Source organism: Macaca nemestrina, chromosome 13, assembly GCF_043159975.1.
Source record: "Macaca nemestrina isolate mMacNem1 chromosome 13, mMacNem.hap1, whole genome shotgun sequence".
Classification (NCBI taxonomy): Eukaryota; Metazoa; Chordata; class Mammalia; order Primates; family Cercopithecidae; genus Macaca; species Macaca nemestrina.
Genome location: NC_092137.1, coordinates 24,979,274 through 25,181,562, shown reverse-complemented (window position 1 = coordinate 25,181,562; position 202,289 = coordinate 24,979,274). Strand labels below are relative to the sequence as shown.

General features: G+C 47.5%; 2 protein-coding genes, 1 non-coding gene and 2 pseudogenes across 8 annotated transcripts; 4 read left to right on the top strand and 1 right to left on the bottom strand.

Moving 5' to 3' along the window:
• The first annotated feature begins 19,608 nt into the window (after positions 1-19,608).
• LOC105479803 (peptidyl-prolyl cis-trans isomerase A pseudogene) lies at positions 19,609-20,174 on the top strand (annotated as a pseudogene).
• A 242-nt stretch (positions 20,175-20,416) lies between these two features.
• LOC112426373 (small nucleolar RNA U13) lies at positions 20,417-20,519 on the top strand. The gene has a single exon (XR_003017660.2). It is a non-coding gene; the product is annotated as a small nucleolar RNA U13 (small nucleolar RNA).
• Positions 20,520-33,187: 12,668 nt separating this feature from the next.
• LOC105479804 (proopiomelanocortin) lies at positions 33,188-40,782 on the top strand. 4 transcript variants are annotated; one of them, XM_011738104.3, is made up of 4 exons: positions 33,188-33,314; positions 36,146-36,195; positions 37,046-37,197; positions 39,955-40,782. In XM_011738104.3, the coding sequence occupies exons 3-4, from the start codon at positions 37,066-37,068 to the stop codon at positions 40,618-40,620; spliced, it is 798 nt and encodes a 265-aa protein (XP_011736406.2). In that variant the 5' UTR covers positions 33,188-33,314; positions 36,146-36,195; positions 37,046-37,065; the 3' UTR covers positions 40,621-40,782. The 4 variants fall into 4 exon arrangements, with proteins under 4 accessions (XP_011736406.2, XP_011736405.2, XP_011736403.2 ...); XM_011738103.3 differs by having other exon boundaries at positions 33,189-33,314; positions 37,016-37,197; XM_011738101.3 differs by lacking the exon at positions 36,146-36,195 and having other exon boundaries at positions 33,189-33,314; positions 37,016-37,197.
• A 2,594-nt stretch (positions 40,783-43,376) lies between these two features.
• On the bottom strand, positions 43,377-158,525 carry LOC105479806 (EFR3 homolog B). Of its 3 annotated transcripts, none has more exons than XM_011738107.3 (23): positions 158,506-158,525; positions 109,310-109,386; positions 107,591-107,718; positions 96,922-97,072; positions 76,991-77,112; positions 73,388-73,537; positions 71,656-71,790; positions 71,145-71,223; positions 70,277-70,412; positions 69,877-70,038; positions 68,868-68,979; positions 68,444-68,495; positions 66,247-66,419; positions 65,312-65,387; positions 64,466-64,627; positions 62,781-62,912; positions 60,631-60,698; positions 58,801-58,928; positions 57,603-57,694; positions 52,781-52,829; positions 50,503-50,609; positions 48,766-48,815; positions 43,377-48,287 (listed from the first exon to the last, which is right to left on the bottom strand). In XM_011738107.3, exons 3-23 carry the CDS (start codon positions 107,695-107,697, stop codon positions 48,182-48,184), a joined length of 2,349 nt encoding a protein of 782 aa, XP_011736409.1. In that variant the 5' UTR covers positions 107,698-107,718; positions 109,310-109,386; positions 158,506-158,525; the 3' UTR covers positions 43,377-48,181. The 3 variants fall into 3 exon arrangements, with proteins under 3 accessions (XP_011736409.1, XP_011736410.1, XP_011736407.1); XM_011738108.3 differs by lacking the exon at positions 158,506-158,525 and adding an exon at positions 158,027-158,222; XM_011738105.2 differs by lacking the exons at positions 96,922-97,072; positions 109,310-109,386; positions 158,506-158,525 and having other exon boundaries at positions 107,591-107,720.
• LOC105479805 (succinate--CoA ligase [ADP-forming] subunit beta, mitochondrial-like) lies at positions 119,927-121,789 on the top strand (annotated as a pseudogene).
• Positions 158,526-202,289: the final 43,764 nt, after the last annotated feature.

The following is a 202,289-nucleotide window of genomic DNA, read 5'->3' as shown; positions in this document are numbered from 1 at the left end:
CAGTGAGCCAAGATTGTGCCACTGCACTCCAGGCTGGGTAACAGAGTGAAACTCTGTCTCAAAAAAAAAAAAAAAAAAAAAAAAGAAAAGAAAAAATTATGAGTGAAGTCGAGCATTTGACATATCTCTTATACATGTGAATCTTTTTCTGCTGTGTGTTCTCTTGCTTCTTCTTTCCATTGGGTTCTTTATCTGTGGTTTATTGATTTCTTTTCTTTTCTTTTCTTTTTTCTTTTCTTTTCTTAGATGGAGTCTTGCTCTGTCAGCCAGGCTGGAGTGCAGTAGCGTGATTATCTCGGTTCACTGCAACCTCCACCTCCTGAGTTCAAGTAATTCTCCTGCCTCAGCCTTCTGAGTAGCTGGAGTTACAGGTGCCCGCCACCATGCCTGGCTAATTTTTGTATTCTTAGAAGAGACGGAGTTTTGCCATATTGGCCAGGCTGGTCTCGAACTCCTGAGCTCAAGTGATCCTCCTGCCTTGGCCTCCCTAAATTCTGGGATTATAGGCGTGAGCCACCACGCCCGGCCAGTTTATTGATTTCTTTTTTTCTTTTCTTTTCTTTTCTTTTTTTTTTTTAAATGGAGTCTCCCTCTTGTTGCCCAGGCTGGAGTGCAATGGTGGGATCTTGGCTCACTGCAACCTCTGCCTCCTGGGTTCAAGCGATTTTCTTGCCTCAGCCTCCAAAGTAGCTGGGATTACAGACATGAGCCACCATGCCCGGCCTGGTTTTTTTGATTTCTAAGCATTCTTTGTAGTTGAGGAATTGGCACATGGACTCTCACATTGTGGCAAATGTTTCCCCCAACTAATCTGTTGTCTTTATGTATTTTTGTCATAAGGAGTTTTACATCTTTTAGACTCAAAGTAAGAATAGAGTCATGTTTTGTTCTCATACACTGATGATTCCACTTGTACATTGACGTTTTTGGTCTACCTGCAGTTTATTTTGATGTCAAGGAGAAAGGTGTGGATCCACATTTAATTGTTTTCTAGGTGGCCGGTCATTTCCCCAATACTATTTACTGAATAATCCATTTTCCTGACTGCTGTCATTCTTCCTTTATCATATTCTACATTTCCACATATAGTTGGGTCTATTTCAGTGTCTCTGTGGTGTTCTGTTAATCTTACTGCCTATTCTTGTACGTGTGCCAAATTGCTTTATGTCTTCCAGGTTTCTAATGTATTTTTACTATGCGGTAGGGTTACTTTTTAGAGATTTACTGGCTATCTGCACTTAATGTATTTTCCAGATGAATTTTCGTGTTATTTTATGGGTCTAGTGGGAAGGAAGCATGAAACACATCATTATAAAAGTCATTTAATCATATTGTCATAAGTGCTGCGGAGGGAATTGGGAAAGGAGATAACATGGGCCCTAAAATTTGGGTTTTATATATCTGGCAAATATATAGGTAAATTTAAGGAGTCTTAACATTTCCACAATACTGACTTTTGTTTAAAACAAAATGTGTTTTTCCATTTATGCAAGTCTTCTTTTATGTCCCTCAGTCAAGTTTACAACTTTTCTTTAGAGATGTTTTACATACTCCTTGATAAATCAATTTCCAAACAGTTTGTTCTTTGTGTCGCTCTTATGAATGGACTCTTTTCTTCCAGTCAGTGTATTTTCTAACTGGTAATGTCGTTAGAGGGGACTTTTCTAAAAGGCCAGTCGCGCTCGAAAGTGCTCTGCCTCTTCAGTGGGTTCCTGTTCCTGCAAGGATCTCCCACACTTCCTCACCGGCGGACAAAGTCCTGTGAGGTCTGGCCTGCTCCCCTTTTCCCCTTCCTCCTCTGTTCTGTGTGCTTAGGTGCTCACACGGTGCTCTCTGACTGCCGGGTCAGGTGGCTCCTCCGTACCCCTGAGTTCTTCGCTTAAAGAAGACTTCCTCAGGGAAGTGGATCTGGGATTGAGCCGGGGCTCCTGTGAATGCTCCCGTACGACAGTGTGATGAGAATCATTCCTGTGGTCGTGTGTTCCGTGCTGCCTCTCCACAGCCTGTACTCCAGGAGGGCACAGGGCTCTGCCTGTCTCCTTCCTTCTCTTCCTCTCCTTCTTCCTTCTCTTCTTCTTCTTTCTTCTGTCTTCCTTCTTCTTTCTTTTTTCTTCTTTGATAGGGTCTTGCTTTGTAGCTCAGACTGCAGTGCAGTGGCGCAATCATGGTTCCCTGCAGCCTTGACCTCCTGGGCTCAAGTGATCTCCTGCCCCAGCCTCCCAAGTAGCTGGTAGCATGCATGTGCCACCATGCCTGACTAATTTTTTTTTAATTTTTGTACAGATAGGAGTCTCACTATGTTGCCCAGGCTAGTCTCAAACCCCTGGGCTCAAGGTAATCCTCCTGCTTCAGCACTCCCAAAGGGCTGGGGATTACAGACACGCGCCTCTGCACCTGGCCTGCCTATCTTCCTCACTGTCTCCTCAGCTGTTGAGTAAATTCACAGTATTGGGAATGGAAGTTGCATGCCCTGTTTTCTGGCCTGGGGCTTCCTGGCATCCTGGACTTGGGGACAGTGAAAACTCATCTGGCTGGCAGGCGTCTCAGCCAGCTTCCCTCACTCTTGCCAAAAAAGAGACTGAAAGCTGAAAGCTTCATTGTTTTGTTTTGTTTTGTTTTCTGTTTTTTGTTTGTTTGTTTGTTTGTTTGTTTTTGAGATGGAGTCTTGCTCTGTTGCCCAGGCTGGAGTGCAGTGGCAAATTTTTGTATTTTTAGTAGAGATGGGGGTTTCACCAGATTGGTCAGGCTGGTCTCGAACTCCTGACCTCAGGTGAGCCACCCACCTTGGCCTCCCAAAGTGCTAGGATATAAGCGAACTGAAAGCTGCTGCTGCTGCTGCTTCTCCTTCTCCTTCTCCTTCTCCTTCTTCTTTCTTCTTCTTCTTTTTTTTTTGAGACAGAGTTTCACTCTTGTTGTCTAGGCTGGAGTGCAATGGCACGATCTTGGCTCACTGCAACCTCTGCCTCCCAGGTTCAAGTGATTCTCCCGCCTCAGCCTCCCAAGTAGCTGGAATTACAGGCGTGTGCCACCACACCCAGCTAATTTTTGTATTTTTAGAAGAGACAGGCCAGGCTGGTCTCAAACTCCAGACTTCAGGTGATCCACCTGCCTCAGCCTCCCAAAGTGCTGGAATTACAGGTGTGAGCCACCGTGCCCCGCAGACACAGTGGTTTTTAATTGTTTTGTTCACAGCCATTGCCTGAGACAGTACACGCTTGGTAAACACTTCACTGAATCAGTGAACTAGGTTTAAAATAGGCATGAGTGAAAGCTCCTGTGGCAGAAAGGGTATCAAGGTAATGGAATTACTTTGTATTCCTGTATTATATGTCTCCCAGGATGTCTTTAAGGGAATTAAGGAACTTGTAAAATAAAAAAAATAAATTCCCTTTTGTTTTGTTTCCCGTGATGGCACTGCACCAGGTGGCCACCAGAGGGCAGGGCTGCCCTACTGTCAGGAATTGTAACCTGCAGACTAAGTCTTCTAGTCTTAATGCAGGGCTTTAGGTATAGGTCACAGAGCCTCCCACCTGGGGATCTTCACGGTGACAAGAATCAATCCCCATTTCTCCCTCACTGAATCTCGGCTTCCTAGACTGAGGCAAAAGCATCTCTGTCTTGCTCTTGTGTGAAGAATACAGTATGTCTCCCTAGGCCCACACCTTCGTTCTTAAGTACTGAGCCCTTCTGAGTGCTCTCTCTGGGATGAGCAGTGAATAGGAAGCAGTTCCTACCCTCATGGAGCGTGTCCCGGGCTTACTAACCCTCAGATTCACACACGAAAGCTCAGCTTTGGAGAGATGCCAAACCCTGCAAACAAAGCCAAGAGGTTAACTTAGGAACCTAGATTTATTCATTGCTATATCCACTCAGAAGGCACCTGGTACTGACTCCTGTGGCTGGGGCTTGTGTGAGGGTTCATTCATTCTCCCCAAAGACGTCTGGAATACCTGTTCTGTAGGAGTCCTGCTCCAGGACTAGCGGAGGCAACAGTTTCTATTCTCAGGAAGCTCACAGTGTGGTAGTTAGTAGTGGGGTATAGGCAATAAACACGTAAATATGTAACGTAAAGCTGGTGATAAGTGCTATGAAGAAAACCAAGCAGGACAGGCACATTGAGAGTGATGAGCTAGGGGTGCTATTTTGTATAAGGAGGTCTGGGAAATCTCTGATGAGATTTCTTTTTTTTTTTTTTTTTTTTGGGAGGGGGGACGGAGTCTCGCTCTGTCACCCAGACTGGAGTGCAGAGGCGCAATCTCGGCTCACTGCAAGCTCCGCCTCCTGGGTTCACGCCATTCTCCTGCCACAGCCTCCCGAGTAGCTGGGACTACTGGCGCCTGCCAGCACACCTGGCTAATTTTTTGTATTTTTAGTAGAGACGGGGTTTCACCGTGTTAGCCAGGGTGGTCTGGATCTCCTGACCTCGTGATCCTCCCACCTCGGCCTCCCAAAGTGTTGGGATTACAGGCGTGAGCCACTGCGCCCGGCCGATGAGATTTCTTTTGAACAGAGACCTTAATGAGGCGAGGGAGCAAGGGGTCAGGATGTGCAAAGGCCTGGAGGCAGGAGGGTGGGAGTGTGTGTGTGTGTGTGTGTGTGTGTGTGTGTGTGTGTGCACAGTAGAATGCAGACCCTGTTGGGGTGTAAGATCCCGCAGATCCTTGTAGGCCATGGTAGACTTTGCCTTTTGCTTCGAGTGACTTGCTGTGTTTTTTTGTTTTTGTTTTTTTGAGACAGAGTCTCACTCTGTTGCCCAGGCTGGAGTGCAGTGGTGTGATCTCGGCTCACTGCAACCTCCGCCTCCCAGATTCAAGTGATTCTCATGCCTCACCCTCCTGAGTAGCTGGGACTACAGGTGCCCACTACCACACATGACTAATTTTTGTATTTTTCATAGAGATGGGGTTTCGCCATGTTGGCCAGGCTGGTCTCGAACTTCTGGCTTCAAGTGATCTGCCCACCTTGGCCTCCCAAAGTGCTGGGATTACAGGTGTGAGCCACCGTGCCTGGCTGTGACTTGCTGTGTTGAGAATAAACTGCAGTGGTGCAAGGTGGTGGTTGGGAAACTGGCAAGGAAGCTGTTCCGGTCAGCAAGAGGTAATGGTGATGGTGGTGGCTTTCACCTGGGACATTCTGTAAACGCTTGCTAAATTGAACTGAGCTGTTTTGGTCAATGCTTGCTTAAAATCATGACCTCTTGGCCCCTTGCAGAGAATGGGGAAACCACCATAGGAACAAACCTTTGAAAGAGAAACTGTCCTGATTTTGGTAGTTGGTGTTAAAAGGAAGTTTCACTCCTATTTTCAAGCAGGAACCACAGAGTTCTAAAGTGGAAAGGATCCTGGCCAGAAATGTTCATCCGGACCTTTAGTTTGACAGACAAGCTATCTGAAGGTTGGCCAGGTGACTCATCTGAGGTCACACAGCAGCATCGTGGCCACCTGGGATTCTGGAATGAAGACTCTTTCCCGGCAATTGTGTTTCTCTTGCTGCTTTGTTAATTCAGTAAACGTTTCCTAGGCCCTCAGAGGAGTCTGCTCTGTTCCCACAGTACGAATCCCCTCTCTTCTCAGGTTCTGCTGAAGTCTCCCAGTTACTCTGGCCACATGCTGTGCCCATCAGCTTATCAGCTCTGCCAGGTCATGCCTGGCAATCCACACCTTGCCTTATTTTCCCAGGACGCTGAACTGGCTCTTGTCCCCTCTCCACGTGGTAGGCATCTTGGCCCTCTCACAATCCAGAACAGTTGCAATGTGGATGAGTGAAAATTTGCAGGATCTATCCAAAGTGCCCATGGCCTTTGACCCAGGAGGAGTTCCACCTCTAGGATTGAGCCTATTAGCAATGCATAAGGGTTTATGCACGAGGATCACTGTTTAGTGCAACATGTTTTGGAACAGCCTTGCCTGTAGCAACTCCTGCAGCCTGTGGCTCACACTCTTTTTTTTTTTTTGAGATGGAATCTTGCTCTGTCACCTAGGCTGGAGTGCAGTGGCACAATCTCGTCTCACTGCAACCTCCACCTCCTGAGTTCAAGCCATTCTCCTGCCTCAGCCTCCCGAATAGCTGGGATTACAGGCGCGTGTCACCATGCCCAGCTACTGTTTGTATTTTTAGTAGAGACTGGGTTTCACAATGTTGGTCAGGCTGGTCTCGAACTCCTGACCTCAGGTGATCCACCACCTCAGCCTCCCAAAGTGCTGGGATTACAGGCATGAACCCCCACGCCCAGCCCTCCACACTCTCTTGATTTCTTGTCTCTTCCTGGCTCCTCCTCTGTCACCACACTCTAAATGTGAGTGTCTCCCTGGGCGCTAGGCTTTCCCAGTTCTCACCCTATGCCTGCTGTTTTGGTGCGACTCCCCACTCCCTTGATTTTAAGCCACCTCTGTGCTGACTCTCATGGGCAAGTCTCCAGTCCTGACCTGTCAGTGGTCCAGCTTCTCACAGCCAATTGCCTTCTTGTTTTGTTTTGTTTTGTTTTGTTTTGAGATACAAATCGCTTACCACAGAATTCATCATTTTAAAGTGCATAATTCAGGGCTGGGCATGGTGGCTCATGCCTGTAATTCCAGCACTTTGGGAGGCCAAGGTGGGTGGATCAACTGAGATCAGGAGTTTGAAACCAGCCCAGCCAACATGGTGAAACCCCTTCTCTACTAAAAATGCAAAAATTAGCCGGGCGCAGTGGCAGGCACCTGTAATCCCTGTTACTGGGGAGGCTGAGGCAGGAGAATCATTTGAACCTGGGAGGTGAAGGTTGTAGTGAGCCAAGATCATGCCACTGCACTCCAGCCTGGATGACAGAGACTCCATCTCAAAAATAAATAAATAAATAAAAACAAATAAATAAAGTGCATAGTTCGGTGGTTTTTAGTATGTTCCCAAGGCTGTGCAACCATTACCACTAGCTAATTCCAGAACATTCTCACCACCTGAAAAAGAAACCCATGAGCAGTTGCTCCTCATTCCCCCGTTCCCAGCTCCTGGCAATCAGGACTCTATTTTCTGTCTTTATAGATCTGCCTATTCTGGACATTTTCTATAAATGGAGTCATACAATATGTACTCCTTTGTGCGTGTTATTTCATTTAGCATAATGTTTTTGTGGTACATCCATGTTGTAGCATGTAGCAGTACCTCATTCCTTATGTTTAAAAACAATTTTGTTGGATACTATATTTTGTCCATTCATTCATTCATTCATTAGTGGATGAACATTGGGCTGTGTCCACTTTTGGGCTATTATGAATAATGTTGCTATGAACATTCATGCATCAGTTTATTTATTTATTCATTTATTATATATATATATATATATATACATTTTTTTTTTTTTTTCTTTGAGACAGAGTCTCATGCTGTCCCCCAGGCTGGGGTACAGTGGCGTGATCTTGGCTCACTGTAACCATCGGTCTCCCAGATTCAAGCGATTCTCCTGCCTCGGCCTCCTGAATAGCTGGGATTACAGGCCTGTGCCACCATGCTCAGCTAATTTCTTTTTTGTTTTTTTTGAGACGGAGTTTCACTCTTGTTGCCCAGGCTGGAGTGCACTGGCGTGATCTCGGCTCACCACAACCTCCGCCTTCTGAGTTCAAGCGATTCTCCTGCCTCAGCCTCCCGAGTAGCTGGGAGTACAGGCATGTGCCACCACGCCCGGCTAATTTTGTATTTTTAGTAGAGACAGAGTTTCTCTATGTTGGTCAGGCTGGTTGTGAACTCCCAACCTCAGGTGATCCGCCCACCTCGGCCTCCCATAATGCTGGGATTACAGGCGTGAGCCACCGCGCCCAGCCTAATTTTTGTATTTTTAGTAGAGACAGAGTTTCACCATGTTGGCCAGGCTGGTCTTGAACCTCTGACCTCAAATGATCTGCCTGCCTCGGCCTCCCAAAGTGCTGGGATTACAGGCGTGAGTCACTGCACACGGCCTGCATACACCAGTTTTCATGTGAACATGCTTTGGATTCTCCTGCATACACACCCAGGAGTGCAGTTGCCGGCTCATATAGTAACTCTGTGGTTCACTTTGGAGGAGCTGCCAGACCGTTTCACCGCAGCTGCACCATTTGCATTCCTATCAGCGATGTATGAGGTTCCAGCCAGGCCTCTTGAAGTTTTCCCTGGGGGTTCCGGGGAGTGGTCACACTTCATATGTCAATGTCTGAACACTTTCTGTCCTTTGTATTGGTAAATGGCACACGCTGTTCAAGCCAGACACTTGGGGGCCATTCTTCAAACCAACAACATTTCTGACCCCTCCAGCCATCAACAAGACCGCTCAATCCTACCTCCCAAATAAATCTCAAACCCGTTAATTTTTCCATCTCCACTGCCAACACCCTCTCCAAGCCACCAGCATTACTCACTTGAACTGCATCAGAGTCTCCTGCTGGGGGTCCCCACTTCCAGACTTGTTCCTGCCAATCTACTCCATAGTAGAGCTATTTCTTTAAAATACATTTTTAATGTCTGGTGCAGTGGCTCACACCTGGAATCTCAGCACTTTGGGAGGCCGAGGTGGGCAGATCACCTGAGGCCAGGAGTTCGAAAACAGCCCGGCCAACGTGGTGAAACCCCGTCTCTACTAAAAATACAAAAAAATTAGCCTGATGTGGTGGCGAGTGCCTGTAATCCCAGCTACTGGGGAGGCTGAGACAAGAGAATCGCTTCAACCTGGAAGGTGGAGGTTACAGTGAGCCGAGATCAGGCCACTGCACTCCAGCCTGGGCGACACAGTGAGACTCTGTCTCAAAATAAATAAATAAATAAAATAATATTTTAAGATTTAAATCAAAATCATCTATACATATGTGTGTGTGTACACACACACACACACACACACACATATTTATAGATATGTATGCATGTATAATGCAAATACAGGGAAAAGAGTCAGCGATTCCCAGAAGGTGCATGGGCCACAGGGCCTCCCCTGATCTGACTGCCGGTCAATTCCCTAACCTCGCCTCCTGCCTCTCTTTCTTGTCCCACTGCAGTGTAGCTAGGCCTCCTCACTGTTCCTTCAACCCAGCAGGACCGCTCCTACCTAGAGGCCTTTGCACTTGTTGCTCCCTGTGTTTGAATGCTCTTCTCCCAGACATCCACGTGACTCCCTTCTTTGCCTCTTCTGTGTCTTCACCCAAATGTCACTTATTCAGTGATGCCATCTCTGGCCCATCTATCTAAACCCCTCCCCTTCATCTCAACCTTCTCTGTTGCTTTATCCCAACCCCTATGTAGTACAGTATGGATTTTACTTGTTTTATTTTTCATTTCCCCTTCTAGAATATAAACTCCATTTTTTGACTTTTATTTACTTCTGTGTCCCTAGTGCCTAGAACAGGACCTGGCACCAAAGGAGATCAGTAAATACGTGATCAATGAATGAATGAGAAACATCAGTTTCACTATTTAGTTATTTCCCAACCTCCAGTCCTTGTCCTCAGAAGTAACCACTTTTCATTGTTTCTCTGGGTATTTAACTCAGTTTCTCTAAATAACATGTTACTGTTGCTGTTTTTGATTTATCCATTTTAAACATCTACTCTCTTTCTCTGATCTCACCACTTCCTTTCCATCATCCCAAAACTGTGATTTTGCATTTAGTTAAATCATTAGGACTATGTAAATATTGTTCACTGCAAAGACAAATTTGTACTCTGATTATATTTCCTTCCTCATACAGCATTTTTCTCTCCCTAGAGCTTCTAATTGCCTGTTTCATTCCCTGCAATGCTTATTATTATTATCATAATCCTGATAATTTTCCAATGTGGCACCATATTAGAGATTCTTAGGAGTTCTGTTTCCCTCCATGGTACTTAACACAATTTGTAATTATACAGTTATTTGATTGTTTACTTTCTTAAGTGTCTGTCTCTTTCATTGGAACATAAGGTTTTAGAACAAAGCCTGCTTTGTTTACTGGAGATTCCCGCACCTGGCCCCTCTCTCCTGCCTGGCACATAGTAGATCCTCAACACACATTTATTGAATCAGTGAAGAATAAAATCCAGAAACGTACATATATGAGCATAGGTGGATGGTTGGTTGGACAAATTGTAGCATAGCTCTGGAGTGGAAAAGTATCCAGCATTTAGAAACAATGAGCTACAAAGGCTGAATACTCTGTCAGATATCATTGTTTTGGTGACTGTTACTGATAATACCCCTAAATTTAGCAGCTTCAGAATAATCATTGTATTATGCTCAAGGATTCTGTGGGTCAGGAATTTATATCCACGTTATTGTTTTTACAAATTAAGATAGCTTTGTTTTTCTTTTTTCTTCTTTTACTTCTTGAAACAGGGACTCGCTTAGTCACCCAGACTGGAGTGTAGTGGTGTGATCACAACTCACTGCAGCCTTGACCTCCCAGGGCTCAGGAGATCTTCCCACCTCAACCTCCCAAGTAGCTGGGACTACAGGCGCCCGTCACCATGCCTAGCTAATTTTTGTATTTTTAGTAGAGATAGGGTTTCACCATATTGCCCAGGCTGGTCTTGAACTCCTGGGCTCAAGTGATCTGCCCGCCTTGGCCTTCCAAAGTGCTGGGATTACAGGTGTGAGCCACCGTGCCCAGTGTTGTTTTTCTTATAAGATCAAAATGTGCTTATCACAGAATAGTCAGAAAACGTAGACAAAAAGAATACATAGAAAAGACCCCACAATCTAACTCACCTGGCAATAAGCACTGTTAATACCTCCAAAGTATCCTTTCCAAACCCTTTGAGTTTGATTTTCCTGTGAATTCTTCCAGGCTTAAACAAATGCATGTATAAACCCATCATGCTCTGTTGGGACCTGTATTTTCTATTCAACAATATACTGTGGGTAACTCTCCACATTAGTACTAGAGCTCAGTGTCGTTCCTTTAAAATGTTACGGAACATTGCTTTCCTCTGTGTTCACTCGGTCCTGCCTTCCTTCTTTGAACAAATGCCCACTATGTGCTGGACACTGTCTTATGTGTTAGGTGTGTAGGGCTGGTGAAACGCTCGCTGCCTGCTTTCCTGGGGCTTATAGTCAGGCAAGTATTAGCATCACGATTTATTAAACCAATCCCCAGTGGTGGACATGTTGTTTCCATTTTTTTCTTTTTAATTAGTTCATTATTACTACTACTACTACTACTATTATTATTATTATTTTTTTTAGAGACAAGGTATTGCTCTGTCACCCAGGCTGGAGTGCAGTGGAATGATCATGGTGCACTGCGGCCTTGAATCTGGGGGAATCCTCCCACCTCAGCCTCCCAAGTACCCGGGACCACAGGTGTGTGCTACCACACCAGCCTAATTTTTTTATTTTTATTTTTTGTAGAGATGGGGTCTCCCTCTGCTGCCCAGGCTGGTCTCAAATTCCTGGCCTCAAGTGATCCTCTCACCTTAGCCTCCCAAAGTGTTGGGGTTACAGGCATAAGCCTCTGCACCTAGCCCATTTTTTCTTTTATAAATACAAAAACCCTTCTACATATATCTTTATTTTCTTAAGATCAGGTTCTAAAACTGGGATATCTGTGGTAATGGGCCATTGAAAATATGGATACATGGCTGGGTGTAGTGGCTGACGCCTGTAATCCCAGCACTTTGGGAGGTTGAGGCGGGCAGATCGCTTGAAGTCAGGAGTTTGAGACCAGCCTGGTCAACATGGTGAAACCCTCCCTCTACTAAAAACACAAAAATTAGCCAGGCATGGTGGTGCGCACCTGTAGTCCCAGCTATTCGGGAGGCTCAGGCAGGAAAATCGCTTGAACCCAGGAGGCAGAGGCTGTGGTGAGCTGATATCGTACCACTGCACTCCATCCTGGGCAACAGAGCAAGACTCCATCTGAAAAAAAAAAAAGAGAAGAAAGAAAGGGAAGGAGGGAGGGAGGGAGGGAGGGAGGGAGGGAAGGAAGGAAGGAAGGAAGGAAGGAAGGAAGGAAGGAAGGAAGGAAGGAAGGAAGGAAGGAAAGAGAATGAAAGAAAGGAAGAAAGAAAATATGGATACATAAATCCAGATTGCTCTCCAGTAAAATTGTTTCATTTTACATTCCCTGAGCCATGAATGGGAGCATCAGTTTCTTTGCATCTTGCTGAACCCTGGATATGAGCACAGTTAACGACCTATGTTGATCTGAGCGGTGAGAAATGGTTATCTAGTGGTGGGCTTGTTTTCCCATTGTGTCTTGTGTGGGATGCAACGGCCGGCCGGGGCTCCTGAGGCTGGGTGCGCCTGGCTCTGCTTTTTGTTCTGATACCCTTATTGTGCTCTGGTCTCCCTGGGCAGACTAACCACGTGATCTGTTAGGGAACAGACTGTCTTTCTGACTCTTTCTAGCTGGGGCTTAGCAGAGAGCCCGGTCTGTGGGAAATACGTGGTCTTGCGCTTTGCCTCGGTGCCCCTTTCAGACTTTCCCTCTGCCCCACCAGCCTCCTCACGAGGCCATCTGTTCGTGGAATCTCGCTCTTCTGCAGGGCTTAGTCTCACCTGCAACCTTAAAAGCTAACATCACTTGGCAGCCTCTCTTCAAGGTCACCGATAGACGCCTTTCAAGGACCAGTAATTGCACACGCCGCACTGTTCAGGATTCTTAAGGAGACATGCCCTTCTCCGCCAAGGCCTTTGATCTTTCTGTCATGCCCGTTGCCTGTAAATGACTTCACATGCTTCTCATGTAGTGGCACGTGTTCACAGAGGTACCTTTGGTGGAGAATGGCCTTCACGGCAAAGTCAAAAGCATGAACAGATGGGACATTCGGCTGCATGCGGATGGTCCCCTCAAAGCCTGCTCCTGTACTCTTTAAGACAAGGCCTTAACCTAAAGGGTTGTTTTGGGATATGGGAATTTCAGATACTGTGACAGAATATAAGGGAGGGATCTTTTTGTTTATGTATTATTCATTTAAAGTGTTTTTCTTTTCTTTTCTTTTTTTGAAACACTCTCGCTCTGTCGCCCAGGCTGGAGGGCAGTGGAGCGGTCTCGGTTCACTGCAACCTCCATCTCCCTGGTTCAAGTGATTCTCCTGCCTCAGCCTCCTGAGTAGCTGGAGTTATAGGCACATACCACCATACCTGGCTAATTTTTGTATTTTCAGTAGAGATGAGGTTTCCCCACATTGCCCAGGTTGGCCTCAAACTCCTGGTTTCAAGTGATCCTCCCGCCTTAGCCTCCCAAAGTGCTGGGATAATAGGTGTGAGCCACTGTGCCCAGCCCCAGTTCTCAGATATTTGAATTATTTCCAGTCATTCAAGAACTCTCAGCTGAGGCCCAAGATGTTGTGCAGGAAATACACACCATCCCTGCTGTGTTCTGTCTAAATTCCTGATCTCCAGAAAATTCACGAGCAGCATACATTGGTTATTGTTTGACGCCATTAAGTTTGGGATGAGCCAGCCTGACCAACATGGTGAAACCTCATTTCTACTAAAAATACAAAAATTAGCTGGGCATGGTGGCATGCGCCTGTAATCCCTGCTACTCAGGAGGCTGAGACAGGAGAATCACTTGAACCCAGGAGGTGGAGGTCGCAGTGAGCTGAGATTGTGCCATGGCACTCCAGCCTGGGTGACAGAGCAAGACTCATCTCAAAAAAAAAAAAAAGAAAAATTTGGGATGGTTTGTTAAACAGTTGTAGATAGTTGGAACATGGCTGGAATCCCAGCGCTTTGGGAGACAAAGAAGCGAGGATCTCTGCAGGCCAGGAGTTCCAGATAACTGGAACATATGATATTGATACTCTTTAAAAGTTCTATTTATACAAGTGTGTTTCTTCATGTATACTACGTTTTTGTTTTTGTTTTTAAAAGATGTTTCTAACCCTTAAGGAAGTTGAATTTAATATGATTGATTTATTGGTTTTTCAGAGTTGCTTAAGGGTTAAGAAGGCTTTTGCTTGCTAGATTTGCTGAGGCTTCATTTGTGGAGTGTTTAACAGAATCAGATATGTCACATTTGTAAATGTAGCTTAAAGTGTCTAAGAAAACAGAATCAAACACAAATTGAGTTCATATCTGAGAGACTTCGTTTACCATATTTATGTGCTAGTTGAGCCTTCATTCAAGATGAAGTGGGCCGGGCGCGGTGGCTCAAGCCTGTAATCCCAGCACTTTGGGAGGCCGAGACGGGCGGATCACGAGGTCAGCAGATCGAGACCATCCTGGCTAACCCGGTGAAACCCCGTCTCTACTAAAAAATACAAAAAACTAGCCGGGCGAGGTGGCGGGCGCCTGTAGTCCCAGCTACTCGGGAGGCTGAGGCAGGAGAATGGTGTAAACCCGGGAGGCCGAGCTTGCAGTGAACTGAGATCCGGCCACTGCACTCCAGCCTGGGCGACATAGCGAGACTCTGTCTCAAAAAAAAAAAAAAAAAAAGATGAAGTGAAAATGAATAATAATTTGAGTTACAGGTAAATTTAAGATTTTGAACTTTTGTCTATAAAGGCTTGAAGAAACCTAGATTGTACTTTACTGAATATTGATCAAAACTAAAATGAAATTCTTCCCTGCATGCAGAAGCCCCCGCAGACGTAACCACCCAATTGACGTGGCACTGAAGGAAGAATGTAGAGGAGCCACAGTGTGCTTTGATGGGAAGAAAAATAAAAAAGATTGTTCCAGAATAACACATGTGACCAGATCGTTTTGCTTGTATAGACAAGGATCTGACCTGGCTGAAAAAGACCTGTGCTGTTGGAATCAGTGATGTCTCCAAAATATACTGTAAGTGAGGTTTTTTTTTTTTTTTTTTTTTTTTTTTTCCAGATAGAGTCTTGCTCTGTCACCCAGTCACCCAGGCTGGAGTGTAGTGATTCGATCTTGGCTCACTGCAACCTCCGCCTCCAGGGTTCAAGCGATTCTCCTGCCTCAGCCTCCCAAGTAGCTGGGACTACAGGTGCGTGCCACCACACCCAGCTAATTTTTTGTATTTTTAGTAGAGATGGTGAAATCCCATCTCTACTAAAAATACAAAAGCCTCCCAAAGTGCTGGGATTACAGGCATGAGCCATCGTGCCCAGCTGTAAGTGAGTAGTTTTTACATGGAGTTCAGAAGTATAAAAGCTTCAGCTGGGCGCTACGGCTCACGCCTGTAATCCCAGCACTTTGGGAGGCTGAGACAGGCAGATCACAAGGTCAGGAGATTGAGACCATCCTGGCCAACATGGTGAAATCCTGTCTCTAATAAAAATATAACAAATTAGCCAGGCGTGGTGGCGCAGGCCTGTAGTCCCAGCTACTCGGGAGGCTGAGGTAGGAGAATCGCTTGAACCCAGGAGGCGGAGGTTGCAGTGAGCCGAGATCATGCCACTGCACCCCAGCCTGGGCAACAGAGTGAGACTTTGTCTCAGAAAAAAAAAAAAAAAAAGCCTCAAAAAGAGTTGTTTAGAAATGCCTCTAAATAAACAATAAACATATTTGAGAAAAGGAATATGCATCCTGGCCAGAAAGTTTCCATGTGAAACTTCTATGTCCATCAGTATGGCAGACAAGGTACCTTGAAGTCCCTTCCCAATGAACATGACTGAAAAAGCTTAAAATTATTTATTTATTTATTTTGAGATGGAGTTTTGCTTTGTCGTCCAGGCTGGAGTGCAGTGGCACAATCTCGGCTCACTGCAACCTCTACCTCCCGGGTTCAAGCGATTCTGCTGCCTCAGCCTCCCGAGTACCTAAGATTACAGACATTCACCACCACACCTGACTAATTTTGTATTTTTAGGAGAGACGGGGTTTCTCCATGTTGGTCAGGCTGTTCTCAAACTCCTGACTTCAGGTGGTCCACCCTCCTCAGCCTCCCAAAATGTTGGGATTACAGGTGTGAGCCTCCATGCCCAGCCTAAAACAATATATTTAAACCATTTAAAAAAAAAAATGCATTGCAGCCAGGTGCAGTGGCTAATGCCTATAATCCCAGCACTTTGGGAGGCCAAGGCACGTGGATCATGAGGTCAAGAGATTGAGACCACCTGGCCAACATGGTGAACCCTAGTCTCTAGTAAAAATACAAAAATGAGCTGAGTGTTGTGGCATGCACCTGTAGTCCCAGCAACTTGGGAGGCTGAGGCAGGAGAATCGCTTGAACCCGGGAGGCAGAGTTTGCAGTGAGCCGAGATCACGCCATTGCACTCCAGCCTGGCGACAGAGCAAGACTCCATCTCAAAAGAAAAAAAAAAAGCATTGCCAAATTGGCAAGAAAATAAGGAATCTGAGAAGAACAAGATGCAAGTGAGAGCAGGAATCTATGCATTAATAGGTGTGTGAGCCCTGAACCAGCTTGTCCCACTGGGAGGGCGTCGGCTGGATCCTGGAAACTCCAGGCTTCTCTTTTGACCGTTGCTGCAGAGCCAGAGACAGAACATCAAGCCCAACCCCTCGAGGCAAGGCATCTAGTGGGAGGTCAGATGTCACCTTTTCAGAATCTTTTTGGCTTAAAAAAAATGTATTATTCTGGATGAATCTTAGAATCAACTTGTCAATTAAAAAAAAATCCTTTGAGGCCAGGCGCAGTGGCTCGCGCCTATAATCCCAGCACTCTGGGGGGCCAAGGCGGGTAGATCACCTGAGGTCAGGAATTTGAGGCCAGCCTGGCCAATATGGAGAAACCCTGTCTCTACTAAAAATACAAAAATTAGCTGGGTGTGATGCACATGTCTGTAATCCCAGTTACTCGGGAGGCTGAGGCAGGAGAATAGCTTGAACCCAGGAGGCGGAGGTTGCAGTGAGCCAAGATAGCACCACTGCACTCCAGCCTGGGTGACAAGAGCGAAACTCTGTCTCAAAAAAAAAAAAAAAAAAAAAAAAAAAAAAATCCTTTGGGAATTTTTCTTAAGACCTCATTGAATTCCTGTCTTTTGGCTTCTGATATTATCTATACACTGATGACTGCCACACTTACATTTCCAGTTTGAGCCTCTTTCTTTCCTGCACCCCGGACTTAGAAATCTCACTACCTACTTGAGCTTCACTGGTTATCTAACTTAAATCAACACGTCCAAAACAAAGCTCCTAATCTTGCCCCCACACGTGCTTTTCTCTTAGTCTTTCTCACAGCAGTAAATGGAAACTTGTCTTTGTCTTTCCAGTTACTCAGGCCCAAAATGTGGATTCATTCTAGATTCTTTCTTTCACACTTGTCATCCAATCCCTTAACAAATTCTGCTGGCTGTACCTTCACAGTGTGTCTGACTCTAGCCACTCCTTCCTCCTCTGCATCCACCCTGGTCCGCGTCACCAACATCTGCTCCCTGGGTGTCTGCAGTGGTCTCCCAGCTGTGTTCCCTCCCTTAGTCTGTCCTCAACCCTGCAGCCACATGACCCTGAGAAGATGATCAGATGGGGCCACTCCTCTGTCCAGCATAGCACAAGCATTGTGCTGATTCCCTCTCTCCCCTTGCCAGAATGGAAGCCCCAGGAGGACAGGGCCTGTTCTTATCTTGCTCGGAGTAAAAGCCCAGGCCCTTCAGAGGCACCACGGAGCTCTGCACCCCTGCTGCTCCCTCTCCGGCACCCTTGGGTCCAGCAGCCACATGCTTGATGTTGCCCAAACACGCAAAAGTTGCAACCACCTCTGAGCTTTGTGCTTGCTGTCTCTCCTGACTGGAGTGCCTTTGCTCCAGAATCGGAAAGATTTTCTCCCTCACTTCCTTCAGGTCTCTGTTCTGGTGTCACCTTATGACAGAGGCCTTCCCTAACCACCCCACGCTCCACTCATCCCTATTGCTTTATGGTTCTCCAAAGTGTGGATCACCATCAGACTTAGCGGATGTTCACCTGTGCTTATTCCCTCCCTCCCCTTGCCAGAATGGAAGCCCCAGGAGGAGAGAGCTTGTGTCTTGTCGTCTGCTGAATGCTGCCTCCTAGTCAGTGCCTGGCACAGAGTCGGAGATTTGTGTTTTTTTGTTCTGTTTTGTTTTGTTTTTTGGAGACAGAGTCTCACTCTGTTGCCCAGGCTTGAGACGGCTCACTGCAACCTCCACCTTCCAGGTTCAAGTGATTCTCGTGGCTCGGCCTCCCAGGCTTCTGGGATTATAGCTGTGCACCACCATACCTGGCTAATGTTTTGTATTTTTAGTACAGACAAAGTTTCACCATGTTGGCCAGGCTTGTCGGGAATTCCTGACCTCAGGTGGTCCCCCCTGCCTTGGCCTTCCAAAGTGCTGGGATTACAGGTGTGAGCCACCGCACCTGTCCTGTATTTGTTGAATGGATACTTGAATGATTGGGAGAGAATCTTAACATAATGCATCTTCCACTTACTGAGACCAGTTACTGAGACCAGTTACTTACTGAGACTAGGTCAGAGATCTCCCCAGTCTCACCCAGGCCAGTCCTCTCATATGTGCATAGCCCACACTGAAAGTCCCCAAAATGGTGCGTATATGTTTGGATACAGAGCTACTGGCCCACAGAGTGTTGGCCCCTTAGGGATAATGAAACTGTGCAAAAATTATGACAGAAAAATCTGACATAGGAAAATTATGACAGTAAAAGAAATCTGACCTAACTGATTCGATCTTGCGTCTAACCTCCAACCTGTCCTTGTTCATTCCTGGATATAAGCCAAGCTAACTCTGGGAGGAATTTAGTTTGTAGTTTCACATTAAAGCAAGGATGATAATAGTCCTTCCCAAAACTATCCCCTCCTTGCTTGGGGAGTGAAACTGCCTTTGGAAAACTAACAAATTAGCCACAAGATTAAAAATTATGCATTTTTAGGGGTCATGCAGCCAGAGGCCGCAAGATTCCTAACCTCCCTAAATGCTCCTATAGATAACACCACTATTATAAAACCTAAGATTGGTGTTCAAGGTATTTTAAGATCCTGCATTCTGATGAAACAGTTGGTACCCCACAGACTGGTAAACTGGCTCAACTACTTTTGTGATCCTGCCCAGGAACTAAAGACAGCAAGAAGACAGCTTCAATCCCATATGAGTTTATCCCTGACCCAACCAATCTGCATTCCTCATTCCCTAGCTTCCTGCCCACCAAATTATCCTTAGAAACCCTAGTCTCCATGGCTGGGTGTGGTGGCTTATGCCTGTAATCCCAGCACTTTGGGGGGCTGAGGCGGGCGGATCACCTGAGGTCATGAGTTCGAGACCAGCCTGACCAACATGGTGAAACCCCATCTCTACTAAACACAAAAAATTAGCTGGGTGTGGTGGTGCATGCCTGTAGTCCCAGCTACTTGGGAGGCTGAGACAGGAGAATCACTTGAACCCAGGAGGCGGAGGTTGCAGTCAGCCGAGATTGCACCATTGCACTCCAGCCTGGGCAACAAGAGGAAAACTCTGTCTCAAAACAAAAACAAAAACAAAAACAAAAAAACCCTAGTCTCCAAATTTTGGGGGAGGCTGGTTTGAATAATAACAAACTCTTGTCCTTCTGCTTGGCTAGCCCTGTGATGATTAAACTATTTCTCTGTTGCAAAAACCTGCTGTTCTCCGTGCATTGGCTTTTCTAGGCAACAGACAAGATGAAGCCATTGGGCAATTATAGTATGACCCATTATTGCTCTGGGAAGCTTTTAGAATTTGAAGGCAGAGGGTCACTGGCCCATGCAGGAGTAGGTCTTAACCCCGCCAAGGCCCAAAGTTACACTGAGGAAAGGAGACAGTGGAAGCAGAGGTAAGTAAAGGATACTGGCTTCTCCAGACACCACTGCTGCCTGGAGCCCTCTGTTACCAGCCATAGTCAACCCCACCATGTTCTTCAACATTGCCATTGATAGTAAGCCTTTGGACTGTGCTTCCTTTGAGCTGTTTGCAGATGAAGTTTCAATGATAGCAGAAAAATTTCATGCTCTGAGCACTGGAGAGAAAGGCTTTGGTTATAAGGGTTCTTGTGTTCATAGAATTATTCCAGGGTTTGTGTGTCAGGGTGGTGACTTCACAAACCATAATGGCACTGGTGGCAAGTCTGTCTACAGGGAGAAATTTGATGATGAGAACTCCATCATGAAGCATAGAGGCCCTGGCATCTTGTCCAGGGCAAATGCTGGACCCAACACAAACAGTTCCCAGTTTGTCATCTGCACTGCCAAGACTGAGTGGTTGGATGGCAAGCATGTGGTCTTTGGCAAGGTGAAAGAAGGCATGAAGATTGTGGAGGCCATGGAGTGTTTTGGGTCCAGGAATGGCAAGACCAGCAAGAAGATCACCACTGCTGACTGTGGACAACTCCAGTAAATTTGACTTGTGTTTTATCTTCATCTCCTGACCATTCCTTCTATAGCTCAGGAGAGCACCCCTGCTCCCCATTTGCTCACAGTATCTTATGGTCTTTGTGCTCTCGCTGCAGTTCTTTGGGTTCCATATTTTCCTTATTCCCTTCCACATCTAGCTGGATTTCAGAATTAAGTTTATGATTATGAAATAACACCCATAAAACAAAAATATATCATCTGAGGTCAATTAAATAGTGCTCCCAGTTCCTCCTGTGGTTCATACTCATGGTGATTGAGTTTTCATGCTACGGTGTGAAATGTGCCTCCTCAAACCTTGCTACCACATCAGCACATTACCTGGCTGATGTGAAAAAAAAATGCTCCCTCAAAAATAAATGACATAAAAGAAAGAAGGGAAATTGTTACAGATCTAGAAAGACTTCAGAAACATATCAATCAAATGCAATATATGGACCTTGCCTGGATCCAGATTGGAACAAAAAAAAGTAACAGGGCACTTAAAACAAGCGGGAAGTCTGGGTGCGGCGGCTCACACCTGTAATCCCAGCACTTTGGGAGGCCCAGGTTGGCAGATCACCCGAGGTGACCTGGTCAACATGGTGAAACCTCATCTTTACTAAAAATACAAAAATTAGCTGGGCGTAGGGGTGGCTACCTCTAGTCCCAGCTACTAGGGAGGCTGAGGCAGGAGAATCGCTTGAACCCGAGGTTGCAATGAGCTGAGATCATGCCACTGCACTCTAGAACAGATGACAGAGCAAGACTCTGTCTGAAAAAAAAAAAGTGAGAAAGTTGAACACAGTCCAGATGTAAGTGAAGAAAGAAGATGTAAGATGAGATGAAGGTTTTGTTGACTTCTTTGAGTTTGCTCTTGAGTCTTTGGGTTATTTTTGAAAGTTCTGTCTCTCAGCAATCCATGCAAAGTATTTATAGAGATGATGACATGATGGTTGGGATTTGTCTTACAACTTTCAAAAAAAATCTTGGAGGGAATATTTAAAGCAAGAATAACAAAAGGTTGATGACTGGTGGGCACATGGGTTCACTGTATGTGGGTTCTCTCTATATTTTGTGTGTTTGAAAATTCCCTAAGAAGCAAAAAAAAAAAAAAAAAAAAAAAAGGAAAGGGCAACTACTCAAAAGGGGAATTTGATTTCTTAAGAGAGAAGCTGTTTTTTATATTTTTTGAATGAAGTGTCTAAAACAGAGATTCTCAGCTTTATTACATATTCCTCCGGTGTGTAATAACATACATTATAATGCACACTGTGCATTGTGTGAACAAAGTTCACAGTTCAGCGAAAGTCGATCCACCAGGCAAGATACAGAACATTTCCATCACCGCAGAAAGTTCCTGGGAACTTTTCTAGCCACTCCCCATTTGAATAGCTTCCTTTTGCCTGTTCTCACACTTCATGAAAATGGAATCACAAGGTAAGTTGTCTTTTGTCTGGATTCTTTTATGCAACATAATGGTTTGAGATTCATTCATGGTGTCACACGTATCAGTAGCTCCTTTCTATTGCTGAGCAGTATTCCAGCCTATGAATACACCACAATTTGTTTATCCATTTTCCTCCAAAATCATAACTTTTAAAATAGCAGTTTTGAGGCCAGGCATGGTGGCTCACACCTATAATCCCCGCACTTTGGGAGGCCGAGGTGGGCAGATCACCTGAGGTCAGGAGTTCGAGACCAGCCTGACCAACATGGTGAAACCCCATCTCTACTAAAAATACAAATATTAGCCAGGCGTGGTGGCGGGTGCCTGTAATCCCAGCAACTTGGGAGGCTGAGGCAGGAGAATTGCTTGAACCTGGGAGGTGGAGGTTGCAGTGAGCCAAGATTGAACCACTGCACCCCAGCCTGGGATGACAAGAGCAAAACTCCGTCTCAAATAATAATAATAATAACAGTTTTGAGATATAATTAATACCCATTCAATTGACCTTAAAGTATACAATAAAATGGCTTTTTAGTATATTTACCAAGCTGTGTAACTATCATCAATTTTAGAACATTTTCATCGGTACAATGAAGACACCTGTACCCGTGTGCACTTCTTAAGTGACTGCTACACTAAAAACTCAGATTTCACTGCTGAAGAACTCATCCATGTAACCAAAAACCACATGTACCTCACAAACTATTAAAATGGGTTGGGGCAGTCACTCACGACTATAATCCCAGCACTTTGGGAGGCTGAGGCAGGAGGATCACTTGTGGTCAGGATCAGCCAGGCCAACATGGTGAAACACCATCTCTACTAAAAACACAAAAATTAACCGGGTGTGGTGGCACATGCCTGTAATCCTAGCTACTCAGGAGGCTGAGGTTGGAGAATTGCTTGAACCTGGGAGGCATATGTTACAGTGAGCTGAGGTCGTGCCACTGCACCCCAGCCTGGGCGACAGAGTGAGACTCCATCTCAAAAAACAAACAAAGCAAAAACTATTGAAATTAAAAAAAAAAAAAAAAAGAAACCTGTATCCATTTGCAGTCACTCTCCATTTCCCATTGACACTCCCAACTCTGAGCAACCACTAATCTACTTCCTGGCTCTATGGATTTGCCTATTCTGGATATTTCATATAAGTGGAATCATACAACGTGTGACCTTTGGTGTCTGACTTCTTCCAATTAGCGTCATGTTGTTTTAAATATGCATACATGTTGTAGTATGTATCAGTATTTCATTTCTTTCTTTCTTTCTTTTTTTTTTTTTTTGAGACAGAGTTTTGCTCTTGTTGCCCAGGCTGGAGTGCAATGGCACGATCTTGGCTCACTGCAACCTTTGCCTCCCGGGTTCAAGCGAGTCTCCTGCCTCAGCCTACTGAATAGCTGGGATTACAGGTGTGTACCACCATGCCCGGCTAATTTTGTATTTTTAGTAGAGACGGGATTTCTCCATGTTGGTCAGGCTGGTCTCGAACTCCCGACCTCAGGTGATCTGCCCACCTCGGCCTCCCAAAGTGCTGGGATTACAGACGTGAGCCACCACACCCGGCCAGTATTTCATTTTTTTGTTCTCAAATAATATTTCATTATAAGGATTTGTCACTTTTTATTTATCCATTCATCAGTAGGTAGACATTTGGGTTGCTACCACTTTTTGGCTCTTATGAATAATGCATCTGTGAGCATACAAATTTTATCAAAATTTGTGAAAAAATGTTTGAGTATACACCTAGGAAGGGAATTGGTGGGTCATATGGTAACTCTATGCTTAACATTTTGAGGAACTGCCAAACTCTTTGCCAAAGTGGTAATATTTTACATTCCCATTGGCAGCAAAATAACCTTTTAAGAGTAAATAAGTAAGTAGTGAGATCTTATTTATTATCTTTAAATGAAATTCATTGATAATATAACCTTCTTGTGTTCATAATACACAGAAAAATAACTTCGACCTGAAGTTTGAACTATAATATAAAGGATAAATTAAAGGAACATAATTTATACATGTTTTTGTTTTGTTTTTTGAGACAGAGTCTCACTCACTCTGTGGCCCAGGATGGAGTGCAGAGGCACAATCTCAGCTCACTGCAACTTCTGCCTCCCGGGTTCAAGAGATTCTCCTGCCTCAGCCTCCCAAGCAGTTGGGATTACAGGCACGCACCATCATGTCCTGCTAATTTTTTGTATTTTTAGTAGAGATGGGGTTTTGCCATGTTGGACAGGCTGGTCTTGAACTCCTGACCTCAAGAGATCCACCCACCTTAACATCCGAAACTTTTGGGATTATAGGTGTGAGCCACCACACCCAGCCAATACATGTTTTTTGAAATGAGATGTTGAAGTCAGAGACTGGCCTTCCAGGCGGATTAGACCTGGCCTGGAAGGGTTTCCCCCAAGGAGTCTGCCAAAGGCTCCAGCCCCAGCCCCTCAATGGCACCAAGGACAGCTGCCTACGAGGATGTTGGGAAAGGAATCACTTTCAACTGCACATAAAGGTTTTGGACAGTGTGTTAAAAACAAACCAACTACCTTTCAAACCCATTTCAGGGGTCCTTGCGCCCTTGCCATCAGACATACACACGCACACACACATACACGTGCGTGCACACGCACAGACGCATGCAGAGTCGTGGGCTCTTTGAGCTGCTGCATAGCAGGTCACTGTGCACTGGCTCTGCCCAGCCTGGTGTCCCTCTCCTGGGGCAATGGGACTGAGGGCACGGTGAGGGCTCTTTGGGCCGCAGGTGGGCTGCTTACATTCGCCGTCCTGGCTGCTCCATTCCTTTGAGCAGCAGGCACGGAAATGGAAGACGGGCACCTAACAGGGGCGGGGGCTTGAGAGGGGGACTAAGCTGAGTGCCTGTAAAAAGGCCACTTCAAGCCCCCTCCACACAGCCATTGTTGGGTCTGGAGGAAGGAGGACCACTCAGAAGCTTCTGAATGCCACCCTGTGATGCGCTCACTAATGGATGTGCATTAGTGGCGTCCTTCCTGGCCACCACGTCAGTCTCCCTACCTCAACTGCTCGCTGGAGAACTCTGCATTCTTCTGGAAAAGCAGCAGTCGTGCTCAAGGCTCTAACAAAGGCCTGTCCCCCACAAAAGGACCTTTATGATCACCACTGAGTCAGAGTGGTGGCCGCTGGCACCTGAGCTCTGTCTGGAAAGAGCGGCAGCAGGGACGTCATCTAGCAGGGGCTGGTGTGTCTGTTAACAGTGTCCACAACATCTTCAGCAAAGACACCACTTCCAGGAAGTCTACTTGGATTGCAGAGGAGCAAGCCTTCAGTGTGAAAAAAGGGCTTGGGATAAGGGAGTGGTTCTAAAAGAATACATGTGGCTCCACATGGCAATACACCCAGGTGTAATAAACTCAGGATAAGAGAGCACCTGCCATTGCTGATGCAGGACTGTGCACACAAACTTACAGGCTCTCTACTGGGGTGTCCCACGGAACCGGCCCTGTGTGAGGAGCGGCTTCAGAGGGCTCTTTGACCAGGGCTGGCTTTCCACAGGTCACTTGGACCCCGTGGGTGGCTGCCTATAGCAGGAGTGCTGGTAATTAGTGGCCCCATTGGTTTCTTCTGGGATTCAGAGTGAACAGAGCAGTGAACTGGCCCACCCACATGTGGAGACTGGAGCAGATTCTCAGAGAGAAACAGGACACAAGAAAGGCCAGAGAGAGAGAAGGACAGAGCTTAGCTCCTCAGCCCAGAGGACTCTGCTGTGCCCAATAGGGGCCACTTTCTGGAAGACTATTCCTTGTTTGTTTTTTAATCACAGAGCTTGACTCTAGATCTGAGCCTAAAATCATAGAATGACAGACCTGAAAGGGACCACATCCTCCCCACCCCCATTGTTCAGATGAGGAGGCTGAGAGGCCTGGAGGTGGGGTGGGAGTGCAGGTGAGGGGGGTGACTGGCCCAGGTCCCTGAGTCTGCTGGCCACAGAGCTGGGGCAGAACCCAGGTCACCTCACCCCCTCCCACTGCTTCTTCCTCCACTCTTTTTTTTTTTTTTTTTTTTTTTTTTTTTGAGACAGGGTTTGGCTCTGTTGCCTAGATTGGAGTGCAATGGCATGATCACGGCTCACTGTGGCCTCCACCTCCTGGGTTCAAGGGATCCTCCCACCTCAGCCTCCCAAGGAGCTGGGACTACAGGCGTGCGTCACCACACCTGGCTAATTTTTTTATTTGTGTATATATATATATATGCTTGTAGAAATGGGGTTCCACCGTATTACCCAGGCCCTTCCTCCACTCTTGACTCTGCTTTGGGCCCTGAGGGTGCTGAAAACCTGCTCTAGGGAGGGGCATGGACTCTGGCCCTCTCCCTGTGCTCTGCGGCACCCAGACCAAGCAGACCTTGGCCCAGACTGCTGCACTAATGCGCGCATTAGTGGATAAAAGCAGTCTCAAGGGTCTCTTCACGAGGCCCCTTTGGCTGGAATAAAGCAAATTAAAACCCCATTCAAAGGTCAATTGAAATCTCTTTCATTCCAGTTCTCTGCACAAATTGATTCCTCTTTGCCCTTGAGGTCAAACCGAAGGCTGGTGAAGTGGCCCAGCTGCAGCGCTGAATGGGAGAAGCTCAATGAAAAGGCTGAGACTGGGGAGGGCATGTTGCAGGGATGAAGCGGGGCAGTGGGATCCGCCTGAATTGTCGGGCCATCTGGGGCACCAATAACCCTCTCCTCTGCTGTGCTTCAGGCTTCAGGTCCTTTTCTGGAGGCAGTTCCATGTCTGCCCTGCAAACCCCATCGGGCTTCCCTCAAAGAGATTCTTAATTAGGGTTTCTGTTGACAATTGTGGGTGCCCAGAGAACGTTTCCTCCCTTCACTCTGCCTCTGAAGTTTTGTTGAAAATCAACTGCTAATAGACAGATTAATAGGGGAACAAGATAAACAAATTAATTTCATGTGTATAGCACGGCAGAATGGCGGGAGAATGATTACCCAGTAACTCAGTGAGGTCTAGATGCCTGCATGTATTTCTTGATAGGGGAAGGGAAAATGAGGGGCATTTGAGTAAATGATTTTCTAGGAAAGTGAATGCGTCCAAGGAACAATGGCCTGGGACAAAGTTCCTCTCTATTCTTTGGGTAGTTGGTGTGAAGGTGAGAAACAGAAAAATCACTGTGAAAGCAGCCTGTCTTATTACACAGGTAACCCCCCAGGCTATCTCTGGGAGTTGCCCTCAGAAAAACGGATGAAAATTCTGTCTGGAGGTGGTGATACTCCCAGTCTCTTCTCAGGTGGTTAATCTTTCTTTCCTGGCTATTTGATGAGATTCCTATGAAGGGAGCCTTCAGACAATTGCATTTCTTTTGGGAAGAAGTTTCCTTAGTCAGATATGGAAATGCCAAAGACAGTACCTTCTGGTGTTTTGGAAAAAATCAGAAAGACAGGGAGTGAGGGGAAGGTCAGGGCAAGATTTTGAAGGTTCTTCGAAGAACTGAAGCTGCTTCTTTAGTTCCATATTTTGGGGTATCATTTTCTGAACCCCAGTGCAATTTTAGCAGTAGTCAGGATTTCTTGAATGTGCACATAAAGGGGAAGATACCGGACTATTTCTCATTCAGACACAATGAAGAGGAGACACTTCCCTGTTTCAGGTTCATGTGTCCTACAGAGGGAGTACGGAAATGTTACTGGAAAGGAACCCCAATCTGGACCCCAAGAGAGGGTCCTTGGATTTCACACAAAAAAGAATTCTGGGCAAGTCCATAGAGTAAAGTGAAAGCAAGTTTATTCATTAGGAAAGGAAAGGAATGAAAGAATGGCTACTCCATGGGCAGAGCAGCCTGGAGGGCTGCTGGTTAACTTTTTTTTTTTTTTTTTTTTTGAGACAGAGTCTCACTCTGTCGCCCAGGTTGGGGTACAGTGGCGCGATCTTGGCTCACTGCAGTCTCCACCTCCCAGGCTCAAGCAATTCTCTGCCTCAGCCTCCTGAATAGCTGGGATTACAGGCGTCTGCCACCATGCCCGGCTAATTTTTGTATTTTTAGTAGAGATGGGGTTTCACCATCTTGGCCAGGCTGGTCTTGAACTCCTGACCTCATGATCCACCCACCACGACCTCCCAAAGTGCTGGGATTACAGGCCTGAGCCACCACACCCGGCCTGGTTAACTATTTTTGTGGTTATTTCTTGATGGTATGCTAGACAAGGGGTGGATTATTTATCCCTCCCCTTTTTAGACCATATAGGGTAACTTCCTGACATTGCCATGGCATCTGTAAACTGTCATGGCACTGGTGGGAGTGTAGCAGTGAGGAGGACCAGAGGTCACTCTCAGTGGCCGTCTTTGTTTTGGTGGGTTTTAGCCAGCTTCTTTACTGCAACCTGTTTTATCAGCAAGTTCTTTATAACCTGTATCTTGTGCCGACCTCCTATCTCATCCTGTGACTTAGAATGCCTTAAACATTGGGAATACAGCCAAGTAGGTCTCGGCCTCATTTTACCCAGCCCCTTTTCAAGATGGAGTTGCTCTGGTTCAAATGCCTCTGACAAAGAGGGTTTTAGAGAATTATGAGTTTCTGCAAACTGAGGGTTAAGAGGGAGAGGGTCTCCCTTCCTCATTCATCCCCTTCTACCCTTGCTCTACAAATATTTTTCAAGCACCAACTCTCTACCAGGCACTGATAATGGTAGCTGTGTCCTTGCAGGCAACGGGCACCAGCTGAGCAGCCCCAAGGGCCCCTCTGGACCAAACAACAGCAGGAATGAAGAGGCCCTGGCTGAGCCTAAGGAGCACCGAGAAGGGACACTTGTTATTCCATGAGGCAGGGATGGCAGCTGCCCCCAGCTTGTCCATGGAGACTATGGAGAGAGAGTGAAGAAGGGCGTGCCAGGGAGGAGTTGGGGCTCCTCGCTCAGATCCTCAAAGCATGAATTGATGCTTGCTCCAGCAAGGTCCCCAAAACACAGACACGAGGCAGCTTCATCCCTAAGTCTTCTCTTCTCCCAGTGTAATGTCCCCCATTACCAGCCCCAGTACCTGGAGGCTGACAGCAAGGTCACCCTCCTTGTACCTCCTCACCCATTGCCCCATGTTGGGCTCTCTGCCACCCTGTCCTTGTTGCTGTCCTCTCAGTCATCAGCCTCCCCTGCACCTGCCCTTGTAACGCACTCACAGGCTGGTGACATCTCTTTTCCAATTAAAACCTCAAAGGTGAAAAGCTGGGATGATGAGAGCAGCCCCAGCCCTACGTCTACGGCCACCTGGCATGCCCGCAGCCAGGTGCAGGTGAATCGCCCTGGCCCCAGGAGTCCTCACAAGCAGGGTCTCCCAACGAGCCCATCAGCTACCCTGTCCAAAAGACCCTGTGTCTGCTCCTGTCTTACTTCCTTTCCTCCTTTCTTCCCTCCTTCCTTCTTTCATTTCTTCCTTCCTTCCTTTCTTCCCTCCCTCCCTCCCTCTCTCCTTCCTTATCTTCCTTGCTTCCTTCGTTCCTTCCCTCCTCCCTTCCTTTATTTCTTCCTTCCCTCCCTTCCTTGCTTCTTCCTCCCTTTCTTCCTCCTTCCCTCCTCCCTTCCTTTATTTCTTCCTTCCCTCCCTTCCTTCCTTTTTCCTTCCTTCCTTCCTTCCTTTTTTCTTCCTTCCTTCCTTCCTTCCTTCCTTCCTTCCTTCCTTCCTTCCTTCTTTCCTTCCTTCCTTCCTTCCTTCCTTCTTTCCTTCCTTCCTCTTCCCTCCTCCCTTCTCACCAGCACTCCCATAGTATTAAGGTTAAGGGCTAGCAGTTGTACAGGACTAACTAGGGGTCAGGCCCTGCTCTAAGAGCTTTATAGGAATTGTCCCCTTTAATCCATATGACAGGCAGTGGTCAAGCTGGACAAACAAAAAGAAGCTTTTGAACCCCTGAAATATCATAGGCAGGAAAAAAACAAGAAAATTACTCAGGTGCAAATCTTGGCTATTATGCAAAAGGAATGCTAACACAGAGAACAGACCAAGGGCCCAGAGGATGGAACCAAGAGCTTCGGAGAATCATTCTAGGCAGTGGAACTGCATCCTGAAGGAACTGGTCACGTGGTCACGTGTGCCAGGCTGGATTTCAGAATTTCTTTTTTTCTCTTTTTCTTCTTCTCCTTCTCCTTCTTCTTTTTTGAGATGGAGCCTTGCTCTGTTGCCCAGGCTGGAGTGCAGAGGCGCAATCTTGTCTCACTGCAACCTCCGCCTCCCAGGTTGAAGTGATTTTCCTGCCTCAGTCTCCCAAGTTGCTGGGATTACAGGCACGCACCACCATGCCTGGCTAATTTTTGTATTTTTAGTAGACATGGGGTTTCACCATGTTGATCAGGCTGGTCTCGAACTCCTGACCTCATGATCTGCTCACGTCAGCCTCCCAAAGTGCTGGGATTATAGGTATGAGCCACCACACCTGGCCCTTTCTGCCATCTTTATCCTTAATCCTACATTACCCTCCACCCACATTCACCATTTAATTCATAGAGTTTTGTTTTTGTTTGAAACGGAGTCTTGCTCTTGTCACCCGAGCTGGAGTGCGGTGGCACGATCTTGGCTCACTGCAACCTCCGCCTCCCGGGTTCAAGCAATTCTCCTGCCTCAGCTTCCGGAGTAGCTAAGACTATAGGCACGTGCCATCATGCCTGGCTAACTTTTGTATTTTTAGTAGAGACGGGTTTTCACCATGTTGACCAGACTGGTCTGAAACTCCTGACCTCAGGTCATCTGCCTACCTCGGCCTCCCAAAGTGCTGGGATTACAGGCGTGAGCCCCTGTGCCTGGCTGAGTTGTGTTGTTTTTATGCCAGGACCAAATAGAAAAATCCACAAAAATAGTGGAGAGATTTCAAAAGCATGCTTTTCTCAGTAACTAACATAATAAGATGACAAATAGTTGGCAAGGATATAGGTAGAGCAAGGATATAGAATATTTGCGAATATACAGAGTCACAGAATACAGCGCAGTGAGACACTTCTTTTGGAGTGCACACGAAGCCCTAATCAAAATGAACCCTCTGTTTATCTGTTAAGCAAGCCTCAAAAAATTTTCAAGATCTGAAATCAAACAGAGCATGTTCTCTGACTACTAGGGAATTAAGCAAAACATTAGTTTAAAAACATGACTGGAACATCCCCAAGGTTTAGAAGTTTTTCCTTTTTTTCTAAGTTGGTGGTATGAATTGGAAGCGTTAGAAGTTAAGCAGAATATATTTTAATAACCTATAGGTCAAAGAAGACATCTCAATGAAAATAAAAAGATATTTTAAACAAATGGTAATCGAAATGTGACATATCAAAAGTTGTGGGATGCATATAAAGCTGTACTTAGAAAATATGGCCATAAATACATATGTAAAAGAAAGAAGAAAGGAGCCGGGCACAGTGGCATGCATCTACAGTCCCAGCTACTAGGGAGGCTCAGGGGGATCACTTGAGCCCAAGAGTTGAAGACCAGCCCAGGAAATGTAAAAAAAAAAAAAAAAAAAAAAAAAAAAGAGGGGAAAAAATGGTTCAGTATCAATTATCTAAGTAAAAGTATTTATTTAATTTCCAACTCATGAGTACAGAAAAAGAATAGCTAATTAAACCCGTAGACATAGAAGGCAAGAAATAATAAGAGTAAAAATTTCACAAATATGAAAAAGTGTACATATAGTACAGAAAATTAACAGAACAAAATGAATTATTAAAAAGACTAATAAAGTGGATAACCCCCTAAGAAAACTAATCAAGAGTCCAGGCACGGTGGCTCATGCCTGTAATCCCAGCACTTTGGGAGGCTGAGGCAGGTGGATCACCTGAGGTCGGGAGTTTGAGACCAGCATGACCAACATGGAGAAACCTCATCTCTACTAAAAATACAAAAAATTAGTCGGGTGTGTTGGCACATGCCTGTAATCCCAGCTACTTGTGAGGCTGAAGCAGGAGAATTGCTTGAACCTGGGAGGCGGAAGTTGTGGTGAGCCGAGATGGCGCCATTGCACTCCCGCCTGGGCAACAAAAGTGAAACTCTGTCTCAAAAAAACAAAACAAAACAAAACAAGATAAATAGTCAAGAAATAAGAGGACACACAAATAACCAATATCAGAGATGAAAAGGGACAAACTATAGATCCCAGATGCTTAAAAGATATAATAAATAATTTTAAGCCAATAAATTAAATAATTTCGATGAAATAGACAAATTCCAAGAAATACATATCTGACTAAAACAGCCACATGCACTGACAAGATGGGGATGGACTTTTGTGGAAGTCAGAGGAGGTCATACCTCATGCCCCTGGTAGGAAAAGTGGCCAAAGAGAGCTTCAGAGAACAGGGACCGATGGATGGGCTACATCCTGATGTCAGTCAAGCTCCTGGATGGCTGGAGAGAGGAAGGATGTTCTAGTTAGGGAAACAGTTTGGACAATGGAGACCCAGGAAAGCCACGTTCTAGCAGTGTGAATGTTTGTGCATGCTGAAGTGCCAGGATGCAAGGTGGAGAACTGGGAAATGGCCCTGGAAAGGGGCCAAGGCTGGGTGATGAAGCGCCTTGTCTACCGTGGAGGAGCTTGGATCTCTCTTGTGGTCCAAAAGGAAAGGATTGCTGAATGTAAAGCCAATGTCACCAGAAAAGTTGAATCCACAAGAGAGTCCTGGAGTCTAAAAGAGCATCTCATGGGGAATCAGGAAAGTTCTGGCATTTGGCAGATTAAGCAAGTGTCTTCATTTGAAGTACAGTTTAGTCCCAATACTCCCTCTCACACCCACCACATCGCACATTTGGTTTTCTGTATTTACTCCAGGTTAAGGTAGAGTCTCTTACGCTTGGTTTGAGTGCTGTCCTCTTCTCTCTGGTCTGACGTTTGGAACAAAAGCCAAGCCAGAACTCCAGGGCCAAGGGGGATGTTGAAAATTGTCTGAGTCCCCAGACCGCCCTGTCAGCACTTCAGCTGCTCTTCACAGCATCACCCTCTCTCTATTTAATGGTTTAAGGTTAACAGGACTTTTTCCTTGAGGCTTGGAGCACAGAAGGAAGCCTCCCCGAAACCAGGCCCTTGGAGAGCAGGCCCCGGGGGAGCAGTGTAGTTCACTTTCACACCCCCAAGACGGCTCCTGACCTCTGCTCCCTCCTCCCCTCCCAAAGTGGAACAGAGAAAATATGATTCCCCACAACTTCCACATCACGGTTTCCAAACAATGGGGAAATCGGAGGCCTCCCCGAGTGCGGACGGACACATTCCGTCTGCGGTGATATTTACCGCCGAATGAGAACCAGGCAGATGCCAGCCCCAGCACGCACGCGGGTAACTTCACCCTCGCCTCGAAGACCTCAGAGGCTGCCCGGCCTGCCCCACACCGGGGTGCTAAGCCTCCCGCCCGTCCTAAGCGGAGACCCAGCGCCATCCATAATTAAGTTCTTCCTGAGGGCGGGCTTCAGGTGCGCCTTCGGCAGGACAGTGCTAATTCCAGCCACTTTCCGGGCGCGTCTCCCCTGCGCTCTTCCCCCGTCTGGAAGCCCCCCTCCCACGCCCCGCGGCCCCCCTTCCTCGGGCCCGGGTTGTTGCTCGTGCGCTGCCGGGAAGGTCAAGGTCCCGCGCCCGCCAGGAGAGCTCGGTAAGTATATAAGGACAGAGGAGCGCGGGACCAAGAGACGGCGAAGGAGGGATAGAAGAGCAGCGACCGAGAGAGGCCGCCGAGCGTCCCCGCCCTCAGAGAGCAGCCTCCCGGCACAGGTAAGGGCGCAGCCGGGGGGAACCGCGCTCTTTCCCCGGGATTCCCTGTCCGCGTCCTCGCGATGCAGTCTGCCGGCTCCGGCTCCGAAGGCGGACCTGAGCGCCTCCGGCTCTCCGCGGTCCCGAGTTCTCGGCAAACTTTCTGTGCCGACTGCGGCGTGAGAAGCCGCCGGCAGCTGAGCTGGAGGGCCCACGTCCGGCCCCTGGGCAAACGGCCGCGGAGCTGCAGGCGCTGCCTCCAGAGAGCCGGCGGCCTCCGATCCCCCAAGGGCTCGTCGCGGTCTGGGTTCACGGCGCTCATGTGGGGAAACCGGGATCGCAGGCTGCTAGGGCCCCGGAGGCTCCGAGCGCCTGCTAGGAGGTCTTAGGACAGCCCGGTCTTTTTTTTTTTTTTTTTGAGACGGAGTTTCGCTCTTGTCGCCCAGGCTGGAAAGCAAAGGGGCGATCTCCGCTCACCGCAACCTCCGCCTCCCGGGTTCAAGCGATTCTCCCGCCTCAGCCTCCCGAGTAGCTGGGATTACAGACATGCGCCACCACATCCGGCTAGTTTTTGTATTTTTAGTAGAGACGGAGTTTCTCCATGTTGGTCAGGCTGATCTCAAACTCCCGACCTCAGGTGATCCGCCCGCCTTGGCCTCCCAAAGTTCTGGGATTACAGGCGTGAGCCACAGCACCCGGCCAGCCCGGTCTTTTAGTATCTCTTGCTCCCAATTTCCAGGATAGATGTCACTTCTTGAAAGTCAAATTTCATACACGCTCTCACAATTTAATATTGGAAACGGGGCAGCAAAGAAAAGGATAAAAGTCATAGTGAACGCCCTACCTTCCAGATTTTTTTGGATTCAGACCCCTGAATCCTTGTTTCCCTGCCCACCTTAGCGCACCCGAGGTGGCCGCGCTATGATAAATTCCTGGGTCAATTACAATACAGAATAGTTGGGTCTCTTCTCTCCAAGACCTAGCTGGGGTTAAAAACAGGTGGCCGGGCGGGAGCTGTCCCAGGTCCTGAAATGCACTGTCCAGTTTCGGATGCCCTCAACAGAACCAGGGGCGGACCGTTTATGGCGCAGACCCTGGGTTCAGGGCGCAGGCAGCCATTTGGAATGATCAAGGCTCAGGTAAGGGGCGTTTCCAGTGAAGGAGAGACAGTCCATTTGGCATTTGGATTCCCCAAATTCTTCATGTTTAAATGGGGCAGGAAGGGTTCTTACAGAACGGCTGGAAGGAGCCAAGGAAAACAAAAGTGTGTGTGGATTTTTTTTTGTCAGTTTATAAGTTATGCACAGATTATGGCCACTTTAATGACTTAATATTCCTTTGAAACTTTTGTTTTAGGACTCGATGCATGCATGTCATGGTGTGAGGACAAAATTCCGCCCCTGTGCTCCTCTAATCTTTACAGAAGGGCAAGGCTAGCGTGCAGTTTTAGAGTAACAAACAAAATGATTTGTTGAGCTCACACCTATGAAGTTCGAATAAGTGTAGTTCTACTAAAAAGTTTATCTTTGGATAAGCAAATTGCAAGTTTCTATTTTTCCAGAGCTTTCCATTTTTGGATTATAATACTTGCCCTACTTTAAAAAGTACAACATTTGATATTTCCCCAATAATTTGTTGCTTTAAGAAAATGACACAAAAAGGTAATATTTGTTCATTGTAGAAAACTGAAAATACACATAAGCAAATACACATATACATAAGCAAAATATACAATGCAAACACAAAATCATCTTTCAGGAAGGAATCTGAAACTTTAGCAATAGCCGCCATCTAACGGTTGAGCATCAGAATATAAGCTCTGAGAGGGTGGGAGTGAATATGTTACCAAATTGTACAACACAGCCCACAGGGCATAAGGAGGGGAAATGCTCTCTGGGGCTTTCCAGGAAGGCCTGAAGTCATTGCTTCTAGCAAATGGAAATCACTCCAGAGTAGTTATCTTTGATGACAATTGAAATATATTTGAGGGAACCATTAGACCTGTATGATTTTATTTTTTTCCTCTACTAATATGTTACTTTACATTTGCATTTGGTGACATATGTAACTACCATTTTTCTGTGACTGTAACATCTGGGCATTTTTCAGAGCTAAATGTGCTACAGTCAACTTGGAGCTTTAATCTAATTGCCTGGTCCACCAAGTTCGGACTGTGTACTTTAACTGGATCACTGGCAGGCTACAATGGGAACAGCCTGTCTCTTGGAGCCAGGAGATGACCAAAGCTCATTCAGTTGCCCCTTTGGCAGAAGCGCCCCTGGGCCAGTCACTGGCTGCCAGCGCCATCTAATGGCTGCTCTGAAAATGCTCAGCCTTGCCAGGCAGCGCTTCAGAAGCGAGCCCTGCGCTGGCCCAGCGCCTGGGGAATAGGGCAAGGGTGGGGCAGAGAGAAGGAAGTGGCCTCCTGAAGTAGACAATGAGCACTTCGGAGGACTTTCACTTCCAAAGCCTCCCCTATATAAAAAAGATTTGGCCAACGCCTCCCCAAATGAGAGATTTCTTTTAGGCAAACTTATTTTAAAATGCCAGCGTTCATTAGGAGTGACAAGACACTTAGTCATCCACACTTTAATGTGAATCACTTTTCTCATCTAATTACATTTCTTTCTAGCAGCTGGCTGAGAAGATCTTCTGAAATCCAAAATGATTGTCGGGTTGGTGGTGAGCTGATCTCAGTCCTCGAGATGGCTTCAGGGGGTCCACCTGGTTAAGGGAAATCTGGCAGTGTGAGGGTAGTGCTGGAGAAAGGGGTGGGCGCAAGGGAGTAGAGGCATCATGGATGACCCCTCTTTACTGTCCCCTGGTATCTTGACCTCAGCTTCTGCCCACAGGCACTTTCTGGATTCTTCAAAAGTATCTGCAGTGGCTGTTCCACCAGGAGGTAATTCCCTTCTGGTCTGTCTCTTTCACCTCCACACCTGCATCCTCTACAAATCCTGCCATTTCAGACCACATTTCAGAGATCTAGAGAACAAGACATCTGACATGTGATGTATTCAGAAGATGAGCCAGATTTAAAAGAACTGAAATCTGCTTTATAAATGAAGCTCTCCAAAGTTACTAGAGTCTGGATAATAGTGATCACCAGAGTAATTTGTGTGCAGGACATTAAATCAGGTTGCTTGAAATGCTGCCTAAATTGGCCAGTGGTTTTATTTGCTTTGCTGTCAACCCAATATTCATAGGAAACAGAGTTTCAGAGGAATGATAGGATCCTGGTGGAATAAAAGGGGAAAAGACCATCTTGAGCAGGAATTTCAGGGTCCTCTGTTTTTCCCAAGTTACTTTCACCCCTTAGATCTGGCATGTCAGAGCTACAGCTTCATGTAGTGAAACAGGAGAGTTCTCTGTTAGGAGCTTAGCCTTACCTTGTCACGAACATTAGAGTAATTGTCTCTCTTTGGGCTTCAATTTTCCCATCTCTCATGGGAGGGGCAGAACCAAGCAATCCCCAAAATAGCTTCCAGCCTTAACCTTTTTAGGTGTCTCATTTTAATAGAAGACAACAGGGAAATGGCCACAGTTTCCCCAGGTCCATTTCTTCCTCCTTACCACAACTTATACCACCACCCTACTACACACCTCCTTTCTCAGCATTGCTCCTGTCCTTAAAATGCCTTTAACTCCACAAGAGAGCGTGTTGTTAATGTTGGCTCAAAGTCCTTCCTGATGAGTGGCCAACATTGTTTTGCTCCTTGCAGGGGTCCCACCAATCTTGTTTGCTTCTGCAGTGCCTCAGCCTGCCTGGAAGATGCCGAGATCGTGCTGCAGCCGCTCGGGGGCCCTGTTGCTGGCCTTGCTGCTTCAGGCCTCCATGGAAGTGCGTGGCTGGTGCCTGGAGAGCAGCCAGTGTCAGGACCTCACCACGGAAAGCAACCTGCTGGTACGTGGGCCATGACTGCCATCTTGGCTTAGACATAAGATGGGACCGGAGCTGGGAAAGCTCAAAAGAAAGGGGTGTGGGGAAAGGGAAATTCATTCCCAGTGATAGGCATGATTCAACCCAGGGCAGGAGCGAAACTTTGCAGTGAAGTAAGAAATGGGAGAAGGAATGAGGGAAGGAAGCAGCTTCAGGGAGAGGGGTTGAGTCCACAATTTCTGTTTAGTTATCCTTACTTCCTGCCCCATCTTCTATGGAGACCTTGAAACCCTTAAGCTAGAGATGGTGCTATAAGAACAATAATTGCCCCCTCAATCTATTCTGTACTTTAAATCTTTAGCTTCCCAAACTATTCCTTTTTAAGAAGCTCATATCACTTGCCATTTTCATTCCATATTTCTTACCCTTTTCTTTACTACCAGTTGCAAAACCAGCCAGGTAGTTCTTCAAATCATCTCTGGAAGAAGGAAAAACCAGGGGACTTTTTTTTTTTTTTTTCTCCTGTAATTGGTGCCAAATGTCTCATGCTACTTCTGGAGGACTGGCCTTCCCCCATGTCCCTCTGCAGTCTTTCCAGAGCATGTGAAGGCCCTTTGTGTCAGATAGGAGCTCCCTCCAGGTCACCACAGGGTGTATGTATCTGCATGTGTGGGGGGTGTGTGTGTGTGTGTGTGTGTGTGTGTGTGTTGGGGGGCATAAATGAGTAATGATGCCAAATCCAGAGATTAAAAGGCACACTGAGACCAGGCAAGATGGCTTATGGCTGTAATCCCAGCACTTTTGGATGCTAAGATGGGAGGATTGCTTGAGCCCAGGGATTCAAGACTAGCCTGGGCAACATAGTGAGACCCCCATTTCTACAAAAAATAAAAACGTTAGCCAGGTGTGGTGGCATGTGCTTGTAGTCCCGGCTACTTGGGAGGTTCACTTGAGGCCAAGAGTTTGAGGTCACAGTAAGCTATGATTATGCCATCGTACTTCAGTTTGGGTAACAGAATGGGACCTTGTCTCAAAACAAAACAAAACAAACAAGCAAACAAAAAACCCACACTGTTATTATCAGTGACTGGGATTTTAATCCTGTTACCATCACCTGGCAGGTGCTGAGGGTGGAATGTACATAATTACATTCTGTGTATTTTGTCAGTGCAGAAGCTGAGTTAAGGTGAAGATAGAATGAGGTCCTCAAAGACACAGACCAATTTTCATGTGTAATATAAAATAGAAACGAAGAGTCCAGGGAATTCTGTGAGTTCCAGTTCAGAAAGACCCAAGAGTCTCTTGACTTGAGACACCCACTGCACAGCTCACCAGGGAGGGCGCACTGGACACAGTCAGGACACATGGGTTCTAGTCCCAGTCGTGAGCTGTGGGACCTTGACCAGGTCCTATCACCTCTCTGAGTCTCCTGTTTCATTATCCATCCAGGGGAGGGGAGTGTAAGTTAGTTTTTTCCATTGTTAACATTCCACAGAGCTGTAATTCTAAACACCTGGAGTCGGCAATGTCCAGCTCAACAGAGTGGGTAGAATCCTTTTATTTTCTCCTTTGCTATTCTCAAGTAAGAGAGCAGCCAGTGAGCTTTTCATCTTTTTATCACTGAAAACTCAAGGCTGCAACCTACGCAGCCATTTTCCTAAGCAAATATGTACCACAACTGAGTCCTCCAGGGACAAGGAGCAGAGACACAGGTTCCACAGATGGTGCAATGGAAATAACCCTGGCTTTCCACCCCTCCCTCCAGCCAGAATGAGATTACAGGGAAATGAGCTTGCCCCAGAGCTCACTGGGGGATCTCTCAGAGATCAGCTTAGAAGTCGTGAAAGAACCAAGGTGCAGTTTTGGAGGCTTAGTGCAGAGATGAAGCTGGGGTAGGGCATAAAGTAGGTTTTCCATCACTGAGGTAAGGTTGGGGCATTATTTAAAATATGTTTAAAAATATGGGCCCTAGTAGCCAGACTTCCATCACATGGAGAGATTGTCCCCCAAATTTCAGCCCCACTCCCCTCCTGGACTTGAATTAAACCATATGTATTTATTATATATATATATTTATGAGATGGAGTCTTGCTCTGTTGCCCAGGCTGGTGTATGAAGTGCAGTGGTATGATCTTGCCTCACTGCAGCCTCTACCTCCCGGGTTCAAGTGGTTCTCCTGACTCAGGCTCCTGATACCTGGGATTACAGGTGCCCACCACCACACCCAGCTTATTTATTTATTTATGCTAGAGATGGTATTTCACCATAAATTGGCCATGCTGGTCTTGAACTCCTGACTTCAGGTGATCTGCCTGCCCTGGCCTCCCACAGTGTTGGGATTATAGGCATGAACCACTGCGCCCTGCCCTCAATATTCATTAAGTGCCAATAACTACCACCTGTCTGCCTTTCCTGGAGCCACTCCTTTATGTCAGGCATATAACAATAAGACTTTGGTCCTAGTCACAAAAGCTAGGAATGGCTAGATGGCTAGACAAACCATGGAATGGGATGGGGAGTTTGTTGCAGTTGCCAGGCAGAAGCATGCAGGGGATGGAACAAAAGAGTCGGTGGCAAGATCTTAGATGCCCACGAGTGCCAAGAAAGCAGGTGGGCAGACCTGCTCTGTAGGGAAGCCTCGACGCTTGACACGCCCGACATTGCGCCCTGTGTCCCCGGCACGTGGCGAGGACAGCCAGGGCCTAGGCGCAGTGACGCGCGCAGTGGCCGGGCCGGGGTGCAGGGCACGGGCTGCCCTCATGCCCTCGCGTCTTCCCCCAGGAGTGCATCCGGGCCTGCAAGCCCGACCTCTCGGCCGAGACTCCGGTGTTTCCGGGCAATGGCGACGAGCAGCCTCTGACCGAGAACCCCCGGAAGTACGTCATGGGCCACTTCCGCTGGGACCGATTCGGCCGCCGCAACAGTAGCAGCGGCAGCGGCGCAGCGCAGAAGCGCGAGGACGTCGCGGCTGGCGAAGACCGCGGCCTGCTACCTGAGGGAGGCCCCGAGCCCCGTGGCGATGGCGCCGAGCCGGGCCCGCGCGAGGGCAAGCGCTCCTACTCCATGGAGCACTTCCGCTGGGGCAAGCCGGTGGGCAAGAAGCGGCGCCCGGTGAAGGTGTACCCCAATGGCGCCGAGGACGAGTCGGCCGAGGCCTTCCCCCTGGAGTTCAAGAGGGAGCTGACCGGCCAGCGGCCCCGGGCGGGGGATGGCCCCGATGGCCCTGCCGACGACGGCTTGGGGCCCCGGGCCGACCTGGAGCACAGCCTGCTGGTGGCGGCCGAGAAGAAGGATGAGGGCCCCTACAGGATGGAGCACTTCCGCTGGGGCAGCCCGCCCAAGGACAAGCGCTACGGCGGCTTCATGACCTCCGAGAAGAGCCAGACTCCCCTGGTGACACTGTTCAAAAACGCCATCATCAAGAACGCCTACAAGAAGGGCCAGTGAGGGCACAGCAGGGCCCTGGGGCTACCCTCCCCAGGGAGGTCGACCCCAAAGCCCCTTGCTCTCCCCTGCCCTGCTGCCTCCCAGCCTGGGGGCGGTGGTCGCGGCAGATATTCAGCCTCTTAAAGCTGTCTGTAGTCAGGAAATAAAACCTTTCAAATTTCACTTCCGCCTCTGACTTTGAATGTAAACTGTGTGAATGAAATAAAAATACGAAGCCGTCAAATAACAGCAGCATGGATCGGAGGAGCACCGTGGTTTCCATGCGGTAAGCTATTTCCCGGGACGTAGTGAGCATGTAAGGAAAATGTGCTTCCTCCCCCTACCCCCAAATGGATCTTCAAGGGATCAGATAGTTTGGGTGAAGGCTCAGGGTGGCTCCAACACCTCTAGGATGGCCGTATTTTCCACACACTCCACTGAGTGGAAGACTGCTCAGCTAGCACACGTGCAAAGGCAGGATTCCTGCAAGAGTGACCCCGGGTGCTCAGGGGCTCCCCGGCTCCTGTCCACCTCCAAAAGCCAGTTGTACAGGTTGAGCCCTACCCACGCCTGGGAGGGCTCTGGACTGTCACGTGAGAAGTCTTGGTAATGTCTCCGGGGAACTGAGTCCTGACTGCTCCTGGCAATCCATAGGACCTTAGGCAAGTCTCTGAACTTCTCCAAAATTTAGTTCTGTCATCTATCCCTCCCTTCCCAGTATGAGGGTTATTGTGAAGATTAAAGGACAAAATGGACATAATCTTTTCATCACAGAAGCTAAGTGTGAGAGCTGAGAGTTGGTATCAGTTCCAATTTGCACTCCCAGGCTACTCACAGATACGCTCAAACATACGGTCTCTCTCACACTCATGGAGACACACGTCTGTTTTAATACAACATACTCTACACAGTTGCTTCTTCCAGCCCCTAGGGCTTAAGCCCTGATTGAGGCCCTCTGATCTCTCCTGCTATGCCCAAGCTCCTCCCTCCCCACATGTTTCAGCTCCAACCCTTCTCATCCTTAGTACTTCCCCCAGGCCTCTCTGATAACAGCTTCCTAACCAACCGGTCTCCTAGACTCCAGCCCTCTCCCCAGCCCATCATATATGAATTCTTCGTATTAGTGTATACAAAATCTTGCTTTCCCCCCCCAACAGTCCCAGGCTCAAGAGTCAAAACAGTGCCCCCACCCCAATTTCTGTCAATTCCAAACTACTAAGCATGGTGGGCAGGACCCTTGTAGATGGGCACTCTCTCTTTACCAAACCCTGCTTCCCAAGTTTCCCTGGATGAAGGCGCTGCCTCACAGTTGCTGGTCTCCTCACAGGCCTCACATCCTCCTATACCCTCTGCCTGGAATCCCCCACCCTCCCCTGCAATTTTGTTGTTGTTTTCAAGACAAAGTCTCGCTCTGTCACCCAGGCTGGAGTGCATGGCGCAATCTCAGCTCACTGTAACCTTTGTCTCCTGGGTTCAAGCGATTCTCCTGCCTCAACCTCCCAAATAGCTGGGATTACAGGCATGTGCCACCACGCCCAGCTAATTTTTGTATTTTTAGTAGAGACAGGGTTTCACCATATTGGCCAGACTGGTCTGGAACTCCTGACCTCAGGTGATCTGCCCACCTCGGTCTCCCAAAGTGCTGGGATTACAGGGGTGAGCCACCGCCCCTGGCTCCCCTACCATTTTGAATGCAACTCTCTTTTCAGTATGAACTCAGGCTCATGTCCACCTTTGTGGGGCAAGTGATGCCCTTTGCCAGGTGCCCTGTTCATTTTCAGTGTATCTGCCATCAGCCCCTTCCACACTAGAGGGCATGCTGTCCGGCTTGGATGGCAAGTTCCTTGCTGCATCCATGCCTATCTTCTCTCAGGAAAATTCCAAGCTTTGCAAGGGCAGAAGCCAGGTGTGTGTTTCTTTTGTATCTCCCCATAGTGCTGTCACAATGCTGGGACCACAGGTTTGCACATTTACATGCATTTACAATTCACATGAGACTTACCACATAGAGATGCACACATATATGTCAAATGCACTAGATAGACCAGTGCAGTATAGAGCAAAGCCAGCTGGGAAGCCTCTGTGTGTGGCACTGACATATGCACCCCATGTTATTTTGATGCTCTGGGAGTTCACAATGAAAAAATAATTGGGAATTCTCCCTGTGAAGTTTTGATATGCGGTGAGTCAGAAAGCCAGATTCTTTTTTTGGTTTTGAGACAGGGTCTCGCTCTGTCTCCCAGGCTGCAGTGCAGTGGTGCAATCTCGGCTCACTGCAACCTCTGCCTCCCGGGTTCAAGTGATTTCCTCACCTCAACCTCCCGAGTACCTGGGAGTACAGGCGTCCGCCACCACACCTGGCTAATTTTTGTATTTTTAGTAGAGACGGGGTTTTACCATGTTGGCCAGGCTGGTCTCGAACTCCTGGCCTCAAGTGATCCACCCATTTTGGCCTTCCAAAGTGCTGGGATTATAGGCATGAGCCACTGCACCTGGCCAGGAAGCCAGATTCTTAAGGTGTTCCCCAATATGGCTTACATGGAATGTGCTAGAATGAATAATGGCCTAGGCCTTCCTAACAGGATGCTCCCATGCTGGGCATGCTGGGCCTAAGGTTTCCATCTTGGTAGCCTCCTTTCCCCCGTACCGTCTCCCTCTAAGACAGGTAAAGTCATGGTTAGTGGAGGTGGCTAAATGTCAGTAGTACACTGTTGGTATTTTCAGATCGCATTTGCTTCTCAAAAAAAACCATTTGCTTTAAAGAAATCAAACAGCCATGTGGTGACAACATTAACATTTATTTGAAAAGGGCATAATGACGGCTCACTGGGAGATCGCGACTAATAGTCCTAGAGAATGATTTGGCTAAGAGTCCTTCTTCCTACACTTCCCCCCACTCCCCCTTTCCCCCTTCCCGAAAATAAAACTAATCAATTCAATGGGTTTAAAATACAGAAAACCGCCACGGGCACTAATTCTGTACTCACATATAAATACACAAGCTATTATATACACATATTGTCAACTACAAACTATACTACACACACATGCACACACACACTCAGCCAGGTTGTGAGGCTCTAAGTGGACACAGACACATTACGAGGTATGGGCTGCAGCATTTGTGGATTCATAACTCTGCCTCCACGTGCCAGAAATCAACAGTCATGGGGGTAGAGCTTGGAAGAGGAAGGTGACTGGCTTGGGTGGCCCCACGGTCCCCTGAAGGAGAGGAGATCTGGCCAACCAGGCTGGGGCTAAAGGGAGCACAGAAAACTGGCTTTGGCCTCAGGCCCTTCCCGACACCCTCCTGTCCCCGCCCTCCTGTACCCCTGCCCTCCTGTCCCCGCCATACCCAGCCAGCTAGGCTCTAGGATGGGCCCATCATGACTATCCTTCTGCAGTCTTCAGACCTAGGCCAGATTTGGGGTAAGGGGCCACTCTAACCAGAAGATTTCTAGGGTTAACGGGATGAAGAGGCAACACGTTGCCCTAAACCTTTCCCCAGGTGTGAGGGAGATGCCTGGTTTCAGCAAGACCTGCCTGCCAAGGTCTGGGGTCACAGGAAGTAGGCCTGGTCTGCCCTGATGATGCCATCTCCCTGTCTACCTTTAAACCTAGTATCTACCTAACAGCCCAGGTTAGCCCTTTCCCACAGGACCCCAACCGGCCAGCTGCCATTTCCTGGTCATGAAGAGGAACTGGGAAAAACAGACTCACATTTCCCAGACATTCTCTGTCACCAGGTCAGGAGGCCTGGGGACAATGGAATGGAAACTGCAAGGCCTCACATCCCAGGGTCCCCAGAGGAGCCCAGAGGTCTGGCCTGAGCTGTTCAGAAGAACCCCTGGCTAGTCTGATTCTTAGTCCAGCTGAAACGTGTTCTATGGGATCTAGAACACCCAGGGCAAAAGGCGGCATATCTACGACACTTGTGCTTCTTCAAGTACTTTAGTGGGTCCAGACCTCCTCTTTTCCTGCTCATTCATTTATATTTGTACATGAGAAAGTGGGTTGGACAGAGTGGGGTATCTGAGGACTTTTCTAGGTCTTCTGACCTGCTCAGGCTCCTTCTACAGTGAGAAGGCTGTTCAGGAGTTAAGAAACCACTGATTTCTACTTTTCAAAGAGGGAAATGGAAACAGGCACAAGGCGCTGGGGACTCCATGGCAAGGAAAACAGAGGGAGCCTCGGGACCACACTGGTGCTTTCTGCTGATCTGCTTCTTATCCATTCACCTGACTCCACCAAATTAACAGAACTTCCAAATCTCAAATACATTCCTGCCTTCTCAGTGCTGTCAGCAGAGTCCTGACCAACGCTAGCCCTTCCCCACAGAGCCGCAGTCTTTGGGCTTTGGGAGCAGCTGGTCTCAATGGGCTTACTGACTCCTCTTTGCTCAAAATCACAGCAGAGAAGGGTGGCAAAAAGGGGCACAATGCAGTGCCACCAGCCTCCGGGGGCTTGGAACGCAGGACTCACTGATGCCAGGCCAAGGGCCGGGGTGCCTCCCTCCCCTCCGGATCCCGTCAAACTGCTTTGCCTCTCTCTCAGGGCCTGTGCTAGGGTGAGGAGATTACCTATGATCACACTCACCTTCATCTTTCTGATTCTGGCCTATTTGGCCAGAATCCAGGTTCTACTCCATGTCAGCAGACAACCCAACACTCTACTGAGTGTAAGTTTAAATGAAACTGAGAAGAGGGCACTCAAAAAATGACCAGTTCTTCAAAAGAAGCACTTTTTTTGCCAAGCAGCAGTGATGGAAAGGAAAAGCTGCCTGGGACAGATGGAGAGGTAACAGCAGAGTCTAAGCAGCAGGAACCTGCGCCTTTTCTGTCTCTCTATTCACAGGATGGGGATGAGGGGCAGAAACATCTGAGTGGACCTGGGGGTCTCTGGTTCTAATGCTGGCTCTGGAAAGATGCTCCAGGGAGGCGACTGCCAAGTCACAGAACCAGCGTTCACAGGCAGTGCTCAGGATGAAGCTGCCACTGGGGAACCGTAATGTCAAGTAGGCCCAAGAAACAGTGGGTCTCTCACCCAAGCTGGGCACAGGATAAAACCTGGGACGAGCCAGTGAGGAAAGAACATGTTTGTGAATCAAGATTTCAATTTTCTTTAAAGTTTCTTTCAAAGGTTAGTTGCTGTCAAGTTTGAGTTAATTTAAAGGTGGTTTTTAAATACAGAAATATTAAAGAGAAGTCTAAGTTCATGCTTGTAAAATTGGGTTGAGCATAAGCCAGAGACCACAAAACACAGCCAAAAAGCCTTGGGGGTGCAGGAGCCTCCATGCCTGGGCCCTGCCCTCAGGCCATTCAGAAGCCGCGTGCCAAGCCGGGCGCAGTGGCTCACGCCTGTAATCCCAGCACTTTGAGAGGCTGAGGCGGGCGGATCGCTCAAGGTCAGGAGTTCGAGACCAGCCTGGCCAACACAGTGAAACCCCATTTCTACTAAAAACACAAAATTCGCCAGGCATGGTGGCATATGCCTGTGTAATCCCAGCTACTCAGGAGGCTGAGGCAGGAGAATCGCTTGAACCCAGGAGGCGGAGGTCACAGTAAGCCGAGGTCGCGCCATTGCACTCCAGCCTGGGTGACAGAGCGAGACTCCGTCTCAAAAAAACAAAAACAAAAACAAAATCAAAAACAAAAAACAAGAAAAAGATGCTGCGTGCCCACAGCAGAGATGGTGACCACAGGGAAGAGCTTCATCTGAAGTGCCGAAACTATGGGAATGAAGGTCAAATAGCCCCTTCCCCAAGACATTTATTGCACATATTAATGGGAAATGCTCATGTTCAGTCTCTCCCCGATTCTGGAAAATACATCCACCTAACAATCAGGCTCTCCCTGCGCATCCGTGTGCACCACGCATGGGGCTATGAGCTGAGGCCATCCTGAGAAGCCTGCCCTCCCCTTAGGCCTGCTTCTGACTCCATGCCACACTGCCTGAAATTGTACCCTAAAAAGGGATTCCCAGCTACTCAGGAGGCTGAGGCGGGAGAATCACTTAAACTCAGGAGTTCGAGGCCAGCCTGGGCAACATAGTGAGACCCCCATCTCTAGAAAAAAAAATAAAAATAGATTCCTTTGGATCAAGAAATCTACTCACCCTGCCTCCTTTAGAAAGCAGACTCCAGGGAGAGAACATCTGACACTCACATCTTACTGTAGGTTATGTCGGCTCAGAGGAGTTACAGGAAATGTGACTAACAGAGAAGGAAAGGACGATTTTGGACCACACGGCACTGCCATGGGCGGAGCCCCAGGTGAGGTTCTGTCAGTGGCACCCCGGGAGACACAAAGGCTCCTGGAGAAGGGGCCAGAAAGGGGAATTGGCAAAGAAGGTAGCAAACTGCCTCCTGGGCGGCTCCGCCCGGCTCCGTGTTAGCTCCTCTCCGCACACCCTCATTACACAGACATAGACGGCACACCAGGAAAACAGGAACCCGGAAACCAAAGGGGTCTCCATGGCCTCTCCCAAGCCACAGGCGTTGCCAGGTGGTGCCAATGTCCCAGACTTTGTCCAGAGAGTGAAGAAATCATCCTAATATTAGGTGTTAGATCCTTCTTTCTTCAAACGGAACATCTAAAGAGTTGGCTTCTGATATCCTTGAGCCCCAAAACGCCACTCATCCCACCCTCCCCACTCTCCTACAACCCAGGTCAGGCTGGGATCCTTTTCCATAGGAGGTGATATGGGCAAATCTTGAGGACCCTGCAGTTCCCCTCCGAGATTATCTTGTTCGGCCTTTCCTCAACCCAGAGGTGCCAGGAACACCTTGGGACCCTCAGAAGAAAGACATCACAGAGAGAGAAGCCAACTCTGGAAAACATCCAGCAGACAGGACCGTGGAAGCCCAACACAAGCTCCTCAAGAACAAAGGAGGTAAGAAGCTGCTACAGGGACCACACTTGCCCGCTGGGACTGCTGATGCCACAGGCCCGCCTCCTGCCAGCCTTGCATCCTGCTTCCTACCCTTTGCTGCCTTTGTCTCCACCCCAGCTCCATTACAAGGGCTCAGCATTCATTAATGGTAGAAACACAGACAAATGGGAGATGAGCAAGAGACTGAGAGACACAGCAGGGACACAGGCGGGGAGCAGGGGCAGTGCTGGGGAGGAGAGAGCCATCCCCCTCTCAGCCTTCCTTCCGCAGGGGAGTAGAGTCCTTAGCTTCCTCTCACCAACCAAGTCTCCATCCAGCTCACTCCTCTGGGGAGGACATGCACCCCCTGTGGAAGCCCTTCACTCAAAACACCAAGCAGGAGCTTCTAAGCCCCTTTCCCCCGGCTTCTCTCGAGAGACACCCCACGATTCTCTGCCCCTGCTGACATAAGAGAAGACGAAGAGGGCGCAGGTGAGACGCTGATTGGTGAGATCTCCCTCTGGGAAGACGAGGAGGAGGTAGGAGGGCCAAGAAGGACCAGAGAGTCTCCACCTTGGCTTAGCCTGGGAGGCGCTGCCATCCAAGGTGACATTTTCTCAGAGATCCCAGCCAGATCTCCATGTGGTCGGGTGGGCATGAAGTGAGCCCCTCCTCAGACCCCATCCCCTAGAGGGGCTCCGGCTCTTAGAATTCAGTATACACACAGATCGGGAAACTTCATTTCGTAGACAGGTATGGAGTGGTTCTGCGGCTGACCGTAGGCTGCAGTGATGGTTCCCGATGGGCTTGGTGGGGGCCTAGGCGGCAGGAACACATGGGGAGAAAGGCATGAAAAGAGAATTTCAGGATCCCACCTTTGTGCAACCAAACAGAGTAGGTGACTTGGGTTTCTTTTTGCACAGGGACCAGTGACCCCTTCATTCCACAGGTTCCCAGGATTCCAGATTTTACTAGAATCTACAGCTTGGAGTCAAGCTTCTCTGCAGGCTCCGCAGTGACACTGCTGCTTTAGAAAGTGCCAGCCTGGGACACTAGGACTCTTGGGTCTTTCCAGGTTTCACTGAGGCGGCCTCTTTCCCTCTCTGGTCTCTATTTCCTTGTATAGGGAGGGTTAGAGTTGGTGGCCGCCTCCAGCCCAGGGGATAGAGATTGCGGTGGGGTAGGAGGAGTGGGGGAGGGGAGGAGGGAAGACAGGGGTGAGAGAAGGACTCAGGATGAGGAACCCCAATACTGGGTCACAGAGGTCAAGGTCCCCTGCCCAGGGTTGCCACTTACCGGATGGTGATTTCAAAGATCTGATTGAGTTTGCTCTGGAGCAGCGATGCCTAGACACAAACAGGGGGAAGTGAGCTGGCAGGGGTGGGGGGCTCAGAACCTTTGCCAGCTGGCTCAGGGTGTCCAGAGTATACGCTGGAGGTACAGGGCAGCCACAGCCTTAGGAAGGCAGGCAGAGGAGAACACGCTCCAGCACTTATCCACTGGACCCTGACTGCAGATTCGGATCAGGGAAAGCCACCTACTGAAGGCTGGCTGGGGATAGGACAGAGGCTCAGAATCACCAGGGAGGATGTCAGCAGGCAGCTCTGGAAGGTCCTTCTCCTTAAGATGGGGCAGTAAGGGCTGCTGGGCATGGAGTCAGGAGACTGCCCTAGTGCCAGCTCTTTTCTTTCTTTTTTTTAATTTAATTTAATTTTTTTTTTAAATTGAGAAGGAGTCTTGCTCTGTCACCCAGGCTGGAGTGCAGTGGCATGACCTCAGCTCACTGCAACCTCTGCCTCCTGGGTTCAAGCAAGTCTCCCAACTCCTCCTGAGTGACTGGGATTACAGGCGCCTGCCACCATGCCCGGCTAATTTTTGTATTTTTAGTAGAAATGGGGTTTTGCTATGTTGGCCAGGCCGGTCTTGAACTCCTGATCTCAGGTGATCCGTCTGCTTCAGCCTCCCAAAGTGCTGGGAGTACAGGCATGGGCCACTGTGCCCAGCCTGTGCCAGCTCTTTTCTAACTTGCAAGGGGCAGCGCTGCAAAACTGGTGGCTTAGAGATGATCTCTGATTACTTCTGGCTGTAATGAGGTCAATGAATGCAGAGTGGGACTGCACGTGTTCCGTGACTGGGCCCTAATTCCTAGCTCATGAAATGGGCATCCCTCTCAAAGTGGGACGAGAGGTTAGGACAACACAGGCCCGTGAAAATCTACATGTTATATATGTACTTATATATGAATATTATATATGAAATATATAAAACAGAAAATTATACATATTATATTTTGTTGGGAGAATAGGTTATTTGTAGATTTTGAATGTTTACAGTTAAGTTTCATTGTTACTAAGCTTGACATTAGGGGCTAATAAATCCCGGCGTAGAATCAATTTCAGAACTGTCTGAGCTCCTCCCTCCAGTCTAGACATGGCTCCTCGTTTCTATGTGTCCAGCTGCCTCTCTCTCTGGTCTCTTTGCCAAGGCCTGGCTGTTCCATCCCCCTGCTAAGGTACCCTGGTTGGAAGAGGGTCCTGCTGCCAACATTGACCATCTTCCTTTGCCACACACCCCTCCCCCATCACTCCATAACGTGGGGATCATAATGGCACCAACTTCATGGAGTTATCATGAGAATGAAAGTGGCTCATGAATAGAAGAAGCTGTTGTCCGCAGTGAGTGCTGTTCGTGTGCCTGCTGTCAGGACCACAGTGAGCATGATCTGACTGCCAGACAGGTGCCTCAGCTCAGGACTTCTTCTTTAAGTGAAAAGTGTGAGATCTCAGAGAGACCCAAGACAAACACCCAAGTCTTTTCGTTCATAGGGGAGCAATGCAGCATCGGGGCGTTGGGGAAAGCCTGGTGGGGCAACAGCAGAGCTCCCTGCGTTGGAATACAAGCCCTAATGTCTGCCAGGGGATGGAGGTGGGGTGGTCAAAGAGCCAAGATCTCCTGGGAACTTAATCCTGTCCTGGACCCAAATTCAGTTTTGACTCGGCTCCCTAGGACTCGCCCATGTCACGCTTCACTTACCCGGGCCCCGCAGTGTGCGGCAATCTCCTCGAAGGGTGCCTTCTGGAACTTCTCCACCACCTGCCGCCGCCGCTCACGCTCCTGCTCCTCCACTGCTACGCTGTCCACTGCGACGCAGAGAGCTGGGTTAGTGCCAGGCCCTGCTCACTGAGGGGAAGGGGAGGGACTCCTCCGGGGAGCACTGTCCATGAGCATTGCTTGGGCTCTCCCCTCGTCTGAAGAGTAGGGGACAGTGGCGTAGAGGTGTGGTGCCCTCACTCAGCCCTGGAAGGCAGGACCACTTCCTGATTCTGTCTGAGGGCTCAGCCTTCTTCCTCATGTAAGAATTTGAGAACTATATGGGAGGACATTTCAGCGGGGCTCTTATAGCCCCAAGTAGCTGCTCTCCCACCAGGACTCTTAAATTGAAGGTCCTGAACAGTTGGTCCTTCGAGTACTCTGTGGGTATTTTGTAAAGGGACATCGAGGCTGGGTGTGGTGGCTCACTCTTGTAATCCCAGCATTTTGGGAGGCCGAGGTGGGAGGATACCTTGAGTTCAGGAGTTTGAGACCAGCCTGGCCATCATGGTGAAACCCCCTCTCTAATAAAAATATAAAAATTAGCCAGGCGTGGTGGCACATGCCTGTAGTCTCAGCTACTTGGGAGGCTGAGGCAGGAGGATTGCTTGAACCAGGGAGGTGGAAGTTGCAGTGAGCTAAGATTGCGCCATTGTACTCTAGCCTGGTGACAGAACGAGACTCCATCTCAAAAATAAATAAACAAAAAAAGAAAAGGGACATTGACAATGGTAAAGCCGCACAGACCACGAAAGCCAACACGGAACACCTGTGGCAGGGCAGCCCGAGGCCATTTAGTTTAAGGCTTCTACACATGCTGCTTGGTATCCAAGACGAGTTAGCACCAAGAAGAAAAAGGGGTGTGTGTCCCACATGTCCATCATACTGTTGGGTTTTTTAAAATAGAGATGAGGTCTCACTATGTTGCCCAGGCTGGTCTCAAACTTCTGGGCTCAAAGGATCCTCCTATCTTGGCCTCCCAAAGTGCTGGGATTACAGGTGTGAGCCACTATGCCTGGCCCAGACTCAGTTTAAGAAGGCAAGAAATGGCCAGGTGCAGTGGGTTATGCCTGTAATCCCAGCACTTTGGGAGGCTAAGGAGGGCTGACTACCTAAGGTCAGGAGTTCGAGACCAGCCTGGCCAACATGGTGAAACCCTGTTTCTACTAAAAATACAAAAATTAGCCAGGTGTGGTGGCAGGCACCTGTAATCCCAGTTACTTGGGAGGCTGAGGCAGGAGAATTGCTTGAACCCAGGAGGCAGAGGTTGTAGTGAGCCAAGATGGTGTCACTGCATTCCAACCTGGGTGACAGGGCAAGACTGTCTCAGAAAAAAAAAAAAAAAGGGCAAGAAATGTGTACATTCAGAGAGACTACCATTAATGATGACAAAAAGTTAAAAGTTTGGCATTTACGGCATAATTTGTCAACAGTTAGAAAAAATCTGTTGTTGTCCAATGATCCAGATAGAGGGGTAACAATGCATTTTAAAATCATCTGCCCTTATTAAATAGACATTCATATGATTCATTCTTAATATCTTCCATTGGCCAGCTTGTTCTTTTGTATCACAATTCACCAAAAAAAAAAAAAAAAAAAAAAAATTTACTCTGAATTGCTTTCTACCTACAGCTGTCAACTGATGACTTTTTTTTTTTTTAGATGGAGTCTTGCTTTGTCGCCTAGGCTGGAGTGCAGTGGTGCAATCTCAGCTCACTGCAACCTCTGCCTCCTAGGTTCAAGCAATTCTCCTGCCTCAGCCTCCCGAGTAGCTGTGATTACAGGTGCATGCCACCATGCCTGGCTAATTTTTGCATTTTTTCAGTAGAGACAGGGTTTTACCATGTTAGCCAGGCTGGTCTCCAACTCCTGACTTTGAGATCTGCCCACCTCGGCCTCCCAAAGTGCTGGGATTATATGCTGGCGTGAGCCACTGCGCCCAGCCAACTGATTACTTTTAAAGTCAGCTGTCCTTAGTGGCAAAAGCGTTGCCCACTGTGGGCCACACAGGGCCCCACTACTGACCCCCGTCAGGAGAGGAGGGACATTCAGTGGCAGCTTTGGTGGCTGTGATGAGTTGGTCAAAAGCCACCAGCCTCTCCCTTCATGCAGGTGCTAGATCCCACTGCGGAGGGTGGTATGTCCCGCTGCATCTGTAGGAACAGGCCCAAGGACCCCACCCCATTTTGCCTTCTAACCAGAGTCCCTTGGCCTGACTTACCAATGGCTTTCTTCAGTGTCTCATAGGTGATCTCCTCGGCAGGCACTCGCTGAAGGAGAAGGGACAGAGGTGCTCAGAAAGTCAGGGGGCAGAGAAAGGAGGCAGCTCTGGCACCCCCAGCTCTCTGGCAGCCCCTTGCTTCTTAGAAGAAAGTCCCAATGGGCAGGAAGTCCCTCAGGATACCCCCAGCCCCATCAGGGTCTCGGAAGCTCCCTAAGCTGGCACAGAGGACAGCGACATGCAGCGGGGAAGCTCATTCCTCATCAGATTCAGACTCAGAACAGAGTCCTGAGTCTCATGTAAAAGAACGCACTGTCCCCTGCCTCCTCCCCAAGCCTATCCATCAAGCACCATAAGAGGAAAATACTGCTATCTTATCTTATCTTATTTTATTTTATTTTATTTTATTTTATTTTATTTTATTTTAGACAGAGTCTTACTCTGTTGCCCAGGCTGGAGCGTAGTGGCGCAATCACCGCTCACTGCAACCTCTGCCTCCTGGGTTCAAGTGATTCTCCTGCCTCAGCCTCCCAAGTAGCTGGGATTACAGGCGTGCACCACCACGCCTGGCTAATTTTTATATTTTTAGTAGAGACGGGTTTTACCATGTTGGTAAGCGATTCTCAAGAGAATCGCTTGAAACTGGGAGGTGGAGATAGCGGTGAGCCGAGATCACACCACTGCACTCCAGCCTGGGCAACAGAAGGAGACTCTGTCTTAAAAAAAAAAAAAAAGAGGTGACCGGGCCCCCACAGACTGCTGAGGTTCCAAGGAGTTGCCCCACTCAGTCGTCTGCAAAGCCTGTAAAAGGAGATGGAAAATAATAACACTCAAAGAAGGGAGCTCCACAGATGCTGAAAATAGTGAAGGAATTTGGACTAAATTCCAGAAATTACTCAGTAGACAATGAACTATTAGACCTATGATTTACCCATGCTTTATCTTTTTTTTTTTTTTTGAGATGGAGTTTTGCTCTCATCACCCAGGCTGGAGTGTAATGGCACGATCTTTGCTCACTACAACCTCCACCTCCCAGTTGGTTTCAAGTGATTTTCCTGCCTCAGCCTCCCCAGTAGCTGGGTTACAGGTGGCCGCCACCAGGCCCGGCCAAGTTTTTGTATTTTTAGTAAAGACGGGGTTTCACCATGTTGATCAGGCTGGTCTCGAACTCCTGACCTCAGGTGATCCTCCTGCCTCAGCCTCCCAAAGTTCTGAGATTACAGGCGTGAGCCACCACGCCCTGCCTGATGCTCTATCATTTAAACTTAATCTTAAGCAAAAGCGCAGACACAGAATGATTTCAATGATATAAAGTTCCAGAAGTAACGCAACTCAGGCTAGGAGCTCCCTTGGGGAGGGGACACGGGGCAGGGCCCCTGGGCAATGACAGTGTTCCACTCTCTCATCCAGGAGTGATTGCATGGGCATATACACTTTACGAAAATTCACTGAGTTGTACACTTTTTGATTTGTTTGGCATTTTTGTTTGAGTAGGAGAGGACGGAAGAATAGGTATGCTATAAAGTCATTTAACAAACATTGAGTACCAACTACATACAGGACTGTAGGTGAGTCCATAGAAACTGCACAATTTGTTAGCATAGGAATTACATGCAAGAGAGAGCTGTGCTCGGCTTTAACTCGCTCTGAGGACTTATGCTCTGTACGTCCATCCATTCATCCACTGTCAGCACTGAGCAACATTGGATATTCACCTGCAGGGTGCTAGGGAACTGTGTGGTGGCAACAGTCAAAGAAAAGGCCGCTCTCTGGGCAAGAGAGAAGGGATACTCCCTGGGCAAGAGCAGGGGGAGAGAAGTTTATGGAGGAAACCGAACAGGGGCCGGGCACCAGAGAACAGACAGTTCACAGGTCCTCAGCTGCACCAGTGTGGAGGGGAAGGGTGGTTTAGATGTGGCATTCTACACTAACAAAGGCCTGCAGATGGCTGAGCACAGCACGGGAGAGACCGAGAGCAGCCCTGCCAGAGTGGGACAGTGGGTACAGGCCAGAGCAGGTGGGGGAAAATGAAATGGCAGAGCCCAGACTATGCAGGGCTGGGAATGCCAGGCACCAGGATTCAGATTTGACCAAACCAGCATTTATTCACCCCTGCAGCAAGCCTGGGCAGTACAGTCCTAGGAACCACCATGGGACTCTGGACTAGCACTGATGGCTGAGAGTGGAGAGAGCTGTGGCATGGCAGAAGGGCACAGGATGAAGGCCCCTGCACACCTGCTTTGCCACCAAGCCACCTCTGGGCTAAGCTGACTCTCGAAGGGAGGAAGGAACTGATACTGGTGGCCCAGGAGGCCACGAGTGGAGGTGGCTCTGTAGCTGCGTAAGCATTTTGCCTCCCAATTCTGTCAGTTCACTCCTCAATTCCCGAGAGTCTCTTACCTCTTGGGAAGGGAGAATCGCCACTATGGGGAGAGAGCAGCCAGCTCATCCCGATGCCTAATGCATTGGAGGTTCCCAGTCCTTGGAGCTGGAAGGGCCATGGAGGATGCCTCATTCAACCTCATTTTACTTGTCTAATTAGCCCAAGTCACAGCTTCCTTCTGTGGGAAGGTTCTAGACAAGCTTTGAGGGCCCTGATGTGGAGATCTGCCCTAATAAATGAAGTGGTCAAGGGCACCGTTAGGGGGAGGCTTGATCCTGACCCCTTGAGACTTCTACCTCTGATTGCATCTGGGGAAAGGCTTGATGTCAAAGCTGTCCTCCATGTCTATATTAGCCCTAATGGGCATAGAAGCTCGGGAATGACAGCCTGTCCATGCCCAAGGACCATGTAAGTCTTTCTGTCCCGGTCCCATCCAGATGTGTGTCCTCTATACTCCTTGTGAACTGGGACAGTCAGCATTAAAAAAAAAAAAAAGGCGGGGTGTGGTGGCTCACGGCTGTAATCCCAGCACTATGAGGTGGCTGAGGTGGGCAGATCACTTGAGCCCAGGAGTTTGAGACCAGCCTGAGCAACATGGCGAAACCCCATCTCTACAAAAAATACAAACATTAGCTGGGCATGGTGGTGCGTGTCTGTAGTCCCAGCTACTCGGGAGGTTCAGGTGGGAGGATCGCTTGAGGAGGTGGAGGTTGCAGTGAACTGAGGTCAAGCCAATGCACCCCAGCCAAGGTGACAGAGTGAGACCCTGTCTCAAAAAAAAAAAAAAAAAAAAAAAGGCATATTGCATCTGTGGCTTCAGTTCCCTCATGTCTCCTTCCTCCTCCTCTCTGCCCTCCACCTCCATTTCTTTCTCATTTGGGAGAGTAAGCTTTGTATTTCCACTATGATTCCTTATTCTTCCCTACTCATGGGTACATCTGCTTCATTCACTGAGGTGGAAGAAATGAGATAATGGCAGGGGAGATATCACATGTAAATTTGAACAAAAATTCAATGTTTACAGTCCTCAAGAGAGGAGAGAAGGAAGAGAGGTCTTTAAGGCACTGTGGCAGCTTTCTCTTAAAAAAAAGAATCTTGGGGTCAGGCATGGTGGCTCACGCCTGTAATCCCAGCACTTTGGGAGGCCGAGGCTGGCGGATCACAAGGTCAGGAGATAGAGGTCATCCTGGCTAACACGGTGAAACCCCATCTCTACTAAAAATACAAAAACTAGCCAGGCATGGTGGCATATGTCTGTAGTCCCAGCTACTTGGGAGACTCAGGCAGGAGAATTGCTTGAAACCGGGAGGTAGAGTTTGCAGTGAGCTGAGATCATGCCACTGCACTCCAGCCTGGGCAACAGAGCGAGACTCCATCTCAAAAAAAAAAAAAAAAAAAATCTTGGCTGTCAGTGGTTAGGGGAGAGATGAAGAGGTGGAACACAGAGGGGTTTTAGGGCAGGAAACGACTCTGCATGGTACTCTAGTGGGGGATGCATGCCATTATGCATTTGTCCAAACCCACAGAATGTACAACGCTGAGAGTGAACCCCAGTGTAAACGATGGACTTCAGATGATAACGTTGCATTAAGGCAGGCGGAACTGTAAGAAATGTACCACTCTGCTGGGGGATGTGGCTAGGAGGGGAGGCTGTGCATGTGTCAGGGGAGGGGAGGGGGCAAAGGGCGATCTCTGTACCTTCCTCTCAATTTTGCTATAACCTAAAATTGCTTTAAAAATAGTCTAAATTTAAAAAAAGAAAAAAAGATTCTTTATTGATACATACGGAAGCAACACTATGAAAGCTGTTCTCACCCTTATCTCTCCAGTTAAGTCTTCGAGTTTCCAACCCAGAGCATGTCGGTCCCCCTGTGAGTGGGGAATGATGACCAGCACACCTTTCTTTTTAATTTTTTGAGACAAGGTCTCACTCTGTCACCTAGGCTGAAGTGCCGTGGTGCCATGATGGCTTACTGCAGCCTCCACCTCCCAGGCTCAGGTGATTCTCCCACCTCAGCATCCTGAGTACCTGGGACCACAGGTGCATGTCACCATGCCTGGCTGATTTTTCAAATTATTTTTTGTAGAGATGGGATCTCCTTATGTTGCCCCAGATCATCTCGAACTCCTGGACTCAAGTAATCCTCCTGCCTCAGCCTCCAAAATGTTGGGATCACAGGTGTGAGCCACCATCCCCAGCCAGGCCTTTCAAGGGTGAGTTTTATGATATCCTCATGGGAGCAGGGAGGACCCTAAACATTTTTCCAAAGGGAAGTATCTATGACACATACATGGGGAGAGTCAGTGCGAGTGTGGAATTACTCGAGAAACTTGCTTTCCATGCAGCCTTAAGCACACTGTGTGGGCAGGGGAGCCTGGAGTCCGGCATCCAATCTACAGGAGGTGGGGCTGCCCCAGGACGGTGGCAGAGACACTCACCTCCTCCTTCTCTGGGCTGTTCCTTGATTCTACCTCCACCTGCAGGGAGATGGTCTCTCCAATGCTCCTCCTCTTGGATAAGCGATCCTCATCTGGGGAAGAAGCAGCCTGGAGGCTTTAGTTCCCAGCCCTCGGAGATCCAGGACTGAGCCGCTAGTCCCACCTCCCAACCCCTCTGCCTCTGCTTGGTCCACAGTCCTCTAAGGCTCAGTGCACACTCAGGCTACACCTGGAGTTTCCAGAAGCTTCCAATTGCTGTGGGCCTTCTCTGTCCATCTTAGGCTGGTCAGTTTTGCTCTTTGGGGCTAAAATTTTGAAATTGTCAATGAGAACACAAAGAAGGTGCTTATGACCAGAATACATATCTCACCTTATGTGTAAGCATCATCTGCTAAGAGCACCAGTAGCTCTTCATGAAGCATTTCATGAAGTATTTACTAAGCGCATTTGCATTAATACAGGTACCTTATCATGCCAGCCCTCTAAGGCAGCTATTTTTTTTTTTTTTTTTTTTGAGACGCAGTCTTGCTCTGTTGCCCAGGCTGGTGTGCAACGGTGCGATCTTGGCTCACTGCAATCTCCACCTCCCGGGTTCGAGCAATTCTCTTGTTTCAGCCTCCAGAGTAGCTAGGACTACAGGCACACACCACCACGCCCAGCTAACTTTTTTTTGTATTTTTAGTAGAGACGGGCTTTCACTGTGTTACCCAGGCTGGTCTTGAACCCTGGAACTCAGGCAGTCCATCCGCCTCGGCCTCCCAAAGTGCTAGGATTACAGGCGTGAGCCACTGCCCCCAGCGGGCCGCTATTGTTAACATTCTGTTTTACAGTCAAGGAAACTGAAATTCAGGGACGCAAAGCACTTGTCTAAGATCTTTCAGGCAGTGAGTTGCACAGGGGACTCGAACTGGGTCTCTGGTTCTGCAGCCATGTATGCTTTTTCTAGCACAATGGAGCCTCTCCCATCCTCAGGCCGGGCCATCTCATGGGCCGGGTACTTTCAAGGACCCTGCCCTGAGGAGGAGAGATGGGGCAATCAAGAGGACCTCACCATAAATTTCCACTGTGTCTTTCAGCTCTCACGATATCCAAGGTGCCTCACAGGCAATCAAAGGGCCATAAGTCCCTTACGCTCAGGCCCTTACCTGGCCAAGGAAAGACAGAGGCAGGCCCAGGCATCCCTGCACAGAGCTCATACCTGTCAGTTGAGGGATGTAGGGCAGGCAAAGCCGGTCTGAATTGTAGCCGCTGCCTCCCAGGACTTCACTAATCTTGCTCTGGCGGAAGAGGAGCTCAATCACCACCCCATCAAGATTCTGAGACAGCCTGGAAGATGAAGGAGGGAGGAAGCTCGTTAGAACCGCGGTATCTAGAATGACTTCTGAATAACTGTTTTTGTTTTTGTTTTTTAGACAGGGTTTTGCTCTTGTCGCCCAGGCTGGAGTGTGGTGGAGCGATCTCGGCTCATTGCAACCTCCGCCTTCCAGGTTCAAGCGATTCTCCTGCCTCAGCCTCCCGAGTAGCTGGGAGTAAAGGTGCCCACCACCACGCCCAGCTAATTTTTTGTATTTTTAGTAGAGATGGGGTTTCATCATGTTGGCCAGGCTGGTCTTGAACTTCTGACCTCAGGTGATCCACCCTCCTCAGCCTCCCAAAATGCTAGGATTACAGGCGTGAGTCACCATGCCCGGCCAACTTTTCTTATTACAAAAGTAACATCTTCACTATGCAAGATGACAGAGAAGCAAAAGGAAAAGGGTCACCCCCAGTCCCATTTCCAGAGATAACCACTATTCACGTTATAATATATTCTTATGTACAGCAATCACATCCCTCAGTCACTTTTTTTTTGTTTGTTTTAAGACAGGGTCCTCACTGTGTTGCCCAGGCTGGAGTGCAGTGGCTATTCACAGGTGCCATCACAGCGCACTACAGCCTTGACCCGCTGGGCTAAAGTGATCTTCCTGCTCAGCCTTCCAACAGGTATGCTCCACCACACCCAGCTAATTTTATTTATTTATTAATTATTATTATTTCTTAGACCAAGTCTCTCCCTGTCGCCCAGGCCAGAGTGCAGTAGCATGATCTCAGCTCACTGCAACCTTTGCCTCCCAGATTCAAGTAGATTCTCCTGCCTAAGCCTCCCGAATAGAGTAGCTGGGACTACAGGTGTGCACCACCACAACCGGCTAATTTTTGTATTTTTAGAAGATACAGGTTTTTATCATGTTGGCCAGGATGGTCTCGAACTTCTGACCTCAAGTGATCTGCTCACCTCAGCCTCCCAAAATGCTGGGATTACAGGCATGAGCCACTGTGCCCAGCCCAGGCAAATTGTTTAAAAATTTTTCGTAGATGGGTTCTTGCTTTGTGGCCCATGGTTGTCTCGAAACCATGGGCTCAAGAGATCCTCCTGCTCAGTCTTCTGAGTTGCTGGGCCTGTAGGCGTGAGCCACCGCACCCAGCTTAGTCCCGTATTTTTACATATACACATAGATATCCCCTTCCACACCCGCTGTTCTGTGATCTATTTTATTGACCTATTATGTAGTGGGTATTTTACATTAAATATTCTTCTAAATGAATGTCATGATTGTCTATTATATGGATGGGCCATACTTTATAAGTCATCCCCTACTGTTAGACATTTTGGGTTTGCAAAACATATTTCCCTTGAGTTCCTCTGATGTTGAAATGACACTCGAAAACATCACTTGGATTGATAGGAACGTCTTGTCAGGAATGACTCCTCCAGGATGCATTTAGCATGCGCTTGGCCAAAGCCCCTGGAGGCTGTGTCTCACCTGCAAACACGGCTCAGCATGGCATGCTCGAGGCATGGACTGCGGTAATGTGATGGGGTTTAACTTTACCCAGGACTCCTGGACCACAGACAGAGCCCACCTTCTGCCCTTGAGTCCACAGATGCCCGAGCCTCCTGGCATTGACCCCTCCTGACCTCAGACCACCCGCCTGCTTACTTAGCTGCCCTGGGGATCCCTGACCACATCCCCCGTCCTCTCCTCACCTGGGCCTCTCCACAAACACATCCTCGGGGAGCATGTATGGAGCCTCTTTCTTCCTGGTCTCTATCACCTGGTGGTTGGGAGGAATCAGATGATAAGAGCTGGTTCAGCAGGGAGAGGGAGCTCACAGGCAATGAAAGAGCTCCCGGCTTGGCACTTCCTCCCTCCCGCAGCCTCCTCAGCACAGTGTCCTCAGCTGAGCTTCTTCAGTGGAAACTCCCATCAACAGGGACCCTCAGGGCAGCTGGAGAAGCTCAAGCTGCCTGCTCAGGCCATGGCCATCAATGACACATGTGCACTAAGTGTCCTCCAGTGCAGGGAACTTAACTCTTAAGAGACTGCAGCTGCTGGCTCTGGTGCCTCATTCCTCATTCCTATGCCCTTTTTTTTTTTTTTTTTTTTCTTAGAGACAGAGTCTTGCTCTCTTTTCTAGGCTGGAGAGGAGTGGCACAATCTTAGATCATGGCAGCCTCCACCTGCCAGTTTCAAGCAATTCTCCTGCCTCAGCCTCCTGAGTAACTGAGATTGCAGGTGCATGCCAGCACGCCTGGCAAATTTTTGTATTTTTAGTAGAGACGGGGTTTCACCATGTTGCCCAGGCTGGTCTTGAACTCCTGACCCCAAGTGATCCACCTGCCTTGGCCTCCCAAAGTGTTGGGATTAAGGCTGAACCACTGCACCTGGCCTCATTCCTGTGTTTTTTATTTAAACAGGTACAAAGGAATGTAGCTAATACCATGTCCCAAACCTCGGTACTGCAGTACCCAAGTGCATTGCAAAAACACCCTGATGGACAGTGACATCTTGAGCTTTACTCAGTATTCTTTGCAAATTTTTGACAAGAAAAGTGAAAGTTACTAAGTGGTGAGAAGTGGAGGGATGGTCAGCATACAGGTGTGTGTGGTGGGTGAGGAGGTAAAGGTCCCACAATTGTCAGGTGGAGGATGTCTGGGCATTGCCTTTCTTGCACTCCCTTATCAGTCCAGAAGCTGGAAGAGTCCTGCTTCCCTTGGGGTGGTCTCTGTCACAGTGTCATGGCAGCCTCCCCTGTGATTCCCAGTCAACCCAGGCTAGTTGAGACCTAAAATTTCTTGTTTTGTTTTATTTTGTTTTGCTAGTATATTTTATTTTATTTTACTTTTGAGATGGAGTCTCGCTCTGTCACCCAAGCTGGAGTGTAGTGGCACAATCTTGGCTCACTGCAACCTCCATCTCCCAGGTTCAAGCAATTCTCCTGCCTCACCTTCCCGAGTAGCTGGGATTACAGGCGTGCGCCAATGCCCCGCTAATTTTTGTATTTTCATTAGAGATGGGGTTTCACCATGTTGCCCAGGCTGGCCTCAAACTTCTGACCTCAAGTGATCTACTCACCTCGGCCTCCCAAAGTGCTGGGATTATAGGCATGAGCCACCGCACCCGGCCTGCTACTATATTTTAAAGTTAATCCTATATGTTGGTATCATTCAACTTCCAAACACTTCCATGTGTTTTAAAACATCTTTATGCAACAATTGAGAACACATTTGACTACAGAATGGATGTCAGATAATACCAAGGAATTACTGATCACTTAATGAGCTGTGTTAAGGGTGTGGCAGTCATGTAGGGAGGTGCTCATGCTGTTTCAGGCATGTAGACGGATATATGTAAAGTGAAAGGACAGGATAGCTGGGATTTGTTTTAAAGTATTTAAAATTTTTTCAGCAAAGGAAAGGGAGATACATGAAGCAAATGGGGAGAAATTTTCGTAGCTCTTCATTTCCTCTGAGTGGGCGTGAACAGACATTCGTTCACCATTCTACTCAGGCCACTTTTGCCGTATTTCATAGCTGTCGTCTGCATGATCTGAGGCATGTGTGCAGATGTGCTCCCATGAGTAGGGGAAAGACAGAGGGGCAGGAAGTGGAGGGGCAGACAGTATTAGAAACAGGTACAGAAGACCCCCCAACCCCTGCGCCTAACCCCACCCTGCTCCGTCAAGTCATACAGGAGGGAAAGATGCCGTGAGTAACTTCTCACTATTAGCGGCTCTTACTTCAACCCTGTCTTCACTGCCTAAGAGGAGGTATAGGACTAATGCAATTAAGGAAAAGCCATTCCCAGGAAACCCCAAGTTGAGGGCCTCTGAGCTCTTGGTCGTGAGGACACCAACCTCATGGATGTGCTGGCAGAAGGCAGGCACTGTTGTGAGCTGACTGATGAGGTTCAGGTAAGCTGCGCCCAGAGCGTAGAGGGCACAGCGGTTGTAGACAGGCAAGTTCTCCTCATTGACTTGGGCCACGTCCTGCAGCAACAGAGAAAAGGCCTCCAGAGTCTTTCACTGACAGACTACACTGGGTGCCAACCCTCCATCCGACCTCTTCCCAGTCTTCTTCAGAAATGCTTGCTTTCCTAGACTAAGTCTTGCTCAGCATTTGACCCACAACTTCCTGGGGAAAAAAGTCACCTTCATTAAAGCTGAAGGGAGGGGTAGAACAGTCCATGAACTAGGAGGCTCTTGAGTATTCACAGACTAGAGAGGCAATGACCTCAACTCCCCACTCTGCAGTTCCAGCTGTGGCAACCTTCACTGCCCAAACCCTTATCATTAATCCCACTGCCAGGGCACTGTCTCCTTCACTCTAGCGGATCCTTAGAGGACTGGATTGGCTTGCTAAACTGGGTTCATATGTTAAGCTAAATGAGCTGTGGGAGTTACCAGGGGATTGGGATATAAAGGAACCCCAAGTTCTAGCTCTTGAGGGTAAATAGAATTTTAAAATTGTAGCATCTAGGCTGGTCCTGCAGGATTTAGCACCATTAGACAGGTGAGACTCTGTGACTGAACTCCCAGGTTTGCCCTGATTCAGGAATATGATGCCTGCCTGGCTTCAGGACCCTGGAGACCCAGCCTTTGAGGTCCAAAGGACCCACCCTGACTCCCAGTAGCCTTGGGTGTACACACGCACCCAGGAACACCATGAAAGTCTCAAGCCCTGTCCGGTGCCACACTGGCTGTCTATGCATCACAAAGGAGGCTTGGTAGACTGGTCCCCAGACTTTGAGACTCTGACTTACCTTTCCAGGAAATATATATTTTAAACAAGTACTCAAAGCAATTCTGAAGCACAGCTCTGTTTGGGAACCAGAGAATCTTTTTTTTTTTAATTTTTAATTTTTTAAAAATTTTTAGATGGAGTCTTGCTCTGTTGCCCAGACTGGCATGCCGTGGGAAGATCTTGGCTCACTGCAACCTCCACCTCCCGGGTTCAAGTGCTTCTCCTACCTCAGTCTCCCAAGTAGCTGAGACTACAGGTGTGCACCACCATGTCTGGCTAATTTTTGTATTTTTAGTGGAGACGGGGTTTCACCATGTTGGCTAGGCTGGTCTTGAACTCCTGACCTCAAGTGGTCCACCCACCTCAGCCTCCCAAAGTGCTGGGATTACAGGCGTGAGCCACCACGCCTGGCCAAGGGAACCAGAGATTCTCTGGACAAACGAGTTTGTCTGGGATTACTCAGGGCTTAAGAGCATCCTCTTAGGAATCCCTGGAGTCTCACTCAGACTCTGCGAGAGATTTGATATATAGTAGCTAAGGGATGTTTCTGAATGACCCCGTTCTCTGGGTCTTCTTTAGCTTGAGGATGGGGCAAGGCCATGAATGAAGCGTTCTTTGGGGTTCCCCAAACAGGACCATGGTTTGGGGTCTTCAGGGAGGAGTGGCCAACCACGCGTGCAATATTCCTGGGCTCCAAAACAGTGTTAAGCAGTTGCTACTCAATATTCTTATCAGGGCTTGCCCAAAACAGGTCTCTCCCCGATCCCAAGCCCCATGCCCTGCGCACACCAGGCCCCACCTGAACAGCCAGCACCAGACGGATGAGGTCCACCACCACCTCCTCGTTAGCCAGCTCGATGCTGATGAGAGCCAACAAGCCATAGAGCGCCTCGTAGTGTTTCTGCACGTTTGTTTCCTCCTTGCAGCTCAGGTAGATGTGTCTGTAGAGCTGCTGGGAGTGCTGGGGACAGGAGCGGGCAGGAGAAGGCCAGGGTCAGTAGGGTGGGGACAGGAGGGGCAAGGAAAACAGGCAGGAAGACCAATCTGAAGGGGGGCAGGATGGCTGTGTGTGCCCCCTCCTCTGTTGCGGAGGGGATGCCTTTAAAGCAGGCTCTGGCAGAAGCGGACACAGACAGGTAGGCTCGCATAGAGAGGGATGGGCTCCAGTGAAACCAGCACCAGAGGCTGCTGCCCAAATCCAGGTATAGGAGCAGAACACAGTCACTGGCCCTGGACTGGCTCATCACTCTGGGCTTGACTCCTCAGAGAAGTAAGCTTGACGCATAGCCGCAGAGGGAGGAGGCAGGCCTCTGACCAAGGCAGAGGTCAGCAGTGACTTTTGCTCTGTCACCCAGGCTGGAGTACATTGGTGCAATCTCAGTTTACTGCAACCTCCTCCTCCTGGGTTCAAGCGATTTTCTGGCCTCAGCCTCCCGAGTAGCTGAGATTACAGGTGCCCACCACCACGCCTGGCTAATTTTTGTAGTTTTAGTAAAGACGGGATTTTACCATGTTGGTCAGGCTGGTCTCGAGGTCCCCACCTCACGTGATCTATCCACCCCCCTCGGCCTCCCAAAGTGCTGGGATTGCAGGCATGAGCCATCGCACCCGCTCTTCACTGTGTCTGGAGGTCATGCTTGCTTACCTTCTTCATGAAGACAGTGTCCTGTCGGGAGCACTTGTCCACTTTCAGCTTCAGGACAGAGATGTCACTGAGCGTACTGGGAAAGGATGCAAAGGGCCTCCTTAGCCCTTATATGAGGCCAGCCTGAGCTCACACGGGTCACTGGGCTTTACCCCAACATTGTTAGTTGGTAGAAAGCCTCCAGTGCTCCCCTGGCCCTGGTTCTTAGCCCAATTACCTTCTTCTCCCAAGTTCTCAAGAATTTGTCCTTTTCTCTGTTTCCTTTTTGAGACAGGCTCTCATTCTGTCACCTAGGCTGGAGTGCAGTGGCTCAGTGATCACAGCTCTCTACAGCTTCAATATCCAGGGCTCAAGCAATCCTCCCAACTCAGCCTCCCAAGGAGCTGGGACCACAGGTGTGAGCCACCACGCTCGGCTAATTTTTAAATTTTCTTGTAGAGATGGGGGTCTCACTATGTTGCCCTGGCCAGTCTTGAACTCTTGGGCTCAAGTGATCCTCCCACCTTGGCCTCTCAAAGTGCTGAGATTATAGGCGTGAGCCACCACCCCTGACCCCTTTTGTCTTAAATCTTCATCCTGATTATTTTCTTCCTCCTCTTATTCCCCACAAATCCCTTCAGTCTGATAACCTGCATCCCCTTCAGTCTGATAACCTGCATCCCCTTCCTTCTCACACTTGCAACTCCCTTTAATGCCTACTCTCTATCTTCCAGATCTTCAGTTCACCCTCCTCCTCTCTCAGACACAAGTGCCCTTTGGTCTCGCCTCCTCTTGCAGGAACCCAGGGTCAATGTTGGTGATCAGCTCTCTGGCGAGTCTCACTGAGTATCTGAATTGTCCTCCCACCTGGGTGTGAGGACAGGACCAAAGGACAGGACCTAAAGGAGAGTCCTTTCCCCATCTTACATCACCTGGAGGAAACACCCCAAGTTCACCTGATCGTAGAGAACTTGTGGCGGTTGCCATGACGATCAATGAAACTGATGAGAATCTCTAGAACAAAGAGTCGAATTTCTGCATCCTCCATGAGGGCAGTGGAGAGAAGGCGGTCCAGGAAGTTGCTGGGCAGGGCTGACATCATGTTGTTGCACTGGAAACCTGTGGATACCTGCAAGGGAGGTATGGACAAGTATGCCTAGGAATGCTGTCCCTCTCAGGTGCAGGAGGCGGCGGAGGAGCAGCCAGCGGAAGTGACGTCTGATGTACACATGCTCTCCAGACATTACCCAATCCAGCCTCCCCTACCCTGCAGCCCAGGCAACTTTTTGAACACTCCAACATCCACCTAGATGACAGCGAGCTCAGTAGACATGTGAATGGATGCGGACAGCATGCAGGGACATTCGGGTGTTAAAAAGCAAGCAAGGGATGAGCCCTGGAGGGAGGCGGGAGCCAGGCAATCTCTGAGCCTAACATTCCAGCCAGTTAGGGCACAACTGATGAATAGCCACAAGGAACATAATGCCTTATTAAGAGAATGATCATCACAAAGAACGAGACAGTGGAAGAACTCACAGCTGGGCTGAAGGATCAGAACTCACATACATGGCAACCACCAAATAGCACACATAGGAAGCATTTGGTAACAGGTCTGTTAGCCTGGCAATAATGGCGCTTTGTGACTAAAGCCAGTTTGGCATAAATAGACATGCCATATATGCTGTTGTCAGAGCATTCAACTGCAGCAAAGCACCTTTACTGTTAAATCCATATTGCAAAACAATGCCTTTGATGATTCAGAAGGTCCCTGAGGATGTACCCCAAACTGTCATCTTAAGAAGATGCTGGGTACAAATTAATGAGGGTAAACTCAGCAAAGAAATGGCAGGAATATGGAGACCAAGGTGATAACTATACGAGGGCAGTGTTGGAGCACAAAGGGTTTATAAAAACCTAGTGCCATGAAGAGCATGGACTGGAGAGGAGGGGAGGGAAGGCGTGAGGTGGCGGCGGGGGTGGGGGGTTCTGTTTAGACTGGCATGACTGGAACGGAGACAGAGACTGAGAGACGAGATGGGAGGTCTAGGGAGGGAGAGGGGCCTGGGGACCTCCCAACAGTCTGAGAAGTTTGAAATCTGGTTGTATATCAATTATAAACTGAGGCCGGGCACAGTGGCTCACGCCTATAATCCCAGCGCTTTGGGAGGCCAAGGCAGGTGGATCACTTGAGGTCAGGAGTTCAAGACCAGCCTGACCAACCTGGTAAAACCCCATCTCTACTAAAACTACAAAAAAAAATTAGCTGATGGCACATGCCTGTAATCCCAGCTACTCGGGAGGCTGAGGCAGGAGAATCGCTTGAACCTGGGAGGCAAAGGTTGCAGTGAGCCAAGATTGCACCACTGCACTCCAGCCTGAGCAACAAGAGCAAAAAAAAAAAAAAAAATTATAATATGAGACCTACTCTGAAATAAGAGGCACCTGGTAGAGAACAGCATTTCTAGACAATTATTCTTATAGCTGAGTTCCTGACAGGTGGGGAGAGGTGGTTGTGAGATGTCAGGTTTAGGCCCAGGGTTGTACTTCAGAATACCTGGGGAATGTGTTACAAATACAGATTCCAGGACCTCACTCAGGCTAACAGCTCAAAACCTCTGGGAATCATATATTTATCACAAGATTGTCATCAGAATGGTATTTGAGAGCAATGGATCTAGACTCCAGTGATGGCTGCAAAGATGTAAAGAAGAGTTACATATAAGAGTTACAGAATGGGAAGGATGGGGGCTGGGAGACTGAGGTGGGTACATGTGCCAAGAACATGTGCTGGCAAAACAGGGGAAACAGAGGGGAAAGGGAAATAGGGGGTACCTGGAGGGAACCAGGGTGGGAACCAACAGATTTCATCTTGAGACAGATCATGTCTAAGTGACAAGGCTATCAGTAGCCAATAAGGAACCTTTGTGAAAATTAGAAACAGGTTCCCCATTTGCTGTGGCTGACCCAGCTCTGTGGGTGCCCAGCCTGGCTAGTGAGTGGAACACAGGCTAGATTTCAGCCCCGACTCAACTGACTGGGTGTATTTGTGCAGTATGCAATGTGCACGACTGTATGTGGAGGCCTTCACTTGGTCCCTTGGAAGGAGCTGTCAACTGCAGAGGAAGAGCAGGAATAGGGATAGATGGGGCTCACCTGCAGGAGGGATTTTAGCAGCATAATCTGGGTCAGACGGTTCCTATTCTCCCTGTAGACCAGAGACACAAATACTCACCAGGATGGTAATGGGGCGGAGATCACACACTTGCCAGCTTAGTTCTACCCCTGATTCGTTTCTCCATGAGGCTTATGGTGTTGAGTTACCCAGGACAGTGGCTTCCGGACCCAGGAAGCTGACCAAGGGGTGACTGGCTCCCCCCACGTTGGGAGGTGGTTATTGATGGGGCAGCCTGAGAAACTGTTGTGGGATCCAAGAGCCCCACTAAAGGCTGCTGCGGGATTTGGGAGTAAAAAGAGAGGAGAGGGCAGAGCCAAGAAAGTTAAGAGGGATAAAGGAGGGAGTCAGAAAATGCAGCTAGGGGAGAGGAGGACTCCAGGCTGGGGGAGATTGGTGGCTCACCCCGTCCTGCCCGTGTCCACCGCCTGGTGCAAGGATGGCCGCGGCACCTTGCTCATGATGAAGAGGATCACCTCGGAGCGCTGGTAGGTGGGCAGCGTGCTGGCAAAAGAGCCTGCAGGAGGTGGCGGAGAGGGTGCCCAGTGAGGCACAGGCTGCAGGGCCCCTCCTGGTTCAGCCTCTCAGCTGCACAAACCCCTGCAGAGAGCGAGGGTTGCCGCTCTCCAGAGTCAGTCCAGGACCAGAGAAAGGAACTCAGGATAGCCCGTGTGTGATTCTTCCTCTCCAGGAAGGGGAGGCATCAGGCGGTTCTGGAGGACTCTTCCAGGCTCCGTGTTTTCACTTGTTCCTGAGGCTGTGGTTAAGGTCTTGGCTCCTTGGCTAGGGGGTGGGGATGGTGAATGCTGGGCCCTGGGACCAGGGCGGAGGGAGCCCAAGTTCTCGTTGGGCTGCCCTAGGGTAAATCCTCCTCCCACGAACTAAGGGAAAAAGATGCTTCTGGATTCCTAACCTGCCTACTCCAGGCTGAGGCGAAGCTCGCATGGCTAGGGCAGGCAGGCTGTGAAAGCGGCTTTATCATCTCCACTCCCAGAAGCACACCCATTTTCTCCATGGCCTGCCCCCTTCCTCATTCTTTCCTCTTAGTCCCCACCTCTCCCTCCTGGAAGCCCTAACCTGGAAGCATCAGGCAGGTCTGATGGAGCCTGAGACTTCAGATCTGGGAAACCCATCCCACTGTTTGGCGCTGTCGCTCGGGCCCTGCCCAGCCAGCGCACCATGACCGACTTCATTTTCTCCGAGGTCCGCGAATAGCATGTGGGTGCTGGACGATCCTACAGAGCCCCGATGGATGCCCTTCGCCCCAGTGCGGTCCCTCCCTCTCCAATCACATCCCCAGGCCGCCCCCGGGGCCCCGCCCCTTTCCAGGGTCCCTCTTTCCTCCCCTCGGCCCCGCCCCGCCCCTGGCCCCGCCCCGCCCCAACCCTCCCCGAGCCTCGGCCCGGAGCCGCACCGACGGTCTTGATAACGGCCTCCTGGAACATGCGCTCCTCGTGCTCCTTGATGATCTTGGTGCCGAGGCTGACCGCCCCGTCGTAGCTCCCGGTCAGCGCGTAGTCGATGCTGAGCCGCAGCTGCCTCAGCAGCGTGTTGAACATCTCCAGCACCGTGGGCCCTGAGAGGGGCGGGGCGGGGTGCCCGAGATTAGGGCTGGCACCCTCCTCCTCCCTGCACCGCGAGCAGGCAGGGCAGGCCCACGCACCCTTCCGGCCTGGGCTTCCTCTGCGCCTCCAACTTCTCGGCGGACTTCTCCCGAGGAAAACGACCCCTCCCTGTTGCCCCTTGCATCTCTCTGGAAGAGGCGGCAGCCTCCGCGGGGTCCCCGGCCCTCAGGCCCTCGCCATGCCCCTTACCCACAGAGCCCGTGGCGGCGATGACGGCCGCTTCCGACAGGACCTCCACGATGCCTGCGCGCACCGTCGCAGCGCTGCGGCTGTTGGCGTCCAGGTGGCCCAGGAGCTGCTGGATGACCAGGTGGGAGTGCTGCGGCTGCGGGAGGAAGATGAGCTGGGCCTGGACAGTAACCCCACGGGGCCGCAGCCCTCTCCTGGCACCCAAAGGCGGGGGTAAACTAAAGGGACGTCCCAGGGCCCCGGGCACTGCAGATGGCACTGACACCTTGTGCCCTTTCCTGCATCCTTCCCTCCTCCCTCCAACAAAGAGCCAAATCCCAGTGGAGGCTTCGGCTGACAGTGTTCCAGGGCCCTTTTACTTCAAAATGGGTCAAAAGACCATTTTTAAATAGGGTCTTCCTTTCACTTCCGGTGCCTCAGGTCTTTCCGCAAGGGCCACGGGAGGTCACATGGCTTAGTCCAGTGCTGCCTAAAGTGGGGCCCCTGGGCCGGTGCCCATTCAAGATGGCTCTGATACTGGTTTACACTGAGATAAGGACGGGATGGAGAGTCAGTGTTTAGTAAACAATTTGTCAATGCTGTAGCAGCCAAGGGTGTGATCTGTAGGCTTGCATTTTGCATGAGTTTTTCATTTTATTTTTCTAGAAATTATTTGTTTTAATTGTATTTTATAAAAGTGTTGGTCTGTGATGTACTGGAAATAAAAGCAGCCGGCCCTTCTCCACAGCTAGCTTAAGCAGCACTGGTTTAGGCAACCGGGGGCTTCGGAGGAGTCACAGGGGACTTCTGGCTTTCCACTTTAGTGCCCGTCCGGCTCCCAGAGGGGCCTTTGTCCCGGGATCATGCTGGCCCAGGGGAGCCACCATACCTGAATTGAGTACATGATGATTTTAAAGCAACGGATGGCGAACACCTTGGGTTCCCAAAGAGAATGGTTATCCAGATGTCTGTGAGGGAGAAAACATGGGGGAACAACTGTGAAACTCCCGGTGGTGTCAGGGAGAAGAGATTAGCTTGGAGGGAGAGGGACACCTCCTCAGAGCCCCTCACACAGTTCCTGGGTGAAGAAGTGAAGCCTGAAGGGCCTTGGGGTAGTCCCAGTCCAGCGCTGGAGAGAGGCCAAGGACAGCGCTCTGCAGTGGTGTGAAGCTGGGCACCTTCCTTTAGCATTGGGTGTCTTCCTACTGCGCAGCACTTGGCCACCCTGTGGCAGCTTTTGCTGTCACAGTGCAGGGAACACAGGCAGAGGGAAGGGATCGACTTGGCTGCGGCACTACCACTGTAATATCCCCTTTCCCCCAGCCAGCCAGGAGATGCCAGGGACCCGAAACATGTCCAGGCTGAAGGCTGGGGCCAAGGCAGTGGGTGGGGGCACTCACATGAGAACAGGCTTGATGGCGTTTTTGATGTTGCCAAAGGCAGCCCGGCCCAGCAGCTCCCGAAGGCACCTCTCAGCCAGCTCCGCAGGGCTCTCTTTCTCCTTCTCAGGTGCTTGGAGGGGTGAGGGAGACCGGCTGGGGAGACAGAGGCACACGGGTAGAGGGTGGCATGCAGGCTGGGGTCAGGCTCTGTGCAGTCCTGCCTTTCTGTTCTTCATCCACGCAGGACACACAGGAATTTGGCATGGGTTGCACTAGGCAATAGGGGAGGTGTCACAGCTGTCAGAAATTAAGTGGGGGTAAAAAAGCCCCCACTGGGGGAAGTGAGGGAAGATTGGGGAAGAAAAGATAAAGTTCTTTTTCTGGAAATCCTTAAAGATTTCCAGATGTGCCACTGTGTGAAGGAGGCTCTGAGCACCATGGGCCAGGTGAGCTGTAGAACATGTGTGTCTTGATGCACCTAAGGCTTCAGAAGGAAGAGGAGATGGGAGATGAAGATAGGGAAGGGAGGCAAAAAACAAAACAGAAGTGGAAGAAAGGAGAGGAGAGAGAGGGAGGGAAAAGGAAAGCCACAGTGGTTGGCTCAGGCAAGAGTCAATGATCCTCAAGTCATAGGGAGTCGGCCCACATCTGGACAGAAGAGGAGCCCGAGGACTCCCAGCCCAGAGACCACCAGAGACCGTATTGTCAGTGAGACGCTATTCCAGAAATAGCCACCAGAGGGCATACGAATCCCACCCCACCCCACCCCCCGCCCCTGCCCCCGTCCACCCAAGTCTAGCTCTAGTAGCCTGGGCTCAACAGACTTAACCAGCCTAGTGAATAGATAGCCCAGGTGGGACAGCAACGTGGACCTTTCTCCCCATTCCATTTCACCGAGGGGAAAAATGAGGGGGCAGGGACAGGGATGAATCCCATGCTTAGGGGATCCAGGATTAAAACCCAGTGTCTGCAAGCTCTTGCTGAGTGGCTATGGGCTGGTCAAGCATGCACGTTTTCAGGGCCTGAAATAGCATCAGGAAGCAACAGAGGAAGGAAGGTCCAGATGGAAAGTCCACAGTGATTGAAGCCATGAAAGGCATCTTTCTTTTTTTTTTTTTTTAGACAGAGTCTGGCTCTGTCACCCAGGCTGTATAAGTGCAGTGGCACGATCTCAGCTCACTGCAAGCTCCGCCTCCCGGGCTCCCATTCTCCTGCCTCGGCCTCCCAAGTAGCTGGGACTACAGGCGCCTGCCACCATGCCCGGCTAATTTTTTTGTATTTTTTTGTTAGTAGAGACACGGTTTCCCCGTGTTAGCCAGGACGGTCTCAATCTCCTGACCTCATGATCCGCCTGCCTCAGCTTCCCAAAGTGCTGGGATTACAGGCATGAGCCACTGCACCTGGCCCACGAAAGGCACCTTAAAGCCTCCTTGGCCCTGTTTCCAGGGAGACAAAGGTAACTAGACTCTTGGTTCTGTGTGTTACTACCAACAGACTTACCCCCAGGGAGCCCAGCACCAACACTGTCCTCCTTCGGTAATGCAGATGTTAAGGGACGCTGTGGGCTGGCACAAAGCCAGACCCATGGCTCCTAGGGAGTCAGCTTTGGACTCACTGCAGAACAAGCCACAAAGCCATGTCCCTGGCCTTGTAGCTGAGTTTTACTGACCAACCCAAAGCATGTGGTTCCCAAGCAGCCCTTGAAGGGCTGATCATATCCAACTGTCCTGCCCCAGCCCGGCCTGCTTACCTCTCTGCCTCCTCTACATGCTGCAGATTGAAAAGCAGCGATGGGACGATCTTGTCCATGTGCTGTGGGTCCCAGATATTGGCCTGCAGTTCATCATTCACCGTCTTCCTCACCACCCCTTGTAGGCCTTTGATGCCTGACATTCGAATTCTGTAAGGAAAAGGGTGAAGTGGGACTTGGAAGTCCTCCAGTCCTGAGAAGTCCAGCTTCGGTGGTTAAGAGAGGAGCGCAGCTTGGGGGTCAGGGATACATTTGTCCATCAGAAGGCAGAATGGAGATCACCTGCTACTCTCATGGGACCTCCTGGTGCTGGCAGACGTGAGCCCAGGAAGCCATGTCTTTTGATTCATCTTGGAGACTCCCAGGCTGCCCTTGCCTTGGTACCGTCTGGGCTCCAGCCCTCGGGTGCTGGGTGCTCCAGCTCCCCGTCTTTAGTACTTAGCTGGGGTTGTTCCAGCTTGGGCCCAAGATGTGAAAGCTCAAAATGCTACCAAGAACTGATGAAGCAGAATCCAAGACTGTGAGCAATTTGCGGGGGCAGTGGGAGGCGGATCCAGAGGGCGAGGCACAGAGCTGCAGGCTCTCTGGGGCACAAAGGGGTTTCAGCTTGGGGCTAGGCTTAACCAGAGGGGAAACTGAGTAACAGCACAGCAGGAGCCCCTTTTGTACACCCCCAGTCTCTGCTACGCTAACCCAGGGTCAGCACAGCCCTGTGGGAGGGAGCCCTCTTTACTGGCCATTTATTTCAGCCTGAAGTTTCTTTCTTCCTTTCTTTTTTATAAAGCCTTTTTTCTGGTTATAAAATAATACATGCTAATCATAGAAAAGTAGAGAGAAGAGAAGATTTACCACTTCCACCACCACTACCACTGTTATCTTTGTTATCAGAGATAACTGTTACTGGCATTTTGATGTAATTCCTTTCTTCTGTGCATAATAGATAACAGAATTAAGAACCTATTGCATATTTGATCTGTAACGGCTTTTTTTACATACATTCTGTGCATTTTCCTGTGTCATTAACTCTTCATAAACATGTCGAATGGTTGCCTGATACACTATCATAAGGCCTTTCTCAACTAGTGACTAGTAGTCATTTAAGTTGTTTCCAAACGTTTTGCTTTTTTTTTTTTTTTTTTGAGATGGAGTCTGGCTCTGTCTCAGGCTGGAGTGCAGTGGCGTGATCTCTGCTCACTGCAACCTCTGCCTCTCAGGTTCAATCGATTCTTCTGCCTCGGCCTCCTGAGTAGCTGGGATTACAGGCATGTGCCACCACGCCTGGCTAATTTTTGTATTTCTAGTAGACACAGGGTTTCACCATGTTGATCAGGTTGGTCTCGAACTCCTTACCTCGTGATCCACCCGCCTCGGCCTCCCAAAATGCTAGGATTACAGGCATGAGTCACCGTGCCTGGCCAAACGTTTCACTTTTATAATAATGCTGTGATGGGCATCATTGTATAAAATATTTTACTACATTTCAAGTCATTGCCATGACTGGAATCACTGAGTCAAAAGGTAAGAAATAAGAGGCAGCCAGATACAGTGGCTCACACCTGTAACCCCAGCACTTTGGGAGGTCGAGGCCAGTGTATATAGCTTGAGCTCAGGAGTTCGAGACCAGCGTGGGCAACATGGCAAAACCTCATCTCTACAAAAAATTAAAACATTAGGCCGGGTGTGGTGGTTCACACCTGTAATCCCAGCACTTTGGGAGGCTGAGGCGGGTGGATCACCTGAGGTCGGGAGTTCGAGACCAGCCTGGTCAACATGGTGAAACCCCATCTATACTAAAAATACAAAATTGGCCGGGCATGGTGGCAGGCCCCTGTAATCCCATTTACTCGAGAGGTTGAGATGAGAGAATCACTTGAACCCAGGAGGCAGAGGTTGCAGGAGCTGAGATCGTGCCACTGCACTCCTGCCTAGGCGACAGAGTAAGATCCTGTCTCAAAAAAAAAAAAAAAGAGGGGAAAAAAAAAAAAAAGAAATTAGCCAGGTGTGGTGGTGTGCACCTGTAGTCACAGATACTTAGGAGGCTGGGGTGGAAGGACAGATTGAGCCTGGGAGGTGAAGGTTGCAGTGAGCTGAGATTATGTGAGATCATGCCACCGCACTCCAGCCTGGATGAAAGAGTGAGACTCTGTCTCAAAAAAAGAAACAAAAGGCTCCCGATTTGCCAAAAAAACTGCCCCACCCCCTGCCCATGCGCAAGCCGCAGGAGAATGCCACTCTCACGGTGCCTGCGGCGGTATTGAGGATCTTATTTTAAACATCTGTTCTAATTTTATGAGTCCAAAAAATCCTCACATTTTGTAGCTATTTCAATTCACATCCTTTTGTGATTATTGGAGATGAGCAGTTTTTCTCAAGGTTGAGTTGCCAGTTGCATTTTTAACTTCAGTTTTAACTGGGGTTGCCAGGGTGCTACCCTGGGCCTTACCAAGGAACTGTGACTGGAGGTGGCAGGAGCCTACGAACACCAGGATACCCTGGCCCAGAAGCCTTTAGGGCCACTGGCAATGGGCAAGGATTCCCCGGAAGTACCTGGCCACGCTGACCTGACCCTGACCACGTTCAAGACCCTGAGCTGGCAGCTGTCTGGACTTGGGAATGAACGACCAGGAATACTGTCCTGCTGACTTTTCTTGGTTTCAGTTTAAAAAGGCACTCCCCAAAGGACAACATATCCCCGGCGTGCTGGACTCGTTTGTCCCACCCAAGGGGGCCTGGCTGGCAGGAAACAAGGCCTGGTTGGCAGAAAAAATTCTACCCAGGGCTCCCTTATGTGTACATGTGAATTAATTTTTCTTCTTTTCCTACTTTGCACTCTTTCAGTCTCCTCAGAATCCCTTCCACAAATGCACATGATTCATTCTGTGACACCCAGAGCTGACCATGCCTTTCAAAAGAAGTTCAGAAAGATCAGGCCTGGGGGAGGAGGAACTTCTTACTCTTCCTATTTATTTATTTACTTATTTTTTGAGACAGAGTCTCACTCTGTTGCCCAGGCTGGAGTGCAGTGGCGCAATCTCAGCTCACTGCAACTTCCACCTCCCGGATTCAAGCAATTCTTGTGCCTCAGCCACCCGAGTAGCTGGGATGACAGTTGCGTGCCACCATGCCTGGCTAATTTTTTGTATTTTTAATAGAGATGGGGTTTCGCCATGTTGGCCAGGCTGGTCTTGAACTCCTGACCTCAAGTAATCCACCTGCCTCAGTCTCCCAAAGTGCTGGGAATACAAGCATGAGCCACCACACCTGGCCCTTACTACTCCTCTTAATGGGCACAGTGGAGATCTTCCCATGACCAAGAGCCCCATGAAGTCTCTGAATCACTTGAACCTGGGAGGCGGAGGTTGCAGTTAGCCAAGACTGTGCCACTGCACTCCAGCCTGGGCAACAGAGTGAAACTCGGTCTTAAAAAAAAAAAGGAGAAACCACATGTAGGGAGCTGGGTGCTGCCTGTCTGCCCAGCAACATCAGAGCAGACACAGACACTAACAAAAGCAGACACGCAATAGCAGGTTGGAAGTTATCTACAGGACCCACCTTTGCTTCTGCTGTGAGCTGAACCACCCACCCTTGCCTTCCCCTACTCACTTAGTCTTGATTTCTAAGTCATCGTGGCTTGAGTGGCACATTTCACTGAATCGGGACACAAAGAAGTCATAGCTCCGGTGATAGGATGGGGTGTCCTCCTCGATGTTGGCAAACTTCACAAACTATCAGGGAGGAAGCAGATAAATACACGAGAGAGGTGACCCACTGTGCTCCTCACTGCTGGGCATCCCCAGACCCCCTGCCATGGTCAAGCCATGGGAACCACGCATCCTGGAACCAGCTCGGCCAGCCTCGCAGAGCACGCTGGGGAAATGAGTTCCCAATCCTGCTCACCTCTCCCGTTGCACAACAAGATTGGAAACCATGGCCCTTCTCAGGCCTACCCTGCTGTGGGAGCAGAGGATGGAAGAGAAGGGAACATGAAGGGGTTCACGGAAGCACCTGCCCTCACCCCTCCATCCAGAACTGCGCAAACACAACGGGGTAGGGAGGCTGTTAGGAATAACATGGAACCTGAGTGAAAGCCAGCGATGAAGCAGCAGCACCATCCTCAATGAATTCGAGGGCACAAGAACAAATCTAAAATTTGACTTAAAAATGTAATTACACTTTATTGTTAGAAATTGGAATTTGGTCAGGTACAGTGGCTCATGTCTGTAATCCCAGCACTTTGGGAGGCTGAGGTGGGTGGATCATTTGAGGTCAGGAGTTCAAGACCACCTGGCCAACATGGTGAGACCCTGTCTCTACTAAAAATACAAAATTACCCAGGCACGGTGGCAGGTGCCTGTAGTCCCAGCTACTTTGGGAGGCTGAGGCAAGAGAATCACTTGAACCTGGGAGGTGGAGGTTGTAGTGAGCCGAGATCGCACCACTGCACCCCAGCCTGGGCGATAGAGCGAGACTCCATCTCAGACAAAAACAAACAAAAACACAATAACAACAAAAATGGAGTCCATTTTTTGAGTTTGCCATTTCAGTTCAGTAGGTCTTGATAGGCATCCTGGGCAGCTAGATTCCTTCTGCACCAGGATGCTGCACATTTGCAATTCTAAATAGGGACTTAATTTCAACTGAGTCCTGCAAAGAAACAACAATCATGAACTAAATGATGTTAAATTACTAAATATTTAATATGATTCTTATGGGGTTTTTGTTGTTGTTGTTGTTGCTGTTTTTGAGACGGAGTCGTGCTCTGTCGCCAGACTGGAATGCTGTGGCGCGATCTTGGCTCACTACAACCTCTACCTCCCGGGTTCAAGCGATTCTCTTGCCTCAGTCTCCCGGGTAGCTGGGTCTACAGGAGTGCCCCACCACGCCCAGCTAATTTTTGTATTTTTCGTAGAGATGGGGTTTCACCATGTTGGCCAGGATGGTCTTGATCTCTTAACCTCGTGATCTGCCCACCTCAGCCTCCCAAAGTGCTGGGATTACAGGTGTGAGCCACTGTGCCCGGCCAGGGCTTTTTTTTTTTTTTTTTTTGAGATGAAGTCTTACTCTGTTGCCCAGGCTGGCATGCAATGGCACAATCTTGGCTCACTGCAACTTCCTCCTCTCGGTTTCAAGCGATTCTCCTGCCTCAGCCTCCTAACTAGCTAGGATTACAGGCACCTGCCATCATGCCCAGCTAAGTTTTATTTTTTGTAGAGATGGGGTTTCACTATGTTGGTCAGGCTGGTCTTGAACTCCTGCCCTCAGGTGATCCACCCACTTTGGCCTCCCATAGTGCTAGGATTATAGGCATCAGCCATCGCGCCCAGCCTGTATATGTTGTTTTGTTTACTGTTATTAATCTAGTACCCCCAAACAACTAAAAAGGTTAGATTTACTATACAATATATTCTCCATTATTCTGCCCTGTATTATTATTTAATTTTTATAAACATGTGTTGCATCAAAAAGGATATGGTAGTCTTCCCAAAAGTATCTAGTTGGCCGGGCGCGGTGGCTCAAGCCTGTAATCCCAGCACTTTGGGAGGCCGAGACGGGCGGATCACGAGGTCAGGAGATCGAGACCATCCTGGCTAACATGGTGAAACCCCGTCTCTACTAAAAAACACAAAAAAAACTAGCCGGGCGAGGTGGCGGGCGCCTGTAATCCCAGCTACTCGGGAGGCTGAGGCAGGAGAATGGCGTAAACCCGGGAGGTGGAGCTTGCAGTGAGCTGAGATCCGGCCACTGCACTCCAGCCTGGGAGACAGAGCGAAACTCCGCCTCAAAAAAAAAAAAAAAAAAAAAAGTATCTAGTTAGTGGACTCTCATAATATTTAGTATTGTCAATTTGTATCTGTATTTAACGACTTAAAAGTTGTCAATAACTTTTTCTGAATGAAAATTAGCAGCTTCCACAAACATCATTAATTATTGTAGTGTTTTATTCTTACAATAATAAATACAACAGCTATTTTCTGTTGACTGAGAGAATCCCAACATATAAGCAAATAAGGAGATCTTTCCTTCCAAGCTACATCTAAAATGGATTCATATATTTGGGAGAGAATATTCTGATATCAGCAATAAATCTAAGTGACATTGCTGGCATGCCTGATGTGGTGATGCAGAAGAGACACAATGGTGGATCCAATGGTAATCCATGCGATCAGAAGATCATCGATTACGTGCAAATTCAGGAGAGTTCCAGAAAGAAGGCTGAAGTCGGCCTTCGGCTGCCTGGCCTTCATAAGCCCCCAAGGCTGGAACACAGACTTGAGGTGCTGAAGCCATGAACCAGGTTTGGCCGAAGTTAAGGTTGGGTGCATCACTGCCCTTAGCCACCGACACAGGCAAAGTCTGGTCCAGTCAGGATGTCTGTCCACTCAGAGGAGACACACAGCTCTAGCAGGTTCTAAATGCAGATCTAGCTCTTAACTGGAGGTGTGGATTTTGAATGAGACATTTAACTTCTTTTTATGTTTTGGTTTTCCCATGTGCAAAGTAAGCAGCCCGGTTGTCACTAAGGTTCTTTTAAAGTTTCAAAAATCTGTACTATGTCTACTTCGAATATGATAAGGCAGATTAAGACTCCCTGTGTGTGTAAGAGTGCCTGCATTTTAGAATAAAAGAAACAGTGAAAAAAAGAAGCCAATAACAAAGAGAAAGAAACAAACACAGACTTTGTCCCCAGGATGCAGTGACTGTGTAGACTCAGATGTACCTCAGGAGAATGAATGGCCAAACTTTATGTTCACTGGTTTGGGAGTTTGTGAGCTAATGGCTATGAACATTTTAGAAGCAATTATTTTTTTTTTTTTTTTTTTTTTGAGACAGGGTCTCGCTCTGTTACCCAGGCTGGAGTGCAGTGGTGTGATCTTGGCTCACTGCAACCTCTGCCTCCTGGGTTCAAGTGGTTCTCCCCACTCAGCCTCCCTAATAGCTGGGACTACAGCCACGATGCCTGACTAATTTTGTATTTTTAGTAGAGACGGGGTTTTGCCATGCTGGCCAGGCTGGTCTTGAACTCCTGACCTCAAGTGATCCTCTTGCCTTGGCCTCCCAAAGTGCTGGGATTACAGTCGTGAGCCACCCCGCCTGGCCTAGAAGCTTATATAATGTCTGGTACTACCCTAAGACTTGTACACACGTCATCTCTTTTATTTCTTAAAATGATTCTAAGTTAGAGTGGTTTCTATTCTCATTTTATAGACAAAGAGACTGACATCCACAACAGTTAGGCAACTTGCCCAAGGCCCTGCAGGAGGTGCCCGGTCCCCCACATCCTGCTGCCTGTCTCCAGCAGGACTTCCTCACTGAAAACGTTGGCTTTTTGGTTGTTTTGTTTTATTTTTATTTTTCAGCTTTATTTAGGTATAATGGACAAATAGAAATCATATCTATATATTTAAGGTGTACAACTTGATGTTTTAGTTATTTATTCACTCATTTATAGAGACAGAGTCTTACTCTGTCACCCAGGCTGGAGTGCAGTGGTGTAATCATGGCTCACCGCAGCCTGGAACTCCTGGGCTCAAGTGATCCTCCTGCTTCCTGAGTAGCTAGGACTACAGGTGTGCACCACCATGCCTGGCTAATTTTTTTTTTTTTAATTGTTTTATTTTTTAGACGGAGTCTCACTCTATCGCCCAGGCTGGAGTGCAGTGGCGCGATCTTGGCTCATTGCAAGCGCCACCTCCTGGGTTCAAGCAATTCTCCTGCCTCAGCCTCCTGAGTAGCTGGGACTACAGGCACCCACCATCACAACCAGCTAATTTTTTTGTATTTTTAGTAGAGACGGGGTTTCACCATGTTAGCCAGGATGGTCTTGATCTCCTGACCTCGTGATCTGCCCACCTCAGCCTCCCAAAGTGCTGGGATTACAGGCGTGAGTCACCACACCTGGCTTTTTTTTTTTTGTAGAGACAGGGTCTCATTATGTTGCCCAGGCTGGTCTCAAACTCCTGGGATCAAGTAATCCTCCCTCCTAGGCCTCCAACTTGATGTTTCTGACATACACTGTGAAATAGTCACCATGGTTAAGCCAGTTAACATATCACCTCATATAACTGCCATTTTCTTTCCTCTTCCCTCCTTCCTTTCTGTGGTAAGAACATTTAAGATAGGTAAGATGTGGAAACAACCTAAATGTCTGACAAATAAATGGATATCGAAAATCCATTTGCGTATCCATTTGTGTCATCTGTGTATACACACACACACACAGTGGAATATTATTCAGCCTTAAAGAAGGGAATCCTGCCGGCTGCAACAAAATGGATGAACCTGGAAGACATTATGCTTGGTAAAACAAATCAGACACAGAAAGACAAACGCTGCCTGATCTCACTCATATGTGGAATCTAAAATGGTTAATCTCAGCCGGGCGCAGTGGCTCCCGCCTCTAATCCCAGCACTTTGGGAGGCCAAGGCGGGCAGATCACTTGAGGTCAGGAGTTTGAGATCAGCCTGGCCAACATGGTGAAACCCCGTCTCTACTAAAAATACAAAAATTTTGCCAGGCATGGTGGTGTGTGCCTGTAATCCCAGTTACTTGGGAGGCTGAGGCAGGAGAATTGCTTGAACCTGGGAGGCAGAGGTTGTAGTAAGCCAAGATCACACCACTGCACTCTAGCCCGGGCGACAGAGCAAGACTCCATCTCAAAATAAAATTAAATTTAAATTAAATGTGAAATAAAATAAAATGTCAAGTTCACAGAAGCAGAGTAGAAGGGTGATTGCCAGGGGCTGGGGTAGTGGAAATAGGGAGACGTTGGTCAAAGGGTACAAACTTTCTCCAGTTTTTATTCCTGCCTTCTGCTTCCTCCAGCCTCAGGCCAGATGACACAGGAACATTGCTGCTGGGGAGGGGGGATGATATTGTTAGGGAAGAACAAGAGGTGGATGAGAAAGTGGGCAACAGGCACCTTAGTATTGTTTTATTAAGAGGGTGGGGGACAGGTAGGGTAGGGCTGGAGGTGGGAGGACTCGGCTTTTCAAACACTGCCAGACAGCAGAGCCATGGGGCACTGCTGACCACACTGGTTTCTGCCCCACCCCCCCCCGAGACATGCTGACTCTGTCCTGGAAGAGGCCCGGGAATCTCAGTGGGCCAGTCTGAGGCCTACACCTGGGAAGCCACGCCTGGGAGCCGCAGGCAGGGGCTGACGGGCAGTCCCGCCTTCTCTCCTCCTCTCCCCTCCCCACACCCATGCCCCTGGGAACCCATTCCTGATCCTGGTGGAACTGGGACACCAAGACCCCTCCACGTTCAACTTTGACTCTCCTCTTTCTCAGGGAGCCGTGGCGCCATAGGACTGAGGCCAGTCAGGCCACACAGCTGCTCACGGCCAGCATCTGTCCTCATTATCCCTGCTGTCTATGCTGTTAAATATTTCAATCATTATCCCTGGCTGTAAGGTCAGAATTGACATTAAAATCAATTTTTTAAAAAATGAAAGTTCTGCAGTTACCCCTGAGGTGGTGCGAGGTAGAAAACGTAAGTGGGACTCCCTTTCCTAAAACCACAGAAGGCCTCATTCCAGACCAGGTCAGCAGTTTCTCCTGAATCTGTCCCAAGCGGGTCAGCCATAGCTGCTAACCTCACTGGAAAACTCCCTTGTTCTCTCCTTCTGCGGCTCCGTGAGTCCCCGGATGTGTGTTCTTCGGTGCTCTTCTTCCCTGACATATTAGTTTTGAGTCTTAAAAAAAAAAATTTTTTTTTTCTTTTTTTTTTTGAAATAGTCTCGCCCTGTTGCCCAGGAGGGAGTACAGTGGCACCATCTTGGCTCGCTACAACCTCTGCCTCCCAGGTTCAAGTAACCTGTGCCTCAGCCTCCCAAAAGCTAGGATTACAGGCACCCACCACCACTCCTGGCTAATTTTTGTATTTTTAGTAGATGGTGTTTTGCCATGTTGGCCAGGCTGGTCTTGAACTCTTGGTCTCAAGCAATCTGCCTGCCTTGGCCTCCCAAAGTGCTGGGATTACAGGCGTGAGCCACAGCACCTGGCCTGTTTTCTTTTCTTTAAAATGTATCTATCACCTCCTAGGAACATGAATAAAGTAGAGAAGATTCAGAAAAGCTCCCTGAGCTCCTGGAGTAACAGGAACTGTGTGAACTCAAGGCATATTATTAGTAAGGTTCTTATTCTAAGAGGCTTAGACTTTTTATGACCCTACAGGATTCAACACCACACAATCACTGAATAGCAGTGTTTGCTGGGTCAATGAACAAATACATTCCACTCACCACTTAAAAAACAACATGCCATTCTTAACATGCCCGGGACTCCACCCACTGTTCTTTCCCATCCCACTTGATCAGAAAAACAAATTTCAGATATGGTTGTAGTAAAGCTTATTTGCTTTCATTTAACCCATGCCTTGTTCTGTTGGAAGCCTTCAAAATATCTAAAAGACATCACAAAGCCTAAGTTCTAGAAGAGGCTATTCATAGACATAGGAGTTTTCATCAGGAATGGCCAGGCCAGGCCCAGTTAACACCTACAGTCTAAGTAATAACAACAGTAAATATTTCTGTGGCACTCATTGCTTAACATATCAGTGTTAACTGTCTGTGACTGTGTTGTCTCTGCCTCAGTCTTGACCATCTTATCCCCTGTGTGTCAAATCTCCCTCTGCTTCTCTCTAATAAAATGCTTGTGATTGCATTTAGACCCACCTGGAAAATCCACGATAATCTCCCAATCTCAAATTAAGATAGTCCTTAATTTAATCACAGCTGCTAAGACCCTGTTTCCATATAAGGTCACATGCAGAGGTTCCAGGGATTAAGATGGAGCCATCTATTGATGCATCATTTTCCAGCTGATCACAACATCCTTTATCTGATACAATTTTCAGCAGTCTTGTGAGTTTAGCAGAACATGTGTTGCTCCCATTAGAGAGATGAAAAAACTGAGGCTTATTAAGGGAGCAAGTGAATTATTTCAGCTCAGCCCACTTGTGACAGGTGGAGCTGAGCCTCAGGCTTGGGAATTCTCACACTGGGTCCCATGATCTTAGCTCTTTACATTTTAATGTGTATCAGAACTACCTAGGGAGGTTGTTTAAAATACAGATTTCTGAGCCACTCCAGCCTACTGCTATCCTACTGAACAGACTCTCTAGGGGTAGGGCTTAAGTATCTGCATCTCATTTTATTTTATTTTATTTTATTTTTTTTTGAGACAGTATCTCACTCCTGCCACCCAGGCTGGAGTGCAGAGGCGTGATCACGGCTCACTGCAGGCTTGACTTTCTGGGCTCAGGCGATTCTCCCACCTCTGCCTCCCGAGTAGCTGGAACTACAGGTGTGTGCCACAATGCCTGGCTAATTTTTTATTTTGTACAGATGGGGTTTCAGTGTTGCCCAGGCTGGTCTCATATTCCTGGGCTCAAGTGATCCACCCACCTTGGCTTCCCAAAGTGCTGGGATTACAGGCGTGAGCCACTGCGCCTGGCCAGGTATCTGCATCCTTAAGTGCCCGCTCCCCCTATTCTAGGGCAGGGGGTCTACAGGTCACATGTACTTGACCCAGGGAAAACTCGTCTCACAACTATAGGAATGTTCTGAGGCAGGGTGGGGGGAAGAAAGCTCTCGCAGAACCTTGAGAAAAGCTAGGGAAGTATGTTCTTGGTCATGGAGGTCCATCAAGGCTGGATGGATGGACAGCCACTTCCTTTGAAGGGGAGAACTGGGGTGTTTCGGGCTTGAACCAAGGGTAGCATGGCTCCATCTCTGGAGCACAGTTTGCCCTCCGGGGCCCAGGACTGCCTAGGAGGCTGTAGCCTTGAGTCTCGGGCTGTTGACCATTCCATTCCCTCGGGCTGCCAGGACTCTTGCTCTGTTAGATATTCTAGTGAGACTGCACTTAATGCCAGTCCCTGATCTCCCATGGAGAAGGTGTGTGCAACAGGGCTATCTAAGAAAAAAAGCACCTTTTTGGTATCAGGATCTTGAGCCTCCTTAGGATCCCTTGGTGTGATAGCTTGTGGGGAGGCGCTTCCCTTCCCTGAGGCTGGAAGTATGAAAGCACAGTCCCAGCAGCCCAGCTAGGTCACCTGGTCAGGGAGCGCTGGTCATGGGTCCCTGTAGGGGCAGCTCCCTATGTGGCTCCTGAATCTTCCAGGGGTTGACATGAGGGGGCCAAGCTGGAAATTTTGGTGACAGTGATTCAGAGGGTCTGATGGGGTTTTTCCCGGGGACCCTGGTCAAAGGACCACACCTATTGCGGAAGTCCACCTCAGAATGTGCCAGTGTCTGGCTGAGATGAGGTTGGGACTCTCAGGTTTTAGAGTGAGTAAGGCCTTTTCCCTCTTAAACAGGCAGTGTAGTGTTATGACTACAAGAAGGGGTTTGGAGCCAGACCACATATTTGAATCCTAATTATTAGTAGGGTGATCTGGGACAAGCTTACTTGTCCCAGCTTACTTGAAGCTCCCTGTGCCTCAGTTTCCCTATCAAGTAGGGGTAACCCAAGCACCTGCCTTGTAGACTTGGTTTGACCAGAACTCTACCTGCCTCGCCTGTCACAGTTATGCACTGCCTCCTCATTTTCTCCCCCAGTGCATTTTTGGCCCATCATCAACACTCCATGAGTTTCCACTGGGCTCGTTTACCTGCGTGACTGGTCACTATTTCTTTAAATGCATACTACAGCGAGAACTTCCTAAATGTTTCACCCCTACAATTGTGAATTCATACTTTACAGATGACTTTTATTAAAATGTGAGTTCTAATGCATGAGATCATGAAAGATCATGGTTTTTTGTTTGTTTGTTTTAAGATACAGCAATGATGAGGAAAGTCGCCATAGCAACAAACTGAAGATTTTGAACATGTGACATTTCAAAGGCCAGGGGCACTGCTAGGGCCACCCTTTCAAGATCAAAGTTTCAGCTCTTCATATACAACAAAGGGCGCCAAGCTTGCTGGAGTGATCACCCACCCTGTGGTACAGGCAGCCAGGAGGTAAAATGGTGTGAAAACTGAGGGTTACTAAGGGTCAATAGAGAGCGAAAGCTCCAAAGACTGGCCTTGCAGGAATAGCTCTCCCTTGGTCTTATCACAGGCCAAGTCTCTCCAAACAGAACATAGCCATTCCCTCTTCCATAGGTGGGCCTTCTGAACCAACTAACTTCCTGCTGTCAGTGACAGAACTATAGTTAAAAATACGGGGCATATATAAAACCCAACTCTCTCACAGCTCAAGGACTGAAGGCCTTTTTGCTGCATTTACCTACACAAAGAGAAAGGAGAACTGCTTCTTTGCTTCACTAGACTTAACCTGGGTAGAAAAATCAGCACCAAAAAACGTTGCCCAAATTTAAGATAAGTCCTAGCTGGAAAGCAAATCAAAACATGGTTTTGAGTTTACCATTGCCTGTCCCTTTCTTGCCACTGCCCTTGTTTATAGCAATTCCCTGGGGCAGTTTTCACTGTAGCCAGAGGCACAGTCTATCCCATCTTAACTTGATCATGTCCTGCCAACCTCCTGACTACCAGCCAAAGCATAGTAACTCCCCAGATCTATGACATACTCTCCTGTCCATCCACATTACACAGTCCCTCCTTCAAGACTCTTTGCAAAGCTGGCTGTGGTTTGAAGGACTCCTGGGAAAGTCTAGTCCTTGCTGGCCCCAGGACACCATCCCTGCTGGCCCTGGGTAGCCCCATCTGCTGGACTCCAAGGCCTGCACTCAGGAAACACAGACCTTGGGGAGCACCAGCTGCTGCCTCTGCTCTCAGAGCCTGTCCCTAGCTGAGCCCATGCCTTGGGCCATTCCACTGGCCTTGCAGTTCTGACCTCACCTGACTTCACAGAACCCACCTCCGGCCTGCTGGTCTCCAGCAGTGCTGAGTTTTGAACCAAAGTGCTGAAGATTGGGGCATATCTAGTCCACAGATGACAGCTAAAACCACAAGAGTTGATGAAATTGTCCAGGAGCAGTATATCCAGCGAGAAGAGGGTAGAGCACAGAGCCTTGGAGACCACAGACACTCAGGGGGATGAGGAAAAAGAGAATTATTTGAAGGACACTGTCTTGGCTTCCTGTGGCTGCTGTAACAAGTTACCACAATTTAGTGACTTAAAACAGCACACACTTATTATCTGAGTTCTGGAGCTCAGAAGTCTACAATAGGTCTGCATGGCTGCATTCCTTCTGGGGGCTCCAGGGAGCATCCATTTTCTCAGGCTTTCCAGCTTCCAGAAGCCACCTACATCCTTTGGCTTGTGCCCCCTTCTCCATCTTCAAAGCCAGCAGCAGGGCATCTTCAGATCTCTTTGTCTCTGTCCCTCCGCTTCCATCATCACGTCCCCTTTGGTCCAACTCTGATCCTCCTGTGTCCCTCTTATAATGACCCTTGAGATTACATCAGGCACACCTGGATTATCCAGGATAATCTCCCCCAGCTCAAGATTCTTAAATTGATCACATCTGCGAAGTCCCTTTTGTCATATAAGGTGGCATTCACAGGTTCCAGGGATTAGGACATAGGCAAGGGTGGGGTGGGGGCATCATTCAGTCTACCACAGAAACTAAGCAGGGCAAGTCCAGTGGGAACAGTTGGAGTGACAGGCCTGAAGAAGCCCAGGGAGTGTGAAGAAGGGTGAGATCCCAGGGAGAAATGGGTGAGATCCACAGGGAGAAATGGGTGCAATCCCAGGGAGAAACGGGCACAATCCCCAGGGAGGAATGGGCACGATCCCAGGGAGAAATGGGCACGATCCCAGGGAGGAATGGGTGCGATCCCAGGGAGGAATGGGTGCGATCCCAGGGAGGAATGGGCGTGATCCCAGGGAGAAACGGGCACAATCCCCAGAGAGAAATGGGAGTGATCCCCAGGGAGAAATGGGCACAATCCCCAGGGAGCAATGGGCACGATCCCCAGGGAGAAATGGGCACGATCCCCAGGGAGAAATGGGCACGATCCCCAGGGAGCAATGGGCACGATCCCAGGGAGAAATAGGTGCGATCCCAGGGAGGAATGGGCGTGATCCCAGGGAGAAACGGGCGCGATCCCCAGGGAGCAATGGGCACGATCCCCAGGGAGGAATGGGTGTGATCCCAGGGAGAGGTGGGCGCGATCCCCAGGGAGGAATGGGTGTGATCCCAGGGAGGAATGGGTGTGATCCCAGGGAGGAATGAGTGTGATCCCAGGGAGAAATGGGCGCGATCCCCAGGGAGAAATGGGCGCGATCCCAGGGAGAAACGGGCGCGATCCCCAGGGAGAAATGGGCGCGATCCCCAGGGAGGAATGGGTGTGATCCCAGGGAGGAATGGGTGTGATCCCAGGGAGGAATGGGCGCGATCCCCAGGGAGAAACGGGCGCGATCCCCAGGGAGAAATGGGCGCGATCCCCAGGGAGGAATGGGTGTGATCCCAGGGAGGAATGGGTGTGATCCCCAGGGAGAAACGGGCGCGATCCCCAGGGAGAAATGGGCGCAATCCCCAGGGAGAAATGGGCACGATCCCCAGGGAGGAATGGGTGTGATCCCAGGGAGGAATGGGCGTGATCCCCAGGGAGAAATGGGCACGATCCCAGGGAGAAACGGGCGCGATCCCCAGGGAGAAATGGGCGCAATCCCCAGGGAGAAATGGGCGCGATCCCAGGGAGAAATGGGTGTGAATTCAGGGAGAAAGGGGCACAATCCCAGGGAGAAATGGGCGTGATCCCCAGGGAGAAATGGGTGCGATCCCAGGGAGAAATGGGCGTGAATTCAGGGAGAAATGGGTGCAACCCCAGGGAGAAATGCCACCAAAAGATAAAAACATGAGGGGCAAGGTGGGTGGGGAGTGGGTTATTTTCATGGTTTCCACAGATTCTAATTACAAAGATAAAAATGTAATCTTACAGTGGAGAGGAGTGGCTCCCACACCCTAGACCGGGATCACACTGGGCATCTGTAAAGGTGGGACACAGACATTTGTGCCTCCTGCTGTGATACCCGGTATAGCAACCCAAAACCCCCATGAAGTATTATAGCCAAAAGTAGTTACCTGCATCCAATCAAACCTTCAGATCTAATTCCAGTTTGCAGGAAATACAAGAGACAGGAGAGTCAGATAAGTGGCACCACAGCAAAGAACCGAACAAATCCAGAATGGGGAGCATTCTACAAAGCAACTGACCTGCCCTCCAAAACGTCAACGTCACGAATAAAAGAGGGGCAGAGAGAGGTTGGGAAGCTGCTAAGAGAGGTAAGGGATGTAGAAAACAAAGAAATAGTCTTTACTAAGTTCTGATTTGAAAAAGGATAGCAATGTAGACAACGGGGGACAATTAGGGAAATCTGGATTTGGACGACATATTAAAATAAGATCAGGAATGATGGTTGATTTTGTCAGGCAAGCTAATGGCATTTTGTAGTTATGCAGGAGAATGTAATTTTTTTTTTGTTTTTCTCTTGTTTATTAATTTAATTTATTACTACGCTGCAAGAGACTTGAACTTGTGTTTAGATTGAGGGAAGAAATCAAAGCAAGGCAAAGAGTGGAGATGGGGAGGGGGCAGAAAGAATGGATCCAGGGAGGCTCCGGAGGGGCTGGGGACCCTTTGGAGAGGAACAAGATGGGCATAGGAAGTGGAAGAAGCGCCCTGGGACAGCCCCCATTTCCTGAGTGGGAGAAGAAGGCAAAGGCAATTTGAGACTGAAGAAGCTGATTTCGGAGGGGAGTTTAGGGGGAAATGGAAGGTTTGTAAGGACCACTTGGAGGACGTGAGAGGAGGCTGCTTGAAAGCCCAGTAAACTCCTAATGCACATATGCGTAGAGGCCCCAACCCACAGGCCGTGTGGTTTTCTGAGGTGGGGGCATTAGGGTAGGGGGAACAGGGTGCTGCACAGCCTGAGCCACAAGGAGGGACGTCTCCAGGATCCCCATAACCCTGGCCTGCTGCAGGGGAGCCGCTCTCCCCCTCACCTGCTGGGTGACTCGCTTTGCACCAGCCTCCGAGTGGGCTTGGTTTGAGGTTGTGGCACAGTAAAAGCATAAATGCCTGTGTGCCATTGACTCTGGGTTACTCAGAGTCCAACATTTTAAAAATTGAGGTAAAATTCACATATCATAAAATTAGCCATTTTAAAGCACCCAATTCAGCAGCATTTAAGTCATTCACAATGTTTTGCAACCAAAACATTTTCCTCAACCCAAAAGGAAATCCTATATCCATTCAGCAGTCCCTCTCCATTCCTCTCTCCCCCTTCACCTGGCAAACACACGTCTACTTCCTGTCTCTACGGATTTACCTAATTGAATATCTCATGTAAGTGGGATGATAAATATGTGACCTTTTGGTTGTTTCTACCTTTCAGCTCTTGTGAATAGTGTTGCTATGAACAATTGTGTACAACTATTTGTTTGAGAACCTGTTGTTAATTATTTTGGGTTAACAAAATAATTATTTTGGATTAATTATGGGTTAATTATTTTGGGTTAATTATGGGTTAATTATTATTATGGGTTAATTATTTTGGGTTAACAAATTTTGGGTTAAGCAATTCCCGGCGGAATTGCTGGGCCATATAATTCCATATGTTTAACTTTTTGAGGAAGCACCAAACTATTTTCCATAGGTGCTGCACCATTTTACATTTCTACCAGCAGTGCATTGAGGGTTCCGGTTTCCACACATCCTTGCCAACATTTGCCATCTTTTGTGTGTGGGACTGTGTTTTTAATCGCCATCTTAGTGGGTGTGAAGTGGTGTCTTGTTGCGGTTTTGATTTGTATTTCCTTAATGATTAGTGATGTTAAGCATCTTTTCATGTGCTTCTTGCCATTTGTATATCTTTTTTTGGGAAAATGTCTATGAGAGTTCTTTGTCCATTTTTAATTGTTTTTTTTGTTGTTGTTGTTGTTAAGTCTTAATAATTATTTGTATATTCTGGTTATTTAACCCTTATTAAATATATGATTGGTAAATATTTTCTCCCATTCTGTGGGTTATCTTTTTACTGTCTTGATTGTGTCCTTTGGTGCATATAAGTTTTAATTTCTTTTTTTTGAGACAAAGTCTCACTTTGTCATCCAGGTTGGAGTGCAGTGGAGTGATCTTGGCTCACTGCAACCTTTGCCTCCTCGGTTCAAGCAATTCTCTCACCTCAGCCTCCCAAGTAGCTGGGATTATAGGCATGCACCACCACACCTCAGCTGAATTTTGTATTTTTAGTAGAGATGGCGTTTCATAATGTTGGCCAGGCTGGTCTGGAACTCTTGACCTCAAGTGATCCACCCATCCTGGCCTCCCAAAGTGCTGGGATTATAAGTGTAAGCCACTGTGCCCAGACAAAGTTTTAAATTTTGATGAAGTCCAATTTATCTATGTTGTTTCTATAGTTGCTTTTGCTTTTGATATCATATCTAAGAATCCATTGCCAAGTCCAAGACCATAAAGACTTATCCCTATAGTTTCTTCTAAGAGTCTTATAGTTTTAGCTCTTACATTTAAGGCTTTGATCTATTTTGAGTTAATTTTTGTGTGTGGTGTGAGATAGAAGTGAAAGTATAAACTTTCAATCTATGAATCTTCATAATATTTTACCATTTGTATACACTAGGCTAATATATTAGATTGTTTATGTAGAGGATCTTGGCATCATCAGATTTAATATTTTTAGTTTATCATTAGTAAGTGCCCTTAAAAAGTCAGGACATGTAGTGATTAACACTGTCCCCAAGACATGCATCTGCACCCATCATGCAATGAGGCAGGTGTGCAGAAGTGAATTCCCAGCGAGTAAGGAGCTTAGCTGGCCCTGCCTCCCCACCTTCTCCTGGCTTTTCCAGTCCCTCATCATGATCCAAAGCCCAGGTATTCTCATTAAGGGCTGGAAAGCATCATTTAAATTTTCGCTGGGCACGGTGGCTCACACCTGTAATACCAGCACTTTGGGAGGCAGAGGCAGGTGGATCACTTGAGGTCAGGAGTTTGAGAAGAGCCTGGCCAACATGGTGAAACCCCGTCTCTACTAAAAATACAAAAATTAGCTGGGCATGGTGGCAGGTGCCTGTAATCCCAGCTACTTGGGAGGCTGAGGCAGGAGAATCGCTTGAACCCAGGAGGCGGAGGTTGCAGCGAGCCAAGATCACACCACTGCACTCCTGACTGGGCAACAGAGGGAGACCCTGTCTCAAAAAAAAAAAAAAAAAAAAAAAGCATCACTTACATTTTTTAAATTGTACTTTACTGGATGTAATGTACAGGAGTGGTATTAGCAAATTTGGATTTTGTGACAAGTCTCTGGACAACTTCATCCTTGGGGTGATCAAGCACAAGCTGTATGAATATCTACCTGGGATGAGGGAAGCAAGGGAGGGACATGGAGAGGGAGAGAAGAAAGAATAAAAGAAGGAAAGGAGGGAAGGAATCCTACACAGGCTTAAGACTAGAATGGGTCAGTGGTTCCCAGACCTAAATGGCATCATATGGGAAGCAAAAATATACAGACTCCCAGGTCTCCTCTCCAGAGATGCGGGTCTGGTTGAGCCCTGGGAATCGGTAGGTTTCCAAAGCTCATTGGTCTGAGTTGGGAACCTTGAAGGGCATATGGTTTCCGAAGAGACACTCTACAGAGGGGAGATTTGTGCTATGCCGATTCAGGGAGCAAAACCAGGTCTGAGGGAAAAGCTACAGGGAGGAAGAGTGGGCTCAGGTTAAGTTTTTTTCTTGGCTTCTCACCCACAAGGCCAGGGGCTGCCTTGTGCTAGACTAAGTCTGGTCATGGGGGGCATCTGCACAGAGGCTGGGTGCCACGCTTTGGAATCTAGGGCTCAGTGAGGGGCTTTTGACCTTGCCACCCCTCAGATTCTAGGGAGAATATTAATACATGCACAGGGGCCAAAAGAATCACTGTCTAAAGCCAGCACTCTAGCTGTGTGAGCACAGACAAACCATCTCACTTCTTGGGATCCCATCTCTACACTGAGAAATCCAACAAAATGAGGGGTTAGATGAGCTTGATTCATTTTGCTTTCTTTTCCTTTTCTCCTTCTTTCTCTCTTCCCTTTCTTTTGATTTCCTGGCAGCAAAACCTTTTATCCAAATAAAATGCTGCAAACTTCCATACAAACAATGAAAAGGTCTGGGCGTGGTAGCTCACACCTGTAATCTCAGCACTTTGGGAGGCCAAGGCAGGTGGATCACTTGAGGTCAGGAGTTTGAGACCAGCCTGGCCAACACAGCAAAACCCTGTCTCTACCAAAAATACAAACATTAACTGGAGCCAGACGCTGTAGCTCACGCCTGTAATCCCAGCACTTTGGGAGGCCGAGGCGGGCGGATCACTTGACATCAGGAGTTTGAGACCAGCCTGGCCAACATGGTGAAACCCTATCTCTACTAAAAATTAGTTGGGCATGGTGGCCGGTGCCTGTAGCTCCAGCTACTTGGAAGGCTTTGGCAGGAGAATCACTTGAATCCAGGAGACAGAGGTTGCAGTGAGCCGAGATCGTGCCACTGCATTCCAGCCTGGGCAACAGAGCGAGACTCCATCTCAGAAAAGAAAAAGAAAATTAGCTGGGCATGTGGCCAGCTAATCCTAGCTACTGGAGAGGCTGAAGTAGGAGAATCACTTGAACCTCGGAGGTAGAGGTTTCAGTGAGCTGAGGTCATGCCAGTGCACTCCAGCCTGGGCAACAGAGCGAGACTCCATCTCAGAAAAGAAAAAGAAAATTAGCTGGGCATTTGGCCAGCTAATCCTAGCTACTGGAGAGGCTGAAGTAGGAGAATCACTTGAACCTCAGAGGTAGAGGTTGCAGTGAGCCGAGGTCACGCCAGTGCACTCCAGCCTGGGTGACAGAGCGAGGCTCTGCCTCAGTAAAACAAAACACAAACAAACAAACAAAACCCCAGAGGTGGCTACTGGATGAAGTAGCAGTAAAGGGCTTAGAGACTCTGTTCCTCCTCCCTCAGTTCCCCTTTCCCCCCACAAAGCCCTGAATCCCTGTGAAGACCTGTTTGGAACTCCTGGGCTAGACTCTAAGATAATGTCACACACTAGCACGCTGGCAGGTCTAAAATGATGAGGAGCAAAAGAACATTCTTCTCAGGAAGGTTCAAGAAGGTCTGGGCTCGGAGAGCCGGAAAGAGCATCAGACAGGGACAGCAAGAGAAAAGGCTGCCTTCCAAGTTGCACTCTGGAGCTACTGCAAATATTTGACTTAACTCACTGACAAGAGCTTGTCCTTATATCATCATCATTGTCTGCAGTACAGCAATCATTAGTTAACTTGCTCTGGCTGATGCGATGATTCACTGCGATGGGGAATTTGCAGGACACTGAATTTTCCAGGCCGTAGCCAACAAAACACCTACCCTGGGCTAGGATTTCCTGTGGGCAAAGCTAGAGCTGGCGGCCACCTGCTTCCAGTGGCCCCCACAGATGCATGGTGGCTGGTTCATTTTCCATTCAGATGTTCTCTGGAGTTATCTTAAACAGGACAACTAAAACAGTATCTGAAGCCGTTGCCAGGGCAACTTGACAAAGGACTTTCCCCTCAGCTATAATATGTGTAATGTGTCGAAGGCAGCTGGCTCCCAGGGAGAGGAAAGAGAAGGGAATCTGTATAGGTTGCCACTCTTGGTCCTTGGAAGGAAAGCTGGAAGACTCTCTTCTGGTTAAATCAACTTATATAGAACAGGAAAGCAGCTCTCACCCATGCCATAAAAATTCAGGCTGGGGGCAGGGCGTGGTGGCTTACGCCTGTAATCCCAGCACTTTGGGAGGCTGAGGTGGGTGAATCACTTGAGCCCAGGAGTTTGAGACCAGCCTGGACAACATGGCGCATGTGCCACCACACCTGGCTAATACTTGTGTTTTTACAAGAGACAGGGTTTCTGTATTTTTAGTAGAGATGGGGTTTTGCCGACATCGTGCCACTGCACTCCAGCACTTTGGGAGGCTGGGGTGGGTGGATCAGTTAAGGTCAGGCGTTCAAGACCAGCCTGGCCAACATGGCAAAACCCCCATCTCTACTAAAAACATAAAAAAAAGAAAAAGAAAAATTAGCTGAGTGTGGTAGCTCGCACCTGTAGTCCCAGCTACTCAGGAGGCTGAGGCAGGAGAATCACTTGAACCCAGGAGGCAGAGGTTGCAGTGAGCCAAGATCGTGCCACTGCACTCCAGCCTGGGTGACAGAAAGAGGCTCAGTCTAAAAATATAAAATAAAATCAAAAAATAAAAATTCAGGTTGGGAGGCTAAGGGGCAAACCTTAAACTTTTGTGATATCTGCAGATAGATAAAGGCTTCACTTAAGATCTGTAAAATAGTCATATCTAAGCTGCATGAAGACCTGGAGCTTAAAGTATGTCCTGAAGGGGAAGGAATGAGAAAGATGGCAAGATATTAAAGACAACCAGGGTGTGGGAGTATGTTTAAATGCACACATGAAGCAGGGAGTTTCTGACATATCTGATAGCTCTTCTCTAACAATATCATACTCTCCCACGACCGCAGCCACTTCCACTGAGACCAGCATTAGCTTGGAGGACTAACAGAGACCAAGCTGAAGCTGCTCATGGCACTGATGAAAAGACTGAGGCCTATAAAAGGTAACCTCCTCGACGCTTCACAGTGAGGAAAGGGCAAAACTAAGCCAGAAGCCCTGTGTCCTGCTTCCCCGTGGTCTTTCCACTGATCTGGTACCTTTGTCCTGGGGACATCACTTTGCTCTATCTTTGAAAGAGGCATAACCTGGATAGCTTTCAAGATATGCCCCCATAGAGTGCTGAGTGGTGGGGGCCCTGGGCTCTTCCTGCCCTCCAAAGAAAGCCTCTGTTTCCATCGATTTTTATATCCATTTGGGGCCCCACTTAAAATTATTTGAGGGGAAAAAATTCTATTAGTAAAAAGTTTGGAGATCATCAATCTAGCGCTAAACACATTAGATGGAGATAATGGTTGCACAACTTTGTGAATACACTAAAACCACATTTTTGTTGTTGTTGTTGTTTGTTTTTTGAGATGGAGTCTCTGTTGCCCAGGTTGGAGGGCAGTGGCGCGATCTCGACTCACTGCAGTCTCTGCTTCCGGGTTCAAGTGATTTTCCTGCCTCAGCCTCCCAAGTAGCTGGGATCGGATTACAGGTGTGCACCATGACACCCAGCTAATTTTTTTTTTTTTTTTTTGTATTTTTAGTAGAGATGGGGGTTTTGCCATGTTGGTCAGGCTGGTCTCAAACTCCTTACCTCAAGTGATCCACCTGCCTTGGCCTCCCAAAGTGCTGGTATTACAGGTGTGAGCCACTGCGCCCGGCCGCCACAGGGTTTAAAATAGGATGCTTGAAAGTGGTGAATTTTATTTTTTAAAATTATTTTATTATATATCTATATAAATTGTATACTTGTTTAAATTAAAAAATGAAAGGGCCCTTTGTTCACACAAAGGGAGACCCTAAAACAAGCAGTGTGTCACACTTAGGGTTGGGAACCAAATAGAAACAGAACATGACAGTGACGACCCCAAGGTCTCCCTCTCCCCTGCCAATCCCCAGGATGCGGCTGGGAGACCTGGAGCCCCCTGGGCCGCTCCTTACCGAGTTGGTGCCGAGGATCTGCAGGTTGGGCTTCTCCGACTCCAGCAGCTTGGCCACCATCTTGAGGAAGCTCTCCACGAAGAGGTTGATGCTCTGGCAGTGGCAGGCCATGAGCAGCTGGTCCAAAGCCTCCATGGCAATGCACACGTACCTGGGAAGGGCAGCACACGCCGTCACCGGCTGTGGCCCTGCCACCCCATGGCCCGACCGGGGCATGAAAGGTGTCAGTGCAGTGACCTGGGCAATGCAGCATCTGGGTTATGAGGCTCCCCCACAGGCTGCCAATGTCTGGATAGCCTTTCCAACAAGTGTCTGCTCCAGCCCAGAACTGAGTCAGAATGAATCAGGGCTGGAAGGAAGCCTAGGGACTAACTCATCCAGCCCCTCATTTTACAGATTAAGAACAGGAGGACAGATGAGATAGAGCATTTCATGAGTCAACACAAAGAGCAAGATTGATGCTCCCAATAGCAAACTCTAAGTCTAAACTCTGTGAGGTTGGGGAATTATCCAATCGAAGTCAAGAAGTGTTTATTGAGTGCCCACTGTGGAAAGGCTCTGTCCTAGACAGTGCAGGGGGCATAAGGATGAAGAAGGCAGTCCTTCAACTTAACGAGCTGAGATAAATACACAGATATTCCTTTAAAGGGAAAATAAATCCTACAAGAAAATCATGCATGATGTCCCATGAGGTTTCCAAGGATGGAGAGAGATGGCTCGAGTGGGGAAGAAGTTAAGATCTTTATGAAGAATCTAAGACAGGCCTGAGGACCAGCTTTATGGAATAGAAAATTTGTAGGTGTTGTGTCTGGAAGCCTCAGAAGTTCCATGATAAAGTACTATGCAAGCAATATGGTTAGCAGCATTACTATGTTTGGATGATACTCCCTACCTAGGGAATAAGACAGACAAAATGGACACAGAATAAACTTTTTTCTCATGAGGAATGTTCCCTATGTCAACTCAGTCTTTAAACTACTTAAACAATTCCTCTGAAGTCTAAAGACTGAGTGAACAACGTCAGAAACCAGGAATACGCAACATCCAATGGCAAAGAGCCAAGTCCTCTCACTAGATGACTGACAACTAGTATGGTTTGGCTCCACGTCCCCACCTGAATCTCACCTTGAATTGTAGTAATCCCCACGTGTTGAGGGGGGCACCAAGTGGAGAGAATTGAATCATGGGGGCGGTTTTCCCCATACTGTTCTTGTGATAGTGAGTGTGTTCTCATGAGATCTGATGGTTTTATAAGGGGCTTCCTCTTTGCTCGGCTCTCATTCTCTCCCCTGCCGCCATGTGAAGAGGTGACGTCTGCCATGATTGTAAGTTTCCTGAGGCCTCCCCAGCCCTCCAGAACTGTGTGTGTCAATTAAAACTCTTTATAAATTACCCAGTCTTGGGTATTTCTTTATAGCAGCCTGAGAATGGACTAATGTAACGAAATAAAATGTCAGCCTAAAGCCTAATATCCTCTACTCTCTATTCACAATTCTACTCTCAGAAGAAGCAAAAAAGAGGGACATGCCATCTCCTACCTCCAGCTCCTCAACCCCTGAAAATAACAGTCTCATTTGTTATTCTTGCTGTTCTCTCCTCTGTGCTAAATATACCCAAGCTCTCCCAAACTAGCCTTCACAGGACAACCCCCAATTATCTTAGTCGTCTTCTTCAATGCTTCTCATAAATCCCAAGAAAAATGCCAAGAATCAAATTCCTAATGAGAAGGAGAATGGCATCTCTAAGCTCAAACTCCATATTTGTTCCAAGAGTGTCACATAACTAGTAATGTCTACATCATAAAACATACATCCTTCACTTACAAGCATTTGCATTCTAAAGAAAGAGAGGTTTTGTTTTTTGTTTTTGCTTTTGTTTTGTTTTGTTTTGAACTTCTAACAAGGAAGCTGCTGCAAACCTTTCAGAAATTATTCTGGTTAAAACCTTTACATTTTTGGAGTTAAATTTCCCAGGCAGAATGCTAGATGTCTCCCCTAAAATATGTCCCTTTGCCTTTCCCTAGAAATTCAGAATTTTAGCTGTGCATGTGGCTGTTCACTTGGGACTCCATTTCCCAGTCTCTCTTGCTATGAGGTGAGACCACATGACTAAAACACTGCCATTAAAATGAGGGGAAGTGGCCAGGGTATGGTGGCTCACACCTGGAATCCCAACACTTTGGGAAGCTGAGGTGGGTAGACTGCTTGAGCCAGGGGTTCAAGAGAGCCTGGGCAACATGGCGAGACCCCTTCTTTACGATAAATACAAAAATTAGCCAGGCGTGGTGGTGTATGCCTGTAATCCCAGCTACTCAAAGGCTGAAGTGGGAGGATCACTTGAGCCTGAGAGGTCGAGGCTGCAGTGAGCCATGATTAAGCCACTGCACTCCAGCCTGGGGGACAGGTTGAGATCCTGTCTCAAAAATAAACAAACAAATTAATTAATTAATTAAGAGAAAGTGATGTGAACAACATCAGCATCTGTTGATTATAAGACACGATTGCCCTCTGTGTCCTCTCTCTCTCCCTCTTCCTACCAGCTGGGAAGTGGAAACAACTGGAGACCCAGAGAGGAAAGCCATGTGTTGAAGATCTCTGAATGACCTCATGGAGCAGAGCCCACTGGCCCACTCCAGACTGATGTGAGAGAGAGGAAAAGCACTTCCATATTGCTGGAGCCACTGTCTTTTGAGTTTCTTTATACTCTAAATAGCACAGGCACCTAATAATCAGGTTTGGGAGTGCTTTAGAAACCGGATGGCACCAATAAAGGTGAATTCTGAGCAATCCAAAGCAAACCAAATGACTGGCCTCATTGGAAAGGGAAGCAAGAGCTAGAAATGTTTCCTATCCTGCTAAATGGGAGACCATTGCAAGGCTTCATGAACTCAGAGTTTGGGCTCATGTGCCCATTACAGGATGGTGATCCTTCTACTTGTAATGTCAAATCATGTGGAATAGAAAAGTACCTCCTGATACAAAGAAAATACAGGGCAGGTAAAGTAAGCAGAAAACTGTAAAGCCTACTTGAGGTGCCCAGGAATCAGGTTGATGTTCCCTAAGTCAAAATAAAGTAGCAAAAGGCCTCTCCTGCAAGATCGCAGCAAAGCTGCCACCACAGGACTTTAAAATGTTAAAGGTGCCTGAAACTCTAAAGTCAGGTTCACATGCTATAAATGTAATAAAGGATGAATTAAAAGATTCGTTCTTCTTTATGTCTTGACCCAAATCATATCCATCATTGAATGTTAGGCAGATATTTAAAAACAAAAAATTTCTTTTTTTTTGAGACGGAGTTTTGCTCTTGCTGCTTAGGCTGCAGTGCAATGGCGCAATCTTGGCTCACTGAAACCTCTGCCTCCCAGGTTCAAACGATTCTCCTGCCTTAGCCTCCTAGGTAGCTGGGATTACAGGTGCCCACCACCATGCCTGGCTAATTTTTTTGTGTTTTTTGTAGAGATGGGGTTTCACCATGTTGGCCAGGCTGGTCTTTAACTCCTGACCTCAGATGATCCTCCCGCCTCGGCCTCCCAAAGTGCTGGGATTACAGGTGTGAGCCACCACACCTGGCCTATTTAAAAATTCTTGATTAGCTAGTCTTTGTCTTTTTTTTTTTTTTTTTTTTTAACAAAGTTTGGGTGAACAAAAAGCATAGGGAGAATGACAATAGGACAATTTCAGGAGCTGTTTCAAGGCTACAACACAAGGCTCCACAATACCTCCTGGGACAGCTACCCAGTTTCAGATATTGCAGTCAGACTGCCTCATACTTAAGCTAGCTTTGCAAATTCAAACATAAAAAAAAAAAAATTAACAGCAGTCATGACTTCTAAATTTTTAAAAAGACATCAGCTACTTCTTACGTACCCTTGAGCTAACTTCTATACCAAGCAACCAGAAAATAAAACAGCCTTTAAATGCTGAAATGTTCTTTTCCACTTTTACAAAATGTTTATTTCTTTTATCTAGAATAGCTGAGTCAACTATTATTAAATGATTCTTTAATGATATTAAATAAAAGTATTATTGAATAGTTTTCTGGGTCCACTCACAAAGGGATCAAGGCATGCTCTATCCACAGAGTGTTTTTCAAATACAAAGGCAGCCTTGGCTCTTTGAGCTCCTCTGGTGAGCGGGAGCCACGCCTACCATTCCTCCTTGCTCCCAGGACAGCCATTCCTGGCTCTGCAGCCTCACCCTTCAGAGGCCATCACAATCACCATCCAGGAAACCTGCCGTGCCTTGCAGACCCAGTCCCAGTATGTTTCAGGTCCACTGTGTAGAGACTCAATTCTGCACAGGGTTGGGGAAGCAGACTGGGCTGGAGCCCTTCCAAAGGGGACAGGCTTTCCCTGCAGAGAGACCTGGACACCTTCAGGCAGCCAAGCATGGCGGGTAGGAAATGAGGGCAGTCAGCTTGGGAATCTCTTCCCTTATGAATCATCCCAGCATCCTTCTGTATGAAGGGATCTGCGGCATTTCACCATGATTACGGTGTTTAAATGATGTAAAGGAAGGGGTGGGGTTGGGCAAGAGAAGAAACTCAAGGCCTCGCGAGCCCCAGGGCTTAGATTACTGCTTTTCCTCTTCCTGCAAAAAATTCCAGAAATTCCTGATATGGAAAAACCATCTGCTATGAAAAAAAATAAATAAATAAAAAAATAAATTGGCTACTTACCAACAGTGGAAAGTGGAAAATTTCCATTTTGGTAGAAGGCGAAAATTATGGTAGAAGTGAAACTGAAAAGTAAAGGAGTACAAGGCCCAGTTCTCTGAACACATGATCCTTTGTTCCTCATCTCTGATCCAATAGTAAGGATGGAATGTTTATAATTATGAACTGGAGCTTTTCAAAGCATCTTAGATAATTCGAAGTCAATGGGACCTTGGAAGCCCCGAGTCCAATGCTCTCCGTGTTTGTGCTATTTTATTGTAAACGTCTCGAGTGTGTCTAATCTGTTACACACTCAAAAGGAACAGAACCTGGGATCCCCAGGTCAGAAGGTTACTACCAGCAGAGATCTGATCTGGGGTGGGTGTCCTTGAAGGGGTCCAAAGTCAAAACAGGTCTGAGAATCTGAACTGGCCTAAGAAAGGAGGAGTGGGGAGTAAAGTCTGGGAACCAGGGTTAGTTGGCGAGGAAAGGCAGATCCAGGGTCAGGGATTAGGGTCAGCAGGCAGGATGAGCTTTAGTAGGGCCAGACATTGCGCAAGAATTGCTCAAGAGCAGTGGCCTGGACAAAGAACCTCTTGTTCCAGGTGGTTTGAGTGCATTTGGTCAGCCCACTCCTAGACAGAACCTTCTGGGTTTTAGGAGTCCAGAAGTAGGGAGAGAGGGCTGACCTCAGCTAAGGAAGGGAGGGATGACCCTCCTCATCTAGTAAGGGTCTGCGGTATCCCTATCTCAAGGTCAGCCATCCTCCAACCAGGTTCAGGGTCCTCCTGGTGAATGTGTATCTCTTAGGAGTGCCTCCAGGTCAGCTCCAGGGGCAGGGTCCTCAGATTAGAGAAGCCCAACCCTCTGGCGTGGCCATCTCCATCCACCAGGGCTTGGTCCTGGCTGGGTGAGAGCTCCAGGCACTGGGGCTCATATGGCATTCTGTATCTGTCAATGCTCAGGGGTCACTGTCGACTGAGTGAGTCTTACCCAGCACTGCTGTTCCCTCCCCTGCTCTCCCTTAGTTTCTAGGGGATGTGCTGACATTGGAGTTGAACTGGAAGGGAAATGTAAAGAGAAGGGAAAATAGAAGGACTGCTCGGTTTTCGCTGCTCTGCACATCACTGCCCATCATACTGCATGCCCATGAACAATGCCTTGAAATTCACATCTCATCCTCTCTCTGTTCACATTTGGCTGCCCACCACCATCCCTATGCTAAACACCTATGAGCCAGAGTCCACACACAACTGAAATGGGGTGACAATGTGGGGAGGCAGTGGGGCAGATGAGGGTGGTTCTGCCCCTGGGTCCAGCATCCAAGGTTCATGTCCGTATGGTCAAACGCCAAATACAGACACCTGCATCACGACAGGAAGATACAGCCTCTCACCCTGTCTGCATGAGAATATTTTACTCTTCCAAAGCTGCCATCAGTGATGAGGAAGATAATGATGATGTATGTGGCATTGGGTACAAAAAGACGGGGAGGGCAAAGAGAGACAGAATAAGAGATCAAATCTAACAGATTTTTCTTCTCCAAATGTTTATGAACAAAGCCCTCAGTGAGGCCTTCAGTTTTTAAATACTTAGAGGCTACAATGGCTATTTTTAACAGAATGGTACTAAATTTGAATTGCAGTTGTAAGGGCAGCAGAATGATTCTAAGTGGCTCTGCTGGCTCTAGGACATTTTTTACTGAGAGAACCATCACTGAAGAGAGAGCCGGTGAAATTAGTATTAAGTGTTTAATGTTAGAGCTAGCATATTAGTTTTAGGTTCAACCTAGGATAAAGTCATTTTTACTTGCTTGAGTATAATTTACAATATGTCAAGGCCCTTAATATAATCAGCATGTACGGTAGATTTGCTCTTATTCAGGATGTAACCTCATTTTATTATATAAAATGATTACAGAAACATATTGATTTGGATCCTGCTTTTTACACCAAGGGTGGCTTGATTTAAGATTCGCTGGCGAGGCCTGTGCTTTCTAGACTTCTCCACCCCATCAGCACCATGCACATTTCACTGTAGTTCAAGACTGGCTCTGTCTTCTCCTGCCAGGAGGAAGGGGCCTTGGATGGCAGTGGGGCTGATGGGCAGCTGCAGGGGGAGGCCCATCAAAGAGATCAAAGTGAGGGAGAACACCAGAAAGACCCACAGAGCCAGCCGGGTGGTCAGCCAGTCCACGTGGAGTGGGTCTACAGCAGGTGTGGCGGGGGTAGTGGGCTTGGCTGGGTTACAGGCAGGTTGTGGAAGACCCCAGAAGTCAAGCTGAGGATGCTGGATTTTTTTCTCAAAGAGCTAGGAAAGCACAGCTTGGGGTCTGCGTGTTGAAGATCATACATAGCAGTATTAACCCGGAAGGACAAGAGCAGGATGGGGAGCAGGGAGACTATGTCCAAGGCTACTGCCATCATCTGAATGAAAAGAGAAGAGCCTGGACCAGGAGAAAGGCTAGAGTCGATGAAAGTAGAGGATGGCTATAAAAGACTCCGTGGAGGCCAGGTGTGGTGGCTCGCATCTGTAATCCCAGCACTTTGGGAGGCTGAAGCAGGTGGATCACGAGGTCAGGAGTTCGAGACCAGCCTAACCAACATGGTGCAACACCGTCTCTACTAAAAACACAAAAATTAGCCGGGCATGGTGGCATGAACCTGTAGTCCCAGCTATTCAGGAGGCTGAGGCAGGAGAATCGCTTGAACCCAGGAGGCAGAGGTTGCAGTGAGCCAAGATCACGCCAATGCACTCCAGCCTGGGCGACAGAGTGAGACTCCATCTCAAAAAAAAAAAAAAAAAAAAGACTCAGTGGAGAATGGAACCAACAGGACTGAGAACCATGGCCTGAATCCTGAATCCACCCAACCCTCAGCCCCATGAGCAACGCCACCAGGAATATCTGAGCGTTCTCCTGACATTCAGTCTCTGAATTGTGGCATGATGTCTGGGCAGCAACACAATGTGCCCTGCAATTCATGTTTTTTATTGTAGAAGTAACACATCCACATAAAGAATATTTAGGAAAAACGTAGAAAAAATAGATACAAAACAAAACAAACCAAAAATCCCCAGTCACACTGTTCATAAAATGAATACTCCTAACATATTGGTATGTTCTTTGTTGTTGTTGTTGTTGTTGTTGAGATAGGGGCTTGCTCTGTCACCCAGGCTGGAGTGCAGTGGTGTGATCTCAGCTCACTGCAAACTCTGCCTCCTGGGTTCAAGCGATTATCCCATCTTAGCCTCCTGAGTAGCTGGGACTATAGGTACATGCCCCCACACCCAGCTAATTTTTGTATTTTTGATAGAGATGAGGTTTCACCATATTGACCAGGCTGGTCTTGAATTCCTGACCTCAAGTGATCCACCCGCCTCAGCCCTCCAAAAGTGCTGGGACTACAGGCATGAGCCACCGCACCTGGCCAGTATGTTCATTTTTACTATATTTTCTAGCCATTTAGATTTGTTGTTGTTGTTGTTGTTGATTTTTTAACTTGATTGCAGATACTGTCTACATAATTATGGATTCTGGTTTTCATTTACTTAAAGCATTTTCCAAATTATATGGAAAGCATCTTTATAAACACCAATTTTATTGACTAGATAACATTTTATCAAATGACACACACCATGATTCACTGAACTATTCTCCTCCGGCTGGACATTTCATTTCCACTTTTTCATTTTTATAAATAACAAGATAACGAACATCTCTGTGTGTGAAGGTAGACTGTATTTAAGATTGATTCCTTGGGGCCTGGCGCAGTAGCTCATGCCTGTAATCCCAACACTTTGGGAGGCCGAGGCGGGAGGATTGCTTGAGCCTGGGAGTTCCAGACCAGCCTGGGCAACATGGTAAAACCCGATTTCTACAAAAAATACAAAAATGAGCCGGGCATAGTAGCATTCGCCTGTGGTCCCAGCTATGTGGGAGGCTGAGGTGGGAGGATGGCTTGAGCCCAGGAGGCTGAGGTTGCGGTGAGCCAAGATCATGCCACTGCACTCCAGTCTGGGTGACACAGCAAGACCTTGTCTCAAAAAAAAAAAAAAAAAAAAGGATTCTTTGGGATCAACAAATAGAAATGGAATTACTGAGTCAAAGGGCCTAAGTGTTTTTAAAGCTCTTGACACATTATTTCAAAATTACTTTCTAGAGAGTTTCAACCAATTTGTACTCTTTCTAGAAAAGAATGAAAATGCCTCCCATTTTGCCATCTATTGCTTAATACTGGTAATTATATTTCCTTTGTGATGAATTTAATAAGTTAGCATCTTAGTATTTCATTATGCACCTTTGATCACAAGTCTGTTGGATGTCATCCCACATGTGTGGCAAGCTCTCTCTCCTTTCCTGTAAGTCGCTTGTCTGTGGCCCTTGCCTCAAATCTCTTAGTGTCTCAGTTTCTCCACTCCACCCACTATTTGGTATGAGCTACTAATATATAAGTTTGAATCCTTTGTCTTAATTTTCTTTTTTTTCTTTTTTTTTTTTTTTTTTTTTTTGAGACGGAGTCTTGCTCTGTCACCCAGGCTGGAGTGCAGTGGCCGGATCTCAGCTCACTGCAAGCTCCGCCTCCCGGGTTCACGCCATTCTCCTGCCTCAGCCTCCCGAGTAGCTGGGACTACAGGCGCCCGCCACCTCGCCCGGCTAGTTTTTTGTATTTTTTAGTAGAGACGGGGTTTCACCGTGTTAGCCAGGATGGTCTCGATCTTCTGACCTCGTGATCCGCCCGTCTCGGCCTCCCAAAGTGCTGGGATTACAGGCTTGAGCCACCGCGCCCGGCCTGTCTTAATTTTCAAATATACTTTTTTGTTGTTTGTCTCTTAAACTTTGAGTGTTTCTTTTTTCTTTTCTTTCTTTTTTATTTTTTGAGACAGAGTCTCTATCTGTTGCCCAGGCTAAAGTGCAGTGGCGCACACACAGCTCACGGCAGCCTTGACCTCCAGGCTCAAGCCATCCTCCCATCTCAGCTTTCCGAGTAGCTAGGACTACAGGTGCATACCACCACGCCCAGCTCATTTTTGTTTATTTTTTGTAGAGATGGGCAGTATGTTGCCCAGGCTGGTTTTGAACTCCTGGACTCAGTGATCCTCCCCCCTCGGCCTCCCAAAGTGCTGGGATTATAGGCGTGAGCCACCGTGCCTGGTCTGAGTGTTTCTTTATTGACATCAAAATATTTAAATTTTTCAACAGTTAAGTCTATTGATCAGTCACTTGCTTTAAGAGTTCTTCTCTCTTTACACATAGAAAGCCCTTCTCTTTCAGAAGGTTGATAAATATTTCACCTAAGTGTATTTTTAATGGACAAATTGCCCTTAACTCTGTCTTCTTATTAGAATGTAGATGACTCCTCCTTAGTTTTCAGGACAGTAAGTGGGATAAGGTAGGATAGGTTGGATGAGGATGGTGGTGCAATCATAGCCTCAATTTTTATTAAGGCCCCAGACTGTATGAGGGCTTCTGTATGGAAACACAAGAGAGAATGGATGCTGGAAGAGGTGCTGTAGGAAGCCAACACCTTCTTCTTCCTAAACCTCCGCAGCAGCATCACCTGCCTTTGGAAGATCACATGGGATACACTCCTTAGCCCCAGTCCCCAGTTTTCTTGGTCTGTTTGATAATCTATTTCTTTTTTTTTTTTTCTTTTTTTGAGACAAAGCCTTACTCTGAGAGTCACCCAGGTTGGAATGCAGTGGCACAATCATGGTTCCCTGCAGCCTCGACCTTCTGAGCTCAAGTGATCCTTCTGCCTCAGCCTCCCAAGTAGCTGGCACTACAGGTGTGCACCACCACACCTGGCTAATTTTTAATTTTTTTGTAGAGATGGAATCTCGCTATGTTGCCCAGGCTAGTCTTGAACTTAGTGATCCTCCCACCTTGACCTCCCGAAGTGCTGGGATTACAGGTGTGAGCCACTCTGCCTGGCCATCATTTTCTTAAAAGGACCCTATATTTAGCCTAACAATATAGTTCCTGACATTCTCCCTCTCTCCCTTCCAAACTACTTACCCATATCGATGGCGACCCACGTCACGGATGAGCCTCTCAGAGAGGTAGGCGCCAATACGATCAAGCTTTTCTGGAGCTGAGAGGGCATAGAAGGTCAGCTTCTCCATGTTGGTCTTCACCAGCCCATCCTGCAGGAGAAAACAACTTGTGCTCACTACGGCTAGACGAGTTCGAGTCTAGAGAAAAATAATCATTCGACTGAATCAGCATTTACAGAGTGCCCTTTATGGATGTGCCGGGCCACATGTGGGTTTCAGTGACAGGCAGATGATTAAAACATAGTTTTAGTTATAGGCTCACGCCTACAATCCCAGCACTTTGGGAGGCTGAGGTGGGCAGATCATGAGTTTGAGACCAGCCTGGCCAACATGGTGAAACCCTGTCTTTACTAAAAATATGAAAATCAGCCAGGCATGGTGGCGAGTGCCTGTAATCTCAGCTACTCAGGAGGCTGAGGCAGGAGAATTGCTTGAACCCGGGGAGTGGAGGTTACAGTGAGCTGAGATCGCGCCATTGCATTCTAGCCTGGGCGACAGAGCGAGACTCCACCTCAGAGGTGGGGAGAAAAAGAATAGCAAGTGATACAAATGTATAAAATGTATATATGTGTGTGCATGTGTATGGATATATATACATGAATGCATATGTGTATGTGCGTATGGGGGTGTATATATATATACACCGTGTGTGTATGTGTCTAGGAATGGAGATGATACAGCGTCATTAAAAGCCATCCAAGCCGGGCGCGGTGGCTCACGCCTGTAATCCCAGCACTTTGGGAGCCTAAGGCAGGCGGATCACAAGGTCACGAGATCGAGACCATCCTGGCCAACATGGTGAAATCCCATCTCTACTTAAAGTACAAAAAATTAGCTGGGCATGGTGACACGTGCCTGTAATCCCAGCTACTTAGGAGGCTGAGGCAGGAGAATCTCTTAAACCAGGGAGTCAGAGATTGCAGTGAGCCAAGATCGTGCTACTGCACTCCAGCCTGGTGACAGAGCAAGACTCCTTCCCCCCAAAAAACAAACAAACAAATAAACAAAAAACACCCCAAATTAAAACATGTTGGAGAGCCGGCACCAAGGCACACACAGGACGAAGGCAGCTCTGCAGCTCTTAGGGAACTCTACAGAGGATGCTCCCATCAAGACAGGCCATTGGTTCCCAGAGAGCAAGTCAAGTACATCAGATCCCAATGTTTCCCAGACCATAACTCACAAAGCAGCCTGACGGGTGGAGAGGTGGCTTGGAGGCCAGGCCCTGTGTGTGTACGCCCCTAGACACCTAGCAGACACAGAGGGTGGCAGCCAGGGGGAAAGACCTGGGCTCCTGAGCCCAACCCAAGACAGGGGAGTCCTCACACTGAGCAGCAGGGAGCTACGATCACTCAGAGTTAGCAGCTCCAGGGGCAATCACGCAGAGACATGCAGGAGAAAGATGTCTGGGTTGGACAGTGATGGCCACAAGCATACCGAGATGCACTTTCAGCTGCCTTCCGTGGATCCAAATGCCCTCATCCTTCATGTCCCTAGCAGCCTCTCACCACTGCCCAGGTGGTGTGGCCCAGGTTCCAGTTTCTCTGGGAAGGCTCAGCGCTCGGGGACCCTGAGAGGGCCTGCCTTCCCCCCCGGCAGGAGGCCTGGCTTCCAAGCTGCCCCCGTCAGAGGCCCTGCCTGGACCGTGAGAGCCACGACGCCTGCCAGAGACGTGACCCACCTCGGGATCCTCAGGGAAGATGTTGTCAACCAGCCTTTTGTACCTGGGGCGTAGGGCACCGCAGCAGCCACACACACCTGGAATGAGAACAGGAAAAACTGTGAGCAAAGCCTCCTGGTCAGGTCCAGAAAAGCTGGGAGCCAGGGCCAGGGCGGCCTGTGAGGAAACAAACCAAGGCTGGAAACAGGCCCCTTCCTTGGAGGGCTCGGGACCTTGTCCTCTCAGAGTTGGCATCTCTCATTGTCCCCCATCCCCACATTCTAAGACATCTGCCATGTGCCATTCTGGCATCTTCATGTCTTTTGCTTGGGGGTTGGGCACAGTGTCAAATGCAAGGCCAGGCCACAGGGAGCATTTTCAGGGGTGAGGCTTCGTGGGTGGGAACTTACATAAAGGTCAGGTGCTGTGCCCACCTACTGTGCTTTTACACACACACACACAGACACACACACACACACACACACACACACACACACACACACACACACACGTTTCCGGGACAGGAATATGAAAGTGCCTTCTGCAGCTCAAGAATCTAACAGAGCATCCTGGGAAGATGGACACAGGTTTGGGGGACAGGTGTTCTTTCCTATCTGCCCCCTCGTTTGCTCCTAACTTTCTTTATTCCCTGCTCTTCAGTCTCCCTCTATTGTCCTATCTCCTGGAGCCATTTCCATTATAGAAAGTTATGTGCAACTATGATAAATTGACATCATTATCAATGATTCACATTTGACGATGCATCTTTAACGCAGTGTGACGGTGGAATTTGAAAACTGCGGCCTTTTAGAGTTGGGCAGGGCCTTGAGGGCCATCCAGTTTGTGGTTCTCAAATGCCGGACCCCAGTGAGGTTTGCACCAATCTGTAGCAACATGAAAAATCTGACAACCCTGTGGTATATTTGTGTAAAGCTAAATTTACTCCATTGAGAAGACTGAAGTGACCTCCTCCTTCATGTTTTGCTGCTGTGAAGTGATGGTGTTAGGAAACCAGTGATAAAAACAAACCCGCAAAATTAGAAGTTGGCAACTCTAGGTCTCACCATAAAAAGTTTCAATTAGTAAAGGAATAATAGCCATTGCGCTTCTTCAGTCAACCTCCAAATCCACCCAGCTCCACCCCTCACTGAGGGGGCGGGCGTGGAGGAGGAGAGAGGAAGACTTCAGGGAGGGGCCTGGGGGCCTGGGAAAGTCCACCTCCTCCCTCCCCCGCAGTAAGCACCCCTTCATTCTGCCAATTACAGATGAATTCTATCTGTACAAGCACACCACTTGAAATGCAAATACGCCCTGGGAAGATTAAGCCTACAGATCATTCAGAAAAGAATGTGTTCCTTCATTGGGAATTACTTTAATCACAAAAGAGGTTTACACAGGGCAGAGAAAAGAGTTCTTTGGGAGTTTTGATTGGGAGGGGGTGGGGTGGGTGCCACTCAGGAGGGAAGAGCAGCAGTTTCCGCTCTGGGGTGATTTGGGTTTGGGGATGGGCACGTCCTTGGAGTAGCCATGGGGCACCAAGAGGATGGCAAGAGCCCAGGGGCAGATAACTTATTTGTGATCCCCTCCACCACCCTCAGCCTCCGCCCACCCCAGCATGGAAGGGACCAGGCTTAGCCTCCTTGCCCGACCTCATTCCTGGCATCTCCTCACCCCTCCCTGCCCCTGCCTGAGAAAAGGTGTTAGGGTTCTGGGTGGTTGGCATCCAGGGTTATTTCTTGTGATGGGACAGCTCCCCGGGGCCCAGTCCCCCTTCTCGGGCCTGGAAGCCCAGGGTTTAAACCTGCAGCTGCCCAGTCTTCTGCCTGGCGCAGTTGCCAGGATGCGTCTTTCCAAGGTGCCCAGGTAGCACATGCTCCACGCTTTCCCAGCAGCCTCCCTTGTCACAGTCCCTAAACCAGGAACACTGGCCCTTTGCATTTTCAAGGGGTGAGGAAATAGGAACATGAGGAAGTTAGGACTAAAAAAATTGTAGTGTTAGTTCCTCCCTTGAAACTTTCTGAAGGGCCTGTGAGCCAAGGCCTGCACTGGACAGAGGCCAAGCTCACAGCTTCTAGAACCCAGGCTTGTCAAGGAGAAAGCTCAATACCATCCTGGGTTCTCACAATAGAAACTTCCACATAGCGCCCCAAGGGGGCTGTGGGGTTGTCAGTGCAGCTAGTCCAGCTGGACAGGGTTCCCTGAGGCATCAGGCCGGGACAGTCCTGGTCTGGGGACAGCAACTCTGTTCCTCTCAAATGAAAACCAGATAGGCTGCTGCCTCCTGCTCTCTTGTATTCCAGAAGGGGAGCTCCTCAGGCCCCTCCTTGCTACATCCTTCCTCTCTGGTCCACAGGCCCTCCAGGGAAGGCACCTTTTCCAGCACAGAGGCCTCCAGGAGCTGCCACCACACAGGGCCCATGGTGGGAACCAGTCCCAGGGCCCTTCTGGACCAGTAGAGAGGAGGTAAGAAGGCCTAAAGAACAAGAGGGGAAGGTGAGATCTTCCCGGCTTACTCCCCAACACCTCCTTCTTGTCTTTCCTTTCTTCCTAACCTCGTCAGACCCTCTGAGGGTAGGGGCTAGGGAGGCAGTATGGCCAACAGCATGGGCTCTCAGGTCACATCCTGGCACTGCCACTTCCTAAACTGTGACTTGGAGCAAGTAACAACATTGTCTGTGCATGGGTGTCCTATCTCTGTAACAGGGCTAGGGCTACCCCACAGGGCTGGTAGGAGTCCAGAGCCAGTCCAGGGCTACAAAGCACTTACAGCAGGGCCAGGACTGTCAGGCCTCAGGAAGGTTCTGGAAGCTGCCCACCCCTTTCTGCTTTCCCCCAGGCCCAGTGCCATTGAGCCCTTCCATCCATGCCAGCTGGTCCATGCAGGCTTGGTACATCTTAGCAGGGCTATCCCATTGACCACTTGCTTGGCCACAGTGACCAAGGCCCATCCAAAGGCGTAAGAAGTGAGAATCACAGTACACCCCTTCAGAATACTGTGGGTCTGAAACACGTGCCACTTCCCCAAGGCAGCCCTGTGCACTTGCAAGTAATGATACCTTGACCCCAACCTGCATTCCTGTCTGGCCACCTTCCCAAAGCCAGAACCTCAGCACCAACTCTACAAACCCCAATGCAAAGGTGACACAACATGAGGTCACACAACAGAATGGAGTCACAAACAAGAGGCATGCTGCAGAGAATCCATGGGACCTGCCATTGGAAGGCCACTAGTGGAGTGGCTGCTGTATGGTAGGGGAAGAGGAGGTGAACCTTAAGGGACTGACGAGTGCATGAGGAAGCTACAGCAATCAAGGCAGCGTGCTTCTAGTGAAAGAACTGACAGGTGGATCAGTTGGACATCCACATGCAAAAAAATGAATGTAGACACAGCCCTTACACCCTGCACAGAAGCTTACTCAAAATGGATCATTCACCTGAATGTCAAACACAAAGCTATCAAACTTCTTGAAGATAACATAGGAAAAAGCCTAGATGACCTTTGCTTTCTCCGATGACTTCTTAGATAAAAAACCAAGGGCACAATCCATGACAGAAAGAACTGATAAAATGGAATTCATGAAGATTAAAAATTCCTGCTCTTTGGCTGGGTGTGGTGGCTCAAGCCTGTAATTCCAGCACTTTGGGAGGCGGATGTAGGTGGATCACTTGAGGTCAGGAGTTCGAGACCAGCCTGGCCAACACGGTGAAACCCCATCTCTACTAAAAATACAAAAACTAGCTGGGCGTGGTGGTGGGCACCTGTAGTCCCAGCTACGTGGGAGGCTGAGGCAGGAGAATCACTTGAACCCGGGAGACGGAGGTTGCAGTGAGCTGAGATCACGCCACTGCACTGCAGCCTGGGCAACAGAGCGAGACTCCATCTCAAAAAAAAAAAAAAAAATTCCTGTTCTTCAAAAGGTGCTATCAAGAGAATAAAAAGTCATAGACTGGGAGAAAGTATTTGTAGAAGACAGCTAATAAAGAATGTGTGTGTGTGTGTGTGTGTGTGTGTGTGTGTGTGTGTGTGTGTGTTCTTCAAAACATAAGGAACTCTGGACATGGTTTGGCTGTGTCTCTACCCAAATCTCATCTTGTAGTTCCCATAATCCCCACGTGTGATGGGAGGGACCTGGGGGGAGGTAATTTAATCATGGGGACAGTTACCCTCATGCTATTCTTGTGATAGTGAGTGAGTTCTCGTGAGATCTGATGGTTTTATGAGGGGCTTTTCCCCGCTTCACTCTGCACTTCTCCTTGCTGCTGCCATGTGAAGAAGGACGTGTTTGCTTCCCCTTCTGCCATAATTGTAAGTTTCCTGAGGCCTCCCCAGCCATGCTGAACTGTGAGTCAATTAAAGCTCTTTCCTTTATAAATTACCCAGTCTCAGGTATGTCTTCCTTAACAGCATGAGAATGGACTAATACAAACACTTAAAACTAAACAATAAGAAAATAACCCAATTAAAAATGGGACCAGGCAGGGTGGCTCATGCCTGTAATCTCAGCACTTTGGGAGGCTGAGGCAGGCGGATCACTTGAGGTCAGGAGTTCGAGACCAGCCTGGCCAACATGGCAAAACCCTGTCTCTACTAAAGATACAAAAATTAGCCAGGTGTGGTGGTGTATGCTTGTAATCCCAGCTACTCGGGAGGCTGAGGTAGCAGAATCACTTGAACCCAGGAGGCAGAGGTTGCAGTGAGCCAAGATCATGTCATTGCACTCCAGCCTGGGAGACAGAGCAAGACTCTGTCTCAATCAATCAATCAATCCATCCGTCAATGGCCTGAAACCTTAATAGACATCACACCAAAGGAGATATGCAGATGGCAAATAAGCCTATGAAAAGATGCTCCATATCATATATCATCCAGGAAATGTAAATTAGAACAATGAGATACCACTCCACACCTATTAGAATGGCCCAGATCCAGAACACTGACAACAGCGCATGCTGGCAGGGATGTGGAGCAGCAGGAACCCTCATTCATTGCTGGTGGGAATGCAAACTGGTACAGCCACTTTGGAAGACAGTTTGGCAGCTTCCTACAAAATTAAATAAACTCTTTCCATACGATCCAGCAATCGCACCCCTTGGTATTTACCCAAAGGAAATGAAAACTATGTCTACACAAAAACCTGCACATGGATGTTTACCGCAGCTTTATTTAGAATTGCCAAAACTTGGAAGCAACCAAGATGTCCTGCAGTGAGTGAATAAACTGTGGTACATACAGACAATGGAATATTATCTAGCACTAAAAAGAAATGAGCTATCAAGCCATGAAAAGACATGGAGGAAACTTAAATGTATATTACTAAGGGAAAGAAGCCAATCTGAAAAAGCTACATACTGTATACTCTAAAAAATAGAGTCTTCAAAGAAAAAAGAAAAAGTACATGGGGTAGGAGAGCAGATGCTCTGGAGAGCAGAGCCACAGTCCCCAAACTGTGTTCCATGAAACACTAGCTGTGTGATGCTAACAAGCATTTCCCAGAAAAAGGCTCTAAGGACAAATAAATATATGAAGCCAGGCATACTAAATCCCCCTATACCAGATTCACAGCACAAATAAATATATTCTGAAAAGTCAACAGCCACCAGCACCCTCCTTTTGGCCAAGTGCAGTGACTCATGCCTGTAATCCCAGCACTTTGGGAGGCTGAGGCAGGCGAATTACTTGAGGTCACAAGTTCTAGACCAGCCTGGTCAACATGGTGAAATCCTGTTTCTGCTAAAAATATAATAATTAGTCAGGTGTGGTGGCACAGGCCTGTAGTCCCAGCTACTCAGAAGACAGGCAGGAGAATCGCTTGAGCAGGGGAGGTGGAGGACGGAGCGAGCTGAGATTGTGCTACTGCACTCCAGCCTAGGCAACAGAAGGAGATTCCGTCTCAATCAATCAATCAATCAATCAATCAATCAAATCATTGTGATGAATATTTTTATTATGCTTTTTTCAAGACATTTATTACCTACTTTAAAAACAGGTGGGAAATAGTAAGGAATATAATACCATAAATGTATCACATTAGGAACAGCCCTAATTTTAGAGTTTAAAGTGTAGTGGTGTTTAAGTCCTGCTTCAGTCACTCGACCTTTGAGTTCCAGGCCCAATTCCGTCATTCGACCTTAAGTTTCCTTATTAATACAATAACAGATTTTCCCTAAGTTACAGTTTTATGATGGAAATCCCAGATCATTTGCCATAGAATCTAAAAAGAGAGAACTTATCTTGAGCTCTGATGGTTGGGGAAGGCTTCTCAGAAGAGAGGTACAAGAAGACAGGGGGTAGGGTTCATGGCAGTGAAAAAGACAGTGGGTCCTATTCCTTGTGAGTCAGGCACAGCTCTAAAATACTTCACAAGCACCAACTTTTGTAATCCTTACAACAACCTGTGAAAGGAAAATAAATCTTGGGGCCCCCAAATCACTAAGCTGAAGGGAAAAGTCAAGCTGGGAACTGCTTAGGGCCAACCTGCCTCCCATTCTATTCTAAGTCACCCCTCCACTCACTGAGATAAATGTATATCTGATGGCCTCATTTGAAGAGGCTAATCAGAAACTCAAAAAAATGCAACCATTTCTCTTTTATCTACCTATGGCCTGGAAGCCCCCTCTCCACTTTGAGTTGTCCTGCCTTCGCCTCAAGTTGTCCCACCTTTCTGAACTGAACCAATGTACATCTTACATATATTGATTGATGTCTCATATCTCCCTAAAATGGATAAAACCAAGCTGTACCCCGACCACCTTGGGCACATGTCGTCAGGACCTCCTGAGGCTGTGTCATGAGAGCGTCCTCAGCCTGGCAAAATAAACTTTCTAAATTCACTGAGACTGGCCAGGCATGGTGGCTCACGCCTGTAATCCCAACACTTTGGGAGGTCAAGACAGGTGGATCACTTGAGGTCAGGAGTTCGAGATCAGCCTGGCCAACATGGTGAAACCCCGTCTCTACTAAAAATACAAAAAAAGTAGAATGGCATGGCAGCGTGCTCCTGTAATCCCAGCTATTCAGGAGGCGGAGGCACAAGAATCGCTTGAATCTGGGAGGCAGAGGTTGCAGTGAGCCGAAATCACGCCACTGCACTCCAGCCTGGATGACAGAGTGAGACTCCTTCTCAAAAAGATAAATAAATAAAAAGTAAAAATAAATAAATAAATTAATTTACTGAGACCTGTCTCAGATGTTCTGGGTTCACAAACCCAGGGCATAGGTACTATTTGTTTTTTTTAGACAGAGTCTTGCTCTGTCGCCCAGCCTGGAGTGCAGTGGCACAATCTCTGCTCACTGCAAGTTCTGCCTCCCGGATTCATGCTATTCTCCTGCCTCAGCCTCCAGAGTAGCTGGGACTACAGGCACCCGCCACCACGCCCGGCTAATTTTTTTGTATTTTTAGTAGAGACGGGGTTTCACCGTGTTAGCCAGGATGGTCTCGATCTCCTGACCTCGTGATCCATCCGCTTCGGCCTCCCAAAGTGCTGGGATTACAGGCGTGAGCCACCGCGCCCAGCCCCAGCATAGGTACTATTTTTATCACCATTTTATAGATGAGAAAACTGAGTCATTAAGTGGTTAAGTTACCTGCCTAGAGCCACACAGCTAATAAATGGCAGACTAGAATCTGAACCCCAAAAATCTACCTTCAGAGTCCATGTTCTGAAATATAAAACCAGGGAAGCGATGCGTTACCATTGTCACAGAGCTAGGGAAACTGAGGCCTATGTGGAAAGAGAACCACTAGGTCAGTGCATCTCAGGCTGTAGAGTGCACGAGTCCCTTGGGGATCTGGTTAAAATGCAAGCTCCGGCCGGGCGCGGTGGCTCAAGCCTGTAATCCCAGCACTTTGGGAGGCCGAGACGGGCGGATCACGAGGTCGGGAGATCGAGACCATCCTGGTTAACACGGTGAAACCCCGTCTCTACTAAAAAATACAAAAAACTAGCCGGGCGAGGTGGCGGGCGCCTGTAGTCCCAGCTACTCGGGAGGCTGAGGCCGGAGAATGGCGTGAACCCGGGAGGCGGAGCTTGCAGTGAGCTGAGATCCGGCCACTGCACTCCAGCCTGGGCTACAGAGCGAGACTCCGTCTCAAAAAAAAAAAAAAAAAAAAAAAAAAAAAAAAATGCAAGCTCCGATTAGACTCTGGGGTGAGGCCTGAGACTCTGCATTTCTTTGAGGTTCCCAGGGGATGCTGATGCCCCTGGTCCTAGGACCACTCTTTGAGTCTGCAAACCACCAGAGCATGGTGGTTAAGAATCTGGGCTTGGAGGTCAGACAGGCTTAGGATGAAATCCTAGCTCTTCTCATTTCTTACTCTCTGGCCCTGTGCAATAGTCCACACTTCCTGGGTAGGTAATCGAAGCTGACGGCAGGAGATTCCCAGTTCTCCTCTCCAAGAGGACAGCTGGGGGAGCTTTGGTCAGGAGCGCCCAGCCTCTGGGTCCCAAAGCAGCTTGGGGGTGCTGGGAACCCACAAGCACCCCTAGAAAGCTTCCAACCCAACAATGGTGAATTCTAAGTAGCCACAAAACCCAGCTAGGAAAGAAACAAATAATAGACATTAAAAAGAAACTAAAAACAGTTCATTGTAACTAGACACTAAGTAATATGTTTTTATATATTTCTTCAATCTTACTCTGATGGTATTTATTCTTTTTTTTTTTTTTTTTTTTTTGAGACGGAGTCTCGCTCTGTCGCCCAGGCTGGAGTGCAGTAGCGCGATCTCAGCTCACTGCAAGCTCCGCCTCCCGGGTTCACGCCATTCTCCTGCCTCAGCCTCCCGAGTAGCTGGGACTACAGGCGCCCACAACCGCGCCCGGCTAATTTTTTGTATTTTTAGTAGAGACAGGGTTTCACCGTGGTCTCGATCTCCTGACCTTGTGATCCGCCCGCCTCGGCCTCCCAAAGTGCTGGGATTACAGGCGTGAGCCACCGCGCCCGGCCAAGGTATTTATTCTTAATGTTAGTATTCATAATACAAATTGTGGAGTTTAACTCACAACTATATGCTTATAAAAGAATCATTTAATTCTGAGCCATTTTATTTCTAAGACAGAAGCACTTTCCAACAGGTCGTCTTTCACTCTCTGGGGATCGTGTCTGGCAGATCCAACCACAGTAGCCGAAGGTAAATTTATGAAGGATCCTCTTCTGTCACTAGGAGCTGTCTTACCTGATATTTTCATACCTATTTTAAGGAAGAGAGGGAAACGTGATATGGCCAATTCCCTAGTATGTAGCTGCACTGCCACTGAAAAGGCAAATCGGTAGGAATAAACCAAATGTTCAATGACATGATTTTGGCAGCTTCCTCCTTTAAAACCATAAGAATGGTGAGACCTCCCTCAATGGCTCATTTTGCCCCAAACCCCCTGTCTGGAATGTTCTTTCCCATGTCCTCTGGCCTCCCACTCTCATGTCCCTAAGGTCTCTGCCCAAATGTCACCGAGCTGGAAAGAGCTTCCCTGACCAGCATTCCACTTTAATTTTCTGTCCTGATTTATTCCTTTTCATAGTGCTTTTTACCAATGGACACAGTTCATCGTGTCTACACTCCATCTCCCCACTAGAAGGTAAGCTCCTCAAGTATGGGACCTTTGTCCATTTGTCACCACTGTGTCCCAGGGCTGGAATAGGGTCCAACCCACGGGTGGTGGTGGCAGGGGGTGCTCATACAGGTTTGTCAAATGAAGGGACGACGGTGTGATTGAGCAGAAAAGCAATGATGAATTTCAAGGTCAGTAATTTCAAAGTCAGTAAGTCAAAGTCTATGAGGCACTTAGCAAAGGATCTCCGGGTGCTTGCAAGATAGTGCTCCCAGGGTAGCTCTGGGGAAAAGTTCCTGTTATAGAACAGTTGGCTCCTGTTCCTGAACTTGGTGCCCAGCCCATCTTCTAGGGCTGCCAACACCTGTAGCTCCTGAGGCCTGGCTCACTGGGACCAGTCTCTCTCCAGGCAGACATGCCGGACATCAGGGAGCCTGGGTCAGAGTTCCTCCTGTCCGCCCAAGGCCTCTAGACTGCTTTGTCCTCACTCCCCCAACCCCCTTAGCTGGCTCCTGGCTTGGCCTGTGGCGGTAATCCTGGCTGCTCATCAGAATGACCCCTGTGCTGTGAAGAGGACCCAGAGGTGTTTAAAATGCTCCAACACAATTCCGGCACACAGCCAGGGTGAGATGCCACCAGCTCCTTGTCTGTCCAACATGTGAGAGCAGATCCTGCAGCTGCTGGCAGCCTCACCACAGAGGACGCAGGACCCTCACCTGGGCCACCAGCAGCATCTGGGTCCCCATGACCCCTAGGTGTCACAGCCCTGTTTCTTCTTTGGCCTGCTTGCTGGATCCTGTTTGCCTGACTGAGCTGTCCCCTTGATCACAGCCACCCCCTACTCAGGGCGATTGGTGGTTTGAAACAAACAAAGTCTCAAACACTACATCATACTTTTCAAAATCTAGGTCCCTTCCCCCAAACTCCCTACTAGTAACCCAGCATCACCTGCCAGGCCCACTGAGATACATTATTTCCTTTGATTTATTTCCTCTTCTTCATTGCCACTCTGGTCTCTCTCATGCTGATTTTGAAATCTAAAAAAATTCCAGGGGCCTGTATGGCTGCAGAAGGCACCGAAGGGATGGGTCTGACTCAGAAATGGCAGCCTCCATGTTCTACAGGCGGCTGTTGGCTACAGCCACCCTTCGGAGCCACCTGCTCTGGATGGCCCTGTGGGCCACTGCTCAAGCTCTAGGAGGTTCTGGATTGTTGAATAACCATGGACTCCAAGTACAGCAAAAACAGCACAGGAATCTCTCACTACATGAATACATGAGTATGGAATTATTGCAAGAAGCTGGCATCTCTGTTCCCAAAGGATATGTGTGGCAAAGTCACCAGATGAAGCTTATGCAATTGCCAAAAAAGTAGGTACAGAAGAAAGAAATAACATGTGCAGGATAAACTGTAACTATGAGTACTGCTGGCAAGTTCTCTGGGACTCACAAGTAGTAAGAAGCAGGTTCAAAAGATGTTGAGATGAAGGCGCAGGTTTTAGTGGATGGTAGAGGAAAAGGAACATTTGAAAGTGGCCTCAAAGGAGGAGTGAAGACAGTTTTCTCTCCAGAAGAAGCAAAAGATGTTTCCTCACAAATGATTGGGAAAAAGTTGTTCAAAAAGCAAATGGGAGAAAAGGGCAGAATATGCAATCAAGCATTGGAGCGAAAGTACCCCAGGGGAGAAGACTACTCTGCAATAGTGATGGAAAGGTCATTTCAAGGTCCTGTATTAATAGGAAGTTCACATGGTGATGTCAACATTGCAGATGTTGCTGCTGAGACTCCTGATGCAATTAAAGAACCTGTTGATATCGTAGAAGGCATCAAAAAGGAACAAGCTCTCCGGCTTGAACAGAAGATGGGATTTCCACCTAATACTGTGGATTCTGCAGCAGAAAACATGGTCAAGCTTTACAGCCTTTTTCTGAAATATGATGCAACCATGATAAGAAATAAATCCAACAGTGGAAGATTCAGATGGAGTTGTGCTGTGATGGATGCAAAGATCAATTTTGACTCTAATTCAGCCTATCACCAAAAGAAAATCTTTGATTTATAGAACTGAACCCAGGAAGATGAAAGTGACAAAGATGCTGCTAAGGCAGATCTCAACTACATTGACCTCAGTGGAAATATAGACTGTCTAGCAAATGGTGCTGGTTTGGCCATGGCCACAATGGATATAATAAAACTTCAGGGGCTGGGCGTGGTGGCTCATGCCTGTAATCCCAGCACTTTAGGAGGCCGAAGTGGGCACATCACCTGAGGTCAGGAGGTCGAGAACAGCCTGGCCAACATGGTGAAACCCGTATCTACAAAAAATACAAAAGTTAGCCAGGTGTGATGGTGGGCACCTGTAATCCCAGCTACTCAGGAGGCTGAGGCAGCAGAATCGCTTGAACCCGGGAGGCGGAGGTTGCAGTGAGCCAAGATGGTGCCACTGCACTCCAGCCTGGACAACAAGAACAAAACTCCGTCTCAAAAAAAAAAAAAAGCTTTGGGGAGAGACTCCAGCCAACTTCCTTGATGTTGGTGGTGGTGCTACAGTCCATCAAGTAACAAAAGCACTTAAGCATATCACTTCAGATAAAAAGGTACTGGCTATTCTGGTCAACGTTTTTGGAGGAATCATGCAGTGTGGTGTTTTTGCACAGGGTACAGTCACGGCAGTAAAAGATGTGGAAATTAAAATACCTGTTGTGGGGGTTACAAGGTACACGAGTTGATGATGCTAAGGCACCGAGAGTAGACAGTGGGCTTAAAATTCTTGCTTGTGACCACTTGGAGGAAGCTGCTAGAATGGTCAGAAGGCTCTCTGAAACAGTGACCTTAGCCAAGCAAGCGCATGTGGATGTGAAATTTCAGTTGCCAATATGATCTGAAAACCCAGAGGATGGCTGAAGGTGTTAAATGTGTTATAATCATTAAGAATGCTGTGTTCTGTGTTATTGTTCTTTTTAGCATGTGGAGATTGTAATTGCCATGTAGGTATACAAACTTTTAAAAGCATTTGGTTTGCATTTAATTCTACTATTTATAGAACGGACTGTTTGTATAAAGAATCTAGAATGCAGGTATCTAATTTCTTTTGTTGCAGCCAGTCTTATTTGCTTCTTCTACAAAATGTAACTTGCAATATGTCTGTTTATTATTGTTGGATACAAAGTTCTTCATTGATAAGAGTCCTACAAATAAAATAAATTTTAAAAAATTCCAGGGTTTACCACCAGCTCTGCACTAAGCACTAGGACAAGCACTTTACAAATATTTTATATAAGACTTGTAACAACCCCATAAAGTAGATACTATTATTCTCATTTTACACATAAAAAGGCAGGATCAGAGAGGTTAAGTGCCCTGCCCAAGGTCACATAGCATGTTCTTCTCTGCCATGAAACTTCCCTAATTCTTCCATCACTTTCGAAAAAACATATCTCTAACAATTTCCCAAGTTTATCTTGTGCTCTCCTTTGCCACAGCCACCTTGCTGGAAGCCTCCTTAACACCTGCCACTCAGTCCCGGGCACCTGGCCAGTCTCATCGCTTCAATTCATTCTTTATGTAGCTCTAAGGCAAATATTTAATTTAGTTTGCTTCATGGTCAAGCAGGTAGCATGGCCTGTGCTGCATTAAATGTCAACCCTTCAACTTAGGATTTAACAAGGGATGCCCCAATAGAGGTGGGGACAGTTGCTTCATCTTCAAGTCCTTCCTCCACTGTAGGGGGTCCTCTCACCCATGCCCTGCCTCCTGGAATACTCTGTGTCCAGCAGCCAGAATCCACAGTGAGAAGGTCTGGGAGGCTGGAAGAGAAGCAGATTGGGGGAGCCACACAGCCCCGTAGCTGTGAATGAGAGGATGTTTGGGTGACGGGGACCGGTCACAAGCTGGAGATGTTGAAAGAGCAGGAGAGTCAGCGCCACGGACCTGACACCTGGCGGATCCTGACACCTGCTGAGCTCCCTGGAAGCCTTCCATGAAGAACACCCTCCGACCACAGGCACAGCGTGCTCTCTGCCAGCTCAACCTCTGTGCATCCTTCGCACTGTATCACCTTATATAATCTTCTCCCACTGCTTGTTCAGGCGAAGTTATTTCAGTGACTCATCGTTTCTTCTCCCAAGATAAACTGTAAATTCCTAGGTCTCATTTTCTTCTGACCTCAATACAGTATCCTGAGCCCAGCAGGGCTGGAGGAAAGCTGGCGTGATGTGTGACTTCACCTGCCTTTGATCAGCGTGAGACTCGGGGAAGTCACCTCCCCTCCTGGCCTTTCCTTTCCTTCTTATAAACATCAACTCCCTCATCCCCATTCACCAAGAAAAATGCCTTTTTGCTCAATATAGTTTGTATTTATTTTCTCAGCTTTATAATCTTCTTGTAAAGACAAGGGCTGGACTTGATCATTCCTACCAAAGCAAATGGAATTCTTTTTAAACAATTTACAATAAAATCTGACCCAGGGCTAATGGCATGGACACCCCCTTCAAATGAATTGGAGGAAATGGAACAAAGCTCAGAAGGAGAGGTACGTCTCATTCAAGTGCCTTCCATGAGGCACTTGTGTTCACTGACATTAATGGACCCCAGCAGTTTGCAGGGCACTTGCAGGGTAGCGTGGGGAAGAGAAGGAAGTTTAAAATAGACAGGTTCTGCTATCGAGGAACTTACTCTCTAGCTGGGGACACAAAACCTGCACACATTTAAGGTCAAGGATATGTCACAATGAGACTAAGGAGTCCATAAAACTGAAGAAATCTCTGAGTTTAATGAATCTAGGAAGGCTTCCTGGAAGAGGTGACATGTGAGATGTGAGGGGTGGAGACAGCTGGTAAGTACTGGTGAATCCATGAAACAAAAAATCAATAACCCTCCAATAGGGACAATTTTAAGAAAAACAAAAATGTTCCCTCTTTTCTTTTCCCTTTTTCCTTGCCTCTGAATTTAAAAGGAATAGATGCTCACAGGTATAAATTTATAAAACGGGGGAAAAAAGAAAATGAACATCACTTAGAATCATGTAATTCAAAGATGACTATTAGAATTTCAGTGTATTTGTTCTAGTTTTTGTGTCCATGTTTATGTATATTTTTAAATATATATGCATAAAATAGGGATCCTACAGGATAGTGTTAAAACCTAATTTCTTCTTATATTGTGAGCACTTACTTTCTTACTGAAGATTTTTTGGCCAGGCATGGTGGCTCATGCCTGTAATTCCAACACTTTGGGAGGCCAAGGCAGGTGGATCAGGAGGTCAGGAGTTCAAGACTAGCCTGGCCAACATGGCAAAACCCTGTCTCTACTAAAAATACACAAAAAAATTAGCTGGGCATGGTGGCAGGCGCCTATAATCCCAGCTACTCAGGAGGCTGAGGCAGGAGAATCGCTTGAACCCAGGAGGCAGAGGTTGCAATGAGCCGAGATCGTGCCATTGCACTCCAGCCTAGGCGACAACAGCAAGACTCCATCTCAAAAAAAAAAAAGAAAAGAAAAGAAAAGAAAATGTTTCAAAACTTAATTTTAATGGCTACTTATTATTTCATCTTTTGACTGGATCCTGATTTATTTAATCATTCTCTGTTGTTTCCAGTTTTTCATTATTCTGAGTGACGCAGCAATTTGCCTTTGGTTATTAAAGCCAGGAATCATACAGGCAGAGCCTGGTTTTGTTTTATTGGTGATAAGGAAATCGAACAGCACCACGTGGCTGCAGGACTGGTGTGCAGCAGAGGGGCACATCTGCAGGGGCCGGGACCTATATCTCGTCTGGGAAAGATTCAGGATTGAAGAGATCAAGAAGAAATGCTGATGAAAATGAATTTGGGGAAGGAGGCAGGATTTGAGTTTCCAAACAGATCTTACTGGGAGTAGAATTAAACAGCAGCTGAATTCTCCCTGGGGAGACAGTGTGGGTGAGACTTGCCTGAAGTAACAGACAAATCAGTAGCTGTCAGTGGCCTGACCTTTTGGAGCTCTGGAGCTTCCGAGATGCTCACCCGTTTCTGGCCAATCTTGGTTAATCTGATTGCCACCTTAATTGAGGATGGGAATTTAAAAGGAGAGAAAAGTGTCTGATTGATTTAATGTCAGGGCTTCAATTCTTCACGAACTACAGGCTTCTTTTGGCTTCGATATGCTCTTCAAGCAAAGAATAGATGAAAATAAACAGAATGTTTTTCCATTCTCTGTCTCTCGGGACCACTAACAGCAGGAAAATTTTATCCCAACCATTTTGGGGAAATAGAAAGCCTGGTTTCAAATACAGTTCCAGCTTTGGCAAGCTGTACAATCTTGTGTGCCTTGGTCTACTTATCTGCAAAATGGGAGGAAGGGAATCTACTTAATAGGGTTGTGGTGAAGACTAGATAAGTTAACACGGTGAAGTTCTTACAACTATTCCCGGCACACAATAAGAACTCAGTAATTGTTAGCTTTCATCATCATCATCATCATCAGTATTACTATGATAATTATTATTAAAATCTTTTTCCCAACTTAGGAGAAAAAAGGCAGGGTAGAAAAAAATGGAATGTTGGAGCAACGATAGCCCTTAATGTCCTTTATCTTTATTTTATTCTTGGATGTGAAGTACCAATCACGGTTAAGACATCTAAATCCAAGGCCAGGCATGGTGGCTCACATCTGTAATCTCAATACTTTGGGAGGTCAAGGTGGGAGGATCACTTGAGCCCAGGAGTTTGAGACCAGCCAGGGCAACAAAGTGAGACCTCATCTCTAAAAATAAAAATAAAATCAGCCAGGCATGGTGGCGCATGCCTGTAGTCCCAGCTACTTGGGAGGCTGAGGTGGGAGGATTGCTTGAGACTAGGAGGTCAAGGCTGCAGTGAGCCGTGATCATACCACTGCACTGCATACCACTACACTCTAGCCTGAGTGACAGAATGAGACCCTGCCCAAGGACAAAGCTCCATGAGGAAACACAAGTGAAAGGGCGTCATGATGACCGTCAGCAACAGCTAACGTGTTTTGAGCTTGTCTGTTCCAGGCATTATGCATTCTTTCATTTTAATCTTTACAAAAAGCCTATGAGGTTGATACAGTTATCCTTGTTTTACAGATGGCACTAAACCTAGGCTCTTATCTCATATGTTGACTTGTAAAATTAAAGAACTGAGGTCTTTGCCTGCAAATACCTTGTATTGTTGGTAGGTAAAAAATAGAATTGAAAATATATTCACCAGGAACATGGAACATATAATCAGGATCATACGAATTAACTGTCACACACACACAGAGCAGGGTTGCTGAGGAAACTAGAGATGGGATAGAAGGTGTCAGAGGAGACTAATTTTGAACATTATTTAAAAGAGAAGGATTCCATTGTTTGGTGAGAAAGAGGGTTTTCCATGTCAGAAAGGGTGAAAAGAAAACAGACATTTCCTGACTGCCTATTATTTTAACTGCCTAACTTGAGCACTTTGTTAAAAAAAATAAAATACCATGAGGTTAGTATTGTCCGTCTTCAGAAGAGAAAACCAGGGCTCAGAGAGGTTGCCTGATTCGCCCACGATCACACAGGAAGTGAGGAACAGAGTCAGGAACAGAGCCAGGGAGGCCCTCTGACTTCGGAGATGTGGGAGATTTGAACTAAGAGTAAATATTCCAGGTGGGGATATGAAGAAAATGTGCTCAAGTAGGAAAGGACAATTTCCAGAACAGATTATTCTTGAAAAGTCATGTGTAACTGATGTAATCTGAATGGGCTCTGTGGATGGTACCACCATCAAGTTCCTAGTGTGGATACTGAACTATAGTTATGCAGATGTTCACACTGGGGGAGGCTGGGTGAAGGGTACACAGGACCTCTCTGTGCCTTTTTTTGCAACTGCCCATGAATCCATATTTCAAAATAAAAAGTTTTTTAAAAATTGGCAGATAGGCCAGGCATGGTGGCTCATGCCTGTAATTCCAGCACTTTAGGAGGTGGAGACAGGAGGATCACTTGAGGTCAGGAGTTCGAGACCAGCCTGGCCAACATGGTAAAACTCCATCTCTACTAAAAATACAAAAATTAGCCTAATGTGGCACATACGCCTGTAGTCCCAGCTACTCAAGAGGCTGAGGCAGGAGAATCACTTGAACCTGGGAGATGGAGGTTGCAGTGAGCCTAGATCGTGCCATGGTACTCCAGCCTGGGCGACACAGAAAGATTCTGTCTCAAAAAAAAGTTGGCAGATAGTGAAGGCAAAGATGCTTCTTTCTTTTTTTTTTTGAGATGGAGTCTCACTCTGTCAACCAGACTGGAGTGTAGTGGTACGAACTTGGCTCACTGCAACCTCTGCCTCCCGGGTTCAAGCAATTCTCCTGCCTCAGCCTCCTGAGTAGCTGGGATTACAGGCATACGCCACCATGCCTGGCTAACTTTTGTATTTTAGTAGAGATGGGATTTCGCCATGTTGGTCAGGCTGGTCTTGAACTCCTGACCTCAAGTGATCCACCCTCCTCGGCCTCCCAAAGTGCTGGGTTTACAGGCATGAGCCACTGTGCTCAGCCAAAGATGCTTCCTTTGAGTAGAGGTGGTAACTGGTGGAGGATTCTGGCTCAGGAGCCTGATGAGCCATGGGAGCACAAGAGCATCCCAGCATCATGCCAGAGCCTCTCCTGCCACCCCCTAGAGTGACCAACCAGCCCCACACCAGGTTGGTCACAACTGGAGGGAGAATAAGATTTGCTGACTCATATAGTGAGTATCCATTACGGGTCCTCCCACTGTGCCAAGAGCTACCTGGCAATATGAGACACTGCCAAGACAGGACTGGTTTGGAGGCTCTTACAGTCTAGTTAGAGACAAAAGGCACAATAAAGACTGAGGCAGGTGGATTACTTGAGCTTAGGAGTCCGAGACCAGCCTGGGAAACATGGCAAAACTCCATCTCTACAAAAAGTACAAAAATTAGCCAGGCACGGTGTCACACACCTGTAGTCCAGCTATTTGGGAGGCTGAGGTGGGAGGATCACTTGAGCCTGGGAGGTGGAGGTTGCAGTGAGCTGAGATTGCACCACTGTACTCCAGACTGGGAAGCAGAGCGAGACTCTGTCTAAAAATAAAGTATTAAATAGCTTAAATTACATACACAGTTTTGTATTTTATAGCATAAGAAGAACATGCCTTGGAATTCAGCAAAACTGGGACCATGAGCTATGTGACCTCAGGCAGGTGTGCCACACCCTCTGTGGGTTTCCTTGTCTGTGGGAGGTGAGCAAAACACCGAATATGTGCTGGGACACACACTGGGCTCTGTAGCTGGCAGCTCCCTAGTCCTCTTCATTCTGTTTCTTAAGTGTTTATCCTGGTGTTGAATTGTCATCATAATTATCATTTTGAATGTGTGCTTCAAATTCCAGTGAGAAGATCCACAATAATGCATCAAATCTTTTCCATATTGTTTGACGTATATCTTGTTTACACTTTCGTGCTATTTAAAACAATGCTGGAAAGAGTGTGTAAACATTATAGCTGTTTCCATTTTGTGGATTATTTCCTTAGACTGGATTTCCAGCAATGGAGTCAAAAGGTACACATATTTTTAAGACTCAAGAATTTCAATGGTCTCTTCGGGAGCAGGAAAGGCCTGAGAGTAGCTAGAGGGCAGATTTCAAGCAGCAGTCCTGTGGGCCCCAAGGCTGCAAGAAGCTCTGACTGCCCAGGTGAGGAACTCGGTGGCATTCTGCAGCTGCAGGGAGTCATTTGATGTCTTTCTGAAGAGGAGGTACTGGAGGATGAGAATGGTGTATTAGGATGGGTAGCCATGGGTCTGGCTATGGTTGAATTTGAGTTTAAAGAGCTCAGAAGAAGGGAGAACATCTAGAGAAGAAGCAGAAGTCAAGGCATAAGAAAATAAGGATGCCACGTGCAGGGGCTCACGCCTGTAATCCTAGCACTTTGGGAGGCTGAGGTGGGAGGATCGCTTGGACCCAGGAGTTCAAGACCAGTCCAGGCAACATAGCAAAACTGCGTCTCTACCAAAAAATGCAAAAATTAGCCCAGTGCAGTGGCATGTGCCTGTAATTCCAGCTATTCAGAAGGCTGAGGTGGAAGAATTATTTGAACTCGGGAGGCGGAGGTTGCAGTGAGCCGAGATCACACCACTGCACTCCAGCCTGGGTGTCAGAGCAAAACCCTGTCTCAAAAAAAATAAAGATAAGAAGAGAAAATAACGGCCGGAGCCTGGGTGGTGGGGAAAAGAGAACAGAAAGGAAGGGCCAGATGGCCCAAGCACTGAGTAACAGCCACCCACATCCACAACTGCCAGCACCCAGAGGGAGAAGCTGAGCGCCTGGAACTGATGACGAAAGCGGGGACCCCACCCCCGGAGCTTCATAGCCACACTGGCAATGCAAACTGGATTAGAAACTCATCCCACCACTAAGGAAGGTTGGCACCAATAAAACCACACAACCAGAGTGATGTGCGAGGTTTGATACCAGCCATAAGAAACAAGAGGAACTGGGGCCAGAGTCTGAAGACTGCCCAGTAAAACAGATACATTGAAAAGCTGATGAAAACTCAGGGAGGAAAGCCACAGGCAGGAGCCTTCCAGAACCAGCATCTATTTCTCTCACACCTGCCAATCACAGGCACAGGACATACTTCACCAGGATGTTTGTAAACAAAGGAACTCTGAGGGGAGCTTAGCCAGCTGGCTGAAAGGTATCGATTAAGTAAGTACAAACCTCCATGACATAATTTGGAAGACAACAAAATAATTTCAGCAATAAACAAGACATAATTTAGGCAACCACATGGAAACATTCCTAGGCTAGAGCATTTAATGAGGAAGATATATACTCAACTGCATCCAAAGTAGGACCAAAACTATGAAAGTTACGACTACATTAGGACAGGGGATGTGCAGAAAAGAAAAGAGCTTGGCTGGCCGGGCGTGGAGGCTCACACCTGTAATCCCAGCACTTTTGGAGGCCGAGATGGGTGGATCACGAGGTCAGGAGTTCAAGACCAGCCTGGCCAACATAGTGAAACCCCGTCTCTACTAAAAATACAAAAAATAGCCAGGTGTGGTTGTATGCACCTGTAATCCCAGCTACTCAGGAGGCTGAGGCAAGAGAATCGCTTGAATCCAGGAGGCGGACGTTGCAGTGGGCCGAGATCACGCCACTGCACTCTAGCCTGGGCGACAGAGCGAGACTGTCTCAGAAAAAAAAAAAAAAAGAAAGAAAAAAAAAGCTTGGCCTGTGGAGGATTAAACATCAGTGAATTTTCTCCTTTGTTTTCATTTCCATTAACACGTGTGGATCTCTGCCTTAATCCGAATGGATATCTTCACCCTTCCAATGTTGTGTGTGTGCCTTCACAGCTTGTCAGATGAGCAGATGAACAGAGTCTGTCCCTCTGAGCCTCTGCGCCCTCCATCTCTTCCCACGTCCACTCCACCTTTCTCCCTTCCTCAGCTCTTCATTGACAGTGGCCCACTCCTGCCAAATATCTCCCACTCCCGACTGCTGGAGGGACGTTTCAAATGGAAAGGCTGTCACTTGCTGTGTACTGCTTTCCTCCTTCATTTTCTTATCAGCCATCACTAGCTCCTCCAGAGTGGAATTTTAAAATCATCAGAAGCCGGCTGGATGCGGTAGCTCACGCCTGTAATCCCAGCACTTTGGGAGACTGAGGCAGGCGGATCACTTGAGGCCAGGAGTTCGAGACTAGCCTGGCCAACATGGTGAAACCCCCATCTCTACTAAAAATATAAATATTAGCCAGGCATGGTGGCGCGTGCCTGTAATCCCAGCTACTCAGGAGGTTGAGATAGGAGAATTGCTTGAACCCGGGAGGAAGAGGTTGCAGTGAGCCAAGATTGCACCACTGCAGTCCAGCCTGGGTGACAGAGTCTCAAAATAAATAAATAAATAAATTCATTAGAAGCCCCCAATAATCACAGGGAAAATATTGTGTAACGAGGTAGGAGGCAGGACTTGACTCTGGGGGTGGGGGGGCCTTGAACACCGGACCAAAGTGAGGACTAGCTAAAACAAGGTAAGGCAGAAGCATCTTTTCATAAGCCACACCCACCAGTGTGCTATGTCAGTTTACTACTGCCATGGCAACAGCCAGGAGTCACTGTCCCTTTCCACAGCAATGACCTGATGAATCAAAAGTTACTACCCCTTCCTTAGAGATTTCTGCACATACTGCCCCTTAATCTGCATATAATTAAAAGTAGGTATAAATACCGCTGCAAAGCTGCCCTGAGCCACCATTCTCAGACAGATTGTCTATGCGGTAGCCCTGCCTTGCAGGAGCAGTCATGGAGCTGGAACACCACTGGAGCTGTAATGCTGCCACTTCAATAAAGCTGTTTTCTTCTACTCTATCACTAGCTTGCCCCTGAATTCTTTCCTGGGCAAAGCCAAGAACCCTCACAGACTAAGCCTCACTTTGGGGCTCGCCTAGCCTACATTAGTATTGAATCTTTAATAATCTTCTTTTTAGCATGGTTTGAAATCAGGAAGAGGGGAAAAAAAAGCATCAGACAAGATACATTGTGGCCACCAGAGACAAGTGATGGCTTCTCAACTCGCTTTAATTGACCCTGGCTTTTCTGTTGTGCCCAAGGTCTGGCCTCCTTTGCTTACTTAGAAAGTGACTCCAGTACAGGCCAGGCACAGTGACTCACGCCTGTAATTCTAACACTTTGGGAGGCCGAAGCGGGCGGATCACCTGAGGTCAGGAGTTCAAGACAAGCCTGGCCAACGTGGTGAAACTCCATCTCTACTAAAAATACAAAAATTAGCTGGGTGGGGTGGCAAGGCTGAGGCAGGAGAATCACTTGAATCCGGGAGGCGGAGGTTGCAGTGAGCCGAGAACATGCCACTGCACTCCAGCCTGAGTGACAGAGTGAGACTCTGTCTCAAAAAGGAAAAAAAAAAAGAGGCTGGGCACGGTGGCTCATCCCTAATCCCAGCACTTTAGGAGGCCGAGGCAGGCAGATCATGAGGTCAGGAGATCGAGACCATCCTGGCTAACACGGTGAAACCCTGTCTCTACTAAAAATACAAAAAATTAGCTGGGCGCGGTGGCGGGCGCCTGTAGTCCCAGCTACTTGGGAGGCTGAGGCAGAAAAATGGCGTGAACCCGGGAGGAAGAGCTTGCAGTGAGCCGAGATCATGCCACTGCACTCCAGCCAGGGCGACAGAGCGAGACTCCGTCTCAAAAAAAAAGGAAAAGTGACTCTGGTACAGATCATATGGTGAATCTTTGTCTTATTCATTGCTCGACACCTAATATTCAAATGCTAGCCAACACATAGGTCCTTAAACCCAGTTATCTTACGCTTGTGCCCCAGGATAAGCTTAATGAACGAGGCTTGAGAAATGTAACTTAGAAAACGAGGCGTGGAGCCTTCCTGATCTTGCTCAAGTCTGCACTGACTCAGCTTGCAGATGCCTGCTGTCTGTGTCTGTCAGCTTCAAATTGTTATTAATGTCTCAGTATTTTTAGGGCCCATCACAGCCTGTTTGATAAAATCTAAGTTTCAGCTCCTCAGTGTGGGGAGTGGAAACAGATCAGAGTAGGACACAACTGTCAGTTTCCTTAAAAAAACTAAATAAATAATGGCTCCCCAGCCGCATCTCAGACTTACGGCTCATACACACGTCAGCCCTGACCCTGCATACACAGTCCAGGAGAACCAGGGGTGAGAGCACCACAGGAGAAATATGGACGCTTTTCCTCCCCTTGGCTCAGAAAGCCCGTGTCTGGGTATCTGCACCTGCTCGTATGCACAGAGAAGCAGGTAAGAGATGGATCTGGTGCCTTTGTTTGGAAACAACCTACAATGCTCATCAATAGAGGACTGGATAGGCCAGGTACAGTGGCTCACACCTGTAATCCCAGCACTTTGGGGGCCAAGGTGGGTGGATCATTTAAGCCCAGGAGTTTGAGACCAGCCTGAGCAACATGGCAATATCTCCATCTCTATTGTTTTTCCAAAAGAAAAAAAATGTTTTAATATTAAAAAGAAGACAGAGGCCTGACTAAATAAGGAAGGAAACAGTCATGCAATGCACACTAGGCAGCAGCTGAACTGAATGAAGCAGAGCTCTGAGCACTGCCCCAGACAGCTCTCAAACATACTGTTAATTCAAAAGGAGGCTGCGGCTGGACGCGGTGGCTCACGCCTGTAATCCCAGCACTTTGGGAGGCCGAGGCAGGCTGATCACGAGGTCAGGACATCAAGACCATCCTGGTTAACACGGTGAAACCCCGTTTCTACTAAAAATACAAAAAAATTAGCCAGGCATGGTGGCGGGCTCCTGTAGTCCCAGCCACTCGGGAGGCTGAGGCAGGAGAATTGCTTGAACCCAGGAGGCGGAGGTTGCAGTAAGCTAAGATCATGCCACTGCACTCCAGCCTGGGTGACAGAGCGAGAGTCTATCTCAAAAACAAAACAAAAAAACAAACAAAAAACAACAAAAAAACAAAAACTAAAAAGGAGGCTGTAAAACACCTATGATATGATTCCGTTTGTGTGCACCCTCACAGGCCAAACCAACGGGGTGTGTATGTAACTATGTGCGTGAAATATGCTGTTATGAACAAAGAAAGATCTGTAATAGATATACAGCACAGTGTTAACGCTGGTTACCGCGTAGAGCTGGGTGGGGGCGCCTAGGGATGGAGGGGTGAGGAACGAGTTAAACTGCACTACCCAATATGGTAGCCACTAGTCACTTGTGGCTACTTAAATTAAATTAAATAAAAAAATTCAGTTCCTCCAGCAAACTAGCCACATTTTATGTGCTTACTAGCCACCTGTGGCTAATGGCTACCACACTGGACAGTGGAGACACAGAGCACTGACATCATTGCAGGAGTATTACTCATGTAATTTAAAATAAATGTAATTTTTACTATTTCTCCCATTTTCTCTTCAGGATAAAACTCCTTACAAATCTGATGAGCAAAAGTTGTCTTTTAAAGATTTGGAATCTTGGAGTTAAAGCACGTATGCACACACGTATACATACAGGAACTGTTTTCTAAACTTGCTCGGCTCTGTTCTTGCTGGAATTTTGAACCAAAGGAGCTGATTGAAGATCTAGAAGTCATTTTGTTTATTCATGCACACATGGCATGCAACACAAAATGCATCAAGTCCTTTAGACATAGAAGGTGAAAAGAAATAGAATGCACAAGTCCCTGTCCCCTTAGAGTGACAGCATGAGGCCATAATGAAAGGAAGCACAAGCGTCACTGAGGTCAGACAGCCAGCGTGCTAGGACTTCCTTCAGAGGGTGGAGACATTGTTTTGGTTTAGATGCCTCCCCATGGAGATGAAGTATCAGTAACAGGTGGACAAAGACAAGAAAGGAAGGCATTCCAGGCAGGGGGAACAGCATCAGTAAAAGTGTGGGGGTGCCAAGCACAAGGGAATGTTCTGAGAGATATCAGCTAGCCAGCCTGTCTAGAGTAGCACTGGTGAAGCTGCAGGTGTCAGGGAGGGGACTGATGGTGAAAGGCCCTTAAATGCCAGGCCAAGAGGGGAGTGCTGTCATTATGACTAAATAACAGCCACTATCACCTTCTATGGTGCTCTTAGAATGCGTAAGGAATCTACTTCCAGTGGATAAACAAATGGAGCAAGCTCTGAACCTCCCAGGAGGCCACTAAGAATGTCTCTCTCCTGGAAGAAGAGCAAGACAAGGCCCTGAACTATAAATGTCCAGCTGGAAGTGTGACAAACTTGGGGGCGTCATACTGGGCTAGTGTGTGACGTGGGGAGGTCGGGGGATATCTGGTCTCCAGCCTGCAGTGAAGTGCTAGGGAATTATAAAAGAAAGTCAGAAAGAAAGCAGAGGCTTCTGACTGGCGTCCACCTGCCCCATAGCCAAATGGTTACATGTGGGATCGGAGTAGAGGACCAGAGATGAGGTGGGTGGAACACAGGCTACATCTGCTGCTCTCCCTCCCTTCATGTGGGAGGGGTTTCCAAGGAGACATTCAGAGGCAGAGGACAGCAGAGGGCTTCAGGAAGAGCCTCCCAGCACCTGCCCGTTCACACCGGGTGAGTGTGTGACATGGGTGGGCTGGGAACAGCCCAGAGCAGAGGCCATCATCACAAAAGGAGACAAGGACCCCAGGGCACTGGGTCCTGACAGCTTAGGGGAGGTGAATTTCGAGAAGAAAAAATGGCTGAGAGAGGAAGAAGCAGTGAGAACTGAGAAGCAGGTGAAGGCACAGGGCCTGGCACTGGTGACCTTCCTGAGAAGTTGTCAGTGGGGAGGTGACATTTGAATTTCAAATAGCATGAGGTGAATAATGACTATGAAAGGGGGAAAGGTACAATCTCAGCTTCAATGACTGCTGGCTCAAGAGCACTGTAAAATATTATATAATCAGCTGAGCACGGTGGCTGACACCTGTAATCTCAGCACTTTGGGAGGCCGAGGTAGGAGGCTGGCTTGAGCACAGGAGTTTGAGATCAGCCTGGGCAACACAGTGAGACCTCATCTGAACCAAAAAAAAAAAAAAATAGCTGGGTATGGTGATGCACACCTGTTGTCCCAGCTGCTCGGGAGGCTGAAGCGGGAGGATCATTTGAGCCAGGGAGTTCGAGGCTGCAATGAGCTATGATTGTGCCACTGAATTCCAACTGGGGTGACAGAGCGAGACCTTGTCTCAAAATAAATAAATAAATGTTATAGGAATAATTTATTTAACAACAATAACAATGGGAGCTGTTGTTGCTTTGTCTCTGAATAGATCGGGGCAGATGTGCCACCTTGGTGTGCCCCCCCAACCCCTAGATGGGAACAATTGAGGGATGCAGGCTGCTTCTAACACCAGCAGTGCAGGTCTTTGGGAACCAGTGACCCCAGGCTAGGGGTGAACTGCTAAGGTGGTCCTGACACCTGGCTCCAGTTGTGTCCTTAGAATCCAAAATGTGTTTTGTAGCTTTGATGATAAAATTACTGTTAATTTATTGTTGGTATTTTATAACTTGATTGGTATTCACTTTAAAAATGTTATTTATCAGTGTAAGTAATGTATTGGTTACATTTTTGGAAGGAAGTGCTTTGTAAGCCTTTTAAGCTCCAGCAATCCCAATAAATGGGAGCAAAGGGAAAAAAGTTAATGCTTCCATATACAGCTTTCTTTAAGGTGATCTAAGCTCCTCATGGAAATTCATTCATCTGAATACCTACTATTTGGCACCTCGAGGCATTTGATTTTTTCAAGTGCATGTGGACTCTGGGGGTAAGAAGCATTCCAATAAATAACTCGTACTCTCAAAGAGCTTGCATCATAGCGAGTAGAATCTATCACATGAAGACAATAGTGTTAGAAATCAGGATTTGGGCTTTACAACACATTTATGCTTTCCCCTTTCCCAAAATATGCCCAGTTTCCTATTGTGGTCAGCAGGCAGCCTATAAAAAGCAGGGTTACTCACCTTCAGCTTTCTCAATGAACACACAGTGTCAAATATAGAAACAGAGGAAGCTTTATTGTTATGGAGCCAAACTGATTGAGATCAAGTGTAAGTGCTTTAAATATACAGACGAACTCACAGATTTAAGACGCAGATTCTGAAAAAGCTAAAGATCCAAGATCAATCATTCAAACGCCCAAATATATCATCAGAGAGACTGTTGCAGCATGCACGTAGTGCCAGAACACAAGACAGGCGCCATGCCCAGAGCCTCCGAAACGTAGAGCCAGGGCCAGGGTGGTCATGGTGCCAAAGAGAAATTTCAGAAGCAACACTTTTGAAATGCAAAACAGAATCAGAAGCAAGCACCAGAATTCTGCAAAAATGCAAAACAAGTACTAGGTTGAGCCCTACTAAAAATGCCAAGTAAGCAGCAGGCCAAGCAGAGCCAAGACCCATTTTTAATGAAGCAGCTCTAACGCGCATGGGCCTTCTGGGAACACCTGCATGAGGAAGGAAGTCCCTCAAGCAGATTCTGCCCACCGCAAGAAGCCAGGAGCAGACAGAGTGAGAACGCAGCTGGAAAGAGACAGCTCCTGAAAAGCTCTAAATGAGGAGTGGAAAACCCTTCCTCCAATGCAGACCCTCAGGCCCCTGGAGAGGGTGACCCTGTTACTGCCACACTGTCATTAAAAGGATCGGTTGATGGTAAAATATGTATTACAAGCTCTGTAATTAACATCAGCATCAGAGCATCAGCTAACATCTATAAAGCTCTCACAATCGGTCAGGAACTGTTAGGAGGTTTGAATGCATTTTTTACCTAATCCTCCCAACAACACTGAGGTGGGGTCTATCTCCATTTTACAGATGAGCAGAATGAGGCTTAGGGCAGTTAAGTAACATTTCCAAAGTCACATTAACTGCTACACGGGGTAGCTGGATTCAAACCCAGGGCTGTCTGACTGCAGGGTCTTCACACTTAACCCCCGGCCTGCAAAGGACACACTGAGATTAATCCATTTCAGTGTGCCATTAGAAAAAAATATACTATTCCTAGCCAGGGAGTATAGGTCCTTACACAGAGGTGTCACAAGCCAGCACATTAAGGAACAGGTGAATAAGGTCATTAAAGCCTCTGTGTTCTTAGGAGAATGGCATTACTGTGAGCTGTGAGGTCACAAAAGCCCCAAGGAGGAAATGGAAAAATCAATCCTTCAGCCAGGCGTGGTGGCTCACGCCTGTAATCCCAGCACTTCGGGAGGCTGAGGCGGGTGGATCACTTGAGGTCAGGAGTTCAAAACCAGCCTGGCCAACACAGTGAAACCCCATCTCTACTAAAAATACAAAAAAATTAGCCGGGGCTGGTGGGTGGGGCAGGTTGGGGGGCACCTGTAATCCCAGCTACTCAGGAGGCTGAGGCAGGAGAATCACTTGAACATGGGAAGCAGAGGTTACGTGAGCCGAGGTCATGCCACTACATGCCAGCTTGGGCGATAGGGCAAGATTTGTCTCAAAAAAAAAAAAGAAAGAAAGAAAAAAAGAAAAATCAATCCATACCCAGATCTGCTCAGCTATGTCTGTGATTGTGCTGAGACAGTGCCAGAGGCCTAGGAGAGTCAGGTTTTGTCATTGAAGGTCCCCTGAGAGTCAGCAATGCTAATGGCAGTGTCCAAAAGGCAGGTCTGACACCCAGATGGTCCTGCTGTAAAGGCCTCCACCCACTGCCCTGCCGGCACCATCAGCCTCCCAGCTGCCAACTGGATGGACTTCCCGGGTCAGCTTCCACTGCTTGCTACTCGGCACGTTAAGTTGTCTTGTAGCCTGCGGCCCCAGCCTGCAGCCCCGACCAGCAGTTCTCAATAAGCCCTTTCACTGGTGCTGGGCTGCTGGTAAGAGTCCTGGTGCGGGCTGGCACAGGCCCTTGACCATCCGTCTCCTAGTATACCCACTGCCAGCACTGCAAAACAGCCCTGGGATTGTTTGCACGGATGTTTTCTTCTCTTTCAGGGTTTCCTGTTTTACTGCAATATAATTAACATGCAGTAAGATGCACACATTTAAGCATTCAGTACCTTGAGTTTCGACAACTGCTTTTACACTTGTGTAACCATCGCCCAAACAAGAGGTGGGACATTGCTAATCCCCTCACAAAGTCCCCCTTTCCAGTCAACCCACTGGCCCAACTATCTGATTTCTATTATCATAGATTTGTTTTTGCATATATTCTTACATAATGATTTCTGAAACGTAATTAGAAGAGTCTAGACAGCTACCCACAAGGCCCTTGGTGATGAAGAACACTTTTAATTATATTTACGTTCTGCCATTAAAAATACATGCTCACTTCTGAGCATTAAGTTTTAGGGAAAAAAATTAAAAATTAAAAATACGCACTCACTACATGAAGTGTAGAAAATACAAAATACGTTTTAAAAGAAAGTTGAAACCATTGCATACACTGCCTATGGCCTATGAGGTGGCCCTGCTCCTCAAGGAACAGTAAAAAAAAAAAAAAAAAAAAAAAAAAGAAAGAAAGAAAAAAGAAAAAAAAATTAAAAGAAAATTTAAATCACCCATGATCCTTCCACCTAGAAATAACCACTGTTTGTGTTCTAGTGGGTTTCTTTCAGGGCCAGTACATCTGCAATTATTACAGGGTGGCTCCTCGGTGTGGCATTAGATTTTTTAAAAAAAAAATAAGTAGGCTGGGCAGGATGGCTCATGCCTATAATCCCAGCAGTTGGAGGCCAAGGCGGGTGGATCACCTGAGGTCAGGAGTTTGAGAACAGCCTGGCCAACATGGTGAAACCCCGTCTCTACTAAAAATACAAAAAAACTAGCCAGGCGTGGTGGTGCGCACCTGTAATCCCAGCTGCCTGGGAGGCTAACACAGGAGAATCACTTGAACCTGGGAGGTGGAGGCTGCAGTGAGCCCAGATCACACCACAACACTCCAGCCTGGGCAACAGAGCAAGACTCCGTCTCCAAAAAAAAAAAAAAAAAAAAAGTAAGGGCCAGGTGCGGTGGCTCAAGCCTGTAATCCCAGCACTTTGGGAGGTCAAGACGGGTGGATCACGAGGTCAGAAGATTGAGACCATCCTGGCTAACATGGTGAAACCCCATCTCTACTAAAAATACAAAAAAATTAGCTGGTCGTGGTGGCAGGTGCCTGTAGTCCCAGCTACTCAGGAGGCTGAGGCAGAAGAATGGCATGAACCCAGGAGGCAGAGCTTGCAGTGAGCCGAGATCACACCACTGCACTCCAGCCTGGAGGACAGAGCAAGACTCTGTCTCAAGAATAAATAAATAAATAAATAAATAAATAAATAAATAAATAAATAAGTAAATAAAGCTCGTTGCTGTTCACTTCTGAGTAGGCCATCTACATTGCCCGTGTGAGAGGCAGCTTGAGCAAAAATCAACCTCCAGGTTGGGCACAGTGTGTCCCACCTGTAATCCCAGCACTTTGGAAGGCTGAGGCAAGGGGATCACTTGAGCTCAGGAGTTCAAGACCAGCCTGGCCAATATGGTGAAACTCTGTCTCTACCAAAAATACAGAAATTAGCTGGGTGTGGTGGCACACGCCTGTAGTCCCAGCTACTCGGGAGGCTGAGGCATGAGAATCACTTGAACCCAGGAGGCAGAGGTTGCAGTGAGCCAAGATTGCACCATTGCATTCCAGCCTGGGCAACAAAGTGAGACTGTCAGACTATCTCAAAAAAAAAAAAAAAATCATCCTCCAATTCAAGGTGTCAACCCCTGTGGCTGAGTTGGAGCCAACATCGGAATTCACATTTATTCTTTTCTGTGGAATATGCTTGGCTCTCTTCTTTCCATCAGCAGTCACCATGGGTCTCTCGCAGTACCTCGGTTTTGTCACTCAGAAGGAGAGTGGCTAGATTTTTGGGGTTTTTTGTTGTTGTTTTTTTGGTTTTTGAGACAGAGTCTCGCTCTGTCACCCAGGCTGGAGTGCGGTGGCATGATCTCAGCTCACTGCAAGCTCCGCTTCCTGGGTTCACGCTATTCTCCTCCCTCAGCCTCCTGGGTGGCTGGGACTACAGGCGCCCACCACCACACTGGGCTAATTTTTTGTATCTTTAGTAGAGATGGGGTTTCACCGTGTTAGCCAGAATGGTCTTGATCTCTTGACCTCATGATCTGCCCACCTTGGCCTCCCAAAGTGCTGGGATTACAGGCGTGAGCCACTGCGCCCAGCAGACAGCAGCTAGTTTTTTGATATTGCCCCCTCCCCAAGGTAAATAGCCCATTTGCCATTAACTCAGACCACCCTTAACAGGTACTCCAATTTTGACAATTATTCCTCCAGCCACTTTCACAAAACACAGTAGCAGACATTCTCTTAATTTTATTTAAACTTTCTTTACTGAAAAAAAATGGCACTTTAATGATAGTCTTAATTTGAGTTGGAAGAGTTTTCCAGAGATCCAAAGAATATGAAGATGCCAGCTTCTGAGTCTCCTTTTATAGACACCCCTGAGCAATAAGGTGACTACACAAAGCCATCAACGTGGTCTGATCCATGCCATTGGCAAAGGGTATGATGAACTGATAACATGTGTATGAAAACCTTTTTTAAAAAAATTGTGGTAAAATATACACAATATACAATTTGCCATTTTAGCCTTTTTTATTTATTTATTTATTTTGAGACAGAGTCTCGCTCTGTAACCTAGGTTGGAGTGCAATTGTGTGATCTCAGTTCACTGCAACTTCCGTTTCCCAGGTTCAAGCAATTCTCCTGCCTCAGCCTCCTGAGTAGCTGGGACTATAGGCGTGCGCCACCATGCCTGGCTAATTTTTGTATTTTTAGTAGAGATGGGGTTTCGCCATGTTGGCCAGGCTGGTATCGAACTTCTGACCTTGTGATCTGCCCATCTCGGCCTCTTAAAGTGCTGGGATTACAGGCGTGAGCCATTGCACCCAGCCCATTTTAGTCTTTTTTTTTTTTTTTTTTTTTTTTTTGAGACAGAGTTTCACTCTTCTCGCCCAGGCTGGAGCACAATGGCGCGATCTTAGCTCACCACAACCTCCACCTCCTGGGTTCAAGCGATTCTCCTGCCTCAGTCTCCCAAGTAGCTGGGATTACAGGAATGTGCCACCACGCCTGGCATTTTAGCCATTTTTAAATGTACAGTTCAGTGGCATGAAGTCCATTCACACTGTTGCACAACCATCACCATCATCTATCTCCAAAATTCTTTTCATCTTGCAAAACTGAAACTCTAACCAGTAAACAACAATTCCCCATTCTCCCTCCCCCCATTTCCTGGTAACCTCTATTCTACTTTCTGTCTCTATGAATTTGACTACTCTAGCTTCCTCATACTAGTGGAATCATACACTACTTGTCCTTGAGTGACTGGCTTATTTCCCTCACCATAATATCTTCAAGGTTCAGCCATGTTGTACCATGTGTCAAGATTTTCTTCTTTTTTAAGACTGAATGTTGGCCGGGTGTGGTGGTTCATGCCTGTAATCCCAGCACTTTGGGAAGCCCAGGCAGGTGGATCACCTGAGGTCAGGAGATTGAGACCAGCCTGACCAACATGGTGAAACCCCATCTCTACTAAAAATACAAAATTAGCATGCTTATAATCCCATCTACTCGGGAGGCTGAGGCAAGAGAATGGCTTGGCCCCAGGAGGCGGAGGCTGCAGTGAGCCGAGATCGCGCCATTGCATTCCAGCCTGGGAGACACAGCAAGATTCCATCTCAAAAAAAAAAAAAAGACACTGAATAATACGTAGATACTGCATTTTTGTTTATCCGTTCGTCTGTCGATGGACACCCGGGTTGCTTCTATGGTTAGGCCATTGTGAATAATGCTGCTGTGAACATGGGTGTAAAGATGTCTTAAATCTCTGCTTTCATTTCTTTGGGGTTTATGTCTATTGGTGGGATTGCTGGATCATATGGTAATTATATTTTTCACTCTTTGAGGAGTCACCATACTGTTTTCCCATAGTGGTTGCACCATTTTTTCCCACTACCCGTACACAGTGATGGTTCCAATTTCCCCACATCCTCACCAACACTTGGTTATTGTTTTTTTGTTTTGTTTTGTTTTGTTTTTGAGACAGAGTCTCACTCTGTCGCCTAGGCTGGGGTGCAGTGGCGCAATTTCGGCTCAATGCAACCTCCGCCTCCAGGGTTCAAGCAATTATTGTGCCTCACCCTACTAAGTAGCTGGAACTACAGGCACTTACCACCATGCCTGGCTAATTTTTATATTTTTAGAAGAGACGAGGTTTTATAATGTTGGCCAGGCTTGTCTCGAACTCCTGACCTCAGGTGATCTGCTTGCCTCGGCCTCTCAAAGTGCTGAGATTACAGGCGTGAGCCACCATGCCTGGCCAACACTTGCTTATTTTCTGCTTTTTTTGATAATAGCCATCCTAATGGGTGTGAAGTAGTATCTCACTGTGGTTTTGATTCCTATTTCCCTAATGATGAGTGATGTTGGGAGTCTTTCATATGCTTCTCGGCCACTTCTTTTTTAAAAGAGACAGGGTCTCACGCTGTTGCCCAGGCTGGAGTGCAGTGGCTATTCACAGGCTCAAGCTCGCTACTAATCAGCATGAGAGTTTTGACCTGTTCCGTTTTCATCCTGGGCTGGCTTACTCCTCCTTAGGTAACCTGGTGGTCCCCTGCTCTCTGGAGGTTACCATATTGATGCCAAACTTAATGCAGACACCAGACTGGTATAGTGAACTACAGCCCAGAACTCCTGGGCTCCAGTGATCCTCCCGCCTCAGCATCTGGAGTAGCTGGGACTACAGGCACATGTCACCATGCCCAGCTATAGATCTTTTATGAAGAAATGCCTAGTCAAATCCTTTGCTCATTTTTAATCAAAGTTGCTTGTTTTTGCTGAGCTTTAGGTGCTCTTTTCTTTATATATTCTGGAGGTTAACCTATTATCCAGGATATTATTTGTAAATATTTATTTGTAAATATTTTCTCCCATTCTGTAGGTTGCCTTTCACTGTTGAAAAGCATCATTTGATGCACAAAAGTTTTTAATTTTACTGTAGCTCAATTGATAATGGTCTCTTTTTTTTTTTTTTTAAATAAACGGTGTTTCGCTCTTGTTGCTCAGGCTGGAGTGCAATGGTGCAATCTCGGCTCACTACAACCTCTACCTCCCGGGTTCAAGTGATTCTCCTGCCTCAGCCTCCTGAGTAGCTGGGATTACAGGCATGTGCCACCGTGCCCAGCTAATTTTTGTATTTTTAGTAGAGATGGGGTTTCTCCATGTTGGTCAGGCTGGTTTCAAACTCCCGACCTCAGGTGGCCCACCTGCCTCAGCCTCCCAAAGTGCTGGGATTATAGGCGTGAGCCACCACGTCTAGCCTGATAATGGTGTTTTCAATAAGAATCTATGTGGGATATAAGAGAAGAGCGTTGGAATAAAACAGACCTGTTTTTTTTTTTTTTTCTTAGCCATGCCACTTAACGATCTGGGTGACTTGCACAAGGCATTTAACTTATCTGAAAATGGCAGAGGAAGCAGGGAAAGGCATACCCACCATGCAGAAGTTTTGTGAAACCAGAATGCATGCAGAGCAAGAATTGTAGCACCAGCACTTGGAAGGGACACGGCTCCTACCTACCGCTACACCAGTGGGGGTCATGCCATTAGACAGACAGACACTGAATTCACAAAGGGAGCATTATCCCTGTCTTACCAATGAGGAAATTTACGCATAGCCAGGTTACATAAAGAACCTGAGATGGCAGCACCTACATTCCCTCTGGGATCTTCTGAAAACTTCTACTCTGGCTGTACCACCAGCCCCGGGTGCCTCAGCTGCAGAACAGAAGAGCTGGAAAACCCTTCCAGCCCGTTCATTCCAGCTCTCTGAGTTTACGGATGATGAAACTGAAGCTGAAAGAGGTTGAGAATCTTGCCCAAATTTACACAGCAATCACCTCTAATGGCCAACTCTCCCCCTTGTCCAGAAATGTCCTTGATAAAATAGAAGGACGGTGCTGGCGCCTCCCAGTGCCACCCATGCCTCTCCAGAACGCTCAGCCCACTCTCTGAGAGTGCTGTCTGGGGGAGAGGAGGACGTTTTGAGCAGCCCTGTGGAAAAGCTTTTGGACAGTCAGACGTGCTTACTGTATTTGCCAGCTGCTGGGCCCAGGCCTGCCTGTAGGATCAGGCACTTTTAGGAGCTGGATGACAGCAATGGGAAGACCCTGCTGTTTTTCCCTCTTCTGCTTTGTCTGTATATGACCTGAAGACCTGCTACTGCACACAAGCTGAAGGTGCACAAGGCTGCTTAGTGGTTTATCAGGAACACTCCAGCTGGCTGCTTCCAGGCAACGAGATACAGACATTTACTGCCTCTGCCTCAAAGGGCCTTTTCATCATTCTTGTTTTGTAAAGAAAAAAAAGCACAAGTAATATGAATGGAAATCAAAATAGAGACTTATCCATAATTATACCATTAAATGACCTTCCTTTCAGAAGAAAAGACTGTGACATTTATCCTGAGTGCCACAAACCAAGGAGGAAATCCATGAGAAGTCCTTCTAACAGCCTTAACCGTTTCAGCAGGAAGGCTGAGGGGCTGTGTCGGCAACCAACACCTCCATGTATGGAGGAAAACTCAAACGGCTGTATTCTAATACATTCTTTATTTATTTGGAACAAAAATCCATGAAAAGACATGTTGAGATGACAAAATATGATTGCTGCCACTACAGGACTCTCTCTGACCTTAGAGAAATCCCCAGCCCATGTTCATTGATACCCTGGAAACACCGGCTGCTATGTAGGTGTAGACTAATGGATGATATGTATCATTATTTTATAGTCAGATGCAAACATTTGGACTCTTACTACTACATACCAAAGTTCCCTGTCAGATGCTAGGAAAAACAAAGCTGATTAAGATAGTGTCCTCAAGAGGTTCACTGATCTGTTGTGTAAAGAAATAAATGACAATAGTAAACTCTAAGATACAGTAGAGGAGACCTGGAGGGAGCCTGCAGAGCTCCAGATTTTCCCAGCTTCCACCCTGTATGCTTCTGCTCTAGAAGCATCCCTCCTGCACACGCTGTGAGCAGCTATATGGTGCTAGGGATGCATCCCTTCACTGTAAGTCGTTCATTTCTACGAGATCTTCAGGCAAGGTCTTCATAAATGTTCTCGTAATTTAGGGATTATCCTTCATGCAATGCACAAACAGTATTTCTTTTTACCCAGCTAAAAAGAAAGTGAGGAAATGGAAAGAAGTCTTTATGAATAGCTATGACAAGGGTGGGATGGGAGCTCGGCCAAGCTAAGATTCAAGACTCCTGGCTTCTGAATGCTTGAGTTTATCTGGGACCTTCTGCATGGTAATAAGACAGTTAGCATTTGAATCTAGGAACCCTAATTCTCAGATTTATAGACAAACCACTCTGTCAGGATAAAGGACGTACTATAGAGCACCGAGCTTAAAAGGCCCTGTGGGTCCCCAATGAGGGACTTGTATAACCCAAGTCCTAGACGTAAGGCCATAAGTTATCTATGTAAAATCTATGAAAATATTCAATTTGGAGTTCTCTAATAGTAAAATTTGCTGTTTGGCATAAGACATGTGCAGTTGCCGTCAGGCACAAAGCAGTGTTTTAATGTCACGTGAAGCTCTGTGAATGCTTGCTTAGGAGGCAATGGAGTGAACAGACTTGAACCAGCTGCATGACCTTGGGCAAGTTATTGAACTCCTGAATCTCAGCATTCTCCACCCAACCACAGAAATGATGATGACATCCACCTCCAGAGAGTTCTTCTGAATTGAGATAATGAATAGAATGGCATGGAATAAACATTGCAAAATTTTAGTCATGCATACGAATTTAGAATTGCATAAGGATTTAGATAAAGATGTCACCTCTGTCCTCTTTGTGGCTTAAGAGATTTTCTTGTCTTTCCAGTGCAGAGATGAGAGGGACACAGTCATGGACTGCTGCCCTGCGGGCAGCCCTCTAGAGGATGAGGACGTATTCAAGGTAATCAGTTCATGGTTGTCCCCTCTCAGGGTGGATAGACAGCACTGAGGCAGGCTCCTCAGTATCTCAGGAGCCCTGTTTCTATGTTCTTACTACCCAGACCCTTCTAAGGATTTTCATTAACAAATACAGCCTATATATGACACACTCATCCTTGTATGCAGGGACTGTCACTTTCTGGAAAGGGTATGGCTATATTCCAGAAGCATCCATAAAAATTACCTGCATGGGTCGGGTGCAGTGGCTCATGCCTGTAATCCCAACACTTTGAGAGGCCGAGGCAGGCGGATCACCTGAGATCAGGTGTTTGAGACCAGCCTGGCCAACATGGCGAAACCCCGTCTCTACTAAAAATACAAAAAACTAGCCAGGCATGGTGGCAGCCACCTGTAATCTCAGCTACTTGGGAGGCTGGGGCAGGAGAATCGCTTGAACCTCGGAGGCAGAGGTTGCAGTGAGGCGAGATCACACTACTGTACTCCAGCCTGAGTGACAGAGGGAGACTCCATCTCCAAAAAAAAAAAAAAGAATTACTTGCATGGTAATAATGTCACCTTTCACAGGTATGGTGTCCTGCAATATAAGTCCATGTACATAGACATTATCTCATTTGATCCCCCTCATACACCCTCACGAGTGGGGCAGACTAATTATCCCACCTCTCCAGGGGGAAGAATGAGCTCAGACAAAGACGAACTAAATGTCCAGGGCCCTCTGGCTGGAAGATGGTCATCTGGGACTTGGACCACCATGTGTCCATCAATTCCAGCCTAACCCATGGACTGCACAGCTTTGCTGTCTAGGGATAAGGGATCTGCACAGGACTGGGCCTGCACCACACAGCCCAGTCCCAGCTCCACCTCTTAGAAGCACCAGTTGCTGCCTGGACCTGAAGATGAAGGGAAGGAATTTTTCGTTTGTGTGTTTTTTGGTTCTTTTTTTTTTTTTTTTTTTTTTTTTTCTTGAGACAGAGTCTCGCTCTGTCACCAGGCTAGAGTGCAGTGTGCAATCTCAGCTCACTGCAACCTCTGTCTCCCGGATTCAAGCGATTCTCCTGCCTCAGCCTCCTGAATAGCTGGGACTACAGGCACACACCACCATGCCCAGCTAATTTTTGTATTTTTAGTAGAGATGGGGTTTCACCATGTTGGCCAGGATGGTCTCAATCTCTTGACCTCATGATCTGCCCACCTCAGCCTCCCAAAGTGCTGGGATTACAGGCGTGAGCCACTGCGCCTGGCCAGGGAAGGAGTTTTAATTCACACCCAAACCATCAGAAGAGCAGAAGCTCCTCCTGCAATGCCAGGTTCCCGGTTTCTGCTCTTCTCCAGGCCAAGCACTGACTGACCATGGAACCCATCTCTAAGAACACTGCCCATCAGGTGTGTGTGACCCAGCCTTGGTGGTGACACCCCATTCTGCAGTCTGCCTGTCTCTGAAAGGCATGCCCACGCTTTCTTTCCAGGCCATTGTTGGTGCTTGCGTTGTCTTCCGCCCTCCTCAGCCTGCTCTCTGGCCTGTCTCTCAGGACCTATCCTCACTATGGTCCCCAAAGCTCTTCCTGGGGCCCTTCTTTCTCTTTGACAAAGTAAAGGGAGGTGGGAAAGGTGCCAAGAGTGAGAAGTGATCCAGAAGTGAGAGCTCGCAGCCTCGCTGTTGACTGGCCTGGGACCTTCAGCCCTGCGTCTTACATTCTCTTGCCCTTCCCAAATTATTAATAATGCATGAGTCTGAAGTACAGTGAGCTCCACAGAGGAAAGACCTGTGTTCTCTGGACTATTCAGAATGTTCTAGGGACAGTGTGACAGGAGGCTGAGTCCACACTCCGGAGCTGGAATGCTGAGGTCCAAATCCCAGACTTTTCACATAACTGGGTGGCCATGGAGAAGTGATTAAACCTCTCAACACCTCAGTTTTCTCATTTCTAAAATGGGAATACTAATCCTTCATCATAGAGTTTGGGGAAGATTATATAAGACATAAAAACTGCTTAGTACAGACAAGTTTATCCCCATAAAAAAGTGCTTAGAATTCTGCCTGGCACAGGCCGGGCAAAGTGGCTCATGCCTGTAATCCCAGCACTTTGGGAGGCCAAGGGGGGCAGATCATGAGGTCAAGAATTCAAGACTAGCCTGACCAACATGGTGAAACCCTGTCTCGACTAAAACTACAAAAACGTTAGCCGGGCAGGGTGGCGTGCACCTGTTAATCCCAGCTACTCAGGAGGCTGAGGCAGGAGAATCGCTTGAACCCAGGAGGCAGGGGTTGTGGTGAGCAGAGATCACACCACTGCACTTCAGCCTGGGTGACAGAGCGAGACTCCGTCTCAAAAAAAAAAAAAAAAAAAAGAACTCTGCCTGGCACACAGTGGTGCCCAATGAATGGAAGCCACATTAACAGAAACTGTGCTGTTATTCAGAACCCACCTGAGGCTGAAATATATACAGTGAGTCAGAAGTGACAAAGAAGCAAATGAAAACGATGATGCCTCGCTCAGAATGCATTCATTCAACATGGTTTTTGAGGACCATTCAACACGGTTTTTGAGGACCAGGCAGTGTTCTGTGCCCTAAAGATGCAGTAGAGAACAAGAGAAATGTGTTCTCTGCCAGGTGCAGTGGCTCATGCCTATAATCCCAGCACTTTCTTTTCTTTTCTTTTTTTTTTGGAGACTAAGTTTCACTCTTGTTGCCCTGGCTGGAGTGCAGTGGTGTGATCTTGGCTCACTGCAACCTCTGCCTCCCAGGTTCAAGCGATTCTCCTGCCTCAGCCTTCTGAGTAGCTGGGATTACAGATATGTGCCACCACACCCAGCTAATTTTTGTATTTTTAGTGGAGACAGGGTTTCACCATGTTGGCCAGGTTGGTCCCGAACTCCTGACCTCCGGTGATCCACCCACCTCAGCCTCCCAAAGGGCTGGGATTACAGGAATGAGCCGCCAAACCCAGCCAATCCCAGCACTTTGGGAGGCCGAGGTGGGCGGATGACCTGAGGTCAGGAGTTCAAGACCAGCCTGGCCAACATGGTGAAACTGCGTCTCCACTAAAAATACAAAAACTAGCCAGGTGTGGTGGTGCGCGCCTGTAATCCCAGCTACTTGGGAGGCTGAGGCAGGAGAATCACTTGAACCCGGGCGGCAGAGGTTGCAGTGAGCTGAGATTGCGCCACTGCACTCCAGCCTGGGTGACACAGCAAGACTGTGTCTCAAAAAAAACCACAAAAGAGAAATGTATTCTCTGCTTTCATGGAGCTTACAGTTTACTAGGGGAAACAAACAAGAGAAATATTAGTGATGAATGGCCATACGGTGAATTAAAATATGGTATGCAAAGGAGTGTGACCAGATGGCCTCCTGAGATGGTGAAAGCAAGAACAGCTTCTCAGTGAGAGATCTCAGAAGATCACATCATCCATCAAAAGAAAAATCAGGCCAGGCACGGTGGCTCACGCCTGTAATCCCAGTACTTTGGGAGGCTGAGGTGGGTGGATCACCTAAGGTCAGGAGTTCAAGACCAGCCTGACCAACAGGTGAAACCCTGTCTCTACTAAAAATACAAAAAAATTAGCCAGGCATGCCGGCTCACGCCTGTAGTCCTAGCTACTTGGGAGGCTGAGGCATGAGAATCGTTTGAACCCAGGAGGCGGAGGTTGCAGTGAGCTGAGATCGCGCCACTGCACTCCAGCCTGGGCAACAGAGTGAGACTCGGTCTCAAAAAAAAAAGAAGGAAAAAAAGAGAAATCATATCCACAATTGCAAAGGGGCTGGAGCCTCTGTGAGCAAACCAGGAGGCAGCCGAGAGCAGGGTCAGTGGCAATTCCACCGAGGGAAATCAGTCACTCAACCTCTCCACAAACTCGCATTTGGACCAATCCTAATACCATGCAAATAGATAAAGAGCAGATTAAGATGACTATATTTTCAAAAGAAATATCTAATTTAGACCAAGGTTTAGGCAGTATCTCCTCTTCTAGGATGAATTCCTCTCAAATCTTAGCATCCCAAAAAAGCTGTATTCGTCCTAGGCAATCTCATTAATTTTACAATGCTAATGAATCTTGTAAATGACTTTCCCCCTCTTAATTTTGGCCTACAGTAAGCTCAAAATGGAATTTGCAACATGGCCTGCTTATATGCATTTTTTTCTCTGAAATGACTTTATTCCTGGCTTTTTTTTTTGTCTAAGATTTTCTTTGCTTTGATCTCTTTATGTATTGTCATGTGTGTGTAAAACATATGCCCCAAATCTTCTTCAGAATAAATGTATAACTCTAGGTAATTTATTTTCTATTTTAAAATCAACTTTTTAAAAATAACTGCTTATATAACCCCCATTTTAGGTACCATGGAAAAAAATTTTTTTAAGTTTCAGTTCACCTTTTCCTCACCCTTACCCCTGCACCCCCACAAAGAGCTTTTTTTTTAAAGGAGCCAACATCATCCTTTGCATATGCACAGAAACTTGTGGTCCAAAGCTTTCTTGCTCCTTAGGCCACCACCTGTGGCTGCAATAACTGTCTCCTCCTCTGCTTCTCTTCATTTTCATATCACCTCCCACCACCCTGCACAGCTGCCCCCAGCTTGATTTCACTTCACATCACTTGAGCAAATCAGTCCTTCGACAGTTTCAAACCATCAATGGCTCCCACTGCTCACAGGAATAAGTGCAAACTCCTTATCTTGACATTATCGCCTTATCTTTTTTTTTTTTTTTTTTTGAGACAGAGTTTCACTCTTGTTGCCCAGGCTGGAATGCAGTGGCACAATCTTGGCTCACAGTAACCTCCACCTCCCGGGTTGAAGTGATTCTCCTACCTCAGCCTCCCAAGTAGCTGGGATTACAGGCATGCACCACCACACCCCGCTAATTTTGTATTTTTTTTTTAGTAGAGATGTGGTTTCACAATGTTGGTCAGACTGGTCTCGAACTCCTGGCCTCAGGTAATCTGCCTGCCTTGGCCTCCCAAAGTGCTGGGATTGCAGGTGTGACCCACCGCAACTGGCCTATCTCTTCATCTATCACATAATTCTCCCCTTAAACTCTGCTCAAACCCAGCGAGCCCCCCGACTCTCCCTGGACAGGTCTTCTCCATCCCCACCTCCACACACACTTCCTCACATTGGTGCCTCCACCAGCCACACCCACCTCCCTTCTCCTCTACTCCTCGGTAGAGGAGAAATGGCTGTTGCTTCTGAAGCCTGCCCAGATGACTCCACCTAGCATGGGTCTCTTCCACTTCAAGATACTGCTGGCTGAACACCTGATGAGTAACTCCATTCCGCTTTGCAGAACAGTGCAATTTTACCGAACTTTGTATCATTTAATTGTTTGCATGTTTTATAACTTGTTTGCCCAGTTAAATTCTAATGTTCTTGACAGAAACTACTTTTGCATATTCTTCCATCCCTCATGATGGCCTCTGTAGTATCATACATAGCTGCTATTCCATAAATACTTGATAGCTTATATCCCTAGTCTATATCCCTTCCAAACACAGAGCAGACAGCAAAAGACAGGCAAGTAGTTAATAACTCATACTCCCATGACAATTCACTAACACGCAAATAGTTAGAAGATAAAGAAGTGTTTCACTAATAATAAAGAATGCAAGTTAAAGTGATATACATTTTCTATCAAATTAGCAAGTACTGGGGAAAAAAATCTTAATCTTGAATGCTCTTGAGAGTACAGGGAGATAGGTGATTTTATAACTGCTAGGAGAAGTATAATGGATACAAAGTGAAAATAATTGGACAATATGTAACTAGTCTTAAAATGTTTATATACCTTGACCAATCCATTAGAAGGGCTACAGTCTAGGGAAAAATTCCAAAGTTCACAGAAAGCTTTGAGTACCAAGTACTTCTCCAGGGGCAGTAATACAGAAACACCCCTAAATGTACAATAACAAAATTATACATCCTTTCAGTGCACCATTACACAGACATTAAAAATGATAGCCAACGAGCATACTAACTTGTGGGGCATGCTTATATTCTAGTGCCAAGTGGAAAAAAAAAAAAAAGGATACAAAACGTTTTAAAATGAATGATTTCAGGCCAGGTGTGGTGGTTCATGCCTGTAATTCCAGCACTTTGGGAGGCTGAGGTGGGAGAAATGCTTAAGGCCAAGAGATCAAGACCAGCCTGGGCAATATAGTGGGACCCCATCTCTACAAAAAACAAAAAATTAGCTGGGCATGGTTGAACATGCTCCTGAGTAGTCCCAGCTACTCAGGAGGCTGAAGCAGGAGGATCACTTAAGCTCAGGAGGTTAAGGCTATAGTAAGCCATGATAGTGTCACTGCACTCCAGCCTGGGGGAGAGTAAGATCCTGTCTCTAAAATAATGAATGGTTCCAACCACCTAAACAAACGCATGGAAAGAAAGATACTAGAAGAGTAAATGTTATGTTTATAGTTTACTGTATTTTCTAGATTTTCTGGAGGGATTAGATGATTGTTTACATTTTTCCTTTGTTTGATACAAGGAACGGTATCACAGTACTGTTCTTAATCTTATGGAACAAAAATTCTTATTTGTTTTATTTTTGCCCTTAAAAGAAAAATTAAGGGCCAGGCATGGTGGCTCACACCTGTAATCCCAGCACTTTGGGAGGCCAAGGTGAGCGTATCAGTGTGAGGTCAGGAGTTCGAGACCAGCCTGGCCAATGTGGTGAAACCCCATCTTTACTAAAAATACAAAAATTAGCCAGGCGTGGTGGCATGCGCCTGTAATCCCAGCTACTCGGGAGGCTGAGGCAGGAGAACTGCTTGAACCTGGGAGGTGGAGGTTGCAGTGAGTCAAGACCACGCCACTGCACTCCAGCCTGGGCAACAGAGCAAGACTGTCTCAAATAAATAAATAATTAAAAAATTTTAAAAAAACTAACTAGGAAACAGAGAAAGGAGAGTTAAGAAAAGGGGCAGGGAAAGTGGGGGCAGCTCTCTTATCCTAATTCATCTCTGCCATGAGATAAACACTGCTGTCATCTTTCCAGAGGCAGGAAAGAGGCTCAGAAATGCTCGAGTTCAAGATTACCCGAGGGTCGGAGCTAGGGTTCAGACCTAGGCTGTGGGGTTCTTGGTGCTCCTTGAAGCCAGGATCAAAAAGAAATAGCAAGGAAAGGGCTGGAGGAGGTGAACACAAAACCAGAGCGGTAATTGATGTCATATATAGAAGTTTGCTTTAAATGGGTAAATTGTGGATGATTTTTTTTCTCCACTCTTTTCCAGATTTTCTGTAATATAATATTACCTTTATTTTTATTTATGTACAAGAAAAAACTGTGACCACTTGTATTCACTGAACTGTGAGCAGCAAGAGAGAAAACAGGCTCACCTGGCCCCCTTCTCACGGGGAATAAAAGAGTTGGAGTGGTGGGTAGGAGGGGGAAGGGCACACAGCTCCCACATGCACAGACCATACCTGGCATCTTGGGGCTGCAGAAACCTCAGGATCTGGGGGAGGAGGCTGATGCATGTGTGTGCACATGCGCACATGTGCTGTGGGATCGCCCGTGAGGAGGAGCAGGGCATCCATGGAGATTTCTGCAGAGGTAAGACTTTGCCCCTCAGGGGGAGCCTGCCTTGCCCTGTAGTTTCTCCACCCTTCTGGCATCAGTCTCACTCACCAAACAGGATTCCGTCAAGCACATTTTTGGTGTGGTTTTTTGTTTTGTTTTGTTTTGTTTTGATATGGAGTCTTGCTCTGTTGACCAGGCTGGAGGGCAGTGATGCTATCTCTGCTCACTGCAACCTCCGCCTCCCAGGTTCAAGCAATTTTCCTGCCTCAGCCTCCCCAGTAGCTGGAATTACAGGTGTGTGCCACCATGCCTGACTAATTTTGTGTTTTTAGTAGGGATGGGGTTTCACCATGTTGGCCAGGCTGGTCTCAAATTCCTGACCTCAGGTGATCCACCCACCCTGGCCTCCCAAAGTGCTGGGATTACAGGCCTGATCCACTGTGCCCAGCCCAAGCACATTTTCAAAAAGTTGTTTGCTGTTGCTATTTCCTTACAGTCAGCATTCTCAACCACTAAGCGGGACGAGAGGCATTTGCTGAGGATGAGGCAGCACTCAGCGGTGAGGAAGAATTAGGGCAGCTTTGGTGTTAGTGGGATCGGGGTGCGCAGACTGTGGTTGGGGAAATCCTTTCCAAATGTCCCTCCTAGCTGGCTGCCCTAATTCAGAGGGTGGCATTTCTCAGAGCTCTGTCTCACCTCAGTGGGGAAATGGGATTCTCCAGCCCACATGAGAGCAACAGGGAAACTCTTAGCTGTATAATTTTTTTTTTTTTTTTTTGAGACAGAATCTCGCTCTTGTCTCCCAGGCTGGAGTGCAATGGCGCTAATCTCAGCTCACTGCAACCTCCGCCTCCCGGGTTCAAGGGATTCTCCTGCCTCAGCCTCCTGAGTAGCTGGGATTATAGGTGCCTGCCACCATGCCCGGCTAATTTCTGTACTTTTGGTAGAGACGTGGTTTCGCCATGTTGGCCAGACTGGTCTTGACCTCCTGACCTCAGGTGATCTGCCCACCTCAGCCTTCCAAAGTGCTGGGATAACGGGCGTGAGCCACCGCGCCCAGCCTTAGCTGTATAATACTAACAAAAGGAAAAGCTCATGGGAATCCATTTTTGCAGAGAATTTGCTAATGATCTTCCCACCCCAGTAAAAATGCTTTCATTTTTTCATGTCCCTTGTCAATCTGCCTTCATAGGATTCCCACACAAAACTGTGGGCAGTCACTGTGTCCTTTTGGAGAGCCATTTCCAGAAAGCGATGGGTTTAGGGATGACTGAGTGGTGAGGAGACAGCTGGGGTGAGTCTGAGAAAGAGAAGTGGCTCAGCGGCCTGGCACTGGCACAGTCGAGGTGATGTGCGAGTGTAAGCGGGGGTGGCAGGTGATACAAACAGGCCTGTGCCCGAGTTGGCAGAGAAGAGAGGAGGGAACAGGTCCAAGGGGGCCCAAAGGGGACAGGCTCTTGAGCAACCAGTTTCAGGAGCTCGGAACCTCTTGTGATGCTCACAACGGACCTGGAAGGTAGACAGACATGCATTTCACTTTTGTATACAGGGATTTAATTCTGAATGACAATCCCACTTGCCTAAAGTCACCCAGCCATCAAAGGGCTCCTGGATTAAGATGGGATGACCCCAGAACAAGGATTCCTTCTATCCTGGATAGCACTGTGTCCTTCAGCAAAGACATGGGGCTCCCAGTCTCCCATAAGCAGAATGAAGAAGGCTGAGCTGTGGAGGGCAGAGGCAGGGTGAGGAGGAGGAAGGATGGGAGATCCTCCAGAGCTGGAAAGATGGGAAGACAAATTTATAGTGGCACAAGTCACCAAGGTGGGTGGACAAGGGACACCTTTACCTAAAGCTCTTAGGTGACTTTTGGCTCCACAGGGGGGCCTCTCTGCCCATCAGTTAATAAAACCCCTGGTGGTATTTTTCTAATGAGCCTTTATAGGACACATGGGGGAGGCTAGGAGGTGGGAGGGGGAGAAGCACAGTGCCAGGAGGCCCCTGTTTTCATTCTGCCCTGTTCCATCTGTGTCACTCTGGAAAAATAACTTGTAAAACAAGAAGAAAATAGCAATTATAAGAAGTCCGTAATTCCAAGCTCCCCCTCGACCTCCTTACTCACTTTTTTTCATCACTATTGATTTCTGGTGAGAAAATGACTTTAAATATCACACAAACCCTTTCTTTTCATGAAAGTCAGGAATATGTTAAAATCCAGGCAGCTGAGTCCTCACCGGGGGAGTGGGCTCCCTCCCACACCTCCTAAGATCAGACTCTGCACCCAGCAACTCAGTAATAATTTCCCACCCAAGCTTGGTGTGACTTTCCTTTGCCGCAGGCAACTGCCCAGAGGATTCCTCCATTACAATCTTTCTATGAATCATTCAGGGTAAATACCATCTCTGTTTGCATCTGGGGAAATAAAAATATAAAAGAAAAATGAAAATCTGTGATGTGTCTGAAAATAGCACCCAGATGCATTGGCTCCCCAGTTCACCTTTCTGACTATCCAGCTCTTCCTTGTCTTGCTTCATACAACAGAGGCAGCCTGGGACCCCCACCTTCAGATATCTCAAATTATCTGGGGCTAAGTACAATGAGGCAGTCCAGCAGAACCCAGTTCCTAATTCTGACCCATTCTGATGAGCCTGTCCTAACTCCTTCCCCACTGCAGGTGCCCCTGCAGTCACATGCTTTTGTCAAATGATCTGCAGCTTCAGGCTGCTCCCTCTGCAGAAAAGAATAGGGGTAAAACAGAGAGAGTAAAAAATATATCTATCTATCTATCTATATATATATATATAGCTCACAACCTCTGGCTTGTAAAGCACAACCGCCTTGTTACCTTTCCCCAGAGTCCCCAGTGGTCAGCAGCACAGCCTCTCAGGCCAACCTCCCCCTCCCCCCACTTGGTCCAAGAGAAATGGTACTTGCTGAGGGGACCTGCTGATGTCTCACCCTGGATCAGAAATGCAAATGTATTTTTGAGCAACTGGGCAGGGAAGGAGACTGATGAAAAAGTTGAGTCAGTCTCTTTCTTTCTCTCTCTCTCTCTCTCTCTCTCTCTCTCAGTAGGGGGGCCCACCAATTGCTGAGCCTTTCCACCAGGCTCTCAGTTTCCTCTGCCTCTAACAAACTTTGTGACTCACAGTCTGTTCCAGGAGCGAGGCAGCTGAGCAGCCGAGCAGCCTCAATGATGGGTTAAATTGGGAAAGCAATCTTCTCCAAACACTGACCCCTCAAGTGCAGCCTGAGCCCATACCTTGCAGTGGGGGTGGGAGGTGAGCACAGCTTCAATTCTTTTGCTGGCCCTAGAAGAGCTGCCAGAGACCTGGGTTTTCATAGACTTACGCCTACTGGGATCACACACACACGCACAGCCCTTGATGGGCTGCAGGTTCGGGAATGCAGTCCATTCTGAGACTGGTCTAGGTCTCCAGTGCTCCATTCATCAGAGCTGCACTGTGGGACCCAACGCGCTCTCTCTTCTTCACCCACACTGCCTGCAAAACCAGAAGGATTCCTGGCAAATGATCAAGCAGAGCCGTGCATCGTGAGGGTCTGGCTAACTGTTGCACGGCAGTTGAGGGGATGGCGGTGGAGGCGGGGAGAGGTCAGGGCTGTGCTGCACTCTCAGCAGCGTCTCCTCCCTTCATCACTGCGGAGGACAAATCTGGAAGTTGGGGAACCTGGATCCCGCAGGGCGGCAGGGGCAGGCAGAGGCCGAGTCCATTCAGGCCGGCGAGACGAGACTCGGCCACTGGCTGCTTCCCGGGCCTCGGCGCCGCCTCCCGCCTTCTCTGAGCCGCGCAGACGACCGGCCGCGGGCGTCTCCCTCAGCCCTGGACCGGCTTCCCGCAGAAAACTACCAGGCACAAACCGCTTTTGTTAATTTCGCAAATGCTGCCACACGACCACCTCCTCCAGCACTCCCGGTCTGCTCGGCTCGGGAGACCCGCTTTCCCCTGAGCCTCCGCCCCCCGAAGGACCACCGCCCAGCACCAACACGCGCCGGGCCTGGAGAGGACCCCAGGGTCCCCGGCCCGAGGCATCTTTGTCCTCGCAGCGCAGACGCGCGCGCAGAGAGCAACCGCAACAGCCCCGCCGGGCACCGGGTCGGCGGCCTGGCCCCGCGCCGGGGCCGCGCAGGGGGACAATGGTTCGCGCCCGGGAAGTTTGCGGAGTCGCCCCCGCAGGCTCGGGCCCGGGCGCGGAGCCCTCCTTACCGTACATCTCGGCGGGGCGCGCGCCTCCCGGGAGGCCGGCGTCGCAGCGGCGTTCCCAGCCAGCCCTCTGCGGCGCCCGCCTTTCATTCACAGTCGGGGCGGGGGCTGGCGGCGGCCGACAGGAGCCCGGGAGGGGAGGGAGCAGACGCGGGGGCCGGCCGCGGGCGGGACGGAGCCGGGCACAGCCAGCCCATTCAGCGCCGGGCTGGCAGCGGCCGCCTCCGCTCGGGTTGCTGGGCCCGGCTGCGCGCAGGGGGCGGGGGCTATGCTAATGTAATGCCCCTCCCTCCCGGCTCGGCCAACCCGCAGCCGCTGCGAGCCCCTCGCCCCGCCCCGCCCCTGCGCCCCGCCCCCGAGAAACCCACAGCCTGAGATGCGCGTTTTCCGAGGCTGTCGCCCTAAGGGCTGCGGCGTGCACCTGCGGAGCTACCCATCCCAACTCCCTGCTCCTGTCGGAGCGCTCGGAAGCTCTCCCTAACCTGGGGTCCTCGAGGTCAGCCGGGGCGCTGGGAGCTGCAGGTGCACCCCTCCTCCAGTTCTGTCCAGGCTGCGTGGGCTAAGCCGGGGGTGCAAGGATGGGAATTGGGGGATAACCTCCACCCTCTCCTGGCTACCTTAGCTGAGCGCCATTCTCTGATGAAGCCCTCCAGCCCTCAGCTGCGCCCTACGAGCTACTCTCTTGCTAGGTGCCCAGCCACTCTGGCTAGGTGCTTGCTACCACCAAACAGCGTCCTTCCTGGGTCAGGGACGCAGGAAACGCACCCCACTCCCAACCCCCAAGGGCTGCAGGAAGTCCGCTTGCTTTTCCTCTCCCCGATTTATATGTGTAATTCGCAAGCTTTGCCGCCAGGATCCTCTCTAGCTGAGCCCCAGTGCCGACTTGAATTCCAGCTCTGCACCTGCCGTGACCCTGTGAGGAAGAGGCACAGAGAGGCAGGGGCTCATGCTTACGCCCCACACCTGAAGATCTCTCCTAAGCTAGCTCAGGACTTTCCTGGGCTTCTCATCCAGCCTTCTCTACATTGAACACGTTCCCCTGTCTTTTTTTTTTTTTCGACCTAGAATCTCACTCTCGCCCAGGGTGGAGTACAGTGGAGCGATCTCGGCTCCCTGCAACCTCCGCCTCCCGGGTTCAAGCGATTCTTCCACCTCAGCCTCCAGAGTAGCTGGGACTACAGGTGCATGCCACCACGCCCAGTTAATTTTTGTATTTTTTGGTAGAGAAGGGGTTTCAACATGTTGGTCAGGCTGGTCTGGAACTCCTGACCTCAAGTGATCCGCCCGCCTCGTCCTCCCAAAGTGCTGGGATTACAGGCCTGAGACACTTCTCCTGACCCTCCTGGCCTTTCAACATCGATTTCTTAGTTCTTCTTGCCCCATGGTTGAGAGTTGTTTGGGTTTGGTTTTGTTTTTTCTACTGGTAGAAATATTATACTAGTAGAAGTTAGAGAAGAAAGGAACTTAAAGATATTTAAGAACTGAACTTAACTTCATTTTACTTCTTTTAATGTTGAGAGGTTAATTTATGTTGTTATGCTGGGCTGTGTGTCTGTAGGCCAGTGATCTACTCTCTCAACCCCAGCTTCCTGCAGGACTGTTGGGAAACTGGAATAAAATCTACATGAAATGATACAGTGGGCACTCATGAATATTTTTTTCCTTCCTTCATGGCTCAAGGCAGGGACAGAGCCAGAGAAAGAATCCAGGTTGCTAGACTCTTGAAAAAGTGCTCAGTCTGTTGCCCTCAAAACTTATGTTTCCTATTTTTCTCTGGTCTGGGCCTCCACCTCCTGCCCGTGCCCCACTCTCTTGCTGTTTCCAGGTTTTCTTCTTGTTCCTTGACCTCTTTGACTCTCTTAGCAGCATGCCAGCCCCAAGGGAAACCCTGGGATGGTTCCTGGAACACACATTTAGTCTAGACCCCCGCCCCTGGGCACACACTCACTGCATCTCACAAATAAGCTCTGTCTCTGTTCTTCAGTTCCAGGACCAGGCCAGGTGGCTTTGAGGTTGACTGAGAGTCAGACTTGAACCGGAGTAGGAAGAATAATCTCAGCTCTAACTTGATATGATCACCCAGAGACACTCCCTTCCCACAATTCTGCTCAACACAAAATATACTCATGAAACATTGGTGTCTGCAGTACAGAAGGAAATGCAGTGTCTGTCTTCAAAGAATGAAAGGTCTAGCAAGGAATTCCAGACGAATACTGATAAAAACATTACTTGAGGCCAGACGTGGTGGCTCACGCCTGTAATCTGAGCACTTTGGGAGGTCAAGGCAGGATCACCTGCGATCAGGAGTTCAAGACCAGCCTGGCCAACATGGTGAAACCCTATCTCTACTAAAAATACAAAAATTAGTCGGGCATGGTGGTGCATGCCTGTAGTCCCAGCAGCTTGGGAACCTGAGGCAGGGGAAACCCTTGAGCCTGGGAGGCAGAGATTTCAGTGAGCTGAGATTGTGCCTCTGCACTCCAGCCTGGGTGACAAAGCGAGACACCGACTCAAAAAAAAAAGAAAAGAAAAAAAGAAAAATAACTGGGCAAGAAAAAAACATGGTCAATTCTGCATGAGAAGTATAGATCTCTGTTTAGATGACTTATAAGGCTGATGGTTTAATTTGTTCTTTCTATCAGTCATTTACCGATCACTCCCTATGACGTGCTAGACACTGTAGAAGGTACTTAGGAGCGGGGAGACATGTCAAAATTATCATAAAATCTTATAATGACTATGGAGGCTCATATAAGGAGCAGGGAAGAGTTTCGTGAAGGGAAAGAGAAAAAACAACCATTCAGGTGTGGGGGGAGGGGCACAGGGCTTCCAGGCCCTCCCCCAGGCGCCACCGTCCAGGAACCTTGATATGTTCAGGTATCCAAAAGCTCCCTGAACCCTGTCCTCTTGGGTTTTTATGAAAGCTTCATAACGTCAACATTCCTTCCCCCAGGGTATAGGGTGGGAACCTCTCTGGGAATTATCTTTTTTTTTTTTTTTTTTTTTTTTTGAGACGGAGTCTTGCTCTGTCGCCCAGGCTGGAGTGCAGTGGCGCGATCTCGGCTCACTGCAAGCTCCGCCTCCTGGGTTTACGCCGTTCTCCTGCCTCAGCCTCCTGAGTAGCTGGGACTACAGGCGCCCGCCACCGCGCCCGGCTAATTTTTTGTATTTTTAGTAGAGACGGGGTTTCACCGTGGTCTGGATCTCCTGACCTTGTGATCCGCCCGCCTCGGCCTCCCAAAGTGCTGGGATTACAGGCGTGAGCCACCGCGCCTGGCCGGGAATTATCTTAAGAACGACCATTGGAAAGTCCAGGAAAGATTAGAGTCCTGCCTTGGGGCAGTTGAAAGGAGGGCAGGAGAAGGAGAGATTTTGTTTCCTGTGGCCTAACACACTCAATATTACAACAAAAGACTGTAACAAGGTCTATGGGAGTTATGAGCCAGGAATCGTGGAGGAAAACTGTCTATCATAACAGCACAGCACTCAAGGTCCTCCCAACAGGGCCCCAGACTTCCTTTCCTACCTGGCTTCCACCTCCCGTTCCCTCCTCAACTGTGCTCCCACCAGATGGGCTTGCACACCACACTTACCATACTCTTTCCTCTACCATCTCTGACCTTTGCAAATTTCATTCCCTCCGAACCCCTTCAGCAAATTAATTGAACCCGAAGAGGGGGTCACGGGAACCCCAACTTGAAGCCAGTTTGTCAGAAGTTCTGGAGGTCTGGACTTACAACTGGTGTTAGGGGGAACAGTCTTGGGGACGGAGCCCTCAACTGTGGGATCTGACAGTATCTTTCAGTGTCAGAACGGCATTAGAGGACACCCAGCTGCTTGGTGTGTGGAGAAAACCCCCCACACATTTGGTCACAACTCTTCTGCGTTGATTGTTGTGATGTGAGAGTAAAGGAAAAATGCTGTTAGAGAAAATTTTCCCTGTAAAACCGCCCAACCCAAAAGCCTTCCTGTCAGCTCTAGGGTTGGCGGATGAGCTTAGCCAACATGGCAAAACCGCGTCTCTACTAAAAATACAAAATTAACCAGGCATGATGGCAGGTGCCTGTAATCCCAGCTACTCAGGAGGCTGAGGTAGGAGAATCACTTGAACCCAGGAGGCAGAGGTTGCAGTGAGCCAACTGCACTTCAGCCGGGGCAACAGTGTAAGACTCTGTCTCAAAAAAATAAAAATACAAGATGCCCAATGTAATTTGAATTTCAAATATATAAGGACTGATTTCTAATGTACGCCCCAGGCAGTATGTGAGACATACTAAAAACATTTTTTGTTTGTTTTCTGAAACTCAGATTCCACCTGTGTTTTATCTGGCAACTGTAGTTAGCACCAGCCATTGGAGGGTGCTCCCGGATCCTCATGACTGAACCAGGCCTGGAGCAGGCCTCCACATCCATGCTCCCAACCTGTGCCACCAAACAGATCCCACTAGAATGTGGCTCCTAAGGAGACAGGGATAAGGCCACTTTGGCCAGTCTGTCCCCTTTGGTATGGGTGCCTTGGCCAGAGGCCTTTGGCCCTGCAGATGCCAGCTTCTCCCATCTGTGTGTCATATGGCCTGTGAGAACCATGAAAAGAGGCTCTGATTCTCTGTTCTCCCCCCGGGGCTCAGCAGCCAACATTGTTTTCTGGGCTCTACGTATTCAGTGGCAAAGGAATCCGGCCCATACCCAGCTTCTCTGAGGTGCAGTCAAGGTGTTTAGACAAAATATTTGCAGGAAATAGTGCTGTAGAAGTTGACGATGGTGGCTTTATGTATATGAGGAAACTGAGCCTGGGAAAGAGCACAGTCTTCGGGCTCACAGTCTAAAACAGAAGGGCTGGCCAGGCACGGTGGCTCACGCCTGTAATCCCAGCACTTTGGGAGGCCGACGTGGGTGGATCACAAGGTCAGGAGTTCAAGACCAGCTTGGCTAATATGATGAAACCTCTTCTCTACTAAAAATACAAAAATTAGCTGGGTGTGGTGGCGGGCGCCCATAGTCCCAGCTACTCGGGAGGCTGAGGCAGGAGAATCGCTTGAAACTGGGAGGCGGAGGTTGCAGTGAACCATGATCACACCATTGCAATCCAGCCTGGGTGACAGAGCGAGACTCTGTCTCAAAAACAAACAAACCAAAAACAAAAAAAAAAAACCCGAAGGGCGGAACTCTAGGGTCCTGCTCTCCAGAATAGTGCGCCCATGAAGAGGCACTGAACAAAAGTCAGCCATTTAGGTGAACTATGAAAAGGAGGCAAAGTGAGAACTGGGATTCCTATCTTAAAAAGGGTCTTAACTTTAGCTGCAGAAATCCAAAACATGGTGATGGGTATGACAGGCAGGCAAGTAGAAAGGACATCACATTTACTGAGTGTCCTAATATGGTAGGTCTATGCCAGGCACTTTACACAGGTTGTCTGTCTCATGGAATTCTCTCAGCACCTGTGCAAGGTAAGTACTATCATTCCCATTTTACATCTGGGAAAGTGAAGCCCAGAGAGGTTAGACAACTCTCTAGTACATGGGCAAGCAGAGATTCAAACCCAGGACGCTCCGTCCAAAATCCATTTTCTTTCCAGCACACCATGCTGTCTTGTGGCACACACTGATGTGCCCATCACAACTGCGCTGTAAGTCAAGTACAGTTTGGAGTTCCTGGCAGTCTAAAGCCTCATGCCCCTTCCCGCCCTTGACCCGCATTTGCTCCTCTGCCTCACCTGTTTCATGTCCCCCATCACTGGGTTTGGAGGGTAGGGATTGGAGAGGGCTGCAGGCTATCCATACCACACCTGGACACTTAATTTCCACCCTGCTTCCCCAGGCCTCATCCATGGTGGGCCTCCCTCGTGACCTTGACTGGAACCCAGGGGCCTCCTGGGACTGGTTTGGTCAGGCCAGAGGAACTAAACCTTAGAAAGGTTATTATTCTTTGGCCAAAGTGCACCCTGGTAAACGTGGTCCTCTGCTGTGACAGCTCAAATGATATCCTCTGCCAAGATCAAGCAGCACAGTGAGGTCCCAAGTTTCCATATGAACCAGAGACTGAATTTCCCTGCGTGACACAGAAAGGGAGGCTTAGAAGTGGGAGGGAATCTACATCCATTGCATAAAACCCAGGAACTCTTATTCGCATTCCGGGCTTCAGCATCCCCGTCACATCCTCGTGATCACATCACCAGGGCCTGTCCTGTAGTTATAGGAGTCTGGCTTCCTGACACTCCAGCCTCACACGGCCCCATCAGCTCAACTGTGTCTACACAAAAACCTCTTATCTCCTCCTCATCAACTACAACAACTGCAGCCCCTCTTGCCCAGGGCGCCAGCCTTGAGCAGCCAATGGCTTTAGAGCAACTCCCAGAGGGAGGGAAGAGGGAAGAAGATGACAGTCCAGGGAATACAGTTTCAGGAAAAAAAAAAAAAAAAAAAAATTGTGGGACCTAGAGAAGGGCCCAGGGAGACCCAGAGGGGAGAATGGGCCCCTAACGATTGTCACACGGAGGATTAGCTGTGAAGTCAGAAATAGAACCCAGGATTCCTGCCTCCAGGCTAGGTGACTTGAACCCCTGGCACTTCTCCCTCAAAGCAAGTTAACCTACTTGACCTACTTCTCTGAAGCTACAGGGAAGAGCAGCCTGTGAAAACAACGCCCAAGTAGAGGAGTGGGTGGGTATCCAAGGCTGAAGGCTGCATCTCCACAGCACGGCAAACAGCTCAGGAGCCCAGGCAGCAGGATGTGCTTCGTTCACCAAGGTTGCTGGGAGTTGCCTTGTTGCCTTGGGCTGTAGGAGGGACATGACGGGGGATGGGGAGAGCTGCCTGCTGCCAGGAGATGGGGCCTGGGCCCCTGGGATGGAGAAGGCTGCCGCAGGACAAATTTCGCAACTAGATTTTATGACGGTGTGAGCAGTGTTTGAGGTATTTGTGGTTGACATGTTGAGATTTAAAAGTACCAAGCAGGCTCTCCCAGCTCCATCTAGTTCATGGCCTTGGGTTGACCCTATATTCACCCTCTAGACAGGGGCCAAGTCACCTTCTTCAGCTGCCAGCCCCTATGGTCCCTGGAGAGAAGTCTCCTTTCTTATCCAAAGCTCAAATCCATGTCCACTTGCTTCTGGTCAAAAGCTCAAGCACTGCCATGCCCATGACCCAGACTCTAGTCTAGACCAAGGAAATTCTGCTTCTTCACTCTCTCCTTGCTGCCAGCAGTAGGAGGCACCTGTCGCCCACCCATTATCTCCCATCTCCATCCTGGGTGATACTTGTTCTCACTGCAAGGCCCAAGCCCACCCACACTCTGAAGAACACGAAAGTCCATGGCGTTGCTTCCATCTCTTCTTCCTGCTGATCTACATGACACGCGAGAGAAAAGAAGAGATAGGAAATGAATAGCTGGTCACACCGGTGATCTCAAAAAGTCAGATGTGGCTCTCCTCGCCATAGCTGAGGAAACCTGCATCTCACCACAGCCAAGAAATAGGCTTGCCCAGAAACTGGCCAGCCCAATCAAAGAATGGTTTAAACAAAATGAAAGGACAGGGAGAAAAATGCCTCCAGGGCCAGACGTGGTGGCTCACACCTGTAATCCCAGCACTTTGGGAAACCGAGACAAGAGGATTGCGTGAGCCCAGGAGTTCGTGACCAGCCCTGGAAACACAGTAAGACCCTGTCTCTGCAAAAAATAAAAAATAAAAGATTAACCAAGCATAGTATCACATGCCTATAGTCCCAGCTATTGGGGAGACTGAGGTTAGGGGAATCACTTGAGCCTGGGAGGTTGAGGCTGCAGTGACTCGTGGTTGCGCCACCATACTTCAACCTGGGCAACAGAGTAAAACCCTGTCTCAAAAAACTAAATATGTAAAAAGAAAAATGCCTCCAGGAAATTGTAAACCTGGCGAATAGATAAGAATACAAAAAAAACATGTGAGATGCTGAACCCCTAAGACCTGAAAATTGTTACTGGTGTGGGAAGAGCCCCAGCTCTTCCATAGGGCCAGATGGAACCTCTCTGGGGAAGTCACCCTCGCCCACCTAAGCCAAACCCTGCCCTCCAGGCCTTGTAGAGCCACTGCCTTATATGGGCTTTGGACCCTGAAATCACCGCTTTCCCAATAAAGCATGCTGCTTTTTACGTTCACCCGAGCCCCCTCAGGGTTCGGCAGCTCTGCAGTTAAGGATCCCTGGCCATGCCCGCTTTCCCTTTTCTGGACTCTTCTTGGCTACAGGACTCCTCTTTGATACTCAGCCCCAATCCTCAGCTTCCAAATCTCTAGCCCAACCCCCACTTTTCTGGCTCAAGGATGACAGCTGACTTCAGTCTCATGACGATGGCCCAAGGAAGAGGATGTTCATTAATTCTCAGTGAACGTGATAGAGAAGCTCAGACGTCTACACGCCAACATGCAGGTGGCAGACAAAGTCGAGTTGAAGTTTGAGTCTGTATCTGATGTCTGGTAGGTTAGGACTCACTCATGTTCTAAATTATGGCACATGCGTTTATTGAGAGCCTACTACATGCAAGACACGGTGGGGAGAGAGTAAAAAGTCCCTGCCATCCAGAAAACTCATGGTCCAGTCGAGAAGACAAGTCAGGATAGAGAGACGTCTCAGAGAGAGAAAAATGGAGTCCTGGCAGAAGCCTAGGAGAGAGGCTCCACCTGGGTGGATTGGGAGGGAGTTAGGGAAGGAGCCAGACATGGAGAGAGAACGTAACTTGAGCAAAGGCAGGTGTTGGGAAGTCACAGCTATGTATAAAGAAAAGCAAACGGCACATTTGAAAGGAACATATGCTAACTGAAGGGATACGGGGAGACATGCAGTAAGAAAGGCGGGCTTTGGCACAGTCACAAAAGGCCTTGAGTACCTAAGGACTTTGGCCTCTATTCAGTGAGGAAGATTCTTCTGGCTCTCAACTGCATTGGTAAGGGGGAAATGGGTCTATACTGGTTTCCACATTGCCTAGCTTGGCATACTGGGTTTCCCATCCAGAGACTGGAGACAGAGATGCCTTGATCAGGAATCAAGACAAGGAATTCATCAGCAATGTGCCCTGTGTCACCTCTCAGGAATGTAAGCGTGGCAGGAGGCAGCTGGACGAGATACAAGGCCAGCCAAGAGAGGGGAGAACTCCAGTGGTGACCTTCAGGTTTCAGGGCAATGAGAAGGAGACGGAAGAAGCAAGGAATGAGTATTTGCCAAGCTCCTGCTCGGTGTTAGGCACCACACCTAGCTCAGTACCCAATGCCTGGCGCGTAGGAGGGGCTCAACACATACTCATTGAAGGAAGCATCTTTCTCCCTCTAAGCCTCACAACAACCCTGGGAACTAGATTAGAATTAGGAAACGCATTTTTAAAAGAGCCATTCCCAGAGTCACACAATGAATGGTAGAAGCAGCCAGGCATGGTGGCTCACGCCTGTAATCCCAGCATTTGGGAGGCCAAGGCGAGTGGATCACCGGAGGTCAGGAGTTCGAGACTAGCCTGGCCAACATGGTGAAAACCCGTCTCTACAAAAAATACAACAATTAGCTGGGCGTGGTGGCAGGTGCCTGTAATCCCAGCTACTTGGGAGGCTGAGCCAGGAGAATCACTTGAACCCGAGAGGCGGAGGTTGCAGTGAGCCGAGATCATGCCATTGCACTCTAGCTTGGGCAACAGAGCAAGACTTCATCTCAACAACAACAACAACAACAACAACAACAACAAAAAGAATAAATGGTACAAGCAGGATTCCAGTCTCGGTCTGCCTTTCTCCAAGCTCTGTTATCTTCTGTTTCTCACCAGATTGCAAGTAGCTAAGCCGCAGGTTTGTGATGTGGCAACAGATGAGGTAGCAGATGGGTCTGGCCAATGTCACTCTTCTAGGAAGCTCGCTGGGGAACTGAAGGAGGTGATTCACAGCAGGCTTCCCTTCAGCTTGCACCAGCAGCCCCTGGGGAGCTTTCTACAAGGCAGATTCTTGAGCTCCACTCCAGACTCATGGAAGAAGCCTGGGTTCCACAGGTAGCGGGAACTGGTGGACGTGACTGCAAGGAGTTGACAGCAGGCAGCGTAAGAGCCCCAGATCATAGAGCAAGGAGGAGGCTGTCACAGGATAAAGATGTGGAGTTTCCTTTAGTGGTGGTGAAAAGGGGACACCGCTAAGGGGAAACAGAAATGCGTGCAACATGAAACTCTAGAAAAGGAGCTGGTTTTGTAATAAAGAGATGGAACTAGCAGTACAACTGAATATAATGGTGGGTGTGTGTAAGGGCAAAGTAATTCACAACTTCAATTAACACAGTAACTGTCAATGAGAGAAGCCAATGGGGGAGGTAACTATTCACAATGGGAGTCCCAGGCATTGGGGAATACCAGGGACAGAGTGTGTGGGTGTTGTCACACTTTCAGAGGACAGTATTAACATATCTCAGGCTCTGCCCTCATCTACTATGTTGTACTCCCTCTTTTTTGCTTTGTTGTTGTTGTTGTGTTTTTTTGAGGCAGGGTGTTGCTCTGTCACCCAGGCTGCAGTCCAGTGGCACAATCTTGTCTCACTGCAACGTCCACCTCCCAGATTCAAGTGATTCTTATGCCTCAGCCTCCCGAGTAGCTGGGACTACAGGCACACACCACCACTCCCAGCTAATCTTTTTTATTTTTTATTTTGTAGACATGAGGTCTCACTATGTTGCCCATGCTGGTCTTGAACTCCTGGGCTTAAGTGATCCTCCTGCCTTGGCCTCCCAAAGTGCAAAGATTGTAGGTTTGAGCCACTGTGCCAGACCTGTACCCTAAAAGCAGATGTGTATGAAAATAATGCAGACGATCAGACGGAAGCCTGGGAAAGGCGTGCTCAGGGAGCCTGACTTTGGCAGTGGACCTGAAGCAAATGCCTCTCTGGGGGATGGGCATCCCTGACCAGCAGACCCAGATATTTCAGGTCCATTGGCAGGTATATTCCCATAGGGAAGATGGATGCATCCGATGATCAAGCTTAATACCGTGCTGATTCCCTTTGTTCTTTTCCCTGGTTCACCACGATCTTCTGGTTATATTTTAGCTTATCTCTGAGGCTGGCAAATCAGCCAATTTGAACATTTCAGTCCTCTATGTACTTACATTTCTAACCGTAAGTGGGCACTCTGGAAACATCCATTTCTTATGAATCTGCTTAGCATGATATATCCCCAAGAGCATAGTCACATCTGTCCATTGCTGACTTTACTGAGGCCTACCCCCTGAGGATGTCCTGCCTTTCAAATATTCAACTCTATTTCCTCTATTTCCTGTTTCTCTCTCTGTAGAGAAGCAATAATTTCAAAAAGGGATCTTGAGATATGAGTGTAATTCAACTTAAAGCAAATCATATGAGGGATTCCTTACTTGCCTTATGATGTAAACTCTTCAAAAAGTAGAAGAAGCAAAGGAATGTAGTCTTTTTTTTTTTTTTTTTTTTTGGAGATGGAGTCTTGCTCTGTTGCCCAGGCTGGAGTGCAGTGGCATAATCTCGGCTCATTGCAACCTCCATCCCCGGATTCAATTGATTCTCCTGCCTCAGCCTCTCAAGTAGCTGGGATTACATGTGCGCGCCACCACGCCCAGCTAATTTTTGTATTTTTAGAAGAGACAGGGTTTCACCATGTTGGTCAGGCTGGTCTTGAATTCCTGACCTCAGGTGATCCAACCACCTTGGCCTCCCAAAGTGCTGGGATTACAGGTGTGAGCCACTGCCCCCAGCCTACAATTCTTTTCTTTTTAAAGTAGAAATATAAAAGTATTTAGCATACCAAGAAAGGAAACACAGATAAAATGGACTCAGTAGCAGGAATTTCCCTGTAGTTGTGTTAATGCAGAGCTTCTATTTTGCTTCATCCCATTGGACAAACATTAGGGTAGTTTGGGAAGGAAGTTGAATGGCAGAGTAGGTAACCATCTGTTCATCTGATTAACTGGGTTCATTCTACTGGGTCATTTCATTTTTCTTTTCTTTTCTTTTTGTTTTTGGAGACAGAGTCACTCTGTTGCCCAGGCTGGAGTGCAGTAGAATGATCTTGGCTCACTGTAACCTCCACATCTCAGGTTCAAGTGATTCTCCTGCCTCAACCTCCAAGTAGCTGGGATTATAGGCGAGAGCCATCACATCCGGCTAATTTTTGCATTTTTAGTAGCAATGGGGTTTCACCGTGTTGGCCAGGCTGGTCTCTATCTCCTAACCTCAGGTCGTCTGCCCACCTCGGCCTCCCAAAGTGCTAGGATTGCAGGTGTGAGCCACCGTGCCTGGCTCATTTCACTTTCTCCTTCCCCAAATGTCTTGCTCTGAAACGACAACATCATTTCTGACCAACAGGTCATTAAAAGTACTTCTTCCCTAAAACTATTCTGCAATCTTGTTCCAAGTGCCTTGTTATACAACCAAAACACCAGACATTGCCAGACACTCATTGTAAACTCTTACCTCAAGTTATCAATTCTTCAAGACAAAATGGACAGTGAGATATGCTATATGTTCTGCCTACTGAGAGGATGTCCTTTCTCTCATTTCCTTTTAGAGGTTGTTAGTAGATACAGCTGGTAGGGTGCTCCACATGAGACCACAGATGTGGGCTGAGGAAGGGGCAGCAATGTGTCAGGAGTTGGTGTATTAGATGTGTGAACAAATTCTCTTTTATTGTGCCTCCAGGACCCACTTGAACCTGTTCTCACTACTTTCTAGTAAGCTGCTAACCACACCCAACTTTATGGCACTGTGGCTCAGACATTACCAAATTCACGATGGATAACTCAAGATCTCACTGTTCCATGGGCAATGTTCCATGGAATGTTCCATGGGCAACATTCTGTCTTTTTTAAGGCTCAGTAGCAGGCCAAGAGTATCTCTTACAAAGGGAACAGCCACTTACTGAAGAGGTCACGGATTGATGCAGAACAATAAAGGTCTCTACAGTGATTCTCTTAATCAGGCTTGCCACAAGCTACATGCTACAACCCAGTTTGCCACTGATAATTCAAGCACCATTTAGATCCACTGGGTTGTTAAAGTTAAGTGGCCAAATCACACATGCTGCAACCTGGCCCTTGCTGAACACTGGGAAGCCTTTCAAGTCACTTGGTAAAGGGACTGGAGATGCACAGCAAACTGTGGTATGTGTTACCTGGACAGTCTAAAAGGCCAGGCCGGGTGCGGTGGCTCACACCTGCAATCCCAAAACTTTGGGAGGCCAAGGCAGTGGATCATTTCAGGTCAGGAGTTCGAGACCAGCCTGGTCAACAAAGTGAAACCCCATCTCTACTAAAAATACAAAAATTAGCTGAGTGGTAGTGGCACGTGCCTGTAATGCCAGCTAATTGGGAGGCTGAGGCAGGAGAATTGCTTGAGCCTGGGAGGTGGGGGTTGCAGTGAGCCGAGATGGTGCCACTTCACTCCAGTCTGGGCAAGAGAATTCAAAAATAAATAAATAAATAAATAAATAGGTCGGGACTCCATGACTCATGCCAGTAATCCCAGCTCTTTGGCAGGCCAAGGCAGAAGGATTGCTTGAGCCCAGTTCGAGACCAGTCTGGGCAACATGGTGAAACCCTGTCTCTACAAAAAATACAAAAATTAGCCAGACATGGTGGCACATGCCTGTGGTTCCAGCTATTTGGGAGGTGAGGTGGGAGAATTGCCTGAGCCTGGGAGGTTGAGGCTACAGTGAGCCGAGATCACACCACGGCCCTCCAGACTGGGTGACAGAGGGAGACCTTGTCTCGGGAAAGAAAAAAAAAAAGTCTAAAAAGGCCAGCAAAGCAGCAAAGCTTGTGCCTCTTTATTTAATTAATTAATTTATTTTTTTGGAGATGGAGTTTTGCTCTGTCGCCCAGGCGGGAGTGCAGTGGCATGATCTTGGCTACAACCTCTGCCTTCCAGGTCAAAGCAATTCTCCCTGCCTCAGCCTCCTGAGTAGCTGGGGTTATAGGCACGTGCCACCATGCCTGACTAAATTTTTTTTGTATTTCTAGTAGAGACGAGGTTTTACTATGTTGGTCAGACTGGTCTCGAACTCCTGACCCCAGGTAATCCACTCACCTCGGCCACCCAAAGTGCTAGGATTATGGACGTGAACCACTGCACCTGGCCACTAGTGCCTCTTTCTTAGTGATGAGAGTAAAAGGTGCTCAACCTAGTCTTCATTTTGTATGGGCTATTCTGATGGGAGTTAGACCCCCCACCAACCTCTAGAAACGTCGCTGAGGTGACAGACTCCTGCGTTGTCTTTTTTTTTTTTTTTTTTTTTGAGATGGAGTCTTGCTCTGTCACCCAGGCTGGAGTGCAGTGGCATGATCTTGGCTCACTGCAACCTCCGCCTCCCAGTTTCAAGTGATTCTCCGGCCTCAGCCTCCTGAGTAGCTGGGATTACAGGCACCTGCCACCACGCCCAGCTAATCTTTGTATTTTTAATAGAGACGGAGTTTCACCATGTTGGCCAGGCTGGTCTCGAACTCCTGACCCAGGTGATCCACCCACCTCAGCCTCCCAAAGTGCTGGGATTATAGGCATGAGCCATAGTGCCCGGCCAACTCTTGCATCTTCTTAGAATCTCTCTCCTTCCCATCCTCCTTCCCATACTCTGGCATGTGTTTTATCAAGGTACTTTGGGTACCTGCAGCTTCCAGGTCTTCAGATCCTATCATCGTGGCGTTATCAGTATTGTAGACTAGCATGATGTCCAATGGGATAAAAAGACAATCAGTGTCCTGTGAATTTCATTGTTGTCCAGAGACAGATGATAATGCGGAGGAAGATGGCGTGTTGCTCTAGCATTTCTCTTCCAGGTGGAAACAACCCTTTTCCTGGTGTTTTCTAATTCCTGGGATAGCGAACAAAGGCATTAGGGATCATTGCAGTCTTCCAGGTGCCACTGCTATATTAGGAGACCCCATCTGGAACAGCAGATACAAGAGCACTGAGGACCCATGTGATTTTTCAAGATCCAGCCAGTTTCTGTACTAAACTAAATCGTTAATGGAAATGTAATATAACTGCACCTTGTGCCTAACGAGATCCTGGTGATGACTTCCCTGGGGATGTAGGGTTGTTTTGATTTTGACTGATTTTGGATGGGTAAGGGGAAGTGCAGGTACTTCCAAATGACCCTGTTTACATATAGGCCTTATTCCACAGGTCAGGAGGCCATTTCTGTGAATCTGAGGATGTCTAACGGCTAATCACTTGTTTTAGTACTGAGGACCTATGATCAAAAAGCCTTGAAGGGGCTGGGCATGCTGGTTCATGCCTGTAATCCCAGCACTTTGGGAGACTGAGGTGGGTGGAGTGCTTGAGCCCAGGAGCTTGAGACAGCCTGGGCAACAGGCCAAAGCCCCGTCTCCACCAAAAAATATGAAAATTAGCCAGGCATGGTGGCTTGAGCCTGTAGTCCCAGCTACTCTCTGGAGGCTGAGGTAAGAGGATTGCTTGAGCCTGGGAGGTGGAAGCTGCAGTGAGCCATGACTGTGCCACTGCACTCTAGCCTGGGCAACATGGCAAGATCCTGTCTCAAAAACCAACCAACCAACCAACCAAAAAAAACCCCCAAAAACAAAAAACAAAGAGTTTTGAAGGTCTGAAGCTTCTGATCATCACGCTGGCCTTGCTGCCTAAGATGAAAGTCATGTCCCCATACCACTGGCAGTTAAGTGCCACCATTTGGCTTCTGCTGACCCGGGATCTATCCATTGCCATTAAAATAAGGGAAGCCACGGCAGCTGCAGCTTCTCCCATAGGCATTCCTGGCCTACTTAGACAGTCACTAAAGCATTCTCAAAGATGCGGATATTTTCTTCACTGGCTTTCTGGGCCACCTTGGGGACATAAAAAGAGGACATATGAATGCCCTCCAGTATTTCTGTCTTCCAGGGTTTCTGAATTCCTTCCTCAACGTGACAGCACTTTGTGCCTCCACTTCATTTGGCATTGTCCTTCATGGTGACTAGGTTTCAGGCAACCAACCAAGAAAATATTTAGAAACATTTCCAGCTACTCGAGTCAATCTACTGAATCTGAATTTCTAGAAAGTGTATCTGCATTGATAAATTCAGCCAGAATCAAAAATTTTTTTTTCCTCCTCAGAAAATCCATTCTTATGTATGTTCCTCCACATTACTGTAAATTAGCAAATCTTGGGGGGGGGGGGTGTGGGTGTGTGTGTGTGCGCACGTCTTGTCCAGTGTGTGCTAATCATTAACTCTCCGGTTGTACTTTATAATTGGCCCTCTTGGACATGCTGGTACCTAGTTCTAGTTATATGTTTGGAGATAATGAGGAGTGAGGGGAGTAGAACAGGAAAATAATTGGCTTCCTTTTACAAGATAACTCTCTTAGGTGCGTCTTCATGTAAAGCAATAATAGCCTCATTACACATAGGCGCAGGCTCTGTTTTGGCTGGTGATGAAGGTTTAGTGAGGCTTGGAGGTACAGAGTTCCCTGAGTTTTTCAGATATCCCCATATTTTCTCATTCCAGTTCTTTGGCGGCAACATGGTCCTGATCAATGCTCTTTCACATACGGGTCCTAGTGAGGCTAAAAATTCAACTGACTTTGTAGTTTGGTAATTCCTGGAGTTTGGCTTTCAGTTACCTCTGTCCTATGATTGTGATAAATGAGATCCTTTTTAGTACGGTCTTAGAAAGTGCCTGTGTGTCAATCTGTGTTACGATCTGAGAATTTAAGGAGCTGAGCTTGTCATCTGTTTTTGTTGAAGCAGACTAGAGCCAAGAAAAGAAGTGAACACCACTCTCGAGTCCTTGAATTTCTTTTGACTTTCCTATAGTTTGCAGGGGCAAATAATTGCTAATAAGTAGTGATCTGGAAAATATTTATCTTTTAATTTTTTCTGCCACTATACAATATTAAGCACATATTATCCCTACATACTAACGGAATTTTTACTGCTCTCAGTCCTAAGTAACTAGGTAGACAGCTCATATTCCCTCCCTCATCCATTTCTCCAGGGTTCTGTCATCTGCAACCATCTCCTTGTAGCAATTTCTCTGTACCAGTCAAGGTTCTTCGTCCAGATATCAGAAACTGACTCTTGCTAACTTCTGCAGAGAAGAAATTTGCTGGAATGGTGTAAGACAGTTCACAGAATCAAGGGGAAGTCCACAACACCAAGATCAAAACCCAGCCAGAGGCCGGGCGCGGAGGCTCATGCCTGTAATCCCAGCACTTGGGAGGCCAAGGCGGGCAGATCACCTGAGATCAAGAGTTCAAGACCAGCCTGATCAACGTGGTGAAACCAGTCTCTACTAAAAATACAAAAATTAGCTGAGTGTGGTGGCGGGGGCCTATAATTCTACCTACTTGGGAGGCTGAGGCAGGAGAATCACTCGAACCCAGGGGGTGGAGGTTGTAGTGAGCCAAGATCGCACCATTGTACTCCAGCCTAGGCAACAGAGTGAAACTCTTTCTCAAAAACAAAACAAAACAAAACAAAAAAACCCATCCAGAGACAAAGAGAGGTTGGGCAGCCAAATTCTATCGAGGTCCTGCCACCAGAATAGGACCACCATGGCTGGAACTGCCACCAGTGGCTACTTGGTGCTTCCACTCTAGGCATCACTGGCAAAGGGTGCCCACTCCCACACATGCCTACTCTTCACTCCTCTACCACTGCAGCGAAAAAACTCCCACCTTCTTTGTCTTTACATCGTTCCCCCAGTATTCAAAATCCTGATTCACTGAGCCTAGATCACATGCTCTCGTGCTAGAGGACAGGAGAGAGAATTTCTACCCCTTTGGTTTTCACAGTGGATCCCTTTCTCCACACATTTGGATTCCCCCAGATAAGAAGGGTGTTTAGATGCTAGGCAGTCCCACTTCTCCCAGAAAAAATCGAGTACAGCCCTCAAACTAAAAAGATTTAAGGCAAACATTGCAAAAAGAGGATTAAAGTCTACGGTAGTTGAAGTAATTTATTTAAAGTAATTATTTTAATAAATAAAAACTTCATGTCTAGACACATTTATTTATAACACGCTAAGGGGACTTGGGAAAGGGATTGCAAAGTAAAGTATCAATAAGCTTTAAAATTTCATGAGAAACTAGAAAGGAATTGCAATTGAGTAGGAAAATAGTGGGTTCTGCTAATCACCACCTTGGTGTTGAATATTGACAATTAATAGGATCACCTGGTTAAACAGGGTTGCTTGTTGTGAACACTCAGAAAATAATTAAGTCAATACTTGGAGCCACAATGAATTTATTAAGGACAAATCATGGTAACTGTCTTTACTTCCTTTTTGATTTGACTAATAGATTTGTAGACTACTGGTAGACAACAAACAAATGTTATAGGACTGTGTCTTTATAAAGTTAAAAATACTCTTGTTTGTATTTAGTATAAAAATAAAATGGGTAACTTCAGAAAAGGTAGAGATTTCTACTGAAATAATGAACCCAATAATGAAATTATCTCTACTTCCTTCTCACTAAAAAACACTAAAATTATATGAAAGGAATAAGAAAGATAAAAATCCGCAGATAAAGAGATTAGGAGAGGAAACGACAGGACCAGCAATGACAACGCATTTTTGGAAGGTGGAAAATAAATGGATGAGTGGTAACTGACTTGGCAGAACAGAGAAAGCTGGAAGCAAATGACTCCAAAAGGAGACGCCAACGAAGGAAGACAATTTGGGCAACAGAACACCAGGAAGTCTTAGGAATCCGAAGCACCGAGGACCTCAGAAGCAAGGAGTGGAGTTGAAAACAGGAGAATTGGGTACAAGCCCTGCCCCTGTACATTTCTGGTCATCATTTTACTGGGTTGGTTTTAAATAGAAACTGACAGCCAAAAATCATCAGACATTTGGGAAAAGCTTCTAACATGAAAGACAGGACAACACACAAAACCAACATTAAGATTTGTAGGAAATAACAAGTGAATACCTTTAATATCACCACAGAGAGAAGAGGAGACACTCCATTCTCAAAAGATGACTTCTACTTTACACTGCATTCGTAGAGCTCTGGGAGTTTACTGTACAGGTAAGAATTAGCCAAATGGACAGACCACCCACGTCCAAGAGCCCTCTGGTTTTTTCTTGTTTTTCTGTTTGGGTTTTTTGTTTGTATGTTTTTGTTTTGTTTTGTTTGTTTTCTCAAGACAGAGTCTTACTCTGTCACCCAGGCTAGAGTGGCATGGTCTCAGCTCACTGCAACCTCTGCCTCCCAGGTTCAACCAATTCCTCTGCCTCAGCCTGCTGAGTAGCTGGGATTAGAGGTGCGCACCACCACACCCAGCTAATTTTTGTCTTTTTAGTAGCAACGGGGTTTCAGCGTGTTGGCCAAGCTGGTCTCGAACTCCTGACCTCGTGATCTGCCCACTTTGACCTCCCAAAGGGCTGGGATTACAGGTGTGAGCCGCCGCGCCTGGCCTGTATGATTGTTTTTGGAGTCAGGGTCTCACTGTCACCCGGGCTGGAGTGCAGTGGCATGATCTTGGCTCAGTGCAACCTCTGCCTCCCGGGCTCAAGCGATTCTCCCACCTCATTCTCCGGAGTAACTGGGACTACAGGCATGTGCCATCACACCTGGCTAATTTTTGTTTGTGTGTATTTTTTTTTTTTTTGGTAGATATGAGGTCTCACTGTGTTGCCCAGGCAATCTGCCTGCCTCAGTCTCAAGCAATCCACCTGTCTCAGTCCCCCAAAATGCTGGGGATTACAGATGTGAGCCATTGCACTCAGCCTGCACTCTGTTTTATATACTGGGATTTTAAAAACAGTTCTAAAATATTTTAAGGGACCTGACAGAACCAATTAAAGTTTGTTATCGTAAGCAACAGAAACTAACACTGGACAATTTAAGCAAAATGCCATTCATTGGGAGTTATGGGGAGTTCACCACATCAAAGGGAGAGATAGAAAATCAGAATCAGAAAGAGCAGGAGCCAGGGCAGCTCTGGGCTTCTGGCAGTAGGAATTAATAGCCAGTTGGATCACGGCACAATTGCTGTGACACATCAGTTCCAATTTTTCTTAGTCCCTAAAGTCCTTGAAGAGACAGTTCCAGTTCAATGTCCTAGCTTGGGTCAGGTATCCTCCCTCTGGTTAGGGAAGCAAGAGTTGCTTTATTAGACAGTTTCACTAAAAGGAACCCAGTGGGAAAGGGAAATTCCCTCCACCCGAAGAAAGTCAGAGTGATACTACCAGAAGAGGGAAAGAAAACTAGGGAGGAGCTAAACCCCAAATAGCCACAACTATCTACGGTTAAAAATAAGTTTAGGCCACATGAATGCGCAGAATTTTAAATTTTTTGTAATGCAAAAGCTGTCCACTGAAAATAGGTACAAACGTGGATGCAATCCATCTCTTCTTGTTGGACATTAAGGTTGTTTTCTGTTTTTTGCTGTTATAAACAAACACCCTCAGAGACCATATTTTGCAGACATCTTTAAGAAATGGTCATTTGGGACGTTCGTCATGACATCCTTACAGACGGAGATGAGGAATTGCAGGCTGAAAGACTGCATGTGAAGAATGTTGCTGGACTATTGACTGCTGTTGACTTGAAGAGCTTTGCTAGAGTTACGCTGATTTTGCCCTTGGCCTCCTGTCCAGCAACTTTATGGATGAGTTAGGCCGGGTGTGGTGGTTTACACCTGTAATCCCAGCACTTTGGGAGGCCGAAGCGGGTAGATCATTTGAGGTCAGGAGTTCAAGACCAGCCTGGCCAACATCGTAAAACCCCGTCTCTACTAAAAATACAAAAATTAGCCGGGCTTGGTGGTGGGTGCCTGTAATGCCAGGTACTTGGGAGGCTGAGGCAGGAGAATCACTTGAACCCAGGAGGTAGAGGTTCCAGTGAGCCAAGATCACACCACTGCACTCCAGCCTGGGCCACAAAGGGAGACTCCATCTTAAGAAATAAAATTAAAATATTTTTTAAAATTGATTACCCAGATACAGGAAGGGTAAGTGCTATTTGGACAGAGAGATTCACACTAAAAGGTCTGAGAGGTTTATTAAATGCAAGGGTTATATGACTCCACAGTATGATATGGCTGCTTAGAAAAAAAAAAAGCTAGTATAATTTTAGGCTGCACTAAAAGAAGTAAAATGTGTAGATCTAGGACAGTGCTAGCACCCTGTACCTTTTGCCCCGGTCAGACAAAACAGTTTTGGATTTAATTTTGACCAGTTACACTTAAAAAAAAAAAATTAACAAACTGGAGTGCATATAGAGAAAGGTATCTGGAAGCTATAACGATAATATACTGAGTGCTCACTATGTGCCAGGCACCATGCTGAAAACACTGTAAAAACACCTATGAAGGGCCGGGTGCGGTGGCTCACACCTGTAATCCCAGCACTTTGGGAGGCCAAGGTGGGCGGATCAACTGGTGTCAGGAATTCAAGACCAGCCTGGCCAACAGGGAGAAATCCTGTCTCTACTGAAAATACAAAAATTAGCTGGGTTTGGTGGCGCGTGCCTGTAATCCCAGCTACTCAGGAGGCTGAGGCAGGAGAATCTCTTGAATCCAGGAGGCAGAGATTGCAGTGAGCCGAGATCACGCCGCTGCACTCCAGCCAGGGCGACAGATCAACACTTTGTCTCAAACAAACAAACAAACAAACAAAAAAACACAAAAAGGAACAAAAACTATGAAGTAAGCATTATTTATTTTATACCAATTTTACAGATAGAGAACTTGAGTCACGGGAAGCTAAATCACTTGCTAAGGTATAAGTAAGAAAGCTGGGATAAGAAAGTCCTACCGACTACCTGGTCAACCACCACACAACATTGCTTGTCTGAGTAATATGAAGCCAAACAGGTGACTTCACCACCTGAGTGTGATTTGAGGGACTCTGAAAGGATCCTCTACAGAGAAATATCTCACTGGCTAGCTGGACCATACAAACAGGACAATTATGCATTTGGCTTTATATGGTTCATTCATATCTAGATGCCTAATACTCTTCTAATTGAAAGTCAGTACAGGCGTGGCGGCTCACGCCTGTAATCCCAGCACTTTGGGAAGCTGAGGCAGGCAGATTACCTGAGGTCAAGAGTTCGAGACCAGCCTGGTCAACATGGTGGAACGCCCTCTCTACCAAAAATACAAAAATTAGCTGGGCATGGTGGCACACATCTGTAATCCCAGCTACTCGGGAGGCTAAAGCAGGAGAATTGCTTGAACCTGGGAGGCAGAGGTTACAGTGAGCCAAGATCGTGCCACTGCACTCCACCCTGGGTGACAGACTGAGATTCAGTCTCAAAAAAAAAAAAAAAAAAAAAAAAAGTCAGCTGAGAAAACATTTTTATAACAGAGATTTTGATAAAAAATTGCCCCAGAGTCTAGACAGTGGGATTCATTCATTCAACAACTATATGTCGAGTTTGACAATGTCCTTGGTATAGTGCTAGACCCTGATAATATAATGATGAAAAAGACTCTTTTCTTTGCCCTGGCAGAGTTCTCCAGTGGAGGGTTGAAAATAATTAAGGAAGCAATAGCAGTAAGTTTGGGAAGTGAATAAGGAAAGAAGGGGAATTACGGAATCAGATGGGAGGGAAATCTTCCCCAGTCTAGCAGGGTGGGAGTTTAGGGGGTGGAGGTGCATTTCCTTCAAAAGTGAAGGCCAAATGGAAACTTGAAGTGGAATCAGAGTTTGCCCAGAGAAGGGAATGGAGAGGAGGGGGAGGGTCTGGGGGCATATGTTCAAAATTCTAGATATGCGAGATGAGAGGATATGGCTGGCTCTAGGGGCAAAGCGTATCTTGACATGAAGTGTGCAATATGGACCGGGGAAAGGTGAGGCCCTGGCAGTAGGAAGGACTTACCCAGAAGAGGCCTCGAAAGCAATTTTACAGAGGCTATTACAGATGTTCCTTGACTTATGAAAGGGTTGCATTCTGATAAACTCATTGTAAGTTGTGAATATCATTAAGTTGAAAATGCATTTAGTACTCCTAACATCAGAACCCTTACAGTAGCCTACAGTTAGGCAAAACCATTTAGCACAAAGCCGACTTTACAATAAAGTGTTGCATGTCTCATGTAATTTATCAAATATTGCACTGAAAGTAAAAACCAGAATCGCTCACCATTCTTCCCAGAATCTCATCATACCACATTTTGCCAGGAGGAAAAGATCAAAATTCAAAGAACGGTTTCTACTGAATGTGTAGAGGAATTTCCGGAATGTGTAATACAATGGAGTGTATATCACTTTTGCACCATCGTAAAGTTGAAAAGTCCTAAGTCCAACCATTGTAAGTCAAGGATTGCTTACAAGGTTTTAAGCAGGGAGGTAACATGATATGGTGTTTTAAATTCAAATTTATGCACTGTTTACAGTTTCAAGGGGCAAATTGTGGCCAGTGGCTCCTGCCTATAATCCCAGCACTCTGGGAGGCTAAGGCGGGCAGATCACTTGAGTCAGTGAGTTTGAGACCAGCCTGGCCAACATGGTGAAATCCCATCTCCACTAAAAATACAAAAATTAGCCTCTACTGGAGGTGGGGGCCGGGGGTGAGTGTTGGAGATGGGTGGGGGGTGTGTGGGTGGGCTGTGGGTTGATGCAGGAGAATCACTTGAACCTGGGAGGCAAAGGTTGTAGTGAGCTGAGATTGCACCACTGCACTCCAGCCTGGGTGACAGAGTAAGACTCCATCTCATTTAAAAAAAAAAAAAAAAAAAAAAGAGGCAAATTGTTTCATATCCTTACTTCCTCCCCACAGCCAGCCACTTTCAAATACTTCAGCTTTTCAGTTTCAGGTATCTCAAACGTGGTTTTCCAGTTTCCTCATTATCCATCCACTCCTGCCATGGAGGATGAGCACTGGCCCCTTACTGCCTCTGTCCTGTTCTCACTTGCTATCCCCTTCTCTTCACATGCTGGTCTATAGAACTACAGTCAGTCCCACATCCTCCGGGACCTATTCACAGTGGAGCCGTGTCATGCATTGGAATCACGTTTCCTATACAGCATTCTGTCTAGAGTTAATGACTGTTGTTTTATTGGTTGTCCACTTTTCTGTGTGCTATCACAAATTTGAGTCCCCTCTAGTTGTGTAAAGCTCCTCTCAATGTGTGTTCGGTTTGTTTTGAGACAGGGTCTCACTCTGTCGCCCAGGCTAGAGTTCGGTGGTGCGATCACAGCTTACTGGAGCCTCGACCTCCTGGGTTCAAGTGGTCGTCCTACCTTAGCCTCCTGAGTAGCTGGGACCACAGGTATGCACGCCCATGCCTGGCTAATTTTTTTTAAATGTTTAGTAGAGGCCGGGTATGGTGGCTCATGCCTGTAATTCCAGCACTTTGGGAGGCCAAGGCAGGGTAATCACTTGAGGTCAGGAGTTTGAGACCAGCCTGGCCAACATGGTGAAACCCCGTCTCTATTAAAAATACAAAAAAATTAGCCGGGCATGGTGGCACGAACCCATAGTTCCAGCTGCTCAGGAGGCTGAGGCAGGAGAATCACTTGAAACCAGGAGGCAGAGGCTGCAGTGAGTGGAGATCGCACCACTGCACTCCAGGCTAGGTGACAAAGAGAGGCTCTGTCTCATAAAATAAAATAAAATAAAATAAAATAAAATAAAATAAAATGTTTTGTAGAGATGGGATCTCACTATATTGCCCAAGTTGGTCTTGAACTCCTCCCACTTTGGCCTCCCAAAGTGTTGGGATTACAGGTGTGAACCACCACTTCCAGGTCTCTCAATGTCTTCAGACACCTCAGGGATTCTCTCAGTTTCCTGTTGTGTTGGAATCTCTCCTGAACCTGCTCACCTGCTCCAGTCTGGACCGGCAGCTGTGATCTTGGCATCTCCCTTGCCCATCATGCTGTCTCATGGGTTGGATTCTTGTTTCCTGAGTCCCACATCTTCTTCCCATCTTGGTGTACTTCTTATTTCTGAGGCCCACGTTCTCTAGGACCACTTCGGCATCTGATTGCTGGCTTCTTCCAAGTGGGTTCTGGTAGCTTCCCCTGTTCTCTTTGTTCTTGCAACTTCACACCTCAATAAAATTCTTTATTGTGGTTTTAACAGTATTAGAAGAGAACAGTGCTCAATATATGCATTTCATCAACCATCTTTAATTATAATATAATTTTCACCTTAGAATTTATCACCCTGGCTTTAGTTTGTGGTCACAGTCAGGATTGGAGTGGGGCCAATACTGAAGGCTGGGACATCTATGAGACGGCTGTTTGGATAATTCCAGTAAGAGATGATGATGGCTAAGGGATGGGTTATGGGGTGAGGAGGGAATGGACTTTCCATGGGATTGTGTGCACACCACTGCGCAGCAACTGGGATTGTTTTTGGCGCTTCATATGTGGATAGATGGACAGATACTGTTACTAATTGTGTGTTTATCCTAACATGTATTGGAAAACATATAACTAGATATCAAACTTATTGTTTCCCACATGGTATTATTTAAGATTAATTAGATACTTGTTTTGAAAAGAAAGTTGATTAAAAATATTTAGCACATTATATACTGGTGGCATTGTACTTAGAGACTTATCAGTAGGAAGCTGGGCTAGAAGATTGCCGGGCACACAGCACTGCCTGGGATTAGCCCTGCTGGTAACAACAGACCCTCTCCTTCCTTTTACCCTCTCCTCTTCAGCCCTTTCTTTACACCATGTTTGCTGCACTCTTTTCCTTCTTTGTCTCGTTTTTGAATTTTCTCACTCTGCCTACACATGAACAGCTTTCTCTCACCATCTCCTCAATACTGGCTTTTGCAGTCTTCTGTGTAATAGGAGTTTCAGAGATCCTAGTGGCATTTTCTTGTCTTTCTTTTCTTTTTTGAGACAGAGTCTCACTCTGTTGTCCAGGCTGGAGTGCAGTAGCGTAATCTTGGCTCACTGCAACCTTTGCCTTCCAGGTTCAAGCAATTCTCCTGCCTCAGCCTCCCAAGTAGCTGGGATTACAGGCATGCACCACCACACCTTACTAATTTTTGTATTTTTAGTGGAGACAGTGTTTCACCATGTTGGTCAGACTGGTCTTGAATTCCTGGCCTCAAGTGATCCTCTGGCCTTGGCCTCCCAAAGTGCTGGGATTACAGGTGTGAGCCACCGCGCCTGGCCAAATCATGATGACTTCTCATCCTGGGTCATGTTACTTACACTTTGGTGGAATTTAGAACAGGGAGCTCAGTTCCAGTAACAATAGCCTACTGTATTCCAACTGTGCACAGCTGAGCAGAATGGCCTGGGCCTGCGAACGTAGCTCAGCAGCCATGTTGATCATCCAGCCATCTCGCCTCCATCCTCCAGCCAGGACTGTAGACGAGGGGCTGCTGCACAAGCATAGCAAGTGTAGCCCAACAGATACCTAGAGAGACAAGCAGCGTGCACACATGCACAGACGTGCACGTGCACAAACAACCCCTGCCCCAAATGCTCATACTCGAGATGACCATGAAGATAACCTTCAGTTATCTTGCACCTCTTGCCTCAAGCCAGGAAAACGTGTGATGCATTCAGGCCCAGGATAATGGAAGAAAGACAACCGTGTGATCACAGTGGCCCAGAGCAAACATGTTTAAGTCAAGGAAACACGCGGTCCTTGCCTTCGCCATGACCCATGGGCAGCTCTGGGAATAATCAGTCTGGCCCTAACCACACTGTTGAAAGGACAGCCAGAGATTTAATTCTGAGATATTACAATTATTATTTTGGAACAAAGAATAAAGTGGAAAAGGATACTGATAGCAGTGTCCCTGGAGACTGACAACTCAGCTCTCGCCACACTCCCACAAAGGAGGCCATTTCCTAGGATATCCCAGGCCCCATTTCAACCATAAGCCAAGGCTATTTTCTTTTGCTGAGACCAGAGGGTTCAGGTACTAGGTTTTTGCATTGGTGATGTGGGAGTTTCCAAGGGCTGCAGAAATTCTTGGAAAAGAGTCCATGAGTGAGTCCTGTTACACTCCCTTTATAACATCTAAAGCTACATCATACAAAATAATGCAATGGAACCAAGTTTAAAGAGAAGGGCACAGGCTAGGTACGGTGGCTCACGCCTGTAATCCCAGCACTTTGGGAGTCCGAGGCGGGTGGATCACGAGGTCAGGAGTTCAAGGCCAGCCTGGCCAAGACAGTGAAACCCCATCTCTACAAAAAAATACAAAAAAAATTAGGCGGACATGATGGTGAGTACATGTAATCCCAGTTACTCCGGAGGCTGAGGCAGAGAATGCTTGAACCCTGGAGGTGGAGGTTGCAGTGAGCGGAGATCATGCAACTGCACTCCAGCCTGGGCCACAGAACAAGACTCCATCTCAAAAAAAAAAAAAAAAAGCTTAGATTCTTTAAAAAATCTAGATTTAATAAAAATGTATACGGTTAATCCTTAGCTTCTTCTACTTGGCAAATAGCCAGAGTGTAAAAGAATAAGAATAGACAATTTTATACACAGGAAAATAGAAGCCATAACCTAAACCATTCATAGAAATTAGACAAACACAAACAGCTTAGCGGTTCTGTTATCTGCCTTTTATTATTACACGCGAGCAAAGTGTATAATAATAAAAGCCAGCATCAATGGGACTCAAAGAATTCAAAAGGAAAAAGAATATTTTGCACAATGATGCATTCATAATATTACTTATGATGTTTCAAATAATTCAAAGACAACCCCAAAAGCTCTCACAATAAAATAATTGTGTAAACAATGATATACCGATACAACAAGATGATATGTAGTCATTAATAATAATAAGTGTGGCCGGGCACGGTGGCTCACGCCTGTAATCCCGGCACTTTGGGAGGCCGAGGCAGGTGGATCACGAGGTCAGGAGATCGAGACCATCCTGGCTAACACGGTGAAACCCCATCTGTACTAAAAATACAAAAAAAAAAAAAAAAAAAAAATTACCCAGGTGTGGTGGTGGGTGCTGTAGTCCCAGCTACTCGGGAGGCTGAGGTAGGAGAATGGTGTGAACCCGGGAGGAGGAGCTTGCAGTGAGCCAAGATCGTGCCACTGCACTCCTGCCTGGGCGACAGAGCGAGACTCCATCTCAATTAATAATAATAATAATAAGTGTGATGGTCACTGAAATGTGTATATTTGGAAAGAATGCAGAGAGACAGAGAGTATGTAAGCAATGGTTTCAGTTGAATGCCTCCAAGCTAATGAGGGTTAAAAGTGATTTCAGAGAGACGCACCTACTTTATGGGATTTCCTTTCCTGTAAAGTTAAGTGTGTAATAAAAATGTAAGTGTATATAGACATATATCATATAAAAGAGGTAGTGGAGAGTAATTTCTTCTTTCTCCTTGCTTCCCATGAGAGCCATGAGGATGAATTAAGTGGTTAGAAATTTTCGGATCAAAATATGAGATGCTAGCATGAGCAAATGGTTTAGGTTCTTCCTTGGAGACATTTAAGAATATCCATCTGTTGAGTGTTAGGATGTTTTTGAATTAATATAATGACATTAGAAAATGCTCTTCATTAGTGCTGGTTTTGATTTTAAAAGGACTTTAGGATGCATTCCCTCCATGATGTCTGTCTGTCTGTCCCTCCACTTAGACACACATATACCCATTACATTAAAATTAGCCTTTGCTATTTGGCATTAGTAACAAAGGAAGAGAAAAAATTCCCAAAGTAGTTACCATGCCTCACTCAACACCCATCCGGTTTAATTCTTTTTTGTTGCTCTCTCTACTTGCCTCTCCCCTACCAACCACTCACCGCATACACACCCTCCAAATGCCACCACCACCCAGATGTATTTCTATGGATCCACCATTAACAATGTAGTATCATAAACTAAGACATTGTACTGTATTTCTTCCCTTCGTTTTGTCTGTGTCCTGGTATTTCCCCAGTAGTATTGATGATGTAACAGGCCAGCCTTACATCAAAACAAGAGAAGGTGGGGAAAGAGTTGCCCAGTTATTTGGAAAATTCTCTCTCTTTTTTTTTTTCTAATTGCGGTCTTGCTTTGCCACCCAGGCTAGAGTGCAGTGACGCGATCACAGCTCACTGTGATCCTCAACCTCCTGGGCTCAAGTGATACTCCCATCTCATCTCAGCCTCCTGAGTAGCTGGGACCACAGGCACCACCACCACACCTGGCTAATTTTTAACATTGTAGAGACAGGGTCTCGACATGTTGCCCAGGCTGGTCTCAAACTCGTGGGCTCAAGTGATCCTCCCACCTTGGCCTCCCAAAGTGCTGGGATTACAGGCATGAGCCACCCCCCACCCGCCTGGAAAATGTCCTGTCTTGTCTTTTCTCTTTTCTTTTCTTTTCTTCCTTCCCTCCCTCCTGCCCACCTTTCCTCCTTCCTTCCTTCCCTCTTTCTTTCTTGCTTTCTCTCTTTCTTTCTCTCTTTCTCTTTCTTTATCCCTCTTTCTCTCTCTCTTTCTTTCTTTTTACAGAGCCTTGCTCTGTTGTCCAAGCTGGAGTACAGTGGTGCGATCTTGGCTCACTGCAGCCTCTGCCTCCTAGGTTCAAGCAATTCTCATGGCTCAGCCACCTGAGTAGCTGGAATTACAGGCACTTGCAACCATGCCTGGCCAATTTTTGTACTTTTAGTAGAGACGGGTTTTTGTCATGTTGGCTAGGCTCGTCTTGAACTCCTGTCTTCAAGTGATCTGCCCACCTTGGCCTCCTGAAATGCTGGGATTACAGGCGTGAGCCACCATGCCTGGCCTGGCCTGGAAAATTTCTTATATGAAAATATTGAATATTTTAATTATATAGAAAAAGATATGATAAAGAAACACATTTTAACATTACATTTCTTGGGTATATAATGTCATATATATGGAGAGCTGTTTCATATATGGAGGGCTGTTAAAATGAGATGCCATGATGACGCTCCAAGCTTGTAAAATTCTGAAAAAGAAATTATAGAATGGGAGTCTGTCCCATTCCCTCCCAAGAGTGTGCAACATATATTATTAAATGAAAAAAATACAAAATTATGTATATGATAAGAGGCGAACTATGCAACACACACACACACACACACACACCATTCGGAAAAACATTTAATAGTGGCTATTGACAAATTGGAATTGTGAGTAACTTAGATTTTCTTTTACAAGGCCGGGCACTATAGCTCATGCCTGTAATCCCAGCACGTTGGGAGGCCAAGGCAGGCAGATCACCTGAGATCAGGAGTTCAAGATCAGCCTGGCCAACATGGCGAAACCCCATCTCTACTGAAAATACACACACACAAAAAAATTAGCCAGATGTGTTGGCGTGCACCTGTAGTCCCTGCTACTTGGAAGGCTGAGACAGGAGAATAACAGGAACCCGGGAGGCAGAGGTTGCGGTGAGCTGAGGCTGTGCCACTGAACTCCAGCCTGGGCAACAGAGCGAGGTTCCGTCTCAAAAAAAAAAAAAAAAAGGTTTTATTTTACAGAGTTTCCCAAATGTTATAAATTTTCAACCGTAAGTATGTGTTAGCTTCATAACAAAGTCAGATGTGTTATTAATAGAAAGCAACATCCAAGAGTCCAGGAAGAAACCTCGTCACTAAATCTAGGGCAGACAGAATGAGGAACTGGTAACTATTACAGCTCCCCCGTAGAGCACAGCGTTCAGTGAGGACCTGGTTTAGTCAAGGACAGGCTCTCATGAGAGGGTGGCCAAGAGGGTTGGAGAAATAAATGAAGACCGCGAGAATGAAATGGCAGACGCGACAACATCTCATTAACAGCTCAGATGACTCAGTAACGTCAATAAGGAAGGGTGACTACAACTGTGTACTTGTGAAAGATTGAACAGGGCCTCGGGGAAGGTCTGCTCCAGTCTTCTCATTTTTCACAGGAAGAGCCCGAGAAGAGCTCACCTCACTCACAGCAGCTCAGTGGTAGAGCCGGGATCAGAACTCCAACATCCTGACTCCGGATTCAGCGCTGTTCACAGCGCTCTGCTTGGCGTGGTAAGATTGTTGATTCCTGGTGGTTTTTGCCACTGTTTGCATTAGGAAAGTATGTCATATAATCTATGTCCAGGACTGGAACCCCTGACTGGGCTTATTTCCCTAACTTCACGCTAGCTGAATCCCCAAACATTATTCCACATCAGGACAGATTCCCAATATTCCTGTATTTCTCTTAATTCCAACCTTCTTCCCTACAATGAACTGAACCGGATGTTTATATCCCTCTAAAATCATACATAATTTTTTTTTTTTGAGACCGAGTTTCACTCTTGTCCCCCAGGCTGGAATGCAATGGTGTGATCTTGGCTCACCACTAACCTCCACCTCCCGGTTTCAAGCGATTCTTGTGCCTCAGCCTCCCGAGTGGCTGGGATTACAGCCATGCACCACCATGCCTGGCTAATTTTTGTATTTTTAGTAGAGACGGGGTTTCACCATGTTGGCCAGGCTGGTCTCGAACTCCTGACCTCAAGTGACCTGCCTGCCTCGGCCTCCCAAAGTCCTGGGATTACGAGCGTGAGCCACCATGCCCGGCCTTTTTTTTTTTTTTTTTTTTTTTTTTTTGATAGAGTCTCTCTCTGTCGCCCAGACTGGAGTGCAGTGGCACGATCTCAGCTCACAGCCACCTCTGCCACCTAGGTTCAACGATTCTCGCACCTCAGCCACCTGAGTAGCTGGGACCACAGGCACCCAACACCACGCCTGGCTGATTTTTATGTTTTTAGGACAGACAGGATTACACTATGTTGGCCAGGCTGGTCTTGAACTCTTGACCTCAAGTGATCCACCTGCCTCAGCCTCCCAAAGTGCTGGGATTACAGGCTTGAGCCACCATGCCCAGCCTCATATATGAAATTCTAACCTCCAGTGCGACACTATTAGGAGGTGGGGCCTTTGGGAGGTAATTAGGTTATGAGAGTGGAGCCCTCATAAATGGGATTAGTGCCTTATAAAAGAGACTCCAGGCTGGGCCAAGAGCAGTGGTGTTTACACCTAATTGATAACAACTAGTTACAGACTTCTTTGTTCCTTTTCCACTCCCACTGCTTCACTTGACTAGCCTTAAAAACCAAAAAAAAGAGAGAGAAAGCAGGCTGGGTGTAGGGGCTCGAGCCTGTAATCTTAGCACTTTGGGAGGCCAAGGTGGGCAGACTGCTTGAGCCCAGGAGTTTGAGACCAGCCTGGGCAACGTAGTGAGACCCCATCTCTACAGAAAACACAAAAATTAGCCAGGCATGGAGGAGTGCACCTGTATTCCCAGCTACTAGGGAGGTGGGAGGATTGCTTGAGCCCGGGAAGTTAAAGGTACAGCAAACCAGGATCACGCCACTGCACTCCATCCAGCCTGGACAAGAGAGTGAGACCCTCTCTCAGAAAAAGAAAAAAGAGAGAGAGAGGGACCCCAGAGAGCTCTCTAGCCCTCTTTCTGCCATGTGAGGATACAACCAAAAGTCAGCAGTCTGCAACCCTGAGGACAATCCTCACCAGAACCCAACAGTGCTGGCGCTCTGATCTGACTTCCAACATCCAGGACGGTGAGAAGTACATTTCTGTCGTTTATAAGTACCCAGGCTGGGATACTTTGTTACAGTAGCCCAGGACACTCCCCAAAACCACTGCCACTGTCTTGGGTCAAACTGTCATTAATTCTTCTCCTTCTCCTCCTTCTGCTTCTTATTTTCATTCTTTTTCATGGTATTTAAACTACCAAAAAAACCCCCAAAACTCTGAAAGAATCATATAAGAATTCCCATGATCCTTCACGTAAACAGAAACATTGTTAACATTTTGCCACATTTGTAAGAACACCCATAGCTGTCATATATATGATAGCTTCCATATATCATATATATGCAAAAACATCCATATGTCATGTAGGTACATAATAACACGCATATTTTCCTGAGTCATTTGTACATAGGTTGGCGACATCATTACACTTCACCCCTCAATTCTGCAGCATCACCTAAGCATAAAGTCATCCTCCTACATAACCATGATATCATTATCACACCTAAGAAAACCAATACCTCATATTTAGTTCAAACTCAACTGTCCCCAATTATCCCCCAGTGTCTTTCATGCTGTTTTTATTGTTTTCTGTTTTGAGACAGTGCTGGGATTACAGGCGTGAGCCACTGTGCCCAGCCAACTTTCAGGCTGCTTTAAGTGTCTGACCAAGGATCTCATCAGGGGTTACATATTATATGTGGTTGTTGCGTCTCCTTCTTTTGATTTAGAACATTCTCCTCCCATTTTGTTTTTATTTTTGTTTTTTATGACACTGAGTTTTTGAACAGTTCCAGCCTGTTTTCCTATATAACCTCCCACATTTTGGATTTGTCTAGTTGTTTCCTCATTATTAGATTCAGGTTGAAGCTCTTTGGAAAGAATACTGTGCAGGAGATGTTACCCATCGCTTATCACATCCCTTGGAAGGTCCATAACATCAGGTTGTCCCACTATGTGGAGTCTGATCTCTTGCTTAAGATGATGGCCACCAGATCTTTCCACTGCAAAGGTACAGTTTCCACTGTGTAGTTAATAATCAGTGGAATGGCTGGGCGTGGTGGCTCATGCCTGTAATCCCAGCACTTTGGGAGGCCGAGGCTAGTGGATCACCTGAGGTTAGGAGTTTGAGACCAGCCTGACCAACGTAGTAAAACCCTGTCTGTACTAAAAATACAAAATTTTGTATTTTGTCATTAATCCTTGGGCGTGGTGGCACATGCCTGTAATCCCAGGTACTCAGGAGGCTGAGACAGGAGAATCACTTGAATCTGGAGGCGGAGGCTGCAATGAGCCGAGATGTCGCCATTACACTCCAGCCTGGGCAACAAAAGCAAAACTCCATCTCAAATAATAATAATAATCCATAGGATAAATACTTGAGGGGATAGATACCCATTTTCCATGATGCAATTATTATGCATTGCATGCCTGTGTAGAAACATCTCCCATACCCCATAAATATAAACATCTACTATGTACACACAAAAATTAAAAATAAACTTTTTTCTTTTTGAGACAGAGTCTCATTCTGTTGCCCAGGCTGGAGTGCAGTGGTGCAATCTCGGCTCGCTGCAACCTCCACCTCCCAGGTTCAAGTGATTCTCCTGCCTCAGTCTCTTGAGTAGCTGAGATTACAGGCCACCACACCTGGCCAATTTTTTTTGTATTTTCAGTAGAGACCCGGTTTTGCTGTGTTGGTTAGGCTGGTCTTGAACTCCTGACCTCAAATGATCCACCCGCCTCAGCCTCCCAAAGTGCTAGGATTACAGGTGTAAAGTCACCTTACTTGGCCGAAAAAAAAAAAAATTATTTTTAAAAATCTAGGGAGTGATTCTTTAAGAACATGTGAATATCTTAGCATCTGATAATCTGAATCCTTGCCTGAATTGGGGTTGCAGAACAGTGACTTTTCTAATTATCTATTTTATCAGCTGACATTGCCTGCACAGAAGGAAGCAGTCTCCTGACTCTCCTTCCTACCTCCTTCCTACCTCCAGTCTGGCTCACTCCACTCACATGCTGCCAGAATGAGCATGCTCTATTGCAAATCTGGACACGTCCGTGCCCTGTTCGAAATCAGGGGCAAGCTAACATCTGTACACTTGACACCAGGCCCTTTGTGATCTGGCTCCTGCCCACTGCTTTGGGTTCATCTCTCCCAGTATCCCCTCATGTACTCCATTCAAACTAGTCGTGTGCTGCAGAATGACATTTTGGTAAACAACAGACCTCATATACAACAGTGGTCTCATAAGATTAAAATACCACATTTTTACTGTGCCTTTTCTATGTTTAGAGGTTTAGATACACAAACTCTTACCGTTGCATTCCAGTTGCCTGCAGTATTCAGTGCAGGAACATGCTGTACAGGCACGTAGGCTTGGAGGAGGAGGCTATACCATATAGTCAGGTACGCAGCAGGCTATGCCATTTAGATATGCGTTAAGTACACTCTGATGTTCACACAAGGGCAAAATTGCCTAATAATGCATTTCTCACAACATAACCCTGTTGTTAAGTGATGCGTGTCAGTATTTACAGTTCTCCAAACACACCACCCTACTCCACACCCTGTACCTCTGCACAAACTAGTCCCTCTGTCTGGAAGATCCTTCCCCACCCTCCAATCTCATCTGACTCCCACTTGTTTTTCAAGCTCTGGCTTACAAATCACTTCCTCTGAGCCTAACGTTTTGTTGGTGCATTTTGGGGGCTTTCATGGTAACTGTGCACACTTCTGTCATTGCAACTGTAGCCTTGAACTTTATTGATTGATTGATTGATTGATTGATTTTTGAGACAGGATCTTGCTCTGCTGTCCAGGCTGAGTGCAGTGGCACAATCATAGCTCACTGCAGCCTGAACCACCTGGGCTCAAGTGATCTTCCTGCCTCAGCCTCCCAGTAGCTGGGACTACAGGTGCATACAACCATGCCCAGCTAATTTTTAAATATTGTAGAGACAGGGTCTCCCTATGTTTCCCAGGTTGGTCTCAAATTCCTGGGCTCAAGTGATCCTCCTGCCTCGGCCTCCCAAGGTGCTGGGATTACAGGTGCGAGCCACTGCGCCCAGCCAAGTCCTGCACTTTAAATGTTTGTTAGTTTGCTTGTCTCTCTCACTTGATTGTAAGGTTTTTACGGGAAGAAAGCTGTCTTTTATCTTTGTATAACAGGAATCTAGAGCTGTGTCTGGCATTAAGTAAGCACTTAGCAAATATTTTCCAATGAATTCATTCATGTTTCCTCAAATCATTAGAGAATGTGACTAGCTACTGGAACAAACAGATTATATGATCTTTAAGGACAAAAGCCATGTCTTATAAATCTTGGCATTGCTCACATCTCTCACTCTATTGCTGGTTAATTTGCATTAGTAATGAGTAAGTTGACACTTATAAAGGTGTATAGTTGTATTACTTTTTATCTGCTTAGTATATTTTTCTTTTGGGAATTGCTCCTCCTCTACCTAACAAGATGGCTAATTCCTTGCCTGGTCTTCCCCACACATGTTGTGGTCATAATGTGAGCTAGCCAATTAGAGGACTTCATCCTCCTGGCTGCAATGATTGGTTCAGGTAAGGACACCTTACCCAGGCCAGGCCTGTCAGAGTCCTCCCTGGGACTTTCGATGGAGTTGATGGGAAAGACATGCAGGGAAAACACTGTAATACTCATCGCTGCCCAAAGGCCATCTGCCACTCAGCAGATCCTACCTGAGAAAAAAGCCAATGTTAAGGCAAGTCAACCGAGGGAGAGAGAGGGAACTAATGACTTTATTTATTTATATTTATTTTTGGAAACAGAGTCTTACTCTGTCACCCAGGCTGGAATGCAGTGGCATGATCTCAACTCACTGCAACCTCTACCTCCTGGGTTCAAGCGATTCTCCTGCCTCAGCCTCCCCAGTAGCTGAGATTACAGGTGCGTGCCACCACGCCCAGCTAATTTTTGTATTTTCAGTAGAGATGGGGTTTCATCATTTTGGCCAGGCTGCTCTCAAACTCCTGACCTCAAGTGATCTGCCCACCTTGGCCTCCCAAAGTGCTGGGATTATAGGCATGAGTCACCGCATCCGGCCTTAATGACATTATTTAAATCCCTAAACCCAGTCACATCTGAAGAGTCATGTTTTAAACTTCCCAGTACTGGAGTCAACGAATCCCTTCCTTCTTGCCTTGTAAGCTGACAAAATCCTGACTAATATTCAAGATATGCTTTCTACAACATTCCACATTTGGCTAAGCAGATAAATTGAGATGGGGAAGAATTTCACCTCCATGTAGTCCTTTGCTGCTTTTTGAGAAATGATGTAGAGACAGCTGTCTCAGCACCATCTCTGCTGCCCTTACCAGCCAGGAAGAGGGCTTTCATTTGGGCTGCCTCTCACCTGCCTCAGAAGGAACAGGGATATTTGGGGGCCCCATTCTCATGCTCCTGTCCCCTAAGTCTCTTCCAAAGGAGCAAAGCACACCAAGAAAACACGCCACACATGAAGGACTGGCCTCATCTTCATTATTTCTGTTCCAGGTTACTGAATCCCTCATCCTCACAAATGGCTAACTGCATCTGTGTTCTTCTGAGGTCAGCAACAATCCGCTTTGCTCCTGGCAGCTCTCAATTCTCAGGGATTCGAGGGGGCTGGGGTGGGGAGCTAAGAACCAGGACTGCCTCCTGAGACAGAGACGTGGATATCTGCCCAAGGACCCTAGGTGTTAAAAATGTCAAGTACAGGTTGGGCATGGTGTCTCACACCTGTAATCCCAGCACTTTGGGAGGCGGAGGTAGGCGGATCACCTGAGGTCAGGAGTTCGAGACCAGCCTGGCCAACATGATGAAACCCCGTCTCTACTAAAAAAAACAAAAAAAAAAATTGCCAGGAGTGATGGCATGTGCCTGTAATCCCAGCTACTCAGGAGACTGAGGCAGGAGAATCACTTGAACCCAAGAGGCGGAGCTTGCAGTGAGCCGATATCGTACCACTGCACTTCAGCCTGGGTGAGAGTGAGACAAACAAACAAAAAGTCAAGTGCATTTTAGAGAACGATTAATGAGGATTGTTTCGTGCGTCCGTGTGAAGAGATCACCAAACAGGCTTTGTGTCAGCAACATGGCTGTTCATGTCACCTAGGTGCAGGCGGGCTGAGTCCGAAAAAGGAGTCAGCAAAGGTGGTGGGATTATCACGAGTTCTTGCATGTTTTGGGATAGGCGGTGGAGTTAAGAGCAATGTTTTGGGGGCAGTGGGTGAAACTCACCAAGTGCATTCTCAAGGGTGGGGAGAATTACAAAGAAACTTCTTAAGGTTGGGGGAGATCATAAAGTACATTGATCAGTTAGGGTGGGGTAGAAATAAATCACAATGGTGGAATGTCATCAGTTAAGGCTATTTTCACTTCTGTGGATCTTCCGTTGCTTCAGGCCATCTGGATGTATGCGTGCAGGTCCCTGGGGATATGATGGCTTAGCTTGGGCTCAGAGGCCTGACAAGGATATTTTCCATCTTTCACCTTAAATTTCTGGAAAATGTCTCAGAGGCATGAGAGGAAGAAAGAAAGCCCCGCCTTCTTTAAAGGAGCCTACAGAGCTCATAGACTACAGGCAAGGGAGAGAGGAGCATCCTGGTTTAAAGATGCTTCCCTCATGTCAGCCCACTTGGGTATCCTGTGTGACTGTTTTCAGGAGTAAGGGGAAATAGCCAAGCTCTTTAAGAAGAGTATTTTCATGGTTTTAATTTGAATTAACTTAACTAGATGCTTTTCTCCTAACTACTAGCTAAGATAAACTGCACCCTCCAGGGAACCAGAGTTGTGATGAAGTGCAGAAGAAGGAGAAGGGGAAGTAATCTTACAGCATGAGCTCCTGCCCCAGAGGCCTGGGTGGGGCGTTTCTGGATAGAGCACATAATGCCCTGGACAGAAACAAATTGGAAGAAGAGAACAACAAGAAGGGATGAGAGAGGCACAGAAAAAAAAGGATGCTCAAGACCAACTATAAAATAATTACTCGGCATCTTCACTCAAGGGTAGAGGTGTGGATTTTCCCCAAGTTTTCCCTTTCGAGAGATGCCAAGGTGAAAACTGAGACCATCTTGGCCGGGTGCGGTGGCTCACGCCTGTAATCCCAACACTTTGGGAGGTCAAGGCAGGCGGATCACTTGAGGTCAGGAGTTTGAGACCAGCCTGGCCAACATGGTGAAACACCATCTCTACTAAAACCACAAAAATTAGCTGGGCATGGTGGTGGGCGCCTGTAGTTCCAGCTACAAAGGAGGCTGAGGTGGCAGGATGGTTTGAGCCTGGGAGGAGGAGGTTGCAGTGAGCTGAAATCATGCCACTGCATTCCAGCCGGGGTGACGTCAGAGCAAGACTCCATCTCACACACACACACAAAGAATCCATTATTTCATGTTTTTGAGTTTGGAGAAAGGTAGACAGTGGTTTCCACCTTCATTCCCTGGGAACCTGTGCCAACCTTGAACTTTACTTTTTCTGGCCCTTGCTACCAAATTTCATCCCTAGGGAGGAGGCAGAACCCTGGCTCAGAACAATGACAGGAGATGGAGAAGAACAAAGCTTCTCTCTTCAAACCTGTTTCCATGGTCCACCCCACAGCCGCAGCTACACATCCCGCAGTTCCAGGAAGCCATATCCTTCCGGGCATCTTCAGCTTTTGTGTCTCCCTTTTCAACAAGACAGGTGTCCTGGTTCTCACATAGACTCTAAGTTGAAAAGCTATGAAAGGGGACTGACCATAAGTTTCAGAAAAAAACAAACCCAGCGCCTTTCCAAACCCAGTTTGAAACAGCCTGGTGAAATGAAGGAAGGAAGGACTTCCTCCTTGGCTGCAGGACTGGATTCTTAGAGCACCCTCTCTTCCTCTGAGTCCCCTGGTTTATATAATTTGAATAACTGGGGATTCCAGAGCATTACCTCATAGCAAATGCTAGGAAGCGCCAGAATGCTGTTTGCCTAGAGGGAGTGGGAGCAGGGATGAGAACCGAGGCAGAGGAGAGACAAGGGAGGTTAAAGGCTGGTCCCAGGTGCAGGTGCAGCTACAGGTCGGGGGACTCACTCTGTGTCATGCCTATCCCTAGTGACACCCCAGGGAGATGACCAGCTTAATAGCTGTACTCTGGGTTCCATTCGGCCAGAGGTTTCTCCTCAGAGATCAGGCAGGCACGTTGAGCCCTATCTGCCACTCCATCTGTGCCCCTGTCAAGTCCCCAGATGGCAACACTCCCTCTCCACTTCACCTGCACAGCCTCCGTCTATGTCCAGTACTGATTCTCCTGCATCCCTTCTGCTCTGGGGCTGTCACTGCCCTTGGTCTCAGCAAAAACCCTGGAGGTGCACGGGCTGTGCCAGCAGCCCTGGTCGACCTGCAGCCTCCCAGATGTCCATAGAAAGCCCAGGGAAGGCCGATCCTGCATCCCTGACTAATGATCACGCCTTCAAGACGGGATGCAGCCTGTGACTCAAACTGTGGAGGCTCAGCAAATGCAAGAGTGGGAGGGAGAAGAGAGGAACATGGAGGAAAACAAAGATGAAGAGGGGGAGTAGGCAGAGAAAAAGCAAAGGAAGAAAGGCCTCAGATTCTTGAAATCTGCAAAGCTGCCCTCCCCACTGTGGCCTCCGCAGTGATTAAAATGATGAGATAACATCTTCTACAACAGTCCTGCAGTCTTGTTGGATATTACTTCAAGGGAAGAGAGGATGAACGTTAGATGAGGATGTTAGCGTAATTGCAGCTACTGAAACTTGCAATACAGTATCATGTATACTGCATATCCAAATTCAGATTTATATAGACAGTGAAATCTTAAGGACAAGAACCATGGATCTTTTCACACTAGAGAGGTAATAATATATGCCAAAACTGTTTTAGTTTGGTCCTGTTCCAAGAATATGAGTCTGGCCAGGAAGGATATTTAAAGACAAGTGAGGTTCACTCTTTCCATAGGAAGTTGTTATGTCCATGGGAGGTAGTTATGACATACATTATATGTGATGGTTTATAATAACAAATTATATTATAAAAAGAGATTTGCTTTGTATGTGCAGTATATATGGGCACACAGGGGTTTATATGTGTAGACTACAGGTCTACAGCTATATTTAAAAGTTCATTTGCCTGGGCACAGTGGCTCACACCTGTAATCCCAGCACTTTGGGAGGCCGAGGTAGGCTGATCATCTGAGGTCAGGAGTTCAACACTAGCCTGTCCAACATGTTGAAATCCCGTCTCTACTAAAAATACAAAAATTAGCCGGGCGTGATGGCACGTGCCTGTAATCCCAGCTACTTGTGAGACTGAGGCAGGAGAATCGCTTGAACCCAGGAGGCAGAGGTTACAGTGAGCTGAGATTGTGCCACTGCACTCCAGCCTGGGTGACAGAGTGAGACTCTGTCTCAAAAAAGAAAAAAAAAAAAAGTTCATTTAATGTTCCAAGACAGGGGTTCTAATCCTATAAAACCCACCATTAGCTTTTTTAAAAAGCATTTCTAACTTGCTGAAATGAAATTCACAAGTGATATAGCCTATATAATCACATGATTTCTTAAAATTCATATTTACCTGTGATATAAAAGAGAAATAAGGCCGGGCATGGTGGCTCACACGCCTGTAATCCCAGCACTTTGGGAGGCCGAGGTGGGCGGATCACCTGAGGTCAGGAGTTCGAGACCAACCTGGTCAATATGGTGAAACCCTGTCTCTACAAAAAATTCAAAAATTAGCTGGGCATATAGCTAATTTTTATACTGGGCATATAGCTCCCCTATAATCCCAGCTACTCAGGAGGGTGAGGCCGGAGAATCACTTGAACCTAGGAGGTGGAGGTTGCAGTGAGCCAAGATCGTACCATTGCACTCCAGCCTGGGTGACAGAGTATGACTCGGTCTCAAAATAAATAAATAAATAAATAAATAAATAAATAAATAAATAAATAAAATAGAGAGAAATAAAGAAGAGTAATTTAGAATGAAATCAATTGTATTTTAATACATAAAGGCTAAGGTCCAGCTAAACTAGAAGACATAATAAACAGGCAGATGCTCGTGCCTACTTGTAATGAATAAGTTTGGATTTAAGTAAGGTACTTATCGTTTATCTTTTTTTTTCTTTTCTTTTTCTTTTCTTTTTTTTTTTTTGAGACAGGGTCTCACTATGTTGCCCAGGCTGCAGTGCAGTGGAGTGATCCTGGCTCACTGCAACCTCTGCCTCCCAGGCTCAAGCGAGTTTTGTGCCACAGCCTTCCGAGTAGCTGGGATTATAGGCACCTGCCACCACACCTGGCTAATTTTTTATATTTTTAGTAGAGATGGGGTTTCACCATGTTGGCCAGGCTGGTCTTGAACTCTTGGTCTCAAGTGATCCACCTTCCTCAGCCTCCCAAAGTGCTGGGATTACAGGTGTGAGCCACCGTGCCTGGCCTCATCGTTTATCTTTGTATTTAACATTTAGAAATAAAGGTTAAGGTGGGGTACGGTGGCTCACACCTGTAATCCCAGCACTTTGGGAGGCCAAGGTGGGAGGATCACTTGAGGATAGGAATTTGAGACCAATCTGGGCAACATAGCAAGACCCCATCTCCATGAAAAACAAAAAATTAGCAGGGTGTGGTGGTGAGCACCTATAGTTCAGCTACTTGGGAGGCGGAAGTGTGAGGATGACTTGAGTGTGGGAGGCCCAGGCTGCAGTGAGCTGTGATAGAACTCCAGTCTGGGCAACAGAGTGAGATCTTGTCTCAAAAAAAAAAAAAAAAAAGAAAAAAAGAAGAAGAAAAAGAAAAAGAAAAAGAAAATATGTAGATGAATGTGTGTGGCTGTGTTTCAATAAAACTACTTACAAACACAGGCTAGATTTGGCCCATGAGCCATAGTTGCTGTGCTTGGTCTTAGTCTTTAAGATTCATACAGTCGGCCGGGCGCGGTGGCTCAAGCCTGTAATCCCAGCACTTTGGGAGGCCGAGACGGGTGGATCACGAGGTCAGGAGATCGAGACCATCCTGGCTAACACGGTGAAACCCCGTCTCTACTAAAAATACAAAAACTTAGCCAGGCGAGGTGGCGGGCGCCTGTAGTCCCAGCTACTCGGGAGGCTGAGGCAGGAGAATGGCGTGAACCTGGGAGGCGGAGCTTGCAGTGAGCTGAGATCCGGCCACTGCACTCCAGCCTGGGTGACAGAGCGAGACTCCGTCTCAAAAAAAAAAAAAAAAAAAAAAAAAAAGATTCATACAGTCAGGGTGTGCGCCTTGTTTATAATTAATCTTCAGCACCTAATACAATACCTGCCAAGTAAGTAGGTTTGCTGAATAAATGAATGTATGAGTGGATGAATCAAATGCTTTGTTATCCAACACAGAGCTATGCCTTTAGAGAGTACCTTCGTGACATTCTCTCTGGCCTATGCATAAAGTCATGTCTAGTTCCACACTCCTGGACTTTGCTTTTTTAAACCACACAACCACTCCTATTCTTTTTTTTTTTTTTTTTTTTTTGAGATGGAATCTCACTTTGTTGCCCAGACTGGAGTGCAGTGGTGCAATCTCTGACCACTGCAACCTCTGCCTCCTGGGTTCAAGTGATTCTCCTGCCTCAGCCTCCCAAGTAGCTGGGATTACAGGCATGCACCACCAGGTTTAGCTAATTTTTGTATTTTTAGTAGAGATGGGGTTTCAGCATGTTGACCAGGCTGGTCTTGAACTCCTGACCTCAAGTGATTCTCCTGCTTTGGCCTCCCAAAGTGCTGGGATTACAGGTGTGAGCCACCACACCCAGCTCATTTGTATTCTTTATTTCAATCCAGTCTCTCATTCTCCAAGAACAATGAACCCACTTGCCCATTTGCTACACTACTGTAACACTGTCACCTTTCAGGAGGCTGGTGTGACCCAAAGGGAGGCCTGAGCTCCATGGTCCCAAGGCTCTGCATAATGTCACAGTCAAATAAACAGTGGCCAGCAACAGGAAGTATTTAAAAACATTTCCAGGCTGGGCGCGGTGGCCCACGCCTATAATCCCAGCACTTTGGGAGGCTGAGACGGGCGAATAACCTGAGGTCAGGAGTTCAAGGCCAGAATGGCCAACATGGTGAAACCCCATCTCTACTAAAAATAAAAAAATTAGACGGGCTTTGTGGCCCACGCCTGTAATCCTCAGGTAGGAGAATCACTTGAACCTGGGAGGCAGAGGTTGCAGTGAGCCGAGATTGTGCCACTGCACTGCAGCCTGGGCAGCAGAGTGAGACTCCATCAATAAATAAATAAATAAATAAATATAAAATAAATAAAAGGAATTCCAATTCTATTATATCCTTCAGTGTCTATTAATAAAGACCTATCCAGTAGCACCTCATAGAAATCTCCTTTACCCCATTCCTCTTGATCTTGCTGTCTCTTTCTCGTTATTCTCGCCTCTTTTTCTTTTCCCCTAGTCAAACACTTGTGGCTCTTTACAAAGAGTGACACATTCTGATTTAGGCCATCCACTGTTCTTTTATACTTACACTCCACCTCCTGTCCCTCTGCTGGGGAAGTGCAATTCTCTTTGGAGGCTTCTAGAGCTGCTTGCTAGATTCTTAGTGATTCATAATTTGTGCCTGAAATCCTTAAGGTTGAAGAATGGGGAAATTCTCTAAGAGAAGTTGCATTGTCACAGACAAAAAGGGGTACGTTCACTGGGCAAAAATCCTCAAGACTGCACGCTCCCATTAGATGGTCTTCTTTGCAAAAGAAAATATGGGGTCATCTCTCATCTCCCCAAGCTTCAAATGTGGTCAACAAATTGGGGTGTGAAAAATACCAAAAAATAAGTGGCCAAATATTCACAGTGATACTGCTTATGACATACTCTCACACGCTGAA

Coding starts and splice junctions, on each gene's coding strand:
- LOC105479804 (XM_011738104.3), top strand. CDS start 37,066: ATGCCGAGATCGTGCTGCAGCCGCTCGGGGGCCCTGTTGCTGGCCTTG. Junction 37,198..39,954: donor CCACGGAAAGCAACCTGCTG/GTACGTGGGCCA, acceptor GTCTTCCCCCAG/GAGTGCATCCGGGCCTGCAA.
- LOC105479806 (XM_011738108.3), bottom strand. Junction 71,791..73,387: donor CATGTAGAGGAGGCAGAGAG/GTAAGCAGGCCG, acceptor CTGTCTCCCCAG/CCGGTCTCCCTCACCCCTCC. Junction 64,628..65,311: donor ACACTGTCTTCATGAAGAAG/GTAAGCAAGCAT, acceptor TCCTGTCCCCAG/CACTCCCAGCAGCTCTACAG.